Source organism: Syngnathus leptorhynchus, chromosome 5, assembly GCF_054491065.1.
Source record: "Syngnathus leptorhynchus isolate UIUO chromosome 5, UIUO_Slep, whole genome shotgun sequence".
Classification (NCBI taxonomy): Eukaryota; Metazoa; Chordata; class Actinopteri; order Syngnathiformes; family Syngnathidae; genus Syngnathus; species Syngnathus leptorhynchus.
In genome coordinates, this window is record NC_141199.1 from 12,145,790 (window position 1) to 12,427,430 (window position 281,641).

The window sequence follows — 281,641 nt, forward strand, 5'->3', positions numbered from 1 at the left end:
GACCTACACACACACACACACACACACACACACACACACACACACACACACACACACACACACACACACACACACACACACACACACACACACTGACCCGCACACCAACTTTATTGCATGGCCATAAAACAAACACAAACAGCTTCTAAATCAACAGACTTGATTGAGGAGCATCAACATTGTATTGGACAGACAGAATCTCATTAGCAGCCATTCAGTACTTCCGACCTGCCAAATTCCACATCAGTGCACATTTAATACTGGAACTTGCTTTTCTCCTTTGACCTGATAATGGCAGCGGTGAAGGTTCAACTACAAACCAATGCACACAGAAAAATTCAACCTTAATGGAATTTGTGTCATGGAAAATATTAACTGAAGAATATTACAAATTGGAAGCATTTTTTGGTATCAGTATTGGTGAATACTCAAAAATTGAGTACTTATAGTGGTATCGGTCTGAAAAAAAAGTAGTCTCAATATTTTTGCATGTGATTGAAATAAAATGTAAAAAATTGTTGACCAGTGGAGGAGGAGGGAGGTTCTTGGTTGACCAATTCCAGGCCAGCTGTTATCGCACTGATTAGCTCTCCAGTGCCTCGGAGCATCCCTCGAAGCAATTCCCGCCACACCGGCAGCTGCTAAAGGTCAGTGGATCATAAAGGCCGTCATGATACGTACATCCTGTGGGATCAAATCAGCCTCAATTTTTTATGCTAAGTAGTCTCATTGCTAAACGATCATTGAATCTCATGTCGGACTGACAGACAATGTGACACTCGTCGTGAAAAAAAAAAAAAACGTTTTTGTTTTATCTGCACAATTTAGATTGTTTGTAATTGTTGTTAACTTGTGTTTCAGGTGTTATTTGAGGCAACATTATGTGTGTAAGTGTCAAAGGTCAGGACAGGTCATGTCAGGTATGTCCAAACAAGTCCCGTCCCCTGAAGCACCAACATGTCATTCTCTTTCTTCTTTTGGTCTTCCCTCACTTCCTGTATGAATTATTGCCATGGGTGACCCTCCAGTCACGCCTTCTCAATAGCTGTCAAAGTTAAACACCTTTAAGTGGGCTTGTCACCCTGGACGCACAACTCTTAAGAGAGCACAATTGAGCATTTCGATTGGAATTAAAACAAATGCATCAATGTCATAAATGCAGCGAGTGTCCGGACGAAGCCGTGTGGCTCTCTCCTCCCTCTCCCAATGTTGTCACGCACATGTATCTATAAATGGTTCATCATGTTTTTAATTGAGGCACTACTGCTGGAAATAGACCAAGCACGAATTGCGCTAGTAATGTAATGTTAAAAGCCAAGTGCAAATCCTCACACGTTCCCATTAATGCGTCTCCCAAACTAGACACCGAAGCTCCGAGCATGCTAAAAAAGCAACATGGCCTCTCGGTGTCTTAGATACTGCACGTGATTATTTGGCTACTTGGAAGTCCTGCAACTGAACTACAGTGTAGGACGGATGTCCCCCATTTTATCCCCTTGGAGAAGACGCCTAAATAAAGCATCAGGTGAGGCCTGTTTGTATGTGTTGTCTCGCTGTCTCTCCCTCTCAATGTGACTTGCTTTTTGAGTGTGTCACTATGATTTCCTTCGTATGAGTCTTATTTTTTATGTATTTTTTCCCGGGTAAAGTCTTGAAAGATGGAATGTGATCACTTGCATCAATAACAACACCGTAGCGGATGTGGAGATGCAAAATATTCCCCAGCCCTGATTAATATTGTCAGCTCCAAGAATGATTCATAGCCAATGCATTGTGTTCTGTGCCAATAATACACCACCAACTTTTCATATCAAAAAATTCTCTGTAAAATTAAAAGCGCCTACAGGCAAGGTTCATTTTTAAAGTCGATATTATCAGCTAGTTTAGGCAAGGCAAGGCAGCTTTATTTATGCAGCACATTTAATACAAAAGATAATGCAATGTGCTTCAAAAAGTTACAAAATAATCCAAGATGTCTAAAAGGAATATCTTTGAGCATTCAAAAAACAGTAAAGTCTGGGTTCATGAAAGTGGACAATATTCTTTGCAGAGGTTTGATAAATGTTGTGCCAAGTTATCAAAAAAATAAAACACTTTTTTACCTTTTTAATTCAGTACACTTACCAATCTTTCTGTTTTTCTACTTACTAAATGTATTTCAGCTCCGCTGCGTCTCTCTCCCCCCCCCCTGTCTCTCTCTCTCTCCCTATCTCTCCCCGACTCTCTCTCTCTTTCTCTTTCTCTCCCTCTCTCCCTCCTCCAGCGCCTCTCAACCAGACATTGTGGACTGCAGCGCTTTGACGCACCAGTCTTACTCAGTTGGATTGTCTTGTTGCGCTCAGCTCTCTGGCGGACTTGAGTCCTCCTTCACGTTACCGATACCACAACCGGTACCTGTGACCGACTGCCAATCATTCAGAAACAGTACGTCCACATCACCTCTTCTTAGTCGTTTTTTTTTTTTCCTCTTGTTTTTTGCTGGACGGTGGTTTGAATTCATTATCACAAGAAAGCTTTACCTGGAGTATGCGCGTGTGAGGCAGTGCATGTGCGTGTGTGCAAGGGGTGCACCTAAAGTGTGTAAGTGCGTGAGGCTTCTGTGGATCAAGACAAGGAGGATCGAGGTACCAGGGGGTTCGGCCGCTGCATGCCGCGGACATGTGGAAGTTTGTCCCGCTGTAGCGCAGCCAGAGTCGCTCCACCGCCTCTCCGATCTCCCTTCTGGGAGACCCCGCTCCCGGTTTTTAAATCATCGCATCCCCCATGAAGGAGATCCCAATGTAAATTTAGGACGTGAAATTTTAGAGACGACGAGGAGGACGGCATCCCGCTGAGTTTGCTGAACACTTTCCAGGATCTTTTTCATTCTCTTGCTATTTTGCGCCTCACTTTTGCACTTGCCGCAATGCCGGGAGCCCTGCTGGTGGCCGTCCTGGCCGTCGCTCTCTCCGGCTGGGGCGCAGTCGGACAACCGTGCCCGACTCAGTGCTCCTGCACCGGGACCACAGTGGACTGTCACGGCCAAGGGCTCCGCAGCGTGCCCAGGAATATACCCCGTAACACTGAACGACTGTAAGTGCATACTTTGACTCCAGTTTAAATGCACGGAAAAATATCAAACCGTTTGAATTATTTGAAGATGGATGTCTTCATGAATAAACGGACTTTATCTGAACAAAAATGTCACCACCCAATATTTCATAAAGCAGTAAGGGGAATTTCATTTTCTGACAAATCATCTTGTACATAATTTCTATTGACGTGTTAAAACGCCCACCAAAATATGCTTTGACCGTGGGGACCGGCGAAGGGCCATGCATGCGTGATGTGGTCGTGTTTGGTGGTTTTGCACTGTTGCATTAACGCTGCACCCGAGACCACATCGGTTTTGTCTGCAGACCAGTCAGTTAATCAAAAACGGATTTGGAAGCCAAGTGGGCTTTGAGTTAAACAGGCTGTATTCTATTAGAAAAAAAGATCAAATTAAAACTGGCCCTGCCTACAGTGCAGCGGCAACAGCCCAAGCTATGCTTTAATGACATTTAGATGCGGGCCGCTGTGCAAGTTTTAGAGAAAAGAAATATTCGACAGGCTGCATTATTTTGGACTGTTTCTTTTTCAGGGATCTGTACGCTAACAACCTGACTAAAATCACCAAGGCCGATTTTGCTGGATTGAGGAATCTGCGCGTGCTGTAAGTGCTTTTTGTTTTTCTTGAGTTTTTTTTCCCTATAACTCCGTCCTTTTGCACTTGCACTTCTTTTTCTCGTCCACTTACCCGACGCGCAATGCGCCAGACTCCAAAAGGGGGGTCTGGTCGCTTTAAGTGAGTCATGCATGTGCATTTTAACATATAGGCACCTGTTCATCTGTAGTGGTGTGTGTGTGTGTGTGTGTGTGTGTGTGGGGGGGGGGGGGTATTTTCAACAGCGGGGCCCTCGGGGGCCCTATGTGCTGCAATGATTAACGCGCCAGCGAGGAAGTGATGGAGGTTGAGCAGAAAAGAAGGTTGTCATTACGCGCAACCACAAATGAAGGGATGACTGAGGGGAGGGTGAAAGTGGGGGATCGAGTCAAGTAAGAACATGTGCGTGTATTTGCGCGTGTGCGACTCAACATTCAAAAGTGAATCGCAGCGGAGACACATTGTTCGAATTCCTCAGGAGATTATGTCCTTGTTGAGGACATAAAGTGTGTGCGCTTGTGCGTGCTTGCTTCCGTTTTCCGGGTGTGCACCTTGTGTTTGTCATGTGATTGCATCAAAATGTGTGCTTGTGCAAGCGGGCTTGGTCAGCATTCTGGAGTAAGTGAATGAGTAGTCAGAGCTAGAAGGTTAGACACGGACTAAATTGGATGATAGATGAGTCTGCGTTGAGTTTTAAAGTAAATTCCAGGCGGCGATCGACCGCCTGCTGATTGTCTTTTCTCCCTGATGCTGTTTCAACAATCTATCACTTTTCATCTCCATCAATCTCTTTCTTTTTCACACCCACAGCAACCACTTTCATCTCAGAGACCAATCTCTTGTGACTTCTTGTCAAACTTCTTTTTTTTCTGACTCCATTAAGACACACTCGCCGTACTCATTTGGACTTCCGATAGTTTTGGGGTCCCTCCATTACACACTATCTTACTCTTTTATGCTTTTCCCTACAGGCAGCTTATGGAGAACAAAATCACCACAATCGAGCGAGGAGCATTCCAGGATCTGAAGGAGCTAGAGAGACTGTGAGTGACATTTTTTTGTGTGTGTCAAAATAATAAACAGGTGCAACTCAGGCAGTGGCCATTGAGCCACATTTTTTTTTAGCATAAATTATGTGTGTCTGTATTTAAAATCTGTAGCAAAATCGCAAACTGTCTTCACTTCTAATAACATCGATAGGAAGTTGTTGTTTTTTTCATTGAATTTATACACATGACTTTACCTGGGACATGCCCCAAATCAGAAAGGCCAATCTGGGGATGAAGATATTGAGCTGCAAGTTAGCAGCAGTGAAAGGTTGTTGGGGTGCGATGGTGCATTCGCTGGTATTTAGCATCCAACCCTTCGACAGTTATGGCATAATTAAGCCTGGGTTGTCTGAAAGCGCCACAGCGAGTCTGGCATAGAGACAACAGCAAGAGGGAAGGGGGGGTGCGGACCCCTGACTGGTGAAACGTCCATTGTGTGGACTGTCAACCTTGCTTGATGTTTGAGCAACTTGTATATATCTAAATGTGTGTGCGTGTGTTGTCTGACCAACAAGCAACGACACACTGGAATGCAGTCGACGGAGTCAGACGGGGTCTGGAGTCAAGCTTTTAAGACGTGTTGCAAAATGCAGCGTATGCATCGACAAAGCCGCAGACCAGTATCAGGGCACATCCTTTGAATCAATTTAGAAGTCAATCACGACTTGAGCTAATCTCCTTAGCCCCCCCCCCCCCCCCCCCCCCGAATCTCAAAGTCCCTGTAACGTCAATTTGGAGATTTGTTTCTGAATACATTATAAATGATTGACGGTAACCTATTGAAAACATGGACTGAGATCTCAATTGTGGAGATATAACCTAAGACCTGTTTGGGTTACATGACGGGGCCCCCAGTGCACAAAGCAAGGTCCGTTAAGGAATTTTGGTATGTGTCCCAGGACCCCATCAAACACAGAACAGCGATTGTGAGCCAGACCCTCTTTCACGTCAAACATCAGTGAACAAAACTTTCTTGATAGTGGAGGCTGTAATAGGATCAAAATTCAATTTCCCTTTACGCAAACAGTGCACAGGCTGACTCAATATTTTCCCGTCATCGTCATGTCGTGGCTGTTGTGTTGCTCCCAGAATTGCAGAAATTGAGTTTACATATAGTTAAGTGAGACTGACCTCTTTTATGTACTGGAGTCTAATCTAAATAGGATTTTGTGGGCTATCCCATTTTGTTTCCTGGCATACAAAAAGGACAAGTCCCCCTTAATATAGCGCATCCAGGGTCAAACTGACCTGCTACACGACTTCTACGCTTAAAACAGACAAGTGAACAAAGAGCGTAGTCATTTCATGTTGTCTAACAGGATACGCTTGTTTCTTTGTTCGTTTGGTCTCCGAAGGCAACAAACAGCTAACTTTCTGACACGACATGGTTCTTTCTTTTGCTCCGCGTAAGGGTCTCCAACTGTAATTCACCATCTTTGCCGTTGCATGTTCACAAACACAATGATGGAGCCAGTCATCAATGCCCCCCCGCTGCTGCCGGACAATGGCACATCTCCCAAGTCTGGAGTCTGGGGGCCGATTTCAAAGGCCTCCATCCTCCAGGAGGCAACAGGGAGCCTGCTGGGCACCACTGGCCATAGGAGAGGCTCCTAAGCTGGGGTGATGAATCCACACTGACTACCCCCCACCAGGCTGGAAAACGTTCCCCCTCCTTTTTTTTTTTTTTTCTTAGTGACAGGCCCTGCAGGGCTTAGCCCGGGTGGGGTCAGGTGTGGGCCAGTAGCTGGAGGGTGTGGAGGTGGGGTGTAAGGAGGTGTGCAGGAGATAGGCATGTCACAACATACACGTGCACATACACTAACACCCTCGCATGTGCATTTTCTTTCGCAAGGCAGCACTGTCACTATCGGTTGGATTCTTCTCCCTACAAAACACGCACACGCACACACACACACACACTTTCTTCTCCCCCTTTCTTGTGATATTTTTCAATACCCGCCCGTCTCGCTCGCTCTCTATTTCCATTGTCCCGCACATATCGGAATGTCACACATTCTCCCCTGCGGGTAGAAAAGGATGGCGACGACTTGATCCTCTTATCATCATCTAACATTTGAATAATATACGGTGGCTGTCCAAAACCTGTGAACAGTCACACTCTTAAGTAAGAGACTCTAATTATGGGATTTCGGAACACATTAGAGATGAATGATAAGATAACTAGCCAGTAATTGAGTGATCACATGTCAAATATCAAAGTGACAGTGGTGAGTACAGTAATTGCCCGAGTATTATTACAAGTCTTGAAATGCGTCTATCAAGAGAGATTACACAAGATTGAATGTAAGTGATTATGTTGTCATGTTTTGACACAGTAAATAGCACGGAATCATTTGTCTGTCATGGATACACAAAATAATTTCGAAATAATATACTGTACTTAAATCATTCGCTGGGGCTTTGAGTGATAGCGTTGTTGCAGTTGGTGGCGCGTGTGTGTGTGTTTCGTTTATTGAGCAGCAGAGCCTGAAATTACTTGCGCGGCGTGCTCCTTTGTAAAAAGGCATTGGAGATAGATTTCCCTTTTGGGCGCACTGCAGCAGCCAATTTTTTTTGTTTTTTTTTTGTTTGCTAAACACTTGTTTGCTCATATCAGACCTAATGAATTTGAATGATGCTTGCTGGTCAAAGCCTGGATGAAGAGACTGAATGCAAAGATGCTATCTTTGAGATCAGATAAGATTGGTTGAATCTTGAGTGCAATGAAGTCTCTTTTGACTCACGAGGGAGGGAGGGAGACATGGGCCACAATATTAGGGACACAACACAGACTAATTGGCTCCAGTACAAGAGCTGAAATTGATCAAAGGCCATAATGCTCAGTTAAGTCATTTTACAAGAAAAAAAAAAGTTGTAGTGTGTGACAATGTGTAATTTTATGAGAACATCGTAATTTTTTTATTATCACAGCCCATTTGTTTTCAGAACAAATATTTTTTTTTAGCCCATCCAGTTCTTATTTGGCTCCTGCCATGGGATTTCCAAAAATTTACGAGTTTGAGCTTTATTTAACTAGAATCTTGTAATAACTTGTTTTCACATGAGGTTCTTTTTTTACGCAACATTATAATCCCTGTTTTCCTTTTTGTCACCCAGATTCTCAGTACTTGTACAGGTGTGCCAGAAATTGTAGTGCTTGTGCATGCTGACATTCAGAGAAATGTTTCGTAAAGGGCCTTTGGCAATCACTAGCTTGTGTGCATTTGTGGTAGATGGTATTTGTTGGTCCAAATTTTTATGTGTTAACAACACTGCTGGTTTTGGCGTTGTAATAATTGCTTTCCAGGATGATTTGTTTGTTTTCCTTGTCGGCCACAGACTGCAACTCACTTCATATCAGCGAGGCTCTGAAGTGTGAAAACCGACTGTGTGTGTGTTTAATATGTTTTTGAATGCTCGGCCACACAAAATGCCGCAATGTGTACGTGGGAGCTTGTGGGTATTTACTGTGTAGTTTGTGTCGCTCGAGCATCTGTTTATGAGTGCAAGGATTATCGCCAAGCTGCAGCGAGACATTCACTAGTTGCAGGAGACTCTCACACCTCCGACTTGTGTCTTCATCCGCTTTCGGACACACTTTGCCCAATGGTATATTTTTGGGAAATAAAATTTGATTGTGTTTTTATACCATATAGTGATTTTTTTCTTTCTGGCATTTTCATTTATTTTGCTAGGATGAACTAATTTGATATGCAAGTTAATTATTTGTTATTTCTGACAGCCTACGAACATATCTCGTGTTTTCCCACGTGAGTTCTTCTGATTATTAGGGGTCAAGCGTGTATCGGTGCAACAGATTGGTTTGCATCTTCATTCTCTGACAGCATCACATCTATTTTAAAAGGATGAGCTCATAGCACTTCTCCTCCACACCTTCATCTGCAGCCTCAAAAATGTCCTCGGGGGAAATGTAGCCCATCGAACGGGCACTCCCGGGGATAGGCAAGACCTGCCGGGATTGCGGGGGTCTCTCTGCGGGATGTGGGGCTCTTAGCCTCTTAGCCTCCAGAGCAGCTGTTAAGGGAAAAGGGGTGAATAATTTAGAAACATACTTCTGCTAAATGTGAAATATTTATAATAGGGCTCTGGCGGAACTGCAAATGTGAACCTGTGTGAAGATGTTTGTCAGTAGGGATGCGTCCAAAGGGGAGGATTACGAGTCCCCTTCCAAATTAACATGGGGTAATTGACGGCCCAGGTACCTCCTCGAGTTTTGAGGTCACGTTTTTACGTGGACCCCCAATTTCTTTTCCTTTATTTAACTCTCATCCAGTCACGCCTGGCATCTGTTGCTCGGCCTCGTCAATGCGTGTGTGCGTGCGTATGTGTCGAGGTTAAACAGTTTCAGCAGCCTTTCACTCACTGTGTCACTCAGTTGCCTCACTCTCTCTCCCCTGACTCACATCAAGGCACATCCGCCCGTAGACATCAGCACACAAACCTCTTCACTCCACTCAAGCAGGGTTAAATGATCGCACCCACATTATTAAACTCACCCGAGTTCTCTCAACGCTTCTATTTGTACGTGTGTACGTGTGTATGTGTGTGCGTGATGACGGGCTGTTGTGAGTTCTTCCCCTGTGAGGGCCTTGTTTACTCAGTGGGGTCCCTTTCACACATTCAGTAGCCCGGCCAGACCGCCTGTTTGTTTTTCCCACATCGTCTTCTCTTCTCTCCCTTTGTGGCAAAAAGAAAATCTCCCCCCCCTTGCCTACATTGGAACTCTTGTCTTTCTCCCCATGCCTCGCCTGCCTTCCACCTTCTCCACTTTACTATTTGCTTGGCAGCCACGTTACCATCAAGAGTAACCTGGAGTCTGTTCTTTTGTCTACTGTCACCAAATAGCATTAGGTGCACCCGTGCAATCTAACGGAACCCCAATGCACGAGCTGCGTCAATATGGCACGCACACACACGTTTTGTTTGGCTGTTTGTACTGTATGTTAGCAGGCCACTTTGTTTTTGGATGCTCAGACAAGATTACTGGGCAGCACCATTTTTGATTGCGGCATGAAGGGGGGGAATGATTCATCTGTTTGTTACGCGGACTCCATCCTGGTTCATGGAGTTGAACAAAATTTATTTTGGGGCGGTGGTTGGCCTTTGGGGTGTGGCGCATGTCCATTGACAAAATGAGAAATGAAGTCGTCTTATTTTCGTTATCCGGGTTTTTATGCTAAACGGTTGCGTGGTTTTATAAGATGCAATGATGCAGCTTTGGTTGACACCATAAGAATGCAAATTATTTGACTGTTTATGGCTGTCTTCTCAGTGCAAGCTAATGAAAGCTAGTGAGTGTATCCATCCATGAAAACCTAACCTCGTCCCCCTATAAATCATAAACATTAAACTAATTTATAACATCCTCGGTTTGAAAAAAAAAAAAAAAAGTGGTTTCCTTATAGGTGTTTTGTCTTTTTCAGGCGCCTGAATCGGAATAATCTGGCTGTTTTTCCCGAGCTGCTCTTCCTGGGCACAACGAAGCTTCACAGACTGTAAGTCCTGATTTCAGTTCATCACAAAACTGCTATGCATTGTTGTATCAAAGGCATGACATCACTCGGATGACAAATGGCTTGGTGACATTATGTTGATGTCATTTTGGGCAGAATATGCCCAAGAGAATTCCACCCTTTTCACAAATAGGTTACATTAAAAATCTATATCTGTTCCACAGGTCACAATCTAGATAAATGTACTCCATAGTGTCACTGATTTGGACTTGAATTGTTTGTGCAACTCTTTCCAGGGCTCACAATATATTTCTTTTGGGCCAATTCTACACAAATCTGTCTGCATTTTATTACTCAACTAATGTCAAGGGATGGGCCACTTTAACCTTTTACAAATAAATTCTCATCAGTGTAGGTTGCTGCAGATGTGTTGAAATGATCTCCAAACAATCCATTGAGTTCATCAATGGACTACATCTTATAAGCATTCCATTAGTCAAGCAGTAGTTGGATTAAACTGGTTAAACTAGTAGTTGGATGGAACAATTTGTGAACCTTGACCTCAACCCCATCAAACATGTTTGTGATGAACCGAGACAAATACTGTAAACCACCAGGCCCAATCTCGGGTTCGATGTCAGTGATCCCACAAACATTGTTCTGGATGATTGGACAAACATTGCCACTGACGCGCATCAACACGCACACACAAAGAAGAGTGGACGTGATAATAGTGCCAATGGGGAAACCAACAACACATTCCAATAATTGTCACTATACACAAAAAAATGGACTTGGAGTATAGGAGAAGTATAGTTGTTCAAGTCATTGTAAAATAAAATAAAAAATGCTGAAGATTTTTATTTATTATTTGTAAAATTGTAAAATGTTGGTACATTCCAGCAAAAATCATGGAAGTGGATGCCCCAGGTCCGCTTATGCGGGCCACATAAGATGATGTGGCGGGCCAGATCTGGCCCCCGGGCCTGAGTTTGCCACGTTTTACTTTTGACCCATCGATGACTCCTTGTTTTCTTTTACACTCTAAGTTCCAATAGCTATCGTCCAATTACGTTTGTCCATATGTTGCATCTTGCATGGAAACAAACAACTGGAAAACCTGAAATGCCATTTTGGTCTGGTGCTTGTGGAAGCTCACCAACAATGATGTGGTGGAACATGGATGAATGAGAAGGAGTCGTGTGATTTTCAATGACTCTCTATTGAGGCCAGTTCAGTAGCTAATGGAGATTAGCACCCCGACAGCTGCTGTTCACCGTGTGCATGCATGCTCGAGTGTGTGTGTGTGTGCTCATGATGAATCAGGTTTCCCCTCTAAAGTTACATTTGGCCTTTCATGGGTAGTAAATAGTTTTAGTCACAGAAAATCAACAGTTTCATTCAAAGACGTTCGCCGCTGATTGCTCCGGCACCTCTGTCGCAGTGCTGAGCGTAAAACGATCTGTACATCTCAGACTGTGGGAACTAACTACTCGTCGTGGTTGTTTGTGGTTTCGGGGAATAATTATGGTGTGGTATATACGGTGTATATATAGATTTATATATAAATGCAGCTGAATATATTTATCTAAAACAATATTGACACGCTCAGATGATTCACATTGTGTGAAAGTTGTTTATGTTCTGCGGCCGCTCCGGCGGTGCGCTGGCTCGACCTGTCATGTCTGAGGTTGTGTGTCTGTCCGTGCACGCTTGTGTGTGTGTGTTACTCAAGGCCAAGACTTGGCATTTTGCTTAGCGTGTGGGCCAAAAGTAAAAATACATCCCAGTTCTACTTCTCCCCACTCAGCTGTCACAGACCACCGGCCTCTCAGTGCGCAAACACACGTTTGTGTAGCGGCGGCCGTGTGCGTCTCAACCCCCGTAAACAAATCTTTATTCGTCGGGTGGTGGAATCTGCTATGACAAGTTCGTTCGGATAACAATGATCATAAAAATACACAGAAAGAGACAACAAGTATGCTAGTCCACATTGACATTTTTTTTTACCGGCGCCTCTGCAGCCACAAAGCGACGAGCGCGTTCGTCCCAAGTATGGAAGTCATTTATTGTGCATTTCAACTCCAAAGCTGAAGTCAATATTAATTCTTTTGTGTGTTCTTTGACCCCATGCAGTGCTTTATTCTATTTTTAGAAAACATAACATGAAACCCTTGAGAATCTTTACGTGGAAGTGGAACAGTGTTAAGTTTTCTATTGAGGTCAGATGGTATGTGCAAAGTCTTTGCTTCTTCCAACAGTGCTGCTATATATACGGACACTTACTCAACCTACTATTATGAACATTCTTGTTTTCACTCTTGGATTTTAAAACCTTGTGTGTGTTATGCTTTTAATCTTTGCTTAGTGCACTAGTTGAAGGACTCACGTCCCCAATTTTTTTGTAAATTATATACTCGTTCTTTTTTCCCCTCTCTACATCTGCGTAAATGATGTTATTGAGTAAAACTCAATCTGTTGAGGAACTTTGCGACGTACTTTTAAGAGCTACATTTATCACATTAGTTTGCTTAATCTAATACGAGTGCAATCCAGCTGTTTGGATACAAGCAATTAAAAAGTCAGCTTTCCCTTTTTTAAAACGCCGACGTCCTCAACACACACATTGACTGCATGAGGTTACACACATCTGGAGACGCCATGTGGCAGGCAGCACCCCAGCAACCATGTCTCGCTGTATTTGCCACGGCACACACACACACACACACATTCTGTCCCCGCATTCTATTGTCGAGTGCTGAGAACCACAGCTGTGACTGTTTGCTCCGAGGGAGAGCCCAGAGACAGAAAGAGAAGGTGATCGGGTCCAACAGAGCCAGTTCATTAGATGGACTCTGTAAAACATGATGGCCCACTAAAAGATCAGCACCTTTGCCAAGATCCCGGACAACCGCCAAGCCGCTGCGCAAATCACCCGATCGGGCTCACATACGTGTGTGTGTGTGTGTGTGTGTGTGTGTGTGTGTGTGTGTGTGTGTGTGTGTGTGTGTGTGTGTGTGTGTGTGTGTGTGTGTGTGTGTGTGTGTGTGTGTGTGTGTGTGTGTGTGTGTGTGTGTGTGTGTGTGTGTGTGCGCAATCATGGATTTTATGACCACAGAACTGACAAGGTTCACTTCTGGCAACTTTTATGACGTTCTGCTTCTATTAAAACTGTAAAGTAAATGCTTGGGGATTGATGAAAAGAATGGTGCGCTAGATGAAAAGAGAACATTCTTTAATTCCACAAGTCTGGTTTTGTTTCAGTGTGAGTGAGCTCAGATTGATGGGATGTTTGGATTTTATTGTACGTTTTGTTATTTTCCTGCCTTACTTCTTTCCAGTGTCACGCTTATCTTAGATTGTTCAAACATCGCATTTTTCTTTTCGTTTAACTTTTTGGCGGACTGGACTAGGCCAACGCAGCAGGAGTGACTTTGAGATGCACCTGGCGGGGGGGACGATTTAGAAAGTCGATCTTAACCTTACACCTGCTCAGGCCACATCTAAGACAGTCGCTCTGACATGATTCCATTCATAAATGTGTTAAGGACGTCAAAACCTTCTGATCAACTCGTATGTTGACTAGTGACAACTTCCATAAAAGGAAATGCCAAATTGTGGGCTCCCAAATTTCCAAACCCGCGAAACTAGACTTGCCCTGACATGACAATCAAGATGTGCCCCTTTTTATACTGAGCGGACGTGTGGTGTCTACGAAAATAGAGCTCAATGTGTGTGTGTGTGTGCATGTAATAGCGGTTAATCCTCAGCTAAACTGTGCCATGATGAGGCTTTACCAAACGCCATTGTTGCTTAGCAGCCTAGGAGGTTGAACCTTTGTCTTTTGTAAACCCTGATCCCCCCCCCCCCCCACACACACATACACACACTTGCCACCTTGGTCTGGGAACAAGTGGGTGTTCTTGGTATGTCGACACTCGACAGTGAACTAGGATGATGTTTTTTTTCTTGTTAAAGAATATTTTGAAATCAGCAAAAAACTAATCCGGTGCTTTTAGTCGCCACAGAGCTGATGACCTCTCGGGTCCGAGAGAAAGGTGAAAGGTGAAGAATGTCCTAATCAGAACATCTAAGCAGGAGGTAGTATGTCAAAGTTGGAATGTCTTCCTAAACATTTACAATAATGGTGACAAAATTAAATCACAGTTGGTAAAATACATTTCCATTTATTTGCACGTCATGTTGATTCAAAACTTTGAGTGACTTTTGGATTTATTTTTGGATGCTGTCCGATATCCTTGACACTTAAGTGTGATGAATGAAGATATATTTAGTGATTGTTCACATATGATGCACTATATAAACTTGTCATAGTCTCCGTCCAAGAGAATGACTTAAATCCCCCTAAGCGTCTCACTCTCCTTCCCATCGTGAACAAACAGGCCCGCACACTCGCACCAACTCACCACTTGAGTATTCCGTCTCATTTCCTGCCCCCTCCCGTTTCTTTCAATGCAGATATAAAAAATTCTCATGCACACATTCACCTAAAACAAAGGAGCTCTTTTCACATCTTCCCAGCGGATGCTGTCCAAAAGTCCAGAAGTCATTCCGACTCACAGGGAAACATCCAGTTGTACTTTTATTTGTAATTTTTTTTGGGGTAGGTATTTCCATCTGATCTGTTCCCACACGAGGAATCACCTTGAGTGCAAACAAGCTCTTGCAACGTTAGTGAGTCATTCATTCGCCTTTGCATGAGTAACATGATTGACGTCTGAATTGCTCAAGGCCACTCATTCCTAAGAAGTGATTTTGCCATTCATATCCCCAATACAATGCTGCAATTCATTCGCAAGGGATTCGACTTTGCCAAAGCCAGAGTGGCATTATTGAGATGGCACCTGTACAAAAGATGATGTTATACCGATAAAATGTAAACGTGAACTGATGAAAACGCCCTACTTGAATTTGAACAAACTTGATTCTGGATGGGTTTGAAAGAATCCCAGATATGATGGACGAACAGCCGCTGTTGATTTATTTGAACATATTATTTCAATACATGTGTAAAATCCAATATTAGCATTATCTGAACTTCATTAAATGCCGCCCCCACAATATTAGCGGAATGCGTCTCGCAATAAGATGCCGCAAAGAGATCGGCTTGACTATTTCCCCCAAGGGAAATAACGAAAAGGAAATAATCAGTTCCAGAGTCAAACGGTCACTATCACATGATAACATTTGAACATTCTTAACTCCCAAGTGTATATGAAATTGGCATTAAAAATTGCACACTAAATGAATATGCGTAGATGTTCTTCAAAAAGAATGTCCTGTATTTGACGACATTGCTTATCCATCCAAGTAATCTTTTCTGTGTGCATTACCAATAAAATCAGAAAAAATGAAATGCTTAATTATTTCTTCTGAACTGAAGTCTCATGTGACCTCACATGGGATTTTTCCAAGATTTTTCTTGGAAACGTTTTGTTGACCTTGACAGGAGTTTACCGATTCCCAAATGTGAGAAATCAACAGATTTACGATTTCAAGTCATCCAAAAATGATTGATTTACTGCAAATAACGTATCTCTGCTCAGCTATATCTATGTCGACGACATATCGTGGTCGACAGAACGATGACATGCTCATCCTCCAGGTGGCATAATTAACGAGTTTTTTTTTTTTTTTTGGGTAAGCTAATTAATTTGGTTGACAGGTCGATTTTTTTTTTAAATGCACCACACCATAAAAGTAGTCTTGCCTAAAATTACTGCGATACATCACCAATTTGGCGCAGGGTGTGTGACCTGTTGGGTGTGTGTCAGAGGTCAGTCGCTCAAAGGTCATGGGGAGCATCAAATGAGATCTGCAGGATAATGAACATGCCAGGCAGGAGTGGCGGCGAGAAGCAGAGAAAGTTATGCTCCGAAAAAAAATAGGGTAAAGGGGGTGAGCCAGAATGAATGAAGGGTATTTAGGGCAAAGATTAGAGATGTGTTTACTGTCTTAAATGGTGCGTAAAAAAAAGTGGAGAAAGACAATGACGCGTTGACAGAAGCGTTTTGCACATTGTGAGTGAGCTGTAAAGGGGACATGTGGAGAAAGTAAAGAAGTCGAAAAGGAAGTTTTATCAGTCGTCACTGTAGATGGCAGGTAGCCTGAAGTCTGGAGCCTGCATGTCTGTTCCGCACAATTACTCAGGTGTGTGCGGATGTAACTTGAGCATGCATGATATGGAGTGATACCACCAACTCCATGTGTAGGTGTGTCTGTAGGAATGAATACTGGCGTGTTATTAGCGTTTTCCCGGTGCGCTGGCTCCGCCCACTAAGCATCTTAATTGTGTTTGTTTCATGTTTGTCACTTAACGCACTGCGCTTAAGCTCATTATGCAAGGCGGCGGGCGGGGTGCACAGTAGCAGGATGTGCTCGCTCTGCTCTGGCTAGCCTCCCTCTGCACGCTATCTGCAGGTATGGATCCACACGCAGCGCCTGTTGATGGATGTCCGGGCCAGCTCGATGAGTTATGGGAAGGATTATGAAGTAATCAGGACAATTTATCATGCATGGCTCCTCGACTCACCCGTATCGCATCCACTCAGCAGTATTGACCTCGGTCTTATAGCTCTAGCGCTCTAATAAAGTGTTGAGATTCTCTTTTAAATGACCCAATAATCAGCGTGTAATTAGTCATTGGAACAACACTTAGGCCTTATCACAGGAGCAGATAATATTTTGTGTGAATGTGGTTGCAAGTTATTGTTTGTCTTTATGTGCCTGTAACAGCTTGGATTTTTTTCCTTTGGTGGGCGGGGCAAGGGTATTTCAGGGGATACAAAACAAAAATGTCCAAATCCATACAATTCTTTAAAAAATTGCTATTAAAGATACAATATATGTTCCTTTTGGGGGACGGGTGAAAATTGCAAAGTACCCAAAAGTAATATCTGGCCTGGCACCTGGAGCATCCAAGAGTATTTCAAGAGGGGCAGTGCCCCAGCGCCCCACCTCTAGTTCTGCCAGTGCTGCCTGTGATTGGCTCTCCTCTCGCCCAAAGTCAGCTGCGATTGGCTCCAGCTCCCCTGTGACCCTAATGAGGACAAAATGTGTCGAAAACAGATCTTTCAGCAGAACAGAGTAATAGAAGTCAATGTTGAACATCACACTCCTTCCCCGGCAACACGGAATGCCCTTCCACTTATTCTTTGTCTATGTTGTTTATCCAGAAGAGCGGCGCCGGAAAAATATTCCGAAAAATGCCGGCTTTTCCCGGCAGTGTTAGAGGGGCAAACGAGGGCAGTCACTGTGAAAGGAGAAATAGTTGCGTTGCTGTCAATCAGTCAGCAGACCTAACATGGCCGTCTCTCTCCGCCTGCGGGTGCCGGCCTCCTCCCTCTCCTCTAATCCTCCATCTTGGCTACATGTCAAGCCGCCTTGTCCAGTTGCACAATATCCCCCCTCCAGGGCAGGCAACTGCATCGCCTCTCTGGCTCCATTAGTGCCACTCCACAGGCATAGTCGGCATTCTCCAGTGGGACCGTCATCGCTGGCCACTGGCACCCTTCGTCAAAAAAATCCCTCAATCTTCTTCTTGGTCACCTTCTTCCTCTCCCTCATCACTCTTCATCCCTCTATCATTTTTCGCTCCCCTCCATCCATTGTGTTGGTTTGGAGAGGGTTACGCAAGACCCTCATGCAGGGTAACAATGCAAAAGAGGAAACTGGAAGCTGACCAGTGATCCCCCCCCTCCCCCTCCTCCCTGCAATGTTGCTCACAAGTTTCAAGTCTCTGGCATTAATTCGTCCTTAAAGCTGAGTGTGTTTTGAACTGACCACGGCGACTTAGCCTCATTAAAATGCATCATGAGGCCAGCTTGAGAGCTGCAGCACATCGCCCTCTGTCAGAATGGGATGATTTTGAATAAGAATGGAACCATCAGTGCTGTGAAAAGAACAGAGAAGGTGGAGTAGCTGCATATACGTGGCTAGCGTCTAATGATAGCTTCTACCTCAGAAGCGTTATTATCCTATTACTTTGTCATTTGGACAGAGTGCACCCCAACCCACCAAGCACGCCCCCCTAATTGAACGGCTTGCGACCCCTCTGCAAGTGCCTGGCATTAAAATATTCTCCAATACACACGCATGCATGCACCGAGACACATGCCAAGAAGATTGGGTAATGCCGAATTAAACAGATGCTATCTCAACGAGAGTGATCCAATAAAGTATGCGAGACAAGTTAGGACTCTGATCATTCATTACATTCTCCTCTCACACCATCATAGTTGTTTTTCTTGTTTCTATGGTAATTGATTTGGCAAAACTGTAATCTACCAAAATAATATCCCAACAATGATGTCAGAGAAATACAAAGATGTACATTTATTAAGATTGCCAACATTGTTTCAATAGTACAAGTTATTTTAAATGAATAGGGCGCGATTTTTATCAGTCCTTATAAATATGTATTTCTTTTTATATTTTGCTTGACTAGTGCAGATAGAAGAAGGCATTGAAAAGAACTGCAGATGGGCACTTGGAGACCCACAATCGTGCATCTGTGTTTTTTCGTGACAAACGACACCAAATATATTAATCAAAATAAAGTCAGTGATGAGAACCGTCAAGGGCTGTAATTCTCTGGCACATTCTAATATTGCAAACACATCTTGCGCTTGCTGAACCGTTTAGTAGCACTCAATAGTTCTTGAAGAAAAGTCCAATCCAAGTATTCCCTTGAACCTTCTTGGCCTTTGAAACATCTCACACACACACACACACACACACCACAGTGGACTTCATTCAATCTCCCACCCTTGTTTTAACGAGAGACTTCTTCAACTTTATGACTTTCAGCGCGATGGAAATACAAAGACAGATCCTCATCCTTGAGGGAAATTCAATTACGGACAATTGGCAGGCGTGTAGAGACACGGAGGAGGGAGGGAGGGTTGAAGGAAGGAAGGAAGGAAAGAAAGAAAAAGAAAGAAGGAGAAACAGGAGGCGTGTGAATGTGTGTGTGTGTGTATGTTCAGATCTCTTCCTGTTCTTGGGTCAGATACTGAGGCCTACATCCCGACAATTCATTGGCAGACTCTCTTAATTCTAACAATTCATTCCTCTGAGCCAAAGATAAATAAACAATGAATCCAATTTTTTGTCATCATTGAAGCTGTCAAACAAGTGGCTGTAACATTTGCCCTCCATTGCTTTTCTCAGCTGCAGTCGGTTGTAATTATTATTTGTTTATATTCTGACTTGGACTGCCTCATCTCATTCTGGCGCAACAACTGCAGAAAAAGGGATCGTAATGACCTGTTTATGTTTTGCTTCTTCACTTTCCTCTTTGTAGACTTAATTCTCCTTCCATTATTCCAACACTGTATGCAACGTGCAACGCTGAGCGTGTTGTCGGCTTTAACGAGGTAAAATTTAAACCGATGATGCTTTGGTGCGACGACGGGGGTGGGCTCTTCCGCTATGACTCAAGTCAGCGGTGAGAGTTCGACACCTGCAGGTTAATAAATACACAACTTTTACCGCAATGTACTTGAAAAAAGATGATGTCAGCCTATTTTACGAGTGTTATAATTATAGTGTATGCAAGAGTCTTTAGCAATTGGCTTACTGTCAATATCTGTGTGTGTGCGTGCTAGCGCATGTCCTGTAGTTAACAGATGACATCTTTCGGGATTCCATAGTGATGTGCAGAGTAACATTTGTTTCGGATGACGGTGATATATGTTTTCAAATCAATGTAGGTATTGATATGTGGAAGAATCCAGTCTGGGATTGAGTTACTTTTTTCCCCCCTTAATGATTGTTCACCTGCCCAAAATCCAAACCACATTGGCGTGTTCAAAAGTTTTCATTGCTTGGCTGTGTTTGCACAATTTCCCCACCCAATAGTGAAACTGTATCACCATATCCAATCCATTTGTGTTTGAAAGCTGTCTTCACTGAAATATTCACAGCATAAAAGACATGAGAAAAGAAAATGCTTCTTTTTTGACAAAGCAGCACATGTGTTTCACATTCACCGCCTCGCACAATTACTTTGTCAGCATCGGCCGCTTTAGATGCAACTTTCGCGTCCCGCTTGATCAAATGATAACAATTGGAAAGATGAGGCAATTTCAGGAATGTTCAGTTATTCTTGTTATGTTTCACCACAGAGACACATTTGCTGATATTTGAGTTGAATATAACACTGGGCAAATTTTTTTTAAGCAAGCAACATTTTCTAGAATTGTTTTCCAGAGCTACTCTTACTTTTTCATCATAATATTTAAAAAATAATAATGATAACAATAATATTAATATCAATAATATTAATAATAGATCTAATACATATAAATATATGAAAACCAATAAACAAAGAATGAAAATATCTCAAAAATCTGCTGTGCTAGAACAAAAATAAATATGTTTTTTAAATCAGCGTACCAAAACTCTCTAAACTTTGCTGTTAGCCAGTTCAATGATCTCTTGGTGAAATATTCACAAATCTTGTCATCTGCTGTTGTATGCTTGATTTTAAGTGCTATTCCATCTAAATCTGTTTATATACAAGCCAACTTTCTCGTGGTGGGAGAGATCAGTGGAACACTATAAAATAAGGGAGAAGAAGGTGGGAGTGGGTCAAGTTTAGGAGGGGGGTTAATGTGAGAGAGAGAGGGGAGGTGATTGACTTGAGGGGAGGGAAGAGGAGGAAAAAGGAGAGAAAAGGTTATTAACCGCTTTATGGTCTGACAGCCAGCATGTACAGGCAGAACCCACACAGCTTAAAAGCTCTCTTGCTATGTGTGTGGAGAGGTTCCTAAGTTTCGTGATGTCATCATGACAAGGTTCATCTGAACTGAATGCCCATCTACACGCGTGCACGTGTTTGTGTGTTGCTTCTAAAAACATATTTTAGGTCATATTTTCAAATGTCTCAGGGCTCCCATCATCTCCTGCTTCATTTCCCCCCACTCATCACTGTCCCACCATCATCCCATTCGGGAGATAGAGGCCATCAGACTGGCTTGGCTGCTTCCAATTTTCCTTCCCACTCGAACCTTAACCATCTCTAATGTCCTCTCACTCGCTTTTAAACGACAACATTCTTGAGCTCTTCTGACAAATTATTCCTTTTCAGCCTTCCCACAGGTGATGTGTTGATGGGGATGGCGGCTTGCTAGTCAAGCAGAATGGATGCTTCTAATTGAGGTGTGGGGGCAGGGGTGGTGCCAGAACAGCCGTTTCCATGGTAGCAATTAAGCACGCTGAAGTTTCGGGTCAAGGTTAATTAGCATGCAAAGATGAAAGCAGACAGATGAGCATGACTGGACCAGACCATTATTGTGTGGAAGTGAATGTGAATTTGTCTGGTTTTGTTTTTCCCGTTGTTTTGCTTACAAATTGCGTCTGATAAATCCACGTATTTATATTCTCAAATACCATTATGATTATGATAATTATGATATATTATGATATAATACCTATATGATTTATTTACGAGCCACCTGTGACGCGGCCAAAATGGGTCCTCCACCTACTTTTAACCCAGAGAAGCACTTTTGCAAAGGATATGAACAGGAGTAAGCTACACTAAATTAGTAATTGTGTTCCAAGTACATTTTTCCAAAAGAACAATGACATCATAAAACATTTTTCATAAATTTGTCATTGGAATACATTGTGTTTATATCAGAATGAATTAATAATGAGGCAAAAGTAAGCTCTTTTAACTTCACTACACATTTTTTGTCTTTATCAAATAAACTGCCTATTTTTTGGAACATTTCCATTAAGATGAATTTCTGCAAACATTTTGGGCGTGAAACATTCCTTTTGGCTGAGTCTAAGGTTCAAGGATCGAAAGTCAGCTCCAACCTTTCCTGTGTGGGGTTTATTCTTCCAGCTCTCTTGTGGATTTTCTTTGGTTACTCACGCTTCCTCTCACATTCCCAAAACATACGTTTGGTTAATTGGAGACTCGGAATTGTCCGTAGGTGTGAGTGCAAGTGGTTTTACTACAAAGGAATGTGCCCGGTCCCTTACCCGCCGTCAGCCGAGATAGGCTCACCCGCAAACTCTGAAAATAAGCTTTCGGAAAATCATATCAATGAATGGATTGTGTTTGTATCGATCTGTGCAGGAGCAAGCAAGACCGAGTTTTGGTATTTGTACACGCATCTTGGCGTAGTTAAAAATGGCCATTTTGCGCCATTGTGGGTGTGAACACAATCGACTTCATTCACCTCAGCTACTCTTGGCACAAAACACAAACAGAATTGTTTTCTTGCTTGCTCAGCTTAAGGCTTGTGAGGTTCACCAAGATCATATACACAATGACATCTTGCATTTTGTCTGACCTTAGATTTCTTTCACCTGAAATTCATAAGACAATTTGTAATGTACAACCTCCAGGGCTTTGGACTTTATAGATTCCTCTGCATGACTAAATTCTTCCATCTCACATCCCTCTGCTTTTCCTTTCTAGGCGCAAACAGCTCAATAGTCACCGCCGAGGAGGCTGTCAAGCTCAGTTATTCACAGCTCAATGATAGAATGCCCGTCGTGCGCTTGTGTGTGTTTGTGTGTGCGAGCACGCGCATGCATGTTTACGCTGATTGATATGTATTACCCAAGTAATGCGAGCCGCCATTAAAAGCTTGGAGACTGTGGGGCAGCTTTGAGCTGTGACTATTAGGCTGAAAGTTTCCGGTGTTGGCAAAACACGAGGGAGCGGTGAGGCAGATGTTAGTGAGAAGTGTGTATGTGTGTGAAGACTAACAGTAGCAGGTGGTAAGTTTTATTCACCCTACTGGCCCACACTCGGGATCTCATGGGGGGGATTGTGAAGCCATCTAAAGCTCAGCTGTTCTTGTATTGTAACTACACGTGTGAGTAGCACTGGGACAGCTTTTAGAAGAACATAATACGCTTTAAATTTAGATTGAAACATGATCATAAATATCTCATCCACATTATGGGATCTCCTTTTTGCATCCTTTGATTGATTTTTTTTATTTTTAGTTTGGTGAAGCTCAACTGATGGCAATGTTGTGAGTTTTGTTAGATTTCTCGAAAGCGTATCTTTGGGGTCTTTCTTGATGAAAACCAAGCATCTGGCATGTCAGGTTTGGTTGAGCTCCTTCTAAATCATCACCAAATATTGTAGATTGCTATCACCGGAGTTCGCCAAAGGTAATTGCTAATCTGGTCACGTGCACACCCAACAACAACAAAAAAAAAAAAACATTGAGCCAGAAGGATATGAGGTTTCCAACCTGGCGCCCCAGCCGAGCATAACGTAAATAAGACTCACCCACTCCAGCAAAGACAAAAGACGGCCAAAGTGGCTGTCATAGAAAAGAGGGATGACGGTGAAAAAACAGAAAGGATAGAGTGTTTGTTATTAAATTTTCTTCCCGAGGTCAGTGACACCGAGGCTTTTAGTGGCTGCTCGGAGGACTCTCCTGTAACACCCTGTCTAATTGGTTAACAACATTTGTCATAACACGGCTCGGCCATCCTTCATCCGTCCCTTCATGTTCTTTCCCTTCTCCATTTCTCCGAGAGAAGGCTTTATGCCGTTGCTCCGTCCTTCATTCTTCTTGCTTCACCTTCATCCTATCTTTTACTTGAGATGAGTATTGATTGAAGGCAAACAAAACTATCTATCTCCCTCTGTGTTTGTTTCTTTGACGGATCAATACCTGTGTGATAGTTCAAAGTCTCCCCGTATTCGCTTTGAATGAACATCGCTAACGCTTTTATGCCGTCGCCATCCTTCATTCATGCCGAGGGCCTGAGCAAAGAAAGCCAAGCAATAATGAGGTTTTCAAAACAGATTTCTATGAAAGTAACTTGGGCAGTAGAGTGTAGTCCAATGAAGACCCCAATAAGATTTGGTACATATCTGGGCGTTTGTGCAATAATCCTTCAGCGACTTCAAAATAAATCTTAATGACCAAAGGCAGGTGTCAGATGATGTTCTCAACGTCAACTTTAATTTTGACCGAAACGACACAATACGACCTTCAACTAACAGCTTCGAAATGCTACATTGGCTTGTCAGAACGTAGACAGCATCCTTGTCATTGCCGTGACAACCTCGTCTCATCTTCTTTAGTCATCTATAACGTTGGTCGACCAGGCAGGAAACATATCATGTTTTGTTAGCACTAGCATTACTTTCCGGAGCCCGCAATTAGCCCTTGTGCAAACTAAAACTTGTAGGGGGCTTTAAGTTTCCGCTCATGCAAGTCCGTCCGTTTCATTTCATCTGTGTGTCTGTCTGGACTTCAGTTACCTAAGAAGCCAGCACCAAAAATAACAACACCCTGTCAGGCCTCTTGCAGCTCCCGTCTCACATTGCACATAAACTTAACAGCTCACCGCTTTGCCTCACTCACTGTACACACACACACACACACACTGGGCACACCAGGACCAAAGTCTGATTTTGTGGGGCCCCGTTTTCCTCCACATAAATGTAATTCACTCATGAGTGACTGCCCATCGTGCAAGTTAGCGGCTCATCATTGAAAAGCTCAGTGATTCGTGTTTGCCATACTGATTTAAGTCTACTAATATATCATCTCCCCCCCCCCTCCCCTTCCTGAAACCCCAATTTCAAAACACCCCCCGAGAACCCTTGAGGCTGGCAGCAGTGACCCATATGTGGCATGAAGCATCAGAAATACATCTGAACCCCTCTAACCCAGTGTACACCCCCGATGAGCACGCACACACACACACACACACACACACACACACACACACACACACACACACACACACACACACACACACACACTCTGTTCTCTCCCTAAGGAGGCCTAACAGCAGGCTCCACACGTTTTCTTCCTGTAGAATGTATTGATGCAGACATGCTTCCATTCACTCAATTGCACACACACACACGGACACAGACGCATAACACAGATTTTCTGAGAGCACTTCCCAAGCATCACAACTAACCAATTGTGTCATACTAAGTGAGCTGCATTTCATATTGAAAGCACGACAGACAGATTTTACTTACACACACGCATGGATGATATAAAAGAGGCTAATGGTCTTAGCGCAGCAGAGCCTCGTATATGTCATAATCTTGTCATGATACTTTCCTAATCCTCCTCTAATCCACTTCCTCGCCGGAAAAAAATAAAATTAGGATTAGCTCTCTCTGTGTCTCCATTACAAAAGCATCGTCTCGAGCCGCAGCCGTTCCCGGAAGACGCTCATTTTGCTCTTTTGTCGTGAGCTTGTAAATACAACATTGTAAATACATAGAATGCAAACAAAGAAACAACTGTTTCTACCCTGGCACAAAAAAAAGTGACATCCAAACAGACGCACACATGTAAGCACACACACATTCTCACTTGCATATTGGAGCAGATGGCTGTTGTATGTGCTTGTTTGCACTCAAATGATCATTCATATGCACAGTGGAAATTAACATAGCTAAAAGCTGCCTGTGCGTATGTGTGTTTGTTAGTGTGGCAGTCTTTGATTAGCAGTCCGTCGTGGGACGAGGGGGCCGAATGGGAGACCATTTGGTGCGTTCGTGTGTTATTAACATAGTCTCTACTGACTATGGTAAGAGGAGGAAACACATCTTAGTTCCTTTTAAATATTCAGTCGGCAAAATATACAAAGCAGCTACATGTGGGATGCTGCATCGTTGAAGAGTTTGTCGAGGATTTGTGCCCACTTGTGGCTACTTGCCCGGTCATGTGATATATTGTTAAAAAACAAGAGTTTATGGATATTTTGAATAATGCCCAACATTTGAAAATGCGAGCACTTCAATCAGCCAGGCGCCAACAGGAATGCTCAGGGGTTAAAATTCACTTAAATTAGAACGGAAATAATTCTCCATTCGTACAATGACGACTGATACAGGTCAAAGTAATAAATGATTTCAATTGACCATTGTGGGTGAGGTTAAAAGTGATTTCCGTGTTATAGCCGTGGAAACGAGGAAATGAGGTTAAAGTGGAGTGCAATAAAATGGAAGGTGGGACAAAGAGACTAAGATAAAAGCGCCATACAATATGGCATGAAAAGGCTGCCGGAATGTTTTGCACGCTAGAGGCAGCAAAGATTTTCAAAGATGCACAAAACTGGGTGTGCGTTGATATCAATGCGAGTACATGTTTGTAGTCCTGCCCTCAAGCTTTGGGCCACTAATGGCCCGTCAAGTCTTTGTTCCTGAGCTGTGTGGCTTTTGAGGTCCGCCGCGGAACAGCGAGCCTCCGTGACTGCGCTCGTGTCAGCGTGCGTATTTTGACTTTGTGTATCGGCTTGTGGTGCTCGATTGCCATTGCTCAGAGTCAGACTCTTGCAGGTCATTGGCTAACTGTTGCCCTGGGAGACGACTCAGCGGGCCATGATTGGCAGCTGATGCTAACGCGCTCTGACAGCCTTGTTAGTGCAACCTGATTGGTCAATTAGTAACATCGCTTACTATGAAAACCCCAGAGAGATTGAGAAAAAAAAGCATAGTGATAAAATTCTCTTCAGTCCAGTCAAATACATTACGAGTCATTTTGAGTTTTTGGAGTGATCGGCTTTTTTGTTGTTTGCATTGCAAAAGGTACGATGCTGAAAAAGTGTAATGGAAAGAGTGACAATTTAATTTTGTACAGACAACTATGAATATGTTCCACAACATTCAATAAGACAATGGTACATACAAAGTCAAGGAATCCAAGCTTCTGTTTGCGATTACGTTCGTGAGCAATTTAAACACGTCTTTTATAAACGGTAACAACAAAACACGGCCCAGTAGGACTTCAAATGAGTCGCCATTACGCTTTAGACTGCCTTGTTGTCGGCCATATGCCCACTTCCCACAGAGAAAGAGGGAAGCGTGAGGAAAAGGATATCTCTTTTGTTAAAAAAAAAAATTTGACAGCCAGTATATGGAGCACGACTTCACATTGGCACGGCCACTTTGGAACGACTCATTGTCATGGCGTGCAAAGGCCATGATGATCCAGTCGGATGTAATTTCAGTCCCCAAAGGCTTTGGGCAGATATATTTTTGTGGCTCAAACGTGTGGTTATGTGTAGACATAAGACAAATGCTGGATGATGTCGCATTCATTTTCCAGGTCATACAAGTGCGATTTGATTGACAGTTGACAGGCGTTGCTTCACCACATTAGCCAGACATGCCTACTACGTTTCAAAGCAAACAGCAGCTTCATCAATTTTAGAGACTCGTTTTATATACGTACATAATTGTCAATTTTGGGCGTTATTTCCAAGACTCTTTTGTCACTACTACTCGTTCATAGTCTTTTCTTCAGCAGCTACTGTCCTCATGTCTGCCATTGTATCCTTTAATAAAGTTGTCTTATTTTGAAGGTCAGCCACATAATGAACTTGTGATGCGATCGGCCCAAGCTGAGCCAATTGGCCAGCTAATAAAGTTAGATGATGGGGGTGACGGGTGACCTGCTGCTTGCACAGAAATGCCACACTGTGTGTGACTTAATAAAGTTATGCATGTGCTTTGAATGAATGCAATGCAGTTGCCATGGGTGACAGTATTGTTATATGTTGAATGTGGGAATTCCTCCTATATGGAGTTTGCATGTTCTCCCCATGCTCACGTGGACTTTTCCAGGGCACTCCATTTTCCTCTCATGTTAGATTAATAGAGGGCTCTAAAATGTCCATATCTGTGAATCGTTTTTTGTCGGTACAGTATGTGCCTTCGCTCTCACCCAAAGTATACGGTGTGTGTGTATGTGTGTGAATGCATTGTTTGAATGTGTGAATGAGGCTCTGCAGGGATGCGGGCTGTATATGAGATGAATGTGCTTCATTGACAGTGATATATGGAGATGTTTACAGTGAATGCAAAAAAAATGAGCCACAAAGAGAGAGAAGGACTCCAAACTTTCAAAATGTGTCAATGAATAAGTGAGCTTCATCCATCTCTCAGTATCTCTATTGGAGAGACAATGGAATGCAGCTATTATGACAAGGTTGCAAGGTCAGAGCATAATGCACACACTCAGAAGTACAGTATTGCCATTACTCATGAGTTCCTTTCATGACCAAGTTCATTAATCAAAATAGGCATATCTCAAATTATCGTTCGCCATCGGAATGAATGGGAATGCATTTAGTAGAAAACCCACAGCACTGTCGCCTTTTCCTTGATTTGCCATTGTTATTCGTGTGCCTTTTATGGAAATAACTCTCTTGAAATGGCTTTATGATTTGGAGTTATAGCGCCAACTGTTGCCTTGGCATTTGCTTGACATCCTGCGCCATTGTTTTTGTTTCATTTTTGAGCCGTGGAAAGAGGTGGAAATGGTCCAACAATCCCATTACTGCACAGTGTTTGCATTTTTCAATGCAGAAACAATCCCACACCTTCCATAAACATGCAAACGCACTTTGTGCCAGTAGTGAGAAATTGAATTATTGAAACTATAGATTTTATTATCATGCCTATATTATGTGTGTGTGTGTGGGGGGGGGGGGGTTTAGAGAGAGAGCGAGCGAGCAGAGAGACTGGTAAGCTGGGACATTCCCCTCTCTGTTTCCTCTCTGTGCCATGGAAACCAGACGGGAGGGCTATGGTGGCCCACAGGAGCCAAATGAGGCGGCAATAATGCAGCGCTTAACCCCACATTGAAAAATGACTTCATTCACTCATCAATAAAGCAGTTCCGAACGCCCCGCCACGCTTATGCACCCACACGCATAAACACACAAACATGGACGCATAGGTACGTACAAACACGTGCTGTGAGTATTTCCCGTGATTAAGGTGTGATACAATTTGTTGTTATGTGGTTTACAATTTGCCCCCCCCCCAGACAGACACATAAAAAATTTTAGCCTCTCACGTGAATACTCAATATAATACACTGCAGTGCTGGAAAGCCTCTTTGTCCATTTGGGCTTGGAAGGAAGGACGCAATATTGTTACTTCACTGCTACCCAATATCAAGGTCATTCAATTTTATTAGTCTGATTAAGGAAGTTAATATGCCCAAAATTGACTTCAATGCGAGTATAACTGGTCATGCATAATCGTGACACTTCAGCAGAAAATTGTTCAAAGATTCTAAGATGTAGTATTAAATATTCAATTCAAAAATTCATCCAAATATGGCCAGAATATGTATCCTTTTAGGATTACTGTAACTGTGTTTGAGAGAGACACACAAACATGCACCGAGACACATCCAAAGGTTTTTTGTTTTTTTTAAGATGCTTCTTCTTTTCGTGTCCTCGGGCTCTTTGCTCACTTTGTGGCGCTATTGCATGACAGTCTTACATTTGTGTCATGCGTCTGACTGTGTGCATGCATGCATGTGTGTATGTGTGCGTCTGTGTCTTTGTATACGCAGTTCAGAGAGACTCAAAGGGGTGCTGTAATATAAGTTGAGCCCCCGAGGGGAGCTTTTAAAGAAAGAGCAACGGGGACTGTTGACAATATGGCAGACAGACAGAACGTGAGACATCAGACAGAGAAACAGACGTATAAACGAGTAAATGAGAAGGAGAGAGTGCATGAAATGAGACTCTGGATGGGAGAGGAAGAAAAAGGTCATAATAAAAAAATTGAAAAAAAAACGTATTTCTATGGCGCAAACAAACAGTCTTGGGGGTTTCCCCCTTCTCTACTGTGATTGTGTGTGTGCATTGGTGCAATTACAGAGAAGTGCCAGTTAGTATGTGTATATTTACCCGAGTAAGAATAGGGCAACCGTTTTACTCAATTATCTGTCAGGTTTGTTTGCATGGGTGGCTATACGCTTTCGTGCACGTGCCCAATTTTGTCTGCGTGTGTGTGTGTGTGTGTGTGTGTGTGTGCGCGCCCCAGGGCAGCCTCTTTATGATGGCTCCTGTGTGGAGGCTCCTTTTGAAATGATAAGCCTGCGTTATCAATGGTTGCACACTGCAGAGTGAGGCAATGTGAGGCCTACAAAGACGTGAAGAGAGATGAGCACAATCAAAGCGAAGGGCCGCCTGTTTCGATAAAAAGGAGCATGTAAGGGGAATAAAGTCATTACCGGAGGTGAGAGACTCATCCTACTGCTTTACTTTGCTCTCGTTATCATGATGTGTACAAATTGAACGAAACAATTCAAATATAGGTCGACTCTTTGCTGATTTTAGACGAGCGCTTCCCGTTAGCCACTATGGTGGTGTCTGCATGGCATTCAAGTGCAGTCTGAGGCATATACGCAGTCACTCGGATCTCCTCCCAGATGCACAGACATGTTTTAACCACGTCTTGAACTGGCAAACTGGCAGCTCGCACAATTTTGTCTGTTGTCAGCCACGGCGGTTAGTGTGCGTACTCCAAGCAAACCGCCATTCCTGCTGCTGGAAACATTAAGCATATCACTTCCTGCATGTGCTCCGCAGCAGTTTTTTTTTCCTGGAAATATGTATGTCACTTTCAAATAGGACTCATGAGGTTGTTTTGTGGGGACGTTGACGACGCAACATGAAAATAAAGCAAAGTTACCAAGCAACTGGTTACATAGAAATTGACGCAAATTAACCAGTTTCTCCTAGAAGAAACATTTTGTGGTTTTCTTTACTTTTTACATCATTCTCATGGACAGGGAAATAACACATGATCAAGACCACATATTTAGAAAATGTGTATTTATGGAAGGTGACATGCATGTAAACTGCATGTTCATATGAAATTTCACCTGAGAGCTTGCCAAGAAAATAAACGGGAATCTTCCACTGTTAATGTTGCAGACTAAACATCGTATGGATAAGTTGACTTCGGTGGTTATGAGGTAACATATTCAGAGCAGACTACTGTTGTGTATGCAGTTTTCCACATGGGCAAACTTTCTGTCTCACTTCCATGCACAATGTCTAGTCATTGTCTCTGTGTGGAATTAAAAGTGACACCCTGGTTGTTGCTTTGGTATCGTAATGATGTTGGGCAAATTGCTGCAGTAATTTGTATATGAAGGAAATATGGCGGTAGAATAGTGTGACGGAGAATTCTGTTTTACTGAAAAGCAAACCAAGGTTGGCATGTTAATGTTGTTCATTACTGCATCATTCTTCTTGGCTCTGTTATTCTTTTATTTTGTTTAACTGCAATGTAAGTTGAATATTCCTGACAGTGAAGAATTAGAGATGACGTCTATCAAGACTTCATCAAAAGAGCTTTTTTTTTTTAATACCAAGAGACAACAATAGGTAAAAATAGAAAACTAATGTTGGCAATCCCTTCCCTGTTACCTTTTATTAGTGTGTGAGAGTGATGGGGAGCACAAATAGTGCAGCACCCTTGAGCTGAAATTTGGGGGCCTTTCTCACGGGCACTTTTACATTGAGAGAGTAGTAATTTTACAACCACAACCGCATGGCTCTTGCACATATCCTTACAAATTAGCCACTGTAAGACATTTCCTCCTCAGCGCTTTTACTAAAATTTCATTTGAACCTCTTTTGGTTTAATTGACCAGTCGATTCGTCAAGATATCGCGTCCTCACTTAACAACATTGAAGACCTCGAAGAAACATGTTCCCCCTGTATCAACTGAGGAAGAGAGTGAGGTGGAAAACAGAAAAAGTGGTGCTTTGGAAGATGGGAGTAAGGAGGGAACAAGGAGGAAATGGAGGCTACAAGTCAATAAAGTCGCCTTTAAAAGGAAGTGGAGAAGAATGCAGGAAGAAGAAACCGAGTCTGATATGGAGCCCGGGCGATGGGAAAGAACGTCAAGACAAAGAAACTCAACTCATTTCATTGTAGAAAGGAAATGAGGAAAGGGCAAAAGCGCCAAGTGGAAAACCGACGGACGTGAGTGACTAGTAAAATTTCAAGAGGAAGGAAATATCAAGGACATATCTGCGGTAAGATCAGGAGAAAGACTGGAGGAACAAGAGCAAACACATTTGAATAACTGAGAGAACCAAGGAAGGAAGTGTAACCCAATGTGTGCGAGTGTGTGTTAGGAGGAAGAGGTCAACGTCTGTCTTCAGCAGGATTAAGCTTCAGCCGTATTACAGCTTCATTACATCAGTCCACTTTATATCCATTACACTCACGGTGAACTTGTGATACAGTATAGACTCGACGTGCACCAACACATACTTGTGCGTACTTGAATATGTAAAAACAGGCCCCTTGTCTATCATTTTCAGAGAGCTCAGGCTTTTGCATGAGGTATCATGTTAATCACTTTAAATGTGTGTGTGTGTGTGTGTGTGTGTGTGTGTGTGTGTGTGTGTGTGTGTGTGTGTGTGTGTGTGTGTGTGTGTGTGTGTGTGTGTGTGTGTTTGTGTGTGTGTGTGTGTGTGTGTGTGTGGGTGGGTGGGTGGGTTGGGTGCTTGTGTATGTGCTTCACAGCTGTTCAATGCATTACCCACTCACATGGACACTGCTAATCTAATTTTGCTAACAGCCCTCAAAAAGCAGAAGCTAAGCTTAACTAGCGCCCCCTATGCCCTCATCGCCGGAATGTAGCTTGTCAAAAGTCGCTCGTCAAGCTCGGACACGAACATATTAGCTATATTTGGATGAGCCCGTAGCCAGGTGGTTCTTGTTTCAAACCAAACAGCTTGTCTAATGCTGTGGTTGGTCAACGGAAGAGCAGCGGCGCTTAGCGCTGCAGCCGACCATGTCAAATCTTTCGACTTGTCCTGTTTCGAAATGAGCCATGACCATATAATTTATGGGTCACGTCAGAAAGACGTTTTGTTAAGAGGAAAAAAAGTTATATATATTGCCTTGACATCAACAGAAATTGTACCAAACTTCTGGAGTTTGCATGTTCTCCCCGTGCCTGCATGGGTTTTCTCCCCACATTCTTCTAGGATCACTTTAAATCACGCTTGTGTGTTGTAGTACCACGAGCAACTAGCTAGCATAAAAAATTGGGGGAGGAGGGGTATTTCGAACATGACAAAGTGAATTTTAAAATGTTAAGTGTCTGCGTGTTGTCTGGCTGGTGCCCAGGAGACTGTTTGCTTTCACGGCCCATCTTTCCAACCTGCTGCTCACAGGAATGCATCAAGGAGGGAAACACACTTGGACGCACACCCGCGAGCACGTACACACACACACACACACACACACACACACACACACACACACACCGAGTATTTTTGCTCACTTCATCAGAAAGTGTGTTATGCTAAAATGCAGTACAAATATACAAAAACCTCAACAACCAACCATGATTACGTACATGAAGTCCAGTTCACGCATAAGCCTTTGCAGCTTTTTTCGGATGGTCTCTTCGCCCTTTGCTATTTGTCTCCCTCCCATAATCTCCACATATTGTATTTGTTTTGACACAGCCCAATAAACACAAATTGTTCTCGGGCGTCATCGGCCTGTGCCAGTAAATGCCGCCTTCAAGTGCCAGGGCTGCGGTGCAGGCCAGCGGACAGATGGTGCGGGACAGCTGGGCCGGGGTGACAAGTGTGTGCGACCCGAGCCTCTGCGGCGCTGAAAGAAAGAAAGACAACATTGACGGAGAGAAACTATTTGAAGAGGAATATTTCAGCTGGTCTCTGATTGCCAGGAGCTGGCAAACAGAGGCGAGGCGGCGGGCTTCGGGGGTCTGTGGAGACATCTTGAATAGATTTGGAGCAAGACAAAGACAAAGAGGTGGAGTAGTGAGAAAAGGGAGCACAAACTAGATGCTTTCTGACAGTTGGTTCCTTTTCTTCCCAATAGCGCTTCCATTTATTTCCAATGGCCACAAATGTTTTCTGTTTTGCCTCTGGCCACGCCCCTTCCTTGTCTGGTCCAAAGGCATCACGCAGGTGTCGACCTAATGCCTGTAAACTCTCGTGGGCTAATCACCCTCAAATAGCCAAGCGGCTGACTGATAGATGGCCCATTTTGTGGGATGACTGACGAGGGGGCTCATTCTCACACTGAGTTCAAGTGAGCGGCCTCTCGGGAGGAAAGCGAGAAACTCTCGGAGCACACGTGACACATCATCCCGATGTGACCTTCTTCTGCCCCGGTGCTGAAACCTCAATGACCACCTCTCATTATGTCTTTAAACTCAGCACATTTTTCCACGCTAGGGGACATTTGCATGCAGAGACACGGCCGACAAACTGGACAAGAACACCTAAAACATGGAGGATAATATATTAGGAAAAGTCACGTGTTCATCAGAGTCATCTTTCCAGCCGGACTGATGAAAATACATGCTTTGAATAAAATAGGTGCAAGGTCAAAAACACACTGCTGAATTTTATTCGTACAAGTGATTATTTTCAAAGAAATACATTCCAAAAGAAATACATTTAAAAAATGCCCTGCCATTTCAGGTCAAATTGAAAAATGTAAATTGAAAAACGTCAGCTGCAAAAAGCAACCAAGTGAAAAAAAAAAGATCATACTTTAAAATAATGTAGAAAAGTACATTTTTTAAAAATCTTTTAAACTCTATAAATCCCTTTCACTGTGTCATTTTGCTGCATTTTTTGAAAATAAGTTCACTTTTTTACTCGGATCAAATTGAAACTTCTATGGTTGGAAAATGTGAAGTCCAAGTGCTGCAAATAGACACTTTGCATCACGATGCCCCATCACGTACTTGTGTGTGTGCGCGTTTACCCGCTGTGTGATTAGTCTCAATTTTTAGTTTTTTATCTTTTTTTTCTTTCAATGCATGACAAGTCACACATACACACACACACACACACACACAAACACACACTGCGGTTATGCCACTAATAAGCTACTTTGCCCTTCATTCCTGACAAATTCTCTATAACCACAGAGGCTTTCTTCCAGGGCTTCGGCTGTCAATCACTTCGAGAATACTCAAAGAGATCTTATTTCATGTTTGTTAAGTGATTTCAATCCTTTTTAAGCTATTTTCGCTCTTAAAGCGTATTTGCAGATTACACCCAAAAGAGCAGAGAGTCGTTTGACGTTTAGGAATACCATTCAACGTTACGAGATGAATGTATGGCCAACAATTTCACTTTCAGCGTCTTCAAATTTCCACTGCTTCGGCTTTCATCTTCAGTCTTTTGGTCGTGTGCCTGAGCTGAAAATCTGATGACGTTTGAAGAGAATGAGGGAATGACTGACTGATGGATGACAGGAATGAGAGAGCCACGAGTGAGTGATGGGCAGGATGGTGAATTTGTGATTGATAGATGAAACTAATCGCACAGGAAGAGAAAGTCGACAGAAAAAGCCAAGTATTTTTTTCTGGGAGCGCATCAACACATTTGAGACGTTTCAACATTGGCTTTTCCCCCAGTATTTTTCTTCTGTGTAAAACTAGACAGATGCAGGCGAGGAAGAGAGGAGATTGCTCCAGTTTATTGGGTCAGGGAGTTTGCGACAGATCAGGTCAAAGATGCGGGTGAAACACCCACGTACGCACTTAGACTAACACACAATTGGTGAGCCATGCGTCTGTGTGCTGTCATAAACTATTTATCTGTTTCATTTAGTATGGAGCATGTCAAAAGCAAACAGGAAAAGGATATGATGTCATGTGGCCACCAAGTGGTCTGGCAGGACGTCCAGCCGTGGCTCTTTTAGCTGTGGTGCATCGCTCCGTGTCTACTCTGGATGTGTGTTTTGGACGCTCCACCAAGTCGAGGTTTTTGCTTTTAGTGCTGAGCTGGTTGTTTAAATTCACGCGCACGCACTCATAGACTCTGGCATGCTGTCATAGTCAACGTGTAGGTGTTAGATTTAACGCTGTTGACTCGTAAAGACAGAGACGGCGGCGAGCAATGAGTGAACGCTGTTATCGGAATACGATGAACACTGTCTGGCTGATGGATTAAACTCATTACACAAGGAGCAGGGCATGGGCGGGTGCTGCTGGGTGGGGAGATTTGAGGATGAGACAAAGTCATGACGGAAGGGAAGGAATGGATAAAAGCACAGCCGGGGGAATAAGACAGCACTTAACTTACTGGACTTTTCATTAGGTACACCTGCATAAGCCAAAGTGGTCTAAAAAAAAAAAAAAAAAACATTGTGCCTGGTATATTCAAATATTCGTCATGATCAGTCTATCAATTAAATATTATTTTCAATATCCTGTCCATCTTAGCTCTGATTAAATATGCCAGTACGATTCCAAGTGTAAATCTTGGTTGTGTTTATTTCCACCCCTTTTTTTATTCTAGGAGCCAAAAAGTTATCTACTGTGCAAGTGTGCGGTTGTTTCATTTTTATGGTGAATTCCAGCCCTAAAAAAAGGGAGCCATTCCTAAAGTGTTTGCACGGGGCATAGTTCCCATAGTTCCCACACAATAAAAATGTCAGAAATCTTTATAGTCTCATAAATCCCTACTTATCTAAGACAGTGAGCGCCACCCCTCCCAGTGACTTTTTTTTTAGGGAACGTTTCATCAAGTATACAGTATCCATCCATTTCTGTACAGCCGATCCTTTTCATGGTCACAAAGACCTTGAGCTGATCCCAGCTGCCACCCTCCACCATCTCAAAAGATGACGACAGGACAGTGTAATGCTGATTCTACAGGTGCCCGCAAAGTGACGAGCGTATGTCCCTAAGTCCAAAGATCATTAGACTTAGACTCAACTTTATTCATCCTTTGGGATTGCTCCCTCAGAAAATTCTGGTTCCAGTAGCTTACATCGAAATAGTACAAAAGACAATATTGTGCATGAGTAATAAGCAAAGCGCACATTAAAAATCGAACAATAATAATAAATATACTTTTAAAAATGCATACATAATTAAATTAATAATAATAAATATGATTTATAAGTAATAAGCAAAGGAGTAATAAATAAAGCTCACATTAAAAATCAAACAATAATAATAAATGTAATTTTAAAAATGCATACATAATTAAATTAATAATAATAAATATGATTTAAGAATGCATACATAAATAAATTAACACATACATAAATACATAAATAAATAAAGGTTAGTAGGGTGCCCGTGTCCTGGCGAATCTATAATTACTCCATATAATTACTGTATGCATCCATTTCTCATGTGCATACACGACAGATGTATTGCGCGCTGATCTCTAATTATATGTGTAAACATTTGAGATGATGTCATGCACTCAGACCGCTGACTAATGCGTCTCTGGTTTGCAAAGAGATGTAATGAACCTCAGCCTACCCACGTTCTGCAGGACATGCAAGATCAGGTTTTTTACAGTTTTGGCAACTCCAAAAAAATGATCAACCCTTCCCAAAAGTCATGATCAAGCTTCCTTGTGAAGCTTGTACGGAAAATAAATTCATGGTCCCATTGCCTAATAGTGAGATATACTGGCTCATTTTGTCACACCTATTAAGTCACAACAAATGGTCTGTTGCGAGATACTAAAAGGGTTCAAGAGCTTCAAGATCATGTCGCAATGCAGCAAGAAAACACACACATTTTACGGTCGCCAGCCTGGTCCCCAGACATACAGTAGGGGACACCCTACAAGGTGTCCAGCCTTGGTACTGTAGCCATGGCAACCGTCATACCTGGCATTTAAACTATTAATGTGATGCATAATGGTGAGATGCAGACAATGAGATAGGATGGGGGGGGGGGGGCATCTATCATTCAACAGACAATTCAAGTCGTTACACAAGAGATGTGTGATAAAGGTTGTTAACATCTTTTTCAAGATTCACTTCAAATTTGGTGATGGATTGGCATTCATGGGCGTGAGGATTGTCATCCGTTCCAAAATGCCTTGCTTTCACTCTGGCTCCTACTTTTCCCCTCTTTTCTTCGGGAGTCCATTTCCTCCTAATTGCCCACCCTCACAAGTGTGATCTTTGGGGGTCCACTTTGTAGCATTTCTCCCTGAATGTGCTGAAAGTAACACACGCAGACATGTTCGCACTCTTCCCATCCCGTACATGCATCCAAACCTCTCCATCGCAACACCTTCGTCTTCTTTTTTCCGTCCTACTCTTTTTTTTTTTTTTTACTCTTGCAGCTCTATGCTCATTCACACATTCTTATACTTAATAGGATTAAGGTCTGCCAAAGGGATTTGAACAAGATGATTAGTATACTGCTCTGCCAACTTCGACCTGCACCCTGCCACGCACGGGAACCCCGGTTTGTCCCTCATGGGAAGAAACCCGTGACCGTGAGGTCCCAAACAAAAGATTTTCAGAAACTGTATAACAGTAAGCACGAGAGCTTGTGTACGTGTGCGTGCGTGTGAGAGGGAACGGGGCGGAGGATGATGAGGGGTGCATGTGTGAGAATTGAGTGGCGCTCTTTCATGGCCAGGTCTCCTCGAAGACACACAGGGCGTCAAAAGCCCCTCTCACTCTCAAAAGACTCTTTAGAAAAGCAGCACTAAGCTCTTCACATGGGAGACCTGACTCTGACACACGCACACACACACACACACACAAACGCACACACACGTTATGCTAGCAAAGATGAGAAAAGGAAAAAGAAATCAACAATTTTACAAAATTGCTAAACTAGCACTGATTAGGCTCTTGTACTTGGAAACCCAAAAGAAGTACAAATTCTAAAATGGACTCAAGTACAAAAGAATTGTAAAAGTGAATTTTACTGTCAATTATATACGATATATACATTTGGATAATTTGGAATAGAAACAAAATTTGAAATAACAATTTAAAAATCAATACTTGTGTGTAATCTATAAACAGATCTATCTGTGTGATGTTGATTCAGTTTCCTTTGTCCTTTATAATGTTGTCAACTTTTTCATTTTAACGACATTGTACAGAGCAGCCAGGACAGAGATAATATATATATATATATATATATATATATATATATAATATAAGCTATATTTCTGGTTTTAGCTTCATTATCATCAGCATTTTAAAAAAAAATGTGTTGCCATAATTTTTTAAGACTGACTCATGCCTTGTGGATGTACGGTTTTTGGAGTGCTGGAGAAAATGTGTAGCAATCTGTTTTAGCAGTTACTTGTGTGCTAATGTGTGTATGGGGGGGGGGGCTTCCACTTTCAGAGGGGGTTCCAAGCCTGGCAGCGTGATACAGTTCCTGTGTGGCTTTCATACCTCCGGTTTGATCAAACAAAAACACACTCACACACACACGGGGCTCAGTTGGAGCCTTTTTTAATGAAGGTAACCGCCCATTTTAGGCACATGGGTGGGGGCAGAGGTTAAGGGTTAAACCTCGGGGAAGCCTGGATAATAAAAAAAAAAACAGGCAAATTAGGAAAGGGGAAAGCGAGGTGAAAGAAAAGAAAATGTGGAGGCAGGAGAGGTAAGAGAGGCAAAGTTGTGCTTTTCGACATTCACTCAAACTCTTCTAGAAGAAGATGAAATTGAATGAAATGCCTTGGAGGGAAACCGTGGAAGAAAATCCACCCGTAAGACCCTAAGAAGTCAATTTCCTAACTGGAGCAAAACTGGGTTTATTCGCCCAGAATACTAAGGCTTTAAAACCGCACTTTTACTCCAAATGTCAATCAAGCACAACTCCAACTACTGCCTGCCTATCGCTTTTAAATGTGTGGCTGTGTGCACGTGCGAGCTTCTGAACTTATGGCTTATACAAAGAATATCGATACATTTCCAATCATCTCAAAGTTAAATGTAAATTTCTCACACATTATGCATTTACAAAGACAATTCACACACACACACACACACACACACACACACACACACACACACACACACACACACTTGAGACACTTTGGATTTCTTCCTCACGTTGTCGATACAGACAGTAGCTTGCAGAGAGCGGACTGTTGATTTGGTTTTCGAATAGCAGCGGTTAAAAGAGCATGGCTGCTTTCAAAGCCCCTCTGGTCCTGTAAAAACAGTGTCAGGATACACTCTGTTTGATTCAGAAGCGCCACATGTGTCCACTACCAAGGCGCGTGTGTGTTTGGATTGTGTGTGTAAAACAACAAAAGTGAAAGCCTCCTACTACTTTATGAAGTCTTATTGGAAGATCACGCTGGGATGAAACTCCATCAGAGAGTCTTGGATCGTGATGTGAACTTGAAAAGATCTATATTGTGGCTCCTCGCCATGACTTGTGCAATTGGCACGACTTGGAAAAATATATTAGCCCGTGACATAGTGGCAAAATATGGACAAGCTGACGTGTGGTGAATACCAGCTGCACAATAGCACATAGCTCACTTGGAACATTGTGATTTCCTAAGTATGCTGTGGATGTGGTTATTTTACTTGCAGAGCTATAAATGAATGAAATGTTGTATATTGTTATTTTTATTTTATTGTGAATAATAATTGTGCTCAATGCTATATTTTCCTTTATTTTCTTGTAGCTAGTTAAGTATGCCACAATTAACCTTGAAAGGTTTGCTTACATTGTGTCTTTGCAGCCATGCTCTACTTATCTGTCAATCAACCTCCCCATTTACTTTTCAGTTCATGCTTTTGAGTTTAAGTGGACCCTCATTCCCTTTTGAGACTTCTGCATCCTACTTCACGTTTGTAACTTTTCCATTCACGCTTCATGAGCGTGTGTGTATTGCAGCCGTAGCGGCAGGTGCACGAGGTGGAGGATATCTGAGTGCCTAATTGTAAGAGAGCAGACTCAAGAATGCAAGGAATGTCACCGGGCATTAGCTGTTAGCCGATTAGCACACCGGAGGTCAAGGAGCTGCGGTAAGGGTCAAGAGGTGGGGGGTGCGGGTAGGTGGGGGTTAGCGGGGAAAGGTCAAATAGTCTGTCTGGAACGTGGCCCGGATTAGCCCGACGGCTGGCGACTGAAACACACAGAGACCCGCTTCTCCGGACTTTTTCCGTTGAGCATCCAGTTTCTCTCCTCTTGGATAGAAATGCCACAGTGATGTGTTCCTTACAACTCCAAGCAGCTGCATCCATTCTCAGCTACACAATCTCATTTACATGCCTTTATTTATATCTGCACGTCCCTGTGCCTACGATGATATGATTAACACCTCATTTGTTGACTATTATAGCGCGCACTTACTGGCACTGACTGTGGTTGCGTGTATGCGTGCGGCAATTTTTTTTTTCAATATTTCCACTCTTTCCCTGTAGATAACCTATCATGAATTTTTATCAGCATTTTCTGAAGAATTTGTTGGGTTTGTAAAAAAATAATAATAATGGTTTGTTTTGTGACCTCCCGAGATATCCTTTGCCTTGGAGATTGGTTGCTCTTCACGCTGGAAAGTGTTTCTAATAGATCAGAAAAATGATATTGAATACCGTATACTATGAAATTGTGCTTGCAGTAAATCGAGTGGCTTTATTTGGGTTTAAAGATTTGTATCAAGCAGAGGCTTACTTTAAATGGCTGAAACAATTTCTCAACTGTATGTTGTATGTATGTATGCCCTCTATTAGAGGGCAGCGCAGAATTTCTTCACGCAATCTGAAGTCACTAGTGCCCCCTAAAGGTTGTCTGAACATTTTGTCTCACTTGCCTGGTGTTGGATTTTCAGAGTCGAATAACGTTTATCTGACTGTATAAATGCAGATAGTGCACTTACTTCCACCCCCTCCAGTGTTGTTGGGAAGGAGTGCTTTGTATGCTCTGCAGCTTTCTTGCTGCATTTGCCAGAGGTGCTGCTATAAACAAGTGTCTCTGAGATAGTTCAGCTTTAATAACCCTCTGCCCCCTGTCTTGTCTCCTCTCCATCTCTCCGGCTGCCCTTTCACTCTGTCCAGTGATCTCAGCGAGAACCAGATTCAAGGGGTGCCCAGGAAAGCCTTCAGGGGAGCTGTGGAAATAAAGAATCTGTAAGTTGGCGCCACTCGGCCAAAGGTTGAGAGATTCGTTGTGTGTATGTGTGCGTCTTCAAGTGTGTGTGCGTGTGTGTGTGTGTGTGTTGTTGGCATGGTGTGTTTGTGTGGGTTTGTGTGTTTCTTGACCCCATGTTTACTAATGTGTTTGTGCATCAATATTTAATTGCCTTAAATGTCATGTGCCTCCTGCCTGCTGTATTGACTGATCATTAATAAGCGTGTGTGTGTGTGTGTGTGTGTGTGTGTGTGTGTGTGTGTGTGTGTGTGTGTGTGTGTGTGTGTGTGTGTGTGTGTGTGTGTGTGTGTGTGTGTGTGTGTGTGTGTGTGTGTGTGTGTGTGTGTGTGTGTGTGTGTGTGTGTGTGTGTGTGCGCTTGTGCTTGTGGAGGCAACTGGCTAACTGTTTTGCCTCAATCAGTTCCAACAATTAAAGATAATTGTATTGGTGATTTTGAAGGTAAAAGTCATTTGCACAGCAGTCTTTTTGTAAGTACGGATTGTTCGACATCCAACAATTTTGTTGAAATATTGCGCAATTATGATAAATGGACAATAAATTGTCTGTGTGTGAGCACATAAAGAGAGAGGGAGAGAGAGGGCGAGGAAAAAGGTAATGCATACAAATGAATCATCATGTAGAAGAAGGAGGAAAAGCGCACTAACGTCTGCAAAGAACAAAGAGCTGTGGAGACAAGACGAGCTGAGCTGCATTTACACTTGACTTGACTTTCACCGGAACGTAAGGCGAAGTCGCATTCAACAAAACACAACTTGTCTTTTGTACGCAGCCAGCTGGACTACAATCACATCGGCTGTATCGAAGATGGAGCTTTCAGAGCGTTACGTGACCTGGAAGTACTGTGAGTAACACTTTGTCTGCTTGCACACAACCGAACAATTCATATGAAAAAAAAAAAGTGTTCAGGTTTTTGAAATATTTTCCATTTTTTTCTTTGACCTGTAAAAGTTTGCGCGAATTGATTTAACATGCATTGTAATTGATAGCTATGTACACCATTGTAGAGGGGGAAAAAATCCACCTGTTGCTAAACCTACCCTTTAATTCATAAATATTACACAATTATTATTATTATTATGAAAAGGACGAGGGCAGATTCGGAATCAACCTAGACTAACCAAGTCTTTGTCTTCTCTCCTCCCTCAGCACCCTCAACAACAACAACATCAGCCGGCTGTCAGTGGCCAGTTTCAACCATATGCCCAAGCTGAGGACCTTGTAAGTTACACCACAGAGTACACAACACCCGGCCGGCCGGGGTCGAGTGCTCATTTCACTCGTCTTGTTTGAACAATTGATTGCTTCCTCTCACCTCTGCTCCATCGTGTACCTGCTGCACATACTCAAATCTATTGTTTCTCTCCTCCATCACCCCATCTTGCCACCTCTCTGCTTGTCCCCCCCCAGTCGCCTGCACTCCAACAACCTGCAGTGTGACTGCCATGTGGCCTGGCTGTCGGAGTGGCTGCGACAGCGCCCCCGTCTGGGACTTTACACGCAGTGCATGGCTCCGCCGCACCTGAGAGGGCACAATGTTGCAGAAGTGCAGAAGAAGGAGTTTGTCTGCACAGGTAAGATGGATTATCGGTTACACATTACGTATATTCTGTAATGTGGGGAAAAAAAGGGGAGTGACTTTGGTTCAACTCTGGTGCTGCTTAACAAACTCAGTCCAATGCCGGCTTGAAAGCAAGCCTTGCTGGAGCCTATCCCAGCTGGATTTGGACAAGAAGCAGGGTAGACCATTTTACTGCCTCTTTTATTATATTTGAAAAAATATTTAAATGTCTTGACAGCACAGGTGGTTAGAACCTCCTGCCTTTCAATTTTGAGATTTAGAATAGGGATGGGCGAAATTGTATTATTGGTATCGGTATTTGGTATCGGTACCAGTGACTACTCAAAAATTAGTCATCCTTTCTCACTCAAAGTCATCTCGGATAGGCTCTAGCTCACCCGCAGCCATAATGAAGACAAATGCGACAGAAAATAGATGATTGGACATACGGTAATAATATATTGATCCTATATATTCTGGCATAGTCGCTCAAAGTCAAAGTCTGTGTTCCTGACTATTGGCGTGTTGTATTGACTCTTCCAAGCTTTGCAAAAAATATTTGCTTTGTCTTATTGTTTCTTCCTTACTGTCTGTCGCTCATCCTTTTCAAGATTCGGATGAAGGCAAGTATTCAACTTCCAATTCGTACAGAATGCAAAACCATCTTTCTGTCATTTTTTTTTGTTTCGCTCTTTCATTTTCCTCACTAAATTATTTTTGCATTTTGCGGATTCATCCACGATAGCTAAGCTAATATCGAGCATTGTCTCCATTTAGGTTACCAGTCGTCGTCTTCATCCTGCAGTGTGTTGCAGTGTCCTGAGTCGTGCACCTGCAGCAACAACATTGTGGACTGCAGAGGGAAGGGTCTGACAGAAATACCTACCAACCTCCCTGAAACTATTACTGAGATGTAAGACACACTCACTTGGCTTCCAGACACACACACATAAACTCACCTAGTCAACAACATGGACAATTGTTCGTTCTTTTGCCCCATGCTGCTCTTGACAATATCCGTGGTACACAGTTTTCGCTCACTGCAGTGGAATAAAATCACACAGCTGTGAAATGAGAAATCCCGGTCATGCAGCTCTTCTCTTATTAAAGACAGTAATGACGGGATGAAAGAGAAAGAATTAAAAGCTCAATCTAAAGGACAAGGCCGATCATATCTTTATCTGAAAGAACGGCCGCTAGATTTAAAGTGGCAGAGCTGGAAACCACCGGATCGACTGACTGAGCTGTAAGCAGAAATGGAATTAAAGGAAACGTACAAGGTGTTCTTGGGAGCACATTGGGAAGAAATCCAAGCAAACCATTCCGGAACACTACACTCAAATTTCAATGTTTTCAATTTTTTCAGTTCCAGTGTCACAGGGCATTAGAGAGTCCACTAAATTGACTGAATAATTTATAACAGTATTTTCATTGGTGCCCCTTAAAGATGTCACCACACTTGCCTTGAATTATGAATTTATAAGAACTAATGGCTGAATTAATTTGGGGAGTTATGATGACAGATTAGACTTGACTCAACAGGTTTCAAAAAGTCCATGACTTCCCTATGAATTCAAACAAATACTTCAATGGGACTCAGTTCAACTGGTTTTTATATCCCAGTTGACTTCAGAAACGTCACTGCTGTAACAAAATACGATTAGACAAATAAGCCTCTCTTGCGGACAGTTGTGAAAAACCAAAACCTATTTTGGCATCCTTAGACATGATGTGGTCTCACACACGTCTCCAGTGATTTCAGACTGTTAAAGCCGTTTTTATCCAAGCACAGAGTTATTGTTGTAATACAATACAAAATAAAAGAACGCATTCTTCGGTTGTGACATGCAGCCACTAATATCTATGTGCACACATTTGGCGTCCTGAAACACACCACTGGCGTTTTGGAGGCTTTGTTTGACCACTAATTGCCATGGTGGTCAGAATTAATGACTAGGAATCTAATAATAATGATGTATGTGTAGAAATGATGAAAATCTAAGATGATTCCTTGCTTTTGGGGATGAACTCTTGTTTCCTGGCTCTGGATGAAATCCCATCGCAGCCCCCCTACAGTACTACACTAGAATTTCATCCAAATCAACTCCACAAAACTGAAAATGTAAACAGGCACTGGGAATGAGAAGTGCGAATGGAAAACAAACTGGGTGGCAGGACATTTTTCACAGTCTTGCAAATGGTCGCTCTAATCACAGTGATGTGTCTGCTTTGTCATTTGAGCCCCTCCCTAGACTTGAGATCACAAACTGTTTGTGCAATTCCAGAAGCCTCCAAAACACTCGCCCTAATTAAGAGTAGCGAAACGATTTCAATGTTAAATGATCATCCGTCAATGGTCTGTGTATGTTTGGTTCCAGACGATTGGAGCAGAACGCCATCAAGGTGATCCCAGCCGGCGCCTTTTCTTCTTATAAGAAACTGCGAAGAATGTGAGTAGATGACTAGCATCATATTTATATATATATATATATATATATATACACTGCTCTCCTTTTTTTAAATTTAAATGTTATTTTCACTGTTGTTCTTTTTACAGAGACTTGAGTAACAATCAGATTTCAGAGTTGGCTCCTGATGCCTTTCAAGGTCTGCGATCCCTCAACTCTCTGTAAGTACTCATCGTGGCCCTTTGTTAAGGGTTAAGGGTTAATGAGTTTTGGCTAATCCAGTCACTGATTCAGATAGGATTTGTTTTTTTTTGAGTCAAGGATATCTCAGGGAGTTTTTTTTTTTTCACAAACCCTACAATTTCTCAAAAAATGCTTAGAAAGAAAGGGCAACAGGTGGGAATGTTGAAAAAAACAATCTGGAATTAATTCAAAGTCATTTATCTGACCTGGGGGGGGTCGAAGCACATTTTTTGAGGGGGGTGAGCAGTGCTCCCGTGGCCCCCCCTTTAGATCCGCCAGTGAATCCAGCAGTCTTACAATGTTATCCCATCTCATAAACTCCATGAAAACATTTGACAAACATCCTCGAATAAATAGAGATGCAGTTTTTGGATGAGTCACAAGCAAGTTGATTGAACCCAGGAACAAATGTTTATATGACCTGTCTGATAGTGGAGATAGTGACCTGGAATTGACTTCTAAACATTTGCAGTTGCGAGTAAGACTTCTGCTCTTTATGTCGACATGTCAAGTAAATGCGATCGAAGGAGACATTCGATCGCTAATCTCGGCGCTCTTTTAAAAAGAACGACCTCATCGCTGGCCCAGCACTCGGGTTTGCGTGTGAAGCCGGGCCGAGGCGGTCGAGAGGGTGGGAGGCAATGCGGGGTTATTGTCTGAAGAAGTTATATTAAGATCTCGTCTCTCCAGAATCAATAATTCATAAATGCAGAATTGCTGAATGGAGGCTTCTGCCACCTCATTACACTTTCACCACCCAGCCAATGAATGGGACACCCACCTTCGTGCTGACACATCACTTAGAGTACGACTCCTACATTAGGCTGCAGTATGCGTACATTGCGTGTTATGTCGATTTAAATGAGCCATCGATAGCGTGTGTGTGTGCGTACAGAAAGTGCGCTGCGTCGTTTCCCAGCTTCGGGTTTCTCAGGAGTTGCCACTCAGCACAATGAACTAAAAGACAATTGCAAACACATGTTTGTCTGTACACACGCACATTGAGCCGGGCATCAAGCATAGCAATGAGCAAAAACTTTGTTTGAGCGCAAAAGTGATTTTGATCTGTGTGTGTGAAGTCAGCGTGACTTTTTTTTTCTTGATAACAGAGTACATTCTTCACGGCACGATGGCCGGCAGATTTATGAAGGTTTTTGTTACACCACTCAGTTGACTTTATGTCTTAAATATGTGGTCATGAATGGAGTGGTTGGAACGTTGTCAGAGTTTCAAATCCATGAAATAGAAAGAAGCCTGAATCATTCGTTATCGAGGAAAGACCATGTTTTGCCACGTCGGCATGCTAAACAAGCCGATATTAGTTTGTCGGAGTGTGGAAAAACTGTTTGTTTTTAAATTGCTGTGTCCTGCTGTACAAAATTTCACACATGAAATCACCAATTTTTGTTGGGCTTGCTCAATCATGAACCAACAATGTTTAAAATAATTATTTATGGTCTTCCCTGATGTTAATATGACAGTTCTTGTATTTTGACATTTACCCACCAAAATTGCAACCATTTTCTTACTATATTATGACTGTTTTAATTGGGAAAAAATCTAAAGTATAATTATCTTCTGGATATTTTTTTTATTATTCAGAAAGATAATGAATAATAATGTAATTTAGCTTCTTGCTAATATATTTTATTAAATGTCGGATTTAATGTTGATATATTTGTTTTCCACAGCGTTCTGTATGGCAATAAAATAACCGAGATCTCCAAAGGGCTCTTTGAAGGGCTGTTTTCTCTGCAGCTCTTGTGAGTAGACGCACATCTCCACATTTTTATTTGCAGACACTTTCCAATCGATACTCTGCTGAAAAGTCGTCTTTCTAATGAAAAACCATCATGGCTGACTGACTTCAAGACACATTCGTTGACGAATAATAGCAGGAAAGGCCATTATTGTCATTATTCAATGCACCTTTTCTGTCTTTCAGGTTACTGAATGCAAATAAGATAGCGTGCCTGCGTGTGGATGCCTTTCAGGATCTCCACAATCTCAACCTTCTGTCACTATATGACAACAAGCTCCAGACCATTGCCAAAGGAACCTTTTCATCACTAAGGGCTATACAGACGCTGTATGTAAACAATTTTTTGCTCCTTGAGCGACACAAACTCCACACTTATCACGATTTAAAAAGTCTTTTTGTCAAGTATATTTGCTTGTATTGGGTTCAATGAAGAATGTTAGTGTGAATGATTATTTGTCTATATGTCCCCCTGTGGTGTTCCGTCAAGGGTGTAGCAAACCTCTTGCTCATTATTAATTTAATTAATTAGTAATGAATTCGATAAATAATTGTTCATGTTAATTTTAATGATTTTTCTAATTCATTCAATTAATTAGATGATTAATTAGTCATTTCATTTGTATTTAGTTATGATTGAAAAATAATATTTCAGGCTTACTGTTATGAATATTACTATTTGCTTTTCTCTCAAACACAAAATGTGGATGAGTCTTTAAATGCACACATTACAAGACTGAGCTCATCAGCTGAACTGTTGCTATAGTAACTTGTTCATATCTTTGTATGCAGCATTTTAAATTTACCTTTGACAATGTTTCATCACAAAACAGTCATCAATAAATATGAAACTGAACAGCTATTTAATCTTCCCCATAGACATGCACAGAAATATACTCAAAATCTTGGACAGTATTTCTACACAATAATTGTCTAAACCAATGACTGTTCTGTATCAAATATAAATCAACTAATAAGGAGTACGATGACGACTTGTGCAAGCAACCTTATCTTCCTTACTGCCTCCATATACTTATGTATAACCTGTATGTGTGTGTCACAGGCATTTAGCTCAAAACCCATTCATCTGTGACTGTCACCTGAAGTGGCTGGCCGACTACCTGCAGGACAATCCCATCGAGACCAGCGGCGCCCGCTGCACCAGCCCTCGGCGACTGGCCAACAAACGAATCGGACAAATCAAGAGCAAGAAGTTCCGTTGCTCAGGTATGAATGAACACGCAGCGTGACAGAGCTCATTGTTCTTCTGACTGAACATTCACCCATGCACACACACACACACGGGCAATCGTGCTATCCAAACTGACAAGCTCCCGTCTCGCTCTAGCTTTCATACTGTGTCTTCCTGCTTGGTATTTCCTCTCAGACTTTTTTTCTCTCAGCATACATGCACACAAGTAAAGAATATTTTCTTGAAATCCAATTTTTTATTTGATGTGTTTCCTTCACTTTGACTCTCTCTTTGTTTCCCCTACAATAGCTAGAGAACAATATTTCATCCCAGGTATTGTACATCAAGCATGTGTGTATGTGTGAGAGTGGAGTGTGTGTGCGCGACACTCCGTCACAGAAAACAGAATGCAGTCACGCTTTGGAGTGCCTTTCTCTGACACCTTTCAAATTTTTCACACAAGAGTTGCGATTTGAAGTCCACCTGCACAAGTAATTATAACGCCGTGACATAAACAGAAGTGTTTTTTAAAATAGGTGACTGGATCAATATGTGGCCATAGAGGTCCCTGATTGGTAGATTTACATTTTACAACTTTATTATTTTTCTTGAACGAGTCAGACTTTTTTTTATATATAATATTAAGACTTTATCTTTGTAACATCTATCCATCCATCTTGGAGCCTCTCTCAGCTGACTTTCATTGATGGGTGGGGCACATCCCCAATCACGTAACAATTTCTCTTATAGTCTTAACTTTATTCTCTTTATGTGTTGATTTATTTTATTTTTCAGTCTGATCCGAATAATCTTTCATGCTTTTCTCCATCTACAAGCAGATGTTAAAATGTTGGTTGTTTTTCAAAAGCTGAATTTTTTATTTTTTTTTTACACATTTTTTGGCGTGACCATTGCCTTACTCGAATGCGTCAGATGTTAACATAAACTATTCATCACACTCACTGCACCCACCATTCTAATGAGAATAGTAAAAAATTGATTTTTGAGCTTTGCTGTGTCATGCACGTGGAGCAATAAGACAAAACTTTATTAACCAGCAGCTCACTTCACAGGCATCATGACCGTGTGTCTGCCAGCAGCTTTGTCTGTTTTGTCCGCCGTACAACATCAAAAGGTCACACGCTTGCCATGCACGGAGGGGTGCTGGGAAATATGCAAATCGGTCAGTTGTATGGAGGCTGCTGGCATGGTCATTACTGCAGCCGCACACAGAGCGCAGTATGTGTGTGTGTGTGTGTGTGTGTGTGTGTGTGTGTGTGTGTGTGTGTGTGTGTGTGTGTGTGTGTGTTCACTGCAGTCATTAACTCGGAGGCTCACCGGGGAAGCGAGGATTTAAAGATCAGATACCACATGCAGATAAAAACAGAGTATTTTAAGAAGATTGTCAGTTTAAAAGTTGACTAAACATTCGGGCAGCTCATAATTATGAGTGGCTTAATAGTTTCCATTCTGTTGCCGTTTCAATCATTGAAATGATCTTTTTTTACATAATTCACTCCGGTAACTTGTTGAAAACTAAGCGTGTGTGGATTTGGTACAGCCACACAAATATTTTCTTTTTGACAAATATGTTATTGGAAAGGAAGCAATTCTCCATTTCAATAGAAAGACAGCTGTTAATTGAATCAAATGTGTAATTTTGTGCTTGGAGATCAAGCAAAGCAAATGAACGTGTGTCATGTTATGCCAACACACACTTTTTCACCTGCCTGTGAAACAAACTTTCCCTTCTTTCTTTTCTCCACTTCTTATTTGTTTCATGCCTCTTGTTTTGACTAAATAAGTGAAGTCCCTTCTTCTCTCCCCTGTACTGCCTCTCTCACACACTCAGGAGTACACCATGTCGGCTGTAAGTAACACGCACACACAAATTAGACGCCATTTTGCGTCCAAACGCACACCTGACCCTTGTGCCTCCCCCCCGTGTACATTTCTAAACAACAAGATGATGGTGGCCCTAACAACCAAAGGTTTCTCTATTTTTCTGTGCGTGCTTGAGTGCGTGTATGTGTGTGTTCCTAAAAAGCTTCTCTTGGCGCTGTAACTCTCCTCCTCCCTCTGCAATCAGTGTTACTTCCTGTTTCTTACGTCCTTCTCACGCCTGCTTCCGGTTTTGAATTTCTCTCTCCTGCTTCCCTCCTCCATCCTTCCTTCCCTCTTCTTTCTTTCATTCCATTCACTTGGGCAGCCTCGACTGTTTTTCAATCATATGCCATCTCATCCCTCAGTTTCCACCTGTCGTCTTTGGATTTGTTACTTTAGATTGTACGATTCTTCTCCTTCCCAAGTACTTTAACTTCTTTCCTTGGCAATTTCTACCAAACTGACTGGCCTCTTCTCCCATCAGTCGCTTTGTATGACAATTCTCACAAGTTTGGTCTAAAAACAAATATGTGGAGATGTGAAGCAGCATGATTATGGTAAAATATGATCATACATGATGATTCTATTCCTAAAACTGTCTTGAGGTCAAGCACAAGTCGCATGAATTAAGGCTGCCGGCCCTCGTTGCAGAAATGTTGCAACAACAAAAAAGCCACACAAAAAAAAAAAAAATTCCTTTGATGCTCACTGAACTGAGGTTTTGTGAGGTACACTGATGTCATGTGATAGTATCCATGACAAATCAAACCATTTGACCCTCGCTGAGCTGCTGAATTCATGACGACGCTTCGAGCTCCATCAGTTTTTGATTGGCCAACAAAATTTGCATTTGGTATTTTCTATATAATCTAAATGTATATATTTAAACAATAACAATTGCCGGTGACCTGAGTGAGGCTAAACGCTTTGGAAGATGAATGAATTCATATTTGACCTAATTTATCATCTGAGAAAGAAATGTCAAATTAGTCACGGGCCGCATCGATGTCATAGTTTTCTTCGAAGGGGCATTATGATTGTTAACGCTTTATATATAGTGTAGGCTACACAACAAACTAATTAACTCTTTTTGAAATCAGAGAATATAAATTGGCCTTTTTCTTTTCTTAGCAAATTTAGTGGGAACTGATCCTTCCTCTCCCTTTCCTGTTCCTACCCCCCTCGTTCCTCGCTCGCTGCCACTACCCTCCCCACCCCCGTGTTCCAGCGGAGGAGCAGTCGGTGAGCAGGTTGTTCCTTTGTGCTTGATCTAACCATGTGACTGCCAGGTTCCTAAAAGTGGAACATGGTTCTGTCAAGCACCATGGAACGGCCCTGCCAATCCCTACAGCATGGCCAAGATGCAAGACACCAGAACTGTCTGCGTGTGTTTGCGTGTGCAAGCATTTGGAATTCAACCTCTGTCTGTGTTTGACAGGATAAAAAAAAAAAAAGCTCGAGTGTATGGATGTTTTTGTCCACTTTGGAGGCGATTACCAGTACATGCTGGGGTTCGACTCGTGCGCGACGGGCATGCCGGCGGCTTTGTGACCCTGCCGTTGTGATTGTAACCAGGTACGGAGGATTACCGCAGCAAACTGGGAGGAGACTGCTTCGCCGACCTGGCCTGTCCCGAGAAATGCCGATGCGAGGGCACCACAGTGGACTGCTCCAACCAAAAGCTGACCAAAATACCAGACCACATCCCTCAATACACTGCCGAACTGTGAGTCACTTTACTGTCGCCGACGACCAAGTGCATCCATCAAGTGGCTTTGAGAAGAGACTGCGTCAACCTTCATCTGCTCTTTTTTTTCTCTGTGGTTGTCCTCTAAACATATTCTGGCTCCCTCTCTCCCCTCAGGCGTCTGAACAACAATGAATTTACTGTCCTTGAGGCGACAGGGATCTTCAAAAAGTTACCCCATCTGAGGAAGATGTGAGTCAGACATAGTGAGCTTAAGTGGAGCGTAGTCGCTATACACACACACACGAGTCACATTCAGGTCATGAAGAGAAAACACTCGTCTTTGCAGAGGGTTACTTCCTCATCCTTTCATGTCCGTTGAATTCCCCTGTTTGTACCCTCAAATGTCTCACATTTCTTTTCTTTTTTTTCCTTTGCCCTTCTTTCTCCCGTACAAGCAACCTGAGTAATAACCGCATCGCTGACATAGAGGAGGGCACTTTTGAAGGAGCTTCAGGGGTCAACGAGCTCATTTTGACCTCCAACAGATTGGAAAATGTTCATCACCGCATGCTGAAAGGACTCGGTGGCCTGCGTACGCTGTGGGTATACACACACACACACACATTTGTAAAGTAGTCTTCGAATTCTACTGTGAGCCATTTGAACTTCATATGTTTGTGTGTGTTTGAGTAGCATGCTGCGGAGTAATCGCATCAGTTGCGTGAGCAACAGTAGCTTTGTGGGTTTGAGCTCAGTGCGTCTGCTGTCGCTCTACGACAATCAGATCACCTCCATGAACCCCGGAGCCTTCGACACGCTCCACTCGCTTTCTACTCTGTGAGTACAAGCATGAAAAGGCAAATAGAGAAAAAATGATCAAATGAATAAATGCCTGGTCACTTTCTGATCTCTAGCAACCTTTTGGCCAATCCGTTCAACTGTAATTGTCATCTGGCCTGGCTCGGGGATTGGTTGAGGAGGAAACGTATTGTCACGGGCAACCCTCGTTGCCAGAGTCCTTACTTCCTGAAAGAGATCCCCATCCAGGATGTGGCTGTCCAAGACTTTGCTTGTGAAGACGGTACGATGGAACGAGAATGGATGATATATACCATTAGCTTATTTCTGTTTTGATTACTTTCCAAAAGCAATTCAACTAGTTTCCTTTGATAATATTTTGATTACATTTGTATTTATTTCTCAGAACCTCTCCAATTTTTTTTTATTTTTATCACCTGATGATGCTTTTCCACTATCTTTCAGCAATACATTTGAGTATAGAAAGACAATCAAGTAAAAAAGACATAAGATTGAACTTCACTGCTACAAATGAAAATAATTTCATCGCTTTAATATTTTGGTCAACTTTCACTTTCGGTCAAAGCAAATAAAACTCATCGCATGATTTTCTCTTTGCAAAATGAAAGATCAACAGCGCAATAGTTGCGGCAGTAGGCGTAGAAAAAAGAAAGCGATCATCCTTCCTCTGTTCTCCCTGGGTGGCTTCATGTCCCATCTATCCATCTTCACTAGGTAACGATGACAACAGCTGTTCTCCGGTGCTGAGGTGCCCGGCCGAGTGTTCGTGCTTGGACACGGTGGTGCGCTGTAGCAACAAGGGCCTCACCGCTTTGCCCAAAGGCCTGCCCAAAGAAACCACTGAACTGTGAGTGATTTCATCAAATGCACATTGCAGTCTTTGCAACAGGTCCATTTATCATCAGTGAGCACGGTACTGATTCACTTTGGATGTTGCTCTATTAGTTAGGTCAAATTGGCACTTACTAATGACAAATTAGTGTCTGAAGCTGAGATTTAAACACAAAGCCTTTGAGCTGCGTGTCGGACACGATAATCACAACACATTGTGCCGCCTCGCCTAAATTAGTCGTGCAAAAATGAGGCAGAAACTTTGAGTCATTTCATCCCGCTGTTTTTCAGCATTAACATAAGCAATTAATATTTTGGGTTGGTTTCAGGTTGATGCATGTGTGTGCGTGGAAGCAAGCTGGAGAAAGGGTGACTGAACTGTAATAGGATCCCTGTAGGAATATTAAACACCCGTGTTTATTATGGCTCATGCCGAAATGACTACACACTCTGCCGGAGATGAGGAATTTTCCACATGATTAAATAATGTTTTTCTTCCTTCTCATTTGCTCTCTTTCTGTCGTTCTGTCTCTTTTCTCTATCCATCCACCTGCCAGGTATCTGGATGGAAACCACTTCACTCAGGTTCCTGTGGAGCTCTCCGATTACAAACACTTGACGCTCATGTAAGTGTTTGTGCTCACATTCCGCATTTACGCCGAGGGAAATGATACACACACATTTAGAATATAGAGTGTGCCGACGCCTTGTGGTTTTGCTCGCTGCCAAAAGTAACCCAATGGTATTTTGTCAGAGATCTGTACAGTATCACGCGGAATGTGTTATGTTCCGCATAAGGATTGTGCGTGTGTTGATAGAAGGGCATGTGTGTGTGTTTATGGACTTGTTATTTCCTTTTCAGTGATTTGAGTAACAACCAGATCAGCACGTTGTCCAACCACAGCCTCAGTAACATGTCTGAGCTGCTTACTCTGTGAGTCTGGCTTTTCATTTGCGCTCCATTTACAAATTCATACAGCGTCTCCTACTAAATCCTGTTTGACTTTGACAATCAAGCTTCATGCAGACTGATCACCATGTCAACCAAAGCATTGTGTGTTTGTGTGTTAGTCATATTTGCATCAAGTGGCCAAGCATAACTTGCCGCAAATAACAACAAATAGCTGGTTCTGTGCCCGTGTCTCCATGGCAACATGTTTAATTTGTGTCAAAAGAATCCTGAGTTACAACCGTCTGCGCTGCATACCAGTGAGGGCCTTCGATGGACTCAAGTCACTGCGTTTGCTGTGAGTATCTTCAAAGTTGAGCCCAAGTGCAGGAACTCAGCCAGACTCGTCTCACTGAACTCTCTTTCTCAGGTCCCTCCATGGAAATGATATATCACTCATACCAGAAGGAGCCTTCAAAGACCTGTCATCACTTTCACACTTGTGAGCAACACACACATGTGCACACACACTGACCACTTCTTTAGGTACTCAAGCTTATGAGAACTCTGGGGGGGGAAAAAAAATCTGCCTTCAGAAAGGTCGCAAAGATTTAACAACATTTTTTTTTATTGCAGTTGAAGTGCGCTGTGGGTAAGGATAAAACTGCATCGTATGATGTTGAGAGCATCAAAAACAAAGGGAAACCAGGACCACCAAAATTGTTTTGTGGGATTTGATCATGGTTTTATTTTGACTGATTCCACACAATTGGATTTTGTGAAGGTGCATTAAAACCACACTGAAAAGAATAGTAAAACTAAAAAAACAAACATAATATTACAAGAAAAGGGTAATAACATTGCAAAAATGAAAGCGACTTCATGACTAAATTCCCACTGGAATGTAAACATAATTATGAGACATGCAGCCTATGGGTAACATAAAATATCCATCCATTTTCTGAACCGCTTAGTCCCCACGGGGGTCGCAGGCGTGCTGTGTATTTGAAAATATTTCTTGAAATCATTCATTTGGAATATTTCAATGGTAAGTTGATGTTGGATCATATTTTAGTGTCTAACTATGAAATATGTCTGCGGCAGGGCTCTGGGCGCAAACCCTCTGCACTGCGACTGCCACATGCAGTGGTTGTCCGACTGGGTGAAAAGCGGCTACAAAGAGCCCGGCATCGCCCGCTGCGCGGGGCCCGGCGACATGACCGACAAACTGCTGCTCACCACGCCATCCAAGAAGTTCACCTGCACAGGTATGTGGAATGTGCGACGCTTGCTCTACTTTCAACAGCACAGCGATACGTAGAAGGAGAAACTGCGGAACCTATGAGGTTAAACACAAAGGTTGATTATTTTGGATTTGGAGAAATTGAAATAATCTACTGTTGAGCTGCCATGATAAAATGGCGACAAGCCTTGTTGATCTGGCGAGTAAAGCTAGTGTGATATAACTGTGTATTTTCCTTCTTCTCACGTTCTTCTTTTCCAATCTTTTGTTGTTCTTGGTCCATCTTTTGTGAAAGTGTAGCAAAGAAGCCACAAAATTCCTCAATAAGATGGAATCAATGCACGAGGAATTTTGGGAATTTTCTGTGACTTCGTTTTTCCTGACAATTGTGGATTGTAAGACCTCAGAGTCATTTTGCTTTCTAGTTTCCATTGTACTCGCCTGTAATGTGTACAATGAGCGTAATTGAGGACTCCAAGAGGAGACCACAAGTCACCAATTACGAGTTTTGCCCTAGAAAACACATTTAAACTGCTTACATTTTTACACGAGTGATGATTTGAAAGGGTGTTGTCTGAAGTTGCTGTACATGAGATTCCGATAAACACGAAAAGTCACAAATTTGCTTGTGGGCGTACTTTTAGTTCAATCTCATCTTTCGTGAACTAATACTTTTTTTTTTCTGACAATGATCACATGACTGAATCCTATTTTTAACCTAATCTAACTGACGCACTGTAGAAGTCCCGGGGCCTTGTGGTTTTCTGGTGCCAGGTAAAGTAGCTCATCACCTATTCCTCCTCAGTCACGCCTCCCCCAGTTCCTTGCTATTGGCCCGGCCTGGTTATCCCTCGTCTTATCCACCCAGACTCCTTTTCCCCTTTGCAACTCCGTGTTTGGACCTGTATTGTGTATCGTTCTGATCGCTAAAATCAAAAGACACTCAGTGCAAGTCAATGTCTGTGCGTGAATGTGTTTGTATGCTTGTGTGTCCACGCAGTTTAATTTAGCGGTTATGTCTCAGCTTGTTAACTATGCAAACTGATCATCTATGTGGTGTTGGCTCCATGTAATGTGTCTGCAACAAACAGGCCCAGTAGATATCAGCATCCAGGCGAAATGTGAGCCCTGCCTGTCCAGCCCGTGCAAGAATGACGGCACCTGCTTCAATGACCCGGTGCACTTCTACCGCTGCACCTGTCCATACGGATTTAAGGTACAACATAGGATCTCATGAACGGATTAGAACGTTTGTTGATTGTTATGAGGATTTTTAAGGATGCTTTATCTATGTAGGGCCAGAACTGTGAAGAGCCCATTCATGCTTGCATCAGTAGTCCCTGCCAGAATGGAGGAACTTGTCATCTAAAGGAAGGGGAAGGTGGTAGTTTCTGGTAAGATGTTTTTTTTTTTTATGCAGAATAGAGTCAGGTATTATAATGGCTTTTAATGAAGAGGTTATTTCTTAACCCTCAGTGTCCCAAAATTGATATCAAATGCAAAAAAATAAAATAAATCTGACCAAATTTAGCCCTCACTAGGTCATTTGTTTTCAATGTGGATTTTTGAACACCACAGATCGAATTTAATAGTAATAATGATAATAATAATCTGATCAGATTTTATGCTTGATTTGATGAGGTGCACATAGCAAATTGTACATTGGTCACTTTATCTGACTCACAAAAATTAGCTTCTGGCCATGCTATTTCCTTTAGTTTGACGTTACATTCATATTACATGCATTTTCTGCCCACAATTCATCCCAGGGAATTTATATGTCATGTTTTTAAGACATACTTATAAGATGTGGAAATGAAATTGCCTTGCGTGAAAATAAATCTATACATCAGTATAAATGCCTCTCCCTCAACTTCTCTCGTGACTTTCTACATGAACCCCATGTCTGATTTGTGTGCTCACTGAGCCTGCACATCTATATTTTCAAATATTCATCATTATTCAAATCCCCAGGAACTCATTCTTTTAACGGTGTATCACATGATTGGGCAAGTGGCCACAAGGTGACGCAAATCCCGAGCAAACTCTTCAACTTTCCAGCTGCTTTGTCTTTAGTTTCATTATTTGTATTGTAACCTTTCCTACTTCGGTATTGGGGGATTGCAGCTAGTCGCAGTGAGAAGCTGTGCTTGACAACAAAATGACATATTAATCCTTCTATGCCGCATGAGAGCTTTTATTAGTCCCATAATTTACCTCTCCGACTGTGCTCAGTGTGTGCGTGTGAACTGTATTTACAAACTCAAGGCACGCTCATGTCAACAGATTAATGACTTTCTACCGGGAATATGGATAGTAGATGATGCTGACGATGCAGTGTGTGTGTGTGTTTGCTCCAAGGTGTGTGTGCCCCGAGGGCTTTGAGGGCGACTCTTGTGAGTTTAACATCGACGACTGTGAAGATAACGACTGTGAGAACAACTCGACATGCGTGGATGGAATCAACAACTACACATGCATGTGCTCACCAGAATACACAGGTAACAAACACATGGCTAATGTCGTCTCCATGGTGACGCGCACACTCGCATCAGTACTCTCCTCCAGGGTTTCCCAAACTTTATTGAGCCAAGGCACATATTTTGGATTAGAAAAATCTCAGGGCACATCACTAAATAAAAATGTCATCAAAAGTTTGTACAATAATTGCCTATTTGAAAAAAAAATGCAATTGACAAACACCCCCCCTAACATGTTTTTTATAATTGCCTTTGATTAGTAGTTTAAACTGCAAATATTTAAAAAAAAAATATGTATATCTTTAAACTAATCGTACAACATTAGCCTTAGAAATAAATCGATTACAGAACAATTGATAGCCATTGTATTCCTTTGTCTGAACAAAGTCTGGAGACTACAAACACATACAAACCACACATGCAACGATCTCTGTTTTAAAATATGTGTTATTTTTAGTAAATGCACCGTAATTTTCCAAGCAATGAAGTGGAAATTGGCTCATTTCCAATTTCCTGCCACATCTAATGATCTCTCAGGGGATACTAATGTGCCATGGCACATAAGTTGGGAATCACTGCTCTCTACTCTGTTCTAACACTGCTCTGCTGTGTGTCTGCTTTAGCGTTGCGCTAATCACGTTCGACTGCTAACTTTTGTGGCGCTCTTCTCTCTCTATCTCGCTGTCATTTGTCTTTTTCCTCATCTCGCTCTGCTTTCCGCCATCCGCCGTCTTTACTGTGGTTGCAGCTGCTACCAATGAGGTGGAGAGAGGTTAGTTGGTTTGTCTCGCTGTCCCTCCCTCTCTCCCTCCCTCCTCCCTTCCTTTCAATGATTTAGCAGTGCTAATTGGAAATTTGATATTCATTCAAGCATGTAATGCTTGTGCACTCTGTTCAAATTGCATGTCCTCAATTTTCGACTGTTATTCACGTTGCACTTTTGTTTAAATTGCTGCTTGCTGCTGAATGCATATTATTATACTACAGACTGTATATTATTATTGTTATTCAAACGACTTGCCTCAAGTGCAATGATTTTGGTCATACGGTGGAAACGATGAATGGATTGCAATGTATTTTTACTGCGTTTTCATGAACAATGTTGCAGGGGTGATGAATTTTGCAGAAAGGCTATCTTAAGGTTAAGATAAATGTCAAAATGGGAAGATTCCACATTCGTGAAATGGCCATTTAAAATACAACACCAAAAGAAATATTCTTTCAAAATGCTGTTCTATAAATTTCAACATCACTTTTTAGGACTAAGTGTTGTAAACAGGCATAAATATCACCCATCACTGAACATATCGCAGACAGATCTTCAAGTGATTTTATAATTATTCCCATTGTGGATGCTGTCACGAGCTCTGTTTTACTCCCTCGTGATTTCTTTTACTCAATTGAAAAGTTCTGAGTTTGAGGAGCACCGGTATGCGCCTGGGAATATCATCAGGGACATGACATTCCCACAGATTAGATCATTTGTCAGACCTCTGCGTTAGTCCCGCCCACAAGAGAGCCATCCATCAAACAATACACTAACACACACACACACACACACACAGTACACACACAGAGTACAGAGGCATGTATCAACCAGCTTGTCAGAGTTGTTCCAGCTGAAAGTATGTCTGTGTGTTTTTGTGTGTGTGTGTGTTCCCAGGAGAACTGTGTGAAGAGAAACTGGATTTCTGTGCTCCGGAATTGAATCCATGTCAACACGATTCAAAGTGCATTTTGACCCCTCAGGGATACAAGTGAGTATCACTTGTATACACACACACACAATCATTGGCATCATAAGCAGTGTTGTCTAGTTCCTCACCTACTGTACTTGAGTGAGATAAAAATTAAATAGTTACTGAGTTGATGTGAAAGAAACTTTAATGCATGTGGGCAATCTGTGTGTGTTTCATAGATGCGAGTGCACCCCAGGTTATATCGGAGAGCACTGCGATCTGGACTATAACGACTGCGATGAAAATAAGTGTCAAAATGGCGCTCAGTGCATTGATGCCATCAACGGCTACACTTGTGTCTGTCCAGAGGGCTACAGGTGAGGGATGCAAATCCATGATAATATTCAGCCCCTATCTTATATGTTATGATCTATATTGTAAATTAACAGCCTAAAATGACGTTCAATTAAATTTTGGATTCATTGAGTAGCTATTGATTTGTTAGTTGTTACCTGGTCCTTCTGAAACTAGAGGAGGAGGGCTCCCCCTTGTGGTGATTCATTAGCTGTAGTACCGAAGCGTATCGGCATCATTCTTACACAATGTGTGTGTGTTGCAGTGGGTTATTCTGCGACTTGTCCCCACCAATGGTCCTCCCTCGCACCAGCCCCTGCGACAACCACGACTGCCTCAACGGGGCGCAATGCGTCGTCATGGGAACCGACCCCCGCTGCCAATGTCTCCAAGGCTACGAGGGGGAGCGCTGCGAGACGCTCGTCAGTGTCAACTTTGTGGACCGGGAGTCCTACCTACAGCTTCCCTCCAATTTAATCTCGCCGCAGACCAACATTAGCCTGCAGGTGCGGGATGTCTTTTCCGTTCAGATGGATTGGAATTAAATTGCTTCGTTCTCATCGATATCGCGCTGTGTTCTCAGATTGCTACAGATGAGGACAGCGGGGTGTTATTATATAAGGGGGATAATGATCACATCGCAATGGAGCTTTATCGGGGGCGCCTTCGGGTCAGTTACGATACTGGCGCTTATCCTCCATCTGCCATATACAGGTTTGTGGTGCGCTGACTGACTACGATTTTACACGACTGACCATTCCACTGTTTGTCTCTCAGTGTGGAGACGGTGAATGATGGCACTTTCCATGCGGTGGAGTTGGTTGCATCCGATCAAACGTTGTCGCTGTCTATCGATGGCGGGGCCCCTAAGTCCATCAACTCCATCAGCAAACAGTCCACACTCAACATCGACTCCCCGCTTTACCTCGGAGGTAAGAACGATGAGCACACACTCACAGGTCGCTTTGTCAATAAGACTTGGCACATGCTTGATTGCGATGGTTCCAGGTATGCCAGAGCGTGCCTCGGCATCTGGGGGTCTGTCAGCCCTACAGCACAGCTCAGGTGGGCGTAATGGCACCAGCTTCCACGGCTGTCTCCGTAACCTCTACATCAACGGCAAGCTCCAGGACCTCGGAGCGGGGCTAAGCTCGGGAGCTGCCGGGGCGGCACAGGGCGGTACTCGACGGTGGCTCGGGCAAGGGGTGGAGCCTGGTTGCCAGCCATGCCAGAGAGGCGCCTGCGTCCAGGGAGACTGCTACCCGACGGGACATCGTGGCTTTACCTGCACCTGCCACCCGGGCTGGACTGGACCAGTTTGCGACCAGCAAGTCAACAACCCATGTGATGGCAACAAGTGAGTCGGACATTTTGATGTTGTGATATATAATCACGGTAGTTGAATACGCTCTTCTTTTTTCATCCCCAGGTGTATTCATGGTACCTGCCTGGCCATCAACTCTTATTCGTATTCCTGTCGCTGCCAACCCGGTTTCAGCGGCGTCCTTTGTGACGAGCAGGACCAGGAAGCCACCAATCCCTGCAGCCTGTCTCGCTGCAAAAACGGCAAATGCAGAGTGTCAGGACTGGGCAAAGCCTACTGCGAGTGTAACAGCGGATTCACCGGAGAGGCGTGCGATAAAGGTGACCTTCGTAATACAAAGTAACACTTGAAATGGACTCTCGTGAGCTTGAACGATCTCTTTATTGAAGAGACTATCCTTTGTGAACAGCTGCTTGGTTCACTGTCTGCATCTAACAATGTTTCTTGTTTCTGCATTAACACTTCTAACACTTGCTTTTCCAAATCAGCCTCGCCTGAGCTTCTGCTCACTCCCACACGAGGGGTCACGCAGGTGAGACGACATGGTTTGATTTATTTTTATTTTTTCCATCATCCCATGTGGTTTCTACAGTGTTCATCCACTGTGTTGATTTCCTGTGAGCAGTGTGAGTGTTATTTTTAAAATATGTAGGCCTACCAGGAAACAGTAAAGCCACAAAACATGAGAATTTTTTGAATAATCCACGTTGGATCCATCAATTGATGTGTTGTAGATTGTACATAAAGGGAGAGAAGAATACCCTCTAATGATCTGATCTCCTTTCAATGAGTGTTGGACCAAACAGAATAAAGCTGGCAAGGGGCGTTTCCAATGACTTCTCTGAAGTGTCACATGCTTCAAGTCTTTGTCTTTTCATTTAACCTGATCTTCATTTACTATCTTCCCCAACTTTGATGTCATTTCTCTATTGTTGGACCACAGAGTGGATAATCACTACATTTTATTTTTGAGCAGAGGTGGCCTGCAGAGGGGAACGGGTCCGAGATGTCTACCAGAGACAGCAAGGCTACGCGGCGTGCCAAACCCAGGAGAAGGTCTCCCGTCTAGAGTGCAGGGGCAGCTGCACGGGGGGAGCAGGAGGACAAGGAACCTGCTGTACCCCCCTCCGCAGCAAACGCAGGAAATACACCTTCCAGTGCACTGACGGCTCCTCTTTTGTTCAGGAAGTGGAGAAAATTGTCAAGTGTGGCTGTACAAATTGTTCCACATAAAAAAAAAAAAAAAAAGGAAACAAAAAAGACTTTTCTCTTTGCAAGATATGTTTTGTGTACCTGCCCGCCTTACTTGCTTCCCATCTCCTTCTTTGAGACCCTCCATCATTTTTTTTTTTTTTTTAAAAACCCTGAAAAAAAAAAAAAAAAAGAGACTTAACGGTTTCTTTACTTGTCAGTGCTGGACTGATGATTGATGCTTCCTCGGTGGGGATGTTGAATTGTATTGTAAAGTACAAAAACAGACTTATTTTTTATTATGAAGTGGAGAAAAAGACAAAAAAAAAAAAAAAAAGAGTTGACTTTTTCCTCGCATCTACTTCTTTTCATGGATCACGATGACTCCTACCGCTGTCTCGTCCCTGGAGGATCCACGTGTCCTGAAGACTTCCCAGGCATCCTCTGAGAGTCGTGTTTGTGGTAAGGAGAACCCCAAATTGCCTCACCACAACACAAAAGAGACTGTTTACACAATCCTCAAAGGTTTTTCATACAGCGACTCTCACCTGTAGCAGAGTTCCAGGTTCAATACATTATACAGTACTCCCCAGTCATGAGTATTTATTGTATCATAAATACCTGTACTTATTAAGTAGGTCCTCCCCCCATGTATCAATTCTGATTCTTTTAATATATATTAATTTATATTTGTCCTTATTTTTGTATTAAAAAGACATAATCTGTCAAGATAGCTGAACTAACTAACAATGGTGTCCTCTATTTTGGTTGAAGCGAAGTTGGTTTTGTTTGTCTTTGTTTGTTTTTTTGGGGAATCTATTGTGCTTGCCAGAGACCTTGGTTACATTTTAAGCTGCAAATGTGACGTGAGGACAGTGTATATTTTTGTCACGTTTCCTGAGAGTTTGTACTGTGCCATTCATTACCAGAAGGTCTTTATATTAGAGTATACGAAACACAGATCTTGTGAGTAGCGTTGACCCTAGAGGATGCCTAGAACTGTTTTTACCTTTTTAACAAATTTATGCTTAAAGGATACTGTGACTTTTTCTAAATGAAACTACTTTGTTAGCCCCATGGTCTCCGATGTTTAACATGTTGCTGCTAAGTTTTGTACCGTAGACTTGGATCCTGATCTGTATGTTATATAGAATCTCCTGCTCCCACTGTACAGGGGCACCATGTATAACAGATAAATATGTCCCCCACCTCTACACGTGTGCATTGTGCTTGATAGATCCCGTCTCCACACCCCCAAGACTAATGTCAGTTCCCTGACTGATATTTGTTAATTAAAACCAATATTTACCTCATACCCTTAACCTCTGCCTGTTTTGTCACAACAGTAAACCCTGGTCTGGAATTTCTAATGAAGCATTAAAAAAAAAAAAACTACTCCAAATTGATCTGTAGTACCGTATTTTCCAGACTATAAGGCGCACCTTAAATGCATCATGTCAGATTTTTAATCCAAATCAAATCATTCTCCATTTTATCTTTTTTTATTTCAACTTCAGATACAACAAATTACTTTATAATCACAAAATAATGATCCCTAGTCGTTTTGATTCATGATTCATGGTCTTCAGCGGGCCACTTATGATTGATTTCATGACACAATGCTTTAAATTTAGGAATTTGGTCCATATATAAGGCGCACCGGACTATAAGGCGCACTGTCAGCTTTTGAGAAAATGTTTGGTTTTTAGGTGCGCCTTATAGTCCGTAAAATACGGTAATAGTAATAATTATGTTTTTGAATGTGGGCATTTTGTTACTCCTCACTGAACTGTATGGATTCCAGCATATAGTAAGAACCAATTTCTGGATTTGTAGTACGATTACAAAGGTTTTTATGAGATTAAAACATTTATGTGGACATACCGTGTATGCAAAAGTTAACCAAATCATATCAGTTTAAAAGATATATATATATTTGAAACTTTATTATCCTCATCATAGGTTCCTTTACATTGTATTTTTCCAGCACACTTACATCATAAAGGCCATCTAAGTAAAAATAAAACAAAGATTCAATTTGATACACCAAAGAGAAGTCATTATCAAAGCTGACAAATTTGAATGAACAACAACACAAAAATAACCAACAATATAGAATGTGGTTAAAAAATGATGAAAATATGGGCAAGCAGGTTTCTGGACCCTATGGCCCAATCTTGTGTTGGGTCTACATAACAGAGACACTTCAGGGAAAGTTAACCATTTATTAAATATAGCAGGCTCACATTATATGACAGAAATTTGAGCGCATACTTGCTGTGAGACATAAATCCAACAATCTCAACACGATAGTAGCCTAAACACAAAAATACATAACATTTGGAAACTTGAATAACACCAGCAAACTGCTTTGTAAATTAGCAATTGTGGCTGGAAAGATTTTTTATTTATTTTTTTAGGTTGCAGGCTAGCTAACTAGGTTTGGCTAAAAATATAACAATCGATTTACAGTTGCAAATTGAGCCACTGATGGAACAAAGGCACTCCGTTGTTATCTACTGCGTGGTCAGCGTCAGTTTATCACATTTTCCTAAATCTTTGTATTGATCCTTTTCATGACGATCAATCTTTAATCAAAGGTTTTAAATGAACAACAACAACAAAAAATTCAGGTTGCCATTTCATCAAGAAACAGAATGTTGAGCTATTACTGTATACAACAAGAATTCCTGGCGACCTGTAAGGATGCATTGAGCCCTATGAGTCCCATCTCCTGCACAAATCCAGTCACATGCATCACAGTGCTGTCCTCTCGTTTCCTCCTGATGATCGCGTTGCTCGGCCGTGAAGAACACACGGAACACGCTTCTCTCCGCTCCAATTGCCTCTTGAGGTTCGCTTCTCTGCGTTTATACTCATCTGTCTTCACCTTGAAGAGTTTGAGCTGCCGCATGAGGGATTCAATATTTATTTTGTCTTTTCGTAGTTTTTCCCTTTGTGTCGCCCAGTCATCCTCACTCTGGTGTTTGAGCAAATCCTTCATTTGCTTCTTCTGCTTTTTTTCCTCCTTGTCCCGCTCCTCTGAATTCGAAAAGAGTTTATCCTGCTCTTCCTGCATAGCTTCTCTTTTTATTTCTTCTGTCTGTCTGATGGCAATTTCTTTCTTTTCATTTTCCTCATTATGTATTTTCACCATCTCTTCCGTACCTTGTCCAAGATTATTCTCCCTGCCGGCTGCTTCCTCGAGTATTTCGGGAACTTCTTCCACTCTGTCTTTGAGATCTTCTCTCCTCTCCGCCTCCTCCGTCTGCATTGGCATCGGTCTTGCCATCTCCTGAATCGCGCTTCCACTTTTTTGCTGAAGTCTCTCAAGCTCTCTTTCATACCTCATTTTCATATGTTCCTCGTGTTTCATTTTGAGCTGTTTCTCTTTGTGTCTCAGCAAGCGCCGCTCCTCCCACTGCATGCCAACCAGATCCTCCTCTGCTTTCTGGAGCATCTTACTGGTGTAGCAGGTTCCTCCATTATCCTTCATCATACGGTCCACAATGGCAAGCAGCTCGGATGTCTTCTCCTTGCTCCCGGAGCTTTGGTTGTTGAAGACACAGTACCTCCCGCCACATTCTGTCACCAGGTCCTCCAGGTATGGGCACATGTCTATCATGCACTGCTTCACAGAAACTCCATCTTCCAGACAGTCTCCATGGGTAAAAACCACAATGGACAATTGTAGAGCATGCGAACCAAGGGCCTGCTTAAACTGGCGCACCGCTTCTTTCTCCTCCTGAGTTATCCGTGAAATCCGAACAATGAGGAGAAAGATATGCGGACCTGGGAAGAGGAGACTAACAGACTTCCTCAACTCTCTCTGCACCTCCTGCAGAGTCCGCGAAGTGTCCAGAATTCCCGGAGTGTCCAAGAGCACCAAGTGCTTACCGCAGATTTCTCCACAGGCCATCCGGGATCGAAGGGTGATGGAACAGCTGCTGACTTTTGCATCAAAGAGTTTACGGCCCAGGATAAAGTTGCCAGTGGAGCTTTTTCCACTGCCGGTCTTCCCCAGCAGAACCAGTCTGATCTCTGACAAGGAGGAACATGACTTTCCACCTAGATTTGGAATCCATTTGGAAAGTGTGTTTTTTTTTTTTAGTTGTTTAAATTGAGGAAGATAGTTGACACAATACTTACCTGTTCTTGTCTTGGAGCACAGTTGCTTGCTAGAGGAAGACATGTTGTTTCTGGTTGCTCGCCGACACGAATGAAGAGCAACAACACGTTCCCTGTAGGTTGGGTTTTTCTTAATGTGGGTGTGTAGGGTCAGTGACACAAGAAACCCCTTTTGACCTGCTGTCATCAGCATGACTCAAACATCTTGAGCAAGATTGTCTCAAAAGTCTTGTCAGCCTTGTGTTTCTTATCATTCAGATTACAGCTCCAGGACCATTGGGGGAATAACACTATGATGAGAAGTTGCATGACTCGACTGCGGTCATTGTGATCAAAGTCCACGGGTCGGTTTATTTATTTATTTATTTTATTTTTTATTTGTAAAGCCAAGGTGATTGGTTGCTGATCTACAAAGCACCAGGGTGCCTTCATCTTTATCCGGATGTATTATTACAATATATTTCTTTTTTTTGTTGTTGTTGACCATTTGTTAATATCTTGCGACATTAGCGACAAGGATGCACAACTCCAGGATGACAGAGTAAAAAATGTGAAACAATCTGAGTGAAATACCCACTGAGCTTAAGAATTGTCACGCCTATCGCTGAATGGCTCTCTTTCAAATCATCAATAATGGAGAGTCCACGCAGCTTCTTGCTGTAACCTAAATTGTTTTAATGATCCTTTCAGGTCTTATGTGTCCAAAGCACAGTAAACAAAGTGACGACATGCAAACAGCGACCGAACAATACTGACATATGAAACACCTTTCATTGTACTGTAGACAGACAGTTCCAATTCATTCCACCTCTAAGATGAGAATTAGGTGACTCAGGGGGGATAATTGAGGATTAGCGTTGAAAACAAACTGTCAGGATGCCTTGGCGATAATCAGGATGCTCATGAGGAACACCATGATGAAGAAGATCCACATGAAAAATCGATCCATCACCTTGGCAACCTTCTTCCACTCCGCAGCCTTGATGCAAGTAGTCCTCTGCTCACGAAAGCAATTGGCCATGTACTGGATGTTCTTCACCACCTAAAGTCGTGTCATACAAATGGACAGCGGCGATGTGACAGTGTGAAAAGTCCAAGCATCATTGGCGATCAAACTGACGCGTTATTGTAGCTCAGTTAGCTCTTGTACCTGATTGTGTTGGAGGCAGGGGCAGCTGCACGGGCAGGCGGGAATCTGATGTTTCTCCTCGGGATAGAGGATCTGCTCCTTGAGTCCTCCGTTTAAATGCTGGAGGTATGAAGCATGAGGAGCTGCCTTGTAGTCCTCATCATTTGTGATGTGATGGTGGTAGTGCTGTGCGACCTCTCCCTTCCCCTCTGGTCGATGGGCGTGTTTTTTGTAATGCTGTTTGTTGTTTAATTTGACATGGGCCTGTTTTTTGCAATGTTGGCTGTGATGATGATGATGGACGCTGTGGCCATTGTTGTGTTTATACGAGTCGCTGCCAAGGTGGTGGATGTCGGGGTCCAAGCTTGTGTCACTCACGGTTTCGTCGGGGTACAGAGGGCTTTTCTCACACTCTGGAGTGGTACAATTCTCCCCTACTTCATAGACAAAAAAGATTTTGGACATGTAGTCTATGATGAGGACTTTAGCCCAGTGAGGGACTGGCTTGGCCTCAGCTCCACAGAAATGGATGTTCATAATGAAGATGGTGAGAGAGGTAGAAGCTGTGATCATGATCATGGTGGCAATGTAGTACTTCCCTGGAAAAAAGGAAGGCATTTGTAGATAGAGGGGTGTTGGACCTACAATCTGACATGTTTTTGTGGATCATCTGGAATGCAACTACTAACCTATATAGGGCATGCTTTCCGCTGGCGGCATGCTCTCGGCCACCAGCAGCTGGAACACGGTGAGCGCGAGCAGCACGGTGACCCCCAGCGACACCTTCTCCCCGGAGTCAGCCGGGAGGTAGAAGCCCAATGGTGCCAGGAAGGAGATGAGGAAGCAAGGCAGGAGCAGATTGAAGATGTAGAAGGAGGAACGGCGCTTCAGCAGCAAGGTGTAAGTGACTTCGGTGTATGGATCCGAACAGCAGCCGTACATCATGACGTTCCTCACCGCCGGCATGCCGTGACATTCCCACTCCACGTTCTCCACAAAGTCAGACAGGTCGCCACTGTCCATCCCCAAGCTAACGGCAACCTGTGTGGAATGCACAACTGAATGAAAAGAAAAGACCAGAATAATCCAGAATCTTTCTCCTGATCGGTTGACATTGTGGATTATTCTCGATGCTTCCAACTCATTGGAACAATTTGCGTTCCTACTTTTCACCTGCTTTTCCACACCTGGTTCCCATTGTAAGTCCATGAGCCAAAGGTGAGGTTGCACTGCTGCCAGTCAAAAGGGAAGTAGGAAACGTCCACCACGCACGTGCTCTTCGTGATGGCTGGGGAGTCCCAGACAATCTCCCCGTTGTAACGCAGCTTCACGTTGGTGTTGGACGGACCTGACGACTCCTCATCTGCTCTGAACACATATGGGACCCAAGTCAGATGGAGATCCTGCTGCTTTTGAGAACGATAACGACGTTCTGCGCATTGAGGTAAGGGAAGTGATCGGCATACATATGGTGATTTTGTGTTTGCTAACTTGTTATAGAGGACGATGTCAGGCTTCCAAACCAGGTCACTCGGAATGTTGATCATCTCCAGGTCGTCGTAGTCCTCCTTGTTCCACTTAAGGTAGGCATCGTGCCACACTTGTCTGATCCACAGGTATGTGGTTAGCACCTGATTTCGCTCATCCTACACAAGCACAAAGAAAATTGGAATAAAATAATCAAATATTGCAAATATTGAGGTATATTTATAAAAAAATTTACAAGCTGTTTGCCACTGTCCATAGTTTTGAATTTAACTGTACATTTGTATCACACACATTACTGTATTATCCAAGAGCAATGATGTTAAATAAATTCCAATTTAAAATGAAAATGATCAATTTAATTGCAACTACATTTTTCAGTCTTTTGGCCAATGTCTATTATTTTGATACTGGTGAGTTTTCATTTGAAGTTGAGTAAGTGTGCACTTATCAAATGAGTCAATGATGCTCTCGGTCAGGCTTTAAGCACTGAATACAGGTCATTTCCTTTGCACTCACCATATCTTTAATCTGGGACAGCGTGATCTGAAGGGAGACATTGAGGGCTTTGTCAGTGTCTCCTACAGGCCTCAAAGCATTGGAGTAGTTCTCCATCAAGTCATTCAGAAGTTTGCGAGCGTAATGTCCCCCGGCCCCTTGACACACTGATGGACAAGGGGATGGAACAAGAATAGGAAGACTAAGAAACAAGAAAGTTTCACTCTGCTCAAGTCAAACAGGGTCCAACATGCAAAACTGACCTTGCACGAGAAGACTGATCCAAACAATCAGTGCCGCCTGTTTCATTTTCAACAAGATGAGGACGTGACTTGAACCATATATATATATATAACCACTGGACAACCAACCGCAAAGACAGTGAAACCGTTCAGTTAAAGCACAAATTAAACATCAGTCTTCTCTGAAGTCCGTTCTGTCCTGCGCAGGCTGAGAACGACTCGTCATAGCGTCAATGCTTCACTAGTTGTTAGTTTGCCTCCGTGTGCATATATGTGTGTGATGGCTGCTCTGTAACAGGAGATGACACACACACACACACACACACACACAACCCCCCCCCCCCCCCACAGGGTACAATGGCGCGATCACATATCGCAGACAGTATGTGAAACGGGACGCTCGCTGCATAAGTCACTCGTGTACATGCACACAACCAGCTGTGTGACATGCTGAGGAAATACAATGGCATACATCAGTGTCACACACACACACACGCATGCACGCTGACCCTGTGTGTGCCAGGTCAGTCAGGAACAGCACACATATCAGGGAGCATGTGACACATGTCATACACACCAATGGACTAAACACAGATCCAGGATTAGATTTCAACTCACAGTGGGGAGTCTATGACAAAAGCACAGTAATCAGAAGAATAGAGTTTGTCATGTAAGTAATCAGAAGGAAAGGCCTCTTAAAGGTGCTAGTTGACTTTCAAATACTAATTTTAACATGATTAGGAAATAATCTAACAAAATAGATAATCTGTTGCAGGTTCTGTGGACTACAGAGGCCAGTATAAAAATAAGTAGTGAAATAAAGCAAATGGATGTAATGCACATTGATTTCAGGCATTTATTATTGCCACTGTGTGTGGGAAAATAGATGTTAAAAAAATAGATGTTAAATATCATAAAATAAAACTGTCAAATTTTCTCACTTTCAGCATGTCTGGTGCACACGGGCTGTTGATTTTTAGTTTGTGGGAATGCTTTTATATCTAATGTCTGTTTATTAACAGCCTTTTCAGTATATTGATACTATACTCGAGTAGATTGAGATGGATCCCTCCACAAACTGCAAATAAGGTCGATGTCAGTAAGAAATGCTGCTTGCATATCCCAGCCAGGTGTTTCCTGTGTGTGTGCACGCACGTGTATGAAAACGAATGTTGCGGGCTTGTGGGTTCTAAGGATGCGCACATCAGGAGTGTGTCTTGAGTGGTGACAATTTCTTTGGCTCTCGTTCGATTTTATGTCTTTACAACAGATTTGGGATCTCAATATAAATGAAAAGCGTATCACTTCTCATGGGTCATTCCTTCAATTTTTTTTACGTTATGACGTTTGTCTCATAGATTTCATTCAAAAGAGTCATGCTTCAGAAGAATTAAATGAAACAGACTAAATTAGGCCCGGAAATATACGACACATCATTTAGAAACTATTGATACCTGTGAGTAATATAAAGTAGAAGCTCAAGTGAGTCCATCCAAACCTCTTCACTTAGCATCTAAGCATTAAAATGCATGGCGGAATTTAAGATGGTTGTGCTTTGACTTTATTTTCAACAAAAACGGAAAAGTGGTAATTGACTTCCATTTGCTCATTACGCTACCTGTGTGAACTTTAGTGTGTGTGTGTGTGTGTGTGTGTGTGTGTGTGTGTGTGTGTGTGTGTGTGTGTGTGTGTGTGTGTGTGTGTGTGTGTGTGTGTGTGCATGTACTTTGAGACCGGAGGATAAGACATTGCGGTGAGACACAGTGTGTCGGAGCAGAATGTCAGTAACAAGAAGAGACCGCGGCCGACTGTTATCGTTTTAATAACTGAAAAAATGAATTTTGATGAATTTAAATAACTTCAAGGCACATTCAAAAGTACATTGATGACAATATATTTCAACTATAAGACTATTAATAATGCTCACTTTTTTCTAGATTTCTGACAGATGAAGATTGTATATTGTGTTTGTATTTTCAGTGGCGCAGGATCAAACTTATTACACGAGTGGGGCAAAATGAATGCACCAATCAGTGACAGTCTAACAATATCGTAAATGTATATATCATAACACAAACTCAATTCTGTGTTAACTCCTAGCCCATCAGAAAAAAAGGAATATTCCTTGAAATCAAATTGAAACCTTTTGAATAAAATGTAAAAAAAAAAAAAAAAAAAAAAAATACTGCATATACTGATAATGTAATGATAAAAAATTTCAAGATGTAAAAAAACTGATTTGGTCTTGGTATGAACTCATCTGTCCTTGAAGTTTTGAAAATTTGAAAGCGTTCCCAATAAAAGGTCAAAAGACTTTGCACTGGTTCAGGCTGAACATGCGCCGCCTGGCCTGCCTCCTGTTGTGGGTGATGGCGGTCCGCACGGCGCACTCGAAAACTTGTTGGACCCCTCGTTTGGTCAAGGACGAACACTCCAAGTAGCCTTTGGCGTGTACCTCCTGAGCCACACGCCTCCCCTCTGCCGCAGAGATGCAGTTGCCCCGATGCGTACCCGACTCCCGCAGGTCCGTCTGGGTGCCCACCAACAGCACCGGCACCGTGGGTAAGTTCTCCCGAATCTCGGGCATCCACTTACTCTGCACGTTTGCTAGAGAATTGCGGTTGGCCACAGAGTAGCACACGAGCACCACGTCGGCCTGTTGGTAGGATCGAGGTCGGATCTGCCTGAAGTTGTCGAGGCCCGCCGTGTCCCACAGGCCCAGACTGATCAAAGCACCGTCCATGTAGACCTCCGCTCCGGTGTTGTTGAACACTGTGGGCTTGTAGACGTCAAGGAAGGTTGCTGAAGTGAAGCTGACCAGGAGGGCCGTCTTTCCCACCGCGCAGTCGCCGACCAAAACACATTTGACAGACATTTCTGTTCTGCGGAAGGACGACGCCTCAAGGTTGTCAAAGGCACGTATGTCCGTCCATCCTTTTTAAATGTAACGCGTGTTTTCTCCTTTAGGAAATTTCCGAGGTGTCTTTTTTGTCTTTATAACGTGAACCTTGTTGGCTCTGTGGTTTGTCAACAGGTGAGAAAAGGCCAGATGATAGGTGTTCTGAGGAAGACATGAAGAGGAAACTGTCGGTAAATCATACGTCTTGCCCAGTGTCAAAGGTCAGATCCCTGCCCATTTATGTCACAGACGTTTTAAACAAATCATGAGTACTTTAGCCAAGAGTATTACAGTCATAATAATAGAGGAAAATAAAAGTAATCAGAATATAAAGTTGTAAAGTTCTTAAAAATAAAAGTAAAGACTTAAATCTTATATAAGCGTGAGGCCTGTTAACCAGCTAACACTTTTGGTAAGTTGACGATGAAGTCACCTTTGTTGTGACCTTGACTGTATGATATGCTAGCTGTTTTTCTTGCTGTATTACAATTTGTAATCCTTAGTATTATTATATATTTTATTTTTATTCTAAATCTGTTATTGAATTTAACATTTAAGAAGGAACTAGTACAAACGTGTAAGAGTTTCTTTGCCAGATCAAACTTTTAATGTAGTTGTGACAGGGGTAATGAATTTAAAACTCACTTCGTTTCTGAGCTGACTGAATTACGTATCACAATTTGTTTTACCCCCCCAAAAAAATTAATCGAAAGGAATATATATGTATTTTAAAAACATACCTTTCTCCGTCGTTTTGAAGTCTTGCCAGTTGCTGGCTGGCTTTCTTTTTTGTAGATAGCAGGATGTCTTTCATTGAGGGCTCTGAAAAGTTTGCTGTTTACTTATACCAATTTATTTACTTACTAACTGATTCTCCCGAAAGGAAGACGGCGCTTAAAAAGTGTGCCTTTCTGTCTACTGGATATTTTAACACTTGTCAGCCACTGAAAAAAGAAGGCAAGAGCAGCACATCCGCTTGTTGGTGAGAGGAGGGTCACACATCCCCCTCACAGCAGTGACATTTCACATGTTCATATTTCTGCGTTTCAATTTTTGGTCTCAAATTTGAGAAAACAATGCAACAGCAATTAATAAAAAAAAAATCAAAGACTCATGAATTGTAATAAATAATTAAATAAATAAATAAATGATGATAATAATAATAATAATAATAACAACAATAAATTGGTTATGTGGTGAGCATTAGTAAAGACCAATCCAGACAATACATTAATCATAATACTATATTTAAATGTTTTATGCATATTTATATTTATATATATTTCAATATTTTACATATTATAACTGGCTTCGTGCACTTATATCTGACACAAAATGTGCTTTCAATGCTCTTTGTCTGATTATAATTTTCTGTTCATTTGTGTCAACACGAAACATTGCATGTGGACCGACCGGTAAACCTGGGAAAAATGATTTCAATAACGGTTATTTTCTTTCAACTATATCGTCTATAAGTCTACACAACCCGTTTTAATGCCAGGTTTTTGTCAGATAAGAAATTAGGTCAAAATAATTTCTCTCACACACACACAAATAGGATTTTAACAGCTTCTCTGCCGTTGGCTCTAAGTCAGTACTGTATGATGCAAATAAAGTAGAAATGTTCCCAAACAGGTTCTGAATGACAAAAGTATCTTTGGCGTCAGATGTTAAGTATGAATCTGATCGCAGCCACACTTCTATTGCACTACACTATTGCCCTTGAATATGTATATGGATAATAGCTTTTTTGATTAAAGTAAGCCAGACTGATGGTAGTGTTTAACTTTGGTCATTGCCAAATACTTGCTAATGATACATAAATAATTAGTTTTAAAATCAAACTCAGATCTAAGCCCCATTTTTCAAAATCCTTTTTATTTGGCCCACATGTAAGTGACCCACATACAGGTAGTGTTGAAAGAGTTACTTGCTGGATGGCAGAGAGGAAGAGGCGTTTTGGGTATATTTATGTGACAACAAGTGGGAAAAAAACATGATATAATAATGCAATATTTTCTATTTTCCAAGTTAATTTTGACAATTCCTTTTCAGGTTTTGTTTATAAAAATGCACATGAACTTAAAGGTCATGAAAATTCATTTAGATTTAGCAATCCATTAATTATTCAAAAGTATAAGTAATGGCCCACCCGTTATTTACTTTGTATCCCATTTATACCTAATGTTGCAGTACTGTATCTGTCCAGCAGGCTGTCAGTGAACAAGACATGAACTGAAGCAGTAAAATTAAACATTCAAAAACATTTTATTTCTTGACACAACCATTTGGTTTCAACATGATATAAATTGTATACAAAAAAATACAACCTTTTCTTTACAACGTTTACAATATATTGTAAAATAACTATTGTTTCTCAAGTATTTGGCCTTTTTTCACCTTAATTACAAAGCATCAGTAAAACACATGCAATTTACATAACGTATAATGCAAAGTGTTCATATAATCCAAAAATAAGATAAAAAAATATATATCAACAACCCCGGAGCTAAATGTTTCAGTTTGCATTCTTTTATAATTTGCTTTGACTTTTGATTTTCAATATCTTAAAAGACAAACTGTAAAGCCAGCACAGTGGCACACAATAAAAAAAGAATTAAAATATTTTTAAAAAATGCATCTATCCTTGGTTTCTTATCGTAAAAAATAATGACACGGCAAACTGCTCTCAGTCCGATCGACAGAAACATCGGTCTGATGAATAATTATTTTTTAGGCCGCTTTAAAGACAGAAGGACATAAGACACAAGAAAGAGGTACCATACTAATCTGTGATATATGTCAAATGTAAATTAAGCGTTGCTTCTCGTCGCGACTTTCACACCAATGCTCTCTCCAGCTTCCTTTCTACTTCAAAAAGACCACTACGAGACCGGGCTTTGGTTCTGTAAACCTGCAAGATAATAGGTGAATATGAGGAAACCAGTGAGACTACGAGACAAATGTGTGTTTGTGTGTGTGTGTGCACGTTTACCTGTAGTGTGTGTTGGTGAGGTAGTTGATAACGGCTGGGCGAATGCGGGCCACGCCCCCCTGGCTGTGGTTACCTCTTCCTGTGATGACAGAGAGCTGCGGTCGACACAGACCTTGTTCGCAGTCTGCACAAAAAAGCAGTTCAAAGAATACATTTAAAAAGAAAGCCATCGCAACTAGACAGATCATGTAATAATTCAACCTCATCCTTTCTTTCAACTCTACTGCATGTTCTGACTCCATTCCATGTACCTGCTGTTTTATCATGGAGGATTCGGCGCAGATGCTCCAGGGCCTCGTCCACGTGCAGCCCATGGAGGTCCAGGATGTTCTTAGGAAGAAGCGAGGAGTTGACCCTCTCAAAGATCTGAACGGCTGCACGGTGATTGGCCTCACGCATCCGCTGACCGTGTAAGTGCCCCTATTGGACAAAAGTGCCACATGTGACTTTTTCTCAGAGCAGCACATATCCATCTAAAGTAGTGGACATTTCCTTCTTTTGCAAATATCAGAGGACAGGAGAGTGGGACACCGTATTTGTTATTGATTGCTCCGTCTCTTCATTACGCCAGTAAAGATGTAGAAGGACGGAAGATCAGACATTTTTTTTTTTTTTTTTTTACCTGCTGTGCATAAAAGGAAGCCACTTCTCTGTGTCCTTGCTTGTAAGCTGCCGCAGCTTTGGAAAAACTTTCCAGCTGGCGACTTCTTTGTAGACTGGCTTCAGCCCTGAAATCCGTGTACTCAGGATCGTCAATGTTTTGATACTTCTGAGCTACGACAGCGTCTGGAAGTTTCTGTTGCAAAATAAAGGAACATTAATAGAGTCAGATGAAATTTTCAAAAAGTTTTTCTTTTTCTGTTATGTTCCAACATAACAATGGCCCCAATATTTTGTTCATATGGAGAATCTCTTTGTTTGCGTTTTGTAAACAACAGGTCTACCTTTTCCCTCTCTTTGCTGGGAGCTCTTTGGTGTCCGGAACGAGGTAATTCTGGAGCGACGACGGTCTTGACAGGCCCTTGGTCTAATAAAGAGTTCAGAAAGAGCTCCGTCTGGCTGAGGCAGTAGCTGCGGATTTAACATGGAAATTAATCAGTCGTGTTGGAAAATATCATAGGTGGTCAACAAATGATTCCAAGAAATGGGAGTGACAGAGAAAATGTATAACTCAAAGCAAGATTTGAATCTTACTTGTGATCCCTGAAAATATCCTGGAGAAAATGTCGGTCAATGGAGGGGAAGCGAGCGTAGAGCTGATCTTCTTTTAGCATGGAGGCCCCATCACGCTTGTTGAGTTCTGCTCGATTTTGTCTTGACTGAAGCAAACGGGACGAGAGGTTCATTACAAAGAGAGATTATTAAGAAGTTTAAAATGACACAGTGCATTACCATCTTCATGTTCTCCTGCATAGCCAGCTCCTCTTTTATTATGTCCCGCAGAGAAACACATGGCTGGGAGACATTCCAGTGGTCCATCACTGGCATCCCTGCTTCTTTCCCAGGACACATATTTTGCAGAATGAGGTCAGACAAATGGGTACCATCGAATTTCTTTTTGTTCCCCCCCCCCTCACGATGTGTTTTAACTTACGGTCCAGAAGCAATTGATTGGAAAGAGTTGCTTGTCTCTTCCGTTCCTATGAAACAACAGGATTAACTTGAACGGATCCACTCAGATCAAGACATACAAATAAGGTTGGACAGCTACCGCTTCCAAATGGTTAGTGTCAAGGATTTTTTTTTTTTTTTTCCTTCACCTGGATCGAATCTTTCCACTTCTGGTGGAGCAGTTTAGCCAGGTTCATATCCATCTGCACTGCGTAGTCTTCAGAAGAGCATGTACCTAAATATTGTAAGCACATGCTTATCATAAATTGGAAAAGACTGTGAAGTTTGATGGATTAGCATGAAATGCGTATAACTTGTATTGTTACCTGGTTCAATTCCAACAGGTCCAAAGAGTTCAGTTAGTTGCAGTGCCAGCTCAGTAGGGAGTTTCAGCTCCACACTGTTGATGTTCAGGACTGGGCAGGCTCTATTTCCAACCGTCCTCTCATCGTCCTTCTTCTGTCTTTCTTCTCTCTCCAACTCTTCCAGCTCAGCCTGGAGAAGCCGGTGGATCTCTTCCAGGCTGGCAATGTCATCTGGAGTTGCAAAACTCGACTGCTCGATTATTGCATGGTGTTGGATTTCACCGTGCTTTTCCATAGTAAGCAGGCTAGGACTAGTTGTTACTGTGTGCAGATGTGTCTCCATCAGTTGAGTCTTTTTTTTGACTGGAGAAGCTGTGCCAGCAAATCCTGAGAAGTCTATATCGGAGGTCCCACCAATTTCAGGAACTTCCTCATATGCAGATTGTTGAAGCACATTGGCCACAGCGGTTGACCCTGCATAAGTAAGTTCATCTCCCAACTTGGTTTCCAACGCTGTAACTATTAACGGGATGCTCTGTTCAACTTTACCAGCTTCCTCCTTGTGCACCTCCTCTAGAACATCCTCATCTTTGAAGAGCCTTTCTCCAGAATCCAGTAACAGGTTGGTCGTCCATTCCAAGTCTTGGTGGCATTTGTCATACAAGTCCTCCAATGTATCCAAACTAACGAGTTTAAAATGACGACTGAGGATGGTCAGGCTCTCGAGACGGCTTTGAGTTGCCACAAATTCTTTCTCCTCCACCTGTGTGCCTTTCTCGTGCACCATGCGATATGGTACTGTGTTTTGGGTGGACGGGTGAACTGCAACAGCAGCAGAAACTGCCGATGAAATCTCTGGCACGAATCGTGAGGAGACTCCACATAAAACTGTGATGTCACTGAAGGCAGCGGCGACATCTGCTCGGCCGTCTTGATGATTTAAACGCCAAAGACGGGCAAAGTCCTGAGGTTCAGTCTGGGTGGGACAACCTCTTTCCAAAGAGAGAGGCGAGTCAGATCGCGAAAGGCGCTCTTCTTCTTTGCACGAGTCTAGTTTAGGACTGAGGCTGGTCTCAAAGTCGGGATGTGCGGTGATATCGACATCAACCATTTGTGACGTGGTTTCAGGATCTTCGAGTGTTTTGAAAGGATGAGCTGGACAGTTTTGAGTGAAAGTGAGGGCTAGTTTGCACTGCTTCACTGATCTGCGACCCTGACGCTGCTTTCCACATCTTTGCGGTTCCAAAGAGGCATTGCCATCACTAGAATGTTCGCTTTGTGGCTGAACTGTCACCTCACTGTCCGTGTGCTCCTTGCGTTGGTTTGTTTCCATCTCGGTACTGATGGCAGACGCCAACGCTCCGCCATACTCGTGCACCGTGCCACAGCTCTCTTTCGGCTCAGTAGGTTCAGATACGCCCGACCGGGTATTTGATTCTGTTTCGCAACCGATGTCTGAGACTGTGGTTCTACTCGTTTCATTTTCGCTCTTTAGAATCTCACCGTTGTCCTTGTAAGATTCTGCAGTTTTCCAATCTAAGACGCAATCTGGTAAATCAACTCTGCCAATCTTATCTGGATTCATATTTTGTTCTTTTTCCTCACCCTCAGACCTATCCCTAAGGGATTCTTCAATTTTGTCATCCGTCTCCAAATTCTGCTCAAGGCAAGGAGAAACGGGAGACGACGATGAAGAAACAGACTCGCAAAAACCTCCTAAATTTTGAAGGATATCAAACATTTTCTGCAGTTCAGGATTTGGAAACTGCCCTTCGCCTGTGTCATTGCTGACTTCTTTAGACACCACTTTGTCTTCACTTGGAGCGCAGTCTTTGTGGCTTTTGTTTCTCCTTGCTTGTCGTTGATCAAGTGGCCCTTCAGAAGGCCAGTCGCCTACAAAATGCAACATCTTGGACATCTCTTTCTCTTCCCCACCTGCCACTTCTTTATTCTTCTGTTCTTCTCCCATTGCCAAGCCATCTGGGTGGTCAGTTTCTTTCACCAGATCTGCAGATTCAAACTTCCTAGTTGTTCTTTTTCTTGGCAGCCTTTGTTTAATAGACTGAGAGAAGGCCACCGGGGGTTCGTTATTGCGGTGGTCTTCGTTCATCACTGATTCCACAATACAATCGGGTATCCTCTGTTCTGCACCAGGCTGATTTAGGGAATCCAGCTCAAAATCCAGAACCCCCAAGTCCAAGTCAACATCTTTGTGTGAACTTTCCAAGGCACTTCCAACTGGCTGGAAATCAAGTGAATTTGTTGACTGGTGGTTGTCGCCTTCCAACTTGTGGAACTCACTGGGGTGATCAATAGATGACACGTCAGGAAGGGAGGAAAAGAGATGAGGCTGGGAATTCTTACGTCGGTCCATCAGTCCTGGTTCACTGACAAGGTCGGGGCATTTTGCTTCAGGAGTTACACACCTGAGGGACGGAAGAAAAGTATGATATATGCAGTAACAAACAGCCAATGCCATAAGAAACTAAAACAATAAGTTAAAAGCCAATCTATTTGATGAGAATCTGCCCCAAACTATGCAAAAGACCAATCCTGTCATTTGTGATTGCCACTTACTGTACATTTCTGTTCTCATGGTGAAGACGCATTTTACACTCAGGCATCGATGCACCCATGATGGACTTGACTGTTACAAAGCGCTCGTAGTCATTTAGCATGCGGCGAATTTGTTCAGCAGACACACCGTGTGTGCTGCGTCTGCACAGGGTCAAAGATAAAAAAACAAACAAGATTGCATTTCTGTCTTGATGGGTGACGATTTGAGCAAGATTGAAAGGACATGGTTATGAAATTGCCAGATCTTGCTCACCTCTCTAGCTCCCTGGGCTTGTTCCTCCACCAAGTGTCTGTCTCACGAAACAGCACTTTGTAATGATGTTTCAAAGCCTAACAAGGAAAACCACAGCATTTTTCAGAGGCTTTATGTTTTTGCTAATATTGCTGAAATCAAGAACGGGGAGAGGTCATTTACACAAAGGCATTGAATGCACATGGCTGACCTGGGCCACGTAGGGTTTCATCTCCCAGCCCTGCATGTTAGTATTGTCAATTATGATGGGGCTAGCACCTCTCTCAAAAGCTTCTTTGGCTGTTGGGTGAAGAAGGTGAAATAACAGATAAAATAGTTGTGTGTCATTTCATTAAAACTACCAACTGTACATGTATGTTTATTTACCTCGCTTGTGGTTCCACTCATGAGCTTCCCCCAGAGAAGCAGGCTCAAAGTGATAGCGTCCTTGAAAAGTAAAGTAGTCATCAGTGCTTAGTGCAACTCCACCTGGATTATTTTCGACAAGAGCTCTGCAGAGATGAATATAGACAATGTATAGACAACAGCTTTTTTTTCCATGATCTGTGATCTAATTTATCGGCCAACCACCATCAAATGCTTTACTGCGGTCTCTTTGACCTAAGCGACTCAGCCCATCTATGGCAATTTAGTTTAGTTTAGTATCATTAAGCTAAACAGACTCATCTAAAAAGCAAATCTATGTTGTTGATTTGTATACACAATATGTAATTCTCTTTGTTCTCAGCTTTTTTTTTTCAGCTTTGAGTGGTATTAAACAGTTCAAAGCCTTTTTTTCATACCGGGCCAAAGTGGATTTTCCAGATCCTGATGCGCCACGTAGCAACACGAGCACCTTCCCTTCCAAATGAAGCCTGCTTGATGGAGAAGGTACAATTCCGGATGGATTATGTGCAGCTGCTGCCATAGCCCAGGATTTGGGAATCGTAGCAGAGGGTCTAAGAGGTGCTTGACTTGCCTGGCCTCCCCAGGGAGAAGGGCGTCCAATTGGATGGTGTGAAGGTGCAATAGGGGTGATAAAATATGGTACTTGATTTCCATGAAAACGGGGAGAGAAAGTAGGAGCATTAATGTTCCACGATGCTGTGGTAGCTCCTGCATCTGCATTTTCGGAGGGTTGGAAAACCATTTGGGATGACTCGTTCTTTTTGTACAACTGAAAAGCAGAGGGACGCCCTGACGCTACAAGATCCAACTGAGATTTTGGCCTGTCTGAAGATTCTTCAGCCACTGGGTGTTTAAAATCCACAACTGACTTCTGACCGTCGCCGCTGCCACGTTCACGAGTGTTGAGTCCATCAAATGGAGATGGAGCTCCGGAATGCACTAAGCCACCTTCAAGATGCCCATCAGGGCCCCGCCCACTCTGAGGCTCCTGGTTGAACTGATGCTCAGGGAAGACCTGCTCTGAAAGTGTCATGTCAGCAGACAAACACTGGTTATTTATACGATCTTCCTGTTGCGCCGCCAGGTTTTGAAGCTCTTGATCAACTTGAAGGTCCAACTCTTCTGTCAGAAGACTGGTAGTCGGAGATGGTGAGGTGAGTTGCTCTGACGCTGCCGAAGAGCCTGGAGGTTGAGAAACATGACGAGGACTAAGCAAGGCTGCGGCAGTGCTCTCAAAGCCACTCATTGGAGAGTCAACGGCGCCGGCGAGTTCAGCAGCAATTGACAGTTCCAATAGGGAATCCATGGCATTTTCAACTGCAACACAGAAATAAAGTTTGTTAATTGTGATTATTTCAATTATAATAATAGTTTGACAGTGAGAATGACTTTAAAAAGAGAAAGATGGATCTGGACTGCGTGAAAATGATTGCTCATCTATTGCAATTGGAGAAGCACAAACAGACACTTGGTCGGGTTGTTTTCATTACAGTTTTGTGACTGCTTTATAGTTAGTTTCTTAAACTTTTAATGAACTAACAGCAATTATGAATTGTACCTTTAAAATCAGCCTCAGACAGCACGATGTGTATAACTTCAGGGTCCAAGTGGGAGAATATCTCTTGCATCTTCTGGATGATTTTCTGCCTGTCGGAGCCTTCTTTGCCTTGAGAAAAGTTGGACGTCAATGTGAGATCGTATCCCTGAGGTGGTACAAGGCCGAAGTCTTCCCGGGAAGGAGGACCGTCGCGGACTCTGGTCGGGCTCTGTTCGTTTTTCTTTCTTCGAGGCATGATGGATGGTATGTTTGGGGTAAATCCTTCACTAGTTCAGTTAGCAGAGCTACTCGGAGCTAACAGGGTGGCAACAAACATTGGATTTGAGCAAACATTCGTGGCAGCAGACAAAAAAAAAGTACCTCCGGAACGAACACCATTATTCTTCCGGATAATAAAGCGTGAAGTTTAACTCTTCGAGATTGTAACCATCAGATCAAGGAGCGAGAACTACAAAAGGTGACGATTAACAACACTGTACTGTGCGCTACCGTCAATAATGGCCGACCTCGGAAATCATAACACTGGTGACAAAATAAAAGCTAACATAATGACGCTAATTTCAAAATAAAAGATTTACCCGGCGTGCAAAAACCTGTACGTACTGTAATATTTTTTACCCAGCAAGATAGAATACACCATGTGGCTTGAAAGACAGACATTTAAACAATTATTGTACTTGAAAGCTGTGACGGCGATGCCCTATAATATAATAATCCCAAATTTCAGAATTTTGTATGAAATGAGATAGATAAAACCTTGAGTTTGAAACTTGTTTGTCCGTATGCCCTGCAAACGACCAATCCAGGGTTATAACGTCTCCAATAATTATAATTTGCACTGTACGTATATTGAATCCTGTACATGCGTCCCTATCTTCTGTTCCACCAGGTATTTAAAATTGTAGTATTCACTCAAGACAAAGGGGGGCGCTCTTCGCTCAGCCGTCCCACAGATAGCCCAGACTGAACGGACGAGCTTTGTGCGGAAAACTAGACCCAACCTGTGTCAGACTAATGAATTAAATCGGCCCGCTCGAGAGGTAAATACAAACAAATGGTTGTTGTGCAATTCAGCTATGTTTATACTCGCGCTGTTTAGGAACATCCGCATGTAGCATTTTTTTTCAGATGCTTAGAATCGTCCGTGGACGCAAGTTGCTGGTGTTGAGAGGAGAGCTCAGGGCAACGGTAGCAGCCCTTCGCATGTTAACTAGAGACAGATGCGTTGAAGTACAAAAAGACAGCCCCAAGTAAATCTGCTCTATTTTAAACTTATTAAAGTTCTTGTATTTGTTGGAAACCTTGGGATCTACCTGCAGGTGTGGGTGTTTTATGCTTAGGTTAAAGCATAATTGACTTCCTCTGTGGTTGTCTGAGGAGGGAGATGTGATGGGTACCTGAAATAGTTTGCGGCCTAACACTAGCAACTAGCTAGCTAATGGGCTAAAACGCACGGTATGTAGCAGCTACTAGCTGCTAGCTGCTAACCGTGCTTCCCGCTAAATGCCAATGCTGTTTTGCTTCATAACTCTCTTGCTAGCTAATTTGAAACCCCGTGTGACAGTTGTGAGAGACAGGCAATTTAATGTATTTCTTCCGAAGACGCTTTCTGTCGGGATGGGATTCGTAATTTAAATGCGCTGCTCCTATGAGCTAGACGTTGCTTTTAGTTGTATTTACGGAAACCTGGGACTAAGCTACAGCTGGCGTTAGCTTGTAAGCTAATAATATGCAAATGACTGCTTGAATGTTGTCTTGGTCTATTCAAACTATTCGTCATCCTCCAGCAGTAAATAGTACTACATCATACTAGCAGTGTGTGTTGGGAATTGAACGATTGGGGAGTGAAGTAGTGCTCAGAACGAGTATTTTGTTGGTGTTGTAGCATGGCGCTGTTGAACTTTTGTTTTCCGACCCATAGAGGCCAGTAGAAGACCGCTTAGTTCCGACGTCTACCAGCATGGAGTTCCCGCAACAGCAGAAAACTGCGGGCGACGGCAAGATCTGCTATCCTCCCGGAGTCAAAGAGATTACGGACAAAATCAGCAACGATGAGGTGGTCAAACGATTAAAGGTACGCACAGTGATTTTCTTACTTTGACTTACCTGGCCTCTTTCACCCTGTCAATATTCACTTCTAATTTTACAAACTGATAGACGTGTGGGAAACCTGTTTTTCGCTGACCCAAAACTTCTGCAGTCGTGTTGTTATAAGTCATTAAATGATCAGCTAAAATAAGATCCACCTCACCCACTACCCCAATGAGAATGATGGGTGGACTGACTAAACTGTGCAGCACTTTTAAAAAAAACACACATTTCACAATTATGACAATAAAAGCTTATTAGTAGCATTTGCCGCAGGTAGTTTTCAAGATTTGTTGTCCCACACTGTTACCGCTCACATGTGCCATATCTAGATCTTGAGTAATAGGAGGTCTGTTACCACTGTTTGCCCTGTGCATAAAGTTGATCAAATTGCTCATTCCATCCTGTCAAATGCTGGTCCACTCTACTTCAGTGGCATTCCAAATTTGCCGGCCCGAAAGCTGCTGTGTCTTGTATGTCAATCCAGAACATCCTTAACATGCTCAATGGGTGACATGATCACTGCTGGCAATGTAAGAACCGGTCTGTTTTCAGCCTCAAGTAATGGTGTTGAAGCATTATCATGCTGCAATTTGAGATGATGGTTGTGGGTGAATGCCGCAGCAGATCAAGCCTACATGAAGGAGATGTGCTGCATTGCGTGAGGAAAATAATGGTCTTCCCCCCAAATCTCCATTTCAGTAAAACTGCACAATTCAGAGTGGCCTTTTTGTCATGCTGTTCACTCAGGCTCTTAATACCCCTCCACCCAAGAGTTCTACCTCTTAGATAGATGGATTATTTCAGTAAAGGAGACATGTTCACCAACACAGATTACGATGCACAATATTTAAGAGGAATATGTGTCTAGTGTATCGGGTATCCCACACGTCTGTTATATAATGAGAGTTTTGATCAGAGATTTAGGATGTCAATTTAGACACCGATAAAGACATTGTATGATTTCAATACTGATCACGGGGATTACCTGCACATTTTTCAGTTTTAGAGCTGCCCACTAAAGATTATTTTAACAATTGATTAATTGGTCATTTATTTGTTTTGATTAAGTGATAAACCAGGTTACAAATGGAATCTTTTTTCTTTTGTGCAGCCATGTAAAAATGTGCTATACATATACTCTATATATGAGTGAGAGCTGTACAATTTGTATAATACAGTCATCCACAGCCTGCATAATTCCTCCGTGTTGGCACCAAGCAGCTTGTGTCTGCTTCTGCTAAAAGGTGCACAAGTGGTGCTGTGCACTCTGCTTGCCCATCCCCCCCACACTCCTTCAAATCCTTTGAGTCTCTGCCTCGTTCACACTCTCACATTTCAGCACTATGTCATTATATTGTATCGATAGCTGTAGTACATTGTCTATTGTCTACATGTCAAGTCATTTCATTTTATGTTCATCCTTAATATTTCTTTCACATTGTTTTGTTGGGATTTGGTCGAACCGATACCAATAAATTGCTGAGAACCTGAGGATTCATTCATTTTTAACTCTGAGTTAACTGTAGTTTTTGCACATATGGAGGAAAGAAACACTCAGGGGTCTCTAAATTCGGTCCTTGTGATCCCGTAGTCAGCCTGTTGTTTTTGTTTTGTGTTTTGTAATCTCATCCTTTTGCACATGTTGCACACACACTGAGGTCTGCAGACTCGGGTCAATCAGAGGAGCCCAGAGTTCAAAGCAAACATGATGAAGCAGCATTTAGATGTTATGCTGCACATACTTTGAACTAGTAGAAAGGATGGCTTTATATGACAGAGAGGCCCCACACCACCTACACGCTTTGATGATAATTGCGATGATTCGTTTGAGGAAAAAAACCCATTTTTTTCTCCATCCATTCAGTTTAAACACTCAAACATTTCGTCTCACATTTTGTTACTATTGTGATGCTTCACAGATGGTGGTGAAGACCTACATGGACATGGATCAAGATTCTGAAGAGGAGAAGCAGCAGTATCTTGGCCTTGCGCTGCACCTTGCCTCAGAGTTCTTCCTCAGGAACCCCAATAAAGATGTGCGGCTGCTCGTTGCCTGCTGTCTGGCTGACATCTTTCGGATCTATGCCCCCGAGGCACCCTACACCTCACATGACAAACTCAAGGCAAGGAACCTCCGTTTGACAGCGGTTCTAACATTGCACAAGACAACAATACTCTTTGGGAAAATTTTAGCTTACCAAGCGGTTTGCGCTTCTCTCTGCAGGACATCTTCCTCTTCATCACAAGACAGCTGAAGGGACTGGAAGACACCAAGAGCCCTCAGTTTAACAGATACTTTTATCTTCTGGAGGTGATCACTTATTGAAAATAGGCCCAGATTAATGTGTCATTAGGGTGTTTATTGATTTCTTCTCTTTTCATGCAGAATTTGGCCTGGGTTAAATCATACAACATTTGCTTTGAACTTGAGGACTGTAATGAGATCTTCACCCAACTTTTCAAAACACTCTTCTCTGTGATCAAGTAAGACCTCTGTTTTTTTCAGAATATTATGTTGCGGTCCATACAAAGTGAACCGGGGTACAGATGGATAGACTGATGGATTGATTGCAAGAAATACCTTCTTAATTCTGGGATTCAATGACTTAAATGTCATTTAACCCATTTAATGTCATTTTAAAAGAGCAAAGGAAAAACATTAGTTGCTTACAATAATTCGAAAATTTTGTGTGTAGTATTTAAGTGGTGGTCAATCATGGTAGGGCATTCACAAATTTGCCAATATTATTCAGAGACATTATTTATTATTGACCATTGATTTGTGCTCCACATAACCATGCCCACTCCCTTCTCGTTCTCCCGCAGTAACAGCCACAATCAGAAAGTTCAGTTGCACATGATGGACTTGATGTGTTCCATCATCATGGAGGGAGATGGAGTCACACAGGAGCTTTTGGATAGCATCCTCATTAACCTCATCCCTGCACACAAGGTAAAATTCTATTTCAATCACATTCAAGTAATTTTGAAATGGATCCATTTATAAAAGGCAATGTTGTGTAATTTTTATCAATGTGTAACTTTTCTTTTGAGCAGAATCTCAACAAACAAGCATACGATCTTGCAAAGACTATCCTGAAGAGAACCGTCCAGACCATCGAAACGTGCATTGCAAATGTATGTGGCAGCATGTACCCTCGACTTAATGTCTGCTATTTTGACAATATTTTTGAATATGTTGAATTAAATGTCTTCTCTTGTATTTGTTTAAAGTTCTTTAATCAGGTTTTAGTGATGGGAAAGTCGTCTGTCAGTGACCTGTCAGAGCACGTCTTTGACCTCATCCAAGAGCTCTTTGCCATCGATCCTTTGCTGCTTACTTCTGTTATGCCACAGCTGGAATTCAAACTCAAGGTTAATGAGGCATACACACGATATTTGACCTTTTTGTCTTGTAATGTGCTACTTTGTACGCGGACAGTACAGATAAAGTATGAGGCAATGTAACCCAACATAATTGTGTTTTTGTTATTTGCAGAGCAATGACGGAGAAGAGCGTTTGGCTGTTGTACGCTTGCTAGCTAAATTGTTTGGGGCCAAAGACTCTGAGCTGGCCTCGCATAACCGACCTCTGTGGCAGTGCTTCTTAGGACGGTGAGTTGCAGGCACGGGTCATACCACTCAACTGCTTCGAGTAGAAAATGAACATTAGACGCGACTTAATGAATTTGAAGCGTTCTAAGCGTCATTCTTGTGGTGTCGCTTCAGGTTCAATGACATCCATGTTCCGGTGAGGTTAGAGTGTGTCAAGTTTGCCAGCCACTGTCTCATGAACCACCCCGACCTGGCTAGAGACCTTACAGGTGTGCACGTGCTTTCACGGCGTCTTTACATCCCACAGTGGATAACTTTGGTTTTCTCCCCCTAATTCAATCTACTTCTACCCACTAACTCCCCACTTAAAGAGTTTTTGAAAGTGCGTTCCCATGACCCGGAGGAAGCTATTCGTCACGATGTCATTGTCACCATCATCAATGCTGGGAAGAAGGATCTGAATTTGGTCAATGACCAATTATTGGGCTTCGTAAGAGAAAGGACGCTGGACAAGAGGGTGAGATAAATGCAGCAGTGTACCATAATGTCACAAGGCAAGGTCACAATATTCCCAAGCGTGTGCATGAACATGAAATGGAGTACGCCGAGTATGTTTGTCATGAATATTTTGCTCCTGACAGTGGCGAGTGCGCAAGGAGGCGATGATGGGCCTGGCTCAGCTTTATAAAAAATACTGTTTGCACCACGAGGCGGGCAAGGAGTCTGCCCTGATGATCACCTGGATTAAAGACAAGCTGCTGCACATCTACTACCAGAACAGCATTGATGACAAGTAAGAAAATCGATTTTTCATCAAAATGAAATTCAAATATTGTTAATGAACTTGTAATGTAGGATGACTTGATAGTCAGGAAGATGAGATTTCTTTTTAAATGCACGTTTTATCACAAAATGTAACAAGGTCTCACCAGTTCATCCGCTGCCGATTTCGCTTCTGCAGGTTATTAGTCGAAAAGATCTTTGCCCAGTTCATGGTCCCCCACAGCCTCGAGACCGAAGAGAAGATGAAGTGTCTCTATTACCTGTATGCCTGCCTGGACACCAACGCTGTCAAGTCAGTAATTCTTGGTCGATAAAAGTCAAATTGTCACCCTCATACATTTTCGAGGTGTAAAGATACTCCATAATGCAATTGGTTTTGTTCATACATATTGTACAAGATAACTTCCTGACATGTAAATGACCTAACAAAGCAAAGGCTGTGGTTTTCCACCGTTGTGGCTCACTTGTTCTTTGTGGATTCCTCCTCCTAGGGCTTTGAATGAGATGTGGAAGTGTCAGAATATGCTGAGAGGCCTGGTTAAAGAACTGCTTGACCTTCACAAACTGCCCGTGGTGCGTTGACTCAAAGGGTCTTTGTCTTGCTTTTAACACAGATGGAGGGCGGGCTAACATGTAACCCAATTTTCCTCTCTCCTTCAGTCTGAGGCCAATAGCACTGCCATGTTTGGGAAGCTGATGAATATTGCAAGTTAGTATAGCCCATCTGCTCAACTGTTGTTTTTGTCATAGTCAGTGATTGCACAAGAAATCAACTCTATTTTTGTTTTGTGCATTTTCAGAGAACCTGCCAGATGCAGGGAAAGCTCAAGATTTCATGAAAAAGTTCAACCAGGTTCTTGGTGAGGATGAAAAGCTCAGAGCCCAACTGGAGATTCTCATCAGTCCGACATGCTCTTGCAAACAAGCGGAGCTTTGTGTGGTGAGAGCATTTGAAATGCTGCATCTTGCACAAATTATTCCTTGCTATTTTGCAAGTATTCGTAAGGCATGCTGATTTAATCAGAGCATGAGTGCAATAAGTGTCAGTTGCAAAAACTTGTAAATATTGTAACATCTAACCCACACACAAGCTACATTTTCCCCATTCTCATTACATTTTTGAATTTCACTTGTATGAACACAAAACTGTCATACAATCAGTCAATGTTGTCACAGATGTATCGATGCATATCTTAGCTTTAATCTAGAAGCTGGCAATTTCGTAAATGTGTACCAGCAAAATACCAATACTCCATGTTGTTTTTACAGCGAGAGATCACGCGAAAGTTAACATTTCCCAAACAACCGACCAACCCTTTCTTGGAGATGGTTAAGTTCCTGCTTGAACGCATCGCCCCAGTCCACATCGACTCTGAAGCCATCAGGTATGAACAGTTTATTAAAATATACATACATATTTAAAAAATAGGTGTCTCTTGTAAAATGCCTGTGGTGTACAAATTGAAGGACACTGTAAAGAGGAGCACATTTGTTGAACCTCTGACACTTGGGTTCAAAAGATTCCTGCTCATGTTTATCATTGTGTAACACCATCAACTGGCTTTTCTCATTCAGTGAGACACCGTGTGGTTGTGAGGTGTAACTGCAGTATGAGCTATGTTTGAAGGTTAATCCTTAAAAGCAGCCTTGCAAAAAAGACACACCAATAGGCCAGATGACACTGGTTTAATAATTTATTCTTTTTTTTTTATCACCTCATGATTATGTTGTAGGTAGAAGAATGAAACATGGTCTCATTTTGATTTTTTTGATAACCAAGCCTGTTTATATTTTAGTGCTTTGGTAAAATTGCTCAACAAGTCCATTGAAGGCACAGCAGATGACGATGAAGAAGGCGTCACCCCTGATACAGCCATCCGCTCAGGCTTGGAGCTACTCAAGGTACATGATACCAGAATCTCCAAAACAATTTCAATTCTTTGAAAGACAGCATTGTCCCCAGTTTTGCGTAACCATTCTTATGTACACTCCTTTTAGGTTCTGTCGTTCACCCACCCCACAGCATTCCACTCATCGGAGACCTATGAGTCTCTTCTCCAGTGTCTGAAAATGGAGGATGACAAGGTGGCAGAGGCAGCGATCCAGATATTCAGAAACACCGGACAAAAAATTGAAGCGGAACTACCACAGATAAGATCGTACGTGTTACTTGACACAGCGAACACGTAGCGATGGTGAATTGCGTCCTTACTTATAAAAGATCCTATGCATCCATCAGGACTCTAATTCCCATTCTACATCAGAAAGCAAAGAGGGGGACACCTCACCAGGCCAAGCAGGCTGTGCACTGCATACACGCCATCTTCAACAACAAAGAAGTGCAGTTGGCTCAAATATTTGAGGTAGAGCACTCAAAACAAACCCTCCATGTTTGAGATGCATTGTTGGGGAAAAAGAAAATCTTGACGTACCGTGTGTCCTCCGTACCTACAGCCTCTGTCACGGAGTCTAAACGCAGACGTTCCTGAGCAGCTCATCACGCCGCTTGTGTCACTGGGCCACATCTCCATGTTGGCACCAGATCAGTTTGCCTCACCTATGAAGTCCATAGTGGCTAACTTTATCGTCAAAGACCTGCTCATGAATGACAGGGTGTGTGCAAATGTGCTCTCGTTTTATAAGGATTGATTAGAGATAATGACTTTAAAGAGGTGCTAGGTAATATTATGTTTGGTGGGGGAAACGTTGAGTTTATATCGGTGCTTCTGTGTCTCTAGTCGGTGGGAAACAAGAATGGTAAGCTGTGGACCACTGATGAAGAAGTTTCACCTGAAGTGCTGGCTAAGGTGGGAAACCAAAACCGTGTGTTAACTATTTTGTCCGTGCACATTAAAGCAGTGCATGCCACTGCACTACTCACCTAATTAATTATATGTGTTCATATGCTCTTCAGGTCCAGGCCATCAAGCTGCTGGTGCGTTGGTTGCTTGGAATGAAGAACAACCAGTCCAAATCAGCAAACTCCACGTTACGCTTGCTGTCAGCCATGCTGGTTAGCGAGGGAGACCTCACTGAGCAAAAAAAGATCAGGTAACTTTGTAGCAAAGAACTAGGCGCCGTGCTGACTTGCATTTTCACCTCTTAGAATATATTTAAAACCAAATTCTCTCACTCTTTCTGGCCCGGTACCAAATGTCCCGCGGCCTGGTGTTTGGGGACCACTGCTTAAATGTGCAGTATGTTCAGGGTGATTCTTTTAACAGGTTGTTTTGTCTTCCTATTTGTTTCTCCCAACAGTAAATCAGACATGTCTCGTCTAAGGCTGGCCGCAGGGGGAGCCATTATGAAGCTGGCCCAGGAGCCCTGTTACCATGAAATCATCACGCCCGAACAGTTCCAGTTGTGCGGCCTTGTCATCAATGTCAGTCTGTCCTTCAACTGCCTTTTTGTGAACTTATTCGTAAGATGCTTTGCCAAGTCAAAACGTATCTTGGTGGGAACACCATTTAGGAGGTATTTTCCAGCAAGGTAAAATCGAACTGCATCACAATTGGAGGAGTTTCTAATATTCCGATTCCTGTGTACTTACATAAGGTTACTCAAACCGTTTGAATGGCTTTGTGTGAGGCAACACAAGTCTTCAGCAACAGTGAACAAACATTGTTCGTTTAACACCTCTTGACGGTGTCAATCAAAACACAGCCTTATTTGCAACATTGTTTCTCATACGTTGAATTTTGCAAGGGTACCTATTGAAGTGGCCAATGAGTGCACGGTTACAAGGTCTCACTTCTTTGAGGTGAATGAGTTGATCTGTTTCCTTTTGCGTGTAGGACGAGTGCTACCAGGTGCGTCAGATCTTTGCTCAGAAGTTGCACTTGGCTCTCGCCAAACTCTCTCTGCCACTGGAGTACCTGGCCGTCTTCGCCCTCTGTGCCAAGGACCCGGTGAAGGAGCGCCGCGCCCACGCCCGACAGTGCCTACTCAAGAACATCTCAGTGCGCCGAGAGTACATCAAGCAGAACTCACTCACTCAGGGTAAATGTGGTCACATGTTGATACCATGGTCTGAGAGATCCATGTGATCAATAAATGTATCTTCTTCTTTTCACAGAAAAAATGGTCTCCTTCCTTCCAGAATATGTTGTTCCTTTCATGATCCACCTACTGGCTCATGATCCGGACTTCACGAAACCGCAGGAATATGAACAGCTCAAAGACATTAAAGAGTGTGTGGCGGTTGATTTACGTTTGTGTAACTTGCTAACAAGCGATTGCTACTCAGCCGTGTTCCCGTTTGTTTTGCTTAGATGTCTGTGGTTCATGCTAGAGGTGCTGATGACCAAGAATGAGAATAACAGTCACGCCTTCTTGAGAAAAATGGTGGAAAACATCAAACGGACCAAAGACGCACAATGTCCTGAAGACATGAAAGCCAATGAGGTACATGTAGCAACAAATGGGAATGAACCAAATAATGTTGTATAGTGATGTTTCCTCATGTTGTGTTGTTGCATTTTCAGAAGCTGTATATCGTGTGTGACGTCGCTCTCTTTGTTATTGCTAACAAGAGCACCGCATGTCACCTAGACTGTCCAAACGACCCCTACATATGCCCCACATTCTTCCTCGCGCTAGACAAGGTAATAAAACACACATCATTTCTTCACCTTGGACCTTTTTGTTGTGAAAACACACTGCACATACATTTCATTGTGTTTGATTTCACAACAACCATATACATTGTCATCATCTACCCTCGACTCTAGGCCGTTCCAAAATAAAACCTTGATTGTCATTTTATTCTGTTTTCTTTCCTCTCTCCGTTTTCATCAGGACTTCAAAAATGACAAAGAATATTTGTCAGCAGAAATGCGACAAATGTTGCTGACAGGAAAGGTAACTATTGCAAAACATTGCATCAGTTACGTAAGATTGTTTAAAATTGATGTCCACTGCTACAATGTTGCCACTTATATGAGTTTTAACAAGTTTAATCTTTGTAGCAGTGTTAACAATAGCCCGGCTTTGTCTGTCGTCCTTCTTCTGCAGCCTAAACAAGCGCCAGTGTTGGTGACTGTCAACAAGACGTTGACTGTACCGGGCAGGAAAATCTTTAAAGCGCAGCCAGTGTCGGATACAAGTAATACCAGCACCAACTCCTCGCCACTAAGCTCCTCCACTGTCAACAAGAACAGGTACACGCTCCAAACTAGGTGTTCCCTTGCTATTATGCGGTTCCCACTACGTCAGAGTTAAATTATTTACCTTGCCCACATTGTTTCATCTCAAAAACCTGGCTTTTGATCAGTGGTGTGACTTTTTTTTTATCCATTTTTTTTATCCATTGTATCTAAGACCGACACTCCAATGAATACAGTATACCCCCCTATACATTTGTGTGTTGAAATACAGTACAGATATTCAAATTTTAAGTTTTATTAAATTTGTGTTTAAAGTGTGTGGTAGGGGTTAAACGACAGGGGGGGGGATAGTAAATGCTTTGTTGCAGATTTTCACTTACCGTATATCGTTGGTCTGGAATGTACCCCCGTGATGAACCCTGTACTTCATCCAGACTGCACCCACACAAGCAGTGAAAATGACGTGCCCGTTTTAAACTTGCAGTAAAAGCATCGCAGCCACAGAATCCCCCGAGAGTCAAACGCAAGAAAATAATGAGAACCCTATCATCAAGAAGGAAGACAATAAGAAGGTATGCTCCGATAGTGGGATTGATTGTCAACAGGTACAACTTGCACCGCATAGTCATCCAGCCTCCATCTTGCTTCCGCTGTCAAAGGTCGAGGGGAGTAAGAACACGACGGCAGATGCTGACACGGAAGCGCTGCCTGCGAAACGGCGTGGCCGGCCACCCAAAACCGGCACGGCCGCTTCTCCGACGGCGACAAGCAAAGAGACGGCATCGCCTGGCGGCGGGGCCGCAAGAGGCAAGAAGAGAGGAGCAGAGCCCAACTCCAATCCATCAGCAGAGTCCATCAAGATGTCAAAGCAACAGAACGACGAGGGAACAAATCGACAGATGGACCTGCAAAGGTAACCCGTCCGACAGAGACGAGCTAACGTGTGTTTCTGTGTAAATGTCAACAGAATTGACTTTTCCAATATGTTTAATATGCTTGCTTAATATGCTTACGCTTGTTTTGTTCAAGGTAAAGAGTTGGAGCCACAACTGTGGTAAAAGGGCCCGATTCCTTCAAAGCTTCCCATGCCATCGTACATACTCTTGCTGACATCCTCTTGGACATTTATGGACCTTTTCTTAAGTCTGTTTCACAGATCTACATTTTACCTACACATGGACTATCATGACATCCTAGAAGGTTCTGAACACTCTGTAGTTATAATTTGAAGCTCATTGTATGTAGGTCTTAAACTTATATTTTCCCCCCTTTTTGTTTGTTTTGTCACGCTGCGCTTCTTTTGTGGACACATTTTTCAGAAAAAAAAATCTGACATTTTACAGAAATTTTAATCTGGTATGAGTATTGCTTATTAAATTCCCTGGTAAAAAAAAAAATCATCTTATGTGACTCTTCCTCAATATTCTATGTAAGTGGTACCACAACTTATGAGTGACTTTTGAGGTACGAGCTGTGGCTTGAGGGTGAAGATTTGATTTGAACGCTAAATGGTAAGAGGAGCAGTGTGGCCGATTGTATAAAAAAAAAAAATTGAAGTTGTTTATTACCAAGTTAACTCAAACTAAACATGAAAGAACCAATAATAATAACCACATTCCTTTGAATGTCAGATAAGCTTGGATGTTCCATTGTTCTAAGGGACATCTGTTTCTGATGTTCTAAATGCAATGACAATTATGTAGTCTGACCAGCTACGCCAAGCTCTGGAGTGCATAAATGGTACATACATCTTTTAAGTTTTTCTCCTGTTTTACAATTAAATGTAGTTTGTACCTTTTTTGTCAGTTATTTGTCCAGGCACTTCTCCTGAGGAAGATTCACCACAGCCTGAATACCCTCACGTTTATGGTGCTTATTACACCGCAGAATTTGATGGCAAATCTCTCACCTGTAAAAGTCAGACCTGAAATGTTCTCACACTTTTCTACACAGACATCCTGCAGGTATTTAGAAGCAGTGGCAAATCTAGCACCCGAAATGGAAAAAAATCCTGCCAGGCTGCCTGCCACAGTTTGCCTCACCACCCATGTTCATTGGTGTGGTTTCATCCTTTGTAATTGTCATGCTCTTTATTTCTCACCTCGCTAATAATCTAGTACGAAACAGCTCTCAGGCGATTGTGTAATTGACCTCAACCTGACCCCCACTTGTATTCTATACACATTGTTGCATTTGTCAAATAAACTGAATGACTTTTGCTAAAAAAAAAAAAAAACATCGCTGAGCCACATTTGATTTTCATTCGATCGTGCAAAATGTTAAATATTACAGCGGATTAGAATATGGAAGATTGTCTTCTGATAGGATTACAGTATTGTTTGCCTAATACATATTTGTTTACTATTGTGCACACTCGTGCTACACTATGATTGGACGAAAGTTGTTTGTCAAGGGCGTTGACCAATGACATGCTTTTGTTTTTAATCTTCGCTTTTCGTTCCGCCCCCTCAATTCCCGGATGTACGTCGTAAAGAATGGTAACTTTGCTCACGTGCTGCAACACAAACATTGCAGCTGTGACACATCGAGCCGCTTCATCACTTGGTTGTGCATCCTCCAGAAGCCATCGGTAAACGTGGAAGCTCCTCACAACACTTTAGTGTTCATCGTGGTCTTATTCATAGCAAAGTAAGTTATGCCTCAGTTTTCTTCAATCCTGCATCCGATTTTATTTCCATTATTTTAAAGGTCCTCTTTTTGATAGGGATTGACCAGTTTGCTTCGTCTACTAAGATGCTAGATCATTGGAAAATTAACGGTACACTAATTATTTGAGTATTTAATGCATTCTCGAATTACCTTAAATTTGAATAGTACCAAGTATAACTCTTTCCTGAGTTGTTTCCACCGTAGCATCTCTTTGATGAACCTTACGTCACTTTAAAACAAACGATCGATCCACTCGCTAGATGTTTTAAGAACACATGTACCTGCTTAATAATATCCGACATTAAAAACTGGATAGATTGCTCAATGATTGATGGAGTTGAAAATGAGAAGTTTACCAATAGCCTTACTTAAAAAGACACGTATTACCCACTCACTGTCTGACATGAAAACAGACTATTTTTTTTCTCCTCTCGTCTTGGTCAATCCTGATGAAAATTAGTATATTCCCCCCTTTTGCGGGTTTCTTTTGTGCCTTTTTCTTAAACGCCCTAAGATGGAACAATCAAAAAGTTGTGCAAGTATGTTGCGTTCAGCTAAACGTGTGCATCTCTCGCGCATGTTTTTCTTTTATCCAAATGATCTCGGAAGATATTTTATTTTGTATGATGACTTTTGAATGGGATCATACTTTTTGCTGTGAGCTGCTATAAGTCAAGTGACAGTACGTACATTAAAAGTTGAATGGCGTTGGTTTTTGTTATAGATATTTTGTTGTACTCTTAGCAAAGAGTTGACAACAACAGAAACATAGTGTAATGTATTTGATTGTGCAGCCATCTGACTAAAAATAAAGCTTCCAAACATCTAAGCATCAGCGTGTAGTGATGTAATTTTATGAGCTATGGTACAAATGCTAAAGAGACTCTTGGGCGTTTTCTGTTTTTACCTGGGGCCTTATTACAAAGACACGTTTAAAAAAATAGAATAAAATAAAAAAGACAATGATTCATGTCATACCTCAAATGGGTTCCTGTTTGTTAATTAAGACCACACTGAATAAAAAGTGTAGAATGAAACATTGTGATAATTGACTGAAAAGTAATAATTAAAGACAAGTATACGGTATGCCAACGAGGCCAAGTTGGTTTTAACAAGTCTCCTCCCCCAATCTTTTTTTTTTTTTTTTTTGCCTGTATGTAGGTGAGTGCACTGCGCTGACTCGAGGGAGTTTTGGGTTTCCACTTACAGCAGCGATTTTGTTCAGTTTGGAATATTTCTGCTTTGTTTCTTTTCAGGTCACATCTTTTCAGGTCATCTTAAAAGACATGGCAGAAGGGGGCTTTGACCCTTGTGAATGCATCTGCAGCACTGAGCACGCAATGGCGCGCCTCCTCAATCTGGTAAGTGTTGGATCTGGATGTGGCACATTAGGATAAAGATAGGGTTTACAAAACAGGAAAGTATTTCTGATATATAAAGAAGAAAATAAAAAGAATTGCCAAATGGAATCATCAAAAAAGGACAAACAAATGGAATGATCCGAAGTCACACAGAGCAAACATCCTGGTTCCTGCTCAATGATTACCATGAGAACTGCGATCCAATGTAGATTTTACATTGTATGCAAAAATGGTTTTTAAAAATGGTATAGTGATTGAGGCTGGTTTTCAAAACATGTCTACAAGGTATATTGAAAATGGAACTAACAGTGTCAGTTTCCGGGAAACTCTGCCAGTACAGGTGTAACTTGTACGGTAAGATACAGCTGGATTGAAAACACTCCGATGCTATTTTTAGCGCTTGTTGAAGGGTGTTGTCCAAATAGAAGATACAGAGGGACCTTTCAAGAGGAAATATTAACATTTTAACATTGTAAAAATGAGTTAACCACTAATATTAATGCAAAAGTTTAAAAAAAAATCTGGAAAATACTGCTAGAGAGAATATATCTGTAAAAAAAACTTAACTTCCAAAACATTGACACTTGTCTCTGTTTGCGTCTGTAGAATAAATTGTGTTTAGTGTTTTGCTTTTTTTTTTGCTCAGAGATCATGGCAAAATAAAATAGGCCATGGTTTTGTAACATATGAGCAATGCGGTTTGTAAATTACACACAAAGTAATTTTAGTAAGCAGTTGTTAATGGTTTATTCGATACACTGTTTCTCTTCCAGCTCAGAGATTCCCAGTCCTACTGCACAGACACGGAGTGTCCTTTGGAATGTGCGTATGACCTCTTCATGCAGGCCTATTTCATTGTTGGAGTATAGAATAGCACCAGAGCAGCATTGTGTGTTTGTGTCTAGTGCCAGGGCCGAATGGAGGGTCACTCAGTGGTGGGGAAGAGTTTACCTTCCCCATGATGGTGATGGGATGGATGGTCCTGGCCTTAGTCCTCTTCATGCTACGCCCTTCTACTTTACGAAGATTTCCCTCCCTAGAAAAACCCACCGAACCCCACAATGTAAGTTGTACTCATATCCTCGTTTTAAGTCTATCTAATTCAATTTCATTTAATTTCAATTTAATTAAAAACAAGTACATTCACTCCAGTTGTTGATTTCCAGAGAGGTGGAAGAGAACCACCAGCGCCACCTGTTGATTAGGAGAAGGAAACCATCTGCCAGTGCTCAACTGGAGTGACACATCCCCAAGTGTGTTCCTGTGGCGCAGATGAACACCTGCTCCATGTCACTTTACATTAAAAGATACCATGCCTATTCCATCGTGTTTTGGATTATAATCGCTGGCCTCAGGCTAAAAGTATGTTTTTTTCCACCAATCTATACGACAGGTCAGTCCAGGTTTTTGGAGGTGCTAGAATTTCACCCACTACAAGTAAAATCTTTTTGACCTCTCATTGTTTTCTAAGACCACAATGGCACAATGTTTGAAAACAAAAATAAGTGATGAGTGTATTACACATACACACAGACTTAATTGTGTAATGCTCAATACCAAAATAAATCACAACTGTCGCTTATTGAAAATAAGACCTGAAGCAAGACCAGATGGATTGGATTGTCGTGCTGATTTATCTTGAAGTTCTAGTTAATTTGTCCTTGTAATTTTTTTTTAACATTGACAGTATCTTCTGATTATATAGGGTACATTTTTTACATCTCGATGAAAAATTCACAGGTAATATCCAATTGTCAATATTACTAACTACACATTGCTATAATGTTTTTGTTTCAAATTGTTCATTGTGTGACAATGGCAATTACAGAATTTCTGTCCACAAACGTCATCAGAGTCAATTTATTTAGCTAAGATTACTATAAATCAGATCCCGATACTTTATTTTTTACAGTTTCATGTTGCATATACTGGTCCACACACTCCAGGGTGGTGGTCATAGGCTCCACTGCCGCCATGGTTGCAATAAGAATATCTCAGATCAAATGATCATGCAAAATGGTGTTATTTTATAATTTAATCCATGCAAAATGTTATTTTATAATTTAATCCGGGTTTGCAGTATGTCCGCACAGTGACCTTAGTACTAGTAGTTCACTATTAAACTGCGCGTGAAAAATATCTTTCATTGGACCGTCACTGTCAAATACACGTAACGCCATTAAACCCGTCACAAGTACTATTACTGAGAATGTAACGCGCATGCGCACCTGGAAACCGGAAACAGTGTCCCCTAGGTTACCGTCAACAAAAAGGGCATTTCCATCGTGGGTTTAGGATTGTGGCAGCGTTACCTTTAATCAACTCAAAACAACAAAATTAGGCAGAAACGACTATACATAGTGATAATGGTGATCATTTAAATCAGCAACTCTGTGACTACTTGTTGCTTTTAGCCAAAGTAGCGAACATGCTAAATCCTAGCTATTAAGCCTGCTTATAGTTTCAGACATGACGACTGAAGCATTCGAGACTCTTGCTTACTCGCAAAGTCCCAAAACAACAAAGAGAACAACGTTCCAGGTAAAGGTTGCAGTATTCTTTGATTACCTCGTATGAATAATCGATTCGGGCGATTTAACAGACTTGCTGTGTCTGCAGGATGAACTCGAATCTGCTCTCGCAGTTCGAGCTCGAAAAAACACACAATTTTTGTATTCTGAAGATTTGGATGAGGCTGGCGACGGTAAGACCTAATGAATAAAACAATTAACATTTAAGTTTTACGAACTACACAGGATTTAAATTGTAAGTCCTCACTATGTCAGATTAATGAAAGCATGCAACAACACTGCCAAAACGGGCTCCTAAGCACACCATAGTCTGTTTATTGCATGTATTGATATCATTCCATTGTTGAAACGGTTATAACAGATGATTAAACAAAACAATCAATTTGAAATGTTCTTGTTTGCCGCAGATTTTTTGGACACCCTCCTTAAAACAAGAAAAAACAGGTCTGATGCATTCAAAGCCAGCAAGACGAAAAGCAGAATCAACGACTTTGACTTCTCTGATGATGATGAGGATGAAACACAAGGGACAAAAAAGAGTTCCTTCTTGAAATCTCTAAAAAGGATTTCTTTTGATGCAGATACGTTTGCACCCCCAAGTGAACATGAGGTTACAACCAGATGTCAGTTATCGAATGAAGATGACATACAGGATAACTCCAGTACATTACTATCATCCCAGTCAGATGATGTTCCTCCAGACTTGCCTTTACCCTTGCACAGCAGTACATCTCCAACGCCTATTAGGCTTGATAGTAGAGCAGATACGAGTAGACAGACATTTTGTAATGAAAGCTTCCGGTCTTCATTGGACCCTGACCTTAAATGTGTGCCGACTGCTGGTGAGTTTACTACATTTTAGAACAAATACTTTACAATTAAATACGCACAAGCTCACCGGTTCCTCTTATGCTTACATATGTAGATATCAAGCAGGAGATTCCCAAACCCAAACCGAGACAAAGGACTACGGGATTGAACATCCGTGTGACAGAGAAAAACGAAAATTCTCCATCAGGTCCCCTCGCTGCCAATATATGCAACATCACTAACATCTCATCTGAGAGGATGCCAACAAGGAGCCGCAGTCCCCAAGTGCGTCATTTCATATCTTACACAATGTTAGCTATCCTCTATCGTCATCGAACAGTCATCATTGTTTAACATCAAAATGGTCATTGCTGATAAACATTGATTAATGAATATAACATATTAACAGAGAAACAAGTATGTATGTTATTCAAAAATACCTTGTCATGTGTGTTGTCCTTGTTAGTTGACAGATGGATGCTGTGCTGATTCATGCGTTTCAAGTGAGCAGTCAAACATCACCAAATTATTCATTTATTATGTATTAGGCAGCATGATTTGTATTTCTCTTTCTATTGTTTTTAGATGACGTCACTGTAGGTGACACCAAAGGACAAGAGCTGGCAGAGGCTAATGTAAGATGTGGTTTCTTTTGTGAGGATCCTGCTAGATACATGTTTTTATTTTCTTATTAAGAAGGTTACTCTTTCTTAAGCAGGCAGAGTCGGGAGATCACGCCATTGCTCAGGTCACTCAAAACAAATCTGATATTAGGTCAGTAATGTTACCTGACCTACTGTTTGCCTTTATATTTGTATGGGGAAAAAAGTTTTGTGACTTCACTGTCTTTTGTTTCCTGTCATTCAGAGCATCTAGTTCTCAGTCTCAGAGACCCAGCACTGCACACAGCAAGAAGGTCGAATCAAAATATCTGGGAACTCTCAAAATTCTGGATAGTAAGATTTTGCAAGATTGTCAACCACAAGGTGCCGATTACCTCAGGGCTACTGTTTACCAGGTCAGTGGGACAATGACATGGGTCTTGCCTTCAAAAGGTACCTGGTGCACATTACATTTGTATTAGTTTCAGAAGAAAGTATCTGAATATTTCATGCCAGTCATGTAAAATATTTTTTGTACTCCCCCAAGGAATGGCTCAGAAAGAAAAAGGAAAAGTCCTCTGAGAACTTAAACAAAGAGAAGCTTCTGCAAGAGCAAAACAAAAAGGTGAGCAGCTGAGAAGATAAGAGCCTCTCAGCACAGTGGAGCATCCCTTCCAAACGACGGTAAAACCAAATCGTAGTCAATGTTTTCATTTGATACACACGGCTGACTTTGTTGCCCCAAACCAAACAGAAAGAAGAAGAAAAGAAGAAAGATGCCGCCGCTTCATATGAGGCTTGGAAAGCAAAGAAAAATGAGCTGCTCAAAGCAAAAACGAAGAAAGACAAACATAAGATGAGCAAAGAACAAAGAGCGGTGGAAGAGGTTCAGGAAAAAAGAAAAGCAGCCGAACAGGTACCAATGTTTAAGAATCACTACAATAGAGCGTGACTTTCACTAAAAACAAAAGTAAAGGCAGCAAACAGGCAGCAAGCTCCCAAGTTTTGGAAAGCAAGTTCATCAGATGATTGAAAATTAGCTTTGTGCTTCTCAATGATTATCCAAATTATGCCATGGCAGGTATTTTATCAATGGAAGCGCGAGCATGACGAATTACTCAGAGAAAAGTATCAACAACAAAGAGCCACTGAAAGGAAACTTGCACTGAAGAAACAGAAGGAGGAGGAAGAACGAAAGAAAGACAGCAAATCTGCTTTTTCTAACTGGTAAGTCCAAAGCATTGCCCTTGATATGTACCTACTAGTTGAAGCAAGCCACATCATTAACTTGTCAACCATGTGATCATTTATTTCCCCAGGTACGAAAAGAAGAGCGATACCCTGTCCAAAAGAGTCTCGACAGAACGCCTGGAGAGCAGAAATAAAGCAGAGGAGCATCAATATATCCAAGAGGAGAAGGATAAAATGGCCATAGAGACGTTTGAACAGTGGCTGGTAAGTACAGTTTCTTAATTGCTAGACTTATCCTATCTTCTATTTCATTTTCAATTCCAAAACAGGCAAAGAAGGATATGCAACAAAAGCGACAGAGAGAAGAAAGGCGAATCCAAGTGATACTTCGAGACAGTCCGCCCCCACCATGGAGTCCTCCCAATAAAACCATTCAATTTCGCAAATAACTCAACGAAATTTGAAACACGGAATGTTTCATGGAAATACGCTGTGAGTGGAAGGCGGCAAGTCCGAGAGTGAAGCTGGAATAGGCCACGGAAAACTGGTGAAGGATGCATGTGAGGGCGCTTGATTTGAAAATGTAGAAGAATGGAAAGTAATGGATTACAGAATTGAATTCGAGTGGCATCATATAACAGTAAGGAACGTGCTGGTTGGTTTTGTAGTTTGAATTTTTGCCATTTCATGTTTGTTTATTCTCTTTCCCAAAGCGTAGAGCCTTATTCACACCGGGTGCTGAACGGCTGCGTTGCGGTCTTTTAATTATTGATTTATGTCATTTATGAGAACACCACATATCTACAACCTACAGACCTTCCATTTCCATTTCAAAGATTGGCATAAATCGGACATTTGAATGGCGAAAGACGAGCCTGAAATAAATTAAACATCCAACAAAATAACTTATCCATGGCAGAAGAGCCAAAGTCCCGAAAATTACGTCCCAAAAACGTGCCAATGTGAGCGAAAGGATGGCGATTGTTTACAAATAGCTCTCTTTTACTCCATTGTTATCGTGTCAACTCAACTCTTCAGCATAAACCCCCGTGATCTCGCGGTCTCACGGGCGGATACTTTTCCAAAGACGCAACGTAGCCGCCGTTCGCAGCGGGTATAAATTGCCGTTACGGATCTTCCGCCGAGAAATCGGAACGCAGCAGTTCAACAGCTGGAGTGGGTTAGGCGTAAGAAATTGACATGAATAACATGTCTCAGTTTAGGACAGCGGGGTACAATGACTTGACCATCTTGTATAAACAACAAACTGTTTATTTTCCTCCCATTCCTTTGTATGTCTGGTACAAGTGAAGGAATTGACAATAAAAACAGACTTTGATCTTCAAAACTGTTCTCTGTACTGAATCATAGGAAGTGAAATGAGGGTAGGAGTTTGCTTTTGTAAGCTGAGTTTTAGCTTCCACAGTTAGGCCAGTGACCATGATACACAAGCTTTGCGCCAATGTCAACCAATTACCATGACTTGCTCCACAAATCAATTCCTAACTTTTCTCATCAATGTACTACCATCTGCAAGACTAAAGAGAGGTGTCAAAAGATGTTGACCTAAAGAACGTTAGGCTGGGTTACAAAAGCAGCAGCAAGATGAGTTGAGCTATTTGAAATTGACTAAGTAGCAAACTCAGAATTAAACTATTTTGCTTCATACAATTAACTCCAAAACTAGTTGCTATGCTTCATCGTTGGCATGAGTAGAAATGTCAGGCCAAGTATGGTAGTACACATGAAATTCAGACACAACTTGAGAAATCCACACAGGGTGGAGCAAAAAAGTCTGGCTCAGTAGAACTGTCTGAACGTTGTGACACAAAGGGCGAGGCAAATTATGAGTGTAAAAACGTCATTCATCACGGGAAAGGAAATGTTACGTTTTATACACAAGGGATGGAGGGGAGGCAAATTAAAACCATGTGTGAAACATTTGAGGTGGAATTGTACACAAGGAGATATAGATAGCACACAAATTGAACTAAAAAGCAAATGCTTCTTAAACTCACAAAAAAAAAGAACATGATTATACTTTTAATACTTTATATTAAGTTGGATTTCTGTACATGATGTGAGCAAAATAGGACAAGCATTGGAATGGATGACTCACTTTATGTTTTAATACAGTCACACTACTTTATTTCCTCAAAATCGTGGCAATCCCAGGGTGCCTCATACACTTGAATGAATAAGTACTTCAATTGGATTCTGCCATGTGTTGTACTGTTTGAGGAAAAAACAATCCACCTGTTGCTGAACCTAGCCCTTAATTTATAAATATTACTAAATGCAGAAAATGTACTTTATTACATGTACATAAAACATATCATGGATAAGAGGCATTAACAGGGTGTGACTTTCTCAGAGTTCATATCTGAACAAACCCATAATTAAAATTATTAATGATTAAGATCAAGCTTTAAAAAATCCAAACATACCTGTTCTACTTGCCAGTTCTTTTGCCAGTACTTTTGCTCTTGGCTTCTTTTAATTTTTGTTTCCATTATGCCAGTTATTAATGAGCGATATGTTTGATTACTGTATCTATCGTATAGTTTTTTTTATTTTCAAAGTGGCCCCGATGACGTCTCAAAAGGATTATGCTTTTACGCTGAAAATCCACAAACAGGAAGCTTGCGTGCCTACGTGAGTCAATATACGTCACATTGAATGTTACTACGCTGACAGAGCCGCTTCTCATCAGTGGAAACAAGGATTGAAGCGGTCGACTAGTTCACAACCCTTTCGAAGGTAAGATTATCGTTCGAAGGTTACCCAAATGATTACTCCTCTTTTAATGAATGAGTGTTCCTTGGGTGAATCGTTTTCAATTTGTCCAGTGCATCTTTGAGACACTTTGTAGAAGAGAAGCTAAAGAATTTCCTGAAGTTGGGTGTCGTGTTGGCAGAGGGTGAAATTAAACTTGCGTTAAGAAAGATAACTGGTTATTCACCTCAGATTTATCATTGACTGGACATGTTACTATGAACCGGCCCGGGTGATGTGTTGCTAATCTGTGGTACTTGACTAGCGGTTTGTATTGCAGGAAGGTGTATGAGCGTGTGTGAGCGGAGCGTTGAAGTGGAATGAAAGGCTCTTTATCTATCTGAACTGGCTATCACGGTTCGACTGGAACTGGTGCTGGGATTTTGGTGCAAGCACTAAGTCTCAAGTCAAGACAAGTCAAGTCACCATTAAATTTCTTTTCAGTCAAGTCATTACAAGTCGTCTAAGTTTCCTCAATGACATGTTAAAGTGATTATAAAATGTGACTTTGCTGATTATAAAAATAGATACAACATAGAACAAAATCGAAAGCCCTCACACAGTAGCAGCAGTAGTATTGCGTCTACTGTGTGTCACAATATTAATTATACCATCATTGGATGCTGGAAATGAAATGATAACCCTTTGTCCCAATGACACCCCCTACCCATATGCAGATGTTCCAAATAAAGAGAATCTGTTGCATCGGTGCTGGCTATGTGGGAGGCCCAACATGCAGTGTGATTGCACAAATGTGTCCAGAGATCATCGTGACTGTCGTTGATGTCAACGAGTCCCGAATCAAAGCCTGGAACTCAAACACGCTTCCCATATATGAGGTATGGTGTCAACTTTATTTCATTTCATAGTGCTGTGTAACTCGTGCATGGGTGAAAAAAAAACGTAGCATTCCAGCTCTCTACAAATGAAACATTCAATATGTGCGTTAAGTAGAGACTCCCAGCTTTCATTTGAGGGTAGTTACATCCAAATCAGGTGAATGGTTTAGAAATTACAGCACATTTTATATAAACACATTTCCAATATGTGAAAAGCCACGTTAGTAAAATATTTTTGACATAGGTTTTACTCCCATTCTTCAAAATAAGGAAATAAATCCTCTATTATATTGTCAATTTCTTCTCATGTGCCATACAAAGGATTCGAAAAAATGTTCCTCACTATTCCATGGTGATAAAAAGACAGACAGCAAGTAACAAAGCCGAGTTAACTCCAACCTAATACTACAGTGACATTAATCAGATAAAAATGCACCGGGGTTTCGAGGCTCACTGTGTTATTCTCATATGATGAGGCTTTGGACTTCCAGATTTGGTTAGAAATGTGATTTGAACTCCAAATTCGCCCACTTTTAGAGTGTTGGGTTTGTGTCTTGTGGCATCAAGAGCTATACAATAAGCCGCCTGGTGAGGTGTGTTTAGTCATTCAGTTGAGTGGCATACAGGTCACCTACTGATAAGAGACTGCACGCCAAGCTTCCTTTATTGCCTTGCCCGATTTGAAACATCGTGGTTGCTGGGTGTGGTCAGAAATAGTGAATAGGACAGAATTTTTAGAGGGGCTTCAGTTGAGCAATCGACGACATGTAACCATTGGTGACCAGAATATTGCAACACCGAGGGTGGGGGGGTGAAACACTTCCAGATGGTTCGTTTCTCTTACATCATCGTGACGAGCGCGGGGTTGTGACGCCTCATTCACCAAATTGTTCTCTCCCCACAGCCTGGCCTCAAAGATGTGGTCGAATCATGCAGGGGGAGGAACTTATTTTTTTCCACAGACATTGACTCAGCCATCAAGGACGCGGACCTTGTTTTTATCTCTGTGAGTTTTCCAGTCACGCTCGCACACACCCACACGCAAATAAATCTCAGCCTCTCCACTTCACTTCAAACTAAAAAGAATGACATTGTAGGTAAACACACCCACCAAGACCTACGGCATGGGGAAGGGCCGTGCCGCAGACCTCAAGTTCATTGAAGCTTGCGCTAGGAGGATTGTTCAGGTGTCTGATGGCTACAAGATTGTCACAGAAAAGAGTACTGTCCCTGTACGAGCTGCTGAGAGTATTCGACAGATCTTCGACGCCAACACCAAGCCCAGCCTCAACCTACATGTGTGTATTATGACTAACATTCAAAATGAAAGTCTGTGTTCTGCTCTCCTACCTTTTCACACTGCTCCTCTGCTTCAGGTGCTGTCCAACCCGGAGTTTCTTGCGGAGGGAACGGCAGTGAAAAATCTGAAGGAGCCCGACCGCGTTCTGATTGGTGGAGATGAGACAGCGGAGGGTCAAAGGGCTATCAGAGCATTATGTGCCGTGTATGAACACTGGGTGCCCAAGGCCAGAATCATCACCACCAACACTTGGTCGTCAGAGCTGTCCAAACTGGTGAGTCCAGGGCTAATGATAATTGTAAATGAATAAGAATAGAGTTAAAGTGAGATAGCACGGTGGTGAGGTGGTAAGAATGTCTGACTTGGTCGTGGTATATTTGCGTTTTTGTCTCAATTTCATATCATTTCGTCCATGCAGGCAGCCAATGCATTCCTGGCGCAGCGAATCAGCAGCATTAACAGTATCAGTGCATTGTGCGAGGCCACCGGGGCCGACGTGGAGGAGGTCGCCACGGCCATTGGCATGGACCAGAGAATAGGGAGCAAGTTTCTCAAAGCCAGCGTGGGTAAGAGAGGCAGCGCTATGAACCTTTTTAAAGCAACCATTATAAATGTATTAATATTTTGGCTAAAGCAGGTAAGTCCACATCCGGTCCCCGAGTGCCACTGTGCTGCCTGTTTTACACATCTCGATCATCCAACACACTTGATTGAAACGATCAGATCATTCGCAAGCACGACAGGGGCCTGATAACAATCCGGATCATTTCAATCGGGTGTGTTGGACGGGGGAGACATGGAAAACATGCAGGACGGGGTTTGAACACCCTGGCACTAAAGGTCAGATGTGTTAAACATGGAAAGTATTTCAAATATCGCAGTGACGTGACACAGCCAAGAGTTGAGCTGTTTGAAAATTGTGCGTCAGCTTCGTTGTTTACTGAAACGCGTCATTAAAATCAAAGGAGGTTGCCACCTTTAAAAACGATCGATTCGACGTTCATGTGCAGCCACTAATTTCGGCTATGACGTTCAACTCGACACCACACCAGACAAGTCAGAATCAGGTAAGTACAAATAGAAAAGGGTTGGGTCAAAAATGTTTTAGTTTTTTAACCCAAACGGCTTGGTAGTAGTTAATATGACCCAGCAGGATGGATTAGTTGATTTTAACTCAACTGGTGAGTTAAATATTTTACCCAAATGTTTGATCAAATCTGTGTTATACAGCGATGGGGGGGGGAAAAGAGGCCACTGAATTTTCTTCAATTTCTTGTTCATTTTAATGTCTAGCGCCACTAAATGTATTAAATGACAGAAAATAAAACTGATTGACTTTTTTTGGCAGTTCAATACCAAAGGCCCACGGCTACTTATGTAAGAATTTGTGAAGTGCTTTTGTTTTTTGTCAAGAACCATCAGCTCTTAAATTCAAATTCCATGAACTTTTTTTCAAGCTATTTTCTCCAAACAAATATCAAGTATCTTTTGGTGTATGGAGCATTTAAGATGAACAGGGAACTGGAGAAACAAGGGTGGTGTCTTTTTTTTTTTTTTTTTCCATGGCTGTATATTGTGCCCAAATGCTGGGTCAGATGAACTACAATAATGGGCTGTTTCAACGACTGTACATATTTTTGTTCAGTAATCTTTAAAATCTATATATAACCTTTGTCAATAGCAAGAAAGTCTAATCAGTGTCAATTAACTATATCAGTACAAAGAGGATCGATCAGTTGCACAATTAACAGGAACATTAAGCTGTGCTAACAGCCTGAAAGCACTACAAACTGTTGCCTTCAATTAAAAGCACATATTTGACTACCAATTGGTAACTTGACACACTCCTGGCATTTTATAGACAACTGTTTGTATTAATTCCAACGCGGTGACACTGTTCTGGGTATTGGTGCTAAGGGAAGCCATTCGATGTTTTGCCCTTGTTAAAGAGGAAGTCAAGCCCCAAATGTTCTTTTTAAATATTTTCTATTCAGCCCCACCGGTCCAAATACATTGCTATTCCACAAACAGATTGCTGTGTTTAGACTGGCCGGGGCGCATAAAACACAATATGGTAAAGAAAACTTTTCGGTTGACTTCCCCTTTAAGGTAAATGCTCCGCCATGTTTTCTCCCAGGCTGAAAAAGAAAGAATGTAAGAGAGCAAGTGAGCTAGTAAAATCAAATAAGTCTCGTTACAATAAACTCAGCGAGCACCCATCTGTCTATCCTAGTTGGCCGAGGCAACCGGGTTAGGGGGTCGTTATTGTTGTAGGAAAGATTTGCATTGTGGGAGATAAAGGTCTTGTAAATAATGACCCTGCAAAATTCTGTCTTTAAAATCTCCACCTTCATATGTGCAGGTAGCATAGTTGACAAAAATAAGTGACAGCTCAGTCAATTATTAAAATCTATTGTGTGACTTGCTGCTTAATTGCCGTGCTTGTCGGAGCCAAGCAGGAGTTGGCAGCCATTAGACGCGTGAGACAGTGAAGATGTACGCATTTAAAGGTCTCACCTGCTTGTTAGCTTACCAATTTTTCACTCATCAAAGAAGTGCTTTTACTGTTGAACATTTGAAAGTTCTCTGGTTAACTTCTTCATTGTTGTGTTGCAACACCACGCACGCCTCATTCACCAGTAAGGTTACGTGCGTTTCAACGGATGTATTTCCCTTAAAGTTGTTTAAGTATGACATAAAATGATACAGGTTTCATGATCGCCGTTTGGAAATGACTGGTAATTCAAGTTCCATTGTTTCTAATGGAGGAACAAAAACAGAAATGGTATGTTGGCACCTGTCGTGGAATGTGCCTGCCACGTGATTTGCTGTAAAACATGTGTGTGTCTTATTTCCTGTTCTGTACCAAAATTTCAGTTTGTCTTTGAATTTAATAGCGTTTTGATTATGCTAGTATTTTTTTTTTTAGTTGTTCTTGTTCCCAAGCCACTCTTTAAAACAAATTGAACAATAGCTGAGCAAACTATTTTCCTTGACTTCTGCTTTCAAAACTAATTACCCATCAATTTGTTGTTTCTAGACATTGACCGTTTATGGTTTCACAATCACAAACGCCTTCCGAGGAAAAGCACAATTAAAATATGCCCTGTAATAAAACTTGAGTGACACACCAGCTCCAAGGTCTCTTGCAATCTCTTCTGGGTTCTATGACGCCTGCTGACTTTGACGTTCTTCAAATTTCAAACGTTTTTCCCAATTTAAAAACTAATGTGAGCTTGTTCCATGCTCTGTTTCAATTGTAAAGCTTTTCTACATTTTGTCTCCCTTTTCCAGGTTTTGGTGGAAGCTGTTTCCAGAAGGATGTGCTCAATCTGGTTTATCTGTGTGAGGCCCTCAACCTGCCTGAGGTGGCCTCCTATTGGCAACAGGTGAGGACAGCAAAGCTTCCAACTGTGTACTGGATATGAATCTTGGAAGTTTTCCTCTTCTTGTTGCGCAGGTGATAGATATGAATGAATACCAAAGGCGGCGCTTTGCCTGCAGAATCATTGACTGCCTCTTCAACACGGTGTCAGGCAAAAAAATCGCTCTGCTCGGCTTCTCTTTCAAAAAAGACACAGGCGACACAAGGTTGGTTCTCTACCTACGCCCTTGTAAACATTCTCACGTTAATCATAAACCTTCCATTATGCGTCTGACTGTGGGGAAAAAAACTTGTTCTTTCTACCTCGTAGGTAATATAGGATAGTTAATGATCACATTTGTGAAGTAGTTATTTAATTGTAATTACTTCATTAAATAATTAGTTAATTGATGGTGGTGGAATTCTATTGTCTGCAATACAATCAACCGCCATTTTTTGTTTTTCTTGTCGTGTAAAAAGGCTTTAACAGAAGAAAAACCTGAAATCAGTCAGTTAGTAGAAGAAACTTGGAGGTCACTTATGTGTAACCAATGCAGCGTTATAATGTGGACATTTATTCTCTAAATCTACGTGGGAATTATGAGTACATCAAGAAACTAACTACGGTGAAATGATAGCAAAGAATGAGATTATCATCGCATGGACAAGATAAACAAGAAAAGCAATTCAACGCACTGTAACCCTTCTGAGTACAAGCTTTCCTTGAGCATTTTTTTTTGTTGTGGTTCTTCAGAGAGTCATCCAGTATCTACATTTCCAAATATCTGATGGATGAAGGGGCAAAGCTGTTCATCTATGACCCCAAAGTTCTGAAAGAGCAAATCATTCAGGACCTGTCTCACCCCAGCATCTCAGAGGACAAGCCAGAAAGAGGTAGAGTGCCCACATGACTTTGGTATCTGCACTACAAAATGTACCTCCCATTAAAGCGTGTGTCGTCCTTTGAAACCTAACTCGAAATTGCTGACTTAGTTTCAGAGCTGGTGACTGTGACCAGTGACCCTTACGAGGCTTGCCAGAGCGCGCATGCATTAGTCATCTGTACCGAGTGGGACATGTTTAAGGTCATTATTCACTTTTTTTTTTACTTGCCGCCTAAAGTTTAAGAAAGAGTTTCGTCACCCCTTTCATTTCATCGCAGGAGCTGGATTATGAGAAGATTTACAAAAAGATGCTGAAGCCAGCCTTTATATTCGACGGTCGCAGGTTGCTGGACCACCTTCACCCACACCTCCAGGACATTGGCTTCCAGGTAATACATTGGCGTGATACAATACGGTGCAAAATGTGAGGTGCCCACTGTAACTTGAACTGAATCTTACGGCAAAAATGGTTTTTCCCTCACCGCAGATTGAGACCATAGGGAAAAAAGTGACGGCAACACGAATCCCCTACACCCCCTCTGCTGTATGTCCTCGCATCACTTCCGGCGAGCCTCCTGCCAAAAAAAACAAGATCTAAAGCTGTTGGCACGTAAACACATTCCTCCCTCAACTTTTTTTGATTGGACTCTTGTCAAATCCTGCCTTACAATCGAAACAAGCCAGACCAGCCGCGTGACTTACGACTCTTGCCTGCCCGTAATGGGCTGATGATCGAGTTCAGTTTTCAGTCTCAATGTAATGGTTGAACCTCTGCAAACACACACATGGTTTATTGAATACACTAGTATTTATCAAGCTGTTTTACATGTAAATCAAGAATGTCATGACATAGTGCAATTTTTTTTTTTACAGTCGCAGTCCAACTGTTTTTAGGACAATTTCTAACTTTTTATAAATCCTAATGCTGTAAGTGTCCGCTATACCCGTGACTCCAAGGGCCAATGCAATAAAATGTCAACCTCCAAACGGGTGATTGTTAAATTCCCAAAATGTCTCAAAATGAAATAATTCATCAGAATAAGAATCGGAAACATAACATCACTTTTCTCACACTTTTGGTGTTCAAAGGTTTTAATCATGAGAAACTGGAGTCAAGGTACAAAGATAGTTGTATATTATAAACATCCATTTGAAATAGGAGACACTTGTGTGCAAATTATTACAGATTTTGAATCCAAGACAAGCAGTGATCAGGTACAATAAATAATTTTGATATTTCAAAGCATTGTCATTCAATAACCCAACTAACAGCAGCCATGGCGGCAACAAGTATCAAAGTGCCGCTTAAATAGCTGAAAAAGAAAATATCAGGTGCTCCTGAAGGATGGGGACAGGATGTAATTAGTGCAAAGAATGCAATTAGTGGCCCCTGAAGTGCAAAGAATGCAGACTGTCGGCACCCGGGTGCTTGTCTGGATACCTGCTGGCCCGTCCCTGCTTGCCTTCTCTTTAATCATTTCTCAAGAACTTTCTTGATAGATGCTCCTAGTTAGGCTGTGGCTTGACTGTTTGCAGAGATGCCTTTGTGACAGCTGCTGCTGCCTTTTTCTTCTTCAGCAAATTCTTTAGGAAGAACTCTCCTGTCGAGAGTACAGACAAAGCAGTTGAGGTCAACCAAGCCGGGAGGCCAATTTGCTGCTTGGACCGTATTGGATTTTTAAAACAAGACAGGTGGGCCAGGTCATGTATAACTGATAACCTTCCAAGCCTCGGTTCTCACCTGCTTTGTAGGATGATCGAACCAGCGGCCCACTGGCAGTGTAAACAAAGCCCATGTCATTCCCAACTTTCTCCCAGTGTGCAAACTTCTCTGGAGTGATGTATTCATCCACCTGAGGCCACAGGTCAAATGTCATCATTAATATGAATCCAAAGTCATTTGAGTTGTTCCGGACTGCACGTAACCTTTAGGTGGCGTTTAGTGGGTTGCATGTACTGTCCCAGTGTCAGACAATCCACGGCTGCTTCGCGCAGTTCTGCAAAAAATCACCAAAACAGTTACGACCTGGTGAGAAATACGCCACATTCCCTGTCCACGTACCTGCCAGTGTATTGTGAATTTGTTGGTCAGTTTCTCCCAATCCCAGCATGATGGATGTCTTGGTAAGGAGCGCTGGGTTGGCCTTTTTAGCATGTTTCAGAACGCTAAGAGATTGGTCGAAGTTGGCTCTAGGATCTCGTACGTGTCTAGAATTAGGGGGGGGAGAAAACAACTCAAAGGTATACAAGGAGATGTTTTTCTTATATGTAGTGAAAGGTCTTGGAATTCTACCCTTTAAAAGCTCCACCTTTACAGTCACGCAAATGTACGAAAAGTCACTAGACCTCATTCCAGAGAAAATAATCGCTTTCGGCGAGTTTTACAGTTTCTTTGGCCTTTTTTTTTTTTTTTCTCCTCCCCCCTGACTACACCTATGAATGTGCAAGATGTCATGACAAACATCAGCATATCGCATAACCGCAACATACCTCAGCTCAACGACCAACAAAAGATTGCAGAGCAGCCTGAAGTTTTTTTTTTCCCCCTCTTTTTAAAATGTATGTTTTTTTTAAGTTGTGATTTCTGATTGATCATTCTTATTTTGTCTTTTTTTTAATTTTTGAAAATTAAAAAAGGGCATTTATGTTAAGAGTCAAGAATGTGGGGAGAAAAAAATACCTATTGCTGTGAATTTATATAAAAGATCATTCTTGTTTTTTTTTTTTAATTGTGTAAAGACAAGGAATGAAAAAACAAGATCTACTTTTCTCTTAATTTGACCGCCATTATCACTCGTCTATTTTACTGTGCATCTCTTCAGGCACTAAATGACAAACAATGCTCATTTTCCATAACTAAGTAGCTGTAGAAAACAGGTTTTAAAAATGACATTAACACTCGTAAGGCATGCATGTGCACAAGTGTGATACCTTTGCAGCTCACGGACCGTCTCCACGTTGTGCGCGTACACATCCAGACCTGACAGGGCGATCTTTTCAACTGCCGCAAGGTCACCTCGAAAATCAGGTGTCAGACATTCAACCAGGATTTGAGAGTTCCTACATGTTGGAAGACAGCATGGATACTTTGGAACATGTTTTAAGATACTAATATTTCTGTTACAATCCATCTGCATCTATTGAACTTTTTTTTTTTTTTTTTTTAGCATGATGTGAGCATAACTCAGCTTCCCATAGCTGATGGCATGATACTTTTAGTCATGTTTTTAACAATGATTCCTCGTGATTTTTAGGAGGTACTTGGCGCCTGCAAGCACCATGTTGGTGACCCGGTTTAGGCTGTTTGAAAATTGAGGAAAGAGAAAGATGATGGAGCCTAAAGGAGTCTGTTTACCTTTCCTTCAGGTGAGAAACAGTCTTGGCAAAATGTTCCGCGCCTCCGTCTGCAATATCTACAACAACAAAAATTATGAAGAGATTTTAATAATGAAGAGAAAGACTAATTCTTAGATGTTGCGTTTTTAAATCATTTATATAATCAAACAGATTTTTTTGCGACCATTGAAACGGTTTTCAAACTTTCAAACAAATCTTTGCAACTTTTAACAAACCCTGACAGAAAAACCATTTGCTTCATTTGATAACACTCATAAGCCTCCACCTTGGGGAATTTAGGAGTCCATCTTACCATCTCTGTCCACAGATGTGAGCACCACATAGTCCAGCCCCCATGCTGCGATAGCCTTTGCGGTGTTATAGGGCTCTTGGGGGTCCAGAGGCGGCGGCAGGCGAGCAGTCTTGACGGAACAAAAGCGGCACCCGCGTGTGCATGTATCTCCCATCAGCTAATCATAAGAAAAAGAAAAAAAAAAATTACATAACAGATCACAATGGTCCTGAAAATGCAAACATTTCATCATGGAAGTTTAATGGGGAATGATTATGTGCTAGAACAGTGCACACATCAAATGTGAAGAAATGTATTCTAGTTTGATGTGTGTGCTTTTTGTTGCTTTAGTTTCTGATTGGCCCATTACAGCTGATGAATTATTTTTCATTATACATGGATGATTTTTAACTCCGGAGCATTCTTTTCAAAAATCAAAATGTGTACATGGGACCCAAAATGCATGTATAAAATGACCATGATGGTGGCTGTGGCTGTCGAGTACTCTCCTCCTCCCCAGCATTCACCGATGTTTGGACATCTGGCTTCCTCGCATACCTGATGGAAAGAACCAATTCACAATTTGAATTTGTGCATATATGTGACAGATTAATGTACAAATAGTGCAGTTCTTTCTCAACAAATACTTTGTGTGGCTTACAGTGTGAAGATTGAGGTCTCTCAGAGAGTTTTTCAGTTTGTTGTAGTTCTTCCCAATAGGAATTTCTGTCTTCAGCCAAGGAGGCAACCGAAGCCTACAAAAAAATAATGACTTATAGTGTTGAAAGAAAAACTTTCTTTGCTGAATGCAATGGATAATATTTTTTTTTTGTAGTATGAAATGTAAGCACTTGTCAATTGTGAGAGTCAGACACAAACTGACCTCTCGCCTTTTTGCCTCTTCAAGTTGCCTCTGTACTCTGTCCAGTGATCTTTATCGGATAGTTCCCCTGAAATGAAGTCCTGCAGCGTGGGGCCTTCATTATCAATCAGTCGCTCTTTGCTCCGGTCAGTCGGACTCGGAGAGGAATTGGTCGCAGATGATATGCCGCTCGTATAGCCCTATAAGAAATCAATAACTCATGATAAATCAAATGCGATGCACAGTGTCAAAACGAAACTTTGCCCTTGCTACTCGGATCAGAAGAACTGCGCCTAACCAATGGAACGATCGAAGGAACAAAAATGTTGACAAAATGAAAACATTGGACAGTGTTGAAATGAAGTACTGACGTGTGTGATACTCGTCGCTCCCAGCCATGGGCGATTACCGGAGAAACGGCCAAATACAACGACGCTTCGCTTAAATAACGCCATGACAGCCAGCAAGTTGCGGGCCTGGACAGTGTCGATCACATCGACAAGCGATTAGTCTGGTCTGGTGTTGCGTTCAAGTAACGGCTCCAGAAGAAGAGCAGATGTACTTTCAGTTTTGTAGTCGCATTTTCCTCCTTTATGCCTACATTGATGGTCGGATAAAAACTTTATTTTATTTAAATTTCTTTTCCAAGAGGGTTTCAAGCATGTAAAGAAGAGTGGTGTTTTTTTCACTGGAAGATGACCATCACTTCAATTATAGAATTCCCACAATAAACGAATATCTCAGCGTCATTAACTTTGTCGTATGATACAATGAGGGCAAAATTAAAATTTAGAACAAGATCTTTCTCGTCGTTTTTTGTCCTGTTGGACGTTTTATGGGAAAGTAGCAGTTTGTTGCGATCCATTGCTTACGTCTGGTGACGTCACTCACATACGCTACAACAGCGTGGTGACGTACTTCCTCGCTCTTTTTCCTCCACTACCAGCGAGGTGAGATTACCCCAAAAATTCAGTCATCGTGTACAATCAAAGTCCATCAAGCGAAATGTCACATTAGTTTTACTTCTACCTCAACGGCATTTACGCTGTTACTAATATTTTTTACCCAGGGGGTATTATTTTGTGTCTGAGTGTGAAAGATGGATGTTTGATACGTGATCGGGTTTAGCTGTTCTAGGCCGACGGCGATATTAGCAGTTGTGCGGCTCTTGCTCTCTTTGCACCTTTCGTTTCAAAACAAGTCAAAAATCTGTGCCAGCATCAAATGTGCTCGCGTTTGGCGTATCTATAAACGTTATCTTAAAATTAAGCAAGCAATCTCACAACAAATGCTAACTTAAACTGATCGTTCCTATCCCAATCCATAGAATGAAGACCATTCTCAGCAGCCAGACGGTCGAAATTCCCGACAATGGTAAAGTAAACGCCGGGCTGTTGTTTTGTCTTTCGGTGGCTTGTCCTCATTGTTTTGCATCTTGTTGCAGTCGATCTTAAGCTGAAGGGGCGGAAAGTGACTGTCACCGGCCCCCGTGGCAAACTCGTCAGGGAGTTCAATCACATCAACTTGGAGCTTCGTATGCTGGGCAAGAAAAAAAGGAAGGTATAGAAGACCAGGCTGTTTAGACTAGTCGGAATGTTAGGGCACTTTGGCTGTAACTACAGGATAAACTTTCATTGCATTATAACTTTTAAAGGTTAATCTAACCAGGCCACTAATGCATAGGGATTACTTTGTAATGAATGAGAATTCACTAATTTCCTGGTGTGGGAAAGTGCAAAATGGAAACTAATGTATTATAAAATATACTTTAATCAAAGACGCTTCATTCTCTAAAACAAATTTGAAGATTCTAAGAGATTAATCCATGGATTTTCTACTGAAGCACCACTAAAAAGCGATTTAAATTGCCTTTATTTGTTTGATCCCAGAGTTGTTGTTTTTTTACTGCAAGCCGCTTGTTTTGATTTGCTTAACTACTCTTGTTTCAGCTGCGTGTCGAAAAATGGTGGGGGAACCGAAAGGAGCTGGCAACAGTTCGCACCATCTGCAGTCATGTCCAGAACATGATCAAGGGAGTCACTCTGGTAAGATTGTCACTCAACCTTTCCAATTCTTGGGACTGACTGCAGAAGAATACATTCACATTTGACAATGCTGACGTTTCACCACCACCACCACCATACAAATCTTCAATAATCACAATTCAACCTTAACGAAGTGTCACTCAGCAATTTGGCAGATTTTGTGACAATCTACCAATATCTGTCATTGTCTCACTGCAGGGATTCCGTTACAAAATGCGTTCAGTGTATGCCCACTTCCCCATCAATGTTGTCATGCAAGACAACGGATCTTTGGTCGAGATCAGAAATTTCCTTGGTGAGAAGTACATCCGTCGTGTCAGAATGAGGACAGGTCAGTATAGGTTGAATGTTGCCGTTTCTTTTTTGACTGAGATCTCTGCGCATTGCTTTCCATCTTTGTGTCCTTTTATGTGCTGTTTTGTGAATTTGAAATAGGCCCTAATTTCTGTACAATATCCACACAACCATTTCTAACAAAACATAATCATAGGTTGTGTGTTTAAGAAACGCTGGGTAGCCTGCACTGCCAGTCTCACAAACAGGGAAAGAAATGTCTTATATGTAGGGCTAGATTATTAATTTGGTAAAATCATATAAAGGATGCCTGTCAATAGGAAGAATCATCTTTTTAGGGTCTGAAATTGGGAACTTCAAATTTTGTCTGAGCTCAGTTTGAGTTTCTGGTTTTCCTTTTTGTTTGATGACGCCCAATTGGTTCAAATTTGTTTCGTTTTTTTACTCCCAGGTGTGATGTGTATGGTGTCGGCAGCCCAGAAGGACGAGCTGGTGCTGGAGGGCAACGATATTGAGTTGGTGTCAAATTCAGGTATGTTTTTACAGTCTGTGTGCACACATTGTAATTTATGAATAATTCATTATTTAGCCAACATAAGCAGTACATCTCACTAGCTCCTACTGCTGACCTGTGATCATTTAAATCAGCTGTTAGAAGAAGAATAAGTCTAAATCAGGCCGAAGAGTGGCCTTCAAGGACCGGGACTGGACATGCTTGTTAGATAAGCTCTTCAATGTTTTAATTCACTCACTTCTTCCTTTCCCAGCTGCTCTCATCCAGCAGGCCACCACAGTGAAAAATAAGGATATCCGAAAGTTCTTGGATGGCATTTACGTGTCTGACAAGGGAACAGTTGTGGATTCAGATAAGTAAAATCTGAATCTGCATCCAAGGTCAGGAAATAAAAAATTGTACATTTGAATGAAACGTGGACATTGGTTTGTAAAATTTCTGAAATTTCAACAGTGGACCTGATGAGCCAACACGTCAGTCACCCTGATTAAGACATCAGAAACGTGCTTAAAACATCCACCAAATCTATTCTGTTATGACCAATAAAGTTGGAATATTATGTTAGAATATCTTCTGTGTTGTTTTTTTCTTTCATGTTTTAATCAATGCTATCTTAACTGTGTTGTGTACAAATGCAAGGTTCCCTCCTTTATTCTGGCAATAAAGCTACAATGGGTACAGCCAAAGAAATCTCTCGCACATCCAAATCAATACTTCCAAACAACTTGGCAAGCCATCTGAAAAAAAACCCACTTTAAACAGATTAATTCAAAAGGTTGAGCGGATTGTAGCAATTTGGATGAGAGAAGGCGAAAAGAATTGAGTGCTGAGAGCTGCTTCTTACTTTGGTCCAGTGTACAACTTGTAAACGAACTGCTTTCTATATTGTCAGTTAATCTTCAAAAGCTTGTTATAGTTTTTTTAATTATAGTTGTAATTTTACAAGCACACAGTATGTAAAGCAAATGTCCTTAAACAACTGTCAGTCACTTGTTATTGCAGCACTTTGCATGTTCAATGTGATATTACGATGGACCCAACCGTGACACATATACGACGTCATCTTCGTGCGACAACTGAGAAATACTCGCGCCAAGAAGCTGCGCGGGTTCTCTCCACTTGACAACAAACCTGAAACGCTGCGGGGAGACTTATTCATAATGGTAACGTTGTATTTGTGGCTATTGCATTTTTCTGAAACCAAAAGCAGTCTGCTACAAAATGCTAACCTTGCAGAAAAACTAATTGATCCTTTCGTCTCGTTAATCCACTCGAAGCTTGGCTACGAAAACGGCGGAGTCGTTAGCTTAACTGATCAACTCGTGCAAAAACATTGAATACGGTCAATTAGTTGATCTCAGTCAAATGTGTTTGATCACAGGACATCCGGCGGTTCTTTGCGTCTTCATCACAGAAAGGGACTTCCAATGGAAATGTCAGCACGAAGAGGAAATTATCCTCAGAAGAAGAGTTGAAAAAGAAGAAAGACACCAAGGTAGGAAAATGACAGTTTAACCCAAGGAATGGGTTATTGGTGGCTCATATATTATTTTTAATAATAACCCAGATGAAGAAACAAGAAACACAGGAGAAACGTGTGCCTGACAAAAAACGGAAAAGACAAGCAATCATAGAATCAGGTAATTATATTTCTGAGATCTGGTCTCTGTAACTTTGGTAAGTCATGCCCGTAGAAGTAAGGTTGAAAACTAATAGCAGTCTTGATAAATGATATACATTATTTATTTTAAACAAATGAGATATCTAATGATATACATGATATGGAAATGGTTCAAGTTATACACAGATGAGCACCACACCATTTTTATTTGACTGCCACACTTATTCTTTCGTCTACCCAGACTCCGACTCCGAGGAGCAAGACAGTAAATCCACGAAATTGCTTAAGAAACAGAAGATCAGCAAAGCTGCACAATCTCGCAAGAAAGAGCCTGTTCATCACATCTTGGTATCAGGTAAAATGGTTGTCAGGGTTAAGAAAATGTATTCAAGCTTAACCGTTTTTAATCAGTCTTTTACATTCATTGATCTGAAAGTACAGTTGATATCAAAAGTCTATACACACCTTTACAAATGACAGTATTTTTGTGCCATGCAACTAAGAAATCTTTTCAAAAGTGTTGTAAAAAGTGTTTTGGGATTCTTTTTTTAGATGTGTGTATTTCTTGACGTCGACAATGGGCCTCGAAGTTCTATTTGAGTGGTGGTGATTTGACCATATTTTTAAGTTTTTCTGTAAATACTGCAATGTTATTCTGCTTTTAAGGTGTGAAATTAAATAAAAAAATATTTTGAAATATACTTTTTTAATTGTAGACTCAGACAGTGACAACTTTGAATCCTTGAAGAAGTCCTCCATAACCAAACAAAATGGCAAATCTCAAAAGAGCAAATCAAGTCCTGGTGAGAAAGAGGCTGCAGAGTCTTCCATCAAGTCATCCTCTGCTCATGTGAAAATTGGAGCCACTACTCCTGTCACACCAAAGTCGGCACCACCCCCGAGTGCCAAACAAACCCCCACCTCTGTATTTGACTACTTTGGCAACGAAAGCATCCAGCGCTCGGTCAAGAAGCTGGTCGCCAGCACTAAACGAAAGACTGTGAGTAGTGACCAACACGCTCTGTCATTATTATCTGCTGTTTGAATTTCACTGTAGTCATCAAGGCTAATAAGGCTTTCTATCTCATGTCCTCCTCAGCCCATGCAGGACACGGATGATCTGAGCGATGAGCAAATTGCGAGACAACTACAAATGGCCGAAGATGATGAGGTAAACCGTGTGAAACAAAACCATCTGTATTAAGTAAAAGAGGTCCTTGGTTTACAATAGTTCTGTTCTTACTGCATTCATTTGAATATATATGTGAGAATATGTTCTGTTAAAGATTGAGCTTCGGATACTTAATAAAGATTGTCTTTTCAATCGGGCGTTACTCAGCTGGAGAAACAGATCCATGAAGATGAAGACTTTGCAAGAACACTTGCACTACTGGATTCAGAGCCACAGGCCAAAAAGGTGATGACAGTTTGAAAAAGAAATCATTACAGTTTTCCGCCCAGTTGTTGTTTTTTCTTCTTCAAATCCAACTTTTGCTTTGTGTTTTCCTGTAGGTTCGTACAAGCTCAGATGAAAAAGACGTTGAGGCATTCCCCAGAAAGAGGAATGTACTCAGCCCTTCAAAGAACAGAGAGGAAAGCATGTCAGAGGACGTGATAGGTCCCTCACCCAAGAAAAGCCCAGCTACGCTCAAACCCAGTTCCAAACTAGGGATGATGAAGAGAAGAAGTGAGGAAAAAGACGAAGACGCCACAAAGAGCAAAGCGAAGAGCAAACTGAAAGTCTCACCCCACAAGGAGCCACTGGCAGTGTCAAGTAGTGAAAAGGTGCAGGCATCCAAAATAGGAACTGCACCTAAAATTTCTCCCAATAAACCAGAGGTGAGCTGCAATTTATTCGTTATACGGGGCTTGGCATAAATGAGTACACCCCCTTTGAAAAAAAAAAAAAAAAAATCATCTTTTTTCCATCAGCTGTCACACTTTTCTGAATTGTTATTGGACTCGAGTGCGGCTGGATTCTTGTGTCTTGGATTAAAAAAAAAGAAATCAGCACTGCCTGTTTGGGAAATAACAACACGGTTAGCCCACAAAAAAAAAAACATCCAAATAGCATTTCTATCAACAATTAGCCTTCACACACCAACAGACATGTTTGAGAACCTCCCAAATCCTGGCGGACTGATTTATTCCTGTTTTCTCCACCCTGTTAGAGCACAAGACCCGACGAGGAAGAAAAGAAGAAACTCCACACTTCCGCCTACAGGAATTACCTCACCCGAGATGGACCACGAGCACTGGGCTCCAAAGAAATCCCCACGGTACCGCATTCACGTCATCAACCCATTATGGTTTGTGTCGCTCATCATTGCCAATTGTTGTGGGTCTTCCAGGGTGCAGATAACTGTTTGGAGGGGTGTGTCTTTGTGGTGACGGGCGTCCTGGAGTCAATGGAGAGAGACGAGACCAAATCCCTCATTGAGCGCTACGGCGGCAAAGTGACAGGCAACGTCAGCAAGAAGACCACCTACCTGGTGCAGGGTCGAGACAGCGGCGTCTCCAAGCTGGAGAAGGTGGCCAACGCTTCGACTTTTACAGTTAGCTGGCATGCATATTCATTGCAAGTGATCTTGTGTCAATTTAAGTGGCTCACAAAGTTTTCAAGTAGTCAAAGATTCTGCTTTTGCCAAGGCGGAGAGTTTTGGGACTAAAATCTTGAGTGAAGATGATCTGTTGGAGCTGATTAGGACCAAACCAGGGAAGAAGTCCAAGTATGAGATTGCTGCAGAGGCTGAGGTCAGCAGTTAGTCGACTCAATTGTGTTTTATTTGATTCGACAAACTGCTTTTGGTGTGTGATTTCCTGTTTGTATTCATGTCATTGTTTATAGATCAAAGCCTCAAAGACCAGGACTCCTCCAGGCTCGGCCTCAAAGATCACCCCTAAAGCTTCAAAGATCTCGCCTTCCAAAGGCAACTCTAGGTCTCCTCACACTCCAAGTCCCTCCAAGACGGGACAAACAACCAGCCGCCTTGGCAAAACCGCGCATGGCGGAACACCACCCGGAAGAGGCTCAGCTCAAACTGCTCGTAGGGAATTGGGCCTTTCTTCCTCCACCTCCTCATCTTCTGGCCCGTGCCCTGTAATGAAATCAGGAAACAATCAAGGTGCCAGTCTTCTGTGGGTGGACAAATACCGCCCATGTTCACTGAAGGCTGTGATAGGCCAGCAAGGGGAGCAGAGCTGCGCCAATAAGTTGCAGCGCTGGCTGCAAAACTGGTTCAAGCATCACAGCAGCGGTGCCTCCAAACCACCAGGTAACATACAGCCATGTCTATCCGGTTGAACGATGTTTGCGCATCCAAAAAATAGAAAACATTCATCAATTTGTTTTTCTTGTAGAGTAGGCATAATCCCCCCTTTTTTCCCTGATGTCTAGTTGCCAGATTTGGAAAGTTTGGTGCAGGAAAAGATGATGGATCAGGATACAAAGCTGCTCTGCTTTCCGGACCGCCTGGTGTGGGGAAGACCACTACAGCAGCCCTGGTCTGCGAGGTCCGTTCGAAAGGATAGCGTTGCATTTGTCATTGTTGCGACTCAAACTTAATGTACAATTTCTTCCCTGTATTGCGTTCCTCCACGGTGGATGGCCCAATAGGAGTTGGGCTTCAGCTATGTCGAAATGAATGCGAGTTGCACACGCAGCAAGACCAACCTGAAGGAAGTGGTTGCAGAGTCCCTCAACAACACCAGCATCGACGGCTTCTACAAAGGTAAACTGCTCTCTTTGGCCATGCAAACTCGGAATAACTGAAAAAGCTCCCAAGTCTTATTTTTACAAAAAGCATCCTCACGCTAAAAGCACAATTTCTGCAATTTAACATGTTCACTGTTCTGAAGTCTCATGAAATGAGTCATGCATGCAGTGTTGAATGCAGGACGATGTGAGCCAGTTGCGTTTAGTTTACTGTGGTTGTACGATGGTTCATGTATGATACGAAGGCACATCGCAGAAAGTCAGCGCAAAACACGTCTTGATCATGGACGAGGTGGATGGAATGGCTGGCAACGAGGATCGAGGCGGTATGCAAGTACGTGGACCCGCATCGCTTCTTGCTTCATGACCTTTTCCTAGGCTCCAGATACTCACAAGCATTTGTGTCGTCTGGCAGGAATTGATCGGCCTCATCAAAAATTCCAAGATTCCCATTATCTGCATGTGCAACGATCGCAACCACCAGAAGATCAGATCATTGGCCAATTACTGCTTTGATCTGCGCTTCCAGAGACCGCGCTTGGAGCAGATCAAGGTGAGAACACATCTTGCAGGCTTCTGAGTTTGTATCAGAGTGGTGGCAGGGGTTTTGAGAGAATAGTGGACAGGGCAACCCTTGAAGATATGATATCTGCCATTTCATTGTGGCGTAAATCTTTGTATCTCGGTACAAATCTCTTTACTAGTGACATAGTAACAATTTGATGCTCTTCCACTAGGTGGCATGAGGTGCATCCATAATAACCTGTGTTTCTACCTGTTGCAAAAATAAATATCCAACAAAATACTAAACCCTAACTAACTCCTTCCTCTTTTCAGGCAGCTATGATGTCCATTGCTTACAAGGAAGGCATCAAGATTCCGCCCCCGGCGCTTAATGAAATTATCTTGGCCTCCAATCAAGACATCAGACAGGTTTCAAAGAAAACCAATCACAATAAGTAATAAAAATGTGGGATTATTCCCAGCTAAATGTGCGCTGGCTGCATTTTCCTCAGGTGATCCATAACCTCAGCATGTGGTCAGTCAAAGACAAGGTGATGACTTATGACCAGTGCAAGACTGACGCCGCCGCCGCCCGCAAGGACTTGAAGTTAGGACCATTTGACGTCTGCCGGAAGGTGTTTGCCATGGGCGAGGAAACGGCCCACATGAGCCTCATTGACAAGTCGGATCTCTTCTTTCACGACTACTCGCTAGCGCCCCTCTTTGTCCAGGAGAATTACATACACGTTCGGCCTGCCGCCGCCGGGTGAGAGAGGCCGCCCGCTGTGTCCGCTTGCTCGCTTCAACACGTTTAACGCTCGCACGTTAGCCGCAATTGACAAAGCTGTGCACTTTTTAGCGGCAATCCAAAGGCCCACCTCGTGCTACTCAGCAAGGCTGCCGACTCGATCAGTGACGGAGACCTGGTGGACCGTTGCATCCGCTCACGGCAGAACTGGTCTTTGCTACCCACGCAGGTACCAATTTCAATGAAGAAAAATCCACCAATCGGTATAATTTACTGTAGTTTTTATTCTGCACATAATTTCAGCGATTGAAATTAGGAAGTGCGCCATGGTCGTGACAGAGTATAATTTTTTTTTAAAATTTTGTTTATACTCTTAAAAAAAGAACACTGTTGTGAGTAAACTAAAATAAAAAGAAATGAGAAGTTTTAAACTCTTTTTAGAACGTGACCAGGTAATGATGATCGATGTGTGTTCGCTCGTAGGCAATCTACGCCAGTGTAATCCCAGGTGAACTCATGAGAGGTTACATGAGTCATTTCCCATCCTTCCCAAGCTGGCTGGGCAAGAACTCATCGGCAAACAAACATTCCCGCATCATCCAGGAGCTGGCCACGCACATGTCTTTGAAGTAAGCGTGACATGCCATTTCCATTACTCTGGCGGGGTGCTCAAGATGTATTGTGCTGTGCAGGACGATGAGCAGCAAACAGGCGGTGAACCTGGACTACCTCTACTACCTGCAACAGGCCCTGCTCAGCCCCCTACAAAAGCTGGGGGCAGAGGGCGCAGGTCAGGCTGTGCAGCTGCTGGACGATTACCAGCTCATCAAGGAGGACGTGGACAGCATGATGGAGAGCGCTTCATGGGGCGGACAACCTGACCCCTACTCCAAACTGGACTCCAAGGTCAGTGAGGGGTGCCAGACGTTAGGCTTGGGTTTTACTCTCAACCTTTTTACTACATTTGCATTTCATCTATAAAAACTGTGATTTTATTCAGACACAGTTTTTTATTCATGTGAAATACTTTTAAAATAAATCGGTATGGAAGTACAATTTTATATTCCCAAATTGAAATGCAGCAACTGTGCATAATGTTAATTATTGTGGATTAAAATAATTCAATGTACTATTCATTACCAGTCGAACATTTAGAAACATTTTCTTATGCTATTGCATGAAGGTCTCCGTACTTTTTTCTGGTTAGCCTAATGCTGACATGATACAAAAATTCCTTACAATGCACAAAGCTGCTGTGCTGTATTCATATGAATAGATTTGTTCCTCAAAATAAGCCGAAAAGTCAAAACGTTTTCTTTCCTTTCAGGTGAAAGCAGCGTTCACGAGAGCGTACAACAAGGAAGTTCATCTGACACCGTACTCCCTGCAAGTCGTGAAGAAGGGGCGCCGTGGCGGGGGTGAAGAAACTGAACTGGAAGTGCAGGACGCCGAGAAGGACGCCTCAGTGTCTGAGGATGAGGGGGACAACCTCAGTGTGGATGCTATGATCAAAGTAAGTTACAGTTGACAGTTTCAATTGATTCCAACCCATATTATATGTCTGATTGTTTTCCCACCCACAGCAGAAGAAGACCAAAGCCACCAAGAAGGAAAAGACTGAGGATTCTGGAAAGGGGAAAGGCAAGGGTAAAGGCAAAGGCAAGGGCAAGGCTAAAAAGTGACTGCTGATCTAAAACAGAGCATTGTGAGCTACATCCTGACCATGACCACTTCCTGCCCCTTTTAAATTTCTAAAAGCCTCCCAAACACGATCATAGTTCACCTCATCATGTCTGTGTGGGGAGGGGAGCTCCAAATCATGGAACTGCTTCTTGAGAGTGCAACAAAATTGCAGTCATGCTTTTGGCTGCTCACTAATAATATTGTTGGATCTAATAATAATATTGTTGGATCCATAACTTTCCAAATTTAAGGTTGGTCAGAAAAAAAAAGTCTTCATTCCGACAGCAATGAGCTTGTGGCCAAAACAAGATCATTAGCAGTCATTCACAGGTTATAATTTCATATTTCCACAGTATGTCATAGAAACAGGATATAGCGATAATGTGGTGTTGTCACAGGTTTTCAGCCTAGTTGACTTCATTTTGTTTCCTCATTACACGCTGCAAATGCATCATTTGAACTCAAGGACACTGGCGCCTGATGTTTAAGCTTCTCCAGCCATAAAAAAAAAAAAAACACACCCAAGTCAGCCATCGCACTTCTTGTCCAATTTAGCACAACACTTCATCTTCATTTCAGGCTTACAGCAGTCCACAATGTCAATGCAAAAAACAATCAAGTCTATTGCAGCCTGTAACCTGCCGATGCTGCCAACACATCTTAAGAAGAGCAACACTCTTGCTCTGCTGGTGTTTTATGGCTAAGTGTTTGTGACAAACGGAATAGACTTGGATCGTAAACATGCTGCGTGTCGTACTATTTCACAGGGGCAGAGCAAAGGTGCTTGCTGCTCAACTTTTATTGTATAAAAGCCACAAGAGCACATTAAAGCAGACATACATGTGTACATACATCATTGATGGAGGTGCCTTATATGGTATATAAAAAAAAAAGGTAGCTATAGTCATCACAACTGTCGTGGTACAAAAATAATCACAGACTATAGTGCAATAGTAACCATTTTTGTACATATTAAACAAATGTGGTTTGAGCAAATGTTTATTTTCATCTTATTTGAGTCACAATTTGACTCAAAATTTGAATGTTCAAAGAAACACATTAGGTTAAAAAATTTGATTTTGAAAAAACAAAGTAGTAGTATGAGGAAAACATTTTAATTCAGTAGATGCCTGCGATGTGACTTGGAAAATGGATGGAAAAATATGGGGGCCATACAGGATATAAAACATATATTTACTTGGATGATTGGATAAATTGGATGCTGAATGCTATTTTCCTTGTCACTAATTGCTTGGCAAATAATTTTTTGTTTCATGTAAAAAAAATAAAAATCACAGCTTTTCACTGCTTCATCATTAATTTGTCATGAGTGCTACGACAACAATACCTGATCCATTTTAGTTTTTTTGGGGGGTCACAAAAAAGGGCTTGTGCTGAAACAGTCTTGACAATTTATTTTTCAATAACAATACAGAAACTTTGTTTTATAAGTGAGCTGTTACAATGTGAAAGAAATACAGCAGCAGGTTGTGCTGATTATGTCAGAAGTTGTTTTATGTCAGTCGAAAGAGAGGAAAGCTCTTTGCCAAAGAATACATTAAAATGTTTGTTACAAATCAAGAGTGTAACTTTTTTGACAGTCCCTCGCTAATCTGTCAACAGAACAGTGCAAGTGTGTGTTTCCTGTCAAATCGGGAGTTGAACTGTATTACTCAAACAAGGCCGGTCGAATGCTTTGGATCATGGCTGTCACTGCTGGAAGAGATATGACGATGGCTGAGGAATTATTGTTCACATTGTAAAAGTCCCCTCGCACTTCTAGTTGGCTTTGGTCCTTGCAGCTTGTTGGCCCTAAATTGTTATGTTCTCACATTTTGACCACAACCACACTCGCTCCAGCCCGGCCCAGACACAGCGGCGCCACCTGGTGAATACAAGAACTGCATCATCAGCACATCATAACCATTCTCAATACAACTTAAAAGTAAAAATGTAATGCATGAATTTTCATGAGTTTAACTAAAAAATTGTGGATGTTTGTGTACCTGAGACCACTCATTGGTCTGAGGGTCATAAGCCTCCACAGTATTGAGATACATTTGTCCATCGTAGCCACCGACAGCATACAGACGATCTCCAAGAAGACAGACGCCCACTGCATCTCTGCTGATACTCATGGGTGCCACTGCTGTCCACACATCAGTCTGAGGATCATACCTGTACGCATAATTATTATTCGAAAAATTGTAGATATGCTGTGAATATAATATTTTGTTACCTCTCCACGCAGTCACTAAGCCGAGAAGCCAGAGATGACGCAGGAGCATCGTGACCGCCGATGGCGTACAGGAAGCCGTGCCACGTGGCCACGCCCACACCGCCTCGCCGTTTTGCCATGGGGGCGCAATCGTTCCATCTGCAAATCAAGGTCAGCGGCTTAAAACCACCAGAGGGGTAAAAACATCTGAGCAGCAGCAAATGGGAAATAATTAGAGACCTGTTAGTGTGAGGGTCAAAACATTCCACTGAACGCAAGCAGGAGGAACCATCGCGACCTCCGACTGCATATAATCTGGGAAGGAAAAAAAAAAGGCTCTTATCCTTAGATCCAACAATGACCTCCAAGCTTTCTAGAACAATGTGACGATTCCAGAGTGACTTATAGTCCCAAAACGTATAGTTTACAATTCACACGATAACTTACTTGTTATTGAGTACTGCCACTCCCACAGTGCTTCTGGGTGTGGCCATACTGGCAACAAAGCTCCATTGGCGAGCTTGAGGGTCCCACCTAATAAATTTAATAAAAGAGTAACAAATTATCCTGTCAATCTAATGAGCGCTAATACAAAATTTTGGGATTCAGATCCCCGTCTGAGTGTTGCCTCATAATGAAAGTCATTTATTGTCTACTACTGATGGCAGAAACCACTTCTGGCCACAATGGAGTCACCAAAACATTTTCGAGCAATACTGAGACACACAATAGTAGTCCCACTAACCCACCAAGTCTCAGAAAGAAAACCTAAATGTGTATATTTATGACACCGCTGAGATAAGGATGCAATAAAATTGCACCTTTCTCATCGTGAGATGTTGCAAGGGGTGTAAAACGCTCGCTCACCTTTCTACTGTGCTGAGGTAGCTCCAACCGTCATGTCCCCCTACTGCGTACATCGGCCCTTCAAGGACGGCTACACCTGCATCACATGCTTTGCGTGAGACGGATTTGCAGCAACTGGCTAAAACCACACACATGGTTTTATTGTGTCCGCTCTTAGCGTTGCAGAGTGTTGACACCTCCACACATACGGGATGGCTACCTTAAAGGTTCATGGATTTGTTGTATGTAGTCATCCAATCCCATTTGGGTTCCTCACCTAGGCCATGTCTGTGTGTGGATATGGGTGGCATGACACTCCAGGTCTTGCACTGAGGGTTATAACACTCCACCGTGTTGAGGGTCTTAAGTCCATCTCGCCCCCCCACCACATAGAGGCGGCCATCCAGGACGGCCACGCCAAATTGAAGCCTCCGACCGCTCATGGTAGCCACCTGCTTCCATTTGTCCCGCCGTAGACAGTATTGCTCGATACTTGTAGCACCTGCAGAAAGCCAGATTTATTTATTTTTTAAAGTAAAGAAAAAGTGAGTGAGTGATTTGCTACCTTTTGTAGCGTCCATTCCACCCACAGCAAACATGGCCCCAACAGTGGCCTTGCGGGGGCGAGTACGGGGGCTTTGAAGCAGAGGCCGAGACTGGGGCAGGAGATGGTACTTCATTCCCTCCATCAACAGCCGCTGGCAGTCCACGCTGTCTCGGAGCATGGGCCTGGTCTCCAGGTCTGCTAAGAACTAAAACAGACCACACAAAATTCCTTGAACACATTGACTGAATCAAATCAATTTTCAGCGCATATAGCAGCTGACCCCAGGGAGAATCCTTCAATTGAGCTCTCTCGCTGAGAGACACATTAGGGTGAGCTTCCATTAGCTGCGTGTGTGTCATAAAGGATGACGGAGACACGCAATCCTGATAGATGATGACACATTTTCTGCATAATCCTGATGTAAGGTAATCCCATCCATGATATTAAAAGAAAATTGTTCTATTTACAACTAACTGATGCAACAGCGAATGCCAAAGATTGTGTGCGCTTGAGGAGCGGGGGATCAATTGCATCCTCTTGATGAGTAAATCCCGAGCTAGAACCTGCTAATAAGGTGATGAAAGAATATTTATGACTCATCTATCCGCGAGTAATTTATTTCACATCTTATTGCCGTTTTACAAGTCCCGATGTTGCTCAATGTCAATCCATTTGTCAGTTTAACATGGCCGACACTGTCACGGTTTCCTGTCTGCTGTCCATCTTGCCGCTGATTACATATTACAGCAACTTCTGAGGTGCGAGGAGAAATGAAGGCCGATCAACGGCGCCCTCACCTGCGGCTGGAGCAATGGCAGTCGGACGTGAGCGAGAAGCGACGGAAGGTGACGTTGTCGGGCGGCCGCGTCGTGAGTCACCCAGGTCAGCAAAGCGGTTACAACCGTCTCCTCGTCCGGAACGTTGATATCATCGGACATGAGTAACCTTTCCATCTCATCCACGGGAAGCAGCATGAACTCTTGGGCCCCAACCACCTCCACAAAGTGTTCCTGGGGGGTGATTCATGTCATTTATGATCCCGGGTTGACTCTTAAGCTTCTCTCGGTGTCGAGATGAAGTTAATGGGCACCCACCATGGTGTAGGTGTGAGCGGCCCTCTGCAGGTCGTGGCAGCCCTGCGCGTTGGCGTAGGAGCTAATGCCGAGGCAATTGGAGGGATGGAGCTGCTTCATGAGGAAGGAACAACAAGCCTGAACAGCAGAAGACAACTGCAGCAGACAAGAGGCGGATAGCAAAGACTCAATGGTGTCCTCCCTCAACTCGAGACGTCCTGAAGAAAACATGACAAAACGTGACGATTCAATTTCAATTACCATTTTCATTTGAAGTCCTACCTGTGTACGCATATTGCACTAGGGTCCACAATGCATCTGGATCAACGCCTTCCATCTTCACCTCGTCCTGTTTGGCCTCACGCACATCGCTGGTGAACATGGCCGCAAAGTAGTCAGACACAGATGAGAGAACCAGCCTGTGGTAGGTCAGAGGTTACAATGTCAGTCGTTTTGTCTTATCGTGCCAATAAAATAGCAGTGTTAACAAATTAGTCGTCAGGCTAGCTGATAAAAAAAAATTGAAACGCTTTCGTCAACTGTTGATTATCAAATTCATCTGATGTCTGATTGGATCAGAGATAAGGCTGAGAATACACTGCGGCATCTGCTTGGATGATAAAATGGAGATGAGTGGCGACCGATCAAGAAGTTCCAAAAATTTATATCAATTGCCCCCCCACACAAAAATAACATGCAGTTAGCATTTTGCTCCTCTTTGCCCTGCCCGTCCTCCCCAGCCCTCCACTGACTCATCCCATCACAAATCACTCTTAGACACATTCACTGCCTCACAGACAGTTTGAATTTATAGAACTCGAGCAAGAATCCATGACAGTCAGTAGCAGGGTCGCCCCAATATATTATTGTGAGCATTCCCACCTCGAGTGATTTTTTTTTTTTAGACTAGCAATTTCCAACTGCCTGTGAAACTGTCAGGATGTGAATGGATGAGAGAGTAGAGGCATGGTGCCACTGCATCCAAGGACTGTCGGATGGATGGATGGATACCTCCTATGTCCAAATCTGGTTAGTATCTTTTTTTTTTCTGAAAAGTGATTTTCTTGATGATTTGAGGATTCTTCCCAATGCCAGCAAACTTCAGTTTAGCACCTGAACTTAAGCAAGTGTGTGGATGGCAACTTGATCAAATATAAATGACCTGATCAATTAATTAGTTGACTTGGACTTGACTATCTTACCAGATGAAAAAGGAACTTCATGAAAGTGACTGCACCTACTATTTGTCTTTTTTTTTTAAATAAAAAGGTCGGTGCCACAGCTAGCCTAATTTAAATATATTAATTTAGTTGAGATGTATGTCAAAGTTTTTATTCTTTAGATGAAATGATTTCCTAATGCTAAAATATAATATCGTGTCTATATTATATTTCTATATATTCTATTCCCTCTTTGTGCTACCTGTGCGCGGGTATCTGTCTGTCTCCAGCCACCAGCGTCACATCACACAACTGTCGACTCCTCAAGTAGCCTTCCATCTTGCGGAAGGTGATGTCAGCATGGGACAGAGCGGTGAATAAGCCCTCCTCTGGACACGCGCAGGGCTCCATCGACATACATGAAGACAGCGTGGCAGTGCTGTTGGACGTCCTGCGTGATCAGACGGATGTATGTGGGTCGCAGATAAGCAATGAAGTATCGCTACGAGGCCAATCATCAACCATCACGGCTCCCGGGATGGTATTTAATTGATTTGAGTGTTTTTTTAATTTAGTGGCCCCAGCACAAAGTGATGAAAAAAAAATGTTACCTTGAGGGATAATTGCAATTCAAAAACAGAGACATGACATGCAAATCAATGTTGTTGGTGTTATCCGATGTTTTCTAGATTCTTGTGTCGTGATGTTATCATCACAGCACACTCCACTTATCCTCACGAGGGTCGCGAGTGAGCTACTCCGACGTATAAAATCTCGAGTGCGTATCACTCCCTCTCTTAAATGTTGTCACTAAAGGGGGCAAAAATCAATATTTGTACATTTACAACAAAGCGCATGAACGCCTCTACATGTGAGCCGCCAGCATTGGAAGCAAATACCCCCGCCGAGATTTATCAGCCCGCTTCAGTTGGGTGAATTTTTACAGCAGCTTTCAGGGAATCGCTTGAACTTTACTGCTTGGTTTCAGCCTCACTGCTCTCATTAACTCCTGGGAAGGGCTAAGGGGCTTTCAAAAGCAGAGCCTGCTAGCATCTGGCAGGTATAATAGTGCCTTGGCTTGCTTTCCCATTCTCACTTTTCTACCTTGAGCATGACCTTTGCACTTTAGGATGTTTTCCCCCCCATCGATATACTTTTCACTCATTTCTAGGCTAAAACCTCTTGGGGGAGACTAAAAGCTAACATTGTGGTGTATGTGTGTCTCCAGACAGATGGTGGTGCCCCGGGAGATACTTTGAAGTGGGCAAAGGCCGCTTTCCAGAGCCCCTTAATCGAGCTTGGCAGGCACTCGGTATGAAGCGGCAGAGAGTCTGTGGCAAATCAAGACTATGATTCTAAACTGGTACGGCGGCAAGTACAACCACACACACAAAACTGTTGTTGTCCAAACTAAGCCAAATGAAGCTAAGACGTGGAAAGGAGCCATTGGCTCGGAAGCATCTGGCCATTTGCCTCTACATTGTAGGAAATGCAAATGGGAGGGAAAAAAGTTCCTTAATTGCTAAGAAAACTGCCTTCAGTTTCTGGGAAGACTCTCTTTGAGATGTTGGAGGAAGGGGTCTCAATACAGCATCATACTATAGGCCGTTTTTAAGTCATTCCTCAAACTCACAGCAAACAATATAACTGATCTGTTATCTGTTGACTGAAGATGGAGGACCAAAGGTGATGCATTGGATTAAAAAAAAAAAAAAAAAGACTTAGTGAGAGGTCTAAACTACACCACATAATGAATTGTTCTAGTGCAATTGCATCCAGGAAGACTGCATTTGGACTCCCACCACATTAGTAAAACATAATCACATCACACCACACTATATTTTCGAAAGGGATACGGACAAGGAAGGTGTCCCCCCCTTTCTGAAATGACAACTAGTCCGTATAGTGTAATGGCTCCTTGCAATCTGAGCTGCCCAGACAGTATATGCTGGATGGAAAAACACATCTCCCTTCGTGTTGGTATGGCAACTGCAACAGGAACATAGCTACTAAATATGCCTGCACAATATCTCCATAACCTCAATTCATGTTCAAATTGTGCTCTCATTTTTCTCTGCTCTGACCTGATTATATGCTCTACATATCGATTACATTACATGTATTTATTTATTTATTTATTTATTTATTTATTTATTTATTTATTTAAACATTGAGTATGGATGAAAACAGACCCTGTTTCAGAATATATCAGTCAGTTATATGACTTATTCAATGTTTTTCACACGTTTGCACTTACGCGTCCACGCACGCGCGTACAGGCCTGCGCACGCACGCACGCACGCACGCACGTACACACACGCACGCGCACCATCTTGCACTCACCCAATCAATCAATAAAGGTATACGTCTGTTTTTTTTTTTTGCTAAAGATGAATTTCAAATTGCTTTGTTGCAACATATGAACTGAATGCACAGACATCACATTTCAGTGAAATGATGTCCTTGAAGCCTTGACGTATTATGTTCATTTGGAATTCATTTCAAAATTGGGTGTGTTCGGATAGGACGCCTCATCAGTAGGGATGTTGATTGGAGATAAGCGTAGTTCCCTAGCTGTTATAAAGGTGTTCCATCTTCCTGACAGCCGGTGCTTTATTGAAGTGGTCCCTCGACCACCGCATCATGTCTGCACGGCTCCAACTGGCTCAATTCCATTGCACTTTTTATATGGATTCGCTCGAACGCATCCGTTCTCGGTGATGCTGAACTATAGTGAAGTATGTCCGACAACCATAAGTAGATCACAAGAATGACTCATCAAAACTCTTGTCTATTATTATTATTTTTTTAAATACCGTGAAGTCACTTGTGCGACACTTTTCAGGTATATGCACCGCCTCATACCTGCAAGAGCTGGAGTCAGTATCTGGGTGGTTGTTATCCTCGGTACTCGCCGCTGCCGCCGCTGCCTCCCCGTCTCCGCCTGCACGAGCGGAAGTCTCGACTCCCAGCTGCAGCACCGGGGCCTCACCGAAGGGCTCCATGTTCGAGACCGGGCGAGAACGGCGACGTGGCGGCGGAGAAGCCCACGCCGCGGGGGAGCTTCTACACTCTGGCTGGCTCGCCGATCGAGAGCAGGAGTTCGCGGTGGATCCAGCTCCACCCGAGCCGCTCCGACTCCCCGACGATTCAAGAAACTTTCTACTGCTGCAAAGGTTCGATCCGGCGCTGCCGCTCGTCACAAGCCCGCCGTGGCTACTACTCCCGACGCCGGCGGAATTCGAGCTGCCACCGTTAAATGAAGAAGGTCCCTCTGAGGGGGAGGAGTGGCCGCCCGATCTCCTCCCGGCTAAATAGTCTCTTAGCGGCGGAGAGTGAGGTGGAGGCACTGCAGGGTGACCGAACCACCTCCATCGGATCCTGAGGATCTGCTTGACATCGAACTCCTTCCGTGAGGAAGAGTTCGAGCTGCCACTAGACATAACAGCCAGGGGGCGAGGCGGAGGAAATGACGGGAGGGGCGCCTGCCGCTCTGCTGTTCTCCAGCTGAGATCTGACAGCTTTTCGTTCTTCGCTAACGTTAAATGCTCCTGGACCGAGGAGCACCACGACCAGCAGAGAGAGAGAAATCGTGGGGGGAGGCGGGGGATCCGATCTACAGAATCTCTTCCAAGCATCTCATCCACAAACCCGCAAACATTTGCTTTTCTGTGCAAAATGAATGACGCCTTTGTATTTATGAATTGACAATACTCTTCATCCAGTGTTTACTAACCTTAACCTAGTCGAGGCGCTTGCAGAAGTGCCTTCCCTCCATAATTATTAAGATGTATTAAAATCCCATGGATGATTTTGAAAGTCGAAAAGCCCTGTATTTTCCCATCTTGTAAAATGTTATAGAAAATTGTGTGGTTTCATTGACAAAAAAAAAAGGCCGTAGGTAGTATTAAGTCAAAATGTGAAACTAATGACCTCATTTGCAGTGTCCACAAGAATGAAATTATTGATCCAACTGGTGAAATTGAGTTTCCTCCCAGGGGTGAAACCCTTCCGAAATAGAGTGAGATGGAGCTCAGAGTAGAGATGCTCCTCTTTGCCGCTTCAGTGACTCTCTATTGGCTCTTGAGGTCCAAAGTGCTGGATTACAAAAGAGGCTTGCGTGTTTTTCAAGTCACACAGCACAAATGCAGCTTCCTCTAAAAATGGAATTAGCTGCATAATACAAACGTGCCCGTCTCCTCTCTCCTTCACAAACCACTGTTCCACACCGCCCATTACATCAGTGGGAGTAGGCCCCGTGGGAAACCATCTCTTCCAGATGCCCAAGGCATTCAGCACATCAGCCAGGCGGAACCCTCACATTCTGCCGTCACCACAGGATGGATGGTATAGTTCTGGATGCACTTTCATCAGCAGGAAGGAAGTGACCCTCTTAAGGTAAATCAATAAGGCAAGCAACTAAGGTCACTTTTTAAGTTACTTTGAAATTGAAATTGTAGCTGTTTTCTAAATAAGTTTGTAAAAATCAGTCGTCTTTTTCAAGTTTCACGGTATTCTGATGGAGGACTATTCCATACCTTTGTCTGATCATTATTTATGTGACATATATATATATATATATAACGAACTGTTTTTCCATCTTTTCAGTTTTCCAGATTTTTTTTGGGCTTGACTAAAACGGTAAATCGTGACACATTTCAACTGGGGCATGAATCGCCTTTTCCCAACCACGTGTTTCATGTTGTTCAGTCTACCGCCTGCTATAATATGTTCTAATGCAAATTGTGGGTATATACGATGAGAACATAAGTGGGTAGTCTCATTAAAACCAGAATGAGTTGGTGATAAATTTATGATCATGTGACCACCAGTGCTAATAATCTATCAATGTTAATGGATTGATTTCTACAATGATTCATTTTTCTGAATAATAACATCACCCACACATGTCCCCGACGGAGCTTGAATAATGGTCAGCATGGACCTCACTGAAATACATCAAATTAAATTTAGACCATAATGCTTCTGGAAAAGCTTCATCCAATTAATGGCCAATCTGTTATTGTGCTACAATGTTTTGTTCTTATTCCCTTTCTAAAAATAGATGGGAGTACCAAAGTGTACCACTCCCAATGAAAATGTAGAGAAAAATCATGTACCAAAATATGTTCTGTTTGTGCAGCACTTTGACTGTACTTGCAAATGGAAACACACATTACCTCTGCGCGTGCACATTTTGCCAGTAAACACATGCATCACGAGTCACATTTGGCCTCGTTCCCTGTTCCCGTCTCAGCTTGACAAAAGAGCTACGATATATTTACAGCCACTTGTGCCCCGAGGAAGGAAAATGCATTTCGCGTATCGGTCGTTTGCTGTTGCAGCTTAAAAGCCATGACGCTGTTGGGAGGTTATATGAGTGACTTTACCTTTTCCATTTGCTTTCTAGCACATGCACACAAGTACATTTGCTCCATTTCAGTCAAAGGTAAACATTGGTCCCATGGCTACCTACATTCGTATTGTCTTGGCTGTTATTGTGCTGTCGTCAAGGTTACCATTCACAAGTCAATTGAAAAAAAACAATACTCACAACCACATATATTTGTCATCCTCTACGCTTAAATATCACTGAAGCTTCCTGAGGAGCTGTGTCTTTTCTCCATGTATTTCTGTAGCTGTTCTCTCGTGCAATTACCCGGATCGTAATGAATAGTCGATGATCTTCTGATGATCAATTATTGCACAACTGCAATATAAAGATATCATAATATTGTGAGTTTACCGGATGACGTGATTCCAACCGTCATCACATACTTGGCCACAAGGTGCAAATATAGTACACATGCTCACTGCCAACTTCAATTGTGTGATTCTAAACTCTGTCGATTGGTATGCAGACAGCTCCTTTTGTTCTCCATATCATCCATCCAACGTGACAGTCACAGATGGAGGAGTGTGCTCTGTGAATTACAATTACACTGATATGGTGGTGCACTAATGAGCAGCAAATTACAGGCACACGCACACACAGGCTCAAGACTCGGCAACGTTTGAGTCTGCATGTGCACGATTTAAAACACAGAGAAACGACACTTGATCATATCCTTATTAACTTCCATCAAATTGGTCAATGTAGAAAGAACATAGATCAAGGACTGCTTCATCGGTGCTGTGTGTGTGTTGTGCACTTCATTTGCATGCAGCCAGTGTGTTTTAGCTTTTGATTGTTCTGCTTCTAAAGGAAGAGAATGAAGCTTGCTTCATGTTAGTACACGCACACACACACACACACACACACACACACACACACACACACACACACACACACACACACACATTATTATTATTTTTTTTTCAATAAACATTTATGTTAAAACTTGTCTGGTGGTTTATTCCTTGTTTTTATATTCGCCAATTAAAACGTACAAATTAGACATTTGGTTGACTGCTTTATATGACAATGTGTTTTATGTTGTTATATGAGTTGGTGTCCCCCAAAATAGCAAATGTCGGCATAACGGATTTTTTTTCAACCTTTTATTCAAACACAAATACATTCGGTATAATAACGCCTGATGGTGGTGTACCTAATGGAGTGTCCGAATGACGCCAGCGACCAAACAGCCAATCAGCAGGTGAGGGTGAGGTGGGTGTGGCACTTTTCACTTTCACTTAAGCTTTTTCCCAAATGAAGTGGCCTGTGATTAGGTACACCTCATGGACACTTCAATAGGTACACTACAAAAAATAAATGAATAAATAAATAAGAAAGTGTAGCGAACGATTCGGTGAATGATTCTTTTGAACACATCTTTTGAGTGAACCGATTCTAAAGCTTGTTCACTTGACTGGAATGCACATCACGAGTACAAAAAAGTACTGACGGCCGTAACCTTTCTGGTCGAAATAACTGACTGGTTAGTGATACGGGCTCTTGAACGGCAAGATCTTAGTACGATCCCCAGAGTGAAAATTGACCGCAATGTGCTTTTAGAATTGGAACCTTGGTTTGTATGCGTACACATATGCAAGTATTTATGTGTAAATACATAAGGTGGCCCCGCCCCGAAGTTGAAGCGTTCGCTACACATTATTTATTTATTTATTTATTTATTTATTTATTTTTATTTTTATTTTTTTTTACCTAGTCTAGTGTACCTATTGCCCTACCCCCCCTCCTGATTGGCTGTTTGATCTGTGACGTCATACGGACACATCGCCATTTTCAGGTGTTCCTAATAACAGGCCACTTCATTAGGGAAAAATCATGGTCAAAGCTTAAATGAAAGTGAAAAGTGCCACACCCAAACAACCCCCCACTTTCTGATTGGCTGTTTGATCTGTGACGTCATTTGGACAGTCCATTAGGTACACTGCCATTTTCAGGTGTACCTAATAACAGGCCTCTTCATTAGGGAAAAATCATGGTCAAAATTTAAATGAAAGTGAAAAGTGCCACACCCAAACAACCCCCCACTTTCTGATTGGCTGTTTGATCTGTGACGTCATTCAGACACTCTATTAGGTACACCGCCATTTTCAGGTGTTCCTAATAACAGGCCACTTCATTAGGGAAAAATCATGGTCAAAGCTTAAATGAAAGTGAAAAGTGCCACACCCAAACAACCCCCCACTTTCTGATTGGCTGTTTGATCTGTGACGTCATTTGGACACTCCATTAGGTACACTGCCATTTTCAGGTGTACCTAATAACAGGCCACTTCATTAGGGAAAAATCATGGTCAAAATTTAAATGAAAGCGAAAAGTGCCACACCCAAACAACCCCCCACTTTCTGATTGGCTGGTTGATCTGTGACGTCATTCAGACACTCTATTAGGTACACCGCCATTTTCAGGTGTTCCTCATAACAGGCCACTTCATTAGGGAAAAATCATGGTCAAAGCTTAAATGAAAGTGAAAAGTGCCACACCCAAACAACCCCCCACTTTCTGATTGGCTCTTTGATCTGTGACGTCATTTGGACACTCCATTAGGTACACTGCCATTTTCAGGTGTACCTAATAACAGGCCACTTCATTAGGGAAAAATCATGGTCAAAATTTAAATGAAAGTGAAAAGTGCCACACCCAAACAACCCCCCACTTTCTGATTGGCTGGTTGATCTGTGACGTCATTCAGACACTCTATTAGGTACACCGCCATTTTCAGGTGTTCCTCATAACAGGCCACTTCATTAGGGAAAAATCATGGTCAAAGCTTAAATGAAAGTGAAAAGTGCCACACCCAAACAACCCCCCACTTTCTGATTGGCTGGTTGATCTGTGACGTCACTCGGACACTCTATTAGGTACACCACCATTTTCAGGTGTACCTAATCGCAGGCCACTTCATTAGGGAAAAATCCTGGTCAAAGCTTAAATGAAAGTGAAAAGTGCCACACCCAAACAACCCCCCACTTTCTGATTGGCTGTTTGATCTGTGACGTCATTCAGACACTCTATTAGGTACACCGCCATTTTCAGGTGTTCCTAATAACAGGCCACTTCATTAGGGAAAAATCATGGTCAAAGCTTAAATGAAAGTGAAAAGTGCCACACCCAAACAACCCCCCACTTTCTGATTGGCTGTTTGATCTGTGACGTCATTTGGACAGTCCATTAGGTACACTGCCATTTTCAGGTGTACCTAATAACAGGCCTCTTCATTAGGGAAAAATCATGGTCAAAATTTAAATGAAAGTGAAAAGTGCCACACCCAAACAACCCCCCACTTTCTGATTGGCTGTTTGATCTGTGACGTCATTCAGACACTCTATTAGGTACACCGCCATTTTCAGGTGTTCCTAATAACAGGCCACTTCATTAGGGAAAAATCATGGTCAAAGCTTAAATGAAAGTGAAAAGTGCCACACCCAAACAACCCCCCACTTTCTGATTGGCTGTTTGATCTGTGACGTCATTTGGACACTCCATTAGGTACACTGCCATTTTCAGGTGTACCTAATAACAGGCCACTTCATTAGGGAAAAATCATGGTCAAAATTTAAATGAAAGCGAAAAGTGCCACACCCAAACAACCCCCCACTTTCTGATTGGCTGGTTGATCTGTGACGTCATTCAGACACTCTATTAGGTACACCGCCATTTTCAGGTGTTCCTCATAACAGGCCACTTCATTAGGGAAAAATCATGGTCAAAGCTTAAATGAAAGTGAAAAGTGCCACACCCAAACAACCCCCCACTTTCTGATTGGCTCTTTGATCTGTGACGTCATTTGGACACTCCATTAGGTACACTGCCATTTTCAGGTGTACCTAATAACAGGCCACTTCATTAGGGAAAAATCATGGTCAAAATTTAAATGAAAGTGAAAAGTGCCACACCCAAACAACCCCCCACTTTCTGATTGGCTGGTTGATCTGTGACGTCATTCAGACACTCTATTAGGTACACCGCCATTTTCAGGTGTTCCTCATAACAGGCCACTTCATTAGGGAAAAATCATGGTCAAAGCTTAAATGAAAGTGAAAAGTGCCACACCCAAACAACCCCCCACTTTCTGATTGGCTGGTTGATCTGTGACGTCACTCGGACACTCTATTAGGTACACCACCATTTTCAGGTGTACCTAATCGCAGGCCACTTCATTAGGGAAAAATCCTGGTCAAAGCTTAAATGAAAGTGAAAAGTGCCACACCCAAACAACCCCCCACTTTCTGATTGGCTGTTTGATCTGTGACGTCATTCAGACACTCTATTAGGTACACCGCCATTTTCAGGTGTTCCTAATAACAGGCCACTTCATTAGGGAAAAATCATGGTCAAAGCTTAAATGAAAGTGAAAAGTGCCACACCCAAACAACCCCCCACTTTCTGATTGGCTGTTTGATCTGTGACGTCATTTGGACAGTCCATTAGGTACACTGCCATTTTCAGGTGTACCTAATAACAGGCCTCTTCATTAGGGAAAAATCATGGTCAAAATTTAAATGAAAGTGAAAAGTGCCACACCCAAACAACCCCCCACTTTCTGATTGGCTGTTTGATCTGTGACGTCATTCAGACACTCTATTAGGTACACCGCCATTTTCAGGTGTTCCTAATAACAGGCCACTTCATTAGGGAAAAATCATGGTCAAAGCTTAAATGAAAGTGAAAAGTGCCACACCCAAACAACCCCCCACTTTCTGATTGGCTGTTTGATCTGTGACGTCATTTGGACACTCCATTAGGTACACTGCCATTTTCAGGTGTACCTAATAACAGGCCACTTCATTAGGGAAAAATCATGGTCAAAATTTAAATGAAAGCGAAAAGTGCCACACCCAAACAACCCCCCACTTTCTGATTGGCTGGTTGATCTGTGACGTCATTCAGACACTCTATTAGGTACACCGCCATTTTCAGGTGTTCCTCATAACAGGCCACTTCATTAGGGAAAAATCATGGTCAAAGCTTAAATGAAAGTGAAAAGTGCCACACCCAAACAACCCCCCACTTTCTGATTGGCTCTTTGATCTGTGACGTCATTTGGACACTCCATTAGGTACACTGCCATTTTCAGGTGTACCTAATAACAGGCCACTTCATTAGGGAAAAATCATGGTCAAAATTTAAATGAAAGTGAAAAGTGCCACACCCAAACAACCCCCCACTTTCTGATTGGCTGGTTGATCTGTGACGTCATTCAGACACTCTATTAGGTACACCGCCATTTTCAGGTGTTCCTCATAACAGGCCACTTCATTAGGGAAAAATCATGGTCAAAGCTTAAATGAAAGTGAAAAGTGCCACACCCAAACAACCCCCCACTTTCTGATTGGCTGGTTGATCTGTGACGTCACTCTGACACTCCATTAGGTACACCACCATTTTCAGGTGTACCTAATCGCAGGCCACTTCATTAGGGAAAAATCCTGGTCAAAGCTTAAATGAAAGTGAAAAGTGCCACACCCAAACAACCCCCCACTTTCTGATTGGCTGTTTGATCTGTGACGTCATTCAGACACTCTATTAGGTACACCGCCATTTTCAGGTGTTCCTAATAACAGGCCACTTCATTAGGGAAAAATCATGGTCAAAGCTTAAATGAAAGTGAAAAGTGCCACACCCAAACAACCCCCCACTTTCTGATTGGCTGTTTGATCTGTGACGTCATTTGGACACTCCATTAGGTACACTGCCATTTTCAGGTGTACCTAATAACAGGCCACTTCATTAGGGAAAAATCCTGGTCAAAGCTTAAATGAAAGTGAAAAGTGCCACACCCAAACAACCCCCCACTTTCTGATTGGCTGTTTGATCTCTGACGTCATTTGGACACTCCATTAGGTACACTGCCATTTTCAGGTGTACCTAATAACAGGCCACTTCATTAGGGAAAAATCATGGTCAAAACTTAAATGAAAGTGAAAAGTGCCACACCCAAACAACCCCCCACTTTCTGATTGGCTGTTTGATCTGTGACGTCATTCAGACACTCTATTAGGTACACCGCCATTTTCAGGTGTTCCTCATAACAGGCCACTTCATTAGGGAAAAATCATGGTCAAAGCTTAAATGAAAGTGAAAAGTGCCACACCCAAACAACCCCCCACTTTCTGATTGGCTGTTTGATCTGTGACGTCATTTGGACACTCCATTAGGTACACCACCATTTTCAGGTGTACCTAATCGCAGGCCACTTCATTAGGGAAAAATCCTGGTCAAAGCTTAAATGAAAGTGAAAAGTGCCACACCCAAACAACCCCCCACTTTCTGATTGGCTGTTTGATCTGTGACGTCATTCAGACACTCTATTAGGTACACCGCCATTTTCAGGTGTTCCTAATAACAGGCCACTTCATTAGGGAAAAATCATGGTCAAAGCTTAAATGAAAGTGAAAAGTGCCACACCCAAACAACCCCCCACTTTCTGATTGGCTGTTTGATCTGTGACGTCATTCGGACACTCCATTAGGTACACTGCCATTTTCAGGTGTACCTAATAACAGGCCACTTCATTAGGGAAAAATCATGGTCAAAGCTTAAATGAAAGTGAAAAGTGCCACACCCAAACAACCCCCCACTTTCTGATTGGCTGTTTGATCTGTGACGTCATTTGGACACTCCATTAGGTACACTGCCATTTTCAGGTGTACCTAATAACAGGCCACTTCATTAGGGAAAAATCATGGTCAAAACTTAAATGAAAGTGAAAAGTGCCACACCCAAACAACCCCCCACTTTCTGATTGGCTGTTTGATCTGTGACGTCATTCAGACACTCTATTAGGTACACCGCCATTTTCAGGTGTTCCTCATAACAGGCCACTTCATTAGGGAAAAATCATGGTCAAAGCTTAAATGAAAGTGAAAAGTGCCACACCCAAACAACCCCCCACTTTCTGATTGGCTGTTTGATCTGTGACGTCATTTGGACACTCCATTAGGTACACCACCATTTTCAGGTGTACCTAATCGCAGGCCACTTCATTAGGGAAAAATCCTGGTCAAAGCTTAAATGAAAGTGAAAAGTGCCACACCCAAACAACCCCCCACTTTCTGATTGGCTGTTTGATCTGTGACGTCATTCAGACACTCTATTAGGTACACCGCCATTTTCAGGTGTTCCTAATAACAGGCCACTTCATTAGGGAAAAATCATGGTCAAAGCTTAAATGAAAGTGAAAAGTGCCACACCCAAACAACCCCCCACTTTCTGATTGGCTGTTTGATCTGTGACGTCATTTGGACACTCCATTAGGTACACTGCCATTTTCAGGTGTACCTAATAACAGGCCACTTCATTAGGGAAAAATCCTGGTCAAAGCTTAAATGAAAGTGAAAAGTGCCACACCCAAACAACCCCCCACTTTCTGATTGGCTGTTTGATCTCTGACGTCATTTGGACACTCCATTAGGTACACTGCCATTTTCAGGTGTACCTAATAACAGGCCACTTCATTAGGGAAAAATCATGGTCAAAACTTAAATGAAAGTGAAAAGTGCCACACCCAAACAACCCCCCACTTTCTGATTGGCTGTTTGATCTGTGACGTCATTCAGACACTCTATTAGGTACACCGCCATTTTCAGGTGTTCCTCATAACAGGCCACTTCATTAGGGAAAAATCATGGTCAAAGCTTAAATGAAAGTGAAAAGTGCCACACCCAAACAACCCCCCACTTTCTGATTGGCTGTTTGATCTGTGACGTCATTTGGACACTCCATTAGGTACACCACCATTTTCAGGTGTACCTAATCGCAGGCCACTTCATTAGGGAAAAATCCTGGTCAAAGCTTAAATGAAAGTGAAAAGTGCCACACCCAAACAACCCCCCACTTTCTGATTGGCTGTTTGATCTGTGACGTCATTCAGACACTCTATTAGGTACACCGCCATTTTCAGGTGTTCCTAATAACAGGCCACTTCATTAGGGAAAAATCATGGTCAAAGCTTAAATGAAAGTGAAAAGTGCCACACCCAAACAACCCCCCACTTTCTGATTGGCTGTTTGATCTGTGACGTCATTTGGACACTCCATTAGGTACACTGCCATTTTCAGGTGTACCTAATAACAGGCCACTTCATTAGGGAAAAATCATGGTCAAAGCTTAAATGAAAGTGAAAAGTGCCACACCCAAACAACCCCCCACTTTCTGATTGGCTGTTTGATCTGTGACGTCATTTGGACACTCCATTAGGTACACTGCCATTTTCAGGTGTACCTAATAACAGGCCACTTCATTAGGGAAAAATCATGGTCAAAACTTAAATGAAAGTGAAAAGTGCCACACCCAAACAACCCCCCACTTTCTGATTGGCTGTTTGATCTGTGACGTCATTCAGACACTCTATTAGGTACACCGCCATTTTCAGGTGTTCCTCATAACAGGCCACTTCATTAGGGAAAAATCATGGTCAAAGCTTAAATGAAAGTGAAAAGTGCCACACCCAAACAACCCCCCACTTTCTGATTGGCTGTTTGATCTGTGACGTCATTTGGACACTCCATTAGGTACACCACCATTTTCAGGTGTACCTAATCGCAGGCCACTTCATTAGGGAAAAATCCTGGTCAAAGCTTAAATGAAAGTGAAAAGTGCCACACCCAAACAACCCCCCACTTTCTGATTGGCTGTTTGATCTGTGACGTCATTCAGACACTCTATTAGGTACACCGCCATTTTCAGGTGTTCCTAATAACAGGCCACTTCATTAGGGAAAAATCATGGTCAAAGCTTAAATGAAAGTGAAAAGTGCCACACCCAAACAACCCCCCACTTTCTGATTGGCTGTTTGATCTGTGACGTCATTTGGACACTCCATTAGGTACACTGCCATTTTCAGGTGTACCTAATAACAGGCCACTTCATTAGGGAAAAATCATGGTCAAAGCTTAAATGAAAGTGAAAAGTGCCACACCCAAACAACCCCCCACTTTCTGATTGGCTGTTTGATCTGTGACGTCATTTGGACACTCCATTAGGTACACTGCCATTTTCAGGTGTACCTAATAACAGGCCACTTCATTAGGGAAAAATCATGGTCAAAACTTAAATGAAAGTGAAAAGTGCCACACCCAAACAACCCCCCACTTTCTGATTGGCTGTTTGATCTGTGACGTCATTCAGACACTCTATTAGGTACACCGCCATTTTCAGGTGTTCCTCATAACAGGCCACTTCATTAGGGAAAAATCATGGTCAAAGCTTAAATGAAAGTGAAAAGTGCCACACCCAAACAACCCCCCACTTTCTGATTGGCTGTTTGATCTGTGACGTCATTTGGACACTCCATTAGGTACACCACCATTTTCAGGTGTACCTAATCGCAGGCCACTTCATTAGGGAAAAATCCTGGTCAAAGCTTAAATGAAAGTGAAAAGTGCCACACCCAAACAACCCCCCACTTTCTGATTGGCTGTTTGATCTGTGACGTCATTCAGACACTCTATTAGGTACACCGCCATTTTCAGGTGTTCCTAATAACAGGCCACTTCATTAGGGAAAAATCATGGTCAAAGCTTAAATGAAAGTGAAAAGTGCCACACCCAAACAACCCCCCACTTTCTGATTGGCTGTTTGATCTGTGACGTCATTTGGACACTCCATTAGGTACACTGCCATTTTCAGGTGTACCTAATAACAGGCCACTTCATTAGGGAAAAATCATGGTCAAAGCTTAAATGAAAGTGAAAAGTGCCACACCCAAACAACCCCCCACTTTCTGATTGGCTGTTTGATCTGTGACGTCATTTGGACACTCCATTAGGTACACTGCCATTTTCAGGTGTACCTAATAACAGGCCACTTCATTAGGGAAAAATCATGGTCAAAACTTAAATGAAAGTGAAAAGTGCCACACCCAAACAACCCCCCACTTTCTGATTGGCTGTTTGATCTGTGACGTCATTCAGACACTCTATTAGGTACACCGCCATTTTCAGGTGTTCCTCATAACAGGCCACTTCATTAGGGAAAAATCATGGTCAAAGCTTAAATGAAAGTGAAAAGTGCCACACCCAAACAACCCCCCACTTTCTGATTGGCTGTTTGATCTGTGACGTCATTTGGACACTCCATTAGGTACACCACCATTTTCAGGTGTACCTAATCGCAGGCCACTTCATTAGGGAAAAATCCTGGTCAAAGCTTAAATGAAAGTGAAAAGTGCCACACCCAAACAACCCCCCACTTTCTGATTGGCTGTTTGATCTGTGACGTCATTCAGACACTCTATTAGGTACACCGCCATTTTCAGGTGTTCCTAATAACAGGCCACTTCATTAGGGAAAAATCATGGTCAAAGCTTAAATGAAAGTGAAAAGTGCCACACCCAAACAACCCCCCACTTTCTGATTGGCTGTTTGATCTGTGACGTCATTTGGACACTCCATTAGGTACACTGCCATTTTCAGGTGTACCTAATAACAGGCCACTTCATTAGGGAAAAATCATGGTCAAAGCTTAAATGAAAGTGAAAAGTGCCACACCCAAACAACCCCCCACTTTCTGATTGGCTGTTTGATCTGTGACGTCATTTGGACACTCCATTAGGTACACTGCCATTTTCAGGTGTACCTAATAACAGGCCACTTCATTAGGGAAAAATCATGGTCAAAATTTAAATGAAAGTGAAAAGTGCCACACCCAAACAACCCCCCACTTTCTGATTGGCTGGTTGATCTGTGACGTCACTCGGACACTCCATTAGGTACACCACCATTTTCAGGTGTACCTAATCGCAGGCCACTTCATTAGGGAAAAATCCTGGTCAAAGCTTAAATGAAAGTGAAAAGTGCCACACCCAAACAACCCCCCACTTTCTGATTGGCTGGTTGATCTGTGACGTCATTTGGACACTCCATTAGGTACACTGCCATTTTCAGGTGTACCTAATCGCAGGCCAATTCATTAGGGAAAAATCATGGTCAATGCATAAGTGAAAGTGAAAAGTGCCACACCCAAACAACCCCCCACTTTCTGATTGGCTGGTTGATCTGTGACGTCATTCGGACACTATTAGGTTGTAAAAAAATCATATTAATAATACAACACATATTGTCATATAAAGCAGCCAATTTTTATGTTTTGATTGGTGAATATAAAAACAAGGAATAAAACACCAGACAAGTTTTAACATAAATGTTTATTGAAAAATAATAATAATGAGGTAAACATTTTAGAAGCACTGGTCAGCAATGTCAGTCGTCTCTTTGGCAATCAGCGGGTTTGCGGCGTCTCTGACCACATTGTTAATGAAAAGTACACCATCCATAAATCAAATACATATTGTGAGCTGGCAAGTTATTATAATAACTATGCAGACATCATTAAATGTGGATAGTTTACAAAAATTCAGGCCAAGGCCAAGTGTACGGTTTGCTGTGCAAAAAACTCATTTGCATAAAATGCACAAACAATCCATAATCCCCCCCCCCCCCCTTTAGGCTGTGTGTGTGCGTGTGTGTGTTTGCTTACAGACACTTGTGAGCAGGTCTCTTAGAATGGCTGAGGCATCAGTTTGCGGCTGCATACAATAGAACAGAACACACATTCTGAATTATTAATAGAGCTGAAAACAACTTTTTTTATTTTATTTTTTTTGTCTGTCATTGATTGTCTTGTATTCGTGTCCTTAGGCAGCAGCCACCTGGCACCTGAAAAGCTTTCCCACGACTGAGTGCAACACTCGACTGGTCCGGGCATACATGCAGCAATTTACGTGTGGAAAGGTTAGGGAATCAAACACATACAGATGAACGGGCAGATAAGGACGCACGCACACAAATGCTGTAAAGATCTTACAATATATTTCATCAGCCTCTATCTTTTTCCCACTGGTTGGCATCTCTTCTTCCAATTTCCCCAACTGGAAAAAAACAACAACGATGGTATCTGTGTCATTTCCCTGCTTTTTTTCCACTATAGTGCTGCAGTGCCCTCTTTTCTTGTTCCGTCTCTCCGTAAATGGGCCGAGAGAGGAGAGGAAGTGGAAAACACGACTGAGCAACCGAGCAAGAGATGGAAAATGAGAGGGAGCATTTACAGCCAAATAAAGAGCAGGCCTTAATAATTTAATCTGCCGCAAGCAGCTAACCAATCACAGAGAGCCCATCGCTCCAATGGAAATGAGAAAGAGATAGCGGGTGCCGTTGACAGCCCCGCCATACTGTGATAAATTATTTCAGGTCAAACACTTGTTTAAAAACTGTAATATCCTCCAAGTCAAATGTCAAAACCAGAGAGAATGAATCATGACACTAAAGAGGAAATTAACGTTGTGCGCTCTTGAAAAGTTTTTATATTTTTCTACAAAGTCAAGCTCAACTGCAAGTTGTTTTTTCCAACAATAGATGTCATTTATTCAAGACTCAGAATTTGATAATTGATTGTCAATGAATTGATTCAGAGCTGCACCTCTAGTTATCATCACACATTTTCTCTCGCCGTCAGTAGTACCTTTTTGTCATGTAAGCCGTAGCTCCAACTCATTTGTGTCACCAAGCCACAGTTCCTTCTATTCCTGGAGCAAAATGTGCACAGAGTGCCTTTTTGTGTGTGGATGCAGCATTCTAACTGAGCAGGCTACATCCACAAGATAGCCTTTTGTTTGGCCTGAGGAAAGTCACCTTCGCTACCCACCTAAGAGAGAAAGCGAGAGGAAGGCATGGTGCAATATGAATGCAAGTAGAGGATCAGAATAAATTCAACTTGACTGACAGGTGCCCAAGAAAATTATTATTTTTTAATGGCAGCACCCACCCCAACATGAGCAATTATTTTAGCAAACACAGTCTTTCTCTGGAATGATGCAATCTCTAGCACAGCCAGTCAAAAAAAAAAAAAAGAAATCTTGGTGATGTGATTCCACCACTAATAGGAGGGCAGCCAGTTCAGAAACTCACATGTTTATACACAATTCCAAAGTCTGTTTTCCATTATATGTCGCCTTAAAAAATGTTATTTGTGTTTTATTTATTTATGTGTTCTTACTACCATTAGGACATTAGCAATACAACTTCAATTGCTGACATTTAATGACAAAGCACAGTAAATTCAAGTCAAAGTGACTTTTGGAATGCCCAAACGAGTGAGAAAGTCACAGGCGGTTTCCTTTATTGCGCATATAAAGAAAGATAATCATTAGGCTCAGGCGATGGCAATGGGCAATTTGCCCTCCAATAACCAAAAGGCAGTTTGTGACTAAGTGCAAGATAAAAGAAACACGCAGATGAAACATGTTGAGAATACAAATGAGCACATTGTTAGCGTTTAGCCAGAGATTGTGACTCAGCATTAATCGGCACTATGTGGGATAATTACTGGAGGGGGTCGTTTCAAGGATATCAGCTCACTACTCAGGGAGCTTTTAGCTTTCACCTTGTTTACTGGCAGAGTGAACGAATGAATTCAATCAACTGAGGAGAGTTGACGGAATACAGTTAACACAACTAATGTTCTGTACAACACAGTATTTCTCATAAAGCTACCGGCTTGACATGCCATGCAAGAACTGAATAACATGATCCAGAAATAAAAACGTTTGCACGCCCCCCCCCATCCGACATCAGTGAGAAGACCAATTTTATTGTCGCTGATAAGATTGTGATAAAAGTAGGCTAGACGCATAATAGCATTTATTTGGCATAGAAATGCTGGGCTCATCTTTCATCATGCTTTCACAGTACCTCTTGAAAGGCTCTAAATATAGAACACACACACACATGCATGTTAATGTAAAAAGAATCAGACTGTGAAAAACGGCTATTTCCACAATTTTATCTAACTATTGCTCTATCTATATCTATCGATCAATCAATTGTTTGGTCATCAGCAATTTGTCGTGAGTATTTCGGTGTGTGTTTTGATTGTGTTAATGATTCAGTTTTATTGCAAGCTCTGACCGCATGCAAAAATGTGTTTTCCCAAGAGGCTTGTAAAATTTGATGGTGCAAGTTGAAACCAATAAAGCCCTTTTAAGTGTAAATGTCTATGTTGAGTCATAAAAACACAAGTAGATATTCTTAAGTACCCCGATGAGCACAGAGATTTTCATACAGTCAATTTATGGAGTGGAGGCACTTTTCTTCTTCTATTGCACTGAGAGCTGTTTAGGTGAGTTGCACTAAGCGCGCATTGATTTTTCTTTCTGTTCAAAAGATTTTATTGACGTGGGCTTTTCACACTCGGCATAAAGGTTTACAGGCATTGGAGGAGACAGTCAGGAAGGGTTGCAAAAAGGGATGCAGCTCTCTTCTAAGAAACTCCAGTCAGCAAAGTGACCTTGAGTGACAATAAAAGAGGACCATTCCAACAAAGACAAGTGAAATACACATAGCTACAATGCACAGACATCTTCCTGCACACAAACAACAGCACCTGAGATGGAAGGGGGCAAGCTTTTCACCTCTGGAGCGAGCCTTATCTCCATGTAGAAGCCTATAATTGTAACTTAACGTTTCATAAAGCTTTCGAGGCGACGCCTCACTGCTTACACAGCTCTAAATCTTTGCGTGCTCCTTCCTCCCCTTACTCCTCCTCCTCCTCCTTTTCTCATAGATGCTTTCATTTCCCGATACTTTATCGCTTTCATCTCTCTTCCATTTCAAAATAATAACTTAGATCACAGCTATTCAATTAAAACGCCCAGGGAAATGTTTTCAAGTTGATAGTCAGTGTCTAGCAAAAAATTGATATTTCTCAAACATTCTATAAAGGTATTGCAGATATTGTTGCTTTTTATTTCTATGACTCAGTGGACTTGGACATTACCAATGTTACCAGTAAGCACATCATTTTTTGATTTGGCAAGGGATGTGAGCCGCAGAACCAAAAAGTATGAGGCAGCGAGGCTGTCAACTGTGTGGCAGAGATAAGACCTCACCTGGCAGCTGTGCCTACAACAGGATCTGTGTGTGTGTGTGTCTGCGCGCGCGTGTGTGTAGTTTTTTTTTTTTTTTTTTTTTTTTTTAGAATTGTGTTGATAAATGGTCATCATTTCCAACAGCAGATGCAACAGAGTGAGCATCTTTTTAGCTGTGGCAATGTTATCATACAAAGTATAAAAATATTTTTGATTAGAAGTGTGGATAATTCATTGGAAACAGCAAGTTTCCATTTTGTCCGCAGGCCTTATGCAAATGTTGTATGGAGAAGGATGATGCTCAAAGTTGTTGCATCTATTTTTCAAGTCATAAAATTAGTACTGATTTAACAACAGAGAGTTGAGTGGGCTTAAGCAGACACGGCTCCAACGTTTGAGAGCGGAGAGAAAGGCTTGATTTTTCACGACTTTGAAGCCTCATTTTACACAGATATTGTGGCGATTTTTTTTAACCTTTTAAATTTGGCAGGGTTGTTAATAACTCTGTGGTGCGTCAAATTTAGAGGACATAATTATTGTCGCTTTAGTTTTTTTATTCAAGATTCAAGAAGAATTTATTCGCCATGTTTGAGCGTGCCAAACAAGGAATTTGACTTTGTTACATCACAGTCTCTGTTCAACACTCAGGACATGTGAAAATGACAAATGACAATATTCTCAGCCATCCCCTGATCTTAAACTCCCATGAGGGCAAGGAAAAACTCACATCTCCGACTAGGGGAAGTGAGAAACCTTGACCTTAGGAGGACCTTAAGAAGAAACAATGAAAAAACATTTGTCTGATCCACAGCAAGTAAACTTTTTAACATTAACAATGATTCTAAAACAATACTGGAAGCTCATTTTCTGTCATTTGGCAAGATTAAGGATGATTGTTGTCATCTGATTTGTAATATCTATAGATTCACTCGCCTCAGTACTATCAACACCAACACATATTCTAATATCTCTAATCACAACACACTGTCCATCATCTACTAGAGCGCACACCATTGCTCCTCTCAACACTCTCACTCAGATACGTGACATTTCGACTCACATTGTGCTCGCAGGAGATCAAGTTCCATTTGTCAGCCTTGGTGTGAACGCGACAGGAAGTAGGAGCGGAAGAGAAGCGTTGAGCCGCAGCGCGTTGAATGTCGACAGACGGCCCTGTTGCTTCATCGCCTGCCTCGTCCTCAACCGTAAGCTTGGACGCTCGGCCTGCTGGGATCAGATGAACCAAGAGGGCGGGCAGAAGAGGGAGGCAGATAGATAGCACAGGCTTAAGGTCAAGTGTGTTTGCGTCTGCGCATGTGTATGTGTTAACATGACATGGTCAATTGTGACTAAGCTTCTCGTCCTTGTGATTTTTATCGTCATCATCTGCCTCCCGGATTTTTTCACTTCATACACAGGTGAGGAATTACATTTATGTGTGTGCTTGTGTTTACAAGGCTTTCTACAGGAAGTGCTTCTTAATTTGTGTCTTACAGTTTGTCATTTGGTTTACTTGCTTTTCCTAGCCACTAATATTGGATCCTGACTTGTGGTAGCTTCTAGAAGAAAAAAAAAAACTAGAGCATTCTAATCAGTTACATTTAGAACATTGGACAAACCTGCTGTATTGTAAAAGGGCAACAAAACCTGAAAAAAATACTTTGATTACAAATTTAAAATAGAATAAAATAAATATAATAAATAAAATATATTATACATTTTATCTTTATATACATCTTTAAGCCTGAGCTCCAGTTGACCTCTCATAGTAGACGGTTTCTGTCTTGTGTAACGGTTTCCCCTCTTGCTCACACGTGCTCACACTCGGTGCTTTCCTCACTTCTTATACTTGTCCCACGTTTTATTTTCTAATTTGTTTCCCTGAAAGTCTTTTTTCTCCACTTTCCGCATGTCTCTAATATTTGGATTGTGCAATCTTCTTTCAGTTTCAAAAGTCAACCTGGTCTGTTTGCCGTGTGAACGGGACAAGCGAGCCAAGAATTGGGAAAACTGGCAGAATGTAGAGGCTGAGGTGAAAAGAAAGATGTCATGTGACCCGCCTCCCATCCCAGGAGGTGAGGAATGGCGTGAGAGGTGTGACGAGAGAGAAGCTGACAGCGGCTCCACGTCAGACGATGCAAGCAGCGAAGAGCTTCACACGAGTTGGTATATGTGTGAATCACAAGGCAGTGTGGCGGAATTATATCATAACAGCTCATTTTCAGGTACCTGTGAGGATTTAGTTTACTATAAATTAATCGTGGAAATTTGTAGCATTATTGGAAAAGATGTCTTGTCATTGCACTTTAAACGTCAACCACTAAAGTGATCCAAACAAGTGACAGTCAAATAAACAATTTATGAATGCTGTCATCTCAAGGCCTGCTAGCTGCGAGTCTAATTTCTATTTTTCTCACTTCCAAAAATACATTTGATACATTTTTCCATTTCTAGCTGCAAATGTTCCCATAGAGGTGTCAGTGAAGCTTCAACTAGGAAATGCAACCTTTTTGAAGCTCACCTTAAGTGGCCACCGAAATTCCAGCTCACTGCGTCTTCAGCCAACCGAGGAGACGGACGACGGGGGTTGCAGCGTGGAATCTTATTGCTGTGCGCTTGTCCCACCCACTTCTGAGACATCCAATCACACCGTTTGTCTGCTAAGACTGTCAAATTACACAGTTTCTCCTGTTGCAGAAAACAAAGAGTTACTCAAGACGCAAGAAGGTTTGATTGGGAATTTAACACAACACGTACTGTTGGTACATCTTTGATATTGAGTGTTGTGTGTTGTGTGTTTGCTGTCTCTGGTCCAGACGAGTGGGGTGCTGTGTTGAGGATTCTCTGGCTGGTTCTCTTGTGTGTGGTATTGCTGACTTTGAGCTCAGCTTTCCTCAGAAAATTGAAACGGAGTGGACACTGCTGCAGTAAGACACACACTCACTTCAATGCACAAAAAGCATCCCAAGTGGCACATTTGAATTGATGTACCTGCATGTTTTCTGTCCATCAGAGAAAGTACATCCTCTTGGTTATAGCCTCACTGAGCAGCAACTGAAAGGTGAATCTCTTTTTTTTTTATTTCAAAGTAGATTTAGGGTTTCAGATGAGGGTTTTCAAATAGAGTTGAAGTGGGATAAAATTACTTAGAATGGACACTGAAATACATTTAATCATACTGGTAAAAATTTATTTTACTTTTTTGCAGCAGGGTTGCAACTAGGGTGACCTTAGGTCATATGTAGTCATTTAAAAAAAAAAAAAAAAAAAAAAGCCTTACTCTCCATGGTCGTTTTGTTTGGGTTAGGGTCAGGGGTCAAAGGTCATTGGGGAAGAAAAGAACTATAAACTTAATTTTTGGAATGATGAACTCAGTTCATAAAATTTCAATTATGAACTGAACAAGTTCATTTGAAAATTTGTGAAGTAAACTTTAATGTTGTTTGTGTAGAAAATCACACTTTGTATCAAATGAGATAATGAGATCTTATTTGCCTTTTGACTAGATGGAAGCGATGACATCAAGATCAAGATTTTGAAAGGTACCCTCTGTCGCATTTTAAATTCACGTACGAGCATTTAGAATGACATGACTAATTATTTATTGATATTTTTCAGAGAGAAACCTTCGTATGTGCGAGCCTCGCTTCACATGTACAAGTTAGTAAGATAATAAAATAAAAATTAAACAAAAAATGTCAGTACTCCAAGTAAACTTGTGTTTTTCATGACAGCATTATCTTCTATTCAAGAGGTCCAAGTAGCTGGTAGGAAGTCTTAACATGCAAATACACTTCATAATAACAATAGTTATAAAAATACATTTGGTTGGGTGGATGGTGCGTTCCGTTCACGATCTTTATGTCTTAAATTCTCAGATGATGCAGAAACTGTACTGGATGGACGTGTGGAACACCCTTATGTGAGTGGTAAACCAACACATTCGTATGACCATTGGAATGAAAAGGTTCCACTTTGCTCAAAACGTGTTGCCATCGCTCTTTGCCACCTGAGTCTTCATTTCAAGACAACAGGGCACGAGTCAATCTCTTGCAGTGTTTCCCAAACTGAATTAAGCCAAGGCACCCATTTTCATGGCAAACCAGAAAACAATAACCTTGCTGAACATTGATGTGTCACTAACGTTATTTCTCTTACAGCTAATCTTCATCACCGCCCAACAGTGACTTTTTCCCTCACAGAGGAGCTGAGCTGCTGAACACAGCTCGAGTCTCACAAAGAAAAAGAAACTCATCATCATCCATCCATGACTTAGGGTGTAAAGTGACTTCATTTTCAAATGCTCATCAACATTACAACGCAACTTTCCAACCGAAAAAAAACAAACCCTCATCTTTCCCATATTATGTGGCGAAAAGGCAGGACACTAAAACATGTGCAAAAATACCAACAACGAGAACATTGCGAAAGCTCAGAGCATTTATTTCATAGCTATGCATGTTATTTGGATCCTAGTAGGGTGAACGTTAGGGAAACACATTTCCTTCAAGGCCATATCATTTGGAGTTGTTAGATGTCATCTAATATCACACACAAAACTACAGTAATCATGAATACTGGCATTTTAAAAGGAAATGCGTCAGTCAAGGCAAATAGAGTGCAAGTATTATATCTAATATTGTAAACACCAACCCATATTTGCATTTTTGGAGATTATCTTTGTGTGAAGCACTTGCGAAAACAAACATCAATAGGGTCAGCCACACACAAAGGCCCCCTTATGTTAACTTTGTATTATACACATAAATAAACAGTTTCCGACAACATTGACAGAAGCACTTAGTGTGGAATTTCTTTCCCCTTTCTGTACAACGTGTGTGTGCTAATGTGCGTGAGTATCTGAACCTGTGCAGGTTTTGCAAGGTTGGCTCTCGATGTGGGCGATCTGCAGGACGGGCAGCAGAAGTTGAAAGGCATTCTGGATGTAGGTGGTACTGTTGGAGCCCTGCAGACAGCGCCACGTCACAATTTCAAAGTTCAAAAAGGGCATATTAAAGTGGAGTTCAAAAGTTGCAGCTCTCACCTCCAGCAGCACACTGTCAATAAGCGGAGTGAGCGCCTCAGCTTTGCTCTGACACTGAGAAAGACAAAAGTTTTATGAATTCCCACCGAATTTCCGATCTGCTTTGTGCACATTCGTGTCAAATCTAGCACGCTTACCCCAACGAGGAGCAGCGTGTCAGAGAACTTTCTGGCCAAACATTCCACTTCCTTACACATGGCGCATGTCAACCTGGTGAGGACATGTGCCTGATCCCTTGCTGGTTTCTCCTGCTCTTGCTCTTGGCCATGTAGGATGAGTTCTGCCACCTTGTGGAGCTGCTCAATACTTCGGGCTGTCACTTCGGCCAGACTGCCCACTGACGACATGTAGACGGCCTGCGGATCAAACACACTAAATGAGATCACAAGTATTGAGTGTTGGAATAATGGCCCACCACAGTGACGACAACGCACCTCCACAGATTGGCGCCCGTCCTCCTGCTTTATCTCTCCCTCCTCATCCTCCCTCTTCTCCTCATGAGCCGCTCCATCTCCCTCCTCTTTCTCCTCCTCTTTCTCTCCTCCAGGCTGCTCCTGCGTCTCCTTGCCAACTGTTTCTGTAGTGACAGGCCGCTCCACCTTGCTCACCCACTCGTGCGCGCTCATCCGAGCCTGGAGATGCACAATTAATGAGCTGTCGGCGCTGCATTTTGATGTACCCTCATCATCATGTTCATCTGCACGATTAAATGCTAAGATGCGGATTCATCAAATTGACAATGACACATCGCAGCGACGGATTAAAATGGATTTCCTACCAAGGTGACAAAGCAATACTAATTGAATAATTTAGAAGGTGATTACTGTATTATTTGATTATCAAAATAAACAATTGATATATCTTAAATATATTTTACAAATGACTTGCCCTTTCTGGCTTTTTAAAACAAATGTTGGTCCCTTGAGCACAGTGAGCGCCTCTGTTGTCGAAAAGGTGAGGTGCCACTACTTATGGAGCCCAAAATAAAAACGGTTGTTTTGTGTACTTACCTTATTGAGTTTGTCCGGTGTGGCAGCAATATGAAGCTCAAAGAGCAATTCGGTCAGAACACTCATGAACTCTTCATCTGCTTTATCAGCTTGTGCAAAAAACAAACAAACACACAGACAAGACAGTTCAAATCAATTCACTGAAGAATTTTGAGCGGAGCTGTGTAGCTAGGATATTTTCCAGAATGCTTTCATAGTCAACCCAAAACAAAAAATTTGAGGTTCATATGTCATTGTGTAATGTCACGTGTGATTTGACCTCATCTCAGGAGACTTCAGCAAGATTTTAAATTGAAAATGTCACCACGTGGGTTACCCATGGCCTGCTCTTCATTACTGGTCTCCTCTTTTTCATCCTCTCTTTTGGTGAAGATGTCCTTGATGAAAATCAGCTCCTTCTTCACTTCCTCTAGCTCTTCTTCCTCAAGGGAGGAGAGGTACGCTTGGACCTGTGGGCCACACTCAGCATTATTTCTCAATTTGCACTCTCCTTGACAAAAGTATAGGCGGACCTTGGCCTCGCTTTCATTGGACAGGATCTCAAGAGCCTCCAGATGGGACAAACCCTGGTAGTCATCAAAAAGAATCCCGTAATGAGCCGTCGGTGCGCTGATGAGCTGGTTGCTGAGACGTGCTCGCTCCTTCTCCTTCGCTTCCTTCAACATCTACAGTGAAGACAAATATGGTAGAACGGCGCCAAGATGGGGCGTGATCACGCTTTCTTATCATACCTGACTGAGCGAGGCAGTCTTCTGCATCAGTGTCTTGGTCTTTTTAAAACCTGGATCGCTCTCAGCCAGAACGGTCATGGTCTTTTTTCCGATGAACTCCAAAGCGTCTAACCCACCACTGATCACAGATTTACCCTGAGAGTCCAAGCGTGACGTTAAAACAGAGGAATTTTTGGGGGTCAGGTAAATATCCAAATAAAAGAAGAGTTTGCAACATTCCTCCCCATAAATAAATTTTTGTCATTTTGATTCAAACTGATATTTCAAAATATTTTTAATAAATCATTTGATTGATTTGTGCAGAAACAAAACTGGGTCAAATGTGAACAGGAGGATTTAAAACAAACAATGAACGCACGTGCCTCTGTAACAAATTTGGACAGATATTGATGTTTGCTCACCGTGTTCTGCATAACATTGGAGATGGCAGAGAAGACGCCCCTGTTGGAGGCGCCGGCGTCTTCATGGGCTGTCACCTGGATGCTTTCCTCTCCTCCCTCTGGCTTCTCCATTGTGTCTTCCACTTCCTCGCTGGCCTCTTCCCCCACGGAGGTCTTATGCAGACGCAGAGCTTCTCCTGCCTTCACCTTGACCGATGTCAGACTATGACCTGTTACACACACAGAGAACATGAAAATCCAAAGAAGACAGAACATAGATGGATGAGACCATGTGTGAGACGAACCCATTGTGGAAGTGGCGCTGCTCAGGAGGGACTTGCCCCATGAACCCCAACCTCCCCAAACTTGATCGTTCTTCTCATGTGAGCTCTGCACACAACAGTTTTCTTGACATGAAGCATTGGCTGAGTTTTTATTTTAGGTTAACGTGTGCATCCTCAACGTCTCTCAAAATAAATCTAGTGCATCTATCTCATGCTGAATGACCGACCTTCCCATCCTTCTCCTCTTCCGTAGCATCTGGCTCCAAGCTCACCGATTGGTCACATTCCGTCAGCTGACCCTCAGACTCCGGCTGACTCTCTGAGGAAGTTAGGATGTCTCTGGTGTCTTCGCTCGCCTCCTCAGTGGCCTGCAGGATACTCTTGGTGATCTGTGGAGGTTGATGAACTTCAGCGGACTCTGCGGGGGCTTCAGGGACATCGTGGCCACAGTTAGGGTCAGAGTGTGGGGTCAATTCCGGTGCAGGAAGGCTCTCTGCATCAGAAGGGGCAGACTGGGACATGGTGATCTGAAAGTGGAGATTATATCTGCTTTAATATACTGAACATGATAAGAGCATTTTGGATGGTATCTATGCAGTGGTGAGCTAGCTGCCATAAACACTATCAGAACCACTGACCTAGTATCAAACCATCTCTAATAATGTATCAAATCGATAAGCACTGCATGTAAATTAATTTCCTCCCTCCAGTGACAAATACGCATACAAATTGTGAGATTTGTTCAACTAGTAACCAAACAACAGTACCACATTGCCACCTGGTGGTTACTGACTGTATATATTCACAGCATTTGTGTCATCCTGTTCTTATGTACACACGCTGTGTGCAGAAACTTTGATTTTGGTTGTTTAAAGGTCTTCACGATCAAACTGCGTGTCTAAAATAAACAACGTACCGCAGGGAGGGAGGGTGGGGGGCAATGATTTGCAATTACTCTTACGCATTGTTAATCACAAACCTAAATAGTAATTTAAATTTATGACAGTTATGTAAAAGCGTGTCATTAGTTCATTTAACTTCTCATAACACAAAGGAAGATGAGAACTTCCAAATAATGCATTGCATCGCACACGCTTGCAAACGCAAAAATTCGACTTCATCTGATTGTGTGCGTGTCCAAAAACGTCTTCAGCAGTGCAGATGCGTTGTTGAAACATGTTGTCGTGTTTATAAACCGGGTGAAGCGTCTAACTTTGCATTGTTTTGGTGCATGAAAGTGACAGCTCAACTCACCCCTTTGGTACCAGCCGGCGGCTCCTCTTCCGCCTCGCCACGTCGGCAGGCCGGTGAGTCGCCACATCCAAGAGTAACAACAACTGTCAAGAGTGGTCGTCGCGCCGTCCACAAACGATCGTCTCTAGGTAGACACAATATCACCGAAGAGTAAACGCTGGTCAAGAGCTCTCTTGGTCCTCCACAGAATGCATAGAGGCTACTATGCATTTTTGCATGAATAAAAACTTGTTGCCCAAGATTGAAATGTGTCAAAATTGTAACTTGTGCATGCCCGCAACTACCGTCCTCTGAGTAACAACGCGAGGATTATACTTATCTTCATCCATCTCAAAGAGTGGAAGTTACTGACCGTTGAAGAGTCATCACACACCCCATAATATAATAATATTGTCATTTATGTTCGAGTCGAGCAATGTCGTCAGTGACGTGCAAGTGCAGTGCAAGGTCATGCGTGACAAAATTGTGCATAAGTGGTGCTAAAGTAAAAAGCAGTGGGCAATGCATACCTTCTTTAGGTTTGGTTTGAGCAAACCAAATTTCGTCGCAGACATGTGGCTCGTTGGTCTAGGGGTATGATTCTCGCTTAGGGTGCGAGAGGTCCCGGGTTCAAATCCCGGACGAGCCCAAATTTTTCATTTTAATTGATCCCGGAATCGATGTAAAGTGATAAATAGCCTGTACTAGTAATTCAAATCCAATCCAATTGATCAATAATAATAGCACAAGGTTACTAGCCTTTTTACAGTACTGTAGATATTTAGTGATTCTCCAAACCTACTCCTCAAATATTGATTCCATATGAATAACTGGACTCATATTTTTGAATTACCGCAGAGCAAACAAACAGGAAGCGCACAAGTCTGAAAATAGTATCAATAAGTTTATTAAATGGTATGAATATTCTGTTTTAAAAGAAATTGCAGACAGATCTGTACAGTTATGTTCACAGTTTAACACATTCCCTTTGAATTACCAAAATAGATTAAAAAGAGAAAAGGTTCATGATAGACACAACATTGCAGAAATGTGTAATATTTTTCATTATTATGAGTATCAAAATCATGCTTAATAAAAACCTGTATTTGCCCTTTCAGTCTAACAATTATAAAATATAAATGAATATAATATATATTACAACTTACATTTGCAGACACAAAAACCTTTACAAGCAAAAAAATCAAAAATGCTGATCTGTTGAGCCGCTACATTCGAGTATGTTTAGTTTATGAGTGGATAAATGTATACCTTTGGGAATGCTGCTTTGAATTTTAAAGTGCACACTGCATGGAGACATGAACACACAGAAATTGTTTTTCTCTTTGTTCTCAGGCGGCTGGCTGTAAAGAAGGAATAGCCAAATGAGAGAAAACTGGAATTGTATTGGAATGGAGAAATATTGAAGGCAAACAAGTTCTGTTCGGTTCCTTGCCTTAAACGTTGATATTTTCCCAAATAAAAGTGTCTCAAGATAAAAACTTACATTTACATTGCATCACAACCCTTTCAAACAGACCATCATATAAATATACTGTACTGTATAAGCTTAATAGAGAAATGAGATATTTTGCTGCACTCAATATCATGTCCTCACCGAGACAGTAATGCCCCAAGTGCAGCAATTTCTGAATAAAATCCATCAAAATACTTTCTAACCCAGATTAAGTGCATCTTTCTTGCATTGTGTTCCATTAAAGTGTGCACAGAAGAGAACGCATTGTTCAAGCTTTTAGAAGCAGATGTGTGTGCTGTTTCAATTTGGGGATTAGCATTAGCTGAGTTAGCCACATTGCTGACAAATACGTGTGATGTGATACAATCAAGTGTCCACACTTCACATTTCATTGGCCCTTGAAGGCAATTTAAAAAAAAGTGTTACCTTTGACTAAAATTTGTTCATTTGTGTGTGGAAAGTACTCTGAGCATTTGGTTCATAACTTTTTTTATCCAGTTTAAGGTCCATGTACTCACTGGTAAGACAATGACGTGCTCTAGTAGCATGTTGAATTTCTACCAAAAGGTAGTGATAGGAAATGAGACTTCAAATTTGCTTCATGAAACAGTTGCTGTATTTTTTGAGTCCTCTAGATGGTAGTCTCTGTTCAACAATCAAAAAATACAACTGGTTCATGAAGCAAATTTGAAGCTTCATTTCACCATCACTCCTTTCCTTGGACATGGACCCAAAGGTGGATATCAAGGCCTACAGAATAAATGTCCAAAGGGCTTTCCATATGTGTGTTTTGTAAAGCCACAAGGGGGAAGCACTCTCAAACCAGCTGAGATGTTGCAATCCATTTCAAAAGAGAAAATGTCTGGATCCCTAAATTGGAATGGCAACACGCGGTGAATGATTCGAAGGTCCGTATGAGTAGCAGTAGGATCCCAGCTCATATTCAGGTCAAAGAGGTGAAAGCGTCAAAGCTTGCCCTAATCCATACATTGGAGTCCAATATTTATACCCCACTCGCCCCAAAGTCAAAGCGGTATAGTCCAACGTTGAATTCAACACCAGGTTTTAATCAAGTTGTCCTGAGCTGGAGTTTCACACCAGGAGGTGGCGCTTTTTGTGCAAGGCCAAGTGGTCGGAGCGGGAAAAGCTGCGCTCGCAGTCGGGACACTGGAAAGGTTTGACTCCCGTGTGCTTGCGAAAGTGTCGGGTCAGCTCGTCCGACCGGGCGAACTTCCACGTGCAGCCTTCCCACATGCACTTGTACGGTTTCTCACCTACATGAGCACACAAACACGTTCACGGTTCAAAGAAAGTAAAAAATGCTTGAGCAGTTCTGTAGCACAATCTAATGCATAGTTTGTCAAGCTTCACTGAGCCAAGGTACGCACTTCACATTGCAAAAATCTCACAGCTACTTTCTGAGCCCTTTTAACCCCCGTCGCTAACCAAAAGAGTAGCATTGCTATTTGCATCTATCTTTAATGCTTTAATGGGCTGTGTAACTTCTTTGTTCTGTAAAGTTGATCGGCATTATCGACAACTAGCTGCATTTTATGGTTTTAATTCTCAGTGGTATTGTTGTGCATTGTATACTTGAAGTATCGGACCTGTGTGCGTCCTGCGGTGAGCTTTGAGGTGCGAACTCTTTGTGTAGACTTTGTTGCAACCGGAGAAATCGCAGCGGTGGATTCTTCTCTTCTTCAGTGAGTCTGGAGATTCAGCCGGAAGAGGATGCTGAGCGGCTGAATGGACAATAACTGACGGGTTGTTGCTCCTGAAAGCACAGCGAGAAGAGAATGGAACATGTTAGAGGTTCAACCAGCAGGAGGCGTCTTTGTCATGGCCTTCTTTGCGAGATGTTGAAATCACACAAGTGAACTGTTATTTTGGCAGCGGCAGCAACCCTCCCGCGCAATAATAACGTTGAAAAACAACTCCAGCTTTTTCCAGTTCACCACACCTTTTGGTTTTGTTTCATCACTTTTTTGTCTCTGAATAGTCTAAAAATAGGCCAAGTACTGTGCAAAAGTACTACATTTGTTGATTAACGACAAAGAGGCAACCATAAGGATTAAGTTTATTAATAATAATAATTTTTGAATTATTATTGTTAAGTTCATTCAAATGTGGGTTCATAATTGAATATCTACAAAAAAACCTCCCAATCGTAACTTCTCCTGAAAGTTTTCGGGAGATTTACCAAACCATTTAAAATCCTACTTGAGATACTGTGTAGCACTCATTCAAATGGAAAATACAGAAAAATTTTATTTTGGTGGCACAGAACTGCTCACACATCTCAAGTCTCATCAGATTTGATGACGGCTCCCTGATGTTACACACTGATTGAACTTTTTTTTACTTTAAACACTCACGTATATGAGTACGTGTGAGTATGTGAGAGTACGTGTGCTTACGTGCATGTGTATACAGTGGTGTGATAAAGTGGTGGTTGAAGCGCAGACGCAAGGTGTTGAAATATGAATCTTTCACATCGGTCCACTGCAAAGGAATGTTTAGTTGCGCACAACACACACATACAGCGGGGAGCCAACATGACCTATATTTTGTGAGGTGATGACAGCACTGGCCACACCCACAGCCACACTTGGCACATTGACATTCATCTTCCCAACCGCTTAACCTCGATGACTTCAAAACTACGCCAACAACTACCTGACGACACTCGCCCATTAAATGGCGGATGAAAGGCCGAGGAATACGCACGGATGAGCGATAGGAGAAGCAGAAGAATAGATGTGGGACCTGCAGATGCCAGACGACGAGCGCTAAAAAAAAAAACACACAGGAAGCGAAAAGGAGGGGGGGGGGGGGTTGTTACGAAAGAGAACAGGAAGTGGAAGAGTGGCGGCGACAGGATTCGGATGGCTGATGTAAACTTGTAAAGCCGCCTCGGCGCATGGAGACTCATACCAAACGACCTCGGTGCCTGGAAGTTAAATAATAGATGGTGCGGAAAGAATTTGGAATATCCATTGTATCACCTGTTCACATCTATAATCGTTTGAAGAATAAACGTTTGCCAATCATGTACGGTTGCATAATTAAACAAACACATGATTGAATTGACCTACAACATCCTAATGATGCTTTTATTGTTTAGCTTGATTTTGTTGAAATTCCTCCTCAATGCTGCACTTTGTTTTTCTTTGTATCCATCCATCGTCAATATGATCAAATATGAAAGATTTGTTATCTCAAGTTCTGCAAAACCTTGCACAGAAATGCCTTGGCCTAGTTTATATCCTACCTTGTTGCATTGTGTTGCTTCATGTTTTTGTGCCCATGTATGTTTGTGATAGCACATTTAACAAGTAACCATTCTAATACTTTAATTTCTTTCGCCTGAACACCAAAAAATGATTAGGTATGGCTGTACAAGTGTAAAACTTACTCAAATCCGTGCGGTATTCTGATGACCGATGACTTCATGTCATGGCTGCTGTGGTGCTCATGGATGAGCTCAGGACGAGGCTCGGTTTTGATCAGCTTGTGCAAGTCGTGGGCATCTCCTCGCCCATCATATGACTTTGTGGATTGAACTGTGCACAAACTTAAAGTCAAGTCTCTCGCCAGGGTTACAGTTAAACATGAAATTGAGATATAAACATGTTCTGAAATACCAAATGAAACATGTGATTATTGTGATTTGATTTGTGACATGATTTGGTTGTTTTTGTTTTGCAGGAAGCAAAATAGAAAATAAATGAAAAAATGTTGAAGAAACAAAAGCAACAATTGAGGGCCCACCTGTCTTGTGCTCTCTGCTCCGATGGTGATGACGATGATGGCGATGATGGTCCTCGTCTGTCGTAAGAGGTGGGCTCACCATTATGGGCTGGTGCAAGTGGAGAGGGGAGGGGTACAGGACAGACAGAGGCACCATGACTGGAGACACCATGACCCCCGAGCTCTGGATGACGCCCGAGCCCGCGCCCATCATAGGAGCCACCATGCTGGGGTACGACAGCGAGGTGGTGTGCGGCGGGAGATTGCGGGACGGCGAGGGGTGGCGTTGGGTCAATTGGGGGGAGCAGCGCGGGGAGACGCGGCTGGCAGTGCTGAAAGGGGACGGCGGGGTGCTTCGCGAGGAGGCCGGCGAAGAGGCGGACGAGCAGTGAGGGGAGGACGAGGTGGAGGTGGCGGAGGAGGACGAGCGCTTGCTCACAGACAGATCGACAGGCTCCAGCTGGCCGTGCGATGGGTTGCTGGCGGCGTGAGACTGAGCGAGGGCCTGCATGTGGCCGTGGTGGTAGAGGTGGGCCGGATGGGAGAAGATGACGCCGTACGGCTCCGGTGTTTTCACTAGCGATGAGTAGAATGACTGTGAAAGAAAAGAGGAAAGGATGCAAGAGAAGGGAAAGGGGACAAAAGAGCAAAGATGAACATTTCCGCTCATGCCGGCCAAAACAAGCTTCTACCTCCCAAACAACTAGAAGGCCGCCAAGAAATGTCAGCACAGCTTTGCTTGGGAATGTCTGTCAGAACCGGTGTTGATTAGCCTCCTGAATGACGGCGTGCGCGGCCATTGTATGCAAATGGCCACTGTACTGCAGCGTACTGTTTGTCCAGGAAGAGTCGGAATGTGGGAACTGGGCTGTCTGGACACGTCGCATGAGTGCGGGTCGCTATGTGCAGGCTACTGACTACATACATGGCATCAAAACATGCTCAGGCATGACTCACGCCACACACACAAATGTGGGCTTACCGTCTCCATGTCTGTCTTCAGGGGGTAATCATACATCAACATGGCTGCAATGGCCCAAATCCTGTAAAGCATAACACACAGCATGCTTAGCATCAATAAAGGAAATGATATGACATTTCACATTATATGCGCAGATTTGCCTCACACTTCTGAGGTTGGGGGTTCAAGTCCAGTTGAGAATTTATTTGACTTGATCATCCTCATAAATTCCCAAAATAAGTTGCGTGGATGCAATTCAAATATTGTGTTTAATTCCCCAACTTCAATTCTTATCTCAGTTTGTTGACTTGAGATTTTGAGTTCAACTGACTTTCTTTCCATGGAAGATAGAATGTAATGGATATGAAATATAACTATATATTCACGCTGTAGACATAAATATGAAATGCATTCAGATGAGATGAAGATCAAACATTCCAGTTAGGTAAAATAAAAGCATTCTATATTCTTACTTTTTAAATTCTCAAGAAACTCTGATGGCTTCTTGTCAATTCTGCTGTTTATTGGATCTTGTTTAGAGCTTTATTAACCTATTTGCACAAACTGTATCCCCTTCCTCTCAAAGTTTTAACAACTCGCAAACACCAGTTCCTTTCTTGGTTTGCTCCACCGCCAGCATCCATTGTAATGGAGAGACACACACACACACACACACACACACAAACACCAGGTGTAACCACAATGACTGTTCCTCAATAAGTGTGTGTGTGTTCACTAGAGCCTTTAGCTAACATGACCTGTACTGAGAGAATTTACCTTAAAGCAGTTGTGTGTGCGTGCGTGCGTGCATGTGCGTGACCCGATCAAAGTCGACAAGTTAGCCTTTAATTATTAACAAATGGGACACAAGAACACAGGCCCTCACGCCCTTCCAAAACAGACACACGCAAACAGACACACCGGGAGTCCAGATGGCGAACAGACCAATGGGAGAGCGGGAAGCTTTGCCCGCCGGGTCAGGAAGGGTGTGAACATGACGACAGAGGACTCGCCCATGGCGCGGCTTCACAGAAACACAAAAGAGCGAGCAGTCAGGTGTGGCCGGCGTGCGTGCGTGCGTGCGTGCGTGGCTCTGCGTTCTAAAGCGGGTTTGTATTGTGTTGTAGTTCAACTGCAGGTCAAGCAGTTGTGCTTTTGTGCTTGCCAATCAGGTGACGTTAGGAGCACAAACAGACGTTTTGCGGCGTAGGCAACAGCTTCAACCCCTTCCGACTGTTTGGACAACGCTCAGGCCTACTGTGATTTCAACAATGAGGAAATGGTTTCATGCCAACAATATATATGCTGCTTTTTATGTTTTGCTGGCTGTTTTCATAGAAGCACAGATATGGAAACACTACGTTGCAGAAAAAAAAAAATCACTTTGGCTGAACCCTTTTCTATAACTAACGACATAAATATTAGGATACTTCCAAGCTTTCTCCCCCCCGGAGGGAAAAGGGGCTATAAAATATCGCACACTTCTTTCTGGAAAGATTTTTTTGCCAGTTTTTGTGTCACTGTCATTGGCCTTGGTTGACATTGGTTTTTGATGGCCTCAAGGTATCGTCCAACCGATCATTCAATGTGACATAAATTCCAAAGTGACTTAGTGTGTCAAGCTGTTCCCAAAATTACAGTGGCAAAATCTCTCCCAAGCGCTCTAAATTCCTAAAACTCCTCAAAAGACACAGTCAAACATTTCCCTTCACATATTCATGTCCTCCGAGGTTGATTTATGCTCAGAGAGTTCAATCTTCTTGTCAGAACATGCAGCAAGGCACACAACAAATTGATGATGGCAGATATGAGGCCACACACAGATGCTCACTTTTCTGCATATTTTGATCATTTATTGAGGTAAGAGTCTTTAGGTCCAAAGATACTGAAGTAATTCAAATGTAAATTGTTAATATTGATTATGATCATCTTCGAGAACACGTGGTAGCTTCCTGCTTGTTGAGAGACAATCCCTTCTCTAAGGATGTATCAAAAGCAGACCAGTCTGAAAAAGGCAAGTGGCCGATATGATACATGCAAGATTTGAACGATGCAACATTAAGTGAACGTGACAGTCAGCCTGGAAAGCCTACAAAATAATAACATCCGGCGATACGAGTACCAAGATTTGCAGCAAAAAAATTGTTTGGTAATATTTGTGTCTCAGAGTCACATGCAAGAAACATTTCAACAGATTCAGCAATTAAGGTTAGCCAAGAAATGCTGAAGTAGGAGGTACACAGGAGGTCATAACATTCACACTTGCCACCACATATTGGCCCCTCTTGCGCAATCTTTGAAAATGGAATACTGGTTGACCTACAACTTGTCGAGGTGAAATGCGCTTCTTTGCCTTGCAACATTTAAAGTGAATTTTCCTATTGGAAATAATAGAAATAGAATTTATCTGTTCCAGGTGCCATTGTAAAACACTTAAAGGCTGTGACATTTGAACATTCTTGACTGTTATACAAGTCTAAAAAGACAATAGGCAATCTTAACACTGACAAGTGAGGGGAGGGGGGGCCAAAATATTCCAAAGAGATCTAAACCACAACCACAAGAATTAACATATTGCTAAATGGATGCCTTTCTGAGGGTGTCAATAAAAACACAGCATTATTTACAATTCAACTCTTCTACTAGAGATCATAAGTCTGTGCGTGGGTAACTAATTTGCTTCGGCTGACCTACTTTTATTGTCGGGCATTGTATAAAGCAGGCTTTTTTTTACGAGCGGCTCAAGTTGACCTGCTGGAAATTATACAACACAAAGCACACTCGAAGCTGAGGTGCCAGTGTGTGCTGCACCTACTTTGTAAATAAAAGTCGACTACCTGTGCACTCTTGGTGTGTGTGTTTGTGCATGTAGAGTGTGGTTGGCAAATATTGTCCTTTTAGGTCAGCGGCGCTACTGTGTGCCCAACCTCGCAAGACACCGCCCACTTTAACTTCATCTCTTCTTCTACACCGCTCGCTTCCTATCTATCGGTACCGCACGCTCTCCTCTTTCCTCTCACTCCATGAATGATAAAGAACAACATGACTGAGGGGGGAAAATATTGTGGCTTGGAGTCCCTGGCTACCGACTTAACCACACGCTCGCACATACGCACACACTCGCATGCATGCACACAACCACACACCACGTTTCTGCTTGCTCAACAGAATACACACATTAAATCACTAAAAGCTTAAATTATAACAGACATGAACACATGCTCATGCGTGCACACACACAGACATAGATACACACACACACACGCGTTGCATACACGCACAAGGGGGCTTTGCGCGTGCACGCTCTAATGGCAAAACTGCTGGAGATGATGAGATCACCAGAGAGAGCGCAAACCTCCAGACGACAGCTTTGTCCAAGAAACACGCCACAACTCACATTTCTCCACATTCTTTTTCGTCTTCTCAGTCTTTACGGACTCATTTCCACTCTGAGCTCATTCCTACTTTACCCCCCCCCCCCACTCCTCCAATCCACCCCTCTTAGCCTTACGGTACGGAACTGATTAGTGCCGATTGATTAGAATGCTAACTGCATGATTCATGAAGGTGATGAGCTAATATCAGAGTTGTTTTCATTTACACCACGATGGAGTTGAACTTTGATGTTTATGTGACAACAACCTGGTCAAGATTTTTCTGATATTCATTCATCTTCCGAAACGGTATTGTCAAAATGATCGACGATCACTTGAAGTGATTAACAACATACACTGCCAGGCCAGTAGGTGGCGACTTTGTCACAAAGTTTGCTGGATGTCGTCCCCTTGTAGAAAAAATGTACTTTTCCGGTGGCTTCTACTGTGTTCAGCCGTTAATGTTTTGACAGTGACATACTTCTGCATGCCCAAACATTTAACAGAGAACGGTTCATAGCACATACATGGAAACAGTAAGTTTTGACAAAATTTTTTACAAGTATTTCTTTAAAATCCATGGACGTGATTTCAGATTCCCACCTCACGTTCAAATTCCAATAGATGACGTCAACATGCACCGCTTGATGAGCTCTCCATAATTAACTCCGTTCATCATCACTCCTGTGCTCATTCATACCAGCAAAACGAGAGTCTCTGGAGAGCCAGACACAAGAAGGCCATCAGTCAGGAAAGATGAACCAAAATCTATCATTACACACACGCACACACACTGAAAGACATGCCGCAGCTGACATACAAAGACACCGTGCACTCGGCGGAAAGGTGAAGCTTTCCAGAGAGCAGCGGAAGCCCTTGCACTGTTATTATTTCCACACGGCGTGATGGGTTGAGGGCGCGAAAGAAGAGAGCGAAGCCAGAGAAAGAGAAGGGAACAAGAGGAGGGAGGTGGGGGGCTGCTGCTGGGGGCCTGTGGTTTCCTGTCTCACTGCCTCCCTTAAAAAAAAAAAAACACACTTCACCTCCCCACCTAAATAATAGGAGAAGGCGAATGGAAGAAAAACAAAAAACAGCCACACTAACCTAAACTATGTCAAACTGGAAGAAACAAGGAAGCAAATATGACAAAACCTCAATGAACCTCAAGGGGAGGTGGTGTGTGTGCGTGTATAAGAGTGTGAGTGTGTGTGTGTTTGTGGGAGGCGGGAAGAGACAGATCCGGTGGTTGAGACGCAGGGCTTGTGTAACAGCCTGTTCGCGTTTCGTTTTACGGCCCGTCTGTGTGTGCTCACCTCTTCGGCTTCTTCGCAGAGGAAAAGCAACTATCCAGCAGCCACCAGTTTAATGTTTAGCTCTTGTGCTCCACAAGACGTGCCCTTTGAGCAGTGTGTGTGTGTGTGTGTGTGTGTGTGTGTGTGTGCGCACACTCTTACGCATTTTGTTCCACCAGATAACATCAGCATGTTGATTCAGGGAAAGAGGCGCAGGGGTGGGTGGATGTATTGGGGGGGTGGTGGAGGTGGGGGCTTGGCCCTTGAGACAAACTAGTGTCCAAATAATCATAAATAACTTTCCTTAAAGCTTCCACCAGTGCTCACAAAGGACTATGAAGTCAGACAAAGAAGCTGAGGTTGCCCCCGTTCCACTCATCCGCCCCCCCCCCCCCCCCCCCCCACGTCCACATCCCTTTCTCCTCCCTCGCTTTTCGCTCGTTGGCCTCTAAACAGGATGAGGGCTTCATATGCCAAGAGGAATGTGTGACGCAAGCCTCAGCCTTGAAACAAAGCACAGGAAACGTGGAGAGACACACAGCCAGGGGGATGGAGGGACGGACGGGAGGATGCAGGGGGTAACGCTGCGCATCAGGTGTGACTCACACACCTGTCACCTCACACCGTGTACTCAGCTGTCACCCCCCACTCAGTCTATGTTACTGCCTTTGGCATCATAATCACCTCCAATGGCATCATTAAAGAGACACATGCTTTCCAGCACACTCTCAACAATTAGGGCAGGAAAGTGAGGGATCGAACAGGGAAACCAGTTGCAACCACGTCTGAACTGCATTTCAAAAACAGCCGACTCACACTCACAACTGCCCAGATGTATCTGTCATCTTTGAATACTTCTCATGCTCCTGTTATACACAAATATAAATGTACAAAAAAAATGATGAGAATGAATGGATCATACAGACTGAATAAATGTAATCACACACACTTGATTTCAAAGGGTCCTCTAGTACATCATGGGAATCAAACCTACGGTCCTTCACCCCATGGTCTACATTTGCATTCCATACAAAACGTCCAATAAGAAGCCACACAGTATTTTAATTTAGACACCATATGCCTGGAATGGATCCTACAACCATTTGGTCCACCCTTGTAATCACTTATCACATTTAGGACAAATGCGCACGCGTTACATTCCGGGAATTGAACCATAATAATATATTTTTCTCCTAGTGTCATATTAAACAGCGTACTTTTGGTTGTCTTTTAAACCAGACAAAAGTATCGTTGAAAGATAATTCCATTCCTCTCAAATAAATAAATGCTACAATTATAATTAATATGACACTAAACTTTCTTCATAGTGTGTCAACGAGGCAAACCAACACAGGGTCAATCCTTTTTTTTTTTTTTCTTTATTGAATGATGATAAACTCACCTTTCAGACGAAGCAGGAGCCGTCTATTTGCTGGAGATACTTGGAAGGACTTTCTCCGCTTTAGTCCGCTGTATAGTGATTCTGCTGCAGCGTCACTGACATGAGAACAAGTCCGTCCACTCCGCGCGCTGAGGGCGACAACTTCCCGAACTTACGAAATCCACTGACTTTGTGTGTCTGTCAGTCTGTGTGTCTTCGATGTGTCTTGTAGAAACTGCTGCTGTCACATGATCCACACTCTGTTTTCTCCGTGGGGTCGGATCGCTGGGCGGGACCGAGGCGGGGTGGTCCACGCGATGTGTGTGCGTGTGCGTGCGTGCGTGCGCGCGCGCTCTTTACCATTGTGGCGGACCTTGTGACCAAGTCGAGACGAGTGTGTGTCTTTTACATCATATTGTCTTTGTAGCTTTGATGACTTGTGTTTTGTCTCACTTGTTGGCAGTCAGTTATGGAATAAAGATTTGTTCCTTACTTCTGCCACATGATTTATGGGAAATGATCTCTTATTTTTTATTGCAATATCAACTATATAAGTACATTCAAACTCACACGGTAAGTATTTGAACCCCCGTGCAAAAGCACTTTCTGCCCAAGCTGTTATGTCCACTGTTCCATTTTCTAAAAGTTTCTGAAATCTGATCAAGTTCATTTTGTGCAAGTCAAATGACAGTCAAGGAGTTTGAACTCCAGCATGTCCGCCATTTTTTTAAGGCATGTGTTCCTGCAAATATTCCTCTTTTTATATTACTGACTGTAGTTTCTACTAAATTCTTATGAAGGCAATAGTAGTCTGCACTTTACAAAATAATTTTGTTTTAGTTTTGTGAGCACCTGCTAAGATCTTATCAGCTCATCATGTGATTAAGTAATGGTTAATTTTGAGCTATCACCGGTTGAATGTAGTTTTGTTTTCTTTTCTGCCCTGGTTGCAATTCTCATCACAACATTACTTTTAGAGGACGTGTGTATTCTGCGATTGGCTCACAGATAGAGAGACATTCATAAGTGTCACATCATGAGAAATTCTTACCGCTTAATCTTAATCAAATCAACGTACCTCGAGTGTTTACCCCAAATATTAGACAACATCAGTTATTCAAACACTACAAGTGTTGGCATCTGTCATCAAAGCTCTGTACGTGATGGCCGTGCAGACCCGAGATTCCATACGAGTACAGGAGCTTTTCAACTCTAAACATACATTGTGTGGCCTCAGTCAGTATGAGAAGTGGAGCGTTGCATGAGGAGAATGAAAAGAAGGAAGGCTTGCACTGCAGGATGAAGTGCCGCCATTGGAAATGGGTTTCTGTGTCAAACGTGACTCAGACGGAACACAATGTACCACACTCCAAAGTACACAAAAAGCTGAAAGGGACTTGAGAGAACAACATCATACAAGTTTCCAAATGATGCTTAAAAAATATATATTTAAGTTACTACTGCTACTTATTTCTCTGGCTTTCATTTAAACTACAGATGTCAAACTCAAGGCCCGTGTGCCAGAACCGGCCTCCTCGGTTTTTTACGAGATCCATAAAAACTTACTCCAATTCTTGCATAATGTCTGTTCAAAATTAGCAATAAAAATGATCAATAAATGAATGCAGGCTCAATTATGTAATACAGGAATGAGCATTTGGCTGGCAGTGGTCTCGTCATTGAAATAAAACATTGGGGGGAATTATAAAGATATTCTCTCGATATCTCTGGATTCCCTCGAATACTCACGGCTCAGAGCCCACAAACTCACTTATTTCAGAATTTCATTTATTTTTTCATTCATTTTTTTCTCAACTGGGTGTTTTTTTTAAGTCAAGTAACCAGCACTACAAAGGGCAATCTGCTCACTTATCACCCATCTATACCTCAGTCTTTTTTTTTCTCTATCTATTTTGATGCAGAGGCGCTTGCTCATCTGATAAAAAAATAACAGCACCTAACCTGTGCAAATATGCAAACCGGAGAAAGGAAAATCCTCAAGATGTAATCAGAAATATGAACATTTGGTTCCAGGTCTACGGTAACCACCACACACACACGTAATATGTTTAGAAATACAAAAAGGTAGAGTGTAGTACATATAAGCGTTTTTACAGCGAATGTGTTTCTAGGGTTTGCATTGTGGCGACAGTAAATCACATGAATCATCAATTTGCAAGAACATTCTTTATTTTGTCTGCAGCATAATGTGTTACCATAACATTTCCTGCAGGATGGAACATGGAGGCATTTATTTCAGCTAAAATTTGATATGTATAAAGCATAGACCTTTTCATATTAATTTAGATGGCACCAGGCTTCATCAAGTAAGGATGTTTGCAATGTTTTAGGGTTCCTGTGGATCTTTAAATCCATTGCTCCATTGAATCCATGAATCAAAAAGAAAAAGCATCAAATGGTGTTCAAAAGCTTTAAAAATAATCCACACATAAGAAGTAGAATGTTATGATTTGAAATAGTCTCAAATCACAAAGTGCAACATGAGGCTGTGCTTTGCAAGTCGTCCGGTGATCGAGGGTTCAGTCGTATCAGTTCGCTGCTGGTGATGCCAGTGAGCCGAGCGAATTTGTACGTCACTACTTCCATGAAACATGTTCACTCTTATGTGACTGTTAGTTGACAATTATTTGAGTGCAGCGACAGGAATCCCGTCAGGTGGCCTTTGTCCGGCGCCACTCCCAGCCGCTCGCTCAATTTGCTGTTCAAACAACATGATGGTTACTCTCCAAAGTGGTCTGGCCTTCTGCTAAAAAAGCCACAAACGAGCACAACCTACCATTACGTACCTTGAATTCTAACTCCATCCACATCACACTCTCATTGTGTTCAGCTCCTTTCCTCATTTAAATATGAATAACAAGGAAATCGCACATGCATCATAATATTAGTGATGATTTGTAATTTTTTTTTTTGTTTTGCTGTAAGATTTTTTTGAATGTCTGTCTGTCTATATAAAAATAGATACGTTTGTTTGAGTGTGTGTGTACTGGGTGGCGTCTCAGTGAATGGCCTCCCTGCCCTGTGGGGAGTAGCGCTTCCTCCTCAGTCTTCAGAAATAACTAACAGACAGCTTTATTGTGTAAGAAACCCGCCTGCTGTCAGTCATAATCTCTCGCGCTCAGAACACTTATTTGTTTTGTATTTGTCAAAGCTCATCAAGAAAGGGCGTGATGGATGCACTTTGTGATTCAAGCAAGCCAACACAAGAAACAAAGCCAGGCAGAAACAAAGGCAAACCCTGATGGCTTTGTACTACATGTCCACGTTTCCTGTTACCCAAATGTCACAAGCTGCAAACAGTAGGCAGCGCCAATTCTTGGCCTGACCAACTGTGAAGATTACTTTGCACTGGCAGGCCCCAATGACACACAGAAAGCCAACATCGACAAGCCAAGTAAACCCCCACTCCGGCTCGGTAGCGCCGTGAGCCAAGTAGACCAAAGAGCTGGTGCCACCACACCTTGGCTGCCTTCTGGAGAGGATCGAATTAAACGGCCGGGTGGGGTGGGCGTAGTGACAACACTGCATCCTCTATTTTTGTCATCAGCCAAGTTGAAAAAAGTAATCAGTCTATTTTACAAATAGAGGCTCCAGCTTTCAGTCACTCGACGGGTAACCCTGGAACCTGTGAAGACTCAAATCTCAGGTTTGTAGACTTATCACAATGGGGGGGGGGGGAAATGCACGCACACACATGCTCAAAGACACCCTCCCCCCCTCCTTCTCCTTCCTGGCTAGTTACAGATGTGAATAAGTGACAAGTGGAGTCCTGGTTACACCCTAGCTCCGAGGAAGGGTGGAGAAGAAAGAGAGAGACATTTTGTGGACGCTGGATGTGCTGACAGGACACAGGCGGTCACGCCCAAACTGTGGCGCCTGACCTTCGCCGACAAATAGTAACACCCTGACACACAAACACAGAACGCACACACGTGTGTGTGTGTGTGTGTGTGTGTGTGTGTGTGTGTGTGTGTGTGTGTGTGTGTGTGTACAACCGCTATCCCTCCCTGTGGCCATTTGTGACTCAGCAGGATCACAACAATGCGCCTGCGTGTCCGTCCACCTCTTGGCCACATACTTAACGTTGCCATGGAAGTTCACAGGGAAGGTGGAAGAGTTGGGAATGGGAAAGTATTTTGAGGGACTCGCTCATACCATTGTCATAGTAGAAGAGGTCACTCAAAGGGCAAAGAAGAATACAATGCATGTCACTTTCAATATACGTATTTGGAAATTAACCACATTTGAATTTCTCGAAACTTTTGAATGCAGAAGTCCAATTGTCAAATGATTTGGAACTTTTTGAACTCTGTTCTACTTTCTAACAAGAAAGCTGAACAGTCAAATACGAGTGGTGAAAATTTCTAATGACGTCCGTCCGCCTTTCTGTGACTCCTCCAGTCTCTCAGTCACAAATATAATTTCCAAAGCACCCGTTTGAATCTTCTAATAACCTTGAAATTGAACTGCTCCTTGCTGCTTTGACATGTACGGAAACCAGGAAATGGTAAAGTTCATGTTCTCAAATCATGTCAGTCAAAAACAAGAAGAACTATGTTTAAACATGTAACTGTAAAACGGCACGTGTGCATCAATGAAATCTTAGGCAAGGACAACGTGTTAACTAGCAGTTGGGGCATGTGAGACATTGCAACTTCTGGCAAGTATGAGGAAACGTGGGCTTGCGCAGCCACGATGAAACGCCCTGGGTCACACGTAGACACACGCATACACGGCCCTGCCAAGATTTAACATTTTTGATCATCACCTCGAGGCCAACGTCAATCGTGCGTCCAAGCTGAAATATGTAAATACATTTGTTGTGTGAAACTTACTAAAGGCCAGTTTTCATGTGCTCGGCATGAATTCACTTTATACGTGGACCAAATTATTGCCACAATTCAGGTATATTAGTGGAAAATTATTAGCTTTTAGCTAATTATGGACTCGTCCGCTAGCGCTTACATCACCGGAGCGATTGTGAATCAATCAAATCAAGATTGATTCATCGTTTTATTTATTACCCGGAAAAACATGTTCCTTCCTTAAGGAGGGCACACAGACAATGTGAGAATCCTTGATGAGAACAGGCACTAAGGATTTTTTTTAAATAAATATCTTTAATTTTTTATAGGGTTTTTCTATAGTAATGCGGGTAGGCTCAATATACAGACAATCCGGAATGGTTGGCAGCTTTGTATTTGATTGACGTATTGCTTTTTATGTGATTAAATAATTAGAAATCATTTATTGTGTTTTTGGATTGAGGAGCACTTTGTTACAGCTGTATCGGTTTTTGAAATGTTGTCTAGGAATATAGTTGAGTTTAGTGCTTGCTTCAAATTCTAACAATGGCAGTTGTTGTATAACTTGTTCTGACATGCTTTTAATGTGCCCCTCCCTTTAACCACAAAGAGTTCCTGGAATCAAGTGTATGTTGTGTGTATGTTTAAATGTTGTGTGTCATACTGTTAATATATTCAATCATTATATGAAGTAGTGTTTCGGGACTCGGCGTGTTTAGACAAGAGGGAGCAAAACACCATCTTTAAACATGTGCGACATCTGCGAGAGCTTTTTTTTTTACACACAAACACAAAGACAACATGATTTGGGGTGTGTTGAAATGACACGGAATATATTTAAGTATCGATTGGTAATATTAGAACAATCACTTAAAACAAAAGAGGTGCATGGCATAAAACATGCTTACAGTGTAACGCCGACTGATAGTTGCAATCAGTGCACAAACACACTTGCGTACATGGCTTGAAGCTGCAGATCTGGTGGAAGGAATACAGTGCAAGCCAAATGGCACAAGGTTCATATACTCAAGGTTTCTTAACTCAAGTTAAAAAAAAAAAAAAAAGTCTGACTAGAAAGCACAACTATAGACTTTTTTTTTTTTCTTTTTGTAACACAAATGAAATACGAAATGCATAAATGCATGAGCCACCAACATCATACAACGTGCTCACTTTTACGTTCTTTGGGAACACCACAGTGTGCTGGCTGACCTTTTGGAGCTTGGCACAAGTGCTAATGTGAGGACCGAGGGGGCGGACAGTGCCGCCATCTTTGGGACAGGCTGGTCAAATCACATGCTTGTTGATCACACAAGAGGTTTTGAAAAGATGATCCTGTTTTTGTCCTGTTCCTCTTTTAAAGAGGTTAAACAAAGGATAGAACACATCAAGTTTCCCCTTGTCCATTGACCACCTTCTCAACGACACGCAAGGGTTGGCACAGCGGGTCCAAAGTCCTACCGTCCTGGCCTGCTTGTGTACCCACCGCGGCCCCCGCTGGGACTCGGGGTGCGTGTAATTTCTCATCGACTTGGGGCAGTCTGTGGCCATCAGGAGATGTTGGTATGCCCAGGCCGGCCAGCAGCTCCTGGAGACGCGTGGCTGTGCTCGCCAGCTGCTCCTTCTCCAGCTCCAGAGAGGAAACCTGCTCCTTTAGCTTGCTCTCCGACTGCACCAACGAAGCCAATCGACTCTCTAGGCTGCACACCCGAGCGTACGACACCTGAACAGTTGATGACTGTGTTAAGAAAATGGATGAATGAAAGTTCTATTGATGAGTGTACTGATTGGACCTGCAGCTCTTCCAGAAGATCAAGGTTCTGCTGTCTCAGGCTCTGATTGGTCCTTTCCATCTGCGCAGTACGCTGCTGTTGATTTAGGGTCGGGGGAGTGTCCAGGAGTTCATCCTGCAAGACGTGGTACTCCACCTCGTACGCCTGGAGCTGCTTGGATACATCCATCTCACAAACCTGCAAATCAGGCATAAAAATGATGAAATAGATGTTGGCTACTTTATCTTTTCCAGCTCGGGACCAATTATATCTCGGAAAAGGGTTCATTCATAAAACTTATAGGGTACATTTTTACAACTGTAGATTTTACTTACAGGGACAAATATGGGCCCAACTGTATAAATGTATTTTGTTGGACTGTGTTGTTGTTTGTAAAGCTTTTTTTTTTTTTCAAATACCATGTCACTCCACTTTCTGTAGGGTGTATGAGCGAAACGTGAGTCACACCTCAGGCTGCCTATAGTCAACATGACGTCATAGGGGGGAAATTACTCGCAAGCTACTACATGACACACTTGCTACTACTTGCGACTTCATTCAAATTATATAGTCAATGCATACTTCCCGAGCTACCTGATAACATGTTTGACTCATACAAAGGTACAAATTACCACCACGCTAAGTATTAGTCCAAAAATAATGACAAAAGGAGGGAAAAATCATGGCTCAAGAGGGACATGATGAATCATTCAACTTTTTTGGAATGTACTGTTGATGGTTTTTAATGCCACTGCAGGAGACTAAATGAACTCCACCCATCAGCAACTCACATCACAAGACACAAAGGGCAGCTTTTTGCCTTTCGTCATGATCTAATGTTGTTGCTGGCAAGGTGTGAAATCACACCCGGGAAGCGAACCACACGGAGTGGAAGGATTTCTTTCGTAAATTTAACCCAAAAGAAAAATGCGCACTCATTTACATGTCCTGATAGAAAGTCAATCTCATGAATTCCACACCAGTAGATGAAAAGACAAATTTATACCTTTGTCCTTTTCTCACTGGGACTTCTTCAGCTGACCGTTTTGAACTCAGATGGTCAGTCAAAAGTGGATAAGCTTTAGTTAGTAGTAGGAAAATTCAGATTTTGTTCCAACAAGTCTGTGACTAAATTGTCATTGACAAAGATTTTGTGTTTAACACATTAATATTATTTATGACCAATGTTCTGAACATCTGATTGTTTTTTTTATTTTAGTTAATACCATTGTCTGATCTGTTATCTCCATGTTCTGATTTGTATGACAAATAAAAACAAATGATATTAAAAGAGAAGACAATCAAACTGTAACAAGAGTTCGGGAGTGTTTTGATTAACATGTAAGATTAAAATAACGATCTCTTTTGCACAGCCGTTAAAACCATAGACGTACCAATTATAGAATGTTTTTTTTCCCCCTTAAGATGAATTTCTCACTAGTGTCAACACATCTGGGTGAACTTTTTGGCCCTGCCTAGAGTGACTTCCTGGCTGCAGGCGTTAAAGGGCAGTGTTGCCACACCCAGACCGGCTAGCTGTAAAGTAAGGCGTGTTTAATCACCTCCGCCAAGAAATTATGCAAAAAGATGGACAAGAGAGAGACAGAGAGAGAGAGAGAGAAGCGCTTTGTCCATATTTATGACCGACCACCCTTGGCTCCTTTAAATTGGACCTATAAAACAGACAACTGCAAGTGAAATAAAAAGCAGCCTGTCCATGGATGAGTGGAAGCGGCTTTGAGGCCACAACAAGTTCAAACAGGCCTGGAGTGAGATGGAGCGCAGCTCTCACAGCTGAGCGACCACACCAAGTGCTCACACTTGAAAGTTGAGCCACTGCTGTCAACGCGGCCGTTGCTTTTCACATAAACATTCATACTTCATGGAGAGAGAGGCACCTGTCACTACGGCAACCGAGAATTAGAGGGCAAGTTTGCCGCAGCGTCCCCCCACACAAGGAGACAAATGTTTCTTGAGACAAAAATATTTGAACCTTGTCGCTGGCTGCTGCAGACACTCCATTGTTGACAAATTCATCAACAAATAAATAATTGCTCAATGACACGAGTAAAGAAATGACAAAAGAGTTAGGAGGTTGCTTTCATCGCTCTGACCTGATTGATGGTTTTTTCCATCTGCACTAGGCCCAGGTTGGGTAGTGTGGTCTTGATGAAGTCCACAATGGACTCCAGGCTGTCATGTTGCAAGATCAGAGGCTTGTGGCTCCCCAGGAGACTTAGGGCCACCTTGAAGATGACCTCTGGCCCCTGGAGGAACAACATGTCTGACGAAAAAGGAAAGAAAATGAACAAACGTGACCCGTCGAATAGAATAATTGCACAACGTGGGCTGATTAATTTCGTCAATGCATTCATTAGGGTTAACACCTTGTTTGCGCAAAGATGAAAACATGATACGGTTCACTAAATGTGTGAATGCATGCTTTTAATACACGAGGGTGTGGTGAAGGTTACATGAGAACATACAAGCATTTAAAAAGAATGGGAGTGGAGGCATCGAGCCCAATGTACTAAACCAGCGCACAAACACAGTCACGCTGCGATGAGCCCAAGGAGACACCGAGTCTCGCTCAGTAACTGAGCACCATGTAAGAAACTGGGCGTGAAAAATATGGAGATTAATTAACAAGGGGAAAGTACAGACATGACACAAGAGTGTGGGTGTGACCAAAGTTGTTTACATGCATCAACAAATGTCACATAAGAAGGTGTAAATGTTCAACAGTGAAAATATTGGATTGTTTGATAACAGTACAGGAGATACTTCATTCAGTGTTTTGCATTGATCTCATATCTAAAATTAAATGTCTTGTCAGAATACTGTGGTGTACCCTTATTAAGAAAAATAAATAAATCAATATTTAAATTTTCCAAACATCCTTTTTCTGTAGTATATTGGCCTCATTAAGGTCCATTAGAAAATATGCATAAGTCATACCAAAGACTCTGGCCACAAAGCCGAGGGGGAAGTGGGACGCAAAGGCGGTGAGGAACCACGGCGTTGCGTACAGGCTAGGCCCGATCTCCTGTTCCTCCAAGTGGCTGTAGAGATCCCGGTGATAGTCATGGAGCAGACGTGACAACTGGTACATCTGAATCTTGTAGGACGCACACATGAAATTCAGTGTTCCTCATTCTTGCTGGCGGTGACAGTAAAGCCAAACATTTTCCTTTTCATTTCCAAGCAACACGAGTAAGCTATTGTGTGGCTTTACTTCATTAAAATTGTTCACCTTTGTTCATAATTGGCTAACATAATCTATTTTAATCTTATAGCAACAGTATCAAAACATTACATTCACAATGATTTCATCACCAAGACAGCTTGATGAGTGTGACTAAATCATTGTAGAGTAGACTGTGACCCGCAGTCACATCTTTTTGCGCAATTTACTCATTGCAAATATTGAAGTAATCCAATAATCTCTTAATTATTGAGAAAAAAAAAAAAGTAGGAATTGGCGGTGCATTTTACCTGCAGGATAATCATATCAGGCCTGTACTGTTTGCGGAGGCCGACATCATACATGAGAAATTTTAGCATGTTGAAGGCGTCTTCTTCTCCCATGTGTAAGAGCAAAACTCCAGCAATGAAGGACAAGCCCTGGCAGTAGCCCACCTAGAGGAACGATGATGTATAAATGTGATATTTATGCAGATACAAGGGGGGGGGGTGAGTGTACAGAAGCCATTCAATACCTCAGGGTCCAGCAACGAGTAGGCCTTGAGGATATTATACAGAGAAAGTTGTCCTGCCCCTAGCTGGGCTTGGAAATAGGGGTGAGTGGGAAAAGTACGACCTGAGAGACGAGACAAAAGTCATGTTATGCTTATGCCGCAAGAAATCATTAGCCTGTGTTACACGAGATCAATGGGCTAAATACAATCACCGTTTCACTTTATTCATATCTAACACCAACTCAGACACCAATGCCTTCGAGTGCATGTATCATTTCTGTTGATGCTAGAATTTTCACTTCCAAGGCCTCACGCTTAGAAAGACGTTCCGAAAAACACGCAAGCGAATGTGGCTTTGTATACACCCCCCTTAAAAAAAGCTCCATGTAAAACAGTTGACGTGACTGACATGTCAACTGAAAAAAATGACAACATAATGAGGAGTGAGGATGGCTACAAGTCATCCCTAGGTGGATGTGTTGATAATTGGCAGGTGTGGGCTGAGGACTTCTCCACTTACAGTGAGAGACGGCAAAACTTCAACAAAGACAATGGCAACCGTGTGAGCGCGTATGTGTGGAATGTGCTGCGGGGGCGTTTTTTGTTTGTTTTGTTTTTGCTTGTGTCTATACCTCGACTGCCTCCCCTGCCTGAAGGAAAAGTGTGTGTATCTGATGGGTGAGAGACAGGCCTGCACTCTACAGTCATAATTTGTACATCTTTCTCATGTCACCTTGCTTCCTTTAAGTCTGTGTTTTGAATGTTTTCCACTGTTATTTAACATGATCATAACAACCTTGTCATCTTCTATTCGCCAACAAGAATCTTCAACAGAGGTAAAAGTGGTGTTAAATGTCATTTATTTGACAGTATTTTCCACGCGTAACACTACACTAACTATGAAATGCATTTTTCTTGTTGGTTGCATGAAACTCATTTATTGGATCATTATTTCCAATGGGAAATATGGCTTTGGTTTTTGTCAGACTGGGTGGAACAGTCTAATTGTGAAAAGGGAGGTTCCATTGCATAGTGTGTTACCCAGATCAATGAGGATGGCGTGTTGTTGCGAGGTGAGCTGTTTGAGCAGTTCTTTGTACGGCGCGTCATTGGTCGGTGGTCGAGATGGAACCGTCTGCTTCAGCAGGTACTGTTCAGAAAGGAACTTCCAGATCTCTCCTCGATGCTGTCTCGGCACCCCTGTAGCCAACAGGACAAGAGTTGGAGAGGAAGTTTGATTGAAAGCTGCTTGAGTGCAGACCACATCCATCACCTACCCGCAAATATCGGTCTGATCTTGGTTCGTTTTCTTGAGTTGGAGCTCTTAGAAATATTACAAATTGAAAGGATGTTGTGTTTTCCCCACGGGAAGGGATAATTATTCCTATTTCAAACATATTCAGCATATCCAGACTTTCTATTTATTCTCTACAATGCATAAGGACAGCATGTTGTATCGTGCAGAACAACCAGGATCTAGTTAGGTATTAATACTAGTAGCAGACGAAACTCCCCTTTCTTCACATAAAACATTCCCGCTAGACAAATGAAAAACAAGTAGTTCAAAGAGAACCACGAACGGGATCAAATCAAATTCCTTTGCAGCTCTAGGGGAAAGGGCCAAAGCTGATAAGGAAAGCGGTTGTATCGGTACACAGTTCTAGTCAGGAGCATTATACATCAAGCTTTGGTCAATATTTGCAGATAGCAGCAAAGCCAGTACTGATATACAAAGGCAAACACACCTTGCGCCACTGACAAATGTATGGTTTCGTGGTCAAACTTGACCTTTGCCCTTCCAGGAGTTCCCAGCATCTTCTCCCAGACCAATGTGACCTCTTTTAGACAGGGGGTGATTTCCTCATAGTCCAGCTTGAGACGCTTGTTCTGCAAATCACTTTCAGAAGCTGGAACATACACAAACAAGATTTTTTTTTTTTTTTTTTTATAAAACTTTCATTTTTGCTCTGTGTATTATGTTCAATGACCATAAAAGAACCATTCCTTTCAAGTAATGTTTATAAATGTGCGAGCACTTCTCTGCCACATGTGGTGAGACCATCATTTGTCTCATGCTTGTCATTTACATGGAGTTGATCAAGTAGATGATTATGGACTGTGTAATGCTGCTCCACTCGTCTTCGATGACGGACGTCACATGACCAAAGCCACAAAATGGATGAGCAGTGATGAGTCGACAGCAAGTGGGTGCGGAAAAATGGCTACCTCCAGCGATGGCTAAAAACGGGTGGACGTTTCTGCTTTATTCCACAAATGCAACCTTAATCAAAATGCAGTGTTAAAACTACTGGGGGTGCATCGAATATATTATTGTAAGGGGAAAAAAATGACTTCATTTCCTCTTTAATGCTTCGTGTCGTTCATTCATCACACAGAGTCACGGAAAACACACATATAAATGGACAACTTGTAAATTTCCGTTAACAGCCTTCAAAGAAGGTGAGTGCACGCCCAGAGGGCCTAATCTGTTCCTGTTTTTGACAACGCCCTTCCTCCCGCTGCCTCCCCAATCTCTTAACTCACAGCCCCATTCTTCTCTTGTCGTCGTCATGTCGAAACTCAACTGGCTTCTCCTGCTCAACCTATTTGTCTTGTCTGTCAACTGCGTTCCCCTCTCTTTTCCTCGGAATCTGTGGTCTTCTCTATGTGACCAGCTGCAACTTGGCAGATGTACTACAAATGACATCATCACGACACAACAGAAGACTAAGAGACCGCAGCCTGATCCAGAATGCTTTCCTAACCCACTCCCCTATTATTATTAGCAATTATTAAGCAAGCAAAGAAATTACAAGAGCTCCCCCGGACCAAATGAATTGGCAAAAAGTGATGTGATGTCATTGTGATAACACCCACAGCTATAATCAGTTGAAATGTGTTTTTGGACAGAGCAGAAAGCTGTCGCACACAGGTTAAGAATAGATACTTTGAGGCTTATCAGGAGATTGGAGTCAAGTCCGTAAGGAAACACTCGGCGGCTGTGACCCAGCACAACCCTATCGCCTCGTATACCAGAGCTGCCTTTCTCTGGAAAACTCCTCCCATGATAACACGCAAAAAGCAATGGTGATACGACACACGTGCGACATTTCCCAATTAATTAGGTTAGTCCTTAAATAAGTACTGAAAGGTTTTGAAAGCTAACGATCGGATTTGGTTCAATTCAATGGGATTACGATTCACTACTTTTTGTCATGTTCATTAATATACAATATGTAAGAGCTCTTTGTAGCACAAACCATCCAAATTGATTAAATTCAAAGAAACAACAAACCATTTATATTCTATATTATTCTATGTCCATTATTATTTCTTTGTGGAAATACAAACAAAACAGAGGTCAACTACCTTTCCTCAACCTTTACTTTTCAACTTTAGATTCTTGACTGTATTTTAGAGCTTCTGATGTACTGCGTCTGTCCTTGAAATGAAATTTTTATTCCACCAACTAATATGTTGTGGAAAAATGGTTACAAGACAGCAATGAGGAGCCAAGTTCCACGCAGACACACAAGTGCCATAGAGGCATGTCCCAAGCTCACAGAGAGGGGAAAGAAAAAAGAAAAAAAAGTTGTGTTTTGACGCGTGTCTGACATCAATAAAGAAAGGGCTAAACAACAGTTTGGTCAAAGATCATCTTTGATTTTCTTACATCACTCTTGACCCACATATAATAGCAACACCTTGCTGAGTAGGCATATAAATCAGTCGGGGGAGTGGCACATACTTAGCAGTGTGTTGGTACAAGCCAACTAGGTCAGGAAATGGGTGGAATATTTAACACACCCTTGGATGTCAAGTGCCAAACAAGTATATAGTAATAGAATTGATCTATATGTCTGTAATATGCTGAATTTAAATGGCTAAGGAAAAAAAAAAGCTGTGCACTTGATCACCAATATGCATGTGTAAGCATAACTCAAAATGCAGACTGCCAAAAATGAGGATTAGACTTGTGTTACATTATTATTAAGGCATCATAATAAAGACTGTCATATAAACTTGGGTGCACAGTTTCCTGCAACTTCTCATCCGTTCAACTCACCCTGTAGTTTCTGGTTCTCCAGTTCCATCCTTTGCAGGAGGATTTGTTGCAAGATGGCTGTCCTCCATAGTTCCCTCAGCTCCTCTTTGCTCCTTCTGGGTCGCTCTTGGGGCAGAGCCCTCATGGGCAAGTCCACACTTCCTGCACCCACAGCTTGGCCCCCACACGCCCGACTACCATCGAGACCGTCTCCACGCTCTGAAAGGCACAAGAAGAGATTTGGAAACATTTAAATACTGTTAGGTGTTTTTTTTTGCTTGTGAAAATTTTAATCGTGATGTGTAATAGTAATTCCTTTTACATCAATTCCAAAGAAAATTCTTTTGAAATTAGAATAACAAATGGTGCTCCATTGTCCATACATAAACAATCTTGACTACTCCAAGCAACAAAAACTGAACATGAAAACAAAGATCAACAAATGAAGTCATGATACAAATATCAAATATATTTTTATTTGAAGCCAAAGTCCAATAAGTATTCCTTCCATATTCTCAACACAGATGCCAGACCTTTTCCTCTCTCAACCCGTTTGGACAGACACTCAAAAAAAAAAAAAAAAAGAAAAAGCTAAACATAGATGTGTATATTTTGACACACATGGGCGCAACACTAAGAATATAAAAAAAAAAATTGTTGTGAGACTCCACCCTAAAGTACAGGGTGGATCCCAAACCTCAAAATACCCTGTGTTGTCTGAAAGAAGGACGTCCAGTGACAACTAGCCAAATGGCACTTCACCTACATACACTACCGTACATCAACACAACACGCATGATCAAAATACTGTGCTTCCTGTCACAGGGCGACCTTGATGTCAACCTTCTGTCTGTCTGTCTGTCGGGGTGGCTTTCAAAGATGTGCTTGAAACATTCAGCACATTTCGTAAAGAAACAAAACACTCTTAACTATCTCATACAGCAATGCGTTTGTCAGACACACACATGCTTAAACGACATTGATCCCCAAGACTTATTTGAATCAAATACTGTAATTTACATATAAGCATCAGGTATACTAAATTGGCATAAAAAAAATCAGGGTCCAACATTAAGAGTGGCCCGATGAACCTAAAAGTAATAGCATAAATAGATCATGGGCATAACCCTGAATAAAGACAGCAACTTTATTTGTCTTTACATCCAGACGTAAACGCACTCGCTGACACACAAAGTGGGTCAACAAGGTTGGCGCTGTCCTTTGGCGCTGTCTATGTGGACAGTCAACACAACCTTGAGACACCGCCGCCCTCGCTAACACACAAATACAGTGACACACCCATGAGCTCATGCATCGTATGTATGCACATGCATAAATAAATACACACCCAATTCAAGCACTTGATACAAAGTCCACCACAATGAAGGCTTTAGGCTTTTCCACTTTCCGTCACACATTGCAAATTAATGCAAGTCAATACCAACACAGGTTAATAATAATTTAAAAAAGTAATCTATTTTGAAAGTCCATAGGTGTAGTTTTCAGGACAATAAAAATGGATAAATGTTCTTTTTTTGCATCTATTATATAGACAAAAAATGTCTGATTAAATTGACTTTTGTTTGGTGTCTGTGGAACATTTTTTCGTCCTTTCGTTTGGTGTCTGTGGAACATTTATTGTCAAAGGTTCATTTTTAACAGTTCGGTTTTCAAACTAAGTGTGACTTACGGGACAAGCTCAGGTGTCAACAAAGCAACGCAGACAGCACACGCGGCATTATTATCACAACACAGGATCTGAAGACGTGCAAGCACAAGCATGATTCCCACAAATGAACGAGAATGACGGTTTGTTGCGATTAGAGTAACTCAAGTTATCCGTAAAGTTTCATTCTTAACTTATTTTAGTCTTTATTAAGTAACCTATTGTAATACAATAGGAAACAATAGTGTACAAAATGTTAATATGCAGATGACCTAGGTTGGCTGTGATAAATGAACTGCACTTATTTGATCTCCGCCACATGGTGCCCAAAGGGCTTTACAATGCCTCACATTCACCCATTCATGCAATGCATGACCATGCAAGGTGGTGCCAGGTCCACACTGGGAGCAAATAGGGGATCAGTGTCTTGCTCAAGGACACTTCAACGTTTGAGGATCCATCCCACAACGTTAGAGTTGAGAAGCTAACACTCTACCACTAAGCCACGCCGGCCCTAATAATAAAAAAAATGAAGCTATTTCTAAACTAGGATGATAAGCGCGATATAAAGTCCCATTCCTACTAACCTACTTGAACCCTGCTGCCTTCTTCTCCTTTTACCACGTGTCAACATCATTTCAAATGAAAGAGTGACACAACATGGAAAGACTCTATTACTGCATCAGATGAAGTGAGTTTTTTTTTCTCAAATCTTACATTGTTTTGTGTAGGTTCAATTCTTCAAACAATTGCCAAAGATAGTTTAAGGCAAAACTTCATTTGGTTCATCAGGACTCTTACCATTGACATCTGTGTTTTTCTGAGGGGTTGCGACTCGCAGGAAGATCTGCTGCCTCCACGAGTGTCGATGACTACGCAGAGGGCTTTCCCCGACTTCACATTGAGCACTTGATAAATAGAGTGCCGCTACATCTCTAAAAACGAGACACAATGATTGATCTGCTGTGAAAATACACATAGACTATATGTAGAGGAGGCTATGAAGCATGATGAGTCTTCACACAGACATTGGTCATGATTATTGGAAATACACGTGTACCTGCTCTTTGTTTCGGGGCAGTCGTATTCTTCGACAGGGGCCAGGAATTGAAATTTCAGAAAATTAGGAACAGAGGATGAAGAGTGGAGTCGAGCGCGCAGTCCACCCAACGGACTGATGTGAATGGAAGCGAATGAAAAGAGAGACAGAGGTCCCGTTCACACACAGAAACATTGTATGTTATAGTCACTGTCGGGCGGAAACCTTGATGTCCAAATAAAATGTAGCCAATCCATTCTTTTTTTTTTTTTTAACAAATCAACACTATTGGTCGGTTCATTGATACAAACTATCAATTCAACTAAAGTCTTGAAAATTGATTTAGAGCAAATCTATTGACCACACAGTCAATTTCACATTGTACTCGCAAGGCTGCCCTCTTTTGGCTGTTTTGTGAGGATAATCTTTTTAAATGCTAGCCAATCTATTCCTGCAATTCTCTGTGTGAACTGGGCCTCACATGAATAAATGGAAAACAAGTAAAGAAGAAAGCATGGCAAATGAACACAGAAATTTACACTGTATGCAACAGTGCGAGCAAACCAGTGCACCAATCTCACCGTCTTTTACTGAGCCTTGCTCCGGTTGAAGGGGAGGAAGGAGGGAGCAGAGGAGAAGAAGATGAGGAGCAGTTAGGAACAGGAGGAAGGGCGGTGTCGGATGGAACACGTCTGAGAAGTCGTGCAAATGCGGAGAGTCCAGGAAGAAAAAAAAACGAAGTCGTCAAAGACAGTGTACAGCAACATGAGAACATTGAGTAAAGGGACAGAAGAAAGTCCACGGAAAGAATGTCATGTGTTTTCCACATTTTTAAACATTAAAATTGAGTATTTTTTATCTTTTGTTGAGCTTACCAAAACTGCCTTGGAAACTTCCTGACTGTTATTTTGAAAGTGATTGCAGTACTAAGGAATTGCCACCTATTGATTTATTGTTGAAATGCACTTGGAATAACTGCTTGGAAATTTTTTGACTCGCTAAAAAAAATTCAAACAACAGAGAGAAATTGCATTGTGATGATACATACTGCCAGAATAACAGAAGGGTGTGCATTTCAAACACTGAAAAATAAACCACATGATCAAGTTTCAATGTCCTTGTGTCAATGTGAAAGGGGATAGGAAAAGCTGTCTTTAATGATTTTCCAGCAAAATCAAAGTTTCACGGGACTGAATGCTGAAGCCCGTACCACATATTTTGCATCCAACAAATGCACGAATCAACATTCCAGACCCGCCAAAAATGATTGTGTGTTTCTTACTTGCTCTGGTGTGGCGTGTCAGTGCTGACAGAGTAGTGTCGTAACAGCTTGTGTTTGGAAGCGGCGTCCTGCTGTGGCGAACGGTTTGAAGTGCGTGCCGGTGAAGCCTCTGCTGAGGAGGGAGTCGGTGGGTGGCTGAAGGTGCTGGCCCGTCTACGGAAACCCTGTTGCTGACCGTCTCCTTGTAGAGAAGAGGAGGAAGTCGGGGAAGAAAAGGGGTCAAGCTGCTTCAGGTCTCCTGTTGAGTTGTGGCACCTGAGGAGTGGGGAAAAGTAAAGTGCTTGAAGTTTACAATATAATAATCACAAGATTTTGGTATCACATGACCCTTTGGGCATCATACATAAGGTGCACTGGCCTTCTATGTTCATGATTTATTACAAAATCTTTCAATGATTAAATCATATTTCGCATCATACTATATTAATGAAACATTTTAGAAAAAAATAACTCCTATGTAGCCACACTTTTTGCATGTTTTTTTTTAACAGTATGAAGATTAACAAGCAAAAAACGATTTTAAGTGGAGAAAATAGTGAATATAATGAGAAACTGTTTATAAAGCATCACTTTTATTCAGATGGGTTTACCTGAGTGGACTGTTGGGGTTTAATTTGGACAGGGGGTCATCTGAGCAGGACTGGTCTTGGCTATTGCTGGTAGAAATGGAGGATACACTGTGGCTTCTTTCGCTGTTGCCCCTCTGAGCAACGCCCTTGCTGCTTCCCTGCAAAAAACAAATAAACGCAACCGAAGATTGAATGTTGTGATCTACCGTGAATGCATATATGGAATAAAATTACAATACTTCTTCCAAACCAGTCTAATTAAATCCTGTTACCTTCCATATACCCTCTAAGGACTCGGTTAAAGAGCGTTTCGCCCGGCTCTTAAATTGCTCGATTCGCTGTCGACTGCTACTTTGTTGCTGCACCTCAACTGGAGCAGTTGCTACCTCCTCCTCATTCTACATATATGCACACAAACAGAAACAGCAGTGAATATCAGAGGAACAGGTCCAACCAAATATGACAGCCATACATCTCTAGGACTTTAAGACAAACAATTGATTATTCAAAACGAATAATAGTAAATAATAAAATACACATATGACCTGTTTGGTGTCCTTTGGCAGTGTGTGATGATGACTCCTCTGTCTCTCCTCATAAAAATTCCTCAAAGATGCCATTGTAAACTCATTTTCTTCCTGTTCACTCTTAGGACGAGACTTCTACAAGACAGGTTATACATTTTAAGAATTCAGTATGCGTTTAAGCCTTTTTATTGTCCATACTTATTTCTGTGAGTTTGAAGGACTTAAATAGTGGTTTCATTTCCATCACTTTCTTTAATGGCTCAAAACAATTGTGAATAAGTTTAAGATGTGTGGGTACATGTGTGGTACTGCTTTGAAAGAATTCCAGTTTTTCAAGGCCACCAGAAATATGCAGAACATTCTTGCAGTACAGTAAAAGCACCAGCAGGGGGCAGCCAAAGTTTATTTCCACACAGGTTTCTGCTTGGTGACTGCAACAAGTAGTGCAGTGCCTTGACCTACAAATTCGTTTTGTAACTAAGCTGCTACCTAAAATGACTCATACCTCAAATGAACTTTTCTCTTTCAATCCAATATAAATGGCATTAATTTATTCCAGCCAGTATTTAAGTGTATTTAAGTGGAAATTCTCGCACCCACACACAAGCACATTCGCAGTCACACATCATTTGAAAGAAGTTGACTTTGCAGCCAAGTCTTAATTACCATGGTACTCTCAAAGACTGCAGCTTGATCCTGGTTGTCAAGAGTAGCCAGGTGTCTCTGAAGCTCTAGTTTGGTTTTGCATGCATTTAGACCTAAGGAGACATCCAAAATAAAGACTCCTTTAGTTATTTGTGCTTAATCACAACCCGAATATCATGTAAAACGTGAGATTTACTGTCCAAAATGAAGTGCAAATTTGTTTTTTTCTTACCTTCTATTCTCTCACAGAGTTTGTGAAGCTGCAGCATGGGGCAGCTGTCGCACTGTTGGCTGTGGCTTTTTGCATTCTGCTGCACAGCTGCTACGGAGAACGCCTGCTTCAAGGTCAGCATGATCTCGTCCACCTACAAGAACAAAACACAAGTTGCTTTTCAAGACGTACAGAGTAATTATGTAGATTTATCATTTATTTGATATCTCTCTCAAAGACACCTCAACATTAGTTTGGGTGCGGACTCACAACTAGTATAATTTTTATTTATTTTTTTACCTCCTGCTCCAAAGCCTAAGACCTTTTAGATGAGTCACATTTAATCACACACAATAAAATGTGTCATTCACATGATCTACAAATATCAATTAAATTTGATGGGGTCTACTTGTACTTTGCATGGAAATAGCCTCTTAGTCACCAAAAAATAGTCTGGCTGGAATACTCTGACTGGCGTAAAGATTTTCCAGAACTCTATTCTCAGTGTTGTTTTTCTGTCCATTGTTGTGTCCACCCGCCGACCGTGGTCTCAATCACATGGCCGCGGGGATTTTAATTTACCCAACATTCCATTCAGTTGACACAAGAGAAAATGCACATTTAGCACTTTTGAGTGCCTTGAAAAATATTTTCTCACCAGAGATTCATTGGTACACTGAAAGATATAGCAAACAAAATGGCAGCTTCCTCTTTCCACTGTCTCCCTGCAAATAAAGCCAAAGTGGTCCACGTGATGAATACCCTGGAAAGACATCATTAGGAGTGTAAGTGACACCAAACAGGTCTCAATATTACATCGTGAAGAAAAACAAAAGGTACGTACTTGTGAGCAGAAAGAGATTTCACGGAAACTCTTTTCGATGGCAACCTTCTTAGTGTCTGGACTGACCAAAAAGATCTGTGACCTGCCCACCTACAACAGGAAGACCATATTTTTTTTATTGTCATGTATACTGCATCAATAAATAAAAATACACTTAATATGCAGTCATAAATCACATCGCCCATAGCCAGATTTCAATGGGGGAATTAAACAATTTGCTCACGTGTCATATTCTCACGTAGCAAATGACACAGTAAGAAGAGTTCTGGATGCACTGATAGCACAGACAGGGAATCTTGCTGAAAAGGCAGAACCGGGCCATTGCATTAGGATTGATTAATAAGAACAGGACAAATACGGTGTAATCTTTGACATTTTTTTTAACATGGCAAATGACCGTTTCATTTCTTCTCTGCTCAGATAGTTCCGCTCCAGAGAATGTCCCCCCATTCAAAACATAATTGCGACATGACGAGTTACTATCGCCGCTGAGCCTCAAGAGGGCATTTGGTGGTTTTGGAATGAGCTAGTGATCTCATGTCTGGTGAGTCCTTCGAATGAGAGGTTATTCTTGTCTGGGGTTCCCCTTCACTGCTCTTCCCTAGCTCGATCCAAACAGAAGGCTTGATTTAACGAGTCTTTGCAGGAAAGGGAACAAACGTGAGGTGATGATATCACCACAAATGAGGTCAGCGTCTGCGTCGTGAAGCACAAGACGAAAAGAATGCTTTGTTGGTATCTGCTGAGATGGATGGCAATGAGTTTGCCTCGTTTCCTGTGTCACTGGTCACCATATCCTGTATGATAGATAAACAGGAAAACTGGTGCTGGCGAGGGGGGATGAGAGAGGTCAAATAAAGGTCAATGAGGACTGTGATTCTTGGCTCGGGTTCAGCAGCATTCAGCTTTAGTGGAGCTGAGTCATGACAGTATCTATCTTTTGTTCTTTCCCACTGTTGTTCACTGTCTAACTTATGTATGCCCAGCTTCACACACTACCCCCCCCCCCCCCATTTCATCTGTGACTTCTGGAGAGCTCATCGTGGAGATTTGTGTGGATATTACCCTACCGTAAAAAGCATGGTCCTGTTCTCCTGCAGGCTGGTGGGCTGCACCCCAGGCGAGAGAGCGAGTGAATCTGTAGTGTTGGCGTGAGAAATTTCTGGTGAAAGTCCGTTCTCGTCCAGGGCCTGCAGAGATGGGAAGCTGGGGTCCCGTTTGAACAGCAGTGGGCGTTTTCCATTGGTAGGGCTCCCAGTAGCACCGTTACCCAAAGTAGGACTGCCAAGTCCGTTAGACTGGAAAGCTAATGCCCTCTTCAGTCCACCGACTAATCCTCCGGTATTTACCGCTCTTTTGGGGGTCCCTGAGCCCTGCGCTAACTGGCTGAACTTCTCAATGCATTCGTCAATCAGTGCAGGGGGGGCCTTCTTGTGAGCAACAGTCACTCGGCCGCAAAAGAGCACCTCGAACCTTTTGGCAAAGGTTGTCGGGGACAGGGCAGGGAAGTTCGCCGCAGAGCCTGCCACGGGAAGAGAAGAAAAGGTGATGTGCGTTTCCGATGGCTTAGTGTCTTTGGGGTCTGTCGAAGTCTTGTTCGGGATGGTGAGGGTGTCATCGTTGCGTGCAGAGCTTTTGCCAGCTTGCCTGAGGGTACTGATGATCTCAGGGACCTGAAACACACACACACACACACACGTAAGTGGTGAGCTAAAGTGTCCAAATTTCAGATGGCGGATAAAATATGATTCAATTGAGTACATCAGTTAATTTAGCATCACTCATGTCAGGTAACTTCATTCTCTTGGTCACCAGCATTCTGATCTGCACGTGGGAAATAATGCACTTGCTTGCAGGATAGTACTAAAGTCAAAAAGTTATTGTCGTGAAATTCATGATTGAGTCCTTTTATTGTTAACAATTTCTACCAGCCGATGTTGATGTCAAAGCGCTTAATTGCTAAGTCAAACTTGGCAGCTCTGTTCAAACATTTTTCTAGGATTATTCTGAAAAAGATTTGTTGGGTTTTTCATTATAAAAGCAACCGGCCATCCAATGTGATTATTAAAAATGCTCATATTCACAAATAACAGAAACCTACTGTGTCCTGAAGGTCATATTCTAGTGTAGTCTAAATGAACACACATATTCAAATGTGTTATATAGGTCACAACAGCTTTAATGATAACGTCAACACAAGTCACACGGAAACCTTTGGCCGTCACATGTCTGTGCAAGCCGACCTTGTAATACTGCACCACCAGAGGAAGGGAGACAGTGGAGGAAGTTCATTTGATTGAGTCACATGAGTGATGTCATCTACTATGTCAAGTACCCGAGCAGCAACTATGACTGTTGACTTCTCTCTCGTAAGGTCCTGCTGTGTCTTGTCTGGGCAAGGAAGTTTATGTAGCTGGATTGGAAAACAATAGCCATCCCGATATAGCTGGAAAAGCACACTTTTGTTTTCATATTAAGCAAGTCAGCCGAATGCCGACAGTTTGGACCTAAAAAGGAATGTGGGCGTTTTTCAGTTTGGGGTGTTTAAAAATTCTATGTTCACTGGGAACACTTTGTAGATATCTGAAGCCTCAATTGAATTCTTTTTAATATCCTCGATTGACCTCATATTGACCTATTCCGCGCTCTATTTCTGTCAGAAACGCTGTCTTAAACGATACAGAGAGACTATACAGAGAGAGAGTGTGTAAAAACAAATTTTATTCCACAATCTCGACTAATAATGACACAAAGGATGCGATCAGCTACTTCTTATCATGAAAAAGCTTGTGTGTTAAACATTGGACCAACCACGCATTCACTTTTAAGATAAAAGCTGAAAAACTCATAGATAAGCCCAAATGTAATCTGTTTTGTCAGCAGTACCTATGTTTGAAAATCTTGATTTACAACTAGACTATTCCCCAAGCAATGTGAGAATCACTGCACCTGTCCAAACAGACTCCAAAAAATGACGAGTTCTGCTCCAACAAACTAAACTTTGATATCTAAACTATCTTACAGGTTTATATTAGGGAATGTTAATCACAACATTCTTTTATAAATACAGGCTTTTCTCAAGAAACCCAAATAGACTTTAAATAGAGCTTATTATCTACTAGTGTTTGTTGTTGGGGCCGCAAGCATAATATGGATTCTGGTCATAAAATAAATCAAGGTTGTTTTTTTTTTTTCTTTTTTACATGATTGTTCTACACCGACTATAAAATGACAGCCTGGCCTAAATGATCAATCAATAAAATAATCAATAGCTTTGAAAACCATTATTGGGAGACAGTGATTGAAACTACACTTTGAACACTTTAATCTGACAGAAACCAAATCTAATTTCTCAAAGTCATACCAACACGCAAACACACCAGAATGATATTTTCCTACATATATTCAAAACGATACGGCCATCAAGGTGGACATACGAGCCAACAAAGACCCAAAAATCCCCAAAGACTCAGTTTGACGGGAAAATAAGCGAAGGAAAGCGAAGAGAAAAGTTCACTCTCAAACGGCCACCTTGGTTGGAAGCTCAACAAACATGCCCATGAAGGGCGATCTGTGGCAGGAAGTCAACTCCGACACAGTCCATCCACACAGTCATGGGCTCTCAGCGGCACTTAAAAAGCATGCAGTCTCTCACGAAGGCAGCGTTAAATAGAGCTACTGTAGTTGTGACTTACTTGAAAAAATAGGGAAGTTACACAAGGAGCACCATGGCAAAAGAGAAGCTGCAATATTGGCCGTCAAACAACAAAGGGTTCAGTGTTAGTCCGGTCGGTGAGGGGATCGAATAACAACGACTCAGTTTACAGATCTGATTCCTGAGCTTACAAAAATATATTGTGAAAAGTTGCCATAATACTGACATTTACTGGGTGTCCCACAAGTCAGAGCCTTTTTTACTTTCAGGCAACATTCAGACAAATGTGAGGCTAATGTAATGGCTGCTCCGAATTATATATACAGAGGAGCCTCGGTTTTCGAACGCCCCGGTTCTCGAACAAATCGGTATTCGAACAATGCTTTGGATGTCTGACGAAATTCGATTGTCGAACCTCGCGAGAGGAGCCGCATGCCAACTGACTCCGTTTGTTTTTACATTCTTGTTACTCTGAGGATTGTATCAACTCTAATCATGTCTCCAAAGGAAGCAAGTGAGAGCAGTAAAGCCATCCTAAAACACAAAGACGCTCCTAAAGCAATGCGACAGTGAGCGCACGGCCGGCGCGCTGCGGGCGTTTGCGCGATCGGACCAAATTAAGCTCCCTGCGCACTGAGGTCCACTTAAATTTTGGAAAGTACATCAAGACTTCCAAAACATTTTCTAAATTTTAGCGACCGCTCCCTCACAATAATGCGACCAGCGCGGTGCAGTTGCGCGGTCGGCGGTGCGCTGCAGTTGCGCGATCGGACCAAATTAAGATCCCTGCGCACTGAGGTCCACTTAAAATCTGGAAAGTACATCAGCACTTAAAAAATATTTTCTAAATTTCAGCGACTGCTCTATCACAATAATGCGACCAACGTGGTGCAGTTGCGCGGTTCGCTGCAGTTGCGCAATCGGACAAAAATGCGCAAATAAAAAAATGCTTAAATTTGTTTTCCCATTATTTGTAATGGGAAAACATGATTCGGAATTCACTTCATGAACAGCCTTCGGGAACGGAACGTCTTTCTGAATGATACATGAAAATAGAAAAAAAGAAGTTACAATGATTTGAAACCCCCCCCCCAATATATTAATTACTACATATGGAATGTGCAGTGTGAATCATTCATTAAGATTACATGATTTTCTGACAAATAGCAAAAAAAATAAAGCAAAAAATGAAGCAGGTGTGGGAATAAAACCTAGGATTTGAAATTTGCGCACTGGCATTCTGTCTGGCTTAGCAAATCCTTACAAATCGGCAGCCATATTGTCCCACTTGTGTAGCTCACTACAGTCATGTGCCCTTATGAAGCACAGCCAAAGCCAGACCAGCTCAAAGTTCACGAGGCAGATAGCAGGAGAGCGAGAGAAACATGAGATCAGGAAAATGGTTAGCAAGTGGAAACCAAACGTACTGACGTCACTATTCCAAAGGAGGAGTCATTTTAGGGCATAAAAAAGAGAAAGAAAGAAAAAAAATTAGGGAGGCCCGAATAAAGAAGGCATGGAAGTCTAAGATAAGTTCCAATTACCTCTTAATGAACAAATAAGACCGCAAAGGCTCAGTGATAACCACGGTGCTATGACCATTAATGGTAAGTTATAATTAGGCGTGGATTTAAAAACAGGTACTCATTTTTAATACAGTTCCTGGAATATGTCACAAGAAGGAACAATGTAACATATTAATCATATGTTTTTGTGCCTACACATTGTGCTGACATTTTTGGGGGGGATGAGCACAAATGTGTCATCTTTATTGCAAGTTTGCAAACATGGAGTCCTTTGTGGTTTGGGTTCTTGTCCCACACTATATAATCCAAGGAAATTAAAAGACGTCACAAGAAACCATAGGATCGCTGACAGACTGCTTTCCCACCACAAGCAAACCACAGTAAAGTTTGTTTGAACTGGGTCTGTGGACTGGGTCTTCAGCCGAGTTTAGACGAAATCCGCTACATATGGCCCATAAAGTAGAACAGTGAAGCCTTGCGATCATTAACCTCTGCAGATGATGACATGACATGCAAAAAAGGAAATGGAGGGCAAATCCCATGACATCTAAATCGATTTAAGTCTTGTGGATATATAAAACAGAAAAAAAGAGCAATGACAAGGAGGAAATCGAACCAGGGAGCATTAATGATGAGGAGAAACAAGATATTCCCCATCCATAGGTTTATTTAGAATAATAGTTTGATGTTGTCAGCTACGGAGGCTGATATCTGGTTAATGTGTTTTGTGCCTGCCTAATGAAGTGTATTTTTTCAGTTTTCACCATGAATAAATGTAGAATTTGGGGTTATTTAGTTCACAAAATTAGCACAACTTTTGCTTAAACATTATTTTAATATGATTATTCTCATCATGAGCACTGTGCAAATACAAGTGGGACATTATTTTATATTTTTCCCCTTGTGTCAAGTTATTAAAATAGGCACTGGTATTTATTTTGACTTTACTTTTTGTACATTTAACACTATGACTTGAAGTTAAGGAGTTCAATCAATTCGTGTACTTGTTTATAATATATTCTATACGTTTCAAATGTTTACTAGAATTTCTGCATGAGAACTTCTGCCACTTCTGATAACTTAAACATAGGCATGAAAAGTTCCGTTCCAAAACTTTTGCACAGTAATGTCAGCAAAAGTCGAGTGTTTTAACTTAGCTATTGTGCTAATATTCCAAATAAAAACAACTTTCAGCGGCGATTATTTCACGACAAATTGCGACCATCCTGTAGTCACGCCACAAAGTTGTGCAATGTGTATCGATCACTTTGAAACAAAAACGATCACGAAATCTGCATAAATGTCAAACTGCAACAATTTGCCACTCAACGAACACGAGCGGCGTCGGCTACGGTTAGCCCGAACAATCCCCTTCGCCCCGTCCCATAAAGTTGAGCAAAAACTTCCCAGAGCTCCACTTACATCTTTGGCTCCCTGTTTGGAGTTGAACAAGTTGAATCGCTGGAGTCGCGCTTTCATCCCATCCGCCATAAATCTACCACACACAGCGATGATTAAATTATAATGTCAAAATGCACCACTCCTACATGATTTCATTGCAAAGTTGATCTGGCTCCCAAACTCCAAGGAAGCTGAACTGGAGCATCAAGGTGTCAACGCAACATCCGTTTTTCACCTTCCAAAGTAAGAACATCCAGTTGATTTGTACACACGGTCCTTCGCACATGACTCGTCTTGTGTTTTTCTTTTGTACATTAAGATGAGTCTTTTCCGTCTTCAATCCGGGTAACGCAAAATAATAAGAGGGAAAGACCCGCACTCAAATCTCACTCCTCCAATAGACGGTTGCCGTCCGGCGGACCTAATTGAGGCCGTTACACTAAGCAATTAATCTAAAATATTTCCTGTGTGGAACACACCCAAGCAGAGGAAGAAAAAAACCCAGGGATAAACAGTACTTACAACTGAACAACAACTTGTAGTTAGATTATTTCCAACTAGTCCATACAATTTTATTACCTTTTTTTCATGCACTATTTTCGAATTTAGGTGGTTGTTCAGCTTTGAGATGATAGATTTCACCAAGTTATTTTCCCTACATGTGGAGATCCATAAATGTCTGTTTTTGGAACCCTTCTTTTAAATAACGGTTTTGTGATCTTAACCTTGAGTGGCACGAATCTGGGCACAACCAATCCTTCCTGCTTCAAGCATGCTCGAGCTTTCTTCAGCCTTCTCCCAGACTCCCACATTCCACAAACATGCATTTTATCTTCATTGAATTTTCAGTAGGTCTGAATGTGAGGGTGTGAATACAACATTTTTCACCTTTTGCACAAAAGGCATCTGGGACAGGCTCAACAACAGCGTTAATGAGGACAAGCAGCGAAATCGATGGAGGAAACACACTTTCGAATCACACAATAATGAACTTTGCAAGATCTAATATAATCGGCGTCCATTACATTTTATACTGTAGAGACGCACAATCAAAGATATAAGTACTGGCAGATTCATTGACTAATCCCAACTGGTGGGATGATAGATAATAAGAGAATGTAAACCATTTAGGAAAAAAAAAAACAAATTAAAAAAAAAATAACTACAACGAAACAGATCCCTGCAAACAAACATGTAATAGCGACATCTAGTGGCTACCTTAATAGTGATGTCAAAATCTGAAAACAAACAGGACATAAGTATGCATCAAACGGGTTAACTTGTTGCCTTTTTGTGTGTGTGTGTGTGTGTGTGTGTGTGTGTGTGTGTGTGTGTGTGTGTGTGTGTGTGTGTGTGTGTGTGTGTGTGTGTGTGTGTGTGTGTGTGTGTGTGTGTGTGTGTGCTTCTTTCTCTTTTTTGTATGGCAGTCATGGGCATAAAAATAGCAAATGTGACTTAAGCTAGGTACACACATACCAATAAGGCCTAATGAGAGCATTTTCCCTGTCTTCAAATCAGTCAGCAAACGACTGATTATTGCACGACTGTATACGCCAAAGCTCTAATCTATGAACTCAGCTGCAGATTCTTTTTATGTGACATTGTTCCTTGTTGCTGCTGTTTAAATTTGAGGTAAAAGTTCAAACCCCGACAGCTGCGCCCAATGGCCCACATACACCTTCTGTGTGTGTATGTGACCAAAACCAATGTCAGTGTGACAGAGTTGAACGACAGGTGGTCAGACACTCCACCCCCTTCTCCCTCCACACAACCACTACCAAACTCCACAACAAACATCACAAAAGCCGCAGGGCTACAGGAAATAGTCTCCATAGTAACATAGTTGTACATCCTGCTTGGTACAAACTGTTCTTGAGCTTGCACTAAACACAATAATAAATAATAGAGCATGGTGAAATTCATGCAAATGCAAGACAAATATCAAAACAATATGCAGTTTGGATTTAGATGGTACAGCAAGCTAAGGGCAATAGCGTGCTGTAGATAGATGGTATTCTTTTTTTTGGAATGTGACGAGAAAACCGTAATACCGAGAGGACAAAACTATTTTTATACATAAAATGATCGCTGCTTGAGAACAGATACCTGTGGAACACCACACGAGGTACTCTGCAGACATGGGAGTGGTAAATATCAGATCTTTTAGCCGCACTTGGTTTTTTTTGTTTTTTTTTTCAAATATATCGCATTAGTGTTGTCAGCTACGGTAAAGTTAAGCTGAAGCTTTCCAAGGAAAGAAGAACCTTTCCTCTTCTCGAGACAGTGTTTATGTATACACACTGACATGTATTTACAGTGTACCACACAGGTCATGTTTGTGCTGGCTGCTTCTGTTACGTGCCACAGTCGAACCTAATACGGTATCGCTCATAAACTTTATCTTTACTTCTTGTATTTGCCACTCGAGAACATTTCCCACACCTACCTTGGTGCTCTCCTGGCATTTGAACACGTAGCAGGCACAGCTTGGCGCATCTCTGAGCAGGCATCCAAAGCTGTTGGGCTCCTGGCTGTTGTGAATGAGCTTGGTCACCTGGTGGGGTCGACACTCAAACAGCACCGTGTGTGTCAGGGGGTCCCAGAACAGACCATCGTCCCGTACGCAAAAGCAGCGCACCCAGGACGGCGACACGCATAGCGACACTGTCGGACCGGGCTCCTGTGACCGACTAATGTTGGCCACCACCCAGGGTAGCATCGCCATGGTGGTCATACGGTGAACCGGGAGAGAGCCGATTAATGTCAGCTTGTACTGCACCTCCTCCACTGCCTCTTCCGTCATATCGCCACTAGTCGTCTCAGATGAAATTGATGAGCGATGATCAGAAGATAAACGAACTCCACCGGGCATATGTCTTGTGGGCTTTACTTCAAAATAAAGTCCCTCCATGGCTCTTTCTGCAAAGCACAACAAGGGAAAATTACACTTTGCACATAGATAGATGAATCATTTCATGAAATTGAATTTGACATCGCAATGTAGTACAGAGACATTTTCAAATTGCAAAGGCTGTAATTTTGCAAACCAAACAACAACCTGTGGTTACCCTTAAGGGGCCCCAACCTGCTTTGAGTCCCCCCCAAAAATCTTCTCATTTGCGCCCCTGACAGTAGTTGAAAGTGCTGATGGGTGAGCGTGCTGAAATAACCACCTGGTGTTGTTTGCGCTTGAACTGAGACAAGGACACGCACACATGACAAGAATACCACCGGGATCATATTTGGAAACAGATGACCATCGACATTGACATATATGACAAAACATTGAAGAATCTAAAATGACACGGGGAAACAACCGCAGTGCAATTATTTCATCTTATTGGACAGCATCATGAATTTCGTGATGGCCAATGAATTTGCAATACGACCAAATGATGCTTTTTAGGCTTTTGTGGTAGTTATAACTTTACATCGGGTCATTTACGCACGACTTTACGCAACGAACCATCGCCCATAGGTTTTAAACTATATCGAAACATAAACCATGAGGAAATCCGTGATAGTCTCTTTTTCTCATCTGCTTACTTGTTTAGTTTTGACGCGGAAACAAGAAGGACAGATCCAGTCCAGCGCTCCCACGGAATTCGTGACGCCCGCAAACACAATCACACAAAGGAACCAGGCGGAGAGAGTGGGATCGGTGGAGTGTCGTGTCGATTAGTTGGAGTTAAAATTAGAGAGGTTCCTCTCTGCCTTCATGAACTACCAGGCTGAGACACATGACAAGTGCGTGGAGCCTGCGTGCACAATACTCAGGACACGCCCACGGATACCCAAGCCATATGGATACAGTACAACAGAATAGAGTTGGCAATTTTATGACAATGCAGTTTCAATGAACAAATGTAATTAACAACAAATTATAACACATGATGACCACTTTGTAGGTTAAAAGTTTTGGCGCTTTGATAACAGTTCAGCTTTTGTTTGTGTATTGTACAGCTTAAAGCTAAAAATTCCCAAACATTACAAATTCGCCCCCTTTGAGCCAAGGCACATATTTACTGCTCTAAAGAAAGTTCAGATGAATTGTCTGCATGTGAACAAATGATGTTATAAGTTAATTGTGTTAAAGAAAGCTCAAATAAACCAGGAATGAAAATGTTTATTACCACATACCTCACAGAAAATAGGAATGAGCAACTTCACAACACATCGTAATAGCTCAAAATGTACTTTGTATATCAAGACAGTTTGACAACAAACCAAAAAGTTCTACAACCCATTTGCAATAAGAAAATAAAGACTCGAGTGGCAGTGTGTTAAAAAATAATCTCCTTAATTATGTTTTAAGAGAACATTGCTTTGGATGTGATTTAATGCTGTTGCTACTGGTCCCCTACTCTGTATGATGCCTATTTGTAATTAAGACAGACAAAACATTATGTGGTTCAACAATACGACTTCTATTTTGGCTTTGGTTGCAGTTTGTTCTTCTGTGGCTCAAAGAAGTTTTCAATGATGGCATCAACCAGCTGGTCCAGTTCCTTCTTCATGTGCTCCAAATCACTGTCAACAAAAAGCGCCATTATGTCAGAATGAGTACATTTTTTCTGACATTAATTTACCGCAATTGTGCTTTTGTACCTGTTACCGGGTGCTGCGCACAACTCAGTGTAATATTTGATTTTGGGCTCTGTGCCGCTGGTTCTCATGGTGGCCACGCCCCCATTGGAGAAGGTGAATGTGATCATCTGACTGGAACGGGAGGTGGGAAGAATCTGGGGACCAGAAGAATGTGGCAGTGGATAAACAGTGAAGGAGCAAAAAAACAGGAAGAAGATAAGTAGGGTGGGGTCTATATTTGTATATTTGCCTTTCTGCAACCCTTTAACCTACTGATAACACTGTGACTACTTCTTCTCATCCAATTTGAACACTTGCAAAAATGAACCGGTGTATCAAGGGGTTGCCATTTGTAGAACAAAACGTGTATAAAATAAAACAGGCATAAATTTGGCAATAAGTAATTACATTTGTAAAGACCATTGAGATGAGACCATGTTTTTGGACATAACCTTCCTTTTTTAAATTTTTGGTGTTGTGCCATTCCATTTTTCTAAAGTAAACATTTGCCTTGGCTTTTGAAAAGTTGGGAAACACTTGTGTGTGCCATTCCATAGCAAGTCTGACTGTTTGTCTAGATGCTTACATCATGTTGATACATGCATGGGTTTTGGGGAGGACAAAAAAAAAACAGTTTGGTACGTACAGCCTTGTTATCAGGTTGGTTGCTGTCGTAGCCAGTGGTCAGGTCGCGGACGGAAGTGATGGAGAAGCGACCACATTTGCTTGGGTAGGAGTCCTTGCCGCCGTCATAGTTGCGCAGGCGCTCAAACAAACTACGGATCACATTCTGGTCGTGGCAGATGAAGTAGGAGTTCTTACTGTAGTGGTAGCCATACCTGAGAAAGAGCGAGAAAGGGAAAACTTTCAATTTGAAGTGTTATTTAATCCGGAGGTAGTGCACATTGCAAAAATCAAATGCCTTTCACAGTTTAGGTTCCATTTTTCAATGAATGGAAATTGATTAGTTTCCTTGTGAAGCTACTCTGGCAGCAGTGCATAGTAGAGGTAATATTCATCGTGTAACTGGGTAATCTTACTCTTTATAGATGGCTGTGAGTTGCTGAGAGAGACTCTTTCGTTCAGCAGCCAAGTAGGAGACCATCTCTCCTGCTATTGCAGCTGCACTCACTCCATCTTTGTCCAACACTGAGGGACTACACATGTACCCTGGAACAAATACGCAGGCATACACAATGTGTCATGCCATGCAATTTGATGACTCTTGCTGCTTTGACATCCAAAACGATACACAATGTGCTGGCACAGACGTATTCAGTTTGATCAACAGATGATCCATTCATTGTCTATTCAGGGTCGCTGGGAAACTAAAAGTAATTGTTGTAAAAGAGATTTTTTTTCTTTTACACTTGTCAATGGTTGAACAAGTTTTCATCTTTTGTGATGGGTTTAACATGATTGACTGTTAAAAAAACAACTTTTTTTTATGCTCATTTCCCCTTCATTACGTGTAAAGGGATAACATGGGCGTTCAAAGGAGATCTTTAAATCACTTGTATTGAATCTAAATCACATGGAAACGTATGAGGACACAAATAAAACCAGCTTGCGGCATAATTAGAATTAACGTAATTGAACACCACAAAGACAGACTCATGATATCCCCTTCTATTATATCGTTACCCTAATAGGATAACTGCCAAAGTCATTTTTAACCTACCATCACCATATCAACATAAAGTACCTATGTGATTGCTAAAAACGATGCTTTTTCTTCGTGTCTGCATACTGTAGCTTCTCAGTCATGGTAATCCGGAAGGGTTTTAATCAAAGCAAGTGCACTCTTCTTATTTGTTCAGTTTGGTTTTCCTCATTTGGCAATTATGCTATTAGGCTAATGGTGTGCGTGTTTGTGTTTACCGATGGCCTCCTCAAAGGCAAACAGAACGGTCTTGCCTCCATCCAAAAGTTCTCTCGCTCTGTTTCCCATCCATTTGAAGCCTGTCAGTGTTTCCTATTCGGAAAGTCGCCACAATTTACTCAGTATTTTTGCGTTTAAGGACATACCCAGCGGCAAATCTGTTACCTCAAAGTGGAAGCCTTCCTTGAGCGCAATGGCACGTAGAATCTTGGATGAAACAGTGCTGGCCAACATGTAGACGTTTTTCACAGCGCCGCTATCGGGGCTTTGTGCTTTCCAGCAGTGGATCATCCACCAGCCAAGTAATGCTCCTAGCTCATTGCCGCTAAACACTCGCCAGCGTCCACTTGGAAACAGGAAGAAGACCGTATGGCCATGAGGAAAGAAATATTTCCATTACGATATCGCCTAAGTGAAGATGTTACGTTGTAATGTATCCATTTTCGACACCATTTATCCTGTTCAGGGGAAGCAGGTGGTTCTCCCAGCTGACTCATACGCTCAATATAAACTGTATTTAAACATAAAATATAAAAACACCTCTCCTGCCTCTCGGCGACAGCCAGCCGATCAGCATCCGGGTCATTGGCCAACACCACAGTGGCCCCTTCCGTCTCAGCCAAAGCAAAGGAGAGGGTCTGCAAAACACATACACTAACTCACCACACTTACAAAAGACGATTGTCCGCATACGTCCGTGTTCTGAACGCACCAGAACTCCCTCTCCCTCTTCAGGATTGGGGTATATGACAGTGGGGAACTCAGGGTCCGGGTCTTTCTGTTCTGTCACAGCGTAAGGCGGGTGAAGGTCAAAGGCCTCGAAAGCCGACTGCACAAACGTGTGGCCAACACCGTGCACGGACGTATGGACGATTTTCACCTCGGAACTCTTGTTTATTTCCCTGGAAGAAGAAAGAGATTTGAATGTGTTAATGTAGCGTGGCGTAGTAGTATGCAAGTTGAAATGCAACCAATGCAGACAACTTTTTGCTTTCAGTTTTTAGAAATATAAGTCCTCTTGTTTGTGGTTACCTGTGGTGGCAGTGTTTCTGAATGGCTTTGAAATAGCTAGTGTGGATGTCCTTATAAGGGTCTTTGAGCAGAGGGCTCTTCAGGGCTCCCTCTGTATTCCAGGACTCTGACCAAGGCTCCAGATTCTCCGCTATGGCCTTGGAGATGCCTTTGTCGTGAGGGGACACAATCTGGGCACCATTGTCCCAGTATACCTAAATAAGAGCAGAAGATAGGAAATTAAGCAAATTCACAAAACCAAATCAAATATAGTGTTACCTTGTAGCCGTTGTCTTGTTTGGGGTTGTGTGAGGCCGTCACCATGATGCCAGCACACAGACCGAGGTGTAAAACTGTGAAAGGCTGAAAACGAGGACGCCAAGAAAGATCAACCTGGGGTTCTTAAACTGGATTAAGCATCTCATTAGATGCAGAGAGAACATTGAGTTAAAGCAAACAGCGTGTTACCACAAATGGAGTAGGGGTGATGTCAGAGAAGAGGTGCACAGGAACCCCTCGGCTGATGAACACAGCTGCAGCAAGACGGGCGAATTGTTTGCTGCTGCCCCCGCTGGGAGGGTGAGCTCGGGCATCGTAGCCGATCACCACTCCTCGCTCCTTGAGGTTGCCAAAATGTTCTTCTAGGTAGCGACAGAAACCCTGTCGAGTAAGAACAAAGGGAATGAGCTCAATCCGAGTGGGCAGGATGACTGCGCTCGCATTTTACCAGTAAATGCTGATTTAGAATCAAATTCTTCATCTTGCATGGTACAACAGATCTTTTCACTCATATGTCTTGAAATCAAAATCAGCACTTTCGCAGTGCCTAATTAATCAACCCTTACAAAACACCGGACCTCATAAACACACCCTCTACCGAGCGTTCACATGGAATTTGTTCTTGAGATGGATTGTAGAAAAACAAACATCACGTGTTTGTGTATCCGTTAGGTATTTATCTATTAACCAACCTGTGTAGTCTGGATGACAGTGAGGTCGTTCATACAGGCTATGCCGGGTCCCATAGCAGCCCTCAAACCTGCCGTACCAAACTCCATCCTGGATGAGAAACATTTCTTGAGCGTTTCTATGGCGCCGTCTTTCAAAAGTTTCTCCACCGCTGACTTGGTGTTTGGATTCTGGGATGTGAAAACACACATAAAAAAATCAACCATTATTAGCATACGTATTTTGTTTCACAACAACACTTGAGCATATTTACACTTTCATATGTATATGAAATAAGAGATTTAGTATGGCATACATTTGTATGATTTTATGTATAGGTCCAGTCTATTCTAAGTAGAGCTCCACTTTTACTCTTTTTTAAAATCACAATTTATTATTTTAAAAGCTCTGATATGTTTATGCAGCAACATTTGTGCACTTTTTCTGCACTGTCAATTTGAAATGTCCAGTAATTTAATTAAGGGATGTTATTCTTTTTGTTTCCCTTTTTTAGTCTCTCTAACTTAATCCATTAATTGAAAAAATAATTCATTATCAAAATAATCATTAGTTGCAGACTTGCAGACAGACAACCGAGCTTAAGTCTGAGAAGTCTGTATCCATTTTCCAACCTGATTAGTGTCATCCCTTGTCAATTAGAAGGAATGAATGACTGTTTGTTGGCCACATGCTTGCTTGCACGTTATATGTATTACACAGTGTGTAAACCATCCCATGAAAATTCCTGTCCTTCGTATCTGTAAGAAGACAGTTTTTGTTCATGAATGGCAATGAAAGAAAAAATTGTAACAAAACCTGAACGTTGATCAACTATTAGGATACTAAAATATTAAAACTAAAATAATCTAATAATAATGAATTACAAAAAAATATTGTGGTTCAATGTCCAACATGCATTTTATACCTCTAAAATAAATGTCTTTAAAACAGTAAGTGCACATGTCTTTGTGAAGGTAAACTTCCTCATACATACAGTTCTTGTTCTGTCATAGTAAGTATTAAAATTAATGGCCGAAGCTGATCAAGTGCCCGGGTCAGAGTACACTCTTTACCTTTATATGGGTACAAAGAGTCCATTTCGTTACCGATCCACGTTCTTCCAATGTGGAATATCTCATTAAAAAAAGAACATTTCAATAATGTGTCAAATACAGCTGACTTAATACCAGTGTAAGAAATGTGGGAGAAAGTCCCAACTTTCCCTGGTTGCTAACAAGCTAACATCTTAGCTGTCATCTTTACCTTGTCGTACTGCAGCCATTGTGTGACAGCCTGGTCCAGTTGAGTGTCACCGGTTTTGGAAAAGCCCTTATCCATGTTGCTGCTGTGGCTGATGACTGAGGATGTTTCAAAGTGTAATTGCCATCCGATGCTGAAGAGCCCACTGAGTCGTACCACTTACGCTAGCGAAGCTCGTAGGGCAGAACCTGCTGCATTCATGTTGCGTGGGAAAACTCGCTGTTTGCTGGTTTTTGATCAGCGAGATACGCCATATGGAACAAGATTTGACCTCTTTTTAAAATGCCAGAATTAATTTAGGTACATGGCAATTCACTGCCTTTAATGTTACATTAATTTTATTGTACTTTCACTGTTTGCGTTGCGTTTACGAAAGTCAGGGTAAGCCAATGTACAATCTATGACGAGTTTAATGAGTGAACACGTCACGTGTTTCTCGTGTGTTGCCTTCAATTGCTTGAATAAAAATGGTAATATGGACGATCGAAGCTTCATGTCGGGAACAAGTTCTCCAAAATAATGATGACTGGGAAAAATATTAGCGGCATAATAACAGATTTGATCAGAGTATAGTTGATAAGAGTTTTGTGAGGGGAGTTTCTAAATTGTATATCGTCAGCCTAACAGCATAATTGCACTATTTGTGTTCAAATATGCATTGCTTCTAAAACAGTAATTTAATTATTATGCTGACCATTGGCATGTAAATGCATTTTTTTGTGTTAAGTTAAACATACTTTCTTAAAGCAAAGGTAATATAAGAGACAAAGCAAAAAAAAAAGCTGCTGATTTAAAATGTGTTTTAATAAGTGGCATAAAAACACTTATCTGTTGTGTAAGGGAAGTAAAAACAAAAAAATTTGAATGCCAATAAGCAACATTTTATGTTTAATGGAGAAACATTGAATTGAAACAGGATGAAGAGAACAAAAGAACAACATTAGAACTTTGTCAACACAAAATGACTAGCAGCCAGGGTCCGACGGAAAACGTTTGTGGATGGTCATGACAGCCAGACCAGCACTGGCCCTGATTTAAAACAATACTTAACTAAATTTAAAATGTTTATACTGTATATAAGCCTACCTGTGGACGCACGTTTAGCCCATAGCCAAAAGCGCAATGCGTCAGTGAAAGCCCTCATTCACTAATCATCTAATGTACACAGTAGGGGGGGTAAAAAGAGCACAGATGGTCAATTGGTCAATTTACATGGGCAAAACCCAAAATGTTGAATATTAGATAAATATAAGAGCAAGAACCTGTTGATTCTGTCTCATTATTTATGACATTTTTTTACTGGTGGCCCGGTCGAGCCAGCATCGGTGAACTTCGGGTGGACTGACGCAGTCACGTAGGCCCAATTAATGTCGGACCCTCTTTCGGACCCTGTTAGCAGCCCTGACAAACATTCAAACACAGACGTATACTCACACAGGTTCATACACATCGCTTCTGTTTGCGTTTCCTTTGCGGTATGCTAAACAGATTCTCATCTGTTGGATACATCTCTGTGTCCATTTTTTTCCGGGAATTATTTCTCTTTTTATGTTTGTCTTTTCTTGACTTGCCAGGTGTTGTCTCAAAACGACCATCATCCCTGAACTCCACGGATGAAGCTCGGTTGTATTTCTTCTTCCTGGGTCTTTCTGCTCTGGCTCCCCCTCTGGGGAAATCCAACGCTTCATCTATTTTGAGTTTGGGTGGTGCGGGGCGTTCTTTGGGCACCGCTCTCTTGGGTTTCCACTGTTTGGCAGCACTCTCTTGTTGTCTTTCCTTGTTAAACCCCCTTTTTGGAAATGCCTCAGTGTCATTTCTGTCATAAAAAAATCGATGTCTGGGGCTGGATTTGTTCTTCCAAACAGTCCTGTCAAATTTATTGTTAAAGAGGTGGCCATTGTTTGCATGGCTGATTTTTTGTTTCTTCCTCATTGGTCCAGGAGTCGAAGAGTGGGAGTTGTTGGATATAAGGCCATTTTTCTTCAGTTCTGGGGGTGATAGTAGTATTAACAAAAGATTTATTAGTGGTTACACGTGACATCAAACGGCAAAAAGTTTTTAACATTTTGTGAGCTTATCAAGCTAAATAAGTGGGATGCGATTATATTAATGTAATACAATTCTAGTATTGGGTCATATTACCTCAGCTATAAGCATGTATGCTTGTATTGATCAAGTTGAGAGCAAGAATCAGATGAAATTGCCTTTACGTTTATGGTTTTACAAGACTACTTTGATTGCCTAATGTATTCTTTTCCTATCAAACCAACCTTCAGCCTTGTGCTTCATCCTAATTTGTCTGCGTTTGATATCTGTCTTGGTGTCATAATAGTTGATGAAGGGCGTGGCAACGTATATCCACCTGAACATCCTCTGCTGGTTGCACCCCTGAGGTACACACAAAAAAAGAGCCTCACTTGTCATGTGTGTTTCATTAACGTTTCTTTAAAAAACAAAACAAAAAAAAACCATAACATTCAGTGTGAGTTGAGTTTTGAAGAAGTGGCTACAGATGCATGTTTATAGCGAGGTCGGTCAAATTGAAATGTCTGTCACCCTCCATGGAGCCATGCATTGAAAACAAAAAAAAAAGCATACATTTGAAACTATTCTATATTACTCACATGGCCAAAGTGTCCTATTTCGGAACAGTTGTAGCAGTAGGCGGGGTTTCGGCCATTGTCCTGCTGTTGCTGCGTTGGAGGGCCCGTCTTGGTCTAAGCACCGGACACAATTGAAAGAAATTCTTGACAAGAAGATTTAACATTCAAAATGACTCTAGTTGTGTTCGTATATAAGCTTGCTGGATACAATATGCTTTAATCTTTTGCTTCTCTCCCATCATTCATTCCCATGCTATTGATAGCGGCCTCTGTGGTGAATATGGACGCCGATATAAACCGCTGATTACAGCGGCTATAGGTAGACGCCTGTAATGACCCCTGCATGATAAGTGTGTGTGTGTGTGTGTGTGTGTGTGTGTGTGTGTGTGTGTGTGTGTGTGTGTGTCACGGGGTCCCGTCCCCGACGGGCAAGGGCTCTGAAAGCCTTGCATGCTCCAGTAAGCACAGCAAATATACACTGATAAAGAGCAAGAGCAGAGACACAGCACAGTGTATTTACTGTTGATGTCTCTCACACACACACACACACACACACACACACACACACACACACACACACATACACGCACGCACGCACACACACACACACACACACACACGCACACACGCACACACGCGCGCACATACACGCGCACGTACACACACGCACACACACTTCTAAAGATGCTCCCTCATTCCTAGATCACAATTCGAGACCCGTCATTCTTAAACATTGCTTAGCTAGCGTTAGCATTAGCAGCTTCCTCCCAGCTTCCCTCCCTCTCCCTCCCTTTAACGCTTGAGTAGTTTTGCGCTAGAAAGGATGAATGCTATTAGAGCGTCGCGTCATTATCGGGTCAGACCGGCCGGACCCATCTCCATCACAAAGGCCAGGAGATCACAGACCCATTGCACACTCACCCACGTACACACATGGAACACACATACATAGAAATCTCAGTTCTCGTCATCTCTGCCCCACGACCTCCAGCCGCCCTATTCAGAATTCATGTAAATTGGCTGAAGGTCTTCGTGTATCGCTGCAACTCTGACCTTGAGCTTGTGTTATCTCAACCTGCTAGGATCCAGCACATAGACCCCCCCCCCCCAATCAGGGTGATCTAACTTGCTGACGGCAGTGGGTTTGGTGATTCTTTCTTTCTTCCAATTTCAGCTTTGACTGGTGACGGGCTAATGAAATAAATGACTCAGAAGTTTCCAAACCTATATGATACTCAACAGAGCATAGACTGGGAAATTGGTATGCTGTTAATGCATTTCAGGAATTAAGGAATTCTTTGCAAATAAAATGCTAAGTATGGTTTTCATCTGCGAATGTAAAAGACACAAAAACTTTTGTAAAAAAACACATAAAAAAAAATGAACCTGATTGCTACATTGTGTAAGACCTTTGTATAGAGCACCATACCAAAGTTGGGGTATGGTGTTGGGATAATTTTTTGGGGGAAAAACCCTAACCCCATCTATGAAACCCATAAATGACAAGTGGCGTAAACTACCAGATCGACGTTCCTCAATATCTCTCCGCACGAATGCGCAGATTGAGTCTGAGTGCAATGGCAGCAAGAACAATGTGATCCACTTCCTGCTGAAATGACACGAGGACTTTCTGGAGCGGCGATACTTGAGCCGGTCAGTAAAAAGAAGAGAAAGAACACAGTTTAGGCTGGGCGTGGATAGAAGGTAGAACCAGAGGCTTCCTAAAGGCTTCGCTGTGTCGACATACCCAGCCAGCCAACCGTGGCCTCTCGTGCACGCACACACAAGAGCGTTTTCTCGGTGGCGCGGGCACACACGCACACACAAAACTGTTTTCCCACAGTTGTCTGGACACTACAACACTCTGTCCTTTTAAGCCCCACTCTCCTCAGGTCCTTGCTTGGCTGCTGGTGGCAAAGCCGTGATAATCCTTCGGCCAACACAAAGCTTAGGCTGTTACACACGACAATCGAAGGGAAAACACACACACACACACGCAAGCTTGTGTGTGCGTAAGGGGGGGGGGGGGACAAGCTGGCTGGGGGCAGCAGTACCGTTTTGCATATGGTATTGCAGCATTTGGGAGAGGTTTGCATATGTTACTGGTCCAACAAGGGACCAACCCTGCACGCTTTATCATAGTGAACAGCTTCAGAACACGAGATTGCTGGGTTCGTACCAAAACAGACAGCTCGTCGTGAGTGAGCGAGAGAAGAGCTGTTATGAACGCAAAAGAAATTTAAACTGCAAATGCTCATAATAAAAAAAAAACTGTTGTTTGATTAAAAAACTATTTTTTGTTGATGAAAATGAATGATTGAATCTCCTCTGGCCTGGTCAGCAGGTGAAACCTTCTTTCTACATCTCTGCCAATCAACTTCACACAAACACCTTTAGCTCTACGCGCACAAAATCGAAACCTTCCAGCTAAGTGGAAAGACACAAAGACCTGCAAGGCCTGCTAAACCTCTGATAACAGCACCTTTCCACACGCGTGTGCGTGCGTGTGCGTGCACTGTTATATACATTGAAGCAGTGCATGCAAAAACACTTGTTAAAACAAAACAAAACAAAACAAGGTGTTATTTATAGACATAACCACGCCCTCAACTAATTTCTCACTTGTGGGACATGTATTCGACATATTGACTTGGGAGATGGTTAAACCCCAATGAATGCATCCAGCGATTACAACAACAATCAATAAGTGAGAGAAGTTCATCCTGCGCATTGGAATGTAGTTCTAAATTTGACCACTGGTCAGCGCTCTAACACTGCGCAGCTTCAGAGCGCTCATGGGAGACAGAAAATAATGCATTTTGTTTTATTACAACTGTCTGAGAGTTGTTTGGTTGTTGTAAAAACAACAAATGTTAAAGGGTCAATACCACAATTTATTGAGTTCATTTCAAGTGGTGTTTGTAACCTCAAACGCAAACCTAAAGGACTACAAATGAAATTATATTGTATTTTCCATCAGCGCATTTTCTTCAAATTCGGTCAAATGGTTTTGGAAATGGAAGGAAGCCAGAGTACCCATGGCCCAGGCAGGCACAAGATAATTTTATACAAAGTAGGGGGGGGGACTTACCACCATCATGCCAAAATCACAATATGAGAGTTTAAAAAATAAAAATAATGTAAAATAAAAATATATAATACAATTGTACAGTAGGCAACATATACTACAACATTCTGTATAATTCAAAAACTGCAATATTTTGTTTTATTTGAAAATAAACATCACACCTTATTCTATACACTGATTCAATTACACAAACTAATTGTCAAATTCTACTGAATTGTAATTCAAAATTCAAAAGAAATGGGAAAAGGGGCGGCTGTACTTATTTTAAAAATATATGCACAGGTACTGTATTGCCTTTTATGGTCTGAGAGCAGCCACATGGTGGCGCCCGGATCATATCATCATGGAAATAGGCGACTGGCAGAAGAATAGGAAGTGACTGTGGCTCATGTGTATTTATGCATGATTTTTACATGTATTAAAGCTGCCCTAGCCTACTACTACCTGCACTCCATCTTTTTCCATCTTTCCCACTCATCTTGTCTACCTAGCCCTAGTCACTTTTCTTTTCAGAAAGCACCTAAAATTGAACCAAATAAGTGATTTTTTTTTTTTATTATTCATTTCATTTCAGTAGAACTCAACAATCTTAGCAGCAGTGGCCAATATCTTAGAAAGATGTTAGAAGCAAAAAAAGTATATATTATTTGCAAAATATGACAGGCTTAGGCCATTATTTTAAAGTAACACTTTTCAATTACAGTTAAATTGTATTAAAGTTAAAGTACGTACAAGACATTTGCACTTTTTTTCTTAAATATTTAGGTACCATTTTATTTAACTTTCATGTCCAATACATTCATAATGGAATCCTTTAAGTATTCTTTTCAGCTCATGTTCATGCAAGTGTATCAACTATTATCATCAGTGAACATACGTATATGAAGATAAGCTCAACTGTCACCCAGACAAAGGATCTGTGTTAAAGACCAATTTTTACATCTTAACGAAAGTCTTCCATAACCCGCATGAGCATCAACAAAACTATTTCGGGTGCCTTCTTACTTCAACTGCTTCTCAAAATATTTTAGTGTGTGAATATCTCACAAAATGTTCCCAGTAAGCACCCCAGGGCATTGTGGTCAACCCAGTGTGGTTTGGAGGAGTTTGTTAGTTGAGGGCCAGGTGCACACAGACAACACATACTCGGGGATATAAACGGACCTCACGCGTGTGCACGTATATGCACGCACACACACACATATATGCACGCACGCACACACACACACACAGGAAGGAGTAGTAGCAGGGAGGTCTGACAGAATGCCTTTTCACACCTGGCTGAGCCCAGCGGAAGGTGACAGAGTCACATCTCCCAAAGCGCGCGCACACACACACACCTTCTCACATTGGGGAGTTCAGGGTCATAAGCGGCATCATGAATAAAATGAGGCTGTCTTAAACAGAAGGAGGGCCCCGTCCGTGCTCGTGTGTATGCATGCAGAGTGTGAGCGTGGTGCGCAAGTGCCAGTGATTTGGTTTGTTTATGCAGACCCCGCCGAAGCCCCGTGCCACTTTGGATGTGTAACGACCTTCTGTTCCCTGTGCTTAAATGGCTTAAATACTTCAATTAGACCTGGGTCATAATCCACCACCCGTTAAAACATGCCACCGCACAAACATGAAACCGGTTGCATCATCTTGTGAGGTGACGGTTCCTTCCCTCTCGTTTGAGCAAAAGACGTCCCACGCTAACACGCTAATATGAACATTCAACTCAACTCCTGTCTTTTCGAGCCGGCGTCTCCCCGGGAACTTTGCTGTCCCGCTCCCTTCCTTGGCGCTAACGATGCTGCCTTTTCACGAGACAGCCCCTGCTAATTAATCTCCACTGAGGAGAGTGACAGACCTCCCCGAGCACGCACACACATACGCGGAGTGCACAGCGAGATGTATGCAAATACACACTCTTCTTGCCTCGTTCTCACTCGTTTGTCCCGTGTGGCGTTGGCAGCGCATTTCATGCTTTATCACATCTTTTAATTGACAAACAAGCTGCTCTTTTCTCTTAGGCTGAGGTCTATATCACACCCTCGCAGCCTCCACGCACTCAGCTGAAAAAAGTAGTTCTCTTTTCACCTATCTGAACAACACGCCGACACGTAAGCAAATATGGCTTCCGGTTGGCATTGCCACTTTGACGATCACACATTTATTTGACAAAATGGCGAGCACACACGCACATATAATGTACATAAACACATCTAGAAAAGTAAAATCTCGAGGTAAATTTCTCCAAGTGCATTCCATTTCCTCAAATAGCTTTGTTCTCCAATACTCGCCACTGTCCAATTAATCTCCAGGTCTCTTCTCCAATTGAATTAAATGTAGATGCCACACCTCAAATAAGAAAAAAAAATAATAATACGTGGTGCCACTAGGTGGCTGTAATGGCTTTTATTATAACTACTAACTGAAGAGGAGATAAGGCACCTGTAAAGCTGAAGCATAAAGCATTTTAGGACAAAAACCAAAGACTTAAAAAGTATTATTAATAAACTAAAATACAGTGGATAGAGAAAGTCTATATACCCCCTTTCAAATGACAGGTTTTGGTGGTATCAAACAATGAGACCAAGATAAATAAAATCAAAACCTTTCCCAGCATTAGTGTGACCTGTAATCGGTACTATTCAATTTTAAAAAGTTTGAGAAGAGCGGTAACAATAAAAGACTGAGATAATGTGGTTGCATAAGTTTGAACACCCTATTACAACTGGGCACTATGCAGTGCTATGTTTTCACCCAACATATATTTTGAAATGATGACCAAAAAGTTCAAGCATAGTTTCACTGGATCATGATGTGGAAGATTTCAACAGTGTTTTTGCCCCCCCCAAAAAATTGGACACAAGGTAGTGATAGCACCAATTTATCTAGCTCAGTATGGACAGTTGTGTGTTTTGTTAAAATGTATGACACTCACCGTGATGTGGTACTGTCTCCAGATCTCTGGACATGCCTGCAGAGGGGGGGGGGGGACAAGAAAGGTAGAGTTACAATGTGTTGATTAAATGCACAAGCAAAGAAAAAGAAGCGGTTTTAAAACTTGATTTTAATGTAATCTCGTGTAATTCTCATGTTCCTCAGCTACATCTCTGCCACCAATATAGTGAGTGAATCTCTCCACAGTCGGCCTTGTCTTGTCGCTCTGTCGTGGTGTGGTTAAAGCATTATCTCCGGGGCTTTGGCACGCTGTTCCCATTGCATTCCGACATCCTCTCTCAAATGCCGCCACTTCCCACTGGGAAATTGAAAATGCCGCAGTTGCCGCCGGCAATAAGGTTTATCTACTTACGCTCCTGGTGAGTAGAAGCTACTGTGAGGAGGAAAGGTACATTTACCAGCCATGACATTAGAACCACTTGCACTTTAAGAGATGCAATACAAGATTTAATTTTTTTTTTAAAAAAAGATGCCACTTCCAATATAATAGAGTCCAGTCATACACCAATCAAACTAAAACCATAAAGAATTAATTGCACAATGCCAGGGACAAACCATAGTGAAAATGACCTAATTAAAATTGGTCAGATTGTGGCCTCGAGTATTAAAGCAGCCGGAAAGGGGGGGGGGGGGGCTCTTTACTTAAATATGAACACAAATATTAAATAAATTTCAACAGCTGTGGCGTTCTCCATCTCGTCAAGCGTTCTTTTAACCCCTCGATACCTCCCCATACAAACACACACACACACACACACACACACCGCGTTTCTTCCTCCCTCCAGACCGCCAGGGTGGCGTGTTGTTGTCGAGGGCGACAGGCGAGGCGAGCGACACACTTGCGCTCCGTCAACCGTCTGTCTTTAATGAGAGACACAGAAAGGCCCAAGGGACAGAGACCTGACTCTCGCTTCTCCACGCACACACCTTCAACAATAACACAAGCGTGCACGCTCACAGACGCACACGCGCAGACACGTATGGAGTCCAAGAAATAGCGTTTTCCCCACCCAAGAAAACTAATTACAATTCCCACCAAACTTTCACACACAGTAAATGGAAAATCGAGTGCGGTAGGTGAGAAAACCGCTCTGAACCAACGAGAGGGGAAGAGGTGGGTGCGGGGTGTAGCCCGTGCGCTGGTCTCCCTCTGGTGTTCACCTGGTTACTCATCCATCACGCGGGGCACAGTACATGACTGACTGACGGAGTGCAAAAAAAGAAAGTGAGGAGCACGGAGACATGCGCGGGCTGGTTACATGCGCGCGGGGTTTTCCAGCAGTTCTCTGGCCGCCATAGTGCCGGTGGGCACGGTAATGGATGTTGCGGTGGGATAATTGTCATTGATGCTCATTAGATTCACCCTTCAGTGTGAGCAAACACCCACACACAAAACAGCCCGTATATGCAGCATGGCAGGGACATAACTAAGCTGTAATTACTCAAGTGTATCAATTAATGTGAACAGCAGCGTGTGCTGACCCCCTTTGAGTCATTATTACTCTGGGAATAAGCGTGAGGACACTTGCCAACAGACACAGTGAAAAGTGAACGTCTGATGCTTTGTGCTGTTTATTTGGATTCAAGTTCAAAAATAATTGAAACTTTAATTTTGTTTTTTTAAATATACTTGTATACTTGTTTCACATGGGCCTGTGTTTGCAATAAAAGATGGCCAACATAGGCTAAATTTAATGTAAAAAAAAAAACATAACCCTTGCAGATGGCGATGGAATGCTAACAGCAAAAGATTTTGGTGGGAGTCCCGTTATTATTTCTTACTAATTCATTATTGAAAATCCCTTTGAAGCTGTACTCACATCAAAGAAGTGGCCCGTCATGCCGCAGCGATGGCACTGTTTGTGATAGTAAGGCCTCTCATTGCAGGAATTGGACATGTGACCCGGAAGGCCGCAGTTGTTGCAGTACTTGTTGGGACACTCACTGGACATGTGGTAGGGATTGCCACAAAGAAAGCACGCAGGCAACTTTTGGCTTCGGACATCCTTTGGAGTATAATATCTGTTGGCAACACGCCTAAAAGCTTGTTTATCTTTGTTGAAGATGTGAGCCTGAAACAAAAACAGTAAATACATTGTCAATTTACAATTATAAATAAGTACTGGGATTACTGTCATACAACCATTCGTTCTCCCCTTGTACCTCCCTGTCCTTGTCCGAAACCTCCCAGGTGCCATCGTTGCTTTCTTCGAAATCTGGCAAAACAGAAAATATTGACTTTGAAACAGGGAATTTGACCATGTCAGCAGTGTATCACGCTAAGAAATATAAGAGAGCACAAATTGTCTTAAGCCAATTGTCAAGACGTTTTGAAATGATTATCCTGGTCTTACTTTTTTTTTTTTTTTTTTAATATCTGCTCAAATGGATGTCGGACATCCACTGTATCAATTTGATAACATTCTGTCAACATTTTGTCCCAGCACTCATAAACAGAGGACTCGAAAGTGATAGAGAAACATGAAGACCTTAAGAGCCTGAGGCGCGAGCTTAGTTTCCCAAAAGAGTAGGATACGCACACACGGGTGCACACCAAAACTGACACCGGCAGCGCGGCACATCTGTACGAGAGACACTAACAGCGCCTCCGGGGAGATCAGCGGATTCTCTTAAGAGGCACAAAACGCTAACTGACATCAAGAAATTGTAACAGAAACACAAAACGACACATGTTCTTGGCATTAATTATGAGCTGGTGGCAATGACCCGCCACGGGCTCGCATGCTTTCGCACACGCATGCAGACACAGCCGTGCATTCATCCCGCCGATTAGCTGCTTGACAGTTTTTAGCCTTTGGACAAACACGCAACGCAGCCTTGAGCCAAAATCAAATATTACACTCTTCTTCTCTTCCTCTTGGTTTTTCGCACTCGCTGTATCCAAGCCCTTATCGCTATTCAGCTCAGCCCCGCTTCTTTGCTTTTACTCCCTGGCCTCGTTTTCTGCCTGAGTCCCGATGTGCGCCGGCATAGGGGGAGTTATCAGCTCTCATCCCCCCCCGTCAAACAAATTAAAATGGTTCTTGTTTGGATGGCACCTCTTCCCACCGTGACCTTCCCATCACAAACAAAATCCAACTCACTGACTCAAGTAAAAGTAGTGCTTAAACTAAACATGATGGAATAAAAACCAGGTCGAGTTTGTTGTTTAATTCATATTCCAAAATCGCAATAATAATCAGAAGCCTATATCTAGACTAGTGCGGGAACACAGAACATATTTTAGATTAACAATTCACTTCCCTTGAAGACACTGCAAAAGTTGAATTGCAAGGAGGAAAACTAACAATATTAAATGAATCGATTATAGCTGCAATTTAAATAGCTTTGTCTAATAACTGAATGGGTCCAGAAACGGTTGGTCCAATCACATTTAGCTGGGTGCGTTTCCTTTGGGTTTTTACACCTATCGATTGAGTCCGTACCATCTGCGTGTGTGGCAACGTGCATCTCACTGAACGTTATTCCAGTCGACTTAGTTCTGGTTAGTTTAGCACAGAGAAATGTACTAGGAAGCTCTGAAGCGCTCGCCTACTGAGAACAGGTTGTGGGGGCCCTCAGTGGGATGTGCGCATGCAGAGTTGGCTTTAAACAATCGCTATTGAGTCAATGAGTAGTCTGAATGAAGGTAGAGGTTAAAGGTGTGTGCATGTATGAAGAGGTGGCTCTGATGTGGGTGCGCATGTGTGTGTGTTGGCAACTCAACGAAAGTCCTTCCAAAAGCGTCTCCCGGGGGGACTCCACAAATAAAGAGCAGGAAGCTTTCCCTTAATCTAAGGGCCCCCCATCTCAGCAACACACACCCACACGGATAAAGGGTGAAGCTCTTTGTCACGGCCGAGGAATCAAACACATGCATGGGAGGGGGGGGGGGATAGTGGGAAGAGAGGATTGGGGGGAAAGGTGTGTGTGTGTGTGGGGGGTGGTCTTTGCACGGAGGGGAAAATATGCTAATAAACCCTGAGGCTCCGTTCAAAAAACAGAATGATTTGACCTGCTGGCTACATGCTAACTCAACACATGAAAGAGCTGAAGAGGCAGATGGCGTTGGTTTCACTGTGCGGCTGAAGTAAGCAGGCTCGAGAGATGCCGCCGCCATGTTGGCTGCATCTGACAAACCCTTTCAGCCAAACTGGACGTTGGAACGGATATTCCAGGCTAAGAAATAAGTCCAGCCTCTGATAAAAAGCAAAAGATTGTCAGATGATTATTTCAGGGTGTGAGGTGTCTTAACTTGAGAGTCCCCCATCAAGGATGGTGGTAACCATACTACAGCCTAGCCTGAGGAGGTCCAACTAATAAAATGTCTCTCACCACAATAGAAATGCTTGAGAAGAAATGTTGGCAAGAAATTGTCAGGCCCAACAAAGTTAAAACGGCGTGACTAACTATATATACGACTCCAACTAGTCTGGATGTCCTCGGGCGCGATGCTGCCTCTCACTGGTCAGTCCTTGTATTACCTCAGCTAACCTTTGATCATCTAACTTCCGGTATGAGAGATGAGAATCCCATTAACTTAAGCATGTGGTGTGCTGTGATGGTGAGCAGTAAAAACCACGATCATTTTTTTTGCATGTGCTGAAGACTTTAGTCGAAAATCATTCTAAAACGCTCATGTGAAGAAAATCTTAAGTGCCCCATTCCAATTTGTAAGGACATCTCTCCCATGATCCCATCAGCGTGCTGTCAAGGGAGGTTCAAAACAATGGTGTGCAAGAGGGGGGGGGACACATAAGAACAGAGGGAGGGAAGATCAGGAAAAAGAAGGCGACAGATGCTACCTGTCTCTCTCTTAGGTACTCTGATTACTCCGAGATGGAGAGGGGAGGGAGGAGGCTGTGTGAGTCTGTGTGCGTGTGCTGTCGCTGACAACAGAACGGAAGTCTATGTGTGGCTAATGAACCATGAACTCCCGGCTCTCTTGGGGTGACGTGCGCGCACACACACTCAAAACACACACGGTCGGGACCATCCTCGTGGGAAGTGGCCCCGACGCAGCGGTTTAACGCAGATAACCAAAGAAGGAGACAAGTGATGTCAAGATCCATATCCATCCTTCAATATGGTCTCAATTAATAAGCAATCGCAACTATTACCACTAACTAACTGAAGTTGTGTCTTAAAAACATGAAAGCCTTGCCTTGAAGAGTTTGGATTTTTTCCCCATCCCGACACTTAAACAGGAAACCCAAACCAGCCCGTTCATTGTACCACACTGTTGACTGGGACCATTAACACACCGAGCAAAGCACGCACGCACACACACACAAACACACACACACACACACACACAGACACACACACACGACGCTGGAATGAAAGAGAGGCCCCCTTAAACAGAGGTTATGTTTGATACGGAAGCGACAGGGCTGGATTAGCAACACTATACATGACAATGGCGAGGGCTGGGAGGAGTGTGGAGGCTGTCTGTGTGTGCGTGAAAAGTGTTTCCTTTGTGACATCACCCTTGCTCCGTCCGCCGCACTGCCCGGTGCAAGGTTAAACAAGACGAGAGGTTGGCCAACGTACCCGGCTTTCATGAATTCTTCTTGTGGGTCTGAAAGGTCTAGCCAAAGATGTCAAAATACAATAGCAACAAGTGAGCCGTGAGAAAGTACATGAGGATGGAAATGCATGGGCATGGCAATGTTCAGAAGAAGAGAGGTTCAACAGAATACTGACCAAATTATTTAAAAACATAAAAAATAAAAAATCCAAAACACTATGTGGTCAGGTTTGCGTACAGCATAACTATCAAAGAAAGTTTAGCAGCACTTTTCACTCAACAAAAGTGAGTCGATTGCAAAATCCAAATAGCACCGACATTCTCTTTGACAAACACAGTCCTGTGCAGTCATGATGGTGCAATCGTCAAGCTCTGATATTCTCCTTCAATCAATGTCACGGCCAACAATGCAGAAGATCTTGACGTACAATAAACTTTAAATGAAAAAAGGGAAGAACAATACACAGACAAAAAAAAGGTGCCAGCTTTGTATTGGTCAATTAGTAAGTTTATGAAGGCAACGCTTGGACTCTTGGACAGATTTCAATTATTTTCCTGTTGGAAAACTGAATTTCCGCCCTGGGATCAATAAAGTATCCATCCGTACATCCATCCATCCATCTATGGGGATTTATTTGTCTATTTCAAAATTTGAGGTTGGCTAGATTCCACAACAAACTGTTCAACCTTAGAAGTCAATCCTACCATCGAAGCAGATGCCATTACGCTGGTTTCGTACTAACCCATCTGATTATCCAAGCCAGCCCGCCCTTTCCTCCTGCTCATGACATGCTGACTGTTCACCCCCTGCCGGTCCATGCCACCCCCCATTCCCCCCAACCCTTGCCCACTTACACACCACGTTGGCAGCCATGGCAGGGCAGGTGGCCAAGCTGTCAGTCAAAGCACCGTGGCCACGTGGCAGCACCATAGACACCAATTACCACACAGCAGGGGCGAAGGTCTGGCAACCGCATGGCAACCGCATGGCCCAATCAGGGAGCTCATCAATGGGGACCAGAGGAGGCCAAGAAAAGTGAGCTGGCATATTGGTGTGTGTGTGTGTGCGCTGCACAAGTGTGTGTGTTGCACAAGTGTGTGTGTGTGTGTGTGCAGCAGGACTAAGTTATCGAAAAGCAGCTTGCATGTCCAAAAACAGGTAGGCATTGTGCCCTTTTAATATCCGTTAGCTGCCTGCAACATGGATTTTCCATTCAAAGCGCTACATTTATCTCCATCTATTGGCTGATACTGACCACGCAGATGTGACTCATGACAGCTTTTCACCAATCAAGCATGAGCACGCCAAAAAAAAAAAAAAAAAAAAAAAAAAGAGAACACTGTAATAAGCATGTTAAGCATTAAGACAAAATAATAGCTTTGGATTTGTTTTTTCATTTTTATATATGCTAAGTGTATAAAGATTCAGCTCCATTAAGAAAGTAAAAGAAATTAAAACGTTGATCAATGAGACAATTTCCAATACAAACCAATGAGAAAAGGGTGGGTCATTTTATGTGAATGCAAATGACGATACCTTTCAATTTCAATTGAGGCTTTTACTACTTAGTAGAAAAATAAACTATATATCGCTAACGACAGGTTTAAAAAGCTAGTACTGTCACGTCACTGGAGCTAAACGTTTCTTTAAGCCCCACTTTTCAAAGCAAAGGGGCCATAATGCAGTCAAATTTAAAAATTGTGCGTGCATATCTACCATCTAGACATACACTGTATTTGTGTCTGTGGTAGAAAATAGATTGTTCCATCCCTTCCTTTTTCTTTTGCAGCAAAGAACAGAAATACTACGGCACACAAAGTCTGTAAGGGCTAAATGGATTTTAATATAACCAGTGAGTTGCAACCTCAATTTCATTTTGATGAATTTCCTCCTGCGGGAGTGTGCCAGGCAGAGGGCGAGAGGGTGGAAAGGAGCGCGAGCGGGTGTGGGAAGTGGGAGTAATGGGGGGCTAGAAGGCAGAGAGAATTTTCATGATTGTTATTTTTGTTATTATCCAGAGCGAGAAGGGGTGCAGGGGGGTGGGAGATAAACTGTGGTGGTTAATCAGAGGCATTTTGTGAAGCGCTCCATTATGGGGGCCGGTAGGGGATGTCATGGGTTTATTTTCCAAGGATCTTTGGCCCCGGTAATTAAGCTCCATTCACTGGGCCCTGTTCCCCAAATTAAAAAAAAATGTCATTAAGTGGAATTTACCATAATGCCTTTTTATCTGCTGGCAGTAAAGTGTGAGAGTGTGGGTTTGTTTGTGTGTGTTTTGTGTTGAGGGTCGAGGAGTAGGAAGAAGGGGGTGTCTACGGAAGAACCGATAATAGTCGCACACAAATACGGATTGTACACAAGCAGACACACATTCAGCGATGGTGCAAATTGAAAAAGTGAAATAATCCTGGACAGCACCGTCTATTTGCATGAGCAAACAACACGCACACACGTGGACACGCCAAACCCAAATCCACAGCCTCTGGGATAATGAAATAATGGCGCTTTAAAGTTTTCATTTACAGGGAACACACAACGCGCACACGCATGCACCAGGAAGTCCGGTGAGATAGCCTTTGATGGAGAAAGAATGATTGAAGGAGCAGAAAGCTGCGTCTCTGAAGACTTTCTAAAACAATACAATTATTAGTCTTTAATTAGAACGGCCCCTCCGAAGAGACGGGGGACAGCAAGACAATAGAGGATTAAAAGGCGGGCTGCTAATACAGGCCTTTATTGCTTTATTCAAATACAGCACATGAATGCATCCAGCTGTTCTTTTCCACAAGCAACTTTTTGCTCTTTATCGCTTGTGTCATGCAAACATCTATGCCACTGTATCATCACTCGAATAGTAGTGGGGCTTAAGACTTAGAATACAGGGAGATCTTTAACGGTTAATTGCTTAGTGTGCAGCGAAGGGTCATTTTTCGTGATGATACCATTCTACACATGCAACTTTGGGTAGCTGGGGGATAGTGTGCAAAAGGTATGTTCATCTACAAGGGGCAAGATGGACGGCATTTCTTTGAAACTTTATTCTGTCTTATTATATTATCTGAATCCTTCAAATGTGTATCAATTCCACTCATAATCAAAGGGTTCAACTGAGAACAAAATAAATTAAAAAATGATTGACAGCTAAAAAGCTACGGTGGAGCCGATGAATAAAACGATAAAAAATATATTTTTTAAAGCGATACATCAATTAACTGACAAAATAATGGTAGGTTGCTGCTCTAATCAAAGCAAAACAAACATCAACACAAAAGAACAGGACAATACAACAAAGAAAAACAGGCTTGAGGCATCTATCCATCCATTTTCTGAATCGTTCATATTCACTAGAGTCAGTCCAAGTTCCAACACGATTGCTATTGATCAGTCTGCGCTAAAGGGACAAAAATTCAGTCACCTGACAAATGTTGTCCAACCACAAAATCTCGGGATAAAAATGCGGTTATTTGTTCACGCCTGGCAGCTAACAGTGACCACACAAGAACAGTGCTAGACATCATTGCCGGACTGGTGGGCAAGAATGGTGGGGGGTAAAGTTAGGGCGTTTTTAAATTTGATCTAAGATGTCTCACCGGAAAGTGTGAAAAGCCCTGCATCATGTACATGTACACACTAGTGTCACATTTAACACCAATCAAGTGTGTACGTGTGTTTTGTGTATGTGTGTGCTTGTCTGACAGCCAGTTCAGAAATATCAATGACTGAACTCCCCAACGAGCAGGTAACTATCTCCTCGGCTCTGATTTTATCCACCATAATTAATTTTCCCCCTCGCTTTGACTTCGGCTTTATCGGCCGCTTGCCGCCACAATCTGGGCATTTCATTTAACCGTAATCCCTGGGATGAAGGGGCAGTCTTGGTGTCTTGTTTGGCGTGTGTGCATGTAGGAAAAAAAGTGCACGAGCAAAGACTCAAAATTGACAGTAATACACAAAATATGTCAGACTATCAAGGCATTACGGAGTGAAATGTGCCCAGTGTGGGAAACCTTGTCCTCAGAGCAGTGCATGTCTTCAAATAATTAAAGACCCAAAACACACACATTTCAAAAATAAAAAAATAAATAAAAAGATTTTCGTGTTTGTCTGAATTTATCATTACAGATTCTGCTTTTGCCATTTTCAATGTTTACCAACCATTTTGCACAATAAAAGCAGAACATCCTCTTCATGAGTTTTACGAAAGGCATCTAGAGCTGGCATCAACCCGCATTAACAGTGTGGCCAAGACCAAAGTAAAAAAACAGCTGAGAAACAAGTAGCGTACTCTCAAACGTGCGGCCAAGACGGATGTGGAAATTTTGCACTGCAATTAAAGCGAGTGACGGTTAAGCCAGACCGAGCCCAGCTGTCTGTGCCTGACTAGGCTCTTAATTAAGAGACACCAGGAGAAGTCTTGGAATGGCCAACGTGCATCAAGCTAGGAGCCTCTGGAGAGGACATTGCAACACAGGTACACCAGCAGGATCTTGTAATGAATAAATAAATAAATAAATAAAGTAATCATATGCGCATGTGTGTACAAGTGTGATTTTCTGATCACAAAAATCACCCCCGCCCCCCTTTGCTGGTGGTCACACAGAAATTTGGGTAGACGAAGAAAATCGCGTTAAGGGATCCATGACCGCTTTGCTCACCGCCCGCCCAGCCCAGCCCTCAACTTCCTGTCCCTCATTTGAAACAAGCATTAATATTAATACATAAACCTCTAAAGCCCCTCGGCTTTAATGCCACAACCCCGCCCCTAAAATATAACACCACCAAGGTCTACTAGTTAATAAAGCCCTCTTGACGACCCCTGCCGGCCCGGCAATCCAAGATGCACAAGAAGGGGGAAGTTCTTCGGCCAAAATGAAAGTAGAGAAATTAATACAGTCTCTTGGGATGCCCCTCGCTGCGAACGTGCCACTGAACGGCCCCTCCCTACTCCACACGATAATTATATTTCCTATCAAGTGATTGCTTAATTAGCATGATTATTATTGGTTAATTGTAATTGACATTTTTCACTTCTAATCAAGGTGAGCCGAAAAGGTCCAAAAATATTATGCATCAAGTGGTCCACAGTGTAAATAAAAACGCAACACTTGCACCAATATGATTAATAGATTTTTTGAAATATTTATATTTTGAAATATTTATGAAATGGTATGTTTCTACTTTGTACATCTAAATCTTAAGTAAAATGTTTTTAAGTAATTATTATTACAATTTTGGTTAGGACTTACAATGTGTGATGACGGCGTTATGGTTTTTCCTTTTATATCGAATTTAAAGTTTCTAAATGGGTGTTTGTTCATGTGGGTGGATTGCCCATTCGCTATATGGCATAATGTCCACTGAGTATTTTGCTTTTAATAGATCTCGGTGGGATGTTCTGGCAAAGTAAAAGGTCACAAATCATGCATAAAAGGTAAATTATAATTTGGATACACAACTTATTACGGCTTCCTCCGGGCTACAGTAATAGCAACTAGAGACACTGCCCCCCCCCCCCCCCCCCCCCAAAAAAACAACAACAAAAAAACACAGCACTTTTAACATGTGTAACTGCGCCTCGCTATAATAATGTCACCTTTCTGACGGTATAAGGAAGTAATGAGAGTGAAAGTTAGCGACAATTGATGAGGGCACGCTTATTGGGCTCACCTCGAGAACACCAACTGACATCAATTTTACAACAGCGTTAATTTTCAAATATACAAATCCATGTATCTGATAAAGCATTTCTTAACAACTACAAACCACAATATAACTGACAACACACATTAGAAAAAGTTTCAACACAGCTGTGCTGCACTTTGGAATATTTTCATTTCTACGAAGAGTCTGCTCTTTATAGTAAAGAACAAAAAAGCCGCATTGATACAAATGAGCACCTGCAACCGCAGCCGCAGATGTTTCTGGTTATTTTGACGTTCCAAAGAAAGAAAAAAAGGACATTTTCATACATTTGACAAACATTGCTTTGAAACTTGATGCCTTCCTACTCCATCTAGCTGTCAATTAATTGCACCAATAAATTCAATAACAAATAATACTGAGAATCAGAAACAGATTAAAAAATATGAAAAGATGGGTACTCGAAACAAGAAAAAAAAAATATCAAGACCATTCTGCACAAATGCATCAAATATAGTTGTTTAATTCACACTCAGCTTTAATTACAGTATTACTGATAAATCACTGAAATGTGGGGAAAAAAATGGAATGTGACGGGTGTGCGGCACAATAAAATAATTTTGATTGAAAACACGAATTTTAGGCAACAATCGGAGTCCATATTTGGCATTTTGCTTGACCTGACGGCAGGGCTTCACACACGGGACCCTACAAACCGAAACCAAAGTCTCAGACTGGGGATGAACCAGCTTCGAAACAAGAGTCTAGCGGTGCCCCAACTTCACTTGCACAATGTATCAACTAAAAAGTACCTTCACGTAAGAAATTGTCTGAATTGTCATTCACACAGTAAGCAAAAACTTCCCTCATTTATATCGTACATGCACAACAAAGCATGAATACAAGACTGAAAAATACATTTAAAACACATAAAACATCAATTATTGTACAATCAATGGGAAGAATTTTTTTTTTTTTTTTTTTTTTTTTTTACAAGTGCATAAATAAGAATGAAAAATAGCGCAAGCGAAACATCTGCTCAGCATTTCTGAAAGGAATAAAATATTCAGAATCCCATTTAACAATTGTAATTTGAATCATTACAATTTTTAATATAGAAGATAAGAGCAAATTTCAAATTATACTAACAAACAAAACTCTTTGATTTTCAAAATTACATTCCTGTAGCCAAGCGCAACAACTAAACAAACAATCTATTTTATTTAAAAATGACTTGCAAATAAGTGTCTCCATTCAAATATATGCATTTGCTCATATATGCTTGATACAGTATTCTCATTTGCATGTGCTTTGTAAAAACGGAATAATTAAAAAAAATAAAAATAAATCAAACGGTGGCACAGCATTTTCATAGTGTGTGTGCGTGCATGCGTGTCTGTTCAAACACACTGTGTGGTAGTGTGCGTGTGGCGTTACACCTCGTGTGGCACTGGGCAGCCAAGATAAGCACTGATCCTATCCATGCCTCCCTTCTGCAGTGCATGCCCGCCCACCCACACACCCACCACACACACACACACCACACACACACACACACACGTCTTCACACTGCCAGTTACGTGTGACTGTAATCTCATTTTAGAATACGAATGTCCAAAAAAAAAAAAAATTAATCACAAACATTCAGAACTCCAGAAAACCCATTGTGTCTGTATTTGCACTGCAGCCTGGCACGGCGGTTTCGAACCTAGAAAGTTCCAAAGCGACAACAGGCCCATGTTAAGGCGTCAGACAGCAGATTGTGGCAAAAGAACAAATTCAAACGCATCCCTGAAGCCCTGGCTCGTGTCAAAGATGACAAACGGGAGAGATAAGTACGGAAAACACCCGATAGACATAAAAATATGCCTCTTTCCTTTCAATTCACCACAAGCGCGCACTCGCTCGCACGTACACAAAAAAAAGCCTCGTAAAAAATTGGTGAGCACTTACCACAACTGGAGGGGCAAAAGGAAACAAGAGAGTGTGACCACTGACGGAGAGTTAACCACTTATTCAAACTTTAGCTTCAGCCCACTCCCCTCCTTTGCCCCAGATTCATTCAGGGCACGCACACCTCTTAGGGTACAAGCCGGATTTTGGGGAGGTCCGGTTTTGTTCCCCCTGGTTGCCTTTGGATGCAGATTGGCCATGCTCTTCCCATTTTTACTCACTTTTACTCAAGGTTGGAAGGAGAGGCTAAGTTAAGCAAATGTGATTTGAAAGCCATGCAGAAAAGAGGCTAAGGCATACAAATACTATTTGGCACACTGCATACCTGTTACACGCAAAAAAGGACAAGATACGAGCGCAAATATGAGCACAATAATTGCTTTCAGAAACCTACGCCCAAACCCAAAGTCAGTAGTATCACTAAAAGTATCTCGCATCTGATACACAGCATGCGCCGTTTACATAGTCGAACCCCACCAACCATCACGCGGGCTCCCCGGCGGACCTAGCTTGAATAGCGCGCCCAGCAAGTTCTATTTTTCTGGTGGATATACAAGAATACAAGTATGCGATCTCATAAATCAATCTTGCAAAGCTTCACGTGAATTCAATTTTTGGATGGCCCCACACAGGAATTCAGCAAAAGTAGCAATGGTGGCTGTAGAAGAAGCCATTTGATCAGAACTTCAGCATTTCTTCATCAAAACAAAAAGCAAAGAGAAAAGTGTCTCTCACAACACTTACAGGCTACCTTGGGGGACTTCGGCTCAAGGATTAACACAATAATAAGCTGATTATAAAAAGGGCTCAATGTTTTGCAAATATTTAGCTACCCAAAGAAATTACATTGGGGGAACATTAGCCTCCTGGATCCTCCATTTAATTTCATGATTAATATAGCATATAATGGCAAAAGGAGCAATTCTTCTGTGACAAATGCATCAGCTCAAGACAAATGAGGCTCGTCCATGAAATTTCTTCACTTTCATTCCATTTTGGATGGCAAAAAGCACCACACCCTGTCTCGCTCACTTTTGAGACCCCTTTTCAGGGCACACATGAACCCCCATGTGCAGACATGAGGTCAAGCTCCAAAGATCACAGAGAAGACCCAGACGACACAGCGAGGAAGCCAGCCAAGAGGGGAGACCGGACCTCTAAAATCCTTCCGCCCCCCCCCCCCCCCCCCCACAAAAAAAAAAGCAGGCCCAAAGTCTCAGCTACAGGCGCCCCCCTTTACAACGCCTGTGTGCGGAAGTCAGGGAGCACTCTTGCAGAAACATCAGCCCAGGGAAATTCAAATGAGGAAGAAGCGGTGCAAGAGACAGAGGGAGGGAGAATGGGGGGAGACAGAGAAGGAGGACAATAGTAAGGAAATTGGATAAAAGAATGAGATGGGGGCGCCGTAGGTAGGAAGGAGAGGGGGGGGGGGGGGGGTCGGCTTGGAGCGGTTGCTGAGGCTGCAGGTTAAGATAATGTGAAGATCTGAAGAGATTTGCGCCAAACATTTTTATTCATTTTTTGATTACTCCCACCTCTCCCGATCCCCCCCCCCTTACCTTCTCCTTTGATGCTCTTGTCTCTCCGTTTGTTTGTTTTTGGCATTAGTGGTACGAGTGTGCGCGAGTGTGTGTGTGTGTGTGAGCGTGTCCCATGCATGCTGATGAGAGGTAGAATATTTTAGAAAGACAAATAAATTTGCACGAGCCCGCCACGTACATATCAATACATGGTGCACAGCAACATATTAAGATGCATCAAAGAGGAGAGCAGCTGACCGGGACAGCACAGCGGATGCAAAGCGCTTACAAATTTACACTCAAAGATGCTACAAAAACAAATCCAAGCCTCTTTTTTTAACTGCCTGCAAAAGACAACATTTCTTCGTGTCACTGTTTTGCATAAAAGCAGACATAGACTGAAGACGACCAAGTTGAGCTAGCAATTTTAAAGGCAGTGTCAGAGCTGTACCAAAGCCAGGACGACAATTATGATGTCATATGTGTAATTAGACTAAAGGTTTGCCCATTGTTTGTCATTAGTGCTTTAGAGAGTTGTCATATTTTCTGAATGAGCTGGACCGCCTATGACCACAATAGAATACAATGAGTCGAAAAAACAACTCAGCCGTCATAACTACGCAAATACACACACCTGCATTGCGGCCAGTAGAGCCTTCCAGGTTGAGTTCAATGGAATGGTCTTCACGCTGCTTGCCTTGACCCAGGATCATCCAGTTTTCCACAACATAGGAATCAGTGTTGGATGAAAGCGATGATTCTGAACCAGATTCTGAGTTGCTGGAATCCAAAGTCACTGGATCATTCACCTTTTCGCGGGGTGTCTAGAACAAAAAAAAAGACAATTCAATTGTTCTTTTGTAAATTCAGCGCCATTAAATCTTATATTAGCCACTTGACGGCGAGTTAATGTACCTTTTTGACCACGGTGGATGTCAGCTTTCGGCGTACGCTGGCTCCCTTCAAGGCGCAAACCCCTTTGTCGCCATCATCATCATCATCATCGTCATCATCAGAAGAGTCGCTTTCAGAGATGGTTATAACGTCAGAGCTTGAGTCAATGACGATAACCTCCTCAAATGCTGGCAATGATCTTTTAATTTTCTGGACACTTTTTTCCTTCTTCTTTTTGACCTGCTTCTGAAACTTGTTGCATTGCTGCTGCAGTTTGAGAGTAGTGGATGATAGTGGTCTGGTTTTGGTTTTAACTTCTACATGAACGGCCTTCTCTGGAGTCTTGTCAGCTGTATCAATCTGTTGGCTAGGCTTGTCCTCTCCATCTTGCACGTCCAACTCCAAGGTGTTGGAAGAGTAGTGGAGCTGACTGTAGAGGTGGAACTCCAGCTCACTGATGGCCTCTGATGCCTCAGATTCAGCCCCATCTCCCCTGTAGAGATCATCCTCCAACACCTGCCGGTCCTGGTAGCTGCAGTACATCACCACAAGGGAACACCCATACACAGGCACTCAGATGCACGGATGCACACATGCACGCTGCCCAGGCCACTTGTACTATAAAGAAAAAAAAACAAGCACAAGCAAGAAACGTGTCATAGTTATTATTTCACACTATGACAAAAAAATTTGCACAAGCAAGAAATGTGTCAAGTTAGGGTTATGTCATGTGCTTTGTGACACATTGCACATGTGTGTTTTGCTTTTGATATTAAAATTCAATGTTTTGCTGTTTTAAACAAAGCTGTGTTTAAATTAGTATTTTTACTTCCATTTCTCATTTTCAATGGAGAACAAATATTGTAATCCAAAATGATTATGTTCAACCTTTGAGAGTACATTGCACACTTTGTGCAAAATCTTACAAAACTTAATGGGACAACTAAGTGACAAGAGACAGTTCAACAAGTAATCTACAACAGAGTTCCTAAAAGTTCTTCCATCCACTTTTCCCCAGTCAAAACTGAACATTTTTAGTTGCCCTGGTTTAAAACTATTATTTTCAGCACTTAGGAACAAGAGTTCAGAAGCTGACATCAATTACAGGACAAACTTTGGTCTTGGTTCTGAAATCCATGTGGGCTTGTTAACCAAGCTGAGGAGAACACGGTCCAGTTCCACTCTTCCCTCTTGTTTTAACTTGTTTTGGGGTTTTTCTAATCATAGCTCCCGAGCAAAGAAACACATCCTGTCAATTGATGGACAAGAACAAATCTGTCGGCCTGGGATAATAATTATGTTCGAAGTTAATTTGCACAATCTCTCTTGCGTGCTACCAAAAAGACAGTGGACTGAGAAATGGTACTGGCCCATTGCCCTGTCTAGTCCAGCGTGTCTGCACCATGATGGCTGGAGATGATTGGCCTCTCAAAATGACCACCGGCTGCAGAAACGCCACGCTAGGTTGTCACAAGCCGCCCACGGGGATTAAAAGGACTGAAAAGAAGAATCTCAGCCAATCTCCGCAAAACCGTCTGCTCTGTACAAAAATTGAGCGGATCAAAGAAACTATGATCCGGTAAAAACTAGTACAACAATTGTAAAATTACAATAAAAGCATTCAATAAAGCACAAGCAATTAAAATGATGGTAGGACTGAAATCCGATCACGAGGATGGCATAATAGTATAATACTAAATCACTGGTAAACTTGCCTGCATTTGAAGTTAACATGTTGACGTGTTGCAGCATCACTTATTGTACAACAACGTTTGGTATGCGTGTTGAACTGACTATTCGCACATGGTATACACACATCCATCCTTGAAAATACTCACCATGAGCAAATATGAAAAGATTCGCACTCTTTTGAACGTGCATGGTAGCAGCCTCGGTTAGCAAAATGCTAACTAGCTGCCAGACGCATTGTAGCGTATGTTGACTCGCTCATACAGCAATTTTAAGTCAAACAACACTCACACAAAAGCCGGTTTCCATTTTGCTGATAAACAAATTAAATTTACTGGACTTTAACTGAAAAAAGACATTGACCGGTGTGGCAATCAAGCGTTCTTAAAGTTGTGCCCACGTGCTCGAAACGGCATAGCAGGATGTAAACAACAAGCTTATCGGTCACAAAAAAATTGAAGAGGGGAAGTATCAATGGCTGCGGTTGTGTCTACATCATGATGACGTGGTTTGATCTATACACTACACTTCCACGACCTTACCTTACTGTCCCAAATTGACGCGTCTGTGCTCGCATATACAATAAAATCTCCACTTCAGCGAAAGTGAGACGCGCACATGGACTTCCGGGTTGATTCGCCGGAAAAGAGGTTGGCCAACCAGAACACGTTTCACTGCCGGGCCAACACTCGAGATTACAGGCAGTTTTGCAAGGAAGCCAGATAAACTGCAATGTTCAACTGGCATTACTCTGTAATAAATTAACATATTTTGAATTGTTATAAACATCGTTAATTGTGTATATTTTGTTTGTTTGTGTGTGTGGGCGGTCACTTTACGTTTGTACGTCAAATTACAGTGAAAATGAAACGCAACGACATTTGACCTGTTTGTGAGTTTCATTTCTGTGCTTTAAAAATGTCAAAGTACGTTGCAGCTAAATAACAGTGCTGATCAACCTCCAGCGGAATATATTTGTTCTCATATTATTGTGCAGCGTCCCCATTCAAAGTGATGTTGTCATGTTCTACTTTTGCAACAGTCAAAACCCCAGCCCAATTTCATCTTCCATCCTCCAAATATGAAATGTCACAACGTGCACAGGACCCCTCTCGCTGTGTGCAGCCATGTCTGAGCAACAGCTCTGAATCCTCCAGCCGGCGCTGTTATTGCACGTTGATTGGAATGGGAATCTATATGTAAATGTACTTCAACAGACGACCTATCGCCATCAGTCATATTCATAACAAGGTGAATGCAGAAAAATTACACCACCCTGACTTTCATGACAGTGCTGCATTAGCATCCGCCACCTCCTCTCTTTTATATCAAGAGAATAATTGCAAAGTCTGTGTCTCCAACTATGGGAATCACTTTCATAATAGTAGTGAAGAATGGTAGCATAATAAGGATTCAGGGAGTGAATGCCATCTGATTCTTAAGGTGTCTCCATGCGTGTCAACACAGGAAAGACCATCACTGAGTTGGATTATTTCCTTCCAAAGGTTAGACTGCACATATATGTTCACTATCAACTCTTTCAGACTGTCTATGTCTGCACACACACTTCTAATCCTGCATCTGCTTTGTTTTTGGGAGGTGCATATTGTGGGAGGAGGGAGTCTGCGCCGCCTCTGCTCCTCATATCTCCCTAAATTGGATGCAGGTTCGGGATGCCTGACTGCCTCAGTGAAATTGTGATGTGGCTGCCTGATTTAGACTTCCATGCATTTGCTGGTATTTACTATTATTATTTTAGAAAAGGTCGGGGACCGGCTGAATGGAGGCATCTGGTTCGGCAGTTCATCTCTAAGTGTGTGGACCAGTGGAGTGTTAAAGATGGATGGAGTGTCCGGGACAGGGATTTAAAATCCCCTGATTTCCAATCAGACATTTGAGGAGAATGGTTCTGCCTGATGAATGATCTTTATTGGGGAAAAGGAGTTAAAAGAAGCATGTCATTGCTCTCATTTGTTGGTGTTTTTGCGCACCTTACACTGTATGGCTCCCACTACCCCGTTGCTGTGGCCAAGACATGAAATGTGTCCTCCTGATTTATTGCCAATATGCTGAAGCTGTTTGTCATTTGTTTAAGAAATACATCAGTGTGATGTCTGGAAAGGACCCAACTGGAGCTTCGGCTATGCTATTGCATGGAGTCATTCGTCGTGATGAAATGTTGATGACGGCTTTTACTGTTCTCAAAATAACACAAAAACAAGCTTACCTTTCTAAATTTGGTGAAACTGTTGCTGCAATACATCCGAAATGATTGAAGTGGAAGAATTACAAGAGGGAACACAATAGCTTTGCACTACAGTCCCAGCTCAGTTCAACCGGCTCGGTTTAGGTCTGAAAGGTTGTTTTTTTTTGCTGCAAAAAAGTATGAGCACAAAGTTGCATTACAAAAAATATTGCAATAAAAGATTACATTTTTTTAAAACGAGTACACAACCACGCTTATCAATTAAATGACTTCTTTTCAAGGTCAAGTGCAAACTATCAGATAGTAGTAAGAAAATGCTCCATGCAGAAGGAGTTTGACACCATCTTTCCTGCGCATGCAAGGGCCTGTGGCTGGTGCCGACTTGTGACAAAAGCTCCATCTGCACTCACACACTCACACATACTTGTACTTCTTGATGCCACAACGCCAAATATAAAACAACCTTCAGAGCAGCCTTGTTGGCTCTTGTTGAACGGTCACGCTGAAATGTATACCTTTACATATAAATGGCTCGGTGTCATGTTGTGTCACCTAATATTTCATGGACAAACAATGTGTCCAATTGCTCAATCCGCCCTGCTGCCCTTAAGCCGCCTTCGACAGAATAGCCACGGCAACGGCAAGCCTGGGCTGCAAGAAAGGGAATCTTGTGTTGTTACACACAAGTGCCACTCTGAATTACATCCTGGGGATGTTGAGGTCATCTGGGCGGAGAGCAGACACACGCCATACACAAGATGTCACCGAGGTCTTCAAATAAAGTTAGTTTCATAAACATAAGGGGGAAAATTGGATTATCTGACACAAAACGGAAGTATAGTTTTGTTACGTTCACGCTAAACAATTCTAAAAGACAAGTCTGCTGGCTAAGGTTCAAAGTGAACAATGGACTTCCTTTTTATACAAAAGTAGGGTGAAACGTAAAGCAAAAAAAAAAAAAAAAGCACCTTCATCCTAAAGAGGGAGATGAAATTAGAACATGTCGGCCAAGCAATAAACTTTCTATTAGTTAGACACAAAACATTTCAAATAAAAAGATCCATCAAAAACTTTGCCTTTTCAAACAATAATGTGTAGTTTTGAATGACTGCCGAGCCTATGTATTGCCTAAATATTTTTACATTTACAACAAAATGTCACCACATGAATAAACCCACTGTTAAAGAAATACCTCTCAAAATAGAGCATGATCACATCACACCAAAATTACAAACACAATCATGAGTCAAAATACTGAATACGTGAAGGCAGATCTTTGTGACTTTCCCAACTCTCCCATCTCTCACTCATTTCACTTTTGCAGTAAAAGTAAATTTGCCGCAATTTCAATGCATTTAATCAGGCTGGTGAACGTCCCACACCGAGACACCGTGCACCTTCCTTTGTGTTTACGTGTTTACTTATTGACTCACCTTTAATGCGATTCTTTCCGGTTCCGCTTGGTCACAGCTCGGGTCACCGATCACAAAGCACCCCCCCCCCACCACCACCACCACCACACACACACACACACACACACACACACACACGCGCGAACGCACTATCCCCTATCATGCCTCCTCAACAACACCCCCGAATTAATTACATTAATTAGCACAAGGATGAAAGACAAACAAGTGGTTTTTAATTACTTAAAACGATTCCCGTCTTTTTTATTTGTTCTTTAAGGGGATCCAGTGCATGCAAGCAGTTAAAACCAAAATGTGGTCATTTTAAGATGTCTATATGGTGTAATAATTACTACTCCCAAAGAACTTTTCTGATGTAATGTATTAACAGTAACACACTGAGTTCTACTCTTGCAATAATAATAATAATAATAATAATAATAATAATAATAATAATAATGACACTGGTGGAATTAATGTACAAGACGGTGCTTGATTGTCAAGTAATTAAATTCTCAAATTTTCTTATGCGGTGTGCGTGCGTCTGTGCGCGTGTGTGCGTGCGTGCGTGTGTGTGTGTGCGTGTGTGTGTTGGAGGGTCTGCACTTTGCAATAAGCGTGTGTGACACTAAATATACTCAATCTGCTGTGAGGTGAGAAAATGCACTAAATAATCCACCGTTGACATGCTCATGCATACAATTTGATGTTTTGGGGGTTAAGAAATAAAGATGGAAATTCACGTTGGAGTCATGCTCTCACGAGGTTTGGTCCAATAGTTTCAATCATGTCGATGTCGTCTCATCATTCTTCAGTCAAATGTAACACAATATTATTTTCAGCAGGTTATCCAAAAATGTTTCTGTAAAAAAATACAGGTGTAAATCAACACAATTGTATTACAGATTTTTGATAAACTATTCGATGATAAAACGCATCATCTTACCGCGTTTGCTTAATTCATAAACTAAAATGTATTTTGATGTATTGGGGGCGCTCGAAAAATAATGTGCCAGGGTCTCTATTGGCAACTAAATGGACTGACGTGTGTCTGCGCTTTGTTCCACGCTCAATTGTTTCCGGTTTGGGTGCGTGAACCCTGACACCCGACCTGCAGACCTCCAGACAAGTTCGACATGCGTTTTATGTTTTGGGAATCACATGCTTCCCGCACAAAGCAATATCTGCTTTCAACGCCTGTAGTCTCAAACTGAAATGTTCATCCAAGTCATATTTACCCACTTTCCGTTACCTGTTCGGACAATAATTCAGATTCATCGCAGCGAGGGAAAGAAAAAAAAACTTGACAGTCAGGATTCATTCTGACCGCACTTTTTGTTGTTAAGTAACTAAAAATACTCAACATTTCACAAGTAAATCTTCGATATTCTTCACGCACTATAAAACAAAGCTGTCAATGTGAATTAGAAGCACACACTCAAAAAACTGGTCTAATCTAACAATCTGCATGATTCGTAATTTTAAATTACAGTATATGTGTTAATAAAGGCCACCTGAACAAAAAATGAGCAAATCTCCCTAAACGAATGAAAAGAACAACCTGTCAAACATTTAAACATACAATATGTGCGTTACACCCATTCCACCGTTGCGTTTTGGCCAAAAGTATTGTGACTGACACCAGCTTTGCATTTCATTTTTGCATTTCGAATTTTTTCTGTATTGTTGTAACTAGCAGTTAGAATTACTTTTCAGTTTTTCTATTTATCCTAATTAATTACGCAAGACACGATTTAGGGTTACAATTATATTGTTTGCCTTAGAATTATCAAATAAGAATTATTATTTGAAATAACCTACTGAAGTAAAGTTAGTTTTACTTAAAAAAAAATCAATTAACGAGGCGAAAGTACAAATAGGGTATACATTATGCCAAATAAAAAACTTGCCTCTCCAAAGTTTTTCCCTTTTAAGTTAAAATAAGTAGGTCAGATGATTCCCTCCTTGTATTTAATGCATTTATTTCTGATCACGAAAGCTTCAACTCTTTGTAAACTTTATGAATTTATAACGGGAGGGAAAAGGAGCAAGTTGAACAGACAGCTTGCAAACAAACTAAAAGTGACGCTTTGGTGCTCAAGTTCTGCACGCAAAGTTGAAGGTTCCACGCGCACACATTTGCGTTCGCAGACGCGCGTGCATGAGACCCACAGAGACTATTGGTGTGTGCAGTTTAGTGCCAGCAAAGAGACATGAGCGCACATGGCGAGAACGGCTCTTCTTTTGCTCATTCCAACCCCCCCCCCCCCCCCCCCCCCCCCACTCCACTAGGACCCTCCTTTTTTCCACCTAAAGCGTTTAGTTGCAGCTGAGTGAACACTTGCAGGCATCGCAATAAGGAGCGGAAGGGTCGAATTATTTCAACCTGCATTGCATCCCCCCCCCCCCACCAACTGTACACAGCTGCTAGAGAGAAAAAAAAGAGAGAGAGAAAGCAATAGTGTTACAAAGTAAAAGAAAGAGAGAGGGAGAGAGAGTGAAAAGTGAGCAAAAACTTTTTTGTTCTTTTCCTTTTTCCCTCCCTTGCTCCACCCCTCCCTCTCCTCTTCCGAGTGTGTATCATGATGGACCTGCAAGGGCCCAGGAGACGTGTGCTGCGGCAGGGGAGAGCAGGTAGGCTCGCACTTCCATCTCACATCTTGTCTTCATTGGTTTTTCAGCAGGTGAACCCGTACGTGTTAACAGCAACGTGTTTCTATAATGCTTCAAAGTTGTTTGCCAAAGTGCTGTTGAGTTGTGCAACTTCTGTGAACTATTGCAAAGTTTGGAGAAGTTATTCAAACTGTAAAAGGGTGCAATGTAACTCAAGTCAAAAGGTGCTTATCATATTTGTTTTTGTTTTTTTAAAGCAAGATAGCCTATTACAAGTGGAAGATATTTTGCTGACATAAGTGTTTTGTTAAATTAGGCCAAATATTGGTCATGTGTGCTGGATCAAAGCAGGCGATGGAAGTTCTTCTGCAGGTGATATTTCAAAATTATGAAGTCATCAGAGGGCCATACTAAATTCATGATGAACGATGATGCTGTTATGAGTATCTCATCTATGGGTTCTATGTTTTGGGGCTTTTTATACAGTTCAGAGGTTTTATTTGCTCAGGTATGCTGAGATCCTTCTGAGGGCCATATATGGTCCATGTTTCATAGTTTCTCCAGCAGTTCTTCAAAGAATATTTTATTAGTGGATTGCTTTCAATGTTCCATGACTGAGTGCCTTGATTATAGGAAAAACCTGTTGATATCCAACATGTAATTTTAAAATGGACGCCACAGCAGATGAATCACGTGATTCTTGCCAGCCAATCTGTGAATAAAGGAAATGATACCAAATTTAGGTAACAGAAGAGATACTATACGCTTGTTTATCATTATTAACAAAACAATCATTACACAAGTTCAAACAAAAACTCTTGAACTTATTACAACAGTTTTAGGGTTAGAAATACTTATGTTGCTCATACCTTTTAAAGCAGAAGTTTTGGAAGTGTGGCATATTTTCAAATGTGGTGTTGTCTTATGTTGTACGTTGCGTTACGTTACATTACGTTACATTACGTCACGTTATGTCATGCCCCCCAATTTTGGGTGGGGGCTAGCTTTGTGGAGGCACAGTTCAGTTGTAGCTATTTTACTTTTAAGTACAATACATTGGTGTTTAATCATTTCGAACTGTTTGCTTGTAAAACCTTATTTAGGTACAATTGTAATTGAAGAGTAATGTGCAATGCAATTTTAAGGAATCATTATTAAGGTACAGTTTTCCAGTTACAGTTCAAGCACAGTGTTAATATTCGAACAGAGCAGTATTACAGTGGTTTACTATAATATTAAATACGCTTTTTACGGGGAGAAAAACGTCATAGTTCTATGAACACTTGGGCCTACTATGCTACTGTAGTTTAATTTTGGCCCTGAGGTTCCTTTTTTGAGGCAGTACTTGTTATTTTTAGATGGTTACATATCTTTGCTCCTGATTAGGCGAGGCCATTTTCACAACAGTTTTAAACATCACGAAATATCGTAATTGGCTCCTGTGTGTTTTCCACAATGCAAGTAGTTCTGCTATATGGCTCTAGTTATAAAGCAGCAGGGTTTCCAGATCAACACAATCGACCTCAGTATGGCATCCAGATGATAGCACATCATTTCATATCCATGCCTGCTGCTCTGTATTGATAAAACGTCCTTTGGGCTGTGGACGAGTAAGCCTCATTATTGTTTCTCATCATAATAGGTTGATGGACAAGTACACAGAAAATGTCACTTATAGCAGGCGTTATACTTAATGAACAGTGATAAATGAGTATAGGGTCAAATTATGCCACCATTTTCAGTCTTTTAAAGTATATAGGCTTTAGCTAGCCCAAACATATTGAAGGAAAGCGAATTATTGTGATCGAATAATAACCGCTGAGGAAATCATACTTTTTAGGAGGCCCTCCCTGTTGACTGCTGCAGTCATAAGGGCCCAGGGCCTCTGCTAGCAGCCTCTCCATGAAATACGTGATCAGGGTGTAAAGAATCCAGTGAGCAGCCTCAAACTGGCCTTGCGTAAAAGTGTGACATTCATTCTCAATTACGCACATCTATAAGCGAGGATTTTTTTAAATGGACATGTTCACTGATGTAATATGGTGCTAAGGTCTAAAAGGAATTCATTAAATAGATGTCATCAAGGTTTGGCAATAGAGTTTTACAATGTAATTTTTTTTTAATCCAACATTTACTGATAAAACGGGAAATCTGATTTTTTTTTTTAAGTAGCACAGAAGTGTAGTCTCATAGAAATGTGATTTTGCGCTGGTCAAAAGTCTGCGTGCATGTGCGGGGGTGGTGGTGGTAGGGGTGGGGGGGGGCAGAGATGACCTCAAGTGCCCCTCAAAGTGCATGAGAGCTTGTGGTCAGGCCTCACTTGACTCCTCATTAGGTGCATTATCAACCAACCAAGTCATTACAAATGGACCGATGAGTGTGATTTGCGAGTGCGCATGTGGCATATAATTTATTTGTTTATTTTTTTAAAATATATTTATATTCTAATTTTAAACATATTTTGCACGCAAAATGAAATCTAAGAGTTGAGATATATACGAGGGGGCTTTCTCATTATGTTGACAGCCATGCGGGCGTGTAATAAACGAGCTTGGTGGAGTTAACATGCGCTATTAATTTTTCATTGCTTTTTCGTTTCGAGGCTCGGGCGCAAAAAGGCAAAACAGTCTTTCACGCTGGATGGATGGAGGGAAGGAAGAAAGACACTACAGCATCGCCTCCAATTTGCCTCCCAATGATTATCACGACCACATTTCTTCTTACTAATGTTTAAAAAAGTCTAATCTCCCCCTTCCCTCCTCCGCGCTCCCCTTTCCAACACTGAGAGGTAATGAAATATGGTAATGTCTGCAGGACCCCGGATTAAAGACGTCCCACCCTGATGGAAGTTTTCTCCAAATTTCCAAGCCTAAAGCAACAACAATTTGTATACATGATTGCTTGTTTGGCTGTTTTTAATTGCCTTTGTATTTAATTTGCAAATGAGAGTCACGTGATGAGAAAGTGCATGTTTTGTGGTTCCCAAATCTGTAATACAAACTACACAAAAGGACACAAAGTTGGGGGCAAAAAGAGATATATAGTATATATTTACATAGATATATAGTCTTTTAATAAAATACTTTTTATTTCAAGCATTAAAATGATAATGATTTAACCTTAAAACAATTGAAAAGTCTCTTTAAATGAATGCGATTTTGAGTAAAAAATTCAACATTATTTTGATTATTTCTATTCAATATGTGGCTTCAATAAAAAGGGCCGTCCGTGCGCAAATTGCGTACACTTGTAAGCGCCTAAATTACCCAATTTAGCGTGTCCTTTTTATCAGTCCCCCTTCTCCACGGACTAAACAGACAACTATTGTTTACCACGTGCGCAAAACATTTTATAATTCACACAGTCAAGAAAATAAAGATCAAATGTAAACTGTAATGTTATGACCACAGAAACATTAAAACATTGTTGTTTTCTTGTTGATTATGTGCATTTTTTTAATGATGATGATCAGAGCACTTACCAAATGCAATCACATAATCGAATCAAGCGATGCCATGTTATTTTTACTTTCGTATGTATTGTGCGAATGTACTTGCCTGAGTATGTGGACAAGTCACTCATAGTTGAACGCCCCCTGGTGACTCTTCTGGAAACCACACACAAAAAACGTATTCTGAGAAAGAGAAAATATATATAAACATTTATTGGAAAGCATATTTATTTTAATTTGACTGCTTGCGTGTTTGAGTTATAGGATCAGAAAGCTTGCAGACACCAATAACTATCAAGACATTTATTGATTGAACAACATGAAGTATTCCGTATTCCTAGACATCCCAGGTTGAGTTGCCTTTTGAATAAAAAATGATTATTATCAAGTATGTTGGTGTTGTCAATAATGATTCGGGGAAGATTGTTTTAGCTGTGGATATGCGGGGCTGCTCATGAGGCTGATGGAGAATAACAGAGAAAGTGAAATGATTAGTTGTCTAGAAACAGGAAGCACATGGAAATAACCTAACATTTTCTAATTTGGCTCACGCTTAAGGCTATTTGTGTGCTTAATATTACACGACCGAGGCTAAGATATGCCTTAGAAAATCAGGTGGGACGAACATTTATTGAATCTCCCTTCTCTCCTCTCAGTTTGCTGCGATGCTGGATAATTGCACTTCATTAAAAACGATGCCCCTTTGAATCCGCAATCAACTAATGGGATGCTTGTTCAAAGCCTCAGATTCTCCTCAAGCTAAAGATTTATAAAGTGTAATATTGATGACAGGCCAGATGCTTTTACTGTGCTCCCAGAAACGTGCATGGTTTATGAATGACATATTTGATAAAAACTACAATCTTTTGTCCTAAAATCGTTGTAATTAACAGTTTAATCTGTTTGGAATAATTATACTCAGACATCATAAGACCACGCTGCAACAAAGCTTCATTTTAGTAATACTTATTTAATTAGATATTTAATATTGACACGGATAACTTGAGCGCAAATGCCCACAAAAGCGTGAGGTTTGTACGTGGTTAATTGAAATTAAACGTAAGACGGTATATGACTCCCTCACCAGGGAGGGGTGAGGCCGAGCTCATCCATTGGTTAGGGATTAAAAGAATCGTAAAGCCTCATTGGCTCTCAGCATTATTGTCAACCAATCCGAGCCATGTAGAGCCCCGCCCTTTCTACTCAAAGTTGGAGTGACGCCGTTGCGGCTCTGGCGTTCTGATTGGCTGGGAGGTGGCTGAGTGACAGGCAGCTGGCCGGCGGCTGGACGCCAGGCTTCCAGGGGGTTGCGAGCGCGGGCGCTGTCCGCAAGAGAACTGGTCCTGAAACGCGGGGGTGCACTCGCAAGCAGCCGCTCTCTCCAGTGGATGCTTCGCTATTTTCGACACATTTAAAGCACCAACGCCTCATCCTGCTCCTCCAATGTTTTGGGGTGTGAGTCAAGAGAAGAAACTCCTTTCCAACTCGTGCGGGACAGGGCAGCTGGAGTTGGGCAGAGAATCGCTTTCAAAACGGGGACGATTCTGAGCAAGTGCCTCGCTTGTCCTTTTTTTTTTTCTTACGAGCTCGGTGGATATGACACTCGGACGGGGGATCGCTCACTTGCCATTTCGAGCTTTATTGATGAGACATCACGCAAGACAGGAATGGAAGACACAACTATTTGTGGATTTGTGACATTTGCAGTTAATGAACCCGATTTTTGATTTGTTTTTTTTGAGTTTTTTGTTTGTTTTCATTGTGAGACCAAGCGGAGAAAGTTGCGCCAAAGGTGGACCTGCACGACCAGAGACCTGAGCCCGCGGGGGCCAGGGAGGTCTTTTTAAACATTTGAAACACTTTTGACATGTTTTCCGATTTGGCATGAACGCCGAACATTTTAAAGGATGAGTGTCATTACCGTTCTTTTTTTGACCGACTGTCGCGGCTCGTCCCACTGAGGGCAGAATTTTGACAGCACTTTTTTCGTTGCCATACAAACCTGATATATATATTTTTTAATTTCTCAATGCTTCATTTATTTCACTTCAGCTTTGGACAGTAACAAGCAAACGAAACAAACAAAAATAGACTTCGTCTTTTTGTTTTTATTTTAAGGGAACTACTTTGCATCAACCGGAGGTCTATCAAATAGAGGTTGGCTCAAGTCTGCACTTTTTCTTTCTTTCTTTCTTTTTCTTTTTAAACCGGGGCCCTCGAGCCCCACCGCCCACATGGAGATCCACTGTAAGCACGACCCATTTGCGGCTATGCACAGTAAGTTTATCATTAAATATGTCTTATTTCTTGATTTTTGCATGCTCCCACCATGCAGAAAAAGCGAGACGGGCGCAATTGGATTTGGTGCACTGAAAAAACTATATTTTTTCCTTATTATCCTAAAAGTCTTCAGAACCTAATGACGCTTATATATATTTTTTTTATTTTTATTTAAGTGTTGATATAGTTTTAAATTATTTGGCAACAATATGGGGGGGGGGAGCTCAAAACATTGAGTGAGCTCTTAATGACGTAGCTGTTTTTCTTTTATTAAATTACATTTTTTGGAGTGTGTACTGAATTAATAAGACTTAAATTTACACTTAGACATCAAGCATGTTTCAATTGTTCACCGCACTTTCCTTTCAAAGGAAAGACGTCGTTGTTGGGGGTGGGCGGTCAGAAAAGAGAGAGCGAGAGAGAAAGAGAGAGAGAAAAGGGAGTGAGGGAAGTGAAGAGCGGTTGTGTGAAGTCCATTGTCCTTTTGCATATAGTAACTTGGATGGACAAACTGAACACGCTGCAGGTGCAACTGCATGTGGTCTTTGCATCAGAACGAGAATGGACGTTGTTGGTTGCCCAGTGGTGGAAACCCCCCTGCTCGGCCTCATGTAGGCATCAATAGCGCCATAGCCATTTATCAATCAAATAATAAATAATTTGACAAATAAGTTGTTTGTATTTTATTTGCACTGCAGAGAGAATCATTAATTTGACAATAGACATGTTTATTGGATGGTTGCTTGCAGTATAGGGGAGGGGAGTCGCGGTTTGTAATACTTTAGGTTGACCTATTTTTTGCAGTAATAAATTGTCCGGTGCATGGGTACACGTTAATATATATATATATATATCACATAGTTAGAACACAAATAAGCATGTCAAAAATCTTAAAGGTAAAGCCTAAAATCAGATGGAATTGTTATAAAACATTGAGTCCACATTTATTTAAATCGTTTCTTTGGGCTACTGAATTATATATATGAAATAATTTCAAATGGTTTTGTCCCTGTGATATAATCCACCAATATTCTGTCTCCTTTAACTTTATTTTGGAGTTATGAATATCCACCAAATCTTTTTTAAAATCATATCATGTTTGGACTTTTCACTTAAACGCCCACACAAAGAGTATATAACAGGCATTTAAAAGCATTTAATAGATATTGCATTCATTCATTTATACCACCGGTGAATCCCGGGGAGAAGCGTATTATGTGAATCACACACACACACACACACACACACACACACACACACACACACACACACACACACACACACACACACACACACACACACACACACACACACACACACACACACACACACACACACACACACACACTCACGCACACACAGGCGCGCACACACACGCACGCGCGCAAACACGCACGGGAAAACACGCGCACGCGCGCATCAAACGGCTAGAACAAATCGTGTTTCTTCTCACAGTAGTTGGCCCAAAGTCAATGATCCGCGGCGCTTGACGGCAACAGAGAAGTTCTGGGACGCTTTAAAACGATTACATCTAAAAATGTCAAAAGACAGAGTGAGAGAGGTTGCAATGAATCAACTTAGACGCGTGGAAATGCTTTTTTGGAAGTGTGTGTCTGTGTGCATGCATGGGTTTACATTTTCTTAAACGCTGCTGGTATATGTATTAGTCTCAGGACTATCTCCTTTTTTTCTATGAACATTATATAAGCAGCAATTTCATCTGGCATATGTATGAAAGCATTCTGGAACCGATCCAACAGCTTGGAACATACGTAGTTCGATTTAAAAGGAACTGCTGCTGGTAATTGTGATGATAATGAGCTGAATATTGTAATGTTAAACATGCTTGCATCTTAAGTATGCATGAGTGTTTGGTGGCCTCAGATCGCCACCATATATTCACATATATATATATATATATATATATATATATATATATATATATATATATATATATATATATATATATATATATATATATAAAACATCACACACATGGTGCAACACTTTTATTTTTGTTTTCCAGACCATAAATTATCCATAATTAGCCACAGTGAATGACTGAATAGCGTTTTTTCTTTACGAAAAAATGACCATAGCATGCAGAATAAAATTAGATAAGAACAATAAAATTATATAAGGAAATTTGGCTTGCACATCACATCTACACAGTGTTTGCGCAACGAAATTCACCTCATCAGTATTCTCACTGACAAAATCGCAAACAGCCCTGCAGCCCAGATTCTTTTTTTTTTTTTTTTTCAAAAAACAGAACAAAAAAAGGTTAGTTTGTTGCAATTTTTTCAGGCTTCGGGCTGTGACAGGCAGTGACACAGAGGAATGTGGCAGCAAAAGAGAGACAGAGAGCCTAATGGACCTTATTTTCTGGATGGGGGAGCTTAATGTATTCTTCTTTATCTCTGTTATTTTTTTTCCTCCTCCGGAAGCGGTGAATCAATCAAACATTTAAGGAGGTGCTTTGCTCCCAAGTCAGCTCCTATAAAGGATATATAAATGAAAATACAACAGGGATGCATAATGACTCCTGGTCCCCATGGCTGGCAGGCTGGCCGGTTGTGTCCCCTCTGATTCTTGCAGGATAGAAAATGAAACTGCTACACGTGCCAAGAGTTCCTCCCTCTCTTGAGGCTCAAGCTTTTAGAGGAAGACCTTTTAGCCAATAGCCCAGATTTGGCAAAAATCTTTGTATCTAATTTGCAACAAAACCTCCCCAGCTGCCAGATGTGATTGAATTCCTGAAAGCAAGTAGTTAATTTGTTTGGTCAGTGGCTTGAAATTACTTGGCCAATCTGTCACAGTTTGAAATATCAACCTCTAATTTACAAGAGAATGTGCAAATGTTGATTTTGGAAGTAAAAGCGTGGCAAAGCAGCGAGCACACATGCATCTTCAAATGATGAGCACACTTTATGGAGGTTTTGTGCTATACAGTCATAAACATGCTCATTTTCTTTGTTAAGGCAGTTGACCATCTCAAAATGGTACTCAAAACTTTGCTTGTCCGGTTCTTAAAGTTTTGACGATGGTGACACTTTAGCAAATTCATTCACTTTCTTAATATTTTATATTGGAGAATTTATGCAAAATGGAAATTTAAACGTCAAGCTAGTCACAGGACGGATTGCGTTTGAATTGCAGTTGCGCTTCCAATTCATTGTGTTTTCAAAATTCCCCCTTCTAGCTGTGTTTAGAGGATAGAGAAATAAAATATGTACACATAACCCCAAAATCTCCACACCGAGAATAGTCTAATGCCAACGGTAAATACCTAGCTAAGTGAATAAATAGTTATCTGGAGTTTGTGTGCGTGTCGCTCGGCAGACATTCTTCCCATTTCTATACAAAGCAAGGTTTTTTTATGGTCCAGCCCAGATAGGAAGAGTGAAAGAACCCATTTCATTTGCTCTTATCTGAAAGACGAGGCGAGAGAGAGAAGCAGCGGGAGACTTGTGTGCACACAGCAGGTTGCAGCAAAGTGGGCTTCTGTGGAAGAACAAATCATGATGAGATGAGGCATGGATGGCATTTTACAAGTTAAGAATCGAGTGGAACCTCGACAAACACAAGCCATTACTTTGCAAGCTTTCATTTGTTCAGATTGCAAAACAATTTCAAAGGGGGGAAATAGAATTGTCAAAGAAATGAGCTACTGGTGATATTAAAAGTAACAACAATAAAACAGTGAGCAACGTTGAGGTGCTACAACATTCTTAATTGTCACACAAAGTAGTAAAAGTCAAATATTGTAAACTAACTGGCACCTTAAGTAGGAAGTTGTGGCCTTTTCAATTTCTTGTGCCTCTTCTTCTTTTCTCCCATTTTGCATCTCTCAACATGCTTCTTTTTTTTTTTTGACAGAAATCTTTTATATTTTGATGCTGTTTAAGATACGCTAACATCATCGTGACTTTTACAGTAGAAGCTCCAGTGTACTTACAGTGTGTTTGGGAAATGGCCATCAACAGACTCTTGCATTGCTGGAATATGCCTTCAAGAATTCCATTGCTATAGATCAGTTAGATTGATATTTTTGTATAAAGAAAAATTGTTAAATAATGAAGGATACTGTTACCCTCCAAGGCCGAGGATAAGAAACTATTATGATGAGGAAAAAAAAAAACATCCCCGGGGTTTCACAAGAAGCCGGCTGATCATCATAATACTGCTGATGATTTCAAACAGAAGATAAAAAAAAAAAAAAAAAACGTGTTCTTGATCGACTGCCCCAATTTGGAAAGACCTTAGATGTTTTGATACCCCAATTTGGTCAGCAATACCTTTATTTTTTTTTGTAGTTCCCACGTGTCAGCATTCCTTAACCTGGTAGTGACGAGGAATCCTGGTTAAGGCCTTGACGGATGCGACGTTGCTATCTTTGGAAAAAGTGATTGCCTTTTAAACTGTGGCAGCGGGGCATCTGCATAATGACTTTTCTTCTATCTAGAAAGAAATAAAGCAAGGAGGGAAGTGAAATAGCTTTGTTTAATTTCCAAGCACAAGACGCTGCAGACTTTCTGGTTGCATTTATCCCTCATGCAGATGTGTTTGTTTTGGAGCCTGCTGTGTGTTGACTTTATGGGGATGCAGAAAAGAAAAAAGATGTGGTCAGGTTCAGGGTAGGGCTTTGTATTTTAGGGGGTATCCCCCTGCAGGGGTCATGTATTTAAAATCTATTACCCTCACAGCTAGGATTAGAGTGTGCATGCGCGGGCGAGTATGTGTGTGTGTGTGTGTGTTTCCCCGGAAGACACAATCACTATAGTAATATAAAAGCAGTGGATTACAGAAATGCTGGATTGCCTTTTGGTGCAACATATACTGTACATGAACATATTGTTGGGGAGAGGCGGAGACGTTGTCCTTGGTATATTTGTCGTGGCACTCATGCATGTAGGATTCATGTCAGCTGGCTGTTGTTACTGTTGGCTCTGAATTAAATGATATATTTAGAGGTGCAATTGAATGAGAATCAATAGAAGCACGATTTAAAATGTCTTTTATTGTCAGTTTAAGCGACAGAGGCATTCATTTGTGACTGTGGTTGGATTTTCAAATGTTAGCAAACTAGACAGAATCATCCTGGTCAGCTATGCTTAATAGACAAAAGTCCAACTGACAGTTTGCATCATTATGTTTTGGTCAAAGATTTTTCCCCGGATGTCATTAGAAAGTAAAGAAGTGTTTTATTCCAATTTGTTTCTATTCTGTCTCTTTAAACCGTCTTCCCTCAAGGGAATATTATTGGCATCACTCAGACCCCCGTGGGTCAATAATTAATTGAAATCCCTTCATTTACTTGAAACTTAGCTTAGTCTGTTCTGGATAAAAGGGTCAAAGCTAGTATTATGCTGGTAAGAAAGGATTTATTTAGGACATATGCCTGAACTGTGTGTCTCTGTGTGTATTATTGGCAGTGAAATGACACCATGTTGTGATGCAGTCCAGTTTGACTGTTAACAATTTCGTCATAAATCCTTTTAAATGTTTAGTGGCTTGTTCATCCCTGTGACTTGAACCATGTGACTTCAACTGTTTTTTTTTTGTTTTATAGGACATGGCGGCGTGAACCAGCTTGGTGGTGTATTTGTAAACGGCCGACCTCTTCCAGATGTTGTGCGACAACGAATAGTAGAACTCGCCCACCAAGGTGTGCGTCCCTGCGACATCTCCCGCCAACTTCGGGTCAGCCACGGATGTGTCAGCAAAATACTCGGAAGGTATGGAAGACACGTTTACGTTGACACACGTGACTTTTGAACTCTGCAGTTATTATATAAAGATAATCAAGTTATTGAGAGTTTGGATCATCGACACTGATGCTATAGTGTCTCTGCTGCCAAGTTGCCAATTCCCTGAGCTTGCAAAATTGCACCGCCATCATCTCCTACTTTCTTTGGGTCTTGTTCATTTCCTTTTATACTGACTCACATTTCTCCTTTTCACCTTCTTCTCTGACGACTCTTTCCTTTACCTTTAAAAAGCCAATTTCAAAAGTAAATCCCGGGTCGTTCCGTCTGCCAGAGAAGAAAGGGGCACAATGTGAGGGAAAGATTCATCACTTTTTGGAATTAGCATCAAAATGAAAGTGGCACCATATTTCAGCACCACAAAATATAGCAAAAAGAGAATAGAGACAAGGATGGGGCAAGAAGAGGGGAGGGGGGCATGTTGAAGAAGAAGTGAGGAGAAGTAAAAAAGGAATTAGAAACGGAGAGACCATTTGTGGTGGCGGCAGGGAAGGATTAGCCACAGCGACCCTCAGCTATATCAAAAAATGTGTTGCTCATTGTTCTCCCTTGCTTCTTTTCTCTCCCTCTCTCTTGCTCCTTCTCTCAGTCTCCCCCAATCCCTCTCTCCCCCCTGTCCTGGCCGTTCAACTCACTGAAGCGTTACCGTGAGAGGTGGTGGTGGTGGTGGGGGGGGGGGAGGAGATCGAGGGATGCAAGGAAGGAGAGAGGCTTGTTTTATCCTCTTCTTTCTGTCTCTCCACTGCCGGCAGAACAAAAACACCAACTCTGCTTGCTTGTTTGTGAATGTGTGTGTGTGTGTGTGTGTGTGTGTGTCTCACCTCGCTGCAGATATCAATAACCATGCTCATTTATTCACCAATGATTTGCCTGTGAATAATTTAAATTGTTTTCCACTAGAAAAGAGATTGTTCCTTTTCCTTTAGCAATGTTTAAAGTCCAGCTGTGGGGAGTGAGAATGGGAAGCACGTGCGCACGTACAAACACACACATGCACACACGCACACACACACAACAGGGAACTACACACTTAAGGAAACAAACATCACGGAAGGGATTACTCCACCGAGCAGTTGCGGTGAGAGAGAAAGAGCAGCAGGTTTAAGACTGAGTGACAGCTTGCATCCACACACAGCATCCCCCCCTATTCTGCAAGCAGGGTAGTGCATTAGCTGTCCTCCGCCAGTCCCCCAGCCCACCCGCATCCCACCTGCCCCTTGCGCATGCAAATACATTCAAGCTGGAAAGAAAACTCCTGGATCTCTCTGTGCTAGCGTGTCTGTCAGTGTCACCCCTCATCTTGCATTTGACTGTCAGTGTGATACGCAGTCACGTCAAATGTGCCCGAGGTCACACAATTTCATATAGAACTGGAGTCAAAACAACATTAACTGAAGAAATGGAGATTTTGTGTCACGCAAAAATACAGGATTCCAACCACAGCATCTCAGCGGGCCTTTTTAGAAGTGTGTGTATTTTCTCCCATCTTTTTTTTTTTTTCTTCACAGAAAGGATATAAACAATTATTGCAATGTAGCACTAGCCTAGCCACAAAAGTAGTGCATATAGGTCTCTGTCCGGGTGTTTGCGGCGTTGTGAGCGTGACCACAGCCAACTATCCTCTCGGCCAATAAAAGCGGCTTCCCTCATTCCCTTTAAAACTAGTCTTTTGCACTGTTTTTCGGAGTCCTTGCTAAAGATCGAGCATGTAAATATCTTCAAGGAGAGGCCATCGCTGAATAAAACTCGCCTACTGCTATTGAACAGACTTCAAAATCTTGCATCATGACCAACACAAGCTTCCTCCCTGCTTTCCCAGGTACTATGAAACGGGCAGTATTCGGCCTGGTGTCATCGGGGGATCCAAACCAAAGGTTGCTACGCCCAAAGTGGTGGACAAGATTGCCGATTACAAACGCCAAAACCCCACCATGTTTGCCTGGGAGATCCGAGACAGGCTCCTGGCCGAGAGAGTGTGCGACAACGACAGCGTGCCCAGCGTCAGCTCCATCAACAGGTACTAATGTGTGTGTGACAACAATTTGTGTGTCTTAACTTTACATAAACATAACTGCAATGACCGTAAGTGTTTAGCAAGCAGTTTGTTGTGTTTATCTATTTCCGGGACAGCCTAGCTGAGAGGCCCCGGGTCTCCGTGTGTATGAAGTGGCTGCAGCTCAGTGGTTCAACGCCGCCATACAATGACAAGGCTCTCCCTTGAGCACGCACCGAGCCCGAGAAAAGGGAGGGACGGTGAAACAGGAGAGAGAAGCAGTAAGCAAAAGAGGCAGACAAAAGGGAGGAATAAGACGAAGGAGAGAAAAGCAAAATGAGGGAAGACGGGGACAGGATGGAGAGGAGTTAAGGAGGAAAGGGAAAGAGGAAGAAAGGGGCTTGCATGAGCAGCCAAGCAGGAAGTGTGAGGCCCCTCTTCCATGTCAGCCGGCCGCAAGCCCTCTAGGCGAACACACTCGCATGCTCACACACAACGTGGCTCCCACGACGGTCGTGTTCTCATGTCCTTGATGCCTCCCTCTCTCTTTCACACACACAAATGACCACTTCACACACATTCACGTCTGTTCTCTCCTCCTTCCAGGATCATTCGGACCAAGGTTCAGCAGCCACCGGGCCAAACGGGCTCAGTAGCGGCTCACAATTTAGGTAGGTCGCAAACCTGCTCTTGTCTGTCAAAGCACTTTTTACAGCAGCACTGATAATGTGTGGATGTCTCGCGTGAAAGCAAAAATGTATAGATACTTTCTTATTGTAATGAGTGTTTTGTTTACATCATGGTTGCCATTAATAGAAGGTGCAACATTATAATAGCCCATCATTTCGGTATAGGATATTCGAAACAGAAAAAAATATTAAATATTGCACGATAAGAAGTCTTTCACAACAGAAGTTGATGATTGTAATCATGAATTAATCAGTCAAGTATTTTACGGATTAATCAATGAATCATATCAAAAGCAAACAAAACATGGTTTTATTTCCACCCTCTTGTTCCAAAACAGGATGTTCATTCAAATTGACAGCTGGTTTGGTTTGAGGATGTCAGAAAATAAGTGGAAATATTAATCATTGTTTTCTAATGTAAAATAATAAAAAAAAATCTTTGCAAAACACAGCTAAAGAACCAAACAAAAATAAGTGTTAAAGTATTTTTTGGGCACCTGTAGTTCACCATTCTTCAATTTTTGACTAATTAAAGTAACATTACCTGTGATACACGTGTCATTTCCCACGAAAGTCATCGTTACGCTGCATAAAAGTTGAGTGATGACGAGAATCTCAATGACTATCGTGTCAAATCATGCCAAAGACTGAAGCAATACATCCTGTACTGTACGAGCATCACTGACTATCTCACTTGAAAATAAATATGAAAGCCTTTCTTTCCCCTTTCTGTCATTCTCGGTACCGGATTGTGTTTCAGTGTCTCTCATATCTTCATAATCACGCATCGTCTATTAATCTAAATTAATTTCATATGCACGGCCTCTTCCTTTTACACACAAACACGAATACTACGCACATACTCACAAGCTTGCAGATTATCCAGATAAATGGGTTCCCGCTCCCAGGTGGAAAATTGAACATTTCGATTTGCAGAATAAAAGCATTACAGTCAGATAAAAAAAAAAAACTGTGGTGAAGAAAAGAAAAGGAAAATCAGATAATTGAAGTGCTAAATCAACTGATAGGAAAAGCTAAGATATGCATTCATTATCATCCCCTTGTTGACAAAAGTGGGACAGACTGGTGGGGGGCTTGATCCTTGGGTTTGTTGTGTGTGTGTGTGTTTGTTTGAAAACTTCCTCTTCTAGTTCTTGTTCTTCTGTGTTGTTGTGGGACGGGAAGGGGGGGAGGTCCGCTGGGAGGAAGGATTAGGATGTCTTCCTCCTCACCTTTCTGTCTCTCATGGGATACCATACTGTCACTCAGCCCCTTGCTTGCTCATAAGGGCATAGAGATAAGGGGACCAGGCATGAGTGACTGTATGTTGCATATGTGTGTGTGTGTCTAAAGAAATGACAAGCATGTTGTTGCCATGTCGCTCGCCGAAGAACTTGCCCCCACCCCCCCTCGGGGCGCTTTAAGGCTACAGAGAGCGACAATTCTTGACAGTGGCCCCCCCCCCCCCCCCCTCCACTGAGTTTTTTTTGTGCTTCTGGTTCAGCTTCATGGACATGTTAACCGAGCAAAGTGTTTAGAGAGTCGGGATTAAAATAATGTCACAAGTCAATGATGTTGACAAGGAATGAGGGAAACATGAGACCAAAGTGGTGCCTTGAGATATGTCGAATCCAATTTATACGTTTTTATTAGTTTTCTTTGTGGTATGTGAATATTTCTTTTCACTTTACAGGGACTTTAAACTGTTTTATGAGAGTACTGCATAATTTAGACAACATAGGGGGGGGGGTTAAGGTTAAGGTTAGTTGCGCTAACCCTAAGCGCCCACATAAGATCTCAGAATGGCCAACAAATAAAATTTTCTATGCCGACAGCAACGTCAGTGGCGGCTACGCAGGTCTCTGCGGTGACCAGCGACTCTGCCGGCTCTTCGTATTCCATCAGCGGCATTCTGGGTATCAGCTCAGCTGCTGATCTTGGCAAGAGGAAGCGGGATGAAGGTGAGTTTACCTGGAATGTCTTTTACTTACTTACTTATGCTTACTTATTCTGCTCACATATGTATTTTCACAAGTGCGCAACAAACATAAACACATTACAGATTGCCTCAGGATCTCCCTCATTTCCTTTCCAGTCGAGAAATCCCAGTTGGGAATAGCTGCGCACGTGACGATCAATGACAGATGTGTGTGCACCGTGCAACACCTGAACACAACACCATACATCTTCATTCACAAACCCTGCTGGAGAGCCATTTAGAGGAAGTTTATTCATACGCTATTGATCCCAATCACTTTTACTCTTGATCAATGTTGCACGCCTGTCAGTGGTGGTGGGAACCTGCGTGAGGCCGTTGGCGTACAGTACATGTTACTGTATGTTAATGAACACGTGTGTGTGACTGTCTATGTGGTTCTGTCAATGGCATTAAAAAGCCATCACGCAGACAGACTCCTACGGTAAATGAGACAGGACCAGATGTCTGAACAGGGGGGTTCGAGTGTTGGCAAAAACCACTGGGGGCTGCCATCCAAGCCCCCCCCCACCCACCTCCACGCGCAGCGCAAAACATTAGGTACACCTGCACAATCTAATGAGGTTCAGTGCTTGAGCCATATTTAAAATTGTGTCTTTGGAACAATAATATTTTGATTCCGACACGAGAATCATCTTAATTGATTTTGCTTTTATTTTGTCTGTTTTATGTAGCTTCATTCATGGGATAACCAAAACCAACCGACTACAATAATGAGCATAGTCTACTTATTTCTCTACTTGTGTCAATCAAAAGCAAATCTTGTTAGATTTGACAGATTTTACAGGTCATGTATCAGACCACGTTAGATTGCGTAGATGTACCTCGTTTGGTGTCCAGTTGTAAAACATCTCAGCAGTCAAGAATCAAAAAGCCAGGTTAGGTTACAGGTATGTTACACGTCAGCAGAATACAAGACTTTGAATGAGAAAATCCCAAAACCTGATTCTGCCTCATAGTTGACAGATTAGGATTGATTTCAGATTTCAACCTGAAATGCAAGGCGAGCTCCGTGGCATCTAGCCCTCAACTAGTCGACCGATTGCTTCACCAAAACTAGCATGTATTCTTCAGTCCATTAACTATCATCATTCTATGTTCACATAGCTTTCGGTTTTGGAGTCTGTCAAAGAGACATCATTTACAGGCAACAGAGCCATCCTCATTAGGGTAGCAGTGAATATCTATGCTATTGTTGAGCTGACAAATCCAAATATCTGCTGTGAAAATGACCCATAATTGGGATCCTTTAGTTGGAGACCGTCTTTCTTTGACACGAATAATAATTGTCGTCTTGTATGGATGAACTATTATGCGTACGTGCACTCGCGACTGTGCCACAGACTCGAGCACGAGCGCTGTAATCTAATTAGTAGCGTTATTGTTCCACACTGTTCTTTATGTGTAACATGCTGATTGTTTGACTGAACTTTCAAATTCAAATGGCACATTTCACTGAAGGAAGTGTTGTTGGTGTTTGTGCCACCAGCCTCGCTGCAGCAGAGGTCTGCCCGGTTGACTCGGTGGTCTAATTAACAGCATTGCTAATCACAGCTTCCATTAGAGCAACCCCCGCTGGATAATGACACACGCGCACAGCGAGGGGCGACAGGAGGAACAGCATGCAGCGACATGGATAGACATAGACATACGCAAATAGGATACAATTATTCAGTCTTACATCCATTTATTGGCCCAGGGAGACATTTGAATGAATGGAGGCAAAAAACAAGACCTGCTACTCAACAAAAACATCAAATTAGTAATAATAGTTTTCAAAATTTTGATTTCAGCACCACCACTAATAACACCACTACTTTTTAAAACAAATTCCATACAGCCAGGATTGTGTTCTATTTCGGTTTTCTCCAGGCTCGTCAATTTAGGAGTGAAATAAACTTGTGCTCAGGAAATTCACTTTTTTTTTTTCCTATGCTCAAATTTAGTTTGCACCTGCTACTTTAGCACACAACAGCCACCAGAAACTTGTGTGTGTTTGTGTGTGTGCAGGAAGAGTGTGCAGCCCCCTGATGACCTGTGCCCCCCCCCCCCAACCAAAGCAAGGGGAAGTAGGGGGTTGGGGCTGGGGGGGTGCAGAATGTAGATGAATGCGAATGAATGGAAGAACTTGACTTGTGGGGCCAAAAGGGGACTATTGTATCTTGACCTATTATCTTACAAGGTGTGTGTGTTAGAATGTGTGTGTGCGATGTTCTTGTTGTTTTTCTAGTGACACTTACAAACCGCTTTTTAACCACCTATGAGACAATTTTGTTTGTTTAAAACAAAACTTTAAACTAAATAATTTTCGTGGGATTATTAAACCAGCATAGCAAATTGACCTTTGAACCCCATGTGCATCCACTGTGACATGCAACAGCTTACCGGATAAAAGATGCTGGGAATGAGCAAGAGGTGGCTCAGTCAAGAGGGGAGGATGCAGAAGAAGGGGTGGGGGGGTCGTCTCTGCCCTTCACCCCAAGTTCCTCTAGTCTCTCCCACCCTCTCCCCGCCAAAAAAAAAACCTTTGATCACTGGAGTTTGGAAAGGCCATGCACACTCACATGCAAGCTGCCACTGTGAGGTCACATTCACAGGCTTTGTGCTGTCTGTGTCAGGGATTCCCTATCACTGTGCCGCACATTTGTGTCCCATGAGAAATCATCAGGTATGCCACGGAAAATTACAGTTTTATTTATTTGGTCTAAAAAGGCTTTATTCTACATTCGGAGACAGTGTACGTGCACTCATAAAAACTGGCCCAATTTTGTGCCGGTGCGATCTTCCTTTTGTAAAAAGCTTAAGACCATGCTGGGCGGAGTGAGGCCATTTGCTTTTACACGACCCTGGTACACCTGACAATTTGGTGGCTAAAAGTAGACTCAACTTTAGACCAGCTGAAATCAAGTCTAAGTTGTGGCGCAAAGTAGATTATACTTTTAAAATCACCCTCCTTGGCCACGTCACAACTATATCAACTTTATATTCAAGGAAAATGCGAGTAAGCTGAAAGAAGATTGTCATTATCTAAGTATTGTGATGCTCTGTGTGGTAAGAAAATTATATTATTCGATATCAATTTGAACATTGGCCATTATATACGTACATTGTAATGAAAATATACCATTTCCACAGCCTCTAAGTACCGGTAAACATTTATACAATGTGACGAAGCTTTGTAATTTTGCATGTACCCGTTGATTTTGGATGACACTGTCAAGTGCATCATGGACGTATCTCCTGCAAACACACGCAATACTTATATAGTCCAACAGGTGAGCAGTCTTCGTATTCCATGTTGGTGGGTTGTTGAAAAATCTCAACAGTGGTTGAAAAGAATGACACAGAGAGTAAGAGAGGGAAAGGAGGCGGAAGGTAGAGGAAAAAGGGGCAAAGGATAGAACAATAATGGCTCATTGTTTGTTTTGTTCTGCTCGAAAGAAGAAGGAAGAGAAACACTTCCCTTCTGAGACAAACTCACAGAGATAGAGGCAGCTGTGTGTGTCTGTGTGCATGCGTGCACGGGTGTGTGCGTGTCCAGCCGTGAATAGGATTTAACCCGTCACGGCAATGAGTTTCTTTAGCCATCCACGGATACAATGAAACCAGCCGGATATCAAGCGACGCACCCGCCCAGCCTGCCACACGAGCACTTTTACGCACACACACAAACCTCATCCAGATGAATGGACAATATCGATCGATCATCATAAATACAAAGCTTTGTTCTTACTTGTAGTTTATGCTGTTTCTCCAGGATCTCCTGATGCTTTGTGGTTGCACAAGCATGGGTCCAACATTGAGAGTGTCTATTTGTATGTATGTGTGAGAGTGAGTGACGGAGAGACAGCAGAAAGCAATAAGCTGGCTGAAATGGTGCCATCAGAGCTACATGATTGATCAATTGAATTCCATCATGGGGACCGGCCGACAGGATTAAATGGGTCGCCGTGGGTTACCAGGCTAAAGTACCATACTGGCTTTATCTCTACCCTGATTGGTCTGTCACCACCAGAGACCCGTAGACCTTACACCCACACTGCACCAACTGTGCGTGTGTGGTTGTGTGTGGAGAACGAGAGATTATGATCAAGGAGTGTGTTTGTCAGAGTAGATGAAAGAGGTTTTGTGTACTGAAGGTAGGGTGACTTCTTTTTTTTCTTCTGCAACACTATATTGTGAGGGTGAGCCACCAAGAGCGATGTTGGTGTTTGTTAGACTGTAAGACTGACCTTTGACATTGCAAAGTTAGCATCTGGTCTCCAAACCAACAGTAATTGCAAACTCTACAAATAATGTATAATTTTGCCACTTGCTGTCGACTGAAAATGTCATCACAGTTGCTCAGGGCTCAGAACCAATCATGGCTCAGCTTGCAAACACTCACATGACCAAGCCATGATTGCTTGTTACCTGAGCTCTGGGCAATTGTGATGTCATTTTCAGTCATTAATTGTACGTGAAAAATTAAAGTTATTATATCAAATATAGACAAAATATGCTTTTGTAAGTTGTTGGAGCAGATTAATCGACAACAAATCGATTATCGAATTAATCGACATTAATAATCGAGGCATTGTTTACCTTAGTTTGATGGAAAAAAAATGGTGCTGAAGATCAGTGGGGGACAGAAAAACTTTCTTCAACGCTACTCTAAAGTCAATCGGTAAGCCACAGGCAAAGAAACAACGATGGTCTCACGTCTGTCCAAACGATATCGAAAAAAATGAAGTGTTTGTTGACTTTTGAGAAACCCTGAAATGTAAGTGCCATCCTCCTATTAACATATTTTAGCATTCACGGTCATGAGTACGTGGTTATCATAAGCAATAGAAACAATGGCCATAAAAATGCACCATTTTCTCAATTGTTACTGTTCTAGATCAGACTGCTCAAATTCATTTTCAGTCTAAATGGAAGAAAGAAATATTTGAAGCTCCTCGAGCCCCCATGGCTCCCTGTCTGTCATATCCCCAGTAAACAAACACACTCCCTCCCGCACGGTGACCCCAGGACTAAAATAGGCTCTCAGGAGCAGTTTGGAGCAATGAATTGTCTCAATATAAGGGGGGAGATTTTCACCCTCATCCCCTCATGCCCACCTTTCCCCTTTTTCTCTTTTTCTATTTCTCAGGTTCTCCCTTTTCTAATCATTTGCGGGCCGCGACTTTTCAGAGTTCTTATAATTGTCTCGTTGGGTCCTTCAGCCTTGCAATAACTGCAGGATACGAGAGCTCACCGTCTAATACTGATACGGCGGCAATATATATTTTGGTGTCGGGGGGTGTGTATGGATGAGCCGACCCGAATGATGGAGAAGAGAGAGGGGGTGTGCTGCTGAGAGATCAGAAAGGAGAGACAGCGTGTGCCTGGTAATGGCTTGCATTTGTATAGCATTTTCTTGCGCTCTCCACAATCGATGCTTTTAAATCATCCCGCTGAGGTTCATTAAATTCTTTTGCAGAGATTTATTTTATCAGCCGCCTCTCTCTGCCCGCCTCCTTCAAATTTCCCAATCTGATAGCCACAACAGAAGCACTAACACCCTCCCTCCTCATATCCCTCCTGTAAATTGCCTCTGTCTGGCGCACTTCTCAACATGGACATTTCCTCGGTCCCCTTTCAGGTCTGCAGGAGTCGCCGCTGGCCAATGGGCACAGCCACAGCGGGCGGGACTTCCTCAGGAAGCAGATGAGAGGGGAGCTGTTCTCGCCGCAGCAGATCGAGGTATTGGACCGCCTGTTTGACAGACAGCCATCCTGTCCCATCCAATCCAGCTCTGACCTCTATGCGAGCCCAGACCCTGGCAAGGTAAGGGCGTGGCACAGTGCAGAGTTTGGGGGACAGGCCAGTAAAACTCTAGGACTTCTCTTTGTCTACTCGGGATGCACTTTTGGCTCATAGTTGACCTGAGTTAACGCTCAATCATGGATTCGTTCATGTTTCAAGAGAATTTCTTTGAATGTTCTAATGAAATTAATCCTGCGCAATCAACATAATTCCTTACAATTGATTGTTTACTATTCTTATTTATTTTGTTTACATTGTTGACAAAACTCTAGACATGGCAAAATAATGTACTGCTACATAACTAGCAGTGAAGAAGAGACAGGAGCATTTAACAACAGACTAAATACTGCACTACTTTGAAAGTGGACCAAAAAAAATCTATTTGCGGCTTGAAACAAACCAGCCAGCAAGTTTTGGCTTCATAAAGTCCAGTTTTTCTTGTAACGTGCACCTTGAAAATGAATTTTCAATCAAGTCCGATATCATCCTCTCCTATTAATGAATTTTTGGTATGCATTTTAATCTCAACCAATCAGAGTGATACACAGATTAACCAATCAAATGATTTGTGAGGGTGTTGAAATAAATCTAATTGCCATTTCGGACCATACCTCCGTTTCTCTAAATTCCCACACAAGCGCGATTAGATGTAGTCCCAAATGTTTGTCCGACATTTGACTACCTTGAAAGACCTCAACATGCAATTTCAAACAAAATGATTGCTACCAACTAGCTACCCTGATCAAGCCTAAAGTGAAGTTAATTAGTTTTATTTAGTGCCGCTTTTTATGGTGAGCGAGCTTCCTTCCTATGAATGCATCTTGTGGAATATTCAGCATGGAGTACAAACAAAAAGACACTGCGTCAAGGTGTGTCGGCATCCTGTTGTTGCATTTATATTGACCTCACGCCCTTTGCCAGCCGTGCAGTAATGTAAATGTGAGTGGAATGGACAGATGTAATAACAAAACAAACAAGAAGCGTGCATTTGTATTCCGTCAGATGCTTCTAAAGCGCACTGCTCAGGTTGATATTAAGGAAATACATTTGACAAAGTCGCAAGATGACAATTATTTTTGTCCCACCTTTAAATACATGCCTCCTTCACTTTTATTGACTTGATCAGTGTCAAGGGCAAGAGAACAAACACACTGGTAGAGTCCATGGCATGTAGAAACACAAGATAGGCTACAGCCTTAGACCTTAAGGGCAGAGTTGGCTTTTTTAACCCATTCATTTTGTTTTGACCAACATAGAGAGTGGAGTGGCGCAGGGCGAGAGGTCGACAGGGATTGGCTGAAGTAGCTCTATAGACTTTGAGTCGAGAGTATAATACCCGTGATTCATAGGTCAATGTCCTCTCTGAGCCAAGTCAAGCCGCTGAGGTCCGATGGCAGACAGGCCTGTTAAACGCCGGGTCGCCCTGGGGTCAGACTGGCTTTAGCAGCCGCATTGTGATTACAAAGACGTGCAAGCGAACGCACACACACGCATTGAAGTCTACATTCCGATCTGTCCCTCTCCGTCCGCTCCTCTCTATCATCTGGTCAAGTCAACGGACCCCCCCCCCCACCTCATTTCTTTCCCAGCCTGAATTTCCCAGAGGGAATGATTGACAGTCATACGCTTAACACTGACAGCCACAGCTCAACCTCTTTTTTGCCGGTGATCTTTGTGTGTGTGTGTGTGTGTGTGTGTGTGTGTGTGTGTGTGTGTGTGTGTGTGTGTGTGTGTGTGTGTAGGTTCTTGCCTTTCTATCTTTGTGGGAATCAATTTTAATGTGTGCATAGTTCGAGAGGCCATTGAAATAGGGTTTAGTTGTGTTTCATTTTAAAGTTAGTTTGGGACTTTACTGTGATTTTGAACTTTGCATGTAGGTGAGGAGAAGTCTGTGAATGTATAGAAATACAGTGTACAAGACTATAGGAGGGGTCACCAACCTCAATAAATCTAAAATTGAATTCTTTTGATCCTAAATTACCTTTAATTATAAATTAATAATTCGAAACGAATTTCATTTATCAAGACACTTATTTTTAAGAACAATCATGCAGGATGTACTGTCCTGTACTTTCTCCTTTTAAATAATTAGCGTATCTTTTTTTTTTAACAGTATCTCATTTGAGAAGTAATCATTTGCTCACATCCCTCAGAAGCAGATATTTTTTCCTATGTCATCAAAACACACTCATCCATCCTTTCCTTTATCTTTTTTTTTTCTGCCTCTCACCATCGTCTATTAAGCCCGCACAATTAATTTGCAGGCGCATGGCGGAGGGTGTGTCTGCACGTGTGCTTGTCAGACAGAGTTCATTTGAATTTCCCTTCAATCACTTCCCATTAGTCAGGTGATAAATCAGCTCAGATGATGGCAGCTCCCACCCATCTATACCACACCAGGTCCCGTTGCCTGTCCGGTTTCCAACAGGAAATCGACAAAATATTTGTTTCTATTCATATTTTCAATTTGGAAAGCTGAATTCAGTCTTCAAGAATGTAAAGATAAAACAATTATTTAAGAACATGGAAGCGTTAAAAAAGACAAGCTGACGTTCCCATGCAGGCCCGTTGCGTTGGTTTTGATGATTTCCTTCCTCCCGTTCCCTTTCTCGGGCCATCTGTGTGAATTGTATTTGTTTAGAGTCAAGCCTTTTTCCATCAGGAGAACACAAGAATGTGGCGAGTGGGAGCGACAAAAACAGAGATGGAAAAATGGGGTGCAATTTGGCGAATGGGGAAAAGGGGAAATACCATTATGCAAATGTCCTCCTGCAACATGGCAAGGTGCTTGCGTGCGAGTGTGTGGCGGCGGGTCGGTTAAGGCTCATCACTTATTGATGTGAGATCCAAAGCATTACCTCACTAGCTGCAGAAAGCAATAGCTGATGAGAGCAAATGGCAAATAAGCAAACATGTCACAGTGCTGTGATGAATTTTCATTCATTAGACTGTCACCAATCTTTAATTCACTTTTGAAATATTTATATCTTACTGACATTTTTATTTTGACCAGGGGACCATATATAAAATTGTTCTATATTCCCAGACTCAACATTAGGTACATCACACTTTATCTGATAAGATCCGTAGGAAAAATTGTATCAAATATTCTGCCTGTACATACGTAATACTTGGATTAGTTTGACATTTTCAGATATTTATGATTTATGATTAGTTCACATACCAAGTGTATATGATTTATACATGAGCGTGTAATCGGGATTAGCGAGGACTTCATTTACTTTTTGTCACATGACTTTTTTACATTTTCCTTTAGATCCCACACTGCATGAATCCTAAAGACAAAATTGAATGAGCATTTCTGATACTTTGCCTGTGCAGGATATACAGTACCTATTTGGTTAGGAAGTGACTGCTGACCTCTCTCCATGGTGCTGAAATGCATTGCCAGTCAATTGTCTCAAACTTTAGTCTCATACCTACAGCATGCCTCCATTTCTTTCAACCCGCTATCCTGCCCCTTACAACCCCCCCGTACCATCAAGCCCCAAATCCCTGCGTGGCCCCCACAGCTGCGTCCCTCCTCTTTGATGAGGGCTGATGGTGCCGTGTGAGCGGCAGAATTGACAACATTTACGGGGGCGAATGAGAATGATCCATCTTCCTTAGCGGGCCTGTCACCCCACTGGCCAAACTTCATCATGGCCAATTACCACAGCAGTCCCCTTCTTCTCCACTGCTGCCTCCACCCCACAATCTACATGGATACATGGACTCATTAGACATTATTATAATAAGACGGACGGCAGCCAAGAAATAAAGAGGGGAGGGGGACGGTCGGGGTAGTTGCAGGAATGAGGGGAAAAAAATAATACAGGTGTGATGTATGAATGCAGCAGGGAGGTGAGGTGGGAGTCATTAAGAGAGGAAGCTTAAAATGTGCGTTAAGTCTTAAGAGAGAAAGAGTGGCCAGGCAGGTGTGTGTGTGTGTGTGTGTGTGTGTACGGGGTAAGCTCTTATTTGGCAGGTCACAGTCCAGTGGTTGTGTTGTGTGCTGACGAGCACAGAGGTGTTTAAGAGGTCAGTGAGCACAAACACACGCTCACACTTACACTTCTTTTCACACGCTCAAACAAATTCAGAGGTATTAAAAGGGTCACTGCAAAACGTTCACCTTATCCCCAAAAAAGAAATTCTGATCACTGTCGTTTGTGTCTACAATCTGAAAACACAAAGACACGCATTTACTTCTCCACTATGACCCCAACGGGTTATTAAAAAAAATTCTTCATACTCTCTCACAGACATATTCATATGCACATTCATAATTTAATACATTATAAATATGCTAATGTCACTTAAAAATAGTTAATCGAATTATTAATAAACAATACACTAACAACTTTTCAAGAGTAAGTAGTCTATTTTTATCTGGAACTTTTAAACCAGTTGTGACATTAATTCCTAATCTATTTCCAAATGAAAACGTTTGACTTTGAGAAACATGCGAAAACATTACTTGTACACTGCATCGTGTGTTTATTGGCTATTTTTCTCACTTGCGGTGCATGACTGACCATGCTGTCCATACCTATTATCAGTAGCTGAGGATAAATTGATTCTGTGGGGTCAAACATAGGTCAAGTTTTGGGGAACACAACCATAATCTATCAACCTGTCTGCATTTTCTGGCAGATGAGGGAGCGGGCTGTCAGTGGCAGCTATGACTTCATAAACAGTTGATTATGACCATCGATTGGCGTGTATAAACTGGACGATCAATCGCTGTTTTTGACAACTGAGCTGTAGGTGTACCTTTATTTTGAAATTTGGCAGATTGTTGGCAAGCTAAGCACCCAATGGTAAAATATAAATGGTTAAAGTGGGTGTGCAAAAATCATGTCCACTGTTTATTTTCTGCAGGTTGTGTGTGTTTCTGTATCGGGCATTAGATGAGTGGATGTGTGTTATAATGATCACAATTCTTATTCTTGGGAGACAAAAAGCTTTGTGTACTCGTGTATATGTGAGAAATGTGTGTGTGTACGCAGTAGAGATGGATGAAGAAAAACATCAAGTTGATCCTGTGGTTATAAACTGTTGGACTTGGTTGTAGACTAAATCCTCGTCTTTGTAAACAGATCAATACACTCGCTGCTGTGTGTGTGTGTGTGTGTGTGTGTGTGTGTGTGTGTGTGTGTGTGTGTGTGTGTGTGTGTGTGTGTGTGCGCGTGTGCGTGCTTGAACATAAAGCCGAGTCCAGAAAAAGCAAGCAATGACATGCAGCAGGATCAAAATGCGCTCTACATGTCTGGTTAGCAGATAACGTCATGATGTTTTAAGCTTCCTCTTCCACTTTCTGTTTCTCGCCAGACATCGGATTACTCCTCCATGGCCTCGCTAGCCAGTGGACTGGACGAGATGAAGAACAGTTTGGCCAATCCCGGCACCGGGGCGGAATTAGGAGGCAGCGTGGCCGGCCCACAGTCCTATTCACTAGTTCCAGGTAAGGGAAACATCGGAACATTCGCGCTTGTCAACTAAAATGAGAATTATATCCTACATGTAAACATTTTTATGTGTCACTACATTGCAGTGTAGGTTATATTTTCACGTTGGGCCATAGAATATTTCCATTAAATTACAGCATCTTTCTTTAGGACCGTCGGCAAGATATTTGCACGAATGTAGTATTGTCGGGGAAAATTGGATGCAACTTTTGTATTTAATTATTCATTGGTTTACGGGACCATGCAGATTGTTACTATTGACGAGCTAACACAACTGATGTCATGTAAATGTGGCACTGACTTGATTCTAATGTATGGCCCCTGTCTCTTCAATCCATTTAAGAGATAGTACACTTCCATATGCACTATGTACTACGCATGTGTGTGTGTGTGTGTGTGTGTGTGTGTGTGTTCAATATGTTAGTGTGACAGGAGGACAATTTAGTTGTGCAAACACTATTAAATATGCACCAAAACCTTTACCCGCAATGTTTTTCAATCACGCTTAAACCCCCAGTGCACACGTTTAATCCACGTATTAGATGAAGAAATAAAGTCATTCACGTGCCAAATACTGGAGCCTAATCCTTATAAAGTCTACTTGAGCTGCGCCGTGGGCTCCACACTTTGAAAGTGTTTTAATGTCTATAAAGAGCTCAGTGCCTTCCATCTCCAGAGAGACATGCCTGAAGGAAAGGATGGCAAGGAAGATGGACAGATAGCAAAGCGTGTCTCCATTTAGGGACACAGGGAAAGGCAGTTGTTAATTAAGAGTAGGCCGGGGAGCGCTCGGACAAGGCTTCAGTGCTCCCATCGGTAATGAGGGGAATCATAGAGCTGGGAATTTGGGATGTGTGGGAATTGCCTCTTTTTGGCTGTCCGAAACCACAGAGGAATACTACCTGGTGGAGCAGAGACAGCGATAGGAAAAAGACATTTCCATTTCTGCTTATGCATGCATACATTCATATTCACACACACACACACACACACACACACACACACACACACACACACACACGCTTGGAATATTATGCATTACATTGACTGTCTTTTCCCTCAAAATAGAGCACTCTCTAGGGTCTGTGATGCCTGCGCATTTGGTGCAGTGGTGAAAGCGTTGCATTCTGCATGGCTTATTGGGTTTTGTTTCTCTTTAATATCTTCTCAAATCTCAAGTGGAGTTTGATGATGTAGTGACTTCAGTGCACGGATTGAAGACTGGGTCATGGGTATATCGTCAGCTTTTTCCCTTATGCATGGGCCCACGGGTCAATCGTCTGCATTTTGCCTGAAGTTAGCGAAGACAGGTTCAAGCAAAACTGTGACCTAAATAGAATAAGTGCTATAGAAAATTGGTTGGATGGATGGATGGATGGATGGATGGATGGATGGATGGATGGATGGATGGATGGATGGATGGATGGATGGAACATAGACTGAATATGAAGCTAGGGGCGTTCTGCTTTTTTTTTTAGTTCACACAAACCATGGTTCATGTAGTCACTTCGCTTCTGTTTTTGTGTGTGGTCATGTGACTGCCGGGCTCCATCTTGATTTTGCATGAAAACAATTCTAACAAGTACAAATTGCTCATAAAGTTATCTTTGTAAATATAACAGTGTAGGGAATGCAGTTTTATGATCTCAGAGTAGACTTGTTCACGTTGTGCTGACCTCTACGGCAAAGCTGCGGACAACAGATACATCAAGCAGCGCTGGCACATATGCGCAAGTACACAAACATGCAGACCCACACACACCTCCGAGGATGTGGCCCTGTCTGCCCCCTCTAAGTCGGACTGTAGAGAGTCCATCTCTGCTCTCTTTCAACCTCTCTCCTTAGGCCCCCCTTCTCTTGCCCTGTGCGCTGACCCTGAGCGGATGAGCAGCCCGCCTGCGCTAATGCCTCGCTGTCGCGTCAAACACTGAGAAAAACTTTACTACACTGAGACGTTAAAGATGAGGTAGAGAGGGACAGAGTAGTAGGAAGGGGTTCGGAGGAGAGGAAAAATTTGCGTATGCAGTTTTTTATGGATGGCATAGGAAAGCAAATGAAAGAATTGTACATTTGGTCCTGATTTCATTTCTTTCCCTTTTGTCAGTTTCATTACTTCTCAACTCAATTACAAAGGTTTATCTTAACACAAATTGTTCTGTTTTTGTTCAAATCCAATTCAAAAACTGCCAGGACGATTTCCATCTTCTGATTATGCTTGGACTTTGTTAATTATAAACAACTGTATTAATTTAAAAATGATTTTCCTTCGTCTTTGGATAAACAACAAACAAATGGGTATGAAAAATTGATTAGATTCTGTTTATTATCTTGTCTTAAACCTGTGACGTTTGTATCTTAACGTTGAGATTCCCAACTAGTTGTGGTTAAGTGTAGGGGAAGTGAATGGGATTGATGGAGTTAGCATGTGATCTGTTTATGATGATGATAAATGCATGTGCGGGAGGCTGTTGATGCATGCCTAGGTACGTTTGTGTATGATGATGATGATGATGATGATGATGATGAATGGGTGGCTTGCTCTGCACACACACATAAATACACTCGTACCATGATGCAAACAGAGAGAAATGATTGGGGCCGACACACTGTCATGTAGTCTATTGCGGTTATATTTTCTATCCAGCTTCTGACAGTCGAAGGGGGCGGGGGTTCTGACTCTTAACGGAAAGGATGGGATGAGTTTATGAATTAATAGCTGGCAGAAAATGGTGGTTGGGGGGGCGGCAATAAGGAGCTACAGACATACCTCGGGATACTAAGTTAGTGGTAGCCAGACACAGAAAGACTGAGTCAATAAAATGAACAATTAAAAGACAATCGGCATTTCAAATAGGCAGATTATTTTCTTGACCATTAGTTTGAGTAGGAACGCTTACAAAAATGAATGTGTTTGCTAATCGATTTTTAAATGGATGGATCTTTCATTTAAAGACAGTGAGGAATCACTTATATTTGATTACGCGCCGATACCAAGTACCGATACTATTATTATATCGATACTGTTGACCGTATAAGTCGAGTATTGATGGGCATTTCTGTGTTGTTCACTGCAGGTCGAGACATTGCCAGCACCACCCTGCCAGGCTACCCTCCTCACGTTCCCCCCACGGGACAGGGCAGCTACTCCACCCCCTCGCTCACTGGCATGGTACCAGGTACTTGCAGCTCGTGACTTTGCACTACATCTCATGGCAAACATCTCAGAGGATGGATCTCGGCAGATATGTGCGGATGTGGGTGTTTTGGGCTATTCATCTAGCGTTGCCGTTTCCTCTTGTTTTGTCTGCCAATGCTACGGCTGACAGTGCTCCCAGTGGGGTGGCCCGTCCATGTGTGTGTGTGTGTGTGTGTGTGTGTGTGTGTGTGTGTGTGTGTGTGTGTGTGTGTGTGTGTGTATCATTAGAAAGCAGCCACAGTAGCACAGCTGTCCCTCCTCAACATTAGTAATTTGTTTTTAATGAGAATCACCAGTGACCCACGACTAATTCATTCATTCCCTTCCACTCTGCCTTCTTGGCCGCTTTTGTGTTTCAATCCTGGGCCGCTATGCTTGCTTTCGCTGCTCCTTCCTGCAGCCTCACAAATTTTCACTGAGGGGTTGACAAAGAAAGAAAAGAAGGAACAAGCGCATGAAACCAAAATGTTGAAATAATGTTGTTTACAAGTGTTTGTTTTAGTGTAGGCCCAATCGTTTAGTTTGTGACACACACACACTCAGTGAGTCTCAGTGGACGTGTTAGAACAGCACGTCTCAAGATGGCTAACCCTGTCGCCCTGTCCCCACGCGCTCACCCCATCCTGTCCTCAGGTTTGACAGCATATTTGGGAGCGTCTTCACTTGTGCGCCGTTTGTGTGTGCGCGCGTTTGTTTTTGACAGAGCGCGTGTGCGACCTTGACACCGCGCTACACCAGGGAGACCCGCGAGCCTCATCTCTCCTTCTTACCTCCCCTCCCCTCGCCTCGCCTCACTCCCACACACTTGTCTCCTAAACAACCTGACATGTTGCCGTCACCACGGTGATGACAAGGGGAGGATGCCATGGAGACCGCATCCCGACCCCACCTGACAGTTGCAGACAAACACACACACACACTTGTACTCGTGGGTAACGTCGAGTGGCTAACTTTCTAACAAAGTCGACTTACATAAACATTCCGAACAGAGTTGGAGCTCCTGAAAACTTTGCTCCTCTGCGATTTTTTTTTTTTTGATAGCGGCAAAATTATCCTCCTCTTTTTGTCCATCCTGTTTAATATTATACCTTCATTAAGTAAGCAACTCTTCTGTTCTTCTCTCCCTAACTCTCTCTCTCGGTGCAGCAGGGGGCTGACACTCAGAGGGGGTGTTGGAGAGCACTGAGGCAGAACCGACAGAACGAGAGGGATGGAGGTGGTATCGGGTGTGTGTTGGGGGGGGGGAGTGCACCAGGGTCTGTGACTGTCAGCAATGGGAGAGGGATCCCCCGGGAGGAGTTGAGGGTTCAGGAGAGAGAAAAGAAAGAGTGAAAAAGAATGAACAAGTCAGCAACGGGGTGAGGAGAGAGAGAAAAGGAGGAGAAGAAATGAGGAAGAATCTTGTTTTGATGTGAAGGGTGACGGACCAACTGTAGCCATGCAGGCAGGTCGGGAGTGGGGGAGGAGGGAGAAAAATACTGAGGAAAGGCTGAAGCGGAGACAAGAGAATGAGTAAACCCCAGACAGTAGGTAGTAAATGAGGGAGAAAAGCTACGCTATCATCCACTGCACGGCTTGCGCTCACTCCCAGCTGCTATACTGTAAAGCCAACCGCAAAGAAAACTTCCATGTTGTCTCTTAAGTCCTGCACGGCCAAATTCTTTTTTTGTCATTATCATCCACTTTTAACAACCGATTATCGTGAAAATCGACTTTGTTTTTGTGTCGTGTCAACATATATGCATGCATATTGAATCTATTGGAGAATTTGTTTAATGGCTGTTTCCTTTTTTGTTTTCCCTATTCAGGAGGAGATTTCTCTGGAAGCCCCTATTCCCATCCACAGTACTCCACATACAATGAATCCTGGAGATTTCCTAACCCCAGTTTATTAGGTAGGTTTCGCCATAAAGTTATATGTAAAATATTGTACATATCTATAAGGTTCAAGGTTTAATGGAGTGTCACCTGGAAAAGATTGTGTTTGTGTTCTCATGGGCCTGACATTTTGAACTTCTATTTGAGGAAGAGAATCCAGATTATTGGCAACATTTCTTTAAAAACACACACTTTCCGTCCACTTTTACCTTTCAGAACATGATTCTGCCAGTTCAACCCATTTTTAACACCAACACAGACCTTTACATAGTGGAAGTGATTGAGACCGTCATTGTCAAGTTGATAGCAGAGAGCCATTTTGGTGGTTTCATTTAAATGTGCAACAATTAAGACAGGGGTCAAGCTCTGCTTACTCACTGCTTCATTAACTCCCCCCCTCCCCTCCTCTCGCTCCTTTCCTCTCCCCCCCAGTGTTTCAGCAAGATTACGGCTCCATCTTGGGTACTGAAATCGGTTGTTCCTCCAGTCTCTTTAACAGCCAGGCGGGACAGATGCAAGGTAGGTGTAGAACTTAATTTTTTTTTTTTTAAAAGGAAAGAAAATACAATTTAAAAGTACTTTAGAGACTTTGAGAGACACTGAGGGGCTTAGCGTGGATGACAAGGAAAAGGAATAGACTCCCATAATGAGGCACAGGGTGAGAGTCAAGGTGACAAATGAAAGAAAGTGGAGTAAGGAATAAATGGCGAGCGAGCGAGCGAGGGAGCCTGAAGTCATGAGTGAGACTAAATAGTTTGTCAGACCGGCTTAATGCTTCACTTCCCCAAAGAGCCTCCTGAGATTACCTGGACTGTGGACATAACCTGACAGCACACAGCCAGCGAGATTGATGGATGTGACATCGGTGTGTGTGTGTGTATGTGTGGCATCTCAGATAAAGAGTTCAAGAGCATCTGCCAGGTTCCACTATCGAATTGACCTCTTCCCAATGGAATGAATGGACTCAAGGGATCAGAAGGAGTAGTAGAGCTGAGTGTCCGCTTTGACTGTCACTTGTGTGATTGGTTCGTGTTTGAGTTAATCTTATAACAGTTGGGGAGTTTTCAATATAGTTTGTTATTCTTAGAGACAAAGCAAACGTGTTTGACCACGTTTGTTTTCACCTCAGGGTCGCCGTACTACTACAGTGCGACATCACGTGGGGCGGGACCCGCTGCCACGGCCACAGCCACAGCGTACGACCGCCACTGACTGCATCCGTTGAGAAGAGGTGGCGGCAAGGGAAGGAGGGAGGCCAAAGGATAGCACCAGCACTGCTCAGTTCAATAAGCCTGACCCCCAACCCCCCGGTGCACGGACCACTCACATTTTGACAATTGTCAATCTTTTTTGGACTGCCACTGAATCCCACCTACGCACTGCCAGCCTGTAAAAAGGTTACTGTGAGGACACGCAGTGCGACAGGTAGGCTCCATCCGTGCATTTTAAAGTACGTACATTTTTTTTTTTTTTTTGCAACTCTGAGGACCCTTCCACAACGTAAAACGTGGCTGTGTTTGTTTTCAACCACAAGAGACATATCCGCAAGCCGTGGTTGAACGTGATCTTGTGGGCTAATTGCTTTGTGACTGTGTGATGGTTAGGATTCTTGTTTTTTTCTGATGATACAGCATGGCCTGGCTAGAGCAAAATCAGACCACGCTTTTTTTTGTTTTGTTTAAAAACCAGCGGTCAATCAATTCAAAGTTCTATGCCATGTCACGCTGAAGTAAAGACAATCCAACTTGCAGAACTTTATATGACCAAACCCTTTTAATGCCAGCCTCTTGGATTACAACACGGGTGGGGAACCTACAGCCCGCGAGTCATGTCGGGCCACGAGAGCATTCGATTTGGACCACCAGCTAAATAAAATGCTCCCAAATTATCTGCAATTGTTCAGAATTTATCCAGCCGTCCGTTTTCTAGATCCATATTAAAGTCACAGCCTATCCCTACTGATTTAGGGCGAGAGTTGGGGTGCACCTGGAAGGTGTCAAATTTATTTTTCTTGCGGGCTACATCGTCAAATTTATATAATCACTTTGATAGATTTCTTGGTAACTTTACCTGCATTTTGTGGTTATTGTATACATTTTTTAGACAACAGAACTCAAAGAAAAGTTGTGAAAACCAAATATTGCTATTGTTCAATTTACGTCGAGAAGAGATTTGATTGAAATGATAATGATAAAGTTAGTCATGCCTACAGTATAACAATTGAGGAAAACAGATTTCAGCACAGATTTTCTGCCCAAATCAAAAGAACTTATCACTTTATCTACAAACATGAAAAATCACGTGGTTGACAGATCAGGTCGGACATGGACAAATATTCACATTCATAAGCACACCTAAGGACAATTTAGAGTCTTCAAACCTAAAATGCAAATTTTCTGTATTTGGCGAAAACTCACACAAACACAGGGAGGAAATTCAAACTCCACTCAGGAAGACGAGATTCGAACACCGAACCTCAGAACTGTGAAGCAGCTCGTTCACCACGCTCTCATAGATCATAAAACATAATACAAATATCTTCCTTCATTTATATTTCATGCATTTTGCTATTTTTAGCAGGATTCCCTGATGAAAACCCAATTGGCCTGAGATGGGTTCCCCACCCCTAGATGACAATAAAATAACAAAATAGATGACAAGGGTGAGCCTTTCTGACAAAGCACAGACCTCAAGTGTGAAATGAATACAGACAATGTTGAAATGAGGCCCAACCAAACATAAACAGGGAGTGTTACCATCCAGGAAGGTGCTATCCAACCTACCCCGCCAAAATTTAGTAGTCATCAAGAGCTATTTATAATGGTGGAGAAAGAGTAATATATTGAGAGGCTTTTCTGCGCCGCACTCTGCAATGAGAGTGAATGCCTGTAACCATTTATAATGTGTTGTGCTAGAATAGTGATGATGATGATGCAGTAAAATCTTGAAAAAGAAAAAAAAAATGAGAACGGTTGTTTGTTTATAAATGTGTTCCGACTGAGGTTTTCTTGTTTAAAAAAAAAAAAAAAAAGAAGTTAGTCCATAGCCATTTTAAGTACTTCCTGCTTATTCTCAGACACGGGAAATCAGGAAGTTCATAAAGAGTCAAGAAATCAGGAAGTGGTGACAACCCTATTTCTCCCCTCTCTCTCTCTCCCTCTTTCTCTCTCTTTCTCCATCATTCTCTCTCTCTGTTTGTCTTTCTCTCCTGTGCTGTCTCTTTAAATTCCCCAAAGATGGCCCCCCGCAGTGGATCGGCTGACTATCTCCAAAAGCACAAAGAGACTCTGTTAAAGGCGCCATTTTTGTTTTCGGACTTTCTTATTCAATGTAGGACTTCTTGCTTGTTATCCTTGACCTTTTAATTGCTTAGCCTTCAGATGTTTGACATCCCAAAATTGTTTTCCATTTGAGGGGGTAAAAAAGATCACAAGAAATATTTGGTTTTATTTCGTCTCCTGTGTTAGTTCTGCGCTGTGACAATTTATGACACCAGGGTTGAGGCCTTATCACTTACCCAGGGTAGACACGGTATAAGATTTATTGGCCTGTCAACATGGATCTGAAATCAATGGGCAAAGACCACAATGCTGGTCTGTGGTCATGGGCAA

At 42.2% G+C, this 281,641-nt stretch overlaps 20 protein-coding genes, 1 long non-coding RNA gene and 1 other non-coding gene across 37 annotated transcripts; 11 read left to right on the forward strand and 11 right to left on the reverse strand.

Annotated features, from left to right (window-relative positions):
- The first annotated feature begins 2,905 nt into the window (after positions 1–2,905).
- Positions 2,906–64,780, forward strand: slit2 (slit homolog 2 (Drosophila)). 3 transcript variants are annotated; one of them, XM_085912141.1, is made up of 36 exons: positions 2,906–3,072; positions 3,623–3,694; positions 4,657–4,728; positions 10,179–10,250; positions 41,818–41,889; positions 42,682–42,753; positions 43,059–43,130; positions 43,320–43,483; positions 44,248–44,383; positions 45,849–45,920; positions 46,028–46,099; positions 47,813–47,884; positions 48,067–48,210; positions 48,944–49,107; positions 52,532–52,682; positions 52,821–52,895; positions 53,102–53,245; positions 53,340–53,483; positions 53,561–53,727; positions 54,180–54,312; positions 54,854–54,922; positions 55,159–55,230; positions 55,472–55,543; positions 55,616–55,687; positions 56,290–56,453; positions 57,520–57,644; positions 57,725–57,822; positions 58,790–58,929; positions 60,572–60,665; positions 60,827–60,964; positions 61,207–61,447; positions 61,525–61,655; positions 61,719–61,873; positions 61,950–62,298; positions 62,371–62,585; positions 63,242–64,780. In XM_085912141.1, the coding sequence occupies exons 1-36, from the start codon at positions 2,906–2,908 to the stop codon at positions 63,496–63,498; spliced, it is 4,629 nt and encodes a 1,542-aa protein (XP_085768267.1). In that variant the 3' UTR covers positions 63,499–64,780. The 3 variants fall into 3 exon arrangements, with proteins under 3 accessions (XP_085768267.1, XP_085768265.1, XP_085768266.1); XM_085912139.1 differs by lacking the exons at positions 2,906–3,072; positions 3,623–3,694 and adding an exon at positions 4,233–4,332; XM_085912140.1 differs by lacking the exons at positions 2,906–3,072; positions 3,623–3,694 and adding an exon at positions 4,308–4,383.
- A 633-nt stretch (positions 64,781–65,413) lies between these two features.
- On the reverse strand, positions 65,414–67,919 carry LOC147056963 (uncharacterized). Its single transcript, XM_085912319.1, has 2 exons — positions 67,606–67,919; positions 65,414–67,524 (listed from the first exon to the last, which is right to left on the reverse strand). The coding sequence occupies exons 1-2, from the start codon at positions 67,775–67,777 to the stop codon at positions 66,125–66,127; spliced, it is 1,572 nt and encodes a 523-aa protein (XP_085768445.1). The 5' UTR covers positions 67,778–67,919; the 3' UTR covers positions 65,414–66,124.
- Positions 67,920–68,455: 536 nt separating this feature from the next.
- chrna9a (cholinergic receptor, nicotinic, alpha 9a) lies at positions 68,456–71,005 on the reverse strand. Of its 2 annotated transcripts, XM_085912382.1 has the most exons (8): positions 70,960–71,005; positions 70,718–70,863; positions 70,205–70,359; positions 69,901–70,081; positions 69,403–69,754; positions 69,017–69,312; positions 68,735–68,950; positions 68,456–68,626 (listed from the first exon to the last, which is right to left on the reverse strand). In XM_085912382.1, the coding sequence occupies exons 1-8, from the start codon at positions 71,003–71,005 to the stop codon at positions 68,456–68,458; spliced, it is 1,563 nt and encodes a 520-aa protein (XP_085768508.1). The 2 variants fall into 2 exon arrangements, with proteins under 2 accessions (XP_085768508.1, XP_085768507.1); XM_085912381.1 differs by having other exon boundaries at positions 68,735–69,312.
- A 1,747-nt stretch (positions 71,006–72,752) lies between these two features.
- On the reverse strand, positions 72,753–74,747 carry rhoh (ras homolog family member H). Its single transcript, XM_085912391.1, has 2 exons — positions 74,578–74,747; positions 72,753–73,999 (listed from the first exon to the last, which is right to left on the reverse strand). The coding sequence occupies exon 2, from the start codon at positions 73,811–73,813 to the stop codon at positions 73,244–73,246; it is 570 nt and encodes a 189-aa protein (XP_085768517.1). The 5' UTR covers positions 73,814–73,999; positions 74,578–74,747; the 3' UTR covers positions 72,753–73,243.
- A 1,339-nt stretch (positions 74,748–76,086) lies between these two features.
- On the reverse strand, positions 76,087–84,038 carry n4bp2 (NEDD4 binding protein 2). 3 transcript variants are annotated; one of them, XM_085912380.1, is made up of 16 exons: positions 83,524–84,038; positions 82,361–83,282; positions 81,945–82,069; positions 81,769–81,857; positions 81,579–81,655; positions 81,326–81,466; positions 78,770–81,174; positions 78,593–78,678; positions 78,427–78,472; positions 78,225–78,322; positions 78,027–78,151; positions 77,777–77,903; positions 77,455–77,628; positions 77,084–77,252; positions 76,833–76,956; positions 76,087–76,751 (listed from the first exon to the last, which is right to left on the reverse strand). In XM_085912380.1, the coding sequence occupies exons 1-16, from the start codon at positions 83,756–83,758 to the stop codon at positions 76,706–76,708; spliced, it is 4,989 nt and encodes a 1,662-aa protein (XP_085768506.1). In that variant the 5' UTR covers positions 83,759–84,038; the 3' UTR covers positions 76,087–76,705. The 3 variants fall into 3 exon arrangements, with proteins under 3 accessions (XP_085768506.1, XP_085768504.1, XP_085768503.1); XM_085912378.1 differs by having other exon boundaries at positions 78,225–78,325; XM_085912377.1 differs by having other exon boundaries at positions 78,225–78,328.
- A 380-nt stretch (positions 84,039–84,418) lies between these two features.
- pds5a (PDS5 cohesin associated factor A) lies at positions 84,419–96,850 on the forward strand. Of its 3 annotated transcripts, none has more exons than XM_085911503.1 (33): positions 84,419–84,563; positions 85,445–85,597; positions 87,534–87,737; positions 87,839–87,925; positions 88,001–88,098; positions 88,441–88,567; positions 88,672–88,752; positions 88,849–88,989; positions 89,114–89,229; positions 89,344–89,438; positions 89,541–89,686; positions 89,811–89,962; positions 90,131–90,244; positions 90,444–90,525; positions 90,613–90,661; positions 90,753–90,892; positions 91,222–91,337; positions 91,749–91,854; positions 91,951–92,111; positions 92,192–92,315; positions 92,407–92,565; positions 92,691–92,759; positions 92,867–93,003; positions 93,211–93,334; positions 93,747–93,951; positions 94,028–94,142; positions 94,224–94,356; positions 94,437–94,556; positions 94,750–94,812; positions 94,966–95,111; positions 95,542–95,629; positions 95,717–95,970; positions 96,087–96,850. In XM_085911503.1, exons 2-33 carry the CDS (start codon positions 85,484–85,486, stop codon positions 96,088–96,090), a joined length of 3,870 nt encoding a protein of 1,289 aa, XP_085767629.1. In that variant the 5' UTR covers positions 84,419–84,563; positions 85,445–85,483; the 3' UTR covers positions 96,091–96,850. The 3 variants fall into 3 exon arrangements, with proteins under 3 accessions (XP_085767629.1, XP_085767631.1, XP_085767630.1); XM_085911504.1 differs by lacking the exon at positions 84,419–84,563 and adding an exon at positions 84,626–84,773; XM_085911505.1 differs by lacking the exon at positions 96,087–96,850 and having other exon boundaries at positions 95,717–95,974.
- Positions 96,851–97,540: 690 nt separating this feature from the next.
- Positions 97,541–100,407, forward strand: smim14 (small integral membrane protein 14). Its single transcript, XM_085911508.1, has 5 exons — positions 97,541–97,706; positions 98,984–99,088; positions 99,862–99,910; positions 99,994–100,151; positions 100,255–100,407. Exons 2-5 carry the CDS (start codon positions 99,014–99,016, stop codon positions 100,291–100,293), a joined length of 321 nt encoding a protein of 106 aa, XP_085767634.1. The 5' UTR covers positions 97,541–97,706; positions 98,984–99,013; the 3' UTR covers positions 100,294–100,407.
- A 432-nt stretch (positions 100,408–100,839) lies between these two features.
- Positions 100,840–105,598, forward strand: map9 (microtubule-associated protein 9). 2 transcript variants are annotated; one of them, XM_085911506.1, is made up of 13 exons: positions 100,840–101,629; positions 101,708–101,792; positions 102,027–102,461; positions 102,545–102,714; positions 102,896–102,932; positions 103,015–103,064; positions 103,148–103,203; positions 103,297–103,447; positions 103,579–103,656; positions 103,786–103,947; positions 104,113–104,258; positions 104,351–104,486; positions 104,552–105,596. In XM_085911506.1, exons 1-13 carry the CDS (start codon positions 101,558–101,560, stop codon positions 104,669–104,671), a joined length of 1,698 nt encoding a protein of 565 aa, XP_085767632.1. In that variant the 5' UTR covers positions 100,840–101,557; the 3' UTR covers positions 104,672–105,596. The 2 variants fall into 2 exon arrangements, with proteins under 2 accessions (XP_085767632.1, XP_085767633.1); XM_085911507.1 differs by having other exon boundaries at positions 101,546–101,629; positions 103,145–103,203; positions 104,552–105,598.
- Positions 105,599–106,831: 1,233 nt separating this feature from the next.
- ugdh (UDP-glucose 6-dehydrogenase) lies at positions 106,832–114,371 on the forward strand. The gene is made up of 12 exons (XM_085912313.1): positions 106,832–106,982; positions 107,675–107,836; positions 108,741–108,842; positions 108,934–109,134; positions 109,213–109,410; positions 109,555–109,702; positions 112,431–112,525; positions 112,597–112,727; positions 113,255–113,394; positions 113,494–113,585; positions 113,663–113,773; positions 113,872–114,371. The coding sequence occupies exons 2-12, from the start codon at positions 107,675–107,677 to the stop codon at positions 113,980–113,982; spliced, it is 1,491 nt and encodes a 496-aa protein (XP_085768439.1). The 5' UTR covers positions 106,832–106,982; the 3' UTR covers positions 113,983–114,371.
- Positions 114,372–114,442: 71 nt separating this feature from the next.
- Positions 114,443–118,395, reverse strand: lias (lipoic acid synthetase). Its single transcript, XM_085912314.1, has 11 exons — positions 118,246–118,395; positions 117,896–118,074; positions 117,674–117,767; positions 117,490–117,570; positions 117,034–117,190; positions 116,740–116,797; positions 116,316–116,444; positions 115,447–115,592; positions 115,311–115,381; positions 115,126–115,237; positions 114,443–114,985 (listed from the first exon to the last, which is right to left on the reverse strand). Exons 1-11 carry the CDS (start codon positions 118,327–118,329, stop codon positions 114,891–114,893), a joined length of 1,206 nt encoding a protein of 401 aa, XP_085768440.1. The 5' UTR covers positions 118,330–118,395; the 3' UTR covers positions 114,443–114,890.
- A 354-nt stretch (positions 118,396–118,749) lies between these two features.
- On the forward strand, positions 118,750–121,296 carry rpl9 (ribosomal protein L9). The gene is made up of 8 exons (XM_085912926.1): positions 118,750–118,824; positions 119,202–119,248; positions 119,319–119,434; positions 119,824–119,919; positions 120,118–120,250; positions 120,665–120,745; positions 120,981–121,107; positions 121,181–121,296. The coding sequence occupies exons 2-7, from the start codon at positions 119,203–119,205 to the stop codon at positions 121,085–121,087; spliced, it is 579 nt and encodes a 192-aa protein (XP_085769052.1). The 5' UTR covers positions 118,750–118,824; position 119,202; the 3' UTR covers positions 121,088–121,107; positions 121,181–121,296.
- Positions 121,297–121,760: 464 nt separating this feature from the next.
- On the forward strand, positions 121,761–130,579 carry rfc1 (replication factor C (activator 1) 1). Of its 2 annotated transcripts, none has more exons than XM_085911449.1 (23): positions 121,761–121,890; positions 122,109–122,222; positions 122,295–122,367; positions 122,590–122,703; positions 123,065–123,348; positions 123,448–123,519; positions 123,688–123,765; positions 123,861–124,187; positions 124,520–124,627; positions 124,700–124,879; positions 124,998–125,102; positions 125,197–125,623; positions 125,746–125,861; positions 125,965–126,079; positions 126,309–126,397; positions 126,479–126,616; positions 126,901–126,996; positions 127,080–127,333; positions 127,427–127,544; positions 127,799–127,944; positions 128,008–128,221; positions 128,643–128,828; positions 128,899–130,579. In XM_085911449.1, exons 1-23 carry the CDS (start codon positions 121,888–121,890, stop codon positions 128,995–128,997), a joined length of 3,456 nt encoding a protein of 1,151 aa, XP_085767575.1. In that variant the 5' UTR covers positions 121,761–121,887; the 3' UTR covers positions 128,998–130,579. The 2 variants fall into 2 exon arrangements, with proteins under 2 accessions (XP_085767575.1, XP_085767576.1); XM_085911450.1 differs by having other exon boundaries at positions 128,902–130,579.
- On the reverse strand, positions 129,691–138,480 carry klhl5 (kelch-like family member 5). Its single transcript, XM_085911451.1, has 13 exons — positions 137,708–138,480; positions 135,105–135,293; positions 133,965–134,101; positions 133,704–133,900; positions 133,407–133,619; positions 132,628–132,814; positions 132,340–132,564; positions 132,084–132,159; positions 131,664–131,750; positions 131,457–131,531; positions 131,238–131,375; positions 131,005–131,176; positions 129,691–130,883 (listed from the first exon to the last, which is right to left on the reverse strand). The coding sequence occupies exons 1-13, from the start codon at positions 138,478–138,480 to the stop codon at positions 130,827–130,829; spliced, it is 2,526 nt and encodes an 841-aa protein (XP_085767577.1). The 3' UTR covers positions 129,691–130,826.
- Positions 131,250–136,272, forward strand: LOC147056975 (uncharacterized). The gene is made up of 6 exons (XR_015066009.1): positions 131,250–131,387; positions 133,357–133,875; positions 133,987–134,106; positions 134,588–134,711; positions 135,133–135,383; positions 136,071–136,272. It is a non-coding gene; the product is annotated as an uncharacterized LOC147056975 (long non-coding RNA).
- A 15,808-nt stretch (positions 138,481–154,288) lies between the features above and the next one.
- On the forward strand, positions 154,289–159,446 carry LOC147056976 (uncharacterized). 2 transcript variants are annotated; one of them, XM_085911454.1, is made up of 12 exons: positions 154,289–154,370; positions 154,453–154,578; positions 156,192–156,536; positions 157,065–157,343; positions 157,573–157,845; positions 157,935–158,045; positions 158,132–158,179; positions 158,625–158,660; positions 158,737–158,778; positions 158,853–158,885; positions 158,997–159,040; positions 159,279–159,446. In XM_085911454.1, the coding sequence occupies exons 3-12, from the start codon at positions 156,449–156,451 to the stop codon at positions 159,303–159,305; spliced, it is 981 nt and encodes a 326-aa protein (XP_085767580.1). In that variant the 5' UTR covers positions 154,289–154,370; positions 154,453–154,578; positions 156,192–156,448; the 3' UTR covers positions 159,306–159,446. The 2 variants fall into 2 exon arrangements, with proteins under 2 accessions (XP_085767580.1, XP_085767579.1); XM_085911453.1 differs by having other exon boundaries at positions 158,997–159,425.
- A 334-nt stretch (positions 159,447–159,780) lies between these two features.
- On the reverse strand, positions 159,781–163,993 carry fam114a1 (family with sequence similarity 114 member A1). Its single transcript, XM_085911452.1, has 12 exons — positions 163,822–163,993; positions 162,795–163,094; positions 162,589–162,673; positions 162,305–162,513; positions 161,904–162,038; positions 161,685–161,837; positions 161,489–161,621; positions 161,173–161,261; positions 160,597–160,794; positions 160,300–160,518; positions 160,163–160,216; positions 159,781–160,084 (listed from the first exon to the last, which is right to left on the reverse strand). The coding sequence occupies exons 2-12, from the start codon at positions 163,086–163,088 to the stop codon at positions 159,962–159,964; spliced, it is 1,692 nt and encodes a 563-aa protein (XP_085767578.1). The 5' UTR covers positions 163,089–163,094; positions 163,822–163,993; the 3' UTR covers positions 159,781–159,961.
- Positions 163,994–164,377: 384 nt separating this feature from the next.
- On the forward strand, positions 164,378–164,449 carry trnap-agg (transfer RNA proline (anticodon AGG)). The gene has a single exon. It is a non-coding gene; the product is annotated as a tRNA-Pro (tRNA).
- A 242-nt stretch (positions 164,450–164,691) lies between these two features.
- On the reverse strand, positions 164,692–176,310 carry klf3 (Kruppel like factor 3 (basic)). The gene is made up of 6 exons (XM_085912540.1): positions 176,054–176,310; positions 170,007–170,067; positions 169,046–169,619; positions 168,690–168,837; positions 166,882–167,048; positions 164,692–166,548 (listed from the first exon to the last, which is right to left on the reverse strand). The coding sequence occupies exons 2-6, from the start codon at positions 170,046–170,048 to the stop codon at positions 166,367–166,369; spliced, it is 1,113 nt and encodes a 370-aa protein (XP_085768666.1). The 5' UTR covers positions 170,049–170,067; positions 176,054–176,310; the 3' UTR covers positions 164,692–166,366.
- A 5,333-nt stretch (positions 176,311–181,643) lies between these two features.
- tbc1d1 (TBC1 (tre-2/USP6, BUB2, cdc16) domain family, member 1) lies at positions 181,644–207,459 on the reverse strand. 4 transcript variants are annotated; one of them, XM_085911976.1, is made up of 23 exons: positions 207,285–207,459; positions 206,185–206,657; positions 198,227–198,829; positions 197,157–197,246; positions 196,971–197,075; positions 196,334–196,466; positions 196,123–196,214; positions 195,475–195,591; positions 195,202–195,327; positions 194,951–195,087; positions 194,361–194,615; positions 193,660–193,770; positions 193,100–193,213; positions 192,841–192,974; positions 190,395–190,592; positions 188,074–188,235; positions 187,370–187,528; positions 186,350–186,450; positions 186,126–186,269; positions 185,589–185,748; positions 184,745–184,914; positions 182,652–182,828; positions 181,644–182,581 (listed from the first exon to the last, which is right to left on the reverse strand). In XM_085911976.1, the coding sequence occupies exons 2-23, from the start codon at positions 206,647–206,649 to the stop codon at positions 182,246–182,248; spliced, it is 4,089 nt and encodes a 1,362-aa protein (XP_085768102.1). In that variant the 5' UTR covers positions 206,650–206,657; positions 207,285–207,459; the 3' UTR covers positions 181,644–182,245. The 4 variants fall into 4 exon arrangements, with proteins under 4 accessions (XP_085768102.1, XP_085768103.1, XP_085768105.1 ...); XM_085911977.1 differs by lacking the exon at positions 193,100–193,213; XM_085911980.1 differs by lacking the exons at positions 206,185–206,657; positions 207,285–207,459 and adding an exon at positions 203,760–203,992 and having other exon boundaries at positions 181,645–182,581.
- A 390-nt stretch (positions 207,460–207,849) lies between these two features.
- pgm2 (phosphoglucomutase 2) lies at positions 207,850–213,789 on the reverse strand. The gene is made up of 13 exons (XM_085913052.1): positions 213,430–213,789; positions 212,190–212,357; positions 211,687–211,878; positions 211,498–211,581; positions 211,240–211,433; positions 210,920–211,109; positions 210,748–210,845; positions 210,373–210,553; positions 210,207–210,300; positions 209,366–209,495; positions 208,972–209,164; positions 208,347–208,480; positions 207,850–208,268 (listed from the first exon to the last, which is right to left on the reverse strand). The coding sequence occupies exons 1-13, from the start codon at positions 213,502–213,504 to the stop codon at positions 208,166–208,168; spliced, it is 1,836 nt and encodes a 611-aa protein (XP_085769178.1). The 5' UTR covers positions 213,505–213,789; the 3' UTR covers positions 207,850–208,165.
- Positions 213,790–214,212: 423 nt separating this feature from the next.
- zcchc7 (zinc finger, CCHC domain containing 7) lies at positions 214,213–239,972 on the reverse strand. Of its 2 annotated transcripts, none has more exons than XM_085912219.1 (9): positions 239,833–239,972; positions 237,623–238,219; positions 237,342–237,531; positions 224,227–224,279; positions 223,884–224,135; positions 222,044–222,079; positions 216,051–216,143; positions 215,697–215,814; positions 214,213–215,414 (listed from the first exon to the last, which is right to left on the reverse strand). In XM_085912219.1, exons 2-9 carry the CDS (start codon positions 238,142–238,144, stop codon positions 214,867–214,869), a joined length of 1,812 nt encoding a protein of 603 aa, XP_085768345.1. In that variant the 5' UTR covers positions 238,145–238,219; positions 239,833–239,972; the 3' UTR covers positions 214,213–214,866. The 2 variants fall into 2 exon arrangements, with proteins under 2 accessions (XP_085768345.1, XP_085768346.1); XM_085912220.1 differs by lacking the exon at positions 239,833–239,972 and adding an exon at positions 239,440–239,826.
- An 11,231-nt stretch (positions 239,973–251,203) lies between these two features.
- pax5 (paired box 5) lies at positions 251,204–279,242 on the forward strand. 2 transcript variants are annotated; one of them, XM_085911800.1, is made up of 12 exons: positions 251,204–251,246; positions 253,039–253,050; positions 256,822–256,987; positions 258,837–259,034; positions 259,617–259,681; positions 261,535–261,660; positions 267,322–267,506; positions 272,820–272,952; positions 276,031–276,132; positions 277,961–278,047; positions 278,463–278,549; positions 279,160–279,242. In XM_085911800.1, the coding sequence occupies exons 1-12, from the start codon at positions 251,204–251,206 to the stop codon at positions 279,240–279,242; spliced, it is 1,287 nt and encodes a 428-aa protein (XP_085767926.1). The 2 variants fall into 2 exon arrangements, with proteins under 2 accessions (XP_085767926.1, XP_085767925.1); XM_085911799.1 differs by lacking the exon at positions 253,039–253,050.
- Positions 279,243–281,641: the final 2,399 nt, after the last annotated feature.

Bases quoted from the DNA above. Each gene is read 5' to 3' on its own strand.
- LOC147056963 (XM_085912319.1), bottom strand. From the start codon at position 67,777: ATGCTGATGACAGCAGGTCAAAAGGGGTTTCTTGTGTCACTGACCCTA. The intron at 67,525-67,605 runs GTAAGTATTGTG...TTCCAAATCTAG, and splicing joins GTGCTCCAAGACAAGAACAG to GTGGAAAGTCATGTTCCTCC.
- n4bp2 (XM_085912377.1), bottom strand. From the start codon at position 83,758: ATGCCTCGAAGAAAGAAAAACGAACAGAGCCCGACCAGAGTCCGCGAC. The intron at 81,467-81,578 runs GTGAGCAAGATC...GACCCTGTGCAG, and splicing joins AAGCCCAGGGAGCTAGAGAG to ACGCAGCACACACGGTGTGT. The intron at 81,175-81,325 runs GTAAGTGGCAAT...TCCGTCCCTCAG, and splicing joins CATGAGAACAGAAATGTACA to GTGTGTAACTCCTGAAGCAA.
- pgm2 (XM_085913052.1), bottom strand. From the start codon at position 213,504: ATGGATAAGGGCTTTTCCAAAACCGGTGACACTCAACTGGACCAGGCT. The intron at 209,165-209,365 runs GTAAGATTACCC...GCTCTTTCTCAG, and splicing joins CTCACAGCCATCTATAAAGA to GTATGGCTACCACTACAGTA. The intron at 208,269-208,346 runs GTACAAAAGCAC...TTTTGTTGACAG, and splicing joins TGCGCAGCACCCGGTAACAG to TGATTTGGAGCACATGAAGA.
- tbc1d1 (XM_085911976.1), bottom strand. From the start codon at position 206,649: ATGGAGGGACTTTATTTTGAAGTAAAGCCCACAAGACATATGCCCGGT. The intron at 193,214-193,659 runs GTGAGATTGGTG...CATTCACATCAG, and splicing joins GCAAGGCTCAGTAAAAGACG to TCCGTTGGGTGGACTGCGCG. The intron at 184,915-185,588 runs GTATGACTTATG...CTTTTTCGTCAG, and splicing joins CTTTGTGGCCAGAGTCTTTG to ACATGTTGTTCCTCCAGGGG.
- fam114a1 (XM_085911452.1), bottom strand. From the start codon at position 163,088: ATGTCCCAGTCTGCCCCTTCTGATGCAGAGAGCCTTCCTGCACCGGAA. The intron at 161,622-161,684 runs GTCCGCCTATAC...TGTGGCCCACAG, and splicing joins CCAATGAAAGCGAGGCCAAG to GTCCAAGCGTACCTCTCCTC. The intron at 160,085-160,162 runs GTGAGAGCTGCA...CGCTGTCTGCAG, and splicing joins TTGACAGTGTGCTGCTGGAG to GGCTCCAACAGTACCACCTA.
- smim14 (XM_085911508.1), top strand. From the start codon at position 99,014: ATGGCAGAAGGGGGCTTTGACCCTTGTGAATGCATCTGCAGCACTGAG. The intron at 99,089-99,861 runs GTAAGTGTTGGA...TTTCTCTTCCAG, and splicing joins TGGCGCGCCTCCTCAATCTG to CTCAGAGATTCCCAGTCCTA. The intron at 99,911-99,993 runs GTGCGTATGACC...GTTTGTGTCTAG, and splicing joins CACGGAGTGTCCTTTGGAAT to TGCCAGGGCCGAATGGAGGG.
- chrna9a (XM_085912381.1), bottom strand. From the start codon at position 71,005: ATGAAACAGGCGGCACTGATTGTTTGGATCAGTCTTCTCGTGCAAG. The intron at 70,360-70,717 runs GTGAGTGCAAAG...GTGCTTGTGTAG, and splicing joins TGTCCCAGATTAAAGATATG to GATGAGCGAAATCAGGTGCT. The intron at 69,755-69,900 runs GTGTGGAAAAGC...CATTCCACACAG, and splicing joins GGACTTACAATGGGAACCAG to GTTGCCGTTAGCTTGGGGAT.
- map9 (XM_085911507.1), top strand. From the start codon at position 101,558: ATGACGACTGAAGCATTCGAGACTCTTGCTTACTCGCAAAGTCCCAAA. The intron at 103,948-104,112 runs GTACCAATGTTT...ATGCCATGGCAG, and splicing joins AAAGAAAAGCAGCCGAACAG to GTATTTTATCAATGGAAGCG. The intron at 104,487-104,551 runs GTAAGTACAGTT...ATTCCAAAACAG, and splicing joins AGACGTTTGAACAGTGGCTG to GCAAAGAAGGATATGCAACA.
- zcchc7 (XM_085912219.1), bottom strand. From the start codon at position 238,144: ATGTACTGCAGCTACCAGGACCGGCAGGTGTTGGAGGATGATCTCTAC. The intron at 224,280-237,341 runs GTGTGTGTATTT...CTGTTTTGCCAG, and splicing joins CTCTACTGGCCGCAATGCAG to ATTTCGAAGAAAGCAACGAT. The intron at 222,080-223,883 runs GTGAGTACAGCT...CCCCCTCTGCAG, and splicing joins TGACGGGCCACTTCTTTGAT to GCATGTCCAGAGATCTGGAG.
- pax5 (XM_085911800.1), top strand. From the start codon at position 251,204: ATGGAGATCCACTGTAAGCACGACCCATTTGCGGCTATGCACA. The intron at 261,661-267,321 runs GTGAGTTTACCT...GTCCCCTTTCAG, and splicing joins CAAGAGGAAGCGGGATGAAG to GTCTGCAGGAGTCGCCGCTG. The intron at 278,550-279,159 runs GTAGGTGTAGAA...TTTTCACCTCAG, and splicing joins CCAGGCGGGACAGATGCAAG to GGTCGCCGTACTACTACAGT.
- slit2 (XM_085912141.1), top strand. From the start codon at position 2,906: ATGCCGGGAGCCCTGCTGGTGGCCGTCCTGGCCGTCGCTCTCTCCGGC. The intron at 57,645-57,724 runs GTACAACATAGG...TTATCTATGTAG, and splicing joins CCTGTCCATACGGATTTAAG to GGCCAGAACTGTGAAGAGCC. The intron at 61,874-61,949 runs GTAAGAACGATG...CGATGGTTCCAG, and splicing joins CTCCCCGCTTTACCTCGGAG to GTATGCCAGAGCGTGCCTCG.
- klhl5 (XM_085911451.1), bottom strand. From the start codon at position 138,480: ATGCTTGGAAGAGATTCTGTAGATCGGATCCCCCGCCTCCCCCCACGA. The intron at 134,102-135,104 runs GTAGCACAAAGA...GACCTACCACAG, and splicing joins AGACAGATACCCGCGCACAG to GCTGGTTCTCTCATCTGTGT. The intron at 131,532-131,663 runs GTAAGTTATCGT...TTTCCTTCCCAG, and splicing joins GTGGCAGTACTCAATAACAA to ATTATATGCAGTCGGAGGTC.
- lias (XM_085912314.1), bottom strand. From the start codon at position 118,329: ATGGCGTTATTTAAGCGAAGCGTCGTTGTATTTGGCCGTTTCTCCGGT. The intron at 117,571-117,673 runs GTAAGCCACACA...TCTTTCCATCAG, and splicing joins GAGACCTCAATCTTCACACT to GTATGCGAGGAAGCCAGATG. The intron at 115,238-115,310 runs GTTACGTGCAGT...CTGTGGCCTCAG, and splicing joins CCACTAAACGCCACCTAAAG to GTGGATGAATACATCACTCC.
- pds5a (XM_085911503.1), top strand. From the start codon at position 85,484: ATGGAGTTCCCGCAACAGCAGAAAACTGCGGGCGACGGCAAGATCTGC. The intron at 93,335-93,746 runs GTCAGTCTGTCC...TTTTGCGTGTAG, and splicing joins TGTGCGGCCTTGTCATCAAT to GACGAGTGCTACCAGGTGCG. The intron at 94,357-94,436 runs GTACATGTAGCA...TTGCATTTTCAG, and splicing joins AAGACATGAAAGCCAATGAG to AAGCTGTATATCGTGTGTGA.
- klf3 (XM_085912540.1), bottom strand. From the start codon at position 170,048: ATGTTGATGTATGATTACCCCCTGAAGACAGACATGGAGACG. The intron at 167,049-168,689 runs GTAAGTTTTACA...CTGTGCTTTCAG, and splicing joins AGAATACCGCACGGATTTGA to GAGCAACAACCCGTCAGTTA. The intron at 166,549-166,881 runs GTCCGATACTTC...GTGCTCATGTAG, and splicing joins TCACCGCAGGACGCACACAG to GTGAGAAACCGTACAAGTGC.
- LOC147056976 (XM_085911453.1), top strand. From the start codon at position 156,449: ATGACATGGTCAATTGTGACTAAGCTTCTCGTCCTTGTGATTTTTATC. The intron at 157,846-157,934 runs GTTTGATTGGGA...TCTCTGGTCCAG, and splicing joins GTTACTCAAGACGCAAGAAG to ACGAGTGGGGTGCTGTGTTG. The intron at 158,661-158,736 runs GTACCCTCTGTC...GATATTTTTCAG, and splicing joins CAAGATCAAGATTTTGAAAG to AGAGAAACCTTCGTATGTGC.
- rfc1 (XM_085911449.1), top strand. The intron at 124,628-124,699 runs GTACCGCATTCA...TGGGTCTTCCAG, and splicing joins GCTCCAAAGAAATCCCCACG to GGTGCAGATAACTGTTTGGA. The intron at 128,222-128,642 runs GTCAGTGAGGGG...CTTTCCTTTCAG, and splicing joins ACTCCAAACTGGACTCCAAG to GTGAAAGCAGCGTTCACGAG.
- ugdh (XM_085912313.1), top strand. From the start codon at position 107,675: ATGTTCCAAATAAAGAGAATCTGTTGCATCGGTGCTGGCTATGTGGGA. The intron at 109,135-109,212 runs GTGTGTATTATG...CCTCTGCTTCAG, and splicing joins AGCCCAGCCTCAACCTACAT to GTGCTGTCCAACCCGGAGTT. The intron at 113,774-113,871 runs GTAATACATTGG...CCCTCACCGCAG, and splicing joins TCCAGGACATTGGCTTCCAG to ATTGAGACCATAGGGAAAAA.
- rhoh (XM_085912391.1), bottom strand. From the start codon at position 73,813: ATGTCTGTCAAATGTGTTTTGGTCGGCGACTGCGCGGTGGGAAAGACG.
- rpl9 (XM_085912926.1), top strand. From the start codon at position 119,203: ATGAAGACCATTCTCAGCAGCCAGACGGTCGAAATTCCCGACAATG. The intron at 119,435-119,823 runs GTATAGAAGACC...CTCTTGTTTCAG, and splicing joins TGGGCAAGAAAAAAAGGAAG to CTGCGTGTCGAAAAATGGTG. The intron at 120,251-120,664 runs GTCAGTATAGGT...TTTTACTCCCAG, and splicing joins TCGTGTCAGAATGAGGACAG to GTGTGATGTGTATGGTGTCG.